Source organism: Calypte anna, chromosome 4B (assembly GCF_003957555.1).
Source record: "Calypte anna isolate BGI_N300 chromosome 4B, bCalAnn1_v1.p, whole genome shotgun sequence".
Taxonomy (NCBI): Eukaryota; Metazoa; Chordata; class Aves; order Apodiformes; family Trochilidae; genus Calypte; species Calypte anna.
The window spans coordinates 14,514,534-14,758,326 of record NC_044249.1 but is presented as its reverse complement, the minus strand read 5'-3'; the positions used below and the strand labels follow the sequence as shown (position 1 = coordinate 14,758,326).

The 243,793-nt window shown below is 39.4% G+C and overlaps 4 protein-coding genes across 9 annotated transcripts; 2 read left to right on the top strand and 2 right to left on the bottom strand.

Moving 5' to 3' along the window:
* The first annotated feature begins 253 nt into the window (after positions 1-253).
* Positions 254-45,080, top strand: HGFAC (HGF activator). Of its 3 annotated transcripts, XM_008501822.2 has the most exons (14): positions 254-419; positions 1,905-1,959; positions 3,738-3,834; positions 8,388-8,461; positions 13,131-13,244; positions 14,284-14,415; positions 15,707-15,814; positions 31,932-32,106; positions 34,374-34,459; positions 35,368-35,608; positions 38,020-38,159; positions 40,444-40,584; positions 41,614-41,762; positions 43,746-45,080. In XM_008501822.2, exons 1-14 carry the CDS (start codon positions 354-356, stop codon positions 43,914-43,916), a joined length of 1,749 nt encoding a protein of 582 aa, XP_008500044.1. In that variant the 5' UTR covers positions 254-353; the 3' UTR covers positions 43,917-45,080. The 3 variants fall into 3 exon arrangements, 2 of the variants coding, with proteins under 2 accessions (XP_008500044.1, XP_030306237.1); XR_003987556.1 differs by lacking the exons at positions 41,614-41,762; positions 43,746-45,080 and adding an exon at positions 39,689-39,913 and having other exon boundaries at positions 274-419; positions 40,444-40,530; XM_030450377.1 differs by lacking the exon at positions 254-419 and having other exon boundaries at positions 1,930-1,991.
* Positions 45,081-45,960: 880 nt separating this feature from the next.
* LOC115598304 (basic proline-rich protein-like) lies at positions 45,961-47,609 on the bottom strand. The gene is made up of 2 exons (XM_030450378.1): positions 47,416-47,609; positions 45,961-46,798 (listed from the first exon to the last, which is right to left on the bottom strand). Exons 1-2 carry the CDS (start codon positions 47,599-47,601, stop codon positions 46,547-46,549), a joined length of 438 nt encoding a protein of 145 aa, XP_030306238.1. The 5' UTR covers positions 47,602-47,609; the 3' UTR covers positions 45,961-46,546.
* DOK7 (docking protein 7) lies at positions 47,190-103,139 on the top strand. Of its 4 annotated transcripts, none has more exons than XM_030450374.1 (12): positions 47,190-47,294; positions 47,441-47,486; positions 50,147-50,377; positions 53,835-54,035; positions 62,115-62,234; positions 69,541-69,648; positions 70,260-71,134; positions 90,392-90,434; positions 97,061-97,126; positions 98,157-98,222; positions 101,293-101,445; positions 102,979-103,139. In XM_030450374.1, the coding sequence occupies exons 1-12, from the start codon at positions 47,241-47,243 to the stop codon at positions 103,137-103,139; spliced, it is 2,124 nt and encodes a 707-aa protein (XP_030306234.1). In that variant the 5' UTR covers positions 47,190-47,240. The 4 variants fall into 4 exon arrangements, with proteins under 4 accessions (XP_030306234.1, XP_030306232.1, XP_030306236.1 ...); XM_030450372.1 differs by having other exon boundaries at positions 50,132-50,377; XM_030450376.1 differs by lacking the exons at positions 97,061-97,126; positions 98,157-98,222; positions 101,293-101,445; positions 102,979-103,139 and adding an exon at positions 92,852-92,921 and having other exon boundaries at positions 50,132-50,377.
* A 9,023-nt stretch (positions 103,140-112,162) lies between these two features.
* LRPAP1 (LDL receptor related protein associated protein 1) lies at positions 112,163-120,906 on the bottom strand. Its single transcript, XM_030450766.1, has 8 exons — positions 120,686-120,906; positions 118,409-118,553; positions 117,495-117,619; positions 116,092-116,212; positions 115,001-115,159; positions 114,375-114,457; positions 113,191-113,367; positions 112,163-112,890 (listed from the first exon to the last, which is right to left on the bottom strand). The coding sequence occupies exons 1-8, from the start codon at positions 120,863-120,865 to the stop codon at positions 112,825-112,827; spliced, it is 1,056 nt and encodes a 351-aa protein (XP_030306626.1). The 5' UTR covers positions 120,866-120,906; the 3' UTR covers positions 112,163-112,824.
* Between the last annotated feature and the right edge of the window lie 122,887 nt (positions 120,907-243,793).

Below are 243,793 nucleotides of genomic sequence, written 5' to 3'. Positions count from 1 at the left end.
CTCCTGAAGGGAAAGAGACAGGAAATGTCTGGATGGTAAATTGTGATTGCAAGCAACATTGGATCAGCTGCTCTGGAGGTGCTCTGCTGAGTGATCATCTCCAAGGCACTTTGTAAACTCTTCACTCTGTGGTTTAGGGAGAATATCTCACTACATGGCATTCCCATCTGCCCACAAAAACATTAATGATTAACAATGATAACAGTTCTGCTTACTTAGAAAACTAAAATACCCTAAAGTCAGGTATATCCCAGTTCTTTGCAAAAGGTTTGTTGCTGGTTCACCCTCCTGCCTCAGCCCAGCCCTGGAAGTTTCCCTCTGCCAGGCAAAACCTTTGTGAGAAGAGAGCAAAGATGAAAGTATGTGCTCCTTTCACTCTTGTCTTGGCTCTGACTCTGAGCAGTGACTGTGCAAGGATGGTAAGTCTGCTTCTTCTGTTTTGGAGTCGTGGATCACTAAGGTACTGCTTGGCAGGACAGTATTGCCATGGGGCTGGATGAGTGGAGCTGCTGACCAGACTCAAGGCAGAAACCTTCAAGTGAAAAACCAAAGGGTTTTGGCTAGATGGAGGCTCACAGCACTGCTGATTAAACAGGGGGCCTATGGGATAGCTGTGCCCATACATATCTGCATTTAAAGATCTTTCTTATGTCCCTGCTCTGCTAGGGAGAAAAAATGGGAGGGGGACAAAGGACCACAAAAACTGAGTAACTGAAAATGTATTTCAGGAATGTGGTGATGTAAGGAAGCATGAAAGGAGATCATACCTCACTAGACTTTACTTCTACCTGGTAACTGAACATGTCAGCTGAGGTTGCCATCTCCCTCTATTACTATTTCCATGCCATGTCCTTCAGCCTTCTCAGTATCTGCTTTGCATCCTTTTTTTTAATATCTCTGCAAGGCAGCTGCAGCACTGCTGAGCATGGCCATGCCAGCCTGACTTTGCCAGTGTGCTTAAACCCCACCACAGCCTGGCATCCACCATGGACTAACTAATAGCCTGGCTCCCAAGTTGTGTGGCTTTATGATTAGCCTTACTTCACTAGGTAGATTAAAGCTAGTTCAGATATACTTAGATGATGTTATAATCCTAACTATCCCAATGCAGTACAGAAGTAACTCCTTAGATATGCAGATGGGAGCAGAGAGGAATACTCATGGTGCCTACAGAAATATCAGCCCTGGCTGAAGCTGCTGGACCCAGCTCAGTGCTGGCAGAGTCAGTGAACAGTGCAAAAACTGTTTCATCCTCAGGCCTGTTCAAATCCCCCCTGTATATCTCAGCAACAGCTTTGTCATGTTACCCACTTGTTATGTCCCCTCTCCAGTTTAGCATGCGTTATTTTCTGCTTCCTTCACTGTTTTGGTGATAATTTTATTTTGCTATAGTTCAGCTGTCAGCACCTTTGGTAGCAGAGGCACCTCATGTAAATTACCATTTTTTGTTATTTTCTATGTGTTAAAAAGCAGCTCAGCCTGGTGCTCTTTGCTTGCTGATCAGCAAACTCAAATGAAGGTGAGTTGCATTTTTAACTAATGCACTGAGGGATACAGCTAAATAGTAGGAAAATTCAAATGCTGGGATATTACTTATAACTATGAACTAGCCTGAGAATATGTATGGGTTTCATGCTGAGAAAAAACAGAAATAGAAAGATACGATGGAGCAATTTCTCCTTTTAAATGCTGTACTGGGTTTTCACCTTTCAAGAGCCAGTGTTAATTTACCCTCTTTCATCAGAGTGTGCCACAGCAAAAATCACACACAACTGACGAGATCTTTGCAGAAACACTTGAAGAAACACAATTTCAGGGCACCCTGGACTACACATTTGTCTCTATAGAATGATTCCCAGAGTGAATTTGTGTCTCCAATCCACATTCTTTTTTTCTCTTTGTAGCACTACAAATCTGGGGCAGGAAGAGGCTCAAAACATGAGTTCACTCACCCGCAAGGTACAAAGTCAAATCCAAGAGGTTTCATGACAGTAAGAACAATTTGCCTGTCTGTATCCACACTGTGCAAGTCAGTACAAAGAATGTCTTTGTTTCAGCATGAATAAGGATTATGGAATGCTTATGCCAATATTAATTTCTGTGTTAGGAGGAACTGGGCATTAGCTCAGGAATCTCAGGTGATTTTCCTTGAGGTGCAGATTAATGGGGAGGTGTTGATGGGATTTTACTTTCTCTGAGCTGACATGGCTTATTCACTCATAAGATGCTGTGGCTGTAGATATGCTACTCCCTTTATTTCAATCAAATCTGCTTCTGCCCTGTAACTTGAAAATGCATAAGCTCTTTGTATGTATAGGTTCAATTTCTGCCACAGCCCAACTCTCTGTGGGAGAAGGGTTTGAGCCCCATGCAGCTTGCTGGGTTACCTTTGTTTTGATGGCATTTAAACAATCAGACATCCTGACTGTGTGTGGGCATTGCAGACTTCCATTTTTAAAGCTTATGTCATTATGGGCTTTTGCTATTAACCTGAACTGGACTCTTAGTTGTGTCTTTATAGCTTAGGAAAGTCTTTTATACCCTTTGTGGTGCAATATGTCTTCAGAATGGGGATGGATTTTCTCAACTTTCCTACCTGCTCATAATGCAAGATCTCAGAAAGATAAAGGAAATATCTGAGCATTTGTTTAATTCAGACAATTAAATTGAGGCTTGAAAAAGGGATAGCAGAGGGGCTGGCAGTAGCATTGACAGGTAAGGGGATTGTTAGGGAAGATAGTGACCACAATTCTAACCACTTAGGAAGGGTTTGTGCCAGGGATTATTTTTCCATAACGCTAGTAACTGGCTTCAGGAGCTCTTTGAGATGATGAGTCTGGGGTTGTGAGGGTTAAGAGACACCACAAGGATGTGCAGAAGGCCCAGCCATGACTGAAAGGGAAAGCTTAGGATAAGGAGCAGCTGTACATCAGCTGGAGCAATGGTGCTGTGCTGCCAGCCCCATTGTGTGCCCCATTTCTCTCCTGCGGCACTGGTTGGCTTCATGCTCAAACCAGATTGCTTTTTGCTTAATGGTTAAATAAGCTTTGACAGTTTATCACTGTCTTTTTTTATCTTCTGCCTTGCTCATTGAAGGATTTTTCTGCTAGCCTCCTACTAGCCTTCCTTAGACTCCCACCTCCCTTCTTTGCACTCCCACCACTGACACAGGGAACGTAAAACTTGCTCTTTTTAGACACTGGTCCCATCAATTTCTCCCCTCTTACTTGCCAGGAATCTGCTTATCCCAAAGGGACGGTGCTATGATCAAAATTATCTGTCTTCCCCCAACCTTTAAAACCTCCTTTCTCCTAACTGTTCCTATTTCATTATGTACTGTCTGATATCTTAATTGTTTTAAACAGATTTTACAATGTGATATGGAGCCTAGAAGGATACTACTTCAGAAATAAATTGAATATGCTGTTACAATACTGCATAATTGAAATTATGATTGCAATTAATGAATATAATTAGCATGTGCTGTACCAGAAACTGCAATATATTTTGAGCTGAAATAATCTGAGATCTTTGTTCTACTGCTCATTAATCTTTGTTGATTTGGTCATTATGTAGGATTTTAAGCCTCTTCTTACAAACTATAAGATGCAGAGACAGAGTCCAATGTACAGCTAAAAAAATTGAAGATATCTATCTTCATAATTTCATATGACATACGCATATACATGTGGGTTGGATTTCAGCTGCATGATGAGGTTTTTATTCTTGTATTTTAGTGTTTACAGAGGATGGAAATTTATGCAGATTTCCTTTCCGGTATGGTGGAAGATTTTATCATTCATGTTTATCAAATCTATTTTCAAAAAAAAAATGGTAAGTTAATATTGCTTATAATTTAAGACCACATTCAAATGAAAATGTCATCCTTTTAGTGCTTTAATCTTGTTTTTAGAATAAATGAACTTGTGCAGTACTAAGAGGTGAAGTATTACTCCTGCTTGTAGGGTAATGATTTATTCTACTTGTGTGTTTAAGGCCAGGTCTCTTTATTTTGGGCAAAGATTATACTTTTACGTATGCAGAAGTTATTAAAAGTATTTGTTATTCATTTTGGGGTAGGAGCAGTCAGGTGGGAACTTTACTGCAGCAAGCACTGAATAGACAAGGCTTTGCAGATGAACCTACCCATGGGATTATATTCACAGAAACCAGAGGCAAAAATCAGGGAATGTGTGGCTAACAGTAATGTGAAAATATGCGCACAGGTGAGCCATGGGAAAGTCACATACTTGCCTGTTTTCAGAGTAGGCATAGTATTTTGTAGAGTTTATTTTACTCATCCATGCAGGGCAGAACTGACATTTTAAAATACTGAACTGTCTACTTTTTCCATAGTCTGTGTCATCTTTCTCAAGGCAGGACTGATTTATGTGTAAGTGCTGGTGTGATATAAACACATCACCTACCTTCTTGCACACATAGATATAGAGCTTCAGGCTAGGAAACCACTTCTGAATTTCCTCAGCATCCATAGAAACAATAAGAAAAGGCTCAAGGAAACAAGGATTTGAGTATACTTTAACTGAAGGAAGGGACCTGGAATAATTTTCTGGTTTGAACCCTGTCCTTGATGAGCTGTAGTCACAAAGAGCTTTTCGACCCTCTTAATTTCATGCAGTGCTAAAAATGGATCTTGTTGATACATGACACTGTGCGTATTTGTTTTTAGCCAGTTAGGTCACAGAAACGGAAAAAAAATGAAAAACCTGTGAATGGATGGGATCCAAAGTTAGAGCACGCTTTAGAGCTGACCTTGGTCAACTTGCTCTTGTGCTTCTGATTTTTAAAAAGCCATTTACAAGCAGGGAAATGAGGAGGAGGACAGCTGGAGCTGTTTGGTTTTGACAGGACATTTCACCCCATGGCTGGCATTGTGGTCAGTGTTTACTCTTCTTCAGTAAGCTAAAAGCAACCTAATTGTGTGACTTGAGACATGGAAATGCCAGGAAAAGAGCCTTGAATAGCAGTTAGGAGGCCTGCCCTGTGCATTTTTGTGTGATTTGGCACTAACTACATATGACACAGATATTGTGTGCTAGCCTGTCATGGTAAGTTCAATAAAAGAGAGAGTCCTCCTCCAGAAAGCATGTAAGAGCAGTGTCTGTCTTAATACAAACCTGGATACCCCATTTGTGGAGGATGCTGAGCTGATTGAAAGGGTTACCTGTGGAGGACAATCAGACATGACGTTTCCATTTATAACTAAATACTTCAACATAAATCCCAGTCCTGACCAGAGAAACCTCTCCCTATTCACTTGGAGCAACAAACAAGTTGTATATTAATAAATATTTATCAAAAACACAGGAAAGAAGACAAAAGAATTGCGGTATTCAAATAACAAACTTTCTTTAACAGAATCCTGTATTGCATTTCCCTTTTATTAGAATCTGTTTTCGCAGATAAATTCCTGTTCAGAGGCCTCTTACCAGGTACTAAAGATGTCAGAAATTTCCCTTTTATGCTGAAGAGAAAAAATTAGCTTGACCTGTTGTTCATTGATACCTCCAGAAAGACAAAACAGTGTAGGGAGAGAGAGACAAAGTGGGGGTGCAGTGGACACACTTGAGAACAAATGGGAGGGGTGGTCTGGATTGCAGCCCAGCTGTGGCTGAAGGTTTTCTGCCAGCATCCTGTGCCTGTGGTCCCATGGTGGGATGGGTTACACCGAGATCCTGCTCAAGGGGAATGGGGTGAGAAGATTTTGGCTCAGACTTTGGCTGTGATGTGGAGGTGTGGGTCCCCTTTGTGCCATGTTGCAAGGGGAGGCTTAGGGATGTCTAGGGAGGGCATGACCTTACCATCTTCCCTGGAAATGGGAAGTTTTGCCACAGACTGAAAACAGGGAAAAGGAAGGATTTTAGGCCAGCTGGACTACCAACTGCAAAGTTTGTGACAGTTCTAGAAAGGAGAGGGATGTGGAGTGAACCAGGAGATGCCAAACATCAGGCTCTGGATTTTGCTGGGGCTTATGGTGGTCTCTGTGGTGTTGTCTGGTGAAGTCTGACCATCTCTCATGGTCAGGACAATACATAAAAAGGGCTGAAGAAACTTCCAGGACTCAAATATGGTGACAGCACCAAGCATGATAGTAAAGTCTTTCCACCAGTGTGGCTCTGGCCCAAGGCTATGCTCCAGAACATCCTGTTGTTAAGGCTCCCATTCCTTGTGGTGGGTACAATGTCCTGCTTTCCATTTATCCTTGCCTGCCAGCCTGGCCTCACATGTGTTACAACATTTTGGCTGTCTGTCCTCATGTTGTTTGTCATGCATAGACTTAAACTTCTTTTTAAATCACTCCCTAGTAGTGGACTTTTCTGGGGTAATTAATGCAGTATCCATGCCTCTACATTTTTTCTATTTTATTAACAGTTTTTTGTGAGTGGCTGATTCAAAGAGATTAGTGCTCACCTGTTTGATTGGTGTGGCTGCTGGAGGTAACACCCCATGAGACAAAAATGTTGTCACATTTTTGGTAAGCCTCCTAGCAAAGAAGATTTAAAAATAAAAGGGAGAGACTAGTGAAGTAGCTTTGAGGATCTGGATGCTCTGAGCTTCTTCCATTGAGAGATACAGGGCAGAAAATATAAAAGGACAAGATGGATGTGCAAAAAGCCTGGCACTGAGGAGCCAGCCCAGTGTCCCAGGGGAGGACCAAGCTGTCTGTAGTCATTGTGAGGAAAGAGGGAAGGAGGGACTGGCTGTGAAGAGCACTGAGTGGGAGAACCAAGGGGATGTGGAAAGCTGGTGGAAGAAGCCTCCTGTCAGAGTCTTTGCCAAAAACATTTAAGAGGGGAAAAACTGAATTCTCCATTTACTTAGAATTTGTCTGCTACTGGACAGGCTCCAAGGAGTATTAATTTGCACATAAATTGTTTTTACCTTGTAATGATGAGTTTGCTTGAATTCCTTCAGATGTATACTGAGCATTTTCCATTTGCCCCTCCCATGCTGCTCCATATAATGTTGCTCTGCTAAACCAATAATTAGGTTGGAAAAGTCTGGATTCTCCTTCCCTGTCATGGCTGGCACAGATGAAGTGTTCAGTCAGGGATGGTTTTGCCAATGACAGTGCACTGCCAAGAACCACTTGTAACTTAATCCTCACCTACTATCCTTTAAAAAAGCACAAACCACTTCCCAGTGAGGGAGCACAGAGAAATTTCCATGACCTCCCAGCAGAGTCACAGGAGCCTTAACACCTGTGTGAAAGCAGCTTCTTTTGGAAGATGTAAGCTTAGTCTGCACTAAATTGCTAAGCACCTCTCTTTGTGCACCTCATGTAACTGAGGTCACTAAACTTAATATGTGCCACCAGTTCAGGTGCTCCATGGGAGTTAAAGCCTTTTAAATACCACATAGCATCTCATTAAGGAACAAAGCAGGGCAGTGAAAATGGTAGACACTCTCTACCATCAAATTTCTATCTAGCTACTTTGTGGCATCCTAGAGTGAAAAAATATTTGGTAACACAATTGGTCAAGGTATGATAAAACCACACACAATAAAAATAGAATATCAGGTATGTTAAATAAAATTTTCTTTCTTCCAATGCTGTGTAGCTACTTGTTTTCCTGTGTAGTGGCAGCTGATTATTATGCTGCATGAGAATAGGGAGGATGTTTTGGTGGACAGAGCACTGGGACATGATGTGGACCTCCAAAATTCAGCCTTTGTTCAGTAGTACCTGCCCTGATGGAAGCCTGTGAGTCTGTCTCTGCAGCTGGAGAATAGCACCTAATGCTCTCCGGAGTGCTGGGAGCTTTGAAGATAACAGACTGATAAGGGTAAGGAACGTGTGTGGATCAGAGAGTTGTCAAAGTTTGTCTTGGTAAGACTCCCATGGGTAGTGTAGTGTGCAGAACCCAGCCCACAGCTCTAAAAAAAGGAGAGGTTTTATCTGTGCATTTGGAAATCACCCCCCTTGTCAGTTATTTCCTCATTTCATCTGGCAAGTGCAAAAATAGAAATACCTTAAAGGAACTGAGTGCAAAATACTTTTGCTATTGGAAGCCAGGGAAAAGTCCCTCTGTGGACAGTCCTACCTCCATAAAAGCCACTGACAGACAAAAAAAAAAAGAGTTGGGTCCTGTACTGCTTGTTTGGTAAAGAATAATGACATAGTTTATTTGCTTTGGTTTTGGTTTTTATTTCTGTCTTTTGTTTTCTAATATTATAGAAAAGAAAGAAGGTTTGGTTTTTCTGGAGTATTGATTGGAGATATCAGGTTCTGCTTCAACATCCATTTTTCTATATTTTATTTGAGAAAAATGGGGCAGACCATTTTAATAACCAGAAAAACTTCCTGAGATTTTGTTTGATTTTTGTTTATAAATGCACTAAACTGCACCTTTAATTATTTCCAGGTGTTCAACAACACATAACTATGACCGGGACAGGAGGTGGGGACACTGTGTTTTGCTGCCCAAAGACCACTCAGGTGAGGTGAGAGCCATTCCTGACTTGTTCCAAATACGTGGCTCCTGCTTTCCCCACCTGCAGTAAGCATGAATGGTGCCTTCAGTGATGCTTTTGTTTGGTGTGTGCAGAGCAAGCCTTCACATTAGCTGTTCCCAGGATTTCTCTTTATTCTGCATAACCATAGCACTGGCTTTCAGTATCACAGTCTTTAATTCACTCTCTGTTGACTAACCTGGAAATATGGAAAGAAATTATGGGAACACCAGCACAGCAATCTGAACTGCTAGAGCTGAGCACAAAGATGACTGTCTCGCCTCATGGCTTGGATGTGCCTTTTATTTTTTTGCTTCATCTTAAATCAGCTAAATTTTCTGCCTGTTGACGAGTTAATTTTTTAGAAGTTACAGAAACCTTTCACACCCTGTAGAACACATGGTTGTCACTTTCAGTTGTCCTTCCTTGATGTCTCAGGGTAAAGAGCAGGCCTTCAAAACTTTACCTCTCTGGGCTTTGGGATGCATCAGACAAGATGAGGACAGAGACATTCATTGCAGAAGTACTAAGGGACAACAAAACTCAGGTTTACTTTCCTGAGCAGTGCTACAGCTTCCTGTGGTCCTCACACTCCAGTGGTTCAATGACCACATTGCAGAAGTCTGTCTAAAACTGGAAGCTAAAGTCTGCAGCAAACTCCTTTTTATATACGTCAGTTCAACTGATAGATTGTGTGGGAGCATCGCATCCCAAGCAGTTTGGTGGGAACACTGATCCATGTCCTAAGCCATGTCCTTGCCCTTGCCCTCCATGTCCCCTTCTTCCTGTTTCATGAGTTGGATGCTGGGGAATATAATTTTATAAGAGATCTAAATATCTAATTCTCTGTTTATACAGTGACAGACCAGCACTGAAAAATCAGGTTTTCTACTGATCAGACTGGATGCCCCTGAGGATTTTTAGGATCTGTGTCTGATCATGTTCCTTGGTTCTCTTTTGCACTACTTTCAAATGTGAGCTGTCTTGTTTAGTCTGCAGGATATGACCAGATGCCCTTAGATGTTGGCTTCCCACTTTCCAATGAAGGGCATTTTCCACCAATCCCTTGCAAGGAGTTTTCTGTCATGTCAGGAGACTCATTGCCAAGCTGATTACAATCTACCAGAGAGCTTGAAAGGCCAAGGTTAGCTGAATCATGCTGAGAGTCTAAAATTAAGCAGTGTACAGCAACATCACTTTAAACTTCAGAACTTTATTTTCCACCTTGGCTTTAAAGCAGATTAACAGTAGATCAGAGGGAAATGGCCTAACCCCAAAACAAGTAGCAATGCATCTGCCTTTGTAATGCCAGTATGTCAGACATAAATGCAGAATTACAGACTGATCATGCTTAAAAGAGTCAGGTTATGAGGTGTGCACTTATACATGAGTGCCCTCCCAGTGTTTAAAATCTTGGAAGCAGTAACTCAGGACTGCTTTAATCCACCCATGGAACACTGACTGTCCCAGTGGTGGCTGGATGACTCAAGGAGGCTTTTCCAATAACTAAAGAATGAGATCTCCAAACACAGCACTGTATTTCTGGGGGTGCCTTGGATCACCTCTGTCCTTCCCTGAGCCCATTGATGTGGCCCGGTCACTGTCACTGTCACATGTAGCCATCTCTGCAGTAAGTGAGCTGCCCACAAGACTTTTTTGGCTTTTTGGCTCATTTTTGCCACTGCAGCATTGGATGGGGTGGTTTGCAACAAGAAAGCCACCCTGCCTGCCTGACCCTTGCTCAATACACTCCAGTGCCAGTGAGGGATTGCTGGTTTTGCTCCATAAAACCAAAATTATATATGTGAGAGAGGAAAGGAAACAGAAAAAAAGAGGTGGTAGCTGGAGGAGATCACTCCTGTCTGTTACAAAGAACAGCATTAATTTCTGAACACATTAAGAATTTTGTAAAATTGAAAAAAACTATTTTAGCTTCTCATTTATTTATAAATATAAATCTACTTATTTTTTTAAGTGGCAGAAACTTTGAACTTGGAAAAGATTTAACAGATTTACCAGCCATATCTTTAAGAGGAAAGGTTTATGGTGAGATTGAAAGAAACGAGCAGCATAATGGCTGAAGGGAATTTCAAGCAAATGGGAGCAAGGTTTGCCTAATGGGGAGGATAGCTGAGAAGAGACAAGCAGTCAAACTGAATCGTGATTATTAAAATGTGGAAAATATGATTTTCTTGTGTAAAAAAATCACTAAGATATTAAACCTTTGGGAGAATCTCAACCACTTTAAAGACACTTGAAAAAGGAGAAAAACAGAAATTTTATGGTAAGAGAGTATTCTTTGGCTATAGGAGACTGTTAAGGAATCTGTGAACTGGGATGAGGAAGGAGATGCTCGAAAGTAAAAGCTGAAGCATAAACTCTCTCCAGGCCAAGAATCCCATGTGTACTTGTGACTTGAAATACCAGGTGATTTGAAACCATTGGAGCTGCTTACAAGTCAGTGTTAAGCAAGTGCTGGAGGCATTGATCCAGAAATATACATCTGACAACTTCAAGAGAAGCTTAACCAAAGAGTGTTTAGCTTCAGGATGATGTGAAGCTCAGGTATGAAGCCTCTGTTTGAAGATATTTTAGGACTGCATAGTACAGAGCCAGAGCCCACCATAACAACACTCCCTCATCCCCCCCAAATCAGGGGGGCTTTATCACTGCTTTAAAGTTCCCAGAGGATCCTCTCTGTGGATACCATGTGTAGTATCTGCCTCAGGTGACCCCTTCACCCCCAGGGGCCAGCTGGGCTGTGATAGTGTAATTAACAGATATATGAATAAAAGTGCAATGCCTATAGGTGTGGGTCTTTCAGATCTTGGGCTGTTAGGAATACTGCTCTGAATCTCTGGGAGTCTTGAGCAAATTGCCAAAACCCTGGGGAGGTCTGGACTTGGGAGAAAAGTGCCAGACAGTGAGGTTTTTTAAGAGATGTCTGGACTGATATGGAAAGAAGTAGAATGGTCTGGCCTACACCAGCAGCAGGAAGAGGTGTATCCCAGGAGGGGCAGCCACAGATCTGGGAAAGGTGGCAGAAACAAAGTTTTTGCAGGCAGATATGTTTAGGAAGGCAAGACAAGGCTACTGCTCATTCATCAGAGCCTCAGAGAGGTGAGACTGATGTCAAGGTGATTGCAAATAAGCACAGTGTTTTACCAGTGAGAGTGGGGAGATGCTGCTGGGAGGCTGCAGATGTTGGCTGAGCTTGCAGGGCCTTGGAACTCCCCAGTCAAAGGCTAATGAATAGTGGGAAGGATTCCCTGCAAGGAGTTGTGATGTATGCCTGTGCTTATGAGTAGAAGCTGCTTCTGAACATCATGGAGGGTAGAGAGGGATGCAAATACTCTGAGGAAGTCAGGCTGGAGTGGTGGGTGGGATGGAGTCTGGGACTCTGACTGGGGAAGAAATGGAAGACTGGTAGTGCTCTTTGCAGATTTAACAAGGGTACAAAAAATTCTGATACCACTGTATCAGAAGATGGCCTGGAGATCAACTCATCATTTGGATTGTATGGGCATAGGAAATACAAAATTTTCCTTTGAGGAAACATTACATCACTACAAGTTTCATAAGTATCAAACAGCAGGAAAACAGCAGGCAGGAACATCACTGCCTTTACTTGCTTTCCCTTGATGTTATCCTGGAGTGAAACTACCAGTGAATACACCCAGGCCTGCTATCTGGTATCAATTGCACCACTCTATTCTGAAGTAAATATTTTGATCTGTGCAGGGAAACTGTGGCATTTACACCACTGCAGCAAAGGTCCAGATGTACTTTTCGTGTTTTGCTCCAGCCTCCAATGTGTGTGTCTGTCTTTCCTCCATATGTGGCACCTCATGTTTAGGACCATGCACTCTATGAACAAGGACTGACCAGCAAGATTTCTGCACCTTTTGCATTGTCCTCTGCCAAGTAAAGCTTCCATCTGTGGGATGAAAATGTCATCCTGGCACACTCCCTCCTCTTCCACCCTCTTTTACCATGATTTAGAAAATTCCTTAAAAGCAGAGATTAACCTGGTCCAGTTTGATCTTGCTTGGCCTGATTTACTTGGATGTGCCCTTGTTTTGCCCTTCTGTTCCATGCTTCATTTCCCCCACCCCCACCCCTTTATTCCATCTGCTCATTCGTTTTAGACAAAAGTTTCAAAATTACATAAATCCTTCTGTCGAGGATTTTTTGTCTAATTTGAAAGCGAGATGGACAATTCCTGATGTGGAAAGGAGAAGTGTGCGGGTGATACCTGAGGGCTCTGGCAGGGCTGCATCTTCCCTACCCTCCCCTCAGCTCTGTAAATGCACAGCTCCATCTCGTGGGCATTTTTCCCATCTTTACCCCAGCACACCGGCAGCTCTGGAGACTTCAAGGATGCCTGGACCTTTGGACAAACTGCTCTGGGGAAGAATGTTCAGCTCCGTGGTTTACTAGGTGGTTTTTATAAGCTGGGTAAATACTGGTGCTATACAGATGGAAACAAAGCCAACATGAAATGGTTGGATAAGTGTTGTTTTAGATTAAGAGGTGTGATGGAAACCATTGTGCATTGGACCAAAATGGTTTGTGTAACCAGGCTAAGGTGGAACAAAACAAAACACAGATTACCTGGCACCTCTTAACAACAATTTCTGATGTGGCCTCTCCAGATCACTGTGCAAACAGCCCTTGCCAAAATGGAGGGACCTGTTCTCCTTCTCATGGCCACAGGATGTATCACTGTACCTGTCCCCAAGGATTCACAGGCAAGGACTGTCAGATAGGTAAGTATCTTTTTCCATGAGTGTTACAACATGAAATATGAGCACTCAGTAATGCTCATTACTGTTTGCTTAATGAAAAGGTAGTGCTGTTTTGATGGGAGAGCCTACTGCAGCATGAATGTTTGTGTAGGTGGATTTCCAAATAGTCAAGACAGACAACCCATTACTGACAGGACAGATGAAAATAGCTTGATTATACAGTTATAAATCCAAGCATGCTCTGAGCCAGTGAGGTATTAACATATGGTAAACACAACCTCTTCACTTCCTTTTGCTGTTTTTAAGATTGAAATGTAGCTTATACAGTTAAAAAATATAAATAATATCCATTATGTGGGGCAGGAAGACATGAAAAATCAACTTTCAGGTTATGCCTTCTCCCTTATATAAAAACACACATGGGTCCATCACAGCTTTTCCTGTGCTGTCAGCTCTGCACCAGGGCAGTTACTCCACCTTCAGGGGAGTTATTTCCAAAGGAAAAGTCAGGCCAGAAGACTTTGCTTGGGTTATTTTTCTAGTTTGGGGTGGTCTCACTTCCAATTTGCTATATGCCAAGTAAGGAGTTTGGCTTTTACACCAAGGGTTTTCAGTCATGCTTGCTTTTCCCTGCACATCCAGACTTCTCTCCCAACATAAGCAAGGAAACCTTTTCCAGTCCTGGGGTTCCACTCTCTCTAGCACAGCCCATCATCTGTCTGTGATGCAATGAAGTGGGACAGACACAAGGATATACTGCTGATTTTATCTTTTCTTTGCTGAACGAACTTTTGGAAGGACTTAAGTAATGATGATGCTATGTGCTCATAGGTCTTTAGGAGAAAGCCCCCTCTGCCTCAAGGTCCTCAGTATGGACCTCAGAGCTATAGTGGCTCAGTGCTTCCACAGTCTGGAGGCTGCCTTGCTTGAGAAGAACCAATTCCCACAACCATGTATTATCTACTCAACAGGAAAAAAGAGATGAGCAGGCAGTGATGGTCCCATTCCTCACAAGAACTAACTTCAGAAAGCTTCTGTTGTTTCTTAAACTGTCTTTTAGAGAAATGTTTTGACAACTCTCTCTACCAGTTCTTTGATGTGGATGTCAGCTGGTCAAGAGTCCAACAAGGAGCTGTGGAGCAGTGCAGGTGTCTGAACGGACAGATCGAGTGCAGACGTGTTGAGCACAGAAGTAAGATGCTGTTTTGTATTGCAGCTATGGGTGTGCATGGAGTGGGGCTGAAGGGCAGCCAGGGCAGCCAGGGCTGAGAGCTGTTACCCACAGTAATGCTGCTCTCACAGCTCATGGACCCAACGCTGACCCAGGAAGTCACTTCCATGTGTCCACACTTGAGGAAGAAATTCTATGCATTAAGCTGAATTTTAGGGACACATCAGTGATTTCTTCACCAGGGACACAATCCTGAACTGCAGCATGTAAGGATATGCAACAAATTATATAATAGAAGTGGTAAAAATTCTGATCTTATGAGAGGTTGTCCCTCCTCTATGCTTCTCCTGCCCACCTCCAATCACCTTGTGTTGCTCTTCTACATCTGAGATTTCTTCCCAAGCCTGTCCCATTCTTGAGTTGGCAGCAGGTAAACTGCTTCCAGGTAGATCCCATTTACCCTGCATCAGCCCCAGAGTCCCCAGGATTTTTGGCATGATTCACTCAATTGTGGCCAGGGTCATCCTTATGCTTTCCAAGCCTCCTCCTTGTTTTGAGGTTACCAGGTGTCTGACACAGCTCCCCAGCTGCCTTATCTCATGAGGCAAGCACAGCATCTCCCTTTGGGAAGGAGAGATGGTGAGGAGCAGTCCACAAGCCTCACCTCTATGTGCACTCCTGTATGGCCATTCTGTTCTTCACTCTGGGTGACTTTTGCCCTGCCCAGACTCCTAAATAACTTACAGTACTGAGTGCAAGAGCACTTTGAAATAGGTAGGTGCTTTTATTCCCACAGTGCAGAACTGGGAACTGAAGCATGGAGAGACACTAAAGTCAGTGGCTTTCTAGGACATTGTGAATCCAAGGGAGAAATGGAAAATGCAATAGGAATTACTACTTCCCAGTCACAGATACTAAATATTTAATTGAGCTCTGCTAAATATGCTATTATAAATTTTAATGCAGCTCAGTGGCAAACTTGGAATTGGCAGAACCCTCTGTGCAGAAGGAAATGCTAATGCCACCACCATCACTAAGCAATAATAATCACCACCCTCATTTTACCTATTGTTCATCAGTAATATTTTTGAATAGCTAGGCTGTAAAAACAATGAGAGAGACCTCAGTAGGAAGAAAACCACACAATTTCCTTTTCTTCAGTTTATATCAAGCACAGGTCTGAGATAAGTAAAAAAGAAAAAACTTGCTTATAAAGTATACACACAGAAATAGTGCACTCAAGTAAGCTACAGTGGGCTGATAATCCTGAGTAGTTTTTACCTTTGGTTTGATCTTTGATTTCTTCTTGTAGGTTGTGTTCATAATCCATGCATGAATGGTGGAGAATGTAAAATTACCCTCAGTGGGGAAATGGTATGTGATTGCAAAGAAAATTTTGCAGGAAAGTACTGCAATATTGGTAAGTATCACCACCAACTGATGGACAGAGAATTTGGAGTTTTTATCTGGGTCTGAAGCTGGTGGGTTTTGCCTCTATATTGTATATTGCCTTCACAGACATTTCTGGTAATAACTGAAGAGTAACATAGAACAAGTGTTTAATGTATTCCTTCAGTGTAAAGCATGAGACACTCTTCACCACCAAGACCCTGATTCTAAAAATATTTGTTCATGTCCTTAATGAAAATTAAGTACAGAACGTTTAATCCAATTACTCATACCTATAAAAACAGTTCATGCTTCTGTTTTGCAGGATCTGTTGCACTTCTACTCCCATGTAAATGCTTCCTGATTACAGGAAAAGATCCATGCATCTTAGGCTGTCCCCTCATGAAGCAGGGATTTATACTCTGACAAAATCTAACAAGTCTTTGGCAGCACTGGAGTATTGTGGGAAGTAGTGAAAGATAAACCATGCACCTATGGGTTACCTTGTACTTTAAATTAATGGCACATTTAGCCCAGTATAAAAGGTCTTTGCTTCCATTGGTGGGTCAGGGCAGAGAAATATGCTTTTTGGTGTCTTCATGTTAGTTCCATGTTGCTTCTTATGAGATGCTACATAGTTTTTGATATAGTTTTCCTCCAGAAGATGTAACATTTCTCACTGCAGGTGTTAAATCTGCTTGTAAGGCTTACCTGCATGCTAAACCCTCAAGTTATCTTAGTGGCTTCTTTTTAGATAATTTCAGGTTTTAGACATAATTTCTAATAGACCTTCAGGCATACCAGGCTGTAGTCCCAGCAACTCACTGGTTACATCTTTCCAAGTGCATAAATCCCATGGCTCATAAAAATTAAAGGCAAGATTCCTGATAGTTATGGTGAGCACCTGGTTGGTCTGAAAGGGTGGAGGGGTAAAAATACACATGGTAATGAAGACTGACATTGGTATCGTGTAATCTGTTTTGTTATTCTGATGGGTAACAAATGGTGTGGCCCTCTGTTCAAACTGGGGAAAAAAAAATCCATTTCAGAGACCAACAGTACAGCTAGAATAACAAATAGGAGAGCTGACCTGGCAAATTGAATGGCATATGAGGTAGTCCTGAACCTTCACTCACCAGTTACCAAATGATACCTGGGCAAGATGGGCTTGTGACTCTTTTAAGCCCCTACCAGATGCTGTAGCTCTGTTTTATTGTCCTTTAGCTGCCCCAGTGAGATTTGCCTCAGGCTCTGCTGATGCTGCTGTGATGATTTGAGTGAGGGGCTGAGTGTGCAGGATCCATGTGCACCCTGGCATGCCAGGGAGGCCTGTGTGCCTCTCATCCTTGAATAAAAGTGCTTTTCAGGTTCCCCATTTTGGTATCAGCTTCCCCTGCCCAAAGCCCTTGCACTGTGCATAAACACCCAGCCAGCTTGGACTGGTTTAGGAATATCAGGATGATGGTGTTATAGCTGCAGTACTGTTTCCTGTCTGGCTAGGTTAGAACAAGAAGTTATCAGGTGCTCTTTGATTACTTGAAAATAATAAAGCAAACATTTGGTTTGCTAAACAAATGGTTTGAGATGCTTGCAATCCATCTGTGTTTGGCTGCCTAACACCCCCACACAAAACAGGAACTGAGGGAATGTGTTTTAGTGTCAGGGCCTTGCAAACAAGTTTAAAAATAAGAAAAAAAAATCTTTGCCAAGATTTAGTAGTTCTAAATTAATGCAAATAAATCAGTGCTGGGGTCTATAGAGCTGGTAGTATCATCACACAAGGGCAGTGGCATTCTGGTGAAATTATGGAAACTTGTGTTCTCAGAGCACATAGATTTGATTTTAAATATATCTTGGATGGATTTGTTTTACAACCCTTCAGTCTGATGTTGTGAGCACACATTTCTTTGTTTCCCTTTTTACTGTGGTTGTATGGTTTCCCTTGTCTAACAGGGCTGAATTGTGAGGTTACCTGTTAGTCTCAACAGCTTATGGTTATGATGCTTGATTCAGAGAAACTCATAGTGTCTCCAAAATGCACTATATTTCAAATTATTCATTATTCATTTATAGAGACAAACTTAAAACCCAACTTATGATGCAAAAATATTTGAAAAAAAAAAATCAAACCCATCAATCAGTTTAATACACAGCAAGTACCCCAAAAAATGTTATATGTTTCTAATGGGAAAACAGCTAATTTATCTTGGAGTCACACTTGGAAATAAACCAAGTGCCATCCCAGGTCACATTGCAAGTCTAAGTACTGGGAAGCTGAGCAGTGGCAAAAAGGAGGGTGACTGGGGACTAATTTAAGTTGCAGAATGTTACTGAGAAATATTGTTAGTTGAGGATTTTCTCAGCAGGTAGCTGCACCATCACGTTTAATAGATCTTTATCTGTTTTTTGAGAATTTGTCTAAACACTTCAGAACTTCTTTTTGCTTTTTTCTTTGGCAGCAAGCTGTGTCAAGAATAGAGGTGACAGAGAAACAGCATTTTCTATTTTTGGCTTAAAACCTACTGCCTGATAATTTAATCCCCTCCCCCCTCTCCTCCCTTGAACAGTGAGTAACAGAGAATAATCATAACTTTTGTGATTTTACAGGTACCTATTTATCTGTCCATCAGTTTTTTCTCTTTTTGAACTAAGGGGTCCCTGTCAGTACTCAAATATCTTTTCACTGTTCTTAAAATTATCTTCCAAAAAATCATTATATATATGTGTGTATATGTTGCCAACTGTTACTATAATGGATGTGCAGTTACTGGCAAATTATGAACTGATTAAAACTATATGGGAGGTGATGAATATAACATAAGAGATATTTATATAACGAAGGAAATCAATATAAAAAGGACAGTTTCTAATAAAGATTTCTATTCTTTGTGTAATTAATTAATTTCTAGCCCTTAAAGAAGTTGTGTAGTTCCAGTGAATGTAGTATGCACCTTTATGTTAGCATGCAACTTAAAGAATTATTTTGTGCTATATAAAGCACTTTGTTTCCCCAGTCCTAAATCCATCCTCATTTATAAAGGAAAGTTTCAGTTAGAGATAATGAATAACAAAAGGATGCAAATTCTTTCATATTTCTGCCTAGATTTTGGTCAGACAAATTATTGTGTATTTAATAATCAAGTTGTAGTTTCAGAGGGGTTTATTTCAGTGTTAGAGGCTTTCAGTCCAGGGGTTTTATTGATATTCAACAAACCAGTACGTCCTAGGACTACTTGAATCAATTCTTTGTTATTAAAACAGACATGGATTGACTGCTGTTGTATTAAATCGTAAGCCCAAACAGAAATATTGAAATCTAGATAAATGCTATAAATACATTATTGGATTATACAGAAACATAGCTTCCCTTATACTTCAATTGTGGTTTATGGTCATTAATTTCCAAACTCTGAAAGCTCCCTTAGGTGCTGTTGTTCTCACTTTCACAGGCAGCTATTAGTGGATGAAATGATGAAGCAATTTGCTTCAAGCCAGGTTCAGTTCAGTCCTGGGGCTGCTGCCCAGCATTATTCTGCTCCCATGCATTCACCTCCACATTCTCATCCTTAAAGAGTAAAAAAGATATCACCTCTTTTCTTCTGTGCAGCCTGTGCTCACCTGGCCACCTTCCTAAATGTGTACAGATTTCCAGAGGCACACAGAACAGCCAAAAGGCAAACCAGAGCTTCCCTTGGGAGCAGTGCCTTCAAAGTTCTCTGCACGGGTGTACCTTTCATTTTGCACAGGATTATTTGCCTTATTGCTGTCAGCATCCCTGGGGGATTTTCAGTGCTTTATTTGATGAAGCAGAGGTGCCTGAAAGGGCAATCTCTGAATCCTGGAGACTCCTTTCTGTCATGATTGTTGCCAGCTCAGAGTAGTGTTAGCAACCCTGGCAGCAGGGGGAAGCACATCTCTCTGAAATTAAAGACTTTCATACCTTTCATCTCTGAGGGGATTTCACAGCTACCCAGGAGAGGACACCAAGCAACTTCTGGGTGAGTCAAGAAAAGATGAAACCTGCTGCAGGCATCCCGCAAGTCTGAGCTCATATAGGAAGGAAACTTGACTTGCACCCTTGTAAAGAATGCCTTGGAGAATATATAAATTGATATATTAATATATATTAATTTATATTAATATAATTAATTATACATTACATATTATATATAACTAATATAATATAATATAATATATATATTTATATTAATATATAAAATGCAAATTGATAGAGATATTAGAAAGGTTTTGAAGAGGTATGAACCTCTTGTCTTGCAAACCAGCTGCTGTTTAGGAAGTGCTGAAGTGCTCTCTGAACAGCTCAGGGGACACAGGTCAGGTACAACAGGAGTGGACATGTGCTCCAGGGAAGTTCTGGACAGAGGATGTTTTCCTAATTCCACCACGGTGGTGTTGTAGTTTGTGATTTTCTTAAGAACTCCTCCAGCTGGGTAACTCAGTGAAATCACTGGACATGTCTTGTAAAAGCAGTTGTAAGCAGAGAGGGGACTTTTGTCCTTCTCCTCTTCCCTCCTCTCACCTCCTGGCATCAGCTGATACAAAAATTTGCCTAATACTGTATTTCATAAAAGCATTACAGGCTGGTCTGGGATAAAACAAAACATTATTGAATGAAAGGGTTACTTAAAACTATTCTGATCCAGGATTAGGACCATAGGGGGAAAATGTATTTGAAACAGCTTATGCATATCTGAAAGGAAAATAAAGTCAAAGCTTAAAAACATTAGGAAAGTTGCTGGTTAGATCTATGGAGGAAAAGAAAATCTAAATGATACAACAAAAGTTTTCTACATTTTCAGAGAAACTCATAAAACCAGGTATGTAGCTACAGAGCTCTCAACAAGAAGTAGTGACAAAATGTTTTGTGAAATGTTTTCAAAAAGTTAGCGGTTATCCAACCAGTTTTAATTGCTATTTCAGGTTGCTTTTAATCTTAAGACCTGAAACAGCTTTTTACTGAAAAATTACAAGGCAAATAATTGGGGTGAAATGCTGATAAATGCGCCATCCTAATGCAACTAGAAAGTTTTGTATGAGTTATTCAAACTTATTGGGTTTTAAAAAATCAAACATAACAGGAAATTATTTCTAGTTTTAGATTTTAATGATTTTAATTTTTGAACAGAGATGAACAGTCGTAATAGTGGCATAGGTCTGCTGAATAACTTTGTCACGGTTTAACACTGGCCCGGCAATTAAACTGAATAACAGACGCTCTCTGTTAATCTCTCTCTCCTCCTTGATAAAGAAAGGAGAGAGAATAAGGGAGAGAGACTTATGGGTTGGAAACTAAACTACACAACTTTAATGAAACAGTAATGATAAATAGGAAAAAATTACTAAATATATACAAATATACAGGAAAATGGAAACCACATTCCTCCCCCTTTCCCCCAATAACTCTCACGTCACCACCGAGGCTGCAGGGCAGCCCTGGGAAAGTCCAGGCTGGACTCCTGGAGTCGGCAGCAGTCGGGAACTGGAGGCAGGAACACACAGATATGGGCTGGCACGGATCAGGACCACAGGCAGACAAATGGATGGAAGCCTTCCAGGATGCTGGGTGAAGGAAGGGAAGCAGGAAATCAGGAAATCTGTCTCGGCCCTCCTGATGCCTCAAATTTATACTGAGTATGACATGTATGGGATGGAATACTCTGTTTGGTCAATTCTGGCATCTATCTTGTCTGTTCCTCCCCAAAGCAGGGCTGCAGGTGGGACCTCTTTACTCCTTCTGGAGGGTAAAAGTTTTCCTCAGAGCTGAGCAGTGTCCTTGGCTCTGCATACCAGTCTTTAGCAGTAACTATAAACATCAAGTGTTATCAGTTCTAGAAGCACACACTGTCTGAGAAACTTGCTGTTAATTTCAGCAAGTGCAACTACTTACACGAGACTTAGCTAAAAGTAAAAGTACAAAGCAGAAAATCACCTTTATCCTGGCCCAAACCAGGACAAACTTGAATCTGCATTTGCATCAAAACTTTTGTCATCTGGAAGTTTAGGCCATTTCTACTCTTACCGTAGTGATTTGCAGTACTGCAGAGAAGTGAATGAACATGGAAAAGTAAATATCATAAACTCTCCTTTAGTTTCTTCGACGTAAGAAAATAAATATATTTATATATATTTATAGGAGTTATGAGAAGCTGCAGAAATGATAAAGAATTGAGAACAATGAAGCCGAAAAAGGCCAAACAAAACTGTTTAGAGACAGAGTTTGAGTCTTTAAACAGCAAAGGTATTTATTTTCGGATCCGGGGAACCCCCCAGCTTGCGCCGGACAAAGAGTTCCGAAGAGTTAAGGGAAAAGGGGTTGGGGTATTTATACAGTAAAAGGGGGAGGGTATAACAATACTACATTCTTAGTTCTTGCTGACTTCATTAGGTTGTTACAAAGCAATACTGTTACAAGACCCCAGCCATAATTTCTTCTTATCCGTTGGTGATGATATCTTTATAGTCTTCTTGTGCGGATGTTCACATCCTTTAGTGTCCAGCTGGCCTTGGCAGTACCTTGCTTTTAGAACAAGACTTGTTTTAAGAAAAGAGTTACAGAAGAAAAGACTCACACTTTAATTATTTGCTAGCTAGAAATTAATCCCGCTAGGACCTTGTATTGGTTACATTGTTCTAGTAGAAAAATGACATGTCTCAGCTGCTGTGTATGGGAAAGTGAAATGTCTCAGCTGCTTTGTATGGGAAAGTGAAATGTCTTGGCTGCTTTGTTAGCTTCTTTCCCTGAATTATTAGTAGTTATGAACACAAATTCATTAGCATATATTACAAGTCTTAATTTTCATTAAGTAATTCACATAAACAGTTTGGCCTGATCCACTCTCTTCTTCATTCCCCCCTTTCCTTAGAACTTACGAAATCATTCGTCAAGTTCCAAGGGAAGGTTCTCACGCCTTTGAATCATTGTCCACAGTACTCGGATCTTTTTGACTATATCATTCAATTTGTAGTATAGCCACACATTGAAGAATGATGGTGAGCACGTAGGCCTCGATCTGCTCACCTTGTGAGTAAGTAAAATTTACAAGTTGCCACCAAGCCTGATGATTGTTCTCGAATGGGGTCGTAGAGCTATCTCTCGCTATCATTTCTTTTATCTCTTGGGGTAGTATTCCGGATGTTCCTTCCCTCAGAATTCCTGCAGCTACTGTTTGTACCCACTGCTGTGTTTGAGTGCACTGAATAGCGAGTGCAGTCTCTCTGTTTGCATCACCAGTGTACTCTGCAAGCTTAAAGAGGTCTTCAGTGGTGTGATTAGCCACTAGGGTTAGTAATTTAGTTGCTAGTGACTGGGTTTCTGCTAGATTAAGTATGGATGAGCTTAAAGGCACCTTGAGTTCTCCAAGATGGGAAGTGATGGCACTTAACCCCTAGTCCAGTGCCAAACCATCCGGTAACATCTCGTTGCACACGCCTAGGATGTGATCTGGTAGCCAACCACGCCTTCCAGCCTTTAAGGCTCTGCTGGATATAGGGCTGGCATTCCTGTCGGAGCTGAGTAATGTTTGTTTGGATATTTACTTGAATCTTCTTCAAGGAATATGTAGGATCTAACAACAACTTTAACTCATTGGATTGCCTAACCACTTGGGGCCCCACCTGGGTCAAATTATATGTTCTGTTGCAGCTTGGAAGAGGAGTCCTTGCATTCTTTTTACTAGGTACCTTAGCAGTAGGACGCTCAGTGAGTTTTATAAGAAACTGATCGGAGGCAGCCCCGTACTTGCTGGACCATAAACACGTGGCTGTGATTGGATGTTCAGTATTACCTTTACTTCACACTGAGCTTCGTATCTTTCCTTTTCTTTGTCCCCTTCCCAGGTGCAAGAGGCTGGTGCCTTCCTTCTGACCCATATCCCGGGTCCCAGGTTATGTGTTAGTGACACAGGTCTCAAAGGTTTCACGGTTAGTTTGATTAGTTCACCTTCCTGTCTTTTCACGTTATTACTCTTGCACCCTATCTGGATTTCATCCCCTTCTTCCCCTGTTAAGGAATCTAATTGGCCTTTGCTTTGACTCCAGTCTTTTTGCTCATACAGCTGGTTGTTACGTAGCACATGAATGTTCAGGCCAGACTCGGGGTGTAATGCCACGCGTGGTGTACCAACCCATGGTATTGCCTTAACTATTCGTGCCCGAGCAATGTTTTGTGATAAGGTCATACTTATCCAGAGTCCAAGCATCAACACTAAAGGTTGCCAGTCCATAGTGTTGAGCTTCTTCAGGAATCTTCAGGAGTCTTCTTGGCAATGTTCAGGGGCCCTCTTGACCCGGGAGTAGTGGATCCAGGTGGGTCGCTCCTTAATTCGGACTGCAGTGAAGGTGGTGAGCAACACTTGAAAGGGTCCTTCCCATTTCTCTTGCAGAGGTTTCCCTAAAAGATTCTGAACATATACCCAATCACCAGGATTAAAAGGATGCAGTTTACAATCTGGCTGCTTAGGTTGGTGATCCATCACCACTGTGGCATTTTTATCAAAGTGTTTCCCCACAGCTATAACATAATCATACACATATTGATTACCTATTTGATCTACAGCCTCACTATTTACAGTCTGCATAGCACAAGGTCTCCCATATAAAATTTCATATGGACTCAGTTTTTCTTTTGACCGGGGCTTCACCCTTAGTCTGATTAGAGCAATAGGTAAGGCTTGGTACCAGTGCAAGTTAGTTTCCTGGCATATTTTTGCAATTTGTTGTTTAATAAGATGATTCATCTTTTCTACTTGCCCACTAGCTTGCGGTCTATAGGGCGTGTGCAATTGCCATTTGATTTGCAGTGCCTTACTTATTGCTCGTACAATTTTAGCACAAAAGTGCGAGCCTCTGTCCGAGGAGATGCTCCTGGGCACCCCAAACCTCGGAATGATTTCATTAAACAAGACTTTTGTCACTTCCCTTTCTTTGTTTGTTCTGCATGGGAACGCTTCAGGCCACCCAGAAAATGTATCAGTCAAAACCAAGAGGTACTTATACCCCCCTTTCCTTGGGAGTTCAGAGAAATCAATCTGCCACACTTCCCCTGGGAATTTTCCTCTAGCAATTACTCCCTGGTGAACCTTTGTTCCCGTGTTTGGATTATTTTTCAAACAGCGCTCACATTGGGATGTGACCTGTTTTACTGCTGTGAATAGCTTTGGCCCTGCTATTCTTACTTTTAAATACTGATAAAGAGGATCTAATCCCCAGTGGGCCTTGTCATGTTCTGTTTTTACAAATTGCCATACTGATTTCTCTGGCAGTACCAGTTGTCCTGTTTCTAGCTGACCCCATCCATTATCTAACAGTTTACCTTTGTTCCTTTGCATCCACTTATGGTCTGATTCCTGGTACTCTGGTTGGAAATTAGTGTCTAATTCTTCTGGTACCAGGGCCAATACTAAATCATTGGATCTTGTAGCAGCGAGTTTAGCTTCTGCATCTGCTGCTCTATTACCTATTTCTGGAACGGTGTTACCTTTCAGGTGCCCCTTGCAATGCATTATGGCCACTTGGGTTGGGAGCTGAACAGCCTCCAGCAACTGTAGGATTTCTGCTGCATATTTTATGGGTCTTCCCTGGGCAGTCAGCAGTCCTCTCTCCTTCCAGATCGCTCCATGGGCATGCATGACAGAGAAAGCATACTTAGAGTCCGTCCATATATTAATCCTTTTCCCTTTTGCCAGCTCGAGGGCTCGGGTAAGAGCTATGAGTTCGGCCTTCTGTGCTGAAGTTCCCACAGGCAAGGGATTTGATTCGATTACCTGCTCTGTTGTAGTTACTGCGTAGCCAGCCATCCTTACTCCCTGTTTTACGAAGCTGCTGCCATCCGAGAACCAGTCGTCTGCCCCTTCGAGTGGCTCCTCTTTGAGATCCGGACGGCTGGAATACACAGCCTCGATGGTTTCCAGACAGTCATGCTCAATTGGCTCTGCTGACACTCTTCCTTCTAGGAACGATGCTGGGTTGACAACATTAGTCACTTGAATATTTATGTCATCTGATTCTACTAAAATTGCCTGGTACTTCAGGAACCGAGAAGGTGACAGCCAATGGCCACCTTTCTGTTCCAGTACTGCTGATACAGTGTGGGACACCAATACAGTCATTCTCTGGCCCATAGTAAATTTTCTGGCCTCTTCTATGTTTATGATTACTGCTGCCACTGCCTTCAGGCATGTGGGCCATCCTTTACTTACTTCATCTAGTTGCTTAGAGAAGTAAGCCACAGCCCTTTTGTATGGTCCCAGTTGTTGAGCTAGGACTCCCAGGGCCATTCCCTGGCGTTCATGTGAGAACAGCCAAAATGGTTTTGTTACATCGGGTAGGCCTAATGCTGGGGCTTTCATTAATTCCTGTTTCAGTCTTTTAAAGGCTGTTTCTGCCGCAGGAGTCCAGAGCAAAATATATTTAGACTCCTTCAGCAAATCATAGAGGGGTTTAGCAAGTATGCCGTACTGGTATATCCACAGACGACACCAACCTGTCACTCCCAGGAAGGCTCGCAGGTCTCTCACCGTTTCAGGCCTGGGCATCTGGCAGATGGCTTCTTTCCTCGCTGTTCCCAGAGATCGCTGTCCTCCAGAGATCTCGTATCCAAGGTAGACCACCTTTTCTTGCACCAGCTGTGCTTTCTGTTGGGAGACTCGATAACCATTTAAACCCAAGAAATTTAACAACGAGATTGTCCACTCCACACATTGTTCTTCTGTTTCAGTTGCTATCAGTAAGTCATCCACATATTGCAGGAGGGTGCCCTCTCCCTGTGGCCGTTCCCACTGTTCCAATTCTTTGGCCAATTGATTTCCAAATATTGTAGGACTATTTTTATAACCTTGAGGTAACACCGTCCAGGTTAATTGTGTTTTTCTCTGCTTCTAGTTTTGCCCTGTCTGTCTCAGCTTTAGCCTCTATCCTAGCTTTCTCTGCTTCTAGTTTTGCTGCTTCTAGTCTTGCTTTTTCTATTTCCGATTTTACTCTTTCCCCTATCTTTGCCATTTCTGCCTCCCTTTCCTTTTCCTTTCGCTCGGTCGCCCTTGTGTAATATGAATGGCTGGTTCCTTCTCCGGGATCATCTCTCAGGTTTTCGGTGTCTGCTCTATTCTCTTTCTTCTTCACCTTTTTCCTTGTCTCCTTTGGGGCTTTCTCTTCGTCTTTGTCTCCCCCCCTCAACTTTTGCAAAACACATTCCAATTTCTTTTTCTCCTCACTCTCCAACTCCTTTCTTTTCTCACTCTCCAACTCCTTTCTTTTATCACTTTCCAGCTCCTTTCTTGTCTCACTTTCCAGCTCCTTTCTTGTCTCACTTTCCAGCTCTGTGGAGCTACTGCTGCTTTCACATCCTAGCACAAGAGGCTGATATTCTTGGAGGCTAATGGTACTTTCCGCATCACTGCTTTTTCCTTCAACTTAAGGCACCGTTTCCCTGCACTACAAGCATCACAACAGCGTTCCTTAACTTTGCTGTTCCTTTGATCCTGTTCTAGGGCTAAAACCAAGAGGTCTTGTGATACATTTACTCCACAATCCTTTTGCCATTCCAGCTTATCCCTTAAAGTGAGAAACATGTCTGCATATATCACTTCATCCCACCTTCCTCTTTTATTGGGAAACAACATAAGTTGTTGGATGGTATTATAATTTAAACTTCCCTCCGGTGGCCACTTTACCCCATCATTTAGTTTATACAGCGGCCACCAATCTCGACAGTATTTCACAAGTGTCTCTTTCCTTATATTTCCCCCCGGGATTTCACCAAATTCTTTCCAATGTTTTAAAATGCATCCCAAGGGGGTTTTAGCATCAATTTCCTTACTCTGTTCAGTCCCCATTATGCCTACTGGAGAGGTTACAACTGTGGGACCCTTTCTGGATTACCAAATTCTATTCAGATTTCAGCAACTTACAATGTCAACACCTTATTCAACTTATTCTAGTAGTCATGCACATCCAAATTCACACCAGTCGCTTCGTCCGTCTCTGGCCGGCCCCCTCGCGGGTGACACGGAACCGCAAATCGGGACTCCGCACTCGCTTCGCAATTAAATTGCGTCTCAGTCACTCACTTTCACACATCGCGATTCACACCAGTCGCTTCGTCCGTCTCTGGCCGGTCCCCTCGCGGGTGACACGGAAACGCAAATCGGGACTCCGCACTCGCTTCGCAATTAAATTGCGTCTCAGTCACTCACTTTCACACATCCAGATTCACACCAATCACTTTCAGTCGGAACTCTGCACGGGTAAACTTTTACACCAAAACCTTACACGTTGCTTTACCACCTACGGTCACAAAATGCCGCTATAAACCTCGAATACCTGCTGGTGTTGCGGATGCCCCCGCGACCCCCCCCCCAAAGATAAAGCTATAAAACTTCTCTTTGATGGGGACGCGTAATTACCCAACACACTTAATTCTCTTAAAGAGAGAATTAACACCAAACACTCAAAACACCTATATTACTCGCAAGTAATACAACATGATCATCAATCACCATATAATCATATGACTGGCAGCATTACCAAAACCCCTTTACCAACGCAATACAACACCGAGTGCATTTTCCCACTGCTGTGATCTTCAGTTCTCCTGGGGAATTGCACCCCGGAGAGGGACGAACTCAGCGCTAGACAGGACTCCAATCCGTCAGCCTGGGGGCGTCCCCCGCGTCCCTGTGAATCCTAAGAGCTCAAACCTCCTGGGGGACTCTAACCCCCTGGGGGACTCTAACCCCCTCTTTCCTAGAGGCCTCGAAACCCAAACAAATATATATAAATACCTTTTCAGTATGAGGAAGGTCTGGTGTCCATCGGCGCGTAGGAGCCAAGGGAGTAGGGGAGGCTTATCCGACAGAATTCGTCGGGGGGCCCCAAAAGCGTCCCCGGGCCCCCCTGGATCACGGCACGACGGAGTCCAGTCCTGCCGCGGTCGCCAAAAATGAAGCCGAAAAAGGCCAAACAAAACTGTTTAGAGACAGAGTTTGAGTCTTTAAACAGCAAAGGTATTTATTTTCGGATCCGGGGAACCCCCCAGCTTGCGCCGGACAAAGAGTTCCGAAGAGTTAAGGGAAAAGGGGTTGGGGTATTTATACAGTAAAAGGGGAGGGTATAACAATACTACATTCTTAGTTCTTGCTGACTTCATTAGGTTGTTACAAAGCAATACTGTTACAAGACCCCAGCCATAATTTCTTCTTATCCGTTGGTGATGATATCTTTATAGTCTTCTTGTGCGGATGTTCACATCCTTTAGTGTCCAGCTGGCCTTGGCAGTACCTTGCTTTTAGAACAAGACTTGTTTTAAGAAAAGAGTTACAGAAGAAAAGACTCACACTTTAATTATTTGCTAGCTAGAAATTAATCCCGCTAGGACCTTGTATTGGTTACATTGTTCTAGTAGAAAAATGACATGTCTCAGCTGCTGTGTATGGGAAAGTGAAATGTCTCAGCTGCTTTGTATGGGAAAGTGAAATGTCTTGGCTGCTTTGTTAGCTTCTTTCCCTGAATTATTAGTAGTTATGAACACAAATTCATTAGCATATATTACAAGTCTTAATTTTCATTAAGTAATTCACATAAACAGTTTGGCCTGATCCACTCTCTTCTTCAACAAACAATTCCCAGTCAGAGCAATCCATTAAGAACTGCAGAAAGCAGAACACCTACACACTGTTTCTGACAGAGGGAAAGAGAGATTTTTGTTCAGTGCTGTAGCAGTTCAAGAAAGAGTATTAGAAGCAAAAGACTTGCTCATATCCAATAGTTGCAGAGTTGTTTTTTTTTAAAAACTGCTCGCCCTGAATTATAAGTGGTGTTTCAGGCTTTTCATATAGTTCTTAATAGCCTTACATACATAATGAAGACTGTTTTAATGAGTGGTGATGTGGCTACTGTGGTGCTGCTACAAGCCAGTCTAATAAAGCTTGCTGAAGTGAAGAATAATGTTGGAAAGATACTAGTGAAACAACTGTGTTAAAATAGATACTTCTCCACAAAATATGATATTAAATCACTTTACTTCTGTGAACAAAATACTCCTTATAAAACAAAAAAGAAACAAAAATCTGTCTGAGGGTTATCACTGTTCCTCTCAACAAGTATGTAATCCCAAAGTCTTAGTTACAGGAGAAGAATATGAGGGGTGATTTAGATATTCTTCTAGTTACAATCTTCTGGCAACTTTAGGAATGACTGGAAGGACTGGCCAAACAGACATGCATTGAATTTTAAGGGAGGCAAGGTTATGAACAACTTGTAAACACCATCTGCAGCTGGTCCAAATCATTGGTGTTGCAGAGTATGTCCCTGGTTCTGCACTGAAACAGATCCTCTTGTTCCATCCTCCTAAAAGTATTTTGAGTAATTTCTGAATGTTACAAATAAAAACAGCACCTGGCACTTGCCTGGATAAACAAAAGAATTCAGCATGGTGGTGGTGGTGTTTTCTTGACACTGTTTCAGACAAGCAAAGCAACAGAACTTGCAACTTGCCCAGAAAGTAAATGGCAGGGCTGCCAAGAAATATTTACTATTGCTAGCAGTACAAATGACAAATAATTTTCTGTAAGATCCTAGATTATGGCTGTTATGATATGAGTTTGATTTAGTGTTATATTCATAGTTATTGAAGGAAAGGGAATTTGGTTTAGTGTGATGGTGGCTCAGGAGAGTCTGCCAGGCTAAGCTAGAAAGCCGGTTTTGTTAAGTATTTGTGTGCTAAATCAAACAGATTCTTGCACTTGAGTTCAACTTCTTGACCTCCAGCTCTGAAATTTTGCTGTGTGCTTGCTTGTGGTTTTGAGGTCTGTTGCTACCCTGATGACTTGGAAGGATAACTGACACGAGCAGCTCATTGCTGCTGTTCAGAGTTTCAGGGCTGGTTATATTCCCAGGTTCATGTGTCAGCTTATTCTGTCAAAAGAGACAGGTCTTTGGCAATAGCTGTATACACTGTGTGGTGTGATAGATCATCCTCACAGTGTGTTTTTCAGCAGCAAAGGAATATCATGGTGTTATACATTTAAGCATGTTTATAAGTTTAGAAGAAGATTCCACTAGTCTTGCAGATGTCAAAGAGAAGTCACACTGACATGGCTGGGATAAGAAACCCTCTGAAGCTTGCTCACAATTAATCCTTTTTGTGCATTAAGTGGTTTTGTGTTTCCTTTAGGATACTCTGATCTGTGTTTTGAAGTGTAGACTTTCTGCTCAGGGCAGCTATTTGTATACAAATACATCCCCATATGCTTTTCAGACATAATGCTGGTATGTGCTGTTGATAGATCTTGGCAGCTGAGCATACAGGACATAGAATGTGTATGTGTCAGACAAATCTGAAAAAATAACCCATGTGTAGGTGAAAAAGAAATAGGTTTTGAATAAGAAAATTCAACCCACTACTTTCATTTTTGTAAAATTGATACATGTTCAGTATGTAGCTAGATATATGCAATGTACATGGGTGTAGTGTGTGTGTATATATGTATATCTATAGGTATGTATGAGGCCCATAAAAGGAACTATTTTCTAAATCAGGCCTTTTAAGCACTTACTGGCAGGGCAGGAGTGTTTTCATTACTGTAAAACACAGAAATCTCACTCTGTGCTGACTTAAGCTCCCTTTATTGTCAATGGAGATCCAGTCAAGAGTGCCTGACAAATTCCATCTGAACTTAAAAATGTCCCCTCAAATGGGCTGGATCAGTTTGGCGCTAGGAATGCTTTTTGATCTTAAATAACTGGAGTCTCCATTGATGAGGTAAGTTTTATCTGAAATTAGACAGGAGGAATCCCAGTTATATTGCTGACTTCTGCAGATTGCTGACTAAAACCTTTCATATACTGTAGCAAAATTAAGTCTAATTTTCTGCCATACTGTCTGTTGAAGTTATTTGTGTGTGTGTAAAAGGAGGATAACTCACAACTGACTTTAAACTGGAGTTTTAACTGCTTAAGAATTTTTTATTAAAAAACCCCCCAAAATCCTCATTTGACACAACAAATTTCTGTGAAAAGGAAAATACACTCTACAGAACTGAGCCTGCTGGCTCTCATCTGGGACCTCAGCTGGGAAGTAAGTATTGAACATGTAATTAGCATTGATCCCTGACCAGTTTCTTATCCTTGGTCAGTTCCTTCTCAGAGGTGCTATCTTGGCAATGGCTCAGAGTACAGAGGTACAGCAAAAATGACCATTTCTGGACACAGCTGCTTGCCTTGGGATTCAGATTTGCTTTACCAAGAGCTTCATGTTGACAGTGTGGAAAAAGCAGTGCAGCTTGGCTTGGGGCACTTCCCCTACTGCAGGTGAGAAAATTTCCTCTTTACCCCATATTTGTAAACTGAGAGATGTTCTGTGGAAGGGAGAAGGGGCAGGAATTTCAAAGCAGATGTTATCCTTGCCTTGGAAAAGTTAGACTGACTTTAACAGCCTGACACAAGGGTTGTAAGTGTGCAGAAGAAATCTGGCAGACAGTCCAGAGCAATAGCTGGATCTGTCAAGAGAAGCTCGAGAATAAAATAATATTGGAAATTCCAGGCCTTTTTTTCCCCCTGGGATTATTTTTTTTTTAAAATGAGACCACAGTGCAAAACTTTTGGAATTGTTCATAAATGACTACCCAAAAGGAGAAAGAAATGTAGTAGCCAAATTGAAATGGCCTTTTCTTTGTGATTCTTAAAGAAACCAAGACAAAATATTTTAAGAAGTGAAAAGTTATTTTTAAATGAAAAATCAAAGCAATATCCTTCAATACAATATTGAAATAGGGTATTGAATTAATTTCCTTGATTTCTGCCAAAGCAAAATTGTAGCAAAATAAGATTTCACAGTATTTCAGTTTTGACTGAACCACACATGTGATAAACCACATTTCTGCTGAAGTTTTCTTTTTGGATATAATTGGGTATATAGGTTTGTGCTGTCTCCTCAGTCACTTCATGTTCTTCCTGCCTGTGAGCTGAATGGGATATTCACAAATGAGATATTCACAAATGAAAGAAATGAGATGAAAAAGAGATGAGAAAATACTAAACCCAACAAACTTTACTAGTCTTGTGTTTATTGTTTTGTGTGGTTGTTTTTTATTTTATTTTATTTTATTTTTTTTTTTTTCTGGCAGGGGGCGAGATGAGGAAAGTTTTATATTGGAAGTTAGACCTGTATTTCAGGAAGATCAGAATGTACCACACTTCCTAATTTGTTTGGTGATAAAATGCACACATACATTTTGAAAGCAGCTCTTCCCTATCTAACACAAACTAACGACAGTTCCTACACCCACCTATAACCCAAAGCCGTGCTTTCCAAGGCTTGGTCCTCATCCAAGCACTTAAATATGAGATTTATGATGTCCCAGCACAACATGGCAATTTATTGGACACATATTTTTACTTGGATAAATCTCAGTCCCTTTGATTTGCATCATTTAAGCCCAATATTCACTTGCAGATTTGAAATGCAAAGAACAAAATGTAGGAGCTGATGTGTTCATGTTCTGCAGAGCTGAGAAAAAAGCTTTTCACATTTTTTGTCAGCTTGTTACGATTTCTGGGTATATCTCTGCTACACTATATAATCCTGCAGATAGCTTCTTCTAATAGTCTAATTTAGAAACATTGTTGGTGGAAGATGACTCAACCTGTGTTGCTTCTTCAATTCTGAGAATTTGAAAGTGCTTCAATCTTTTTTTCTGACGTGCAATCAGATTAAAAAGAAAAAAAAATATATTGAAGGACCTTAAAATAGTAGGTAACACTTCTGATAAATCCAACTGAAATTTAAAATGCTGTTTATCTGGAACCATGTATTACCATGTCTATATTTCTTGGTCTCCTGGGTCATCAGAGTTTCCTTGTATTCTTGGAGGAGTAAAGTGGGAAAATTTCTAATTTTTTACAAGGCATTGGTAAAGAAAATTATCTGTGCTGTGGAGAAACCCTAATGGAGTCAGCCCAGAACCTTTTTAACACCAAAGTAACAAGAGGCTAACCTGACTCAGATATTCTCCACCCCTCTTTTAAGGAATCCACTATTTTCTTGAGGTAATCTTCCATTTCCTCAGACTTCCCAGGGAATATGAACCTGAGCTTCTCAAATTCCTTTTTTTGAGCTATTCTTGTTTTGGATTTTTAAGAATCTACCTGTATTGGCATTTCCTTGCTTAAAAAAAGAACCCCAAACCATCTAAAAAGGGAATGTCTCCCATGGGATTTAGCCCTGCAAATAGCTGATCTCATACCTGTTAAAGCACTTCAGTGTGGGCTGTATTTAAACCATGTGAATTTGCTCATGCATCCAAATACTTGTAGGCAAATTTCACAGGTGTTTAGTCATGGGTCTGTATTTCAGGCCCTAGAGAACCTTAGACTCACTTATCTTGACATGTCAAGAATGCTCCTGGAAGGCTGTTCAGAGGCTTAGCCAGAGCTTCAGTGTTTCGTTGGATGCCTCAAGACCTGAGAGACCTGTCAGATCTCTTCATGGTGCAGAGGAAAAGGCAGGAAACATCTAGGAAGCTTGGAACAACACTGTGGTTAATGTTTGTAATTCACTCTCCCCCTGAATTAATTAGAAATCCAGATGATGATGAGAAGCCATGGTGTTACATCATGAAGGACAACAGTTTGTCTTGGGAGTATTGTGATGTTGCATCATGTGGTATGTAAAGGCTTTCTTAAAATCTGTATCACAAATGAATGAATGAAGATTTAGTGATACTAGAAAAAGATTTCACTGAATAATTTTGAGTGTTCTACTGTTCCCAGCAGTACTGAATATTTTACTGTTTGCACAAATGGCATCAACAAGCTTCTTTTCCATTTTGTGGAGCTGTGATACTATCTGTGATTTTTGTCCTGAAATACTGTATAACAGCAGTGCCACACTGCTACTTCCAGTCAAAATCATCCCAATATCATCAAATTTTCTGCTAGAACATGCAAGATGTCATAAATGATTGACAGTGTGGTACACATTTTCATCTCTCAGGGAATTACAAACCCAGACAAGTGAATGGGCCTCTGTGAGCAAACAGAGGATGGGATCCTGAAGATCTATGAGACAACCTAAAGATGCTGCTTTTCCCCTAGATTAATATTTAACTTCTGTTAATGTTGAAGCTGACCTTTAGAATGGAATTCTAGTCTGAAAAGTCAGTTTTTACAGTGGCCCTTTTATTTCCCTTTTATGGTTTTGATGTATTTAATAGGAGATATTAACAAAAGCATCCGTGTTCTTGCTATGGGAATGGAAAAGGAAGGTGTGATGTATTGTGCATTCTGTTGTGCCTCCTCTGCTAGTGAAGGTTACATTTGTACTGGTAAATGAAACAGAAATGAACTGGGAATGTTCACAGATGCATTTAATCTACACTAGTTCCTGTGTAGCCAGTGTTGGGAACAGGTGTAGTTTTCAGCTTTGTAAGCCTCCCAGGGAACTGAATGAGAATCTGTTGTATATGAATGTTTAGTGGTAATTTACTGAATCTTTCTTATAAAGGCTGCTATAAAACTTGCAGTCCTTAGAAACTACAAGGATTCATATTCTGATACCCCTTTTTACCTCAGCAAGCAGGGAAAGGAGGCCACCAGTTCCAGACAACACTGACACTTCTGCAGTTACCAGGAGACCATGTGGCAGAAGACACAAAAAAAGAAGTTTTGTGAGGCCTAGGATTGTTGGGGGATCTTCATCACTGCCTGGATCTCATCCCTGGACAGCAGCTATATATATTGGAGAAAGCTTCTGTGGGGGAAGCCTTATTCAGACCTGCTGGGTTGTGTCAGCTGCACATTGCTTTGCTAACAGGTAAATTCACCCAGCAGTACAACAGGAGGTCCTCTCCTCCTCAGAGGCACTGCCTGTCTGTGACTCCCAACAAACCTGAACTGAGGAAAGTAAGAAAGATGAGATTACAAAAGATCAGTGTTACAAAAGGAATTTCCAGTCATTTGCATGCAGTTCATGAGCTAACAAATAGCTCAGAGTCCTATTATCTGGCAAGCCCTTGTCTTGTTTCTTGAGGGTTCTCAAAAGAGGTAAATGACCCAACAGAAGGAATAAGGTAGTGCTGAACAGGATAAAGAATGGGAGCTTGCATGTGCAGGGATATGCAGGGGATGTAAGTATTTATCTTATTCTCAGTTACCTTTTTGTACATTCGTGCCTGCTTTCAGGTTTAACACATATGACTGTGTTCATTGCTGTGTTTCATTCAAAATGGCTGAGACAACCAACTAAGGATTTATTAGAGACAATAAATTACTGTTGGCTGACACACACAGAATAGGTTGAGCTTTACAAAAACTCAAAGGGAACAACTGAACTGAACAGTTACATTTTTGTGGCTAATTCACTTGAAAGGCATTTGGGGTTTTTTTATTTTTTTTTTCATCCTCCATCTGTGTGACATTGTAGAGAATATTGACTATAGGAAGCTTTTACTTCATTCTAAATATTTCATTTCCACAAATGCTGGACACTCCCTGGTTTCAGTTTGGTCACATTGATGGGAGAAATACTACATCATTTCATACCCGTTGTTCCTTTGCACGGTAAAGAAGCCAAGAGAATCAGAAAACCTGTGCCAGAATACATACTCTGATAGCTTGTAGAGCTAATAATACCATTGTGAATGCTGTACTGAGGCATTTGGAGCTTGAGCCACAATGCATTTGTTTTTCAAATGTTGTGAAATAGCTACTAACTTTGGCAGCTGTTCAGGACATTCCCACCCACTTCCAGTTAGTGGTTTGGTACATAGAGATTTTCCAGAATTGCTGCATTATAATTTGCACTCTTCCATATGTTTAGTACCTCTGAGTTAGCCACAATTTCAACTGTTTTCCACTAGGAGACAATAGATACCTGTGCGGCTAATTTTTTTTTTCCTTTTCTGTAACACCTCCTGGTTTATTTTTTTTTCTGAATGAACCACCTGTAAGTCATATTGGAACCACTGATTACCTTTAACATCTATTCTGAATACTATCCTGGGAATCAGACTTCTATTTTAACAGGCCAAGAGGCTGATTTTTTAGGGGCTGGTTTACCACTACAAGAACACTGAGAAAATGTTGGCCTTACATACAGATTGAAGAACATTTTATTGTCTTCTTGGTTTCCAGTCATGGAAGGATAAACTTTGCCCTTTCCTTTGTTAATTATTAGCCTAAGTATTGTTGCAGGGTAGCTGTCAGCTCACTGTGCTGCAGTTAGGCAGATTCTCTTTCCTCTGAGGACGTTTCTGTTGCTTCATATTCAGTACTGGAGGAGACTCCACCACATCTTTTCCATCTGAGTGCTACTGATGCACAGAAACACACTTTGCAATGATGTTGGCCATTCTGCATCTGTGTCAGAAAATTTACTGTCTTTCCAAGCAGTTCCTGATTCATCCTAGATGTCCCATTCTTCCCTATCTGTTGTACTGGTTCTTATCAGTTTTCTGTCTGAGGACACTGGATATGAGAGGGCTGTGGTCTTTGTAAAGTAAGCACCAGAAAACTGTGGCTTTTTTAAAAGTAAACAATCAGTGGCTGTAAAAGATGGAGTGAATTACAAAACCTGTGTTCTCCTCTCAGTGTGGTTTTCCCCATTACATCAGTGTGCTGTTGTTACCTTCCTCCACCAAAGTGCTTTTGATTCTGGACAACAGATTTAAGACAGACCAATCTAATTTCAGAGCAAAAATGGAAGCTGCCCAGATAGATGTTCCTGAATTGTCAGTTTGCCAGCACACTTGAAATCCTGACTGATTCCTGGAGTATTTTTTAGAGCCTTTTTTCCCAGAGAAATGAGATATCCACCACCAACTCATCTTTTGGTTCCCCATTTCTTCTTCCTCTGTAGTTTTTGTACTCATTGGCAAAGTTTGGTTGAAGCAGTTGATAGAACAAGAAGTGCTTGCAGCCCCTGGAGATGCTTGTCAGGCAGACAGCAGCTGGGCATCAGTGCATGTGTTTACCTTTTACTTCTGTCAAGGAGCAGCAGCTTTTAATTAAGCTATTTGGGACCCAGAGACCTTGCAACTCCCTGTAACATTAGTTATCTTTTTGCTGGCCAACAGCAGGTAGGAAGCCTGAGAAACAGGTCAAGGCATTATGAGAGGTTATTATAGGGGCTGAGGTTATTCTAGTTCATGGGGCAAACACCCATTGGAAATTAGGTTTCATTTGGCCTGTTAATCATCATATTGCTTGTTCTCTCTTGTATTGCAGTCCACTAAAATCAACTATTACAGTAGTGCTGGGTCAGCATCTATTTAATAGAACAACTGACGTAACACAGACATTTGAAATAGAGAAATACATCTTGCATCCTCAGTATTCTGTGTTCAACCCTACTGAGCATGATATTGGTGAGTATTTGTATTCTTACAGTTTTATTTTTTGTTTACTTGAGTTAGTTTCATATTGCCCAAAACTGCCTTCACAGTGGAAAAATCGCAGGCATTAGGAGAAGCTTTTGAGTGTAGAGGATTCTTAGTTCTGCCAGAGTTATAATAGCATCTGGAAGCTAGACAAATTCAGATGAGAAATAAATTGCGAATTTTAAATAATTATGATAATTAGGCTTTGGAGCAATTTACCTAAATGTATGGCAGATTCATTATCACTTCAGGTCTTTGTGGGATTAGGCATTTTTTTCAACTGAACCAGAAACTGTGGGCTTGATGCAGGAATTACTTGGTGAAATTCTATTGTCTGCATTGTATAGAGGATCTGACTAGATGAATATAATAGCCACATCTGCTCTGAAAATCTGTTTTACTAAGAGCCATTTCTTACACTCAGGTAGGTTTAAAAATCAGCCGTCTTATCAGTCAAAAGTTAAATGCCCTTCTGATTAACCCTATATTATAAGTCAGAATGACAATGGAACAGCAATTCCTTATTTTCTGATCAGCTGTAATGGAAAGTGTCACATCACCCTGGGGTATCAGGCTGTGTGAGCATTTTTTCTATGAGACTATTTCATCATCTCACGCTGACATCAACCATGTCTTAGGTGAGGCATCTGCTAGCTTTTTTTCTTCTGGATGGGGAATACTTTCTAACCTGTAGCAAAAAGCATTCAGATTCTGTGTTGGCAGGAGCTCTGTCACAGAATATGTGGAAATGGTTTAAAACTTGAAGAGTGGAGATTTAGGTTAGACATTAGGAAGAAATTCTTTAATTTGAGAGTGGTGAGATACTGGAACAGGTTGTGGCCGCCTCCTCCCTGGCCTTGAGTAACCCAGTTTAGTGGAAGGTGTCCCTGCCTGTGCAGGGGGGCTGGAACCAGATGATCTCTAAGGTCCCTTCTGTATCAGGAGATGATCTGGATTTGGGCTATAACTGCTCTGAAGCAGCCAGGTGTAAACCACCACTGTCACTTTGAGGTCTCCTAATTTTCTGAGTTCCTCTGAAATCTGGCATGCCCCATCAGCGCCCAGGGTTAAGATCTAGGGGCAGTTGTTTTCCTAAGATGTGCCTCACTGTAAACAAACAGGCAGAAACTGTGGGGTGGGAGTATATTCTGTCCTGTCAGTAATTCCTACTGATGCAGAGGAAGAGTTATTTCCTCCTGGAATAACTTTTCAAGAGGAAACAAGCTATCACATGAATGTTTGCTGGGAAGTTCAAAGGATTCAGGAACAGGCAGAGTTGGTGAGGAAGAGAAGGAAGGGAAGACCAAGATACTGAGTGCTGGAGTGCAGTTTGTGTGGGCTTATCAACCTCTGAGGTATTCTTCACATGTTCCATGAAGACCAAAAAATGCAGTCAGTAGGGAAGTGAGACTATGCAGTGGGATCTCTTGCTTAAGACACAGCTGGGCTCAAAAAACCTGGAGCTTCCAAAAGACATGAGGTAAAGCTTTAATAACTGTTTTTCCACATTATTTCAGCTATGTCCTCTTTGAGCAGTGTGCCCAAACCAAGCCTCCTGCCTTTGTTGCCTCATGCTGTTGCTCTACAGCCAAACACAAAGACTTTGCTACAGAACAACCAATGTTGCTGCTGGTTTTGACATCATCTTTCAGTATCAAGCTCATGATGATGTTCTACAGCCCTGTATTTACACTGTTTTCAGCCCCATGAGGGGCTAATAAAGGTTGTGTAGGTTTCAGAAGGTTGGTTTTGAAATATGTGTATTTTTATTCCTTTATTCTAAGGATCTTGAAGTTTGCTGAACTCAGTAACAACACAGAACATGAAAATACAACAGCTCCTGCAGTAATTAATTTTTTGAATCAAATTGGAATCAGGCAGGTGGCCAGACTTTCAGAAACAGGGAGCACTTGCACATCCCACTTATTTCATCTGAAAGCCGTGGATATGTCACTGTTATTTAACATTAGGGTGGGAGGAGAAATATGTATATTTTATCTTCCCTTTTCTCTGCAAAGGCAGTGAAGAAAAATCTGCTCAGCAAGTGCAGCATAAAATAAATATTCCCACAAGGGTTGTAGCTGAATGTTTCAGTCTTCAATTTTCTGTGAAATCAGGTGCTGTTGAGATGAGTCTGTCTGTCTGTGATTGAAATATCTTAATTAAGAGAGGCTTAGGGGATAATTAAAGTCATATCTGAGACCCATTGCTGCCAATCCCATTAAATAAAGGGAACAATCTTTTTTTTCCTCCTATATTTTTTCTTCTGCAGCTTTGATTAAGCTGAAGAAGAATGGCCAGCGTTGTGCTGTCAAGTCCCAGTTTGTCCAACCCATCTGCTTGCCAGAAAGTGACACTGTTTTCCCTGATCAGTTCAAATGTCAGATTTCTGGATGGGGACACAGGCATGAGAGTGAGTAAAATGAGAGCTAATAGCTCTAAAATAAAATTCTGGTAATTAAAATGTAATGCTCAAGTATGTGTTATGCAACTGGTAATTTGGTAAAACATTTTCTGAGGGACTTCTGTTGGGGATTTACTTTTTACCTTATGATGTTTACAACATTGACACCTGAAATGGTCATCCTGAACTTCCTTTATAGTACTTGGAATTTGGAGTGTAGTTCCCTTGACTAAATGTTTGTGTCTATTTTAGGATAAGCTGAGCTGTGAGCCAACTAGAGCTTCATGGACTGGGAGGGAGCTTAGGTGTAGGTGCCAACAACTTGACACTTTAGTTGAGTGAATTCTACTCCTGGTTTCCCAAGGTAGAGATCAAAGACTACAAACCAAACACAACCAACTTACTAGTCAGTGATGGAGATCTTAGCCTTCACCATCAAGAAACTTTGGAAATATCAACAGGAAAGGGCCAGAAAGACTTTGGGCTAAGAAGTGCCAGACATCCAGCATGAGAAAAGTGGAAAATCCATCCCATTCTTTCAGATGAGAAATTTCAGGCTTATGAGGCTTGGCCATGCTGCCTTGATGTGTAGATAGCAGAGACCTATGTGGATAGATGAAAAAGAAGGGGTAGCTGGATTTATCAGACTTAACATGAGCAGATGTCCAGATCTAGATATGTAGTTTAGAGGCAAACAGATGATGGAGCCTTTGATAAACTTACAGACTTAATATAACATCTGTAAAGAGGAGAGAATGGGAGAGCTAAGGCACTGCTTCTAAGTCTTTAGGAAATGAAAGAACCCGAAGTGGATTAATGTCTGGACATGGCATATTGTTATTTTGAAGAGCATAGGGTCTGACTGGAGGAATATAAAGTGATATGACCAGAAATTATTATCTTTTAGAGAGATCTACAACACAAATATGATAAAAATGTGCTAAGTATGTTTATATACGTGTATGGTGCATTGTGTTTTCCTTGTTGCACTCTTCACATTCTATAACTTTCTTTTTTTTCTCTGGGAATTTTTTAAAGATATTACTGGTTATTCAGATATCCTTCAAGAAACACTGATTCCAATTATTTCTGAGGAGAAGTGCAGAAGTCCTGAAGTTTATGGCGCAGAAATCACTGAAAATATGTTCTGCGCTGGCTACCTTGATAGCAAATCTGATGCTTGTCAGGTAATATCATCTCTAGGCAAGGAATATAAATGTATACTATTGCCAGAAATGTTGCAGTCTGAGAGTGCTTAGTTTTGACATTACACTGTTGCTAAAGAAATGTTCCTAAAGAAACTTAGGAGATTGCATTTTTTGCTTCCACCTTCATTTTTTATCCTGTTCAAAGGCAATTAAGCTCCACAGAGGAACAAAAAACCCTCTGAGGTGGTATATTCCTTTTACCTTCACAAAAGGCAGTGGCTCTGCACTGGCAGGTGAGTTGCTTTAGCTCTTGGCAGAGCATGCAGTGGGATGGCAATGGTTTGCTGGCCAACTGGCAGAGATGTGCTGGCAAGAGAAGCAGCATGTACCTGGGGAGCCAAGTCCCCAAACTGCTGCCTCTTGCCTGAATGGAAATAAGGATACTTAGGTAGGAGGTTAGGAGCAGTGGTGAGGTCTGGAGGAGGAAGGAGCTGAGTTTACTATAGTGGAGGGGATTATAGGTGCAGGATATCCCTCTATTGGAAAAAATGTTTCATGACTTCATTCCTTCATGGAATGATCTCATGCTCCATACTGCTTTGAATCACTTTTTAAATTATGTCACACCTTAGCTCTGAATAAGGATTGTGGTAACAAATAAGAGTATTTTAAAAAAAGGACGATTAGGCTATTCCTTACATAAACTTTCAGATTATATCTTCAGTTAGTTTTGAAGGAGGAAGGCTGTGTTCCCTTGGCAAAAATTTTGGAACAGGCAGCACATAACCATTAGATACCAGTGGGATAAAATAAAGCAAAGAATATCATGTATGCTTTATGCTGCAACCTCTTTAGAGATCACAAAAATGTCTAAAGAAAGGCATCAAGACTGAAATGGCAACAGCCAGCAGTGGCACCAGATTTCCAGGCCAGGACTGAGAAGTGGTTGTAGTTATGTCTGCAAGTGTTCATACTAGCCAGAGAACTAGAAATTACCTTGCTTGCTCAGTTTTCTTTGCCTCACCCAGCAAGAGCATTATAGCTGTTTCTTGTGCCTTGTCCTGAAAAAATAAAGTTGATGAGGAATGAGAAGGAGAAAGAAGAAAGAGGGAGGAGAGAGGAGCTGTGCATAGACAAGTGGTCTGGAGAGAGTTGCAAAGTCTGAGATAGACTGATTTAGGGTCACATGTGTCACTCATGACATGAAATCATTACTAGTGAATCAATAATTAACTTTTTTTCCTGCTGGCAGACTTGTTGTGTGGTCTAAGGAGAAATAGTGTACACCTAAATGTCACAACAAATGAAACTGACCTCTGAGTTTTCTTTATGCCTAGGAAATTAAACTATAAGCCATCTGTTATTTCTAAAAATATTTCAACACCAATAAATGCCAAGCAGAAAATGTAGTTTGCTGTATTCTTTTTAAAGAGTTTCTCAGAATTTTTTTTTTGATCAGTGCACAAAAAATTGCAATCAATGAGACAAGTTGTGGAGCAGCATCGCATTCAAAAGCTGAAAAAACCCCAGTATGCCACATAAAATTAGCATCCCATAGTCACATGAAAAAGTGTGTGTGTATTCACATCTTTCTTTGAAGACTCACATGATCTCTGACAGTTGCAATAAACTTCATGGAGAAACTCTCCAAATATTCTCTGCCTTATGTAATACATCCATGCAGTGCCATACTACAACATACCTTATGCCTCAAAATTTGCTTACTCCCTTCAAAAGGGACCCTAACCAACCCAGTAGGTATCTGAATCTAAAATTATTTTAGATTTTTAAACAGAATCTGATATTTTACACTTCTGTTCAATGTGAAATTAACAACCCCTCTATTATATTAGAGGTCTGTATGACTTAAAAAAGCTTTCATTAGTGCTACCTCAGTAGACCACGTTATTGTTTTAGTTTAAAACTCACAAGTGAGCATTCTTGATTTAGGATTTACCCAGATGGATCTTTTTCTGACTGCTTTCTATCAAATTAGGTAATCTTTGCTTATTTTTAACACAGGGAGATTCTGGTGGACCTCTGGCCTGTGAGAAAAATGAAATCTCCTACCTCTATGGAGTTATCAGCTGGGGAGATGGCTGTGGCAGAGTCAACAAACCTGGAGTATACACACGAGTGACAAACTATTTGAACTGGATTAATGAGAAAATACCCCCCCGAAGAACTAGCTGAACAGTTAAACATGCAAACATTTGAAACAGTTCAGGAGTCTTAGGGTTTCATTGAAGTCGCACAAATATTTTATTATAAACTACTATGAAAACTGTCACAGTAATTAGCAATTCCAAACCACACCACCAAACATAGGCCTCCACCCTTGGTCTAGATTGTTAGGATTGTAGGGGAATGCAGGTGAGGCTATTCCTCAGCTAACTGCAACAAAATAGTTCTGGGGAAAAACTAGAACGTTTAGGTTTTGATTCAGCCAAACGTGTTAGGATATTTTTATGTTCCGTGGACATAAAATCAGGAACCATGCTTCAGAGTTCTGCTCTGCAATTTTGCATAAAAGTTAATGCAACACCTCCTGAGAGCACTGTCTGGTGAAAAAATGCTGGAATTCAGAGCACCTCATTTCAGGCTGATGCACTCAGGACCTTTTGCAGACTGTGAGATGCTCCTCACACTGAGGATAGCAGTGGAAATACTTCATCTTGGTGATAAATGCCTGAATGTTTCCTAAAATTGGCAGTGTTTTGAAAGGGCCTTAGATTTTGTAGTAACACTTTGTTCAGCTGTTTAGATAATTCAGAAAGAATGTTTCTGTTAATAGATTTGTAAACTGGATGGCTAGGGGAACAGCTTGACATTTTCCTTGGAAGTTTGGTGATATAAACTACAGGCTTTGCTGACATGGTCTATGGAATTGTTATGGGAATAATCAAAGAAATCATTACAATATAAAGCTGTTTAGAAGCTGTGTAAGCAAAAAAGGCAAAAATTATTCAATAAACAAAACTTAGTCTGAAAAAGAAGAATGGAAAATGACACATTTCTTTTTTAAATACAGGGAACCTTTAGCCATGTCAGATGTGTATGTTTGGAAGTGTTGATGTGAAATGTGATAGTGAATGTTTTTTATTATTATCTGAAGTGTTTCAAGTAAAGTCATTCTTTAATATGGAGAATTTTAATGTGGTGCTTGGATACACAGATGGGTGTTTTGTTTTACAGTACTGGCAGTGTCTGCATGGGTTTCTAAGTTGTGGTAAGGGATTTTCACAGTTAAAAGAAACTTTGTAATAACCAAAACCTAAATTTGTGTAAGTACAAACATTTAACAATGATAATCTAGATAAATGATGTAAACTGTTTAATAAAAATATTTACCCTTGGCCAGTCAGTTATGTTACAGCTAGTTTAGTTACAATTAAACCTTTGAATGCCTCTCTAGGTTGTTCCACAGGTTGAGAGCTGGTAGAAAAATTAAATAACAGTTCTCTGTGCTGGTAGGCACCTGAAAACTGTATAAAGGTCAATTCCAGCTTGCTGTGCTCCCAGTTTTATCCAAGTGGTGAAAGACAAGTACTAAATCATCATAAGGGAACTATTTACTCTTCTTTGGAAAGCATCCTTTGTAATAGGTTGCCACACAAAGCTTATGATACTCTGAACATCCATATCTGTTCTGTGACTTCAGTTTCACTTTTAAATCCATCTACTTGGTGCATGCTTCTCACCCAGTCCTTTTGTGTTATATTCTTTTGGTCTGGATGTCAAGAAGGTGGCTGTTTGATAGGAAAGGTGTTAGGCTTATTTCTGGCAATTTGTGTAGAGCTTTTGTGTTCTGTTATCAAAATCTATGCTGCTAATATCAGTACATACCAATGCAATAAATATTTATTTAAATATAATGAATGTTGAAACAGTCTATTTTCTGCCCTCAGAGGTCTAAATGACAAATCTTCAGCTGCTACTGTCATACTTTGAATGCATTAAAATTAGTTTTGTGGCTTTCAAAGCAGCCTATTTATCTATGAATACTGCATTGATTTGATAAAACTAAATGTTATAATTTGAACACCAGATGTATTGTGACTAGCCCTATATTAAATCCACAAACCTTGACCAGGTGTGGCAAGTAAACGTCTAAAATAAGTGAGAGTTCCTTGTCTGACCTCTCACACCCCTGACATTGGTCATACTCCTATGGGATGCTTCAGCACCTTCTGCTTCCTTTCTGCTGAGCATTACCCCATGTAAACCATTTCTCTTTATTTTTCTCCTGTCTTTCAGAGCTTATCTCTGATTAAAATGAAAAGCCAACTTAAATTTACTAGGGAAATTTTACCTGATATTTTTCCTAACATTTGTCTTGAAATTGAATTAGAATGCAAGGCCAGTTGAACAAACAGATCCCTAATTCATTATGAAACCCATTTAAAGATGGTTTTATAAAAATTGTATGTTATTCCATGCAAACTGATTTATTCAAAGGAAGAAACAAAATGCAAATATCTAAAATGTTCTATTATGCTGTTGAAGGAAAAAAAGTGCTGTGGTGATTAAAAAAAAAAATCTGAAGAAATAATTACCATCAGATAAAATGCAGTGGGAATATTTTTAGAATAATGGACTCTAGTTATTCCATTCCACGTTGAAATAAATCTGAGGACATCATTAGCACATCTTATTCTCTTAATTGTAGCTGCTCTGGGTTTGGTGTAAGTGGGCAGTTATCTCGTGACAGATGCAGTGCAAAAGGAAAAAACAGAAGTATTTTTATCTGGGGTATTTAGCTGCTCTTCTTCCGGGAGCCAAGGGAAGCGCTAATTACAGCGTTTGAAAGAGAGATTTGGGCGTTATAGGGAAACCTCTGGTTCGGGGGTGGGGGTGTCTCGGCGCGCCAGGCCCCGCTCTCCGGAGGCTGAAGGGGTTCGGCCCGGACTTTTCCTCCCCCCCCGGGCCGTGGGGCTGCCCCGGCGGTCACCGGCAACGCCCGGAGCAGGAGCGGGACGGGGAGCGGGGCTGAAGGTTGTGCCTGGGTGGGGATGCGCTGAGACGGCCCGGAGGGGCTGCGGGCGCTCCCGGTCTCTCCTCCCGCTACCGAAACCCTGGAGAGAGAGTAATAATAATAATAATAATAATAATAATAATAAACACAACAAAAAAAACCCCAAGCCCCAAAAAACCCAACACCAAACAAAACAGTCCTCCCCCACCACCACCCCCCTAAAAAAAAAATAAAATAGCAAACAAAAAACCCCACACTACCAAAAAACCGCAACCATTAATAAAGAACCGATGGGAAGTTTCCCGGGACCCCCTTTCCCCTCAGCCGGAGCCCTCTCGGCTCCTGTCCGTCCCGTCCCTATGCCCGGTGGGGCGGGGGGCGCCGAGGAGGGCCGGGCCGGGCTGGGCTGTGTCGCGCTGGCCGCTCGCCCGCGTCGCTGCCTGTGGCTGTGCGGGGACCTAATAAAGCTATTTTGAAAGTGACCCCTCGGCCAGAGCACGGGGCAGCGAGCCGGGCGCAGCTGTCCGGAATCATGACTGAAGATGACGGATTCCGTGGTGGTGGAGGGTCACGTCAAGTTGAGAGATGGAAAAAAGGTCCCTGTTCCCAGAACGCTTTCGGCCCGGCCCCGCGGCGGGCCGGGGGTCCCCGACCGACGCCCCCCTCTCCTTTAGGAGGGGAGAGAGCCCTCTCTTCCCTCCTCAGTCCCCGGCTAACCCTCTCCTTTTGCCTCTCGTTGCAGTGGAAGAGTAGGTGGCTGGTGCTGCGCAAACCCTCCCCGGTGGCAGGTAAGAGCGGAGCGGGGCGGAGGGGGCCCTGTCCTGCGGGGGGAGGCAGGCGCCGGGGCGTCCCTTGCTCCTCCGCCCGGCGGTGCTGGGGACAGAGTTTGGGGACGCAGGGCATGGAGTTTACAGGGCTCCCTTCGAGGTTAGCTGCCCCCTCAGCGGGGCTCTCCTGACGCCGTCGCTGCACTTTTTCTCTTTTGCTTGGTTTTTGTTTGTTTTTGGTTTTTTCTTTTTTTTCTTTCTTTCTTTTTCCTTTCTTTCCTTTTTTTCTTTTTTCTTTTTTTTTTTTTTTCCTTTTTTTCTCTTTTTCTTTTTCTTTTCTTTTTTTTTTTTCCTTTTTTTTCTTTTTACATTTTTGCACTTTTAAGCGGGGGAGGGAGAAATAAACTATATGGCAGCGGACCAGACGGCCAAAAATAGGAGGTGGCTGCAGTCGCAGCCCTGCGGAGGAGAATGAAACGTGGAGGTGTGGGGGCAGGACCTGCAGGGCTGCTCGTTCTGCAAGGCCTCGGCCTGGCGGCTCTGCGGGTTCGGGGCCCCCGTTCCTTCAGCCGAGGCCGCGGGGGCAGCCCCAAGCTCGCCCAGACCCTCCTGAGAGCGCCCCGACCCTCCGGCCGGTGCCTGCCTGGGTGCAAGTTTGTCGCCAGCCGTGCCCGGACGTTGGGTCAGAGCGAAGAGTTTAAGTAGTATTAGGCACAGACTAAAGTCTTTGGGAAAGGTGACTTTTCAAGGCACAGCTATTTGGTTTGTGGTTCCCTTTTAAAATGTATTTTTTTTTTTTTTTTCCTTTTCTGGAAATCATTATTATTTCTTCAGAGTGATTGGTGGCTGGAAAAAAAAAAAAAAGAAGCTGGCATTGTAAGCCTGGTAGCTATTTTTGATCGCTGTTTTGACATAAAATAACATGTCAATTTAAAAATAAAATGACATTTTGAATTAAAAAAATATTTCTATCCTTCTGAAGGGGAAATTGAAAAGGTTATTTGGAGCTGGTGTTTTACTGCCGAAGAGGCAAAAGGAGGTTTCAGGTTTCGCCATCATTTCCTAACAGGGAAAACATTTGGCCACAAAAGTCTCTTTCCAGGACTAAATGGTGCCTACGTTCAGAAAAGGTGAATCTGCTTTGCTGCAGAATGGCTCATGCCATCTTTTCTAGGTTGTTGCCGCTTGACTGAAAGTTTTTTGGTAACTGAAGCTCTTCAATAGACCTAACTTTTTGTGAACTGATTTGTTAGTTATGTGCTATTGTCTCAAATGCTTGTTCCTCTGCTGAATTTATTAAATTTTTATGTTTGAATTGGCTGTTGTTGATCCCAGATCTAGTAGACATGAGAATATGAGCCTGGATTTCTAACATGAGTAAGCAAAGTTGGAAGGGGGCAGATAAGGGAGCTTGCTTTGAAATGTTACTGACTGATAATACAGCAGTTCCACAGAAATAAGATTTTCATTCTACCCAAATTAGCCAGCTTTACCAGAAAAAGCCCCCAGTAATTTACTTGTCTTGCTCTGTGAAACTTAGTTCTTCTTTCTTCAGACATACAACTGTGTTGCAGAATGCTTAAATACCATAACTGCAGCTGTTTTTTGCTAACAGGTGCATGAAAGCAATTGTGAGACCATTCAAAACTCCGCTTTAGTTAGGAGACAGTTCAGCCTTTCAGTCGTTTTTCACCTTTTTGGATATTTGCCAGTCCTTTGCCCAGCTGAGAGCCACATGGCACCTTGCCAGGGCTCAGGGCACCACACCTCAACATTCATAAAATGGCACAGAGGGGGCTTTCTTCTTTGTGCTGTGTGATCTGCTTGAGCTGTGGATGCTGAAGCTTTGATATTTACCACTAATTTAATTTACAACCGAGAGCTACCTGATAGGAAAGGAACCTGGGGGAAGAGGGGAGCTCTTGTTAGAAATGCAGAAAGTGGGAGAGATATCTCTCCCCTTTATCTTGTCCTTTCAGTTTGCTTGTGCAATGTACTTTTCCCATGGGACTGGCACTGAGGTCACTTTCTTCCACTGCATAGTTACTGTGCAATAAACACCTCTTGGAAGGGGTTAAAAACAAATGGTGACACCAGCAAATATTTTAAGCAAAATAATGGTGTGGCATATAATGATTATTTAGCAGTAGCTACAGTGTAACATTTAACTAGGAAACCCAAGCTGACACTAACAATCTGGCAGTGAGTCTGCTCACCATTTAGTAGTTGAGTAATCTGTGAACTACTGTAAGAATTTAATTTGTGGTTCAGTATGTTCTGATGGAAATATAGATGACAATGGCCTCTTGGTCTTTAGTGTCTGTAATGCCAACATTGTAGCTTCTAATGCTCAGAATTAAGGAGTCAGAACCTTTCAGATGTGGAAGAGTATTTGAGAAAACACTGGCTTTTTGAAAAGTAAAATAAGACTTCTAACTTGCCTCTGTATTTCTGAGCCTGCAGGTTTAACCTTGAAAAATGCCTTCAGTGTTTGCTTCCTGAAAACAAGGACTGCAAACTACCTCGGGGTAGGAAAAGGAAGCTTCTTATGCTGTTGTTATATTGATTTGATCACAGTGACCCTTCAGTTTTCTAAAGCACATTTGAATTGAAGCAGAGTACTGAGAAATATGTTTTGTTCTGTTCTGCCTCATCATCTCTGACAGTTTTGCTTCTTTTAGACTGTTTGCTCATGCTGGTGTACAAGGATAAATCTGAACGAGCAAAAGGGCATAAGGAGAGGAGCAGCGTGACCTTAGAAGACATCTGTGGCTTGGATCCTGGGCTGTCCTATGAGGGCTTGAATCACACGCTTGCAATCATCTGTCTCTCTCAAGTTGTGATGCTGGGGTTTGATAACAAGGAAATGATGTATGCATGGGATGTACGAATCCGCTACAGTCTGGGGGAAGGTAACCTTTGCCTTCTCACTCTCTCTCTGTGTTTTGTTTTTGTTTTTTGTTTTTTTTTTTTTTTCCTTCCCTGTGCTAAAAAGCAAAGATAAAGCATAGCTAAAGTGCAAATAACAAAGTGACAAAGTATTGTTGAGGAAAAGACTTACTTGAGAGTGAGGAGACTGGTCATCTACTTGCATCTCAAAGCAGGTGTCCCTGTAATAGATTTTGGTTACAGGATTGCCCAGTGCTGGTGGCTGACTATAACACCTCTTAGATTTTCATTTTGGCATTGAAAGTGTGTAGATTTGAAGAAAAATAATCAGACTTCTGCATCTGGTCCCCCAACTTACTTGGGGATTTTGACAACAGGATTCAGAGGGAGCTTGAGTTAAGAGAGGCAGAATTCTGAGTAGAACTTGGCCAGTTCAGACCCCATTTTCTAAGCTGCGTTCTAGGTGTTCATTTAAAATGCTTCTTGCTGCCAGTGTCCCCTTTCAGGAAGAGACATCTTGCAAAAAGGAGTGTGGTCAAACAGTTTTTCCAGCTAACTTCACTTTTATAAATCCTTTTGTTTTCTTGATTAGCAGCTCTAAAACGTACATTTGTGAACAAGGAGAGATGATAATGGCTATCCATAGTATCAGTCTTCTGTTTGGTAATCATAAGTAGGGTAGGTGTGGGGGAGGCACACATTAGCCATGGTAATAATTTGTTACATATGCTTTGCCATCTGTTGCATTTGTCAACCTGTTTGTTTGCAGTGCATATATAGAATGATGGCCTGGGAATTTTACAATAATGTAGAAGTATCTGAAGAGAGATGTATGCATGTACCACTTGGACCTTTTAAGTATGAAGTCTTGCATAAGAGGAATAGTTACAGGAGGTTTCTGAACTGTATATATAGCTGGAGTGTTTGGTATACATTGATGTAGCTATATTATGCTCTGGTTCAATTTCTTTATTAGATTTGGGATCTATGTACAGCATGGACTTGTCCTAAAACCTGAAAAAGAATTTAAATTTTACAGGGTAGGTCTGGTTTTCATTATCTTGCACTGATCCAGTGCTGGGATGGAGAGAGTACTTAATATCAAGCTGTGTGTGAGGTTTGTGGTTGTTGATAGAAGAACATGCAGAAGCAGCAAAGTTTTTTTTTTTTTTTTTTAAAGAAAGCTGTGAGAGAGGTAAGAATAGGGCCAATTGGATGAAGGTATCTGCAGCCATAGAGTAAAGCTGGAGCAAAGTGAAGATGCTTGTGGATTTGAAGAAATGAAGAAGAGAACAAGTGTAATTGACTGACCTAGCAATAATTTCTAGAATGTTAATTGCAAAAAAGGTTGGGAAGGAGAATATTTCTTTAGCATTTTATCTTTCTCTGCAGGTTCAGTTCAGAGAAAGAATCCAAATTAAAATCTAGTTTGATTAGACAGAAATAGAAACGAGTGGTGACTTACATGGAGGAAACGGATGGAGACTCCTGTTTTTTCTTAAAGAGCAGTAAGGATGTGGGCCTTGGAAGTAAGGTGGCTGGATGATAAAAATAGAGTAAGGACAGATGACCTCAGAGTCTGGGAAGCAAAAAAAAAAAAAACAAACAAAACAAAATGAAAGCAGTTGATGCAGTTCTTGAATGAGGAGTACAGAATAGAGGCATTTGCAGTGAAGTTCCCAGTGTTTCTCTCGTTTTTTAGCAGATACAGTGGACATGATTCCTGGTATAAAAGAACCAGGATTACAGAAAACAGCAGGATTAAGTGACTTGAGGTGTAAGTCTGGTGTGAGAAGAATGCTTAAATACACAGCTTGTTCTGAGGAAATGAGCTTGCTGCAGGTCAGTGTGTAGCTTTGAAGAGGAAAAGTTTAGCTAAAGTACTGAAATAGTACCTTTTGTTCATGGGTGTGTACAGTTTATTATGTTTTGGTTTTGTTTGTTTTTTTTGTTTTTTTTTTTTTGTTTTTTTTTTTTTTTTTTTTTTTTTTGTTTTGTTTTGTTTTTTTCAGAGTGAGGGAAGTAAAAGGCTTGGGAGACACTTGGAAAAAATAAATAAATTCAAGTTTATCAGGAGAAAAAAGCATATAGCAAAGACTTCATGTCCAGATCTGTTTTTCCTTTATCTTTGGCTATGTTCAGATTTGGCTATGCTAGTTCCTGTGGCTTTTTTTTGAGGTTTTGCTTGTTTTGGTTTTTTTTTTTTTTTTTACAGTGGCCTAGAATCTGAGCTACAGTTCTGAGCTTGTTTTCAGCAGCTGTTGTAACTTGCAGCTGATTGTGTGAAGAGTGTGCTCCCTGTCTCATTTATGAGGCAGAAAGAACCCTGATGCTCCCATGATTTAATTGACAGCAGAGTAAACTGGGCAGAGGGATCTCAATAATATTAAAGATTCCATACTGAACACTATTCATCAAGATGACTTTGGTCTTCTTCATAGTTTATGTCTAAGCAGGTTGTGTAACAACTGTGTGCCCAAAAGGAGATAGACATTGTGTGACTATTGATTTGCTCCCTAGCAGCACTACTGGTAAAGCTGTAAGTAGATCTATGGTTAGTTAGGTCTATCTCTGTCTCCTTGCACATTTCACTGGGATGACTTTGTGGCTAATTTTGCTGGAGCCTTAGAGAACTGGGTTTGCACGTCACAGGTGGGGAGTTGGCTTACAGCTAAGATGGTGACTAAGAATATAACAAGTATTTAGATGAGAAGCAAGGCTCAGACCTAGCTGAAATTCATGATGCTTGGAGAAGCACAGGCTGGAGACAGGGAAGGGTGGTTGTAAGAAGTGAGAGTGGCTGGAAGTTACACTGTAGATTTCATAGTCAGGTAGGTGTAGGATCTTCGGAGAGCCAAAAGCTAAAGCTATCTGCTTCTTGATAAGGGCTCCACCAAAAAAACTCCAGCTGGAAATGTAACAATCCTGATGCTTCACTATGCCAAGAGAGGAGATTTTGGAAAAAAGGAGGGAGTAGGGAAAATCAGAACAGTTGTTTGAGAATTAGGAGCTTGCTCACTTAAATTGTTTGCTTTGAAACACTGTGAGACTTGAGCTCCTGAAGTGTTCCAAGCAGCTTATTCAGGATGCAATAGCTCTGGAGGAGAAGATGGGAGACTAGCCCAGAACAGCTGCTTCTTTAGGTAGGGACCTGTCAATATAGGGGGTCCTGGAATTGGGATTTGAACCTGAATTTTGTAAACTGAAGGAGATGGGTGTTTAATTTCCCCCCCACTTATTTGAAGTTTAGGCTGCAAAATATGAAGAATTAACTGACATCTAAGAGCTTCTTACCTATGAATTACTTAACTTCCTAGATCTTTTAAATGTCTGGGCACCTAAGACCTCCAACTCCTCAAAGATTCACAAAAGCAGGAAAACAGGGTTGGTCCAGCTAACCAGAATGACACATTTAGTGTAGGCCATGGTACCTTACTTCTGTTTTCCATAGTAATTCTCTTTTTCTTCCTTATCTTGCAGTTCATAGATTTCAAGTGTTTGTAGCACCTGGCACCAAACTAGAGAGTGGACCTGCTACCCTGCACTTCTGCAATGACATTCTTGTCCTTGCCAAAGATGTTCCTCCCAGCGTCATGGGGCAGTGGAAGCTCTCGGATCTGCGTCGGTACGGAGCTGTCCCAAACGGATTCATCTTCGAAGGTGGCACCAGGTGTGGCTTCTGTAAGTACAGATGTTACCTGTCTTCTACAAGCTGTTTGATACCTTTCATAGAAATGTAAATGCTGGTATCAGTCCAAGTGGAGTCTGCAGAACCAGCTGTGCTGCTCTGCTTTGTCACATAGGCAGCCTGGTAAAAGAGGCTTTGTTCTGCTGAGTAGATTTCTGCAAGCTTCAACCCTGATGTTCAGTAAAAATGTGGAGTCCTGACTGAACATTGTCCTGTGAATCTCCAGAAGATGTTCAGTAAACTGTTGTTATTGGACACAGGGCAAAAATAAGGTAATGGAATTTTATAGCTTGTGTCCTGTAAGGGACATAAGGCAAGATGGCTCAATGTTCAGATTAGATTATGAATTATTTTGTTGTTTGCAGAGGGAAAATGATGCAGAGCTTTGAGATTACAGGCAGCATCAAGGCTCTTATTTTGTAAATGCTAATGTCCACATCACATAGATGACTTCTACTAAAAGTTAAGAACTTTTGTCAGTTCCCATCCCTGTTAGTAGCTTTGTAATTTTACGGGACCATGAGATTTGTGGGGTCAAAATAAAGACAAGCAAATGTAAATAATAAAATTGACCCTGGCTAAACTTGAATCTACAGCTTAATGTAGGTCTGCCAACACCTACAGTTTTGGTTTGAACAGGTTTTCTTCCACGCAGAATAAACTCTTCAGTGCTGTCTCTATATGCAAGCACCACTTTAAGTGCAAGCTAGACTTTTAATAAATGTATGCACTGCTATACTGACATAATTTGGGACTTCTTTTTGAATTATTTACTGAAAATAGAAAATTTAATTTTGAATGAAATGCTTCAGAGTGCTTACTGAGAGATAATTTCCCAAAGGTTAACCACAGTGTGTTTTTTCTCCTTTAAAAGGTTTCTGCTCTTTCTGAAAAGCTTGTATAGAGTCTGAGTTTTTGAACTAATGAAGTTAATGAAGTTCTGAAATAGTTTAATGATGGAAAAGTTCTATTAAAAAAAAAAGGAACTGAGGTAGAAATACTGGACCATATAAATACCCCTTTCTTTACCTTCTTTAGTTCTTGTTTTATTCTATATAGTTCAGATTTATTCTATAACTTCTTTTTCTAGATTAGATACAATTCCTGTGTTCCAAGATTTTAAACCAGTTTGGTTGTATAGAGTTTTGCTGTATCTTATCTCCACATTGCAGAAAACCTGAATGATTCAAACCATAAGCCAAGGTGTCACATGCGTACAGAATATGTAACATGAAATGTGGATGGATGATACAAATGTGGAACTAGAGGTGATGAAGCTTGAGGCACCTGAATTACCTATATATTCCTCCCCCTCTCCACCCTATTAAGATTACAGTAATTTCTGATGTAAAAGCATAACAACATAAAAAGAAACAAATATGATCCTTTCTCTTTCAAGAGGAATGTTTTTGGTTCCAGAAGATATTTTGGGTTTCTTGATATAATATTAATTAAAATGGTCTGTGAAGCTGTGGTGAAGCTTACACAAATAGACTCTGACTTCTGAAGGTCCTGGAGGTTTTAGGAGGTCAAACATTATTTTGAACACTGGTGTTATCATGACTGTAATCATCCTTTCAAAAGAATCAAAGAGTGAGTTAAGCTGAAAATTCGGTCTTGCATTTAGTAGATCCTTCAATATTTATGATCTTTTAAATATTTTAAAAAAATTCTAACCTCAATTTATGTTTTCATTTATCCTAGATTGCTGTTGTACCAACATTGTCCCCTATGTAATGTTCTTCCTTTCTGCATAGTGTTTACCTCCCTAAATATTTATAGAGCATTTATTTATTCTCTCTGTAACATTTGCTGTGTTAAATTCAGCTGTGTCTTCCCTATAAGATACAGGAGCTCATCAGGAGCTTTCCTGTGTGTCTGTTTTTAAAGTATGAATTAATGTTTTTTGATTACAGGAGACCAGAATTACAGGCAAGTACTTTGGAAAGAGTCCCATTGCATATTTGAGTATTATATATTGATGTTTCTTTTTTCTTACATGTCTGTCTTGATAGCTGAGACCCTTCCTTTGCTAGGGAAGGCTAATTTGCCTCTTTGCCTGCCCATGTGCATTCAATGGGTAGAACAGCAAATTCATTTTGGCACAAAATAGCCTGTCAGGACTGGAAACTCTGCATATTGACTCCAAACCAATCTTGTTAAAGGAGCTGATGCTTGTAACTGAACATTTAGACACATATGCAAGCATAAAAACATTTAAATATGTATTTAGTCTAAAATACTGCCACTAGAAGAAAGTGATTTTTGTAGGTAGGACCTGCAAAATTAAAATAAATATATAAAAATAAATGTATAACTAGTTATTCTTAAAAGAAAAGTGTTTGAAAGGGCAAAGACCATCTTTCTTCAGGTGCCTGACTCTCTTACCTTATTCCTCTGAATTTCTTGAAGGACAAGACAAATAAGTAGTGTTCAGGAAAAAAAAAACCTGATGTGTTTTGTTTTAATTCCTAAACAAAAGCACACTCCATTACCCTATCATAAAAACATCACACAATGTTATGCAGACTTTATTATTCTTCTTGTTTTCCTATAGGTTAAACCATAGCTTTGGTCCCATTCTTCCTGTGAATCTCTGAATGCAGAAGTTTAGTGAATTGTGTTTTGAATAGCATTGTAATAAATAACTTGCTAAAAGAAACAGATGATCTTGTGCTTAGATTGCCTTTCTTCTCCAGAAAAAAACCCCAATATCAAGTTCCAAACAAAAGCAGAGCTTACTTTTGGATACATCTGTGGTAGAACTGAGGTCTGAAAGGACCTGAAATCTGTTTTAGCTTTCTGTTCCTTCTTCCTGAAAAAAATTTTTGTAAATATAAAATAATTATGTTTTTGAATTAGTTGCTCAGTACAGGTTTTGCTCAACTTGGAACACTTTAGTGCTCAGTTCAGATACAGGGAAACTCTCTGAGCTAATGCTGAGATCTCAAATGTTAAATCTGGGTGCATTTCCAAGATAGATAACAGCAGTTGATTCTTAAATAGGAAAAAACTATTTACATTTGGAACTTTTCTTGCTTTTAACATAATTGTTGTACTGTTGAAGACTGGAAAATCCTCCTGCTTCTAACAGCTGCAAACACGTTCATCTCTGGGACAAAATTTGGCTCCTCCTGCCCCCAGCCTCTCTGTGGCTGGAGCTCAGGAACTGCACCATTTGTGGAAAAAAGGAATCTGGGCCTAGGGTTCAATTGAGAGGTTTCCTTGGAGGAATAGGCTGGGAAAAAATGAGCCTATCATTTTCCTAATTGCTAGGATTGCACTGATTAAAATGACTACTTGCCAGAAGAACCCTGACTTGGAGGTAAGTGTGAAAAAATTCAAATAGAGTAATAAAAGGGCATGGTAACAGTGTGAGAGTTCAGACTCTCCACTACTTCAGAATTAGCTTCCAGAGTCTAGTTTGTGTTTTCTAAGAGCATAGAGATGGGCTTGTAGGACCCTTGGTTCCCTTTAAGAGGATAAATGATGCTGCTGCTAGTTTCTGGATAAGCAGAAGTATTTCTGTGATCTTTTTGATGTTTTGATGAAACTGGGGATGTCTTTCCTTCCCCCTTTTTTTGTCCTCCCCCTTTCTCTTCCCTTCCCACTTTCCTTCCTCTCTTCTTCAGACTTCTGCATGTGGCTCTTAAAATCATTCTAAAATAGTGGAAGTGGCTACCAGTGTGTCTGGAGGGGCCAAAGGAGAAGAGGAAGAGCCCTGTTACAAATGGGAACTTATTTGAAAATTAGATGCCATAAAAGTGGTTCAACTGAGGCAACATTTGGAATTTCTTGAAAGATTCTGGGCTGTGTAGATTAAAACTTCTCTTTATGTGCATTTATCTTTCTGTTGTTGTCTCCTTCTTCAGCCTATTGCAGACAACAAACATTCTTATCTTGCTTTTAGTAGTCATGGCCATGTCTTAGTTGGCAATAATGGGAGCATCTATTGTCATTTTTGCACCAAGGAGAGGATCAGCCTGAGATACCCTCAAAGGGGGTGGCTCAAGGCCAGGACTGAGCCATAACTGGTTGGACAGCCCAGTGATTGCCATTGACTGAACTGTCAGGGTTTGTGTCTGTCCTGCAGCTGAAGGACTTCAGGATAGCACTGCCTGGCACCTGCTAGGAGGAATAATTCCTGGAAAGGGCTTTCACACATAGTACAGAGATTTAAGTGGTTTTGGTAATGGTGCACTTTCAGGATGTGTTGCCCATGAGTTTGCTTTCTTAATGTAATGAATTAAGATCAAACATTAGCAGTATTTATTAATAGTTGGAAGTTTTATGAAAGTGGTGACTTGTCTTGAATGTTTGGGAGACTATACAATGCTTTTCTGCTTATTGCCACAGAAGAGTGGGTTAATATTTCAGCCTCGTGCAAGTGGTTGCTGGTTGCTTTTCACCAAGTCTCTTACTCCATAGAGAGAGTGAGTGAAGTGAACAAGCTCTTCAGTCTAGTAAACAGCTGCATGGTATTACAGTGATGCATACCGCATATTCCTGGGCTTCCAAATAGCTTGTGCACCAAAGCTGTTCCAACACATGACTGAGATGTGTAATTCCTAGTAGTGAATGTATCAACTTTTTCAAGAAAGCAGGAAAGAAATGTAATTCTTGCTTTTATGTATTCTTTTAAAACATAACTTAATTAAGTCTTACCTATTTATTTCTCTCACTTGATGCCTTTGCAAGGGGTCCCAGAGTTCTTCCTTCCTTTGCAGTCTAGTTCTACTTAGTAAAAAAAGAAATAAAATATTTCCTATGAAAGTCAATCAGTAATTAACAGAATCTACAAATAAATATTTTATGCATATGTGTATACTGGATTTGTCTCCAGGTGCACATGTGCATACACAGATTGCACAAGCTGTCACAGTTGTTTTGGGGATTTCCAAAAGTGTGGTAGTAGTTCTTTGCAGAAATTGTTCTTTGAATTAGGCAGCTGGCTCACATGCATACATTTCCTTTTTTATTTCCATAAAGTGAGAGGCTTTCTGAGCCTTCTTAGGAGTTTAAGTAAAATTCTTGATAGTAGTGATAAAAGAACAAAGTGGTCCAGATGTACATTTTATGTACAGAAATGTTTGAATTATCTTTTTTTCCTGAATGGATGTATAGGAGTGTCCTGAATTACCAAGCCACATAGTGTATCACTCTGCTTGAGATATGAATGTCCCCTCTCTGTGTTCTCTGTGTCCTTCTCACTTTCTGTGATGGGAAAATCACATGTTCTGAGTCCAGCAAAGCCTTGTGTGGCCCTGCTCCCTCAAGACAGGCATCATCTGGCATCAGGGTGATTCATGGGTGAAGAGTCACAAAATCTAAGGTTAGGCAACCTGATTTCCCTTGGCTCTCTTTATTCTGTGGGCTGAGGAGAAGGAAAATCAAAGGAAGAGCTGAATTTCTGTTCATTCCTGAATACCTGATTTGCTCCCAGCTCTAAAACAGATTTCTCTGACTCTTTGGCATCTCTTGGGGAAGGGACATGGCACGAGACTGAGTGAGGTACCACCAGAAACTTGCATACCTGTCAAGACCACATGATTAGTGTTGTAATCACCTGGTGGGCTTTGATACTGAAGCCAGGATGTGTATATATGTGCCATGGGGAACATGGACAAACTTGTTTCTAAAAGCAATAAGAAACAACAATACCCCAGAAGTGCAGAGTTAAGGAGTGGCTTATATATCATGAGCTGTTGTCTGCCTGTTTTCAGCTGCTTTAACATACCTGAGCATTTTAATATTTGTCTGAGTTTCTGTATGTTTGAAACCTTGTCTCTAGTTGGCAAACCAGCCCCTAAGTATAACTTCTACCACCAGCAAGTGACTTCTTATTCCAGTTGAATTTGTAGCAATCCACCAAATAAACTCTACCAGGAACAGGATTTCTGTTTCTTTGGCTGGAGAAGTGTTGATCAGTCAGATCTGATGAGGAGCAAAGGCTGTGGAGTGACAAACAAAGTTACAAAGGTGCTGCTAACTGTGTTGTCCTGAATAGTTTTAAGCAAAGTAGTCAGAGATTTAGATGTGACATAAATTGAGAATGACAAAAGAGTGAGTACCAGAATATGCTTTTCCTAGTGGTCAACTTACTGCTTGCTGGTTATATATGATTTACTAAAATAGTTAATTTGTTTTGTGGTCCAATCTTTGTTATTCCATTTGTTTGAATCCTGTAGCTCTTTGTCAAGCAATCAGAAGTGTAAATACTGCTTAAGTGAAATGTGAATGTTCTGCTGGCTGTGACAGGGCATATGTGTGTAAAGTGCTGGGAATGCAGGCATCCAGTACTGCTGCCTTTAGTCAAAGTGGCAGAAATACCCATGCAACACAGAATTGGGTGGATATGCTGAAGTCAAACCTATGCCCAGATAAGGGACCTCAAGTCCCTAGGAAAGTAATAGACAAAACCCTACTCCAGGTCTAATGTTTGGTTTTGTGATTTTCTGCTGGACCTTGGAGTTTGGATTGACAGGAAGCTGAACATGATCCAGCAGTGTGCCCAGGTGGCCAAGAAGGCCAATGGCATCCTGGCCTGTATCAGGAACAGTGTGGCCAGCAGGTCCAAGGAAGTGATTCTGCCCCTGTACTCAGCCCTGGTGAGGCCACAGCTTGAGTCCTGTGTCCAGTTCTGGGTCCCTCAGTTTAGGAAGGAGATTGAGGTCCTGGAGCAGGACCAAAGGAGGCAACTGGGCTGGTGAAAGGACCCCAGCATAGATCCTATGAGGAGAGGCTGAGGGAGCTGAGGCTGTTCAGCCTGGAGAAGAGGAGGCTCAGAGGAGACCTCATCACTCTACAACTCCCTGAAAGGAGGTTGGAGCCAGGGGGGGGGTTGGTCTCTTTTCCCAGGCAACTCTCAGCAAGACAAGAGTACATGGTCTTAAGTTGTGCCAGGGGAGGTTTAGGTTGGATATTAGAAAGAATTTCATTACGGAGAGGGTGATCAAACATTGGAATGGGCTGCCCCGGGAAGTAGTGGATTCTCCATCCCTGGAGATATTTAAAAAGAGACTGGATGTGGCACTCAGTGCCATGGTCTGGTAACTGCAGTGGTAGTGGATCCAGGGTTGGACTTGATGATCTCTGAGTTCCCTTCCAACCCAGGCAATTCTATGATTCTATGGCTTTGGTGAATTGGTGAACTGACACCTCTTCTTCAGGGCCTATATATTGATTCAATTTCCTTTTGTATCTGGTTATTGTTATTATTTTTTTCCCTGAAGTCACTGGTTACTGGGTGATCTTCCATCAAACAAGTCAAATACCCCCCTTTTTATTTTTAGTTTTATTTTTTTCTCCCTTATGTAAGTAACATTTGGACTGACACTTCTCAAATAAAATGTTTTGTGTAGCACTTCTAGTCTTGTGCACTGTTCCTGTAGCCATATATCATGCAGCTTAGAACTTGTTTGTTTATTTAGTGATTCTCATTCTAATTTTGCTTGGGGCTATTCTTAATGAATGGAAAGCAAAATATCAGAATAGAGCAAAGGGTAAAGATCTGATGACAACCTGTGGAGTTGTGTTACAATCCGTTAATAATAGACACACAGGACTTAGTTTAGGAAAGTGTATGATGCAATCCAGCAATATAACTAAATTCTAATTAGTTATAAAGCATATAAAAAGTTGTTATTGGTTAAAACTGGATAAATTGGAATTAACTTAGTTCATTTTGATGAAGATACTTTTAAGTATTCCTCACACTCGCAAAGCTATGGTTGGATCTACCCAATTTTAGGGATAAATAAGAATGAAAGACCCAAACAGCTATTGAGCATATGACTTGTATTTTTCCATCGCTCTAATTGCCTGAATCCCAGAAAATTAGCATGAATTATTTGGTAGCTCTCGAATTCATGTGTATGTTTGTGATGCAGCATATGTGCTGACCTGAATTTTCTCTTTTTATTTCTTTCCTCTAGAGACCACATCTTGTTGATTTCTTTTTTCTTTTTCATGCTTAATTCTCTTTTGATTGCTAAATTATAAATAGCTTTAGCTAAATATATTTCTTATGTTTCCAGGTGAAAAACGCATCCTTCTCTTGTGCTTTCTTGCAGGGGCTGGTGTTTTTTTCCTGTCTTGTGCTGAAGGAGAGCAGATCAGCTTTCTCTTCGACTGCATCGTCCGTGGCATCTCCCCAACGAAGGGCCCTTTTGGTTTGCGTCCAGCCCTACCAGGTTAATATAAGAAGTATGGAGTAACTGAGCAAAGTAGGAACTTGCTATGTCTAGCACTTATTGCTGTGAATTTAAGAACAGCTTGCACACATGAAGGGTGCAGAAAAAGTGGTTTTCATTCTGAAGTGTCACAGTACAGATTTATTGGTTGAATGTACTTTGTTTCTCCCCTGCTGCTCTGGCTCATTCTTGTTTCTGGGGATACCCTAACCTTGGCCTTCTCTGATTTAACAATACTAAAATATGGCAATTGGGATTGAAAGGAGCCCTTACCTTTACACTGTTCAACCTTAACAGAAAACTAACTTCTAGGGCAGTTTGAAGTAATACAAAACATTTAGTTCTGAGTCTTACCAAGCTTAGAAAACTTCATCAGACCTCTGCATCACATTCCAGCTTTTCAGGGTGAGTTTCTTTTCTGACATCCAGGGATTGAATTCCTATTTCATGGTAAATGCTGCATACAGTGTAATGTTCCTAGAGGAAATCAGATGGCATCGTAGTAAGCCCTGTTGCCTTTTGACTTTAGCAGATGAAGAAATATAAGGTTGAGTTGAAATGACTGTGTCAAACAGGGCAAGAGTGTGGAAATGAGATTTTCAGAAAAAAATCAATGGTCTAGCAGTGGCATATGGTAGGGATATGCTGCAGGAATGGGGAAGGATAAGGTGGGATTTGTGGGATATACTTATTTTCTGCTTAAGAGTTTGGCAGTTCGTAGTGTTTGGCAAAGTTTTATTACTGTTACACAGTTAAGATAATTGCAGGAAGGAAAAGTGATGGGAAAGATTAGAAGTGGATGTGATACTTGTGAAGATAAATTACGGAAGGTTAATTAAGGTAAATGCAGTAGCCACAAGGCTCAGTTCACATTGTCTTTCCCAAAGTTGTAACAGTGAAATAAATAAAAAATCAAGCAGAATACTGAGCAGTAAAACCTCATTCTTATAGGATGATCTGTATTTTAACTCGGCTTAAGTGGAGTGTTAAAAAAAAAAAACAAGCAAACAAAACACCATCCACAGAAGCCCAATAACCGATGCCAGTACTTAAAGCTTTGCTATTTAATGTATATTTATATGCATGTCTAGAACTGTTTTACACATATACAGCTCCTAAATCTTTCATTTAACAAAAAATTACCAGGAAAATGAAGCCTACAAGTAGCTAATCTGTTGTCTTTGTTATTTTTTAATTATTATTTTTCTAATTTTAATTTGGATGACACATTATTTGAAAAATATGATTTTCTAGAGGCATATAGAAATAAATCCATTTTCCCATCTTAGTCTGCCATTTCTGGGTTGTTAGACATAGCCATATAACACATTTTCTTTTCTCCTTCAAAAGTTCTGACCTCACTGAAGTGCATAAAGTGGGTGTGGAACATTTTGGGTATGATTTGGTGATTTCTGTAAGGGAAGCCCTCTTTTCTGAGGTCTTTTTTATTTTACTTCTGTGCTTGATGGACTTGCTGCTAAAATGAGGAGAAGATGCAGTGAGCCACTTGATTTCTCTTTGTTTCCCTGGACAGGAGCAGAGTTCTCTAGGGAGCTGAGCTCATGTTATTGTCAAACTCCTCTGTAGCCCTTCTCCAGGCTACTTTGATCCCTCTAACTTCCATTTCTCTAGTTCTTTATTCTTGTCTCTTCTGGTTCGTTGACATTCCCTATGTACACGTCCCTTCAGAGAAAATAATTGTCTTTATGTTCTCCTTCATTTATTATCCCATGCAGAAACTTGCACAGACCTGTTTAAGGCACATGTACAACACCAGTGATTCATCCATAAACTAATTTTCTTTATCAAGTGCTGTAACACAGAATGCATTGGATTGCTTGAATAGTCTCTACCAGTTACATAATGTATCTGACAAGAGTACTGAAATTCATCCAATCTTTTGAAAGGTTTAGTTATAAAATCATCACCTCAGGTAACTAGATCAAAACTTCCAGACTGGGGATTCTACCAAAAATCATGTAGTCAACTTTGCTGCCGTTTACTGCAGTGCAGGATGCCGTGCAGACTCAATTATGCTTTGTATGTGCAATGTTCTTCTTTTCTGTAATTTAGCCATTTTTATGGGAAGCACCCCTCTCTCCACAGTTCACTATTTAAATTTGCTGTTGCCTGTACCTTTCCAGTTGAAACATGAAATATGGTTGAGTAACTTTTAGATATTGTCAAGAAAGGAAAATACAAAAGGGGGATGTACATAGAGAAGAGTGTAATGTGGTGACAAAAATGTCACATTGAGAGTGTTTTGGGTTACCAATGCCTATGGAACAAATGCAATGTAGAGAGATTGTGCATCCAACATCTGCTTAGTCTGCCTTTGGAAAAAGGGTAAGGATGAAGCCCATGGTTTCCTGTACAAACAGCTTGACCATATGGTTAAGTGGAGTGATGAAATGTTTAAGTATTAGTGTGATGCTAATAGGAAATGATAAACTGGTTTAAAGAGGGCTGGAAAATTACCAGTTTTCTCGCTTTTACTCCCTATTTTACATTAACCAAATGTAAACTGCCCAGTGTCCAAAAGGAGTTAGTAAGCTGCATGTATTAGGGATATTTGCTCAAGTACAATATTAACATCTTTTCAGGATTGTGGTTTTTTTTTTTTTAAAAAGTCTCACTTCCTTAAAAGTTGGGTGTTTTTATAACAGACATGATTTCTGCAATAAAAAGCTGTGCAGTGGAACTCAAACTTGACTGAACTTTGAAAAGCATCAACATCCAGTCCAATCTCTCATAGCTTTCCTTTTGGAAGTAGTAGATTAGACTAGAGGACTCCTGAGATCCTTTCCAACCTGAATTATTCTGTGGCTTTTGGAAATGGGTATCAAATGAATGTGAATGTTCTCACGACAAAATTAATTCTTTTATGTGTACACCCAAAATAAAAAAGAAAAGAACATTTGATGTTTTAGAATTTAATACTGTCTGGTACTTAATTTAGGTGTTCTGTAAAATTGCACCAAAATATTCAACCCCATTAGCTGAGTGCAGGTTTTGATTTGTTGGAGTCTGCATGATCAGGTCTCAAATTTAACACATATGACAATGAGTGGGAATGCAAAGGTAGTGTAGGTATCTGTAAATGTTTGTAGGCAGTGTAGTGTTTTAAATAAAGGACTAAAAAGAGTGTACAAGATGTTGTTATTGTCTTGGGTTGGTGTGTTTTCCCCAGCTAATAGCTGGAAAATTTTTGCTGTTATTGGCTACTTGCAACTTGCAACTTTTTCTTGAGAAGAGAGACCAGAGAATTTTTATTATCTTGACAGAAGCCTAGGTATTGACAGAGTAACGAATTGCTGGTTGCATAGTTTGTAATCTAATCATGTGTATTATTTGAGAAACATTTATCAGGTGTGCATCGAATTCCTTCTTTTCAGTAGCAAAATGCATCTTGAATGCCAAACACAAACACAGCAAAGTCCCAGCAGCTGATCAGTGATACCTCTGGTCAGTGAGCAGATCAGTACTCTCTAAATTTGGCAAAGGCTATGAGACAGTCTAGTCCTGCAGGCTGGAAAGACCCCAAGTGTAATGTTGATAGTCTTGATGCCCTCAATTTTGGAAGCTTTTTCAGGCTGCTTTGTGACTGACTGGAGAGTGTGCAGTGTTGCTTGCTGAGGATCTCTCTGATCTCTTTCTTTTTTGTTGAAGCTTGATACACCTTTGGCCATTGCAAGACAGCTCTGTGGCTGCCTTCTGCAGTATCTCTGCCAAGTGGATCTTCCTCAAACTTTTAGGACATCTTTTCATTCCTCCAGGTATCTTACAAGGTGTGGAGTTGTTAGCATGAAGGTGAGGGTCCAGGCCTGGTCTGCAGATGTTCCTACAGTTACAAAGGAAGAAGGAAAGGAGAGATGTTCAGCCTAACTTGGTTTAGAGATGTAATTAACCACTGCTGCATTTTTAAAGATGCATATGATCCAGCATAGCTTAGATAGCTGCTGAATTCACTTAATAGAATATATTTTTCCCTGACAGGTGCTTACTGAACAACCCTGGAGGTTTGAATTGTTGTGACACATTGTTCGTATGTTAGCAAAGTATTCAAAATCTCCCACAACGAACAGCTGATGTGGCTCTAATGAATACCCACCAACGTAATATAAAAATAAAGTCTCCATCAGAGGCATTTTTAGTCCAGCAGAATTTGATGTAATTCCTCCCTTTGTCCCAAACCAGTGTTAAGATTTCAGTGATTGCCTCACACAAAAGATTTTTCTTCCTAGTAGGAGGTCCATTTTTGTTTGGAAAGTGATAAAATTGAATGATAAATGCTAAAATTTCTTAGCTCAGTCGATCTATCTGCCTAGATTACATGGGAGTAAATCATATTATAAGATACATTTGTTTAGAGTTTGGGAAATGAGCTACTAATTGCTCTGTGAGTTGTTTGAGATACTGTAGAACACTGTGTGGGCAGAAGCTGCCTGAACTTCCTTGGACAGTTGTCTCAGTACTGGTCATGTTGCTTCTGTTCTCCTGAGTTTATAATACAGCAAATTACTACAATTATTTAGAGGCTTATAAGTAGTCTTATAAGCAGAGAAGATGAAAGGTAAAAAAACCACTTCAGTCAGACTGATGGAAAACTATTTTTAATATTTTCCTAAGGCTTAAAGTCTCTATATATTTGGATGGTTTTGAACTTGTCTCTCTAGATATTTCCTAGTATTTGATGAGGAGGGATTTTTCTAATTAATCTTCCAGAAAACTGGGTAATGAGAGGTCACAGGACCTATTAACCCAATTTTATGTGCACATTTTATTACATAGGCACTCCTTAAGGGGAAGTTGAACCAAAAAAGTTATCAGTGCTGTCAGACAGAGTATGCCTAGAGGTTTCATGTAGGTGGGATGATACCTGTTGTGGTCTGTAGCTGTGTAGCTTATGGGAAATTAGTCTTCTAGAAGCAAATGAACATGCAAAATACAACACCCCTGATTTGCTTCAGCATCCCTCCTACCTCCTCATCTCGTATTTTATTAAAAGCCATTTTTGTAAGATCAGCTGACTGACCAGGTAGTTTTTTTTTTAAATTTTATCTTTTGCTGTTTGTAAAAGAGAGATCAGTAACTAAGAAAATAGTAGTGTGTATGCCCTAGTAACATTCAAAAATTCTGTATTTATCAAGTAATCCTATTCTGAGGAAAGTGTAAAGATCTTTCCTATTGATAGTTCTTTTCTGTGGGAAGGGTTAATGTCTGTTGGATTTTGCTTTCACTAATTTGCTGATTTGTTATGCCAGCTTTATACTAAAGGTGCTCATAGAACATCTTTGTTAAACCTTTTTGGACATAAGGATATTTAGTTATATACAGCAGAGTAACTGGAGCAGAGGACATTCAAAAATAGATTCAAGCAGCAGCCTGAACACTCTGTCACTGAGAAGATCTTTGCACAGACCCGTCTGGGTTGCACCATAGGTGCTGGTGGCTAAATCTTGAATTCCTTCTGGCAGGGATCCATATGGAAGCAGTGGGGGTTTCATTTGAGTAAGCAGTTGCACAGGTTTGAACCAGTCAAAGCTTAATACGGATTATATTGCAGGGGAAATAGGAATGGAAACCTAACAAAATAATACATATCAAACAGTCCTCTTTTTATTCTTAAAGTCAAGTTTGGAAGACAGCAGACACTGACATTGAGCACTGTTTCAGCTGGGGGACACAGGTCACAGAACCTGTTTGTCACAGCCATTGCTGCCTTATTCCTGTTAGAAGATCTTTAATTTCCAACACATGCTCTTATAGAAGGACTCTGTGTGTCTGCCCTGTTCTGCTGATCTTATCCAGGGTGCTGACTGCCAAAGATGGAAAACCCTTGGACCTGGGAAAGGAAGTTCAGCAGTGTCACTTTTTCTCCTGTAACACGCTCTCCAGCACAGGTCAAAAAGTGAATGAAGTTAGGGTGGAGGGATGTGGCAGCTTGTTTCTCAGGTAGTTGATGTAGGGACTCCCATGGAGCTTCAGCTCACCTGGAAATAATCTTTAGCTGATTGTGAGTTTGCTTTGAGGGCTATGTTGACACCATCAGCCCAAGTCTTTTAAATTGAAAGACCTGGAATGAAAATGAAGCTTTTATTTCATAATTCAAGTTTGTTTTTATCTTACTAACACAACCACATCAACATATATCCCTTTTCATCCTTTCCCCCCCTCTTGTTCAGTGATTCAGTGACTAAATGTTTTTGTGGTGTGCTACTACTACCCAGGTGATCTGACATCCAAGAGCAGCAGTTATGAAGAAGCTAATTTGTTTTGTCTCTCATTAATTGACTATAGAGTTAGTAAGAGCTACTGAACCTTTTGATGTTGACAGACAGTATCAGCAGATAGTATCTTTTGAAACTACTGAACATGACACACTTGTCAGTGCTGTATGAAGAAATCTAAGTTTTTTCTTGGAATAATGGTTATGTTTACTTCCAACATCTGGATTCATTGTTGTGCCTGGCTGGAGACAAGATATTTTAGAGGAAACTGGCCTATTTTTCTCATGAAATTTCTTCTACCTTCTGTGTAACTTTTGGTCTTTCTCTTTCTACTGGAATGGGTGGAGCCTTCTTCAGTGAACTAATTTCAGCCAAAATGGCAAACTCATTAAAATGTACGGGAAAAATCCTCATAGAGTAAAATATAGTAAATTTTAGTAGTGTTTTTTGCCATTCTAATTTGTCTTGTAAATATGGAGAGCTACCAGGTTGCTTATTTAATATTTGATTTCTGTACTTAATGACATTTTGGACATCAAACTTGAAAGTAATGACTTTGTACACGGATGACTGGCATTGGAAGGTATCCGACAGTTTAACTGCTGTGACCTCATGATGTAGATTTGTAAATTTGGAGGATGAAAAATTTGGTCTTTTTAGACAGTAAAATTCCCAACGAATTCCATGATATCAGGACATATTTTATGGGTCCCATTTGTTTTCAGCTCCTAAGGCTTGCTGGATGTTACTTGTCTCTGTAGTTGTTTTGGTGATGTGCTCTTTAGGGTTCTTCCCCTGCTGGTAACTCTTACAGATATTTGGCATAATCTCTGAATGGTTTTGATGCTCAATTATAACTTACTATGTAGCATTTCTGCAGGATTACTTGATGGTAGATTGTCCCATATCTTTCCTGTTCATTTTTTTTCCTCCCTTGTAGTAGAAGAACAAACATAAGAACAGAGTATTTAATTTGAGCCTATGTCTTTTTATTCCTCTCTTTTTCTATATATTTTTGCTTATTTCTTCATATGTATTTATTTATTTTCTCTTACTTTTTTTTTTTTTCTTTTAAGATCCAAGTACAAATCCAGCCTATTCAGAAGAAAGATTGACTCATGAAGCTTTGCAACTTGAAAAGCGCTTGAGTTTGCTGTCCCATACAAGTCGTCAGGGCAGTGGAGGTAAGAAATACCTTTAATTAAATAAGAATAAGTGGTATTCCTTCCTTCCAAGGCTTTAGAAATATGCATATGTGTGTAAATATAAAATGCTTCTCATTTTTGACTGTTGCAGTGATACATGGTTGCATTTGGCATGGATATTAGGAAGAAGCACAGGATAGGATAGCTCAGAGAGGAGAAGAGGACAGTTTTAAGCTGATTTTTGTGGTCTCTAGCATTCACTTTGCTGTCATTTTGATGAGATTTAAATAGAGGAAAAAGATACAGATAACATAATCATTTGATTCAGACCAAACAGAAATGTGGGAGTGTCTTATATGGCTTTGGGTTACAATAGCAAGGTTTTCTTTAGAGGATCCTCAGCTTTTCTGAGCATGGGAATTTGTGACTGTTCCTTGTGATAGATGTATCTAAATAAAACCAATTAACTGTATAGGAGTAAAATATGGTTGAAAAGGGGAAAATTTGGTGCATTAATTCTAAAAATAAAGCCTTGAATGTCTTATGTTCCATCAGGTGGTAGGGTTATAGTAGAATTTGTACACACTTGTCATGCTTCAGTCTGTTGATTGTGTTTTACACATAGGCTGATGTGTTTCCCTCTTTTCTAGGAGATGACAGGAGTCTTTCAAGCTCATCTTCAGATACCAGCCACTCAGATGTTAGTGTTGGGAGCAGGCTGACAATTTGGCCTGAGCAGTCTTCAGCCAGCACTTCTCAAGAGAGCCATGGAATGGCAGCTGCAAAGGGAATTCATCTTGGGGAAGAAAAGACTCTCCCAGAAGGGGCACGGGGCACCACAAAACCTCTTCCAAAGCCTCTCCGATCCAGACAGCTACAGGAAATAGGTCGTCAGAGTTCTTCTGACAGTGGAATAGCTACTGGTAGTCACTCCTCTTACTCTGGAAGCTTCTCTTCCTATGCTGGGAGCTTGGACATTTGCCATGGTGATGACTTTGGATCATTGCTAAGCTTGCCATTGAACTTTCCTTCAGATCAGAATTTATGTACTTGTCCTCACAGTGAGCCCCAGAGGGGTGTGGGATCAGAGTATCAAGTTCCCAGCTCTCTCAGACATATTTATGATACACCCAGGAGTTTGTTACAGGCAGCTTCTAAAGATGTGCAGCCGAAGAGCACAGATTCCACACTACCCAAGGACCAGCCCCTGTCACCTCAAGGTGTTAATGACCCAAAACTGCTACTACCACCCTTGGAAGCACGAAGAGTACCCGAACACAGCCAGAACAGAGGAAGGCCTTCATCCTTACTCTCCGAAAGCAGCAAGGACTCAAGTGATGAGACATATGTGGATTTTGTTTCGAGGTGGTCAGACAGAAAACCACAAGGACAGGTGTCAGAATCCAAAAGTAGTGAGTTGTCACCATCTGGTGGGGCCTCAGCTGACCCCTATGACACATGTAGCCCCCACCTTGGGATGAAAAGAGCTCTTTTTTCAGCTTGTCCAATCTGTGGTGGACTAAAGGTAAATACCTAAAATTAAGCAGATGCTAAGAAGCCTTATTTAATTAGCATGATTAATTTAAAATGACTTAAGGTGCAAGTCATAAATACTGTTATTTTCTTTATAGTATGTATTGGTAATAACTTCAGTGTTGTTTATGCTCAAGTTGAGAGGCTTCACATACAATAGTCTCAAAATCTGCCTGATCAAGAAAACACTGAACAACATAAGGCCCCAATCTCTAGTTTTAAATTGCTCAGTTTTGGTTCTGGGTATAGGTGAGTGGCTTACAGAGACAGAAGCTTTACCTGTACATGAGAGGACAGAGGGACTGAATTTGTTATATAATAGTAATTTAGCACAGAGGACACTGATCTGTCTTACTGCTGGTATTTCAAAGAGTAAAGACAGGAGGCCAAGTTGTCTGTACTGCTCTTAATGTGACCGCAGTACGCATTTTCTATTTTACTGATTTTCTTTTTTTTTTTTTTTAATTTATGATTGTAGTTTGAGCATGTCTTGCACAGGAAGCCAGACAGCAACTCATTGGGAAAAGAGAAGATAGTCGAGTCAGCATGGGAATCCAAAGCAGATCAACTAATCCAGTATTATATTTATAACTGGCTAGGAACAGATACTTTAGAGGGAGGAATACAAAAATTCATGAGTGGTGTACTACCAGGACAGTCAGTTCACAAGAAAAATATGCTTGATCACCAGTCTTAAAACCAGAATCATGGAAATTCATATGCCTTTTAACCAGCTTTGCCAGTATCTGTTATTATGACTGATATTCCCACAAGTTGGGTTGGGTTTTTTTTGACACTGCTAACTTCTTGGATTTTATGGCAATAAGCTTTGTGCATTGGTTGCAAATTGCACAGGGGAAGCATTTCTTTTTTTACTTATCTGGAGAAGACCTTCTTGGTGAATGAATTCACTAAACTCAAAGAAGGGAATGCTGTTTGTACTGGTGAGCTGTCAAAAGGCTGGGAAGGTTACAGGGAGCACTCAAATTAAGGAATGTATGAAGCAGGTATTCAGCAAGAGAGACTTTTGTTTGAGGAATGAAGTATTGACATTGAAGTGTGGAGATTTTAATTGAGCATGTGGGTTATAGAAATCATTGCTACATAAAGGGCTTATGGTATAGTAAATTCTGAAAGAAAAAATATAGGTTTGAGGGGTTATATTCTTCTGATGAGGTATTTCATGCATTTGCATCACTAAATACCTTTACATGTCTGAAAACTAGAAAATGCTGTTTGCTTGAGGTGCTTGCCCAGCCTCTGGAACAGCAGCTTGGATGTTGCAGCACGTGGAGGGTAGGGAGGTGATGGTGTGACAGGTATGGTTGTGCCTCTGCTAATCATTGGGATCACTGTTTTTCCAAGGCCATGGTTTCCAGCCATCAGTACCAAAGGCACTCACCAGCCCTCTGGCCTAATTCTGAAAGCTGGGTCCAAGGGCCTGAGATTCAGCCTCTTATTTATTTCTGAAGTGCAGGCAGCAGGGTGCACAGCAATGTATCTGCTGCTGGCTTCCTGTGTTTGCTGGCCTCGAGTTATAAATTGGGAAAAAAGCACAAGACTGAGTCCTAGAAGAGCTCTGCTCTGGGATCAGAAATCTCCAAGATGGTCATGTTAGAGGCAGTGAGAAAATAATCATTTATGGTACAGTTAGCTCACGTGGTCTAAATGTTTCTGGGTAATTTGAATGGTTGGTTTAGACATGAATTTATCAAAGTTTACCATGGATATCTGTAGCAGACAGGAAGATGAAAAGGACAATTCCATTGTGTATCTTCAAAGCCAAAGCATATAATCCTTCCTTCTCCAATCCTTCCTCCAATCTCCCTGTCGACCCCAAGAACATACACACACCCACATCTTTTATTGGTAAGAGCTATCAGGTTTCATGGTGTTTCCAGCTGTGTTAAGTTGGAAGAAATTTAAGGAATATTTAGACAAATTTAGTGAGGGAAACACTGGTGTGACTCCTCCTATCTCCTGTTTTAATAAGATATGCATATCTTCTTTTTTTCCCTTTTTTTCTTTTTTCTTTATTTTTTTTTTTTTTTTTTTTACACACTTGTAAACTTTCATAGAAGAAGTCTCATTGAATGGAATGATTAATGGGTTTGTTTGTTTCTACTTTTGAAAGAAAAACCCAACCTTTTGTTACATTGTCTTGAAGCACCAAGGTAAGCTATTTCAGCAGCATTTAATAGACATGTTCTTGGCCTTTTCTTATAATGAATTCAGTAAAAGCATAAATCCATATGCTGTGACTAAAAAGTATTCTTTATTCTTTGTGCTCTGAACAGAATATGTTCAAGATGTAGTTAAGGCCAGGAGCCTAGTTCCAGGATTTGTGGATTAATGAAGACAGCAGATTTTCACTTTTATTCAAATTCATGTTCAAAAGTCTTTAGAATAACAGTGTTTGGAGCTCCTCTGTAAATTCAAGTTAAGTTGTTAATGAAATTAATTATATTTTTTAAATGCCAACTTTTTCAAGTGAGTGAGTGACCAGAATAGAGGAAAGTCTACAGCAGCAACAAGGGATGTAAGGATTTGTTTCTTTTCTGCCTTGTATGTAAACTTTGGCAAATTGAGGTTAGATTTGGGCATGTTGTCTGTGTGTGTTGTAGTTCAGCATGTGAAGAGTTGGAGACAGGTTGCAGGATGAAGATGTGCAAGTGTGGAAGGTGTGGTGGAGTTAATGACTGGGACTGACTGGGTTGTGAACCACCTGCTCCACTCGTGACAAGGATGATAAACCTAGGGAGAACATCCCTGGGGTAGTGCCAAGGTCCACACAGAAAGTAGGGCAAGGAAGCCTTTGTTTTGCTGTGAATGAAGAATAGAACCAGCATGAAGAAAGCACTAAACATTATTTCTATATTGTATTTCATATTAGACATTGGGGATTAATAAGCAAGCATGCAGGGTGTTTTTCTTTGTTGTATGTTATTGTAGTGTGTTCAAGATGTCTTTTACTAACATCACAAGGTGTGCCTTTGCTATATAATTTTTGCCTTGGTGGTTTCAGTGCTATTGATGATTGCAGAGATGAATTCTTTGTGTATTGTAAGTACATTTTAAGCTCAGAATGTTGGATTGTTATGGGATTTCTCAGTAAGATGTAGAGATTTATTATTAGACATTACATTTTCAACTACTTGCTTTCAAATACTAATTTGACAAATAGAATTTCACTGTTTGCTTGTCTCTCTGTAACTTCATTTGATGCTATAGTTTGAAAAATTATGTCAACCTTTTTTATAGGGTGTGTTTTTTTTAATTTTCTTTTTTTTTTACGCCACTGTTGACTGTAATTTTTCTTAGAAGTTTGAAAAATAAAATTATTTTCCAACTGGTTTTGTCCTTTTCCATCTGACAGGTACTGGTTTTAATTTTCCATTGCTTTTTGTCTCCTGACCTTCATCTTGTGAGCTGAATTAATGTGGAATGATTATGGCTGTGTCTTCACACTCCTTAATGTTAGACTCAAAGCACTGTTGACTGCTTGAAGTGTGCCTATTAGTAGGAATGACTTTCATGTATGTCTAGCTCACACTAAACTCATATTTCTGCCAGTGTGGATCTTATGTATGTAGATTTACTTACTGCTTTGTTAGTTAACTTGCCATGATAGAGGAGAAAAGAAAGTGTCAATCTGTGTGTGGCCAGTCAGAAATATTGTATTGTTATTCAGCCACCTCCTTCAGCTGATGATAGAAAAACCTCCTGGGAGACGATGGTCCCAAATTAGGATTCAGTCTGAGGTATTTATATAGTTCTTGCTTCAGACCTGGAATATCCCAGCATATGTATAATAATTGGAAATATGGGAATGCCATGGTCATGGTGCATGAAAGAGTTTAGGGATTTTGTCAGGTAGCAGGATCCACAATGTTGAATGGCTTAAGAACCCTCCTGAAACAACATAGGGAGATTTGTTATCTAAGAGGATGTTGGTCCTGGAGTGGGATCCATATTGAGGGGAGCTGCTTTGATTAGCTGATAGGAAATTTACCTCCGTTAGTCTGTTTTGTAGAAATGGCTTTATTTTGTACAGCTGGAAGGGAAGGCATGGGCATGTCTGTGCTGTGATCCTCAGGGTATTGAAGCAGGCAGCACTGTGTCCCTGGAGGGGTTGTTAATCCCACACAGCCTTACGGGAGCGCAGAGTCTCTGGGTAGCTCTGAAGCTGCTGTGAATACCTGTGAGTCCCTTGTGCATTGTAGACCAGCGAGAAAGAAGTCTGGATAAAAGCAAGGCTGGTGTGTCCTCAGGCAGAGAAGGGGCTTGAATGTTAGAGAACAATTTGCACTGCACTCTGCTCTGGGGTCTTGCCTGGACAGATTTAACCAAGGTCATCAGCAGCCTGTTAACAGGGTTGGGAATACAGCCTTGGTCTCTCAAATCCTGTACAAAGCCCTTAGCCCTAGTTAGCTGGTGTGTCCCCTTTCATTGTAGTTACTGCTTTTGAAGAGGTAAAAGAGAAGGCCTGTAGGGTGTAGACTACAGTGCCACATCCATAGAATTGAGACAGTTTTCTAGTTTTCTTTTTTTTTTCTTTTTTTAAAATCTTAATCCGGTAATTTTCTAATTTAATAAAATAGATGTTAAAGAAATCACAGTATATTGTTGTACACAACTTTAATGCAGCTTTTTTTTTGCTTTGGAGCCATTGCCTGTTTCCCTCTGAGGCTGAACACCTTAGTTCTTTATTGGCTAAATACTGTATGTATTTATCTTTCAGTGAGTTTATTTCCCTGTTTTCTCTGAAAGTATAGGAACATGATTATTATTAATTATATATTTTTACATAATTTTTACATCTCTTAGAGGCTTCTTTTTATTTAGTTTTTCAATTATTGTTGTGTGATGCTGTAAGATTTTATGTTTTTTCTCACCTTCAAAAACGCTACAGTCTGTCTAAATTTAGAGAGTGTGCATTTGAGAAGGATGCATTTGTCATCTGCAGTGTTCTTTCTACTTGTATTTCTTAATCTCATAACTTTGGACAGGCAGGCAACACATACACTGTCAAGACTACAAGAGAGACAGGTTACACCTAAGAGGAATCTCGAAGTCAGTCAGTAGTAGTGACCTGAGTGACAGTGTGTTTGTGAGAGAGAGCTCATTTGCTTTGATGACTCTGGATTGTAGCTACTATTGGCTTTTGGCATGAGTTATAAAACTTGCATTTTTGCTCTCTTCTTTTAAGATTCAGTTCCAGTTGCTTTTCTTGAAGTTCTGACTGTGTTATAGTAACCTGCAGTGAGGTGCATCTTCCATAACGTGCAGCACCACTGAATGAGGTGACTGCACTGGACAATGATTTGGCATTCTGGCATTTTACTTACATTACAGTTATTGGAAAAGGCTCTAAATTTTCTACATTAAAGTAGCTGGGCTTTTTTGGCTTCTCACAGATTCAGAGGCATCTTTAAAAACATAAATTTCCCCATGATATCTTTTGAAATAAAATCCATTATCATTGCTGTCCTTGACGATGAAAAGAGGTAATTTCTGGAGCTGGTTGTGCTAAAAAAAGCTGACAGCACTGTGCAAACCAAAGGCTGGAGCAAAAGTACCTTCTTCAGTTGAAACTGGCAGAGGAAAGGGGCATCAAAGGGATGGAGGAAGTGTCAGGCTTAGAGCTTGATTTGTTTTGTTTTGTTTTCCTTTTTGTAGTTTTGGCTAGGACACCAAGCCTATCAAAGAATTGACTCCCATCATCTTACTAAGGTGCTGTTTTGTTTTGTTTTTTTTTTTTCTTCTCAGTTTACCACTCTTATTTTGTCTTTGCAATAGGCTTAATCCCAAATAATCATGAAAGACCCAGCTTCCTTTTACTTTTCTGTTACTGGTAAGGGCCTGGCTCCTACAAAACTTTGCTTAGAGGAGGTCATTTAATGGGTATGACTTTGGGTAGGAGACATCCCAGTAAAATACAAGACATGCCAACCCTACCAGAACTGGGCAGATCTGACTTCCTGTGGGTGCTATGGGAGACTTTTACGTCTTGTCTAAAAAATAATATTGAAGACATTCTCCATCTATTGTAGCAAAATCTTCACAGTGTTTGTTTTAGGATTAAAGTTTCTAATCTGAATTCAGAATAATAAGACTTAAGTTACTTCTTAGTAATAAGCAGTAGGTTGAAAGCACTGGTTAAGTGAAATGAAAATGATGTCACAAGAAGAGGGCATCTGTCTTACTTACATGAGGGAATGTAGACAGTGTATCTCAGCAGAATTAATTCTTCTGTACTAAACAGAAATATTGCTGGATTGCTTTCCTGTCAGAAAGCCAGTGGAGATACTGACAAACTATGGTATTGACCTTTTATATTCATTGGAGAGAACAAATGGGAAAATCTACTTCCTCCCCTAAAAACAATCAAGCTGGATAATAGCTGTTATGGTTATTACAACTGATGGCTACTTCTTCCTCAGTTGGGAGCAGTAGCTTTTCTGAAGAGAGAAATAAATGGTTTGAAGGAGGAGGAGACTGACAATAAAAGCTGGAAAGAATTATTCCCTTTGGAATGTAGTGTTTGTGGGTATTTTGGTTTTGATCCAGTTGTAAAGAAGCTCATCAGGTTGCTTGGAATGTGGTCAAAATTGGAAAGTGAAAGGCTTTCCTTCTTTCTTCATTTTTCTAAATAGAAATCCAGTTCTTTCTTTAAAAAAATCATCAGATTCCTATAAAGTGTTAGAAGTCAATTTGTATCTTCCTTTTTGAAAAGGGAGAAAGTAGAACTCACCTGCAGAGACAGAAACCAGAAAAAGAGATTAGGAAAGTATGAATTACACTGAGCTGACCTCAAAGGGAAGCAAATAGCTCCCCTGGCAGTCCTGGATTAAGATTCTTAGGTTTGGTTTCCACATGGTTCATCTCCTGCAGTATCACAAACAAAGTTACTGTAAAAAGACATCGATTCCTTGATTTAAATTTTCTGCAAAATGTTTGTAATGTCTATGGCTATGCAGAAAATACTATGTTTTGATTAGCAGTCACTGGTATCAAAGTAATCGTGTGGCTCAGAAGGAACTGGGGAGTGTCAGTAGGATAGCAATCAGTTGGATGAGATGTCTGGAGGGCTGACAGGAGTTCACTGTGAGTGAGTGAAAGGATTGAAAATAGATGCTCAGTAGGGGTGCAACCTTTCTTAGCAAAGCTTTTTTACAGAGCCACTTAAAGCTGAAAATATGCAAATTAGAAGGCTGAAATGCGTTCCAACTAAATCACACAAACTGTGCTTAAATTTGTCCACAACCCATGACTAGGATTAGTTTTGGTAATTCAAGATGCTCAGTGTCCTTTTTATTTCAAGACATCTGTGGAAATATTTTCAGTGTGGCTGATAATATGCCATAGCAATTTATAATCCTTAAGGTGTCTTTCATGGAGAGGTTGTGAGGTAGGCAAGCTCTTACTGTTTCAAATACATCCATGCAAACATATACCAAATTGTATGACTTAGTTCATAAAGAGCAAATGTTTTTTCCTAATGCTGGCTTGGTATATTTTAGTAATAAAGCAACAACGTCCTCGTATAAGCAATGCAATGCTGGGGTTTGCCAGCAAGAAAATGGCAAATATGGCAGCAAATCCACAGAACAAAAAAATATTTGTTACCTGCTTCAAAAAAAAACCCCCAAACACACTGAAAACATTTTGAGGAACGAATCACTGAAGAATAGTTTTATGTTCAGAGCTGAATGAACACTTGCTGTAGGCAGGAGGGTTAGAAAATGTGGGGAAGCCATTCTGGGATAGAAATGCCTGCCAAACAGTTTTCAGGATGGGCTGCTCAAAAGATGCCTTGTGATTTTATGTATTTCTTTATTATGCATAGTTCTGAATGCTTCTGCTGAAATGCTAGGGAATGTGTCTGGAGAAGAAGAAAAAGGCAGTTCTGCAGAAGTCCCACAGCAGAAACCAGAGGAGTGGGGTTGATTCATGACTCTGCCCTCAGGAAATACAGAAATCCATACAAAACTTTGGTGTTCTTTCCCTGTCTGCCTTGGTCTCGGATGCATTTTAGAAACCCACCAGCTGTGTTTTGTAGACTCCTGGCAGCAATTTGTGATGGTAAAGTGAGGATGACAGTGGTTTGGACATTGTCTCACTTTAAATGGGAGATGAACCCCAGAGTGTGCAAGAGAAGTAAGAAGGTTGACATTTGGACTGATCTTGGAATTTTGTGCCATGGTTTTACCAGTGGGTCTCTGACCACCTTGCTTCAGTCCACTCAGTTGTACAGTATCTGGATCTGGATAATGTTTACATCCTGAGGCTGTTGTCAGGGTTGGTGAGATGGTGTTCCTACAGCACTTTGGGTGTGGATCATTCTATACAAGTGCTAAAGATGATATGAAATGTGATCTTTTTCCAGGCTGCAGTTACTCAAAAAGTTATTTGCCTTTCAGAGGAATCGAGGACAGAAAAGGTCCTCATTAATAAGAGTTACGAAAGAATAAAGTCAAACTGCCAGGGTAGAGCAGCTGCTCTATGATTATTTTTAAAAAAATGCTAGGAAGTCTATCACTAAATTTTATCACTATTTTAACAAATAGTTCAAAGCCATTTTCAATTTGATGAAAGATTATAGAACAGTGGCACTGAATACATCATTTCAGCTGTATTTTGTTGGTGTGAAATTGACCTTGAAAAAAATGGTGTCTTTCAAGACCCACAGAGTTACTGGAAAGAAGTTATTAATGCAGGAACTTTACAGTCAGTGGATTCAGAAAGGTTACAACTGGGGACATGGCAATTGCAAATCAATTCTTTCTATACATGATATTAGCTGGAGGGTTGAGCAAATTTTTAGCATTTAGAAAGGATCAAGATATCAAGAACATGCTTGAGGGTATAAGTGAAATTCAAGCCTAGTTGTAACTATGGAGGAAGAAAAGAAAATACATTCTTTTCTCAAATTCTTATGGAGAGGCATGTTGCATCAAATCTACTTTTGAAATTTTTTAAAATGCAATGATTAAATTTAGATTTTTTTTTTATTTTAAGTCAAAAACCATTTTGCCTGAATAGGGATTAATTAAAACTCTGAGCTGTTCCCCAGTATGAGTGCAGATGACCATGGGAAACATCTGGAGGAGTTCAAGCCCTTAGAGGATCTGCAGTTAAGTATTTCAGCTAGTCAATTGTCCCATTTAAAGTAAGATTCTTAAATAAGTAGGTACTTAACTGTTGAATTTTGTCAGTGCTGGCTAAACTCAGCTCAAACTGTAGGAGATCTGAGTCAGAACTACAGTACCACAATGAAACATTTAAATTACTGTGCCTAAACAACTGAGAAAAATCTTTTTAAGGTTGTAAAATTGCTCTTTATCCCTCTTTTTACTGGTTCCATTTTCTGCATTTTCTGGCATTTACTGCTCCATTCCTAACTGCCAGTGTAGAGGGGAAGGCCTTGCTGATAGTCTAGTAACATACTGACTATTGAAGGTTCCCTTGAAAAACTCCAATTTGCTTCAGGAATAATTCAGCTCAAGGGTGTGGGACAGATGTGTAGGGAAAAATGTTATGTGTTGCTTTTCTATCCCATCTGCTTCAGCTCCATTATAATCTGATGATTTGATATATCTGTATCAACATGTAATTTTTGTGTGTCTGTAGAAGTTAGACTGAGCTTCCTCCATGGGATGGGGATATTAAGATCAAAACAAGTGACTGTTAATGTGATCCACGTGATAAATGACAGCCAGGGTGGGGGGAGTGAATACAAGAGCCTTACAAACAGATTCTGTGCTGCAGGAAAGTGACTTCACCGCATACAAGCTCCATTTGTATCTCTTCCGTGGCATAATGTTTCATATATTTCCCTATTTTCTTCCTAAAGCAGAGTGCTTGAGACTTTCTCTGGAGCAGTTCAATCCCACACAAGCCCAAAGGATAGATGGAAAAGGGACTTCAAGTTGACTTTGTGCTCCAAAGTCTTGTCACATGAGGATATTGGGCTGTTCACAGTAGGAACTGCAGCAGCCAGCTGTCACTCAACTGGAATGACTGGTCCAACAGCTGGGAATCAGTGGGACATGAATTCTGGCTGTGTTCCCTCTCCCCTGGCCACATCCTCTGCAGAAGTCTGGGTTCTGAGGAATCCTCTGCTAATTCAATGCTGATTGGAAGCAATTTTGAATGTACAAGAAATTTGAGCCTGGAAAATATTAAGGAAATATAAACCTTTTCCAGATCTAGTTTATTACAAGGACAGAGAAGTGCTAAGTGAGCTATATCAGGGATAGTAACTGGATACTTGAACCTTCAGTAGCACTAGGAAAACATTTCCAGATGAAGTTGGCCAATTAATCTCATTCCTCGAGACACAGAGTCAAGGAGAACACACGTGCTATGGAGATAAGTGCTATAGAAAGCTTTGGAAAACTACAGAAGTAATTATACCTAATAATTTATAGCAGCACTCTCCAATATAGGAGAAGCCTCTGAGCAGCCCCCATGCATAGTTAAGTATCTGTATCCTTTGAAGCTGTGCAGCTTAATTATCGTTTCATTACCTCTGACAAACCATAATTTCTGTGATGGGCTGGGGTTAAAGGGAAAGTCTTGTCTTAGTTTTACTATTTTGAGCTCTCTCTCCCTCATTTGTCCTTCTGCTTCCATGAATGTCTTTCTAATGGTGATAATGGATTACTTTTTTGATAACTTTTTTTTCTTGGAGAAAATTACTAACCTTAGCTGTAAATGTGAGGTTAAAAAAAAGAAAACTGATGTGATGATGATACTGCAAGGCTCTCATTTTTATTCATCACAGGGTCATAATTAAGCCCACTCTAGTTCTTTCTGCGTGGAGCAGGATGCACAGGTTATAAAAGGGATTCTTTTCTTCATGTCTCTGTGTGGAAGGGGCTGGAAGGAAGGAATCAAATAACAGGTCTAATGTAAACTGGCACAGCTCCATCAGCTACAAAACAGGCCCAAGTGTTTTTTTAGTGCAAGCACAAGCTAAGCTCTGACTATGGAACAAAGCTCTTTGGGGAAGTACAAGAAGGAACAAACTTTTCACAGAGCAGTCCCTAGATGAGCATTTCAAAGTGGTACTTACAGATTAGCATCAACTTTCTCGATCTCTAAGAATCTGTAGAGGTAGATTTAAATTCTCTCTGATATCTGAGATTTCACTTTGCCAGCTTTTGAAATATTGACCACATTTGTCACTGTGCTGTTCTTTAGTCATGGAAGTTCTCATTTTTCTTCATGAAAAGGTGATTTGGATTTGAAGTCGTTGCAAGCAGAAAACTTGAGTGTAAAGGGATACTTTATGTATTTTTGCATTATTGGTGGAATTTATTTTCTGTTAATCAGAACCTTTTCAACAAGGGGAGTTGTAAGTTAGGATACCTCTTAGAGTACTGTGGCATAAGAGCTCTTTTTCATACATTTTCAGTGTATGAGGTCCTTTACATATGTTGATTGAAACTCATCACCTTTCTTCACTGGAGAACAAATGTCTGTGTCAAAAAACGGATCAGTTATTGGATTTTTTGTCTTACATGTCTCTTCTGGTGTAATCTTCTGCCACAAATCACTCCTTGGTTAATCAAGAGAGCAAGTCTATCTGAGTTTCTTTGTGAATACATGTGTGCAGATGTGTATATTAATTCCCATTTTCCTTTATTTTCAGTCTCTACAAGTTTCCTGCTAAACTGTACCTTTGTATTGAATTTTAAAATCTTGAAATGGGCCAAGGCTCCAGTTGCAGCACAACGTTGTCATTTCTCCTGGGATGCACTAATCTAAAAACATGTAGAACACCACTTCCCATTTGTCCAGACCTCCTAATTTCTGCAGTACTCATTGGTCAGTGGTGGCACATTTAGCTTTATGAACTTAAAAATATAAAAGAAATTGATATCTGAAATGTTGCAACCCATCCATGTGAGCCTTTCCTCTTCTTTTCTGTGCCACACAAGAGGAATGAGATGAGAACACTCAGCTTACTGCATGCACAGTAGAGTCAAGTCCACTGTTATTTTTGTGCCCCATCTAAGCCTTATTTTTCTGTGGTAAAGGAGTTTTTTTTTGAGTCTTTGCCCCAAGTTATTTTTATTTGGTGCAGAATGAGTAGAAATTAACAAATGTACTACACAAATAAGCTCAGACTAGCAAATGTGTGGAAACTGAGTGTTCTTGCAGCAGTGTGGTGCTACCCCCTGTTGGAAATTGGAATATATGGAATACAAACTGGAATATATGGAATTGAAGCCTTTTTGATTTTTGTATTTTCTTTGTTTCCATTGCACTTGATAGGACATCAGAAGTGCCAGTTTCTATTAAAAGAAAATAATCTTTTTTGCATACGTAGAAAAGATGTTTTCTCTCCAGTTATCAAAAGTGAATTCTGTTTTAAATAGCTTTTTTTTTTTTGATGTTAGAATATAGCTGTAGGCAGAGATGTTTCATCAGGGATATAAATATATACAACTTACTATAGTTAACATAGATTTTTATTGTTCAGCTACTTCTATCTATCCATGAAGGCTTTACCACTTGGAAAAGAAATCTTGTCTTTTTGCATGGCTAGATCTACGGTATGCACTCCTGTGGGTCAGTGTGAATATCAACACTTGTGTTCACCTGTGAAAATGTGAATTGTGAAAGCAATGCTGTGGGTGCACTGCTGAACCTTCAACAGTCAGCACAAAGGTGTAGCTGAACTCTTGCTTGACCATTGCTGTTTCTGTGGGCATCTTTGAAAATGAGGTTTAATTACCAAGAGTCTAGCTGAGCAAGGCTTTGGAAAAGGTAAAAGGGAATGTAATGTTGCTATAAAAACATCTCTAAAAAGTTGACAACACTACCTTGAATTAGAAAATCTGCTGCTTGTCTTGTACTTAAATTAAAAAAATTTCATTTTCATAAAACTCCAGAACAGAACTTTGGCTACTGTAAATCATAACATGGCAGCTGAGGAGCAAGGAGAAGGCAATGTGTCCGATTTTTATCACCTGGAAGAAATGTCTGTCTTTATTTTGGCCCTAGAAATATATGATCCAACTTAGTTTTTTTCCAGGGCTATCTGTCCTGAATCTTAGACCTGTATATTTCTGAAGAGTAATCTCATAGCTATAATTTCTGAGTTCAGTGTATTTAATACTATATTTTAATGGCAATTGTGTAAGGAGTTTTTCATATCCTGAATGGCAGAATAATTGTTATGAGATACATCTGGTAAAAAATGAGGCAGTGAAAGCTGATGTTAATATGTCTTAATATATATCTAGCATAAATTCACAGGTGTATTTGTTCAGGTTTCTGTGCTCTGAAATCAGGAGATTCTATGCCCCAGTTGTCACATTTGATGAATATACCCTCTGACATTTGCATATGGAGTTTGTATTTTTTGTAAGGAATTGTTCCTGCCTTTTAACTCCTGCACCAAATCTGGCCATGTTTATCAAATACATTGATTTAAAAGTTTTCTCAGGGGCAATTTGCTAGGTGTGGCTTAATCATTTCTTTTGCCTGGTTGAATTCCTCAGCCTAGTCCTGGCTCCTGCTATGAAACTTCTTCTGTACCATCAGCTGGGAGCGAAATGTGTTCTGATCATGGTCCAGTGTGTGTGCTGTGGGGCCTGTCAGGAAGCTCAGATGAGATAAATGTGTTCAGCAATATTCATAATCATTCCACATTTTCATTTTAGTTTACACAGGTCTACCTAAAGGGTTTGCTACTGGCATGTCTCTGCACTTTGTCATTCTGTATTTCCTCACAAAACATCCATGAAAGAAGGAGGTGCTTCTACCTCTACAGAAGCACTGTGCTTCTGATATTTACCTGTAGCTAACTAGGACTTTCAAATTCTCAGAAGTATTTAGTAATCTTTCTTGGTCTGGAATCATCATACCCATTTTTTGAAGACCTATGAGAAACTCAAACTTATGAAATTAGTTTAAATATTGTAAGACAAAACAAAAATCTATGTATATGAGGTGGCAGAATGTCTTTATTTTATTTCTGTGTCTTGAGTTGTGGTTTTGGGCATTTCTCTGTTACCGGAAGCTGTCAGCTTATACTGATGTTAGGACAGTTTGTGAAGGTGAGGTGGTGCCTTCAGACTTTGTTGTCTACTTGGGATGAGTGTTCCTGCTTTGGGCCAGGTGTATGTGCTCTTGATTTTGTTTTTTGTCTAGTGAGTATGTAACCTTGATTTGTGGTAGTGCCTGGAAACAGACACAGACTTCTCTGATGTGTTTGCACTGGAGAGTTTGTATGAATGGGTTGGTATTGCATAGGTTTTTCCTTTAGAATTCTGTCTGAATATGTTTATACGTGATGACATATGTATTTGATGTTAAAAAATTGTTATTTGGGTTGAAAAGTTAAGCCCCTCATTGTTAAGGAATTGACAGCTTTCCTGTTGCTCGTGCCACCTTGATTGTACCCACACGTGTCACACTCTGGTGCAGTGAGCCAGGCAGATGTCCCATGTAAGAAGTGACATGTGAGCATGCAACTGCAGTACAGTCAAGTTGTTCAGTACACATCTGCTGTGACTCTCCAGTAGGATGGAATTCTAAGTTCTTCTTTGAAAAGCAAAAGACAGGAGCAAATCCTATTCCTTGTTACTGTGCCACCTTCCCCATCCCCATATGTTATCTGTAGCAGAGCTTGGAATTTCATCCCTCAGCATCACAACTGAGACTTTTACCATCTGAATTTCAGGGCTGTTGCTGCCAGCTGGGGATGACTTTTATCTCAGTGGGGAGGCTGAGCAGCTGGATCCAGGGGTTGGCTTTTGTGGCAGCATCTCTTGTTGTTTCTCATGTTGTTTAAGCACCTGTAACTCGCAGATGAGTTGAGCTGTGATTATCTCCCAGGTTATAGGAGGTGTATTTTCATGTATTTTAATGTGACACACAGCATGGCTTGCCAGTGCCCCTGAAATTGCCAGCTTTATGCTTTAGGAAATAGCTGATGTTTGGGCTTGGCTGAGCAAACTGAGATGTTTCTGAACTGACTGCAGCTTTCTGTAAACCAAGAGTTGCCTTTTGCCAGATGAAGCTGAGTCACCAGGAGCTTGTGGCTGGTATTGGAGCCCTGCACCTGAAGCTTTCCATGGGCAGGAGTTTGTTTCATTTGGAGTTGTGGTGAAGGATTTTAGAGTTTAATAATTTTGAACGTTTTGTTCAGACCATGGTCAAATGCTGGGTGTTGTTAAACAGCCCATTAAAGCAGATGACCTTTGAAGGTTGCTCCATGTTTCAGTATTTATTAACCTTTCCTGGGATTTTTTTTTTTTTTTTCCCCTGTGGCGACCTAGGCATTCCAGTTTTAAAGTGGTTTGGTGATTTGCTCCAAGAATCAGTCATTGTCTTTTAATCCTTATGAGGAAAGTACCTTAAGTGTCAGGTTCATTAGGGACTGGTTCCTTTGTAGAATTTATGATACGATCAACACTTTTTCCTTTTCCATTTTCTAAAAGCAATCGAGGTTTATCTAGTTTGTATGCTAATTTCAAAATTTTCATTCTGAATTTCTGACTGTGTCCTTTGTGAAGTTGCTGACAGCTCAAGATACTATTGTCATAAACTCCTATGTGAAGCAACCAGAGGGATTGTGATGAACCAGATATGCACAGCAGGCACAAGAGTGTTCTTTATGTTAGAGAAGTTTGCTTCTCAGTTTCTGCTTTTCAGGGAGCATTCTCTGGGGGTCCTCATCCTCAGGAAGGCTTCTTGGAATGCTTTTGGCCCTCCTCTGGACCATCTCCAGCAGGTCCATGTCTTTCCTGCGCTGAGAACTCGAAGCGTTACAAGGTTCAGAATAATGGAGCTAAAAGAAATTGCCAAACTCAGACAGATGAAAGAAAAGCTTTGTTTCAGAAGATACACAAAGGGAATAACAGAAGCTGTGACTGATGAGGTGTGTCTGAAATGTTGACAGTTATCAGGCAAATGGCATTTCATTACTCTTGCCAGTGATGATGGAACTCAGCTCAGTGTTACAATCCACAGCAGCTGATCTCCTTTTTCTTGGAGGTGTGGTTTCCTTCTTTTTAGGGGAAAAACATATGAGAAAATTAGGAGAAAATATGAAACAAAACTATTCTTCTTCTTTGAAACTATATGTTTTATATGCAATAGCTGTCTCTGAGTTCCTACCCTTAGGGCCAGTATTTGGGTATGTAGTCAGTGGGAAGTGATTTGAGTATATATAGGGAAAGGTGGGCACACTGCTCATTATAGGGGACATCACTTGTGTCTGGTAAATATTTAAATGGGAACTGATCTGTTAAATTATATATTTAAGGTACTGTAAAGAGAATGATACTGAATGAAATAAAATGAATAAAGAAAAGGAAAAAAAGGAGAGAAAGACAAAGATATACAAGGGGGAAAAATTAATCAAATTTGGCTGTAAAAAGGATTATGCACTGTGGTGGTTATTTGCATGCACAGAAATTAATGGTGAGGCTTAGGTTCTGTGTAGCTGTTGAGGGCACCAGAGCTAATCCATGACTGATGATCCAGCATATCAAACCAGTGGGTTCGCCTAACATCTATCATTGAACCCTACCCAAGATATTTGGAAGGTAGACCATAAAAAATGAATGGCACCTGGCAGCAGCCAGATCACTACCAGAGATAAAATAGCCTTGGACATGAAGTTCATGCTGGGTGCTACACAAGTGGTACATAGCTGCTTTTTTTTGAACTAACAACCAAGCATCACATACTTCAGCACTCAGGTCTTGGGTCATAGATAAAAGAATCTTCATTCGAAAGATATTTCACTTATATTTATGAATAATATTATAGGGTAGGCAGGATTTAGATCCTTTGTTAGCTATTGTCTGGATACCATGGCAGGCATAACAAAAGCAGATTATTTGAGTGGGGTTACTTACCCCTTTTCTTCTTTGGTGTAGTTGTATGATAATTTGAGATATGTGTTTTATTTTGCATTTGAAACCCATGTATTTCCCTTTCTACTTTATACCATAATAATTTTAAAAGCTTCTCCCACAGACAAAAACATCTTTTGTCTGAGTTTTATAGAAGTGAAAAGATAGCTTTTGAGTCTCTATGACTCTTCTTTCTACTGAGCTGCCTTAGTGGTAGCCACTCTAAGCTAATGAAGTCTCTCTCCCAACAAACTGCAACAGGAGGCCTCAGAGTTGCAGAAATCATAGAATTGGATACACTGAAATAGAAATTAAAACAGCAATCATATAGTCTGGAAAATTCACTTGATAACAAAAAAACTGGTTTTATTTTTGTTGTTATCACAGACTCATTTTTTCAAAATCTAATCACATCTGATACTTTTAGTTATTTGTTGTCTTTCATCTATTCACTATAATATCAATGATGTTTTATCAGTGTCCCACATCTGATGTGCTTTTACACATCTAACTTCTGTTTGCCTTTTTTCATCAAATATAATCTAATTTTCTAATAATGACTTTGAAATACAGTTTATTTGATATAATTTTCTATCCTTTATCCATTTTTCAATGGTACCTAATCTGTTCATTTTTATGAATAAATTTTTGGAGTTTATTTTATAAGAGTGACTAAGAGTTCCGGGCATAAAATAAAGCTCCATTGTTGAACAAGTTGTACCTATATTAACAAAATTATCTCTTTCAATTTTTTAAATTATTTGTATGTCATATATGATGTACAGAATAAAAGATAAATGATAATTTGAGTTCTCTTCAGAGGTCAGAAAGCCCTGCTGATTGATTTTTACTTGCATTATGCAGCATGTCAATAAAAACATCTCTGCAACTGAAATGTTTTTAACAGTTTGGCACTGATGATTTTTAATCCTCATTCTTAGAGAGGTGCTATACTTGTGCAACACTGGGAGGAGGGAGAACCAGCAAAACTTCATTTGCAAGTAAATCAAGTAGATACAACTTTAATTTACAGGGAAAGCAGAGCTGTTTAGCAAGTAAGAGTGTGTGCTATTTTGCAAATATCAACTTTGCAATAGGGTGAGAATCATTACAAAAATATTCAGGCTTGTTACATCAGTACAGACATAAGAACACTCCTCTCTGGGAGATTATGTATAAGCAAAGAACCAAAACACCATTCTTTCTTCAATGAACTTTCAAACTCTCTTCAGGTTTTCTGCTTTCTATGCTTTATTTCTATCTGTATTTCTGCCATAATTTAAGATATTCTGATGTGTAATGTATTTATGGAAAAAGGGTTTAAAATATTTTTTCTAACTTGCTCTCTAGTTTCATGCATCAAGCCCTTGCTCTGATTGACAGTCATCCTCCCCATATCCCACAAGTTACCAAAATAACCCACAGAAAAACCCCACCTTGTTTTTAAAAGCAAAGAAGGTGCCACAGAGTTGTGAGATCCTTTCTCATTAGCAAGATTTCCCTTCTTTGCATTTCAGCTCTGCAGGCTGCCACTTTCTTTTCCATTAAGTAAGCTGGTATGTGCTACCTGCAGGGGCAGCCTTATCTGCTCTACATCCAAAGACATAATCAAAGTCAGGGAAATTATTGTTTTTATATTCCATGTTAATAAAACTCTAATAGATTAATGGCAGGAGAAAAGTATTTTTAAATGTTCTATAAATAATAGCAAGAAAAAATTAATAGAAATTCTACTGTAATTGAAAAATATTGTTACCTAAATATACAGATTATTGCTCATCATGGACTCTAAAGGCCTCAGTCCTTTTTCTGTGGGGATACCTCTGCATATTCCCCAAAAGAAAGCAGCAGCTTCTGTGGTGGCACAGAGTAAATATAGAAACAAGAAATTAAATTAATGAAATGCTCCCTTTCTGAAAGGCAGTGGGATGTTATTCCTGTTTTAGAAATAAAACTTGGCCATGTTTCTGATCCCCCCCCCCCTTTCCTTCTACTCTAAAAAGCTGCCCAAATAAAATGTCTCATATTTTAAATATAAGCATAAAAGCTCAAGTAAATACTGAAGCAATAGTTTCCATGTTTGCATTAGGGAATCACACCAAAACATCTTGTATGCCATGTGCTATTCCACTGTTCAGAGCTGGTCCATGTTGCAGGTATTAAAAACACAAAGGTTTATAAAGTACACAAAGGTTTTGCAATTTATACATGTTTTGAACACCTTCAGGTCTGCATTTTTGTAACTGTTCTGGATTTTAAAACTATGTGTTAAGCATTTCTGATTAATGATGTCATTCTCCCTGTATTTTTAAAATTTTCTATTTCTTGTAAAGATTTTTCATTCTAAAATTTTCTGTTTTCTTTAGGGAACAGCAATATCACAGTCTGGAGTCTCACTAGCTATACCAGGTAGGAGTCTTTTAGTCATTTGCTTTGTTAAAGAATAACTCCAAAATTACGAGGAGACAAACAGGAGATTTATGGAAGCAAAACTAAAGACTGCATTGAGCTTTATCCTGTTAGTGGTTGGTTTTGCTGCTGCAGTTCATGACTGATAATTATTTACGAATACATTAAATTTCTTAGGTCATCTACTTCCAATAGGCAGAACAGCTCTTTATGGCTGGGTTTCTTTATTACTTTTAAAAACCTTTGCAGAGATGTAAAGAAGCATAGAAGACATATTATGTGAACAAATCCATTAAGATACCTAGGATAAGGAGGTGTGGCTGGAGAAGGTCAGAAGTAACTCTATTCCTTTGTCTGTAGCAGAAAATCCAGAAGCATTTAGCAGATCTTGTTCCTAGTTATTCCACTCGAGTCAGTGGAACTACTTTTGATTTCTAGAGGTGTAAGCAGAAGCACAAATTGGATCATTAACTCTAATTTTATCCTCCTGTCTGGTACTCAGGTTTCTAGTTCTCTGATCAGTCCAAGGAAACCAGCACTTATGATTAAATTGTGTGTAAATACAGGAGAATTTGGGTCTACAGCTGTATGTGGTGGGCACATACTAATTCTCTATGATGTTCTGTGGCAAATTAATTGTGGATGCAAACAGTATATGACAAAAAATTAATCTCAGACTATTCATGATGTGGAAATGCCTGCTCTTAAGTATAATAGGCAGCATTTGTAGTTATTATGGACTCTAAACTACCATGACCTGATGATAGAGGTTAAAAATATGATTCAGATTTCCTGATTTCTGAGACAGCTGGATTCTGGAGGCACCCAAGTTTAGCACAGATGGTCTAAGAAGTTCTCATGACTCCTACACAGTTTCTCATGAAAGTTTAAGGAATTCTGTAGCATGATCTAGTGGATGCAATATCAAAGACTGTAGGTCCTTTCCTCAGGAGCTGTTTATGTGTTTAGACTTAAGGGCCCATGAATGAGATGAATATTCAGTGTTGATAGGTGGAGCCAAGAGACAGCACATTCCTTCTCAGAATGGTGAGCTGAAGGGCTTGTCATTTTCTTGATTCTGCTACTATAAATCAAAGTACTGTAGGAAAAACAGAGCTGAAGGAGTTGTTTGTTTTTTTTAGCTCAAGCCTCTGTCCTGATGTTAGGATGTATTGTGTGTGTGTGTCTGGAAGGTGTGCATTTAGGGTTCTCTGCATAAAGAATCCTTAATCCACCTTAAATCATTCTTTGCTATTCTTACATTTCCAAACAGCTGTTTCTCACTCTGATTTAGGCCTGTTATTTAAATCTCACTTCTCCTTTCTAGTTTGTTGCAACAGCTTAGATAGCAACCTCCAGCTTTTACTTGTAATGTTTTCCTTTGTGCTTTCCTTAGAAATAATTGAATTTTCTTGGTTGAGTGGAACTCAATCACAGTTCTCCTGTTTTGTGAATGATGTTTAAACCATGAGGTTGTTTTGTGAAGGGGAAAAATGTCACTGATTCTGTCTTTGGTTGCCAACCCTTCCATGAGAATACAACAGTCTGAATCCCAAGGCTCCTATTAAGAGAAGCTAAACTGGGAATGGGAATGGGTTTTGCAGGATGTATAGGGACCCTTTTTCAATCCCTGGAGAAGGCATCTCATGCAGACTTTATGCACCATATTTCAGATGCTTTTGTCCTTTACCATTAACTGCGGGGAAGCTCATTGCCTTCTTATTCCCAGGAGCCAGACCCCACTATGGGAATTTCAGTACTCAAACTTCTATAGTGAGAGGTTGGATCTCTCTGTACCCCTGTGACACAAGCTCTGGCATCACATCAACCAACAGCTGAAAGGGTACACAAGTTAGAAAATGTCCTCCTACTTCAAAATTTTTCTGTTTTGTGACTCTTAAATTATGTGTTTTGTTTTTTGTTTTTTGTTTTTGAGGGGGGTGGTGGTCTGTGCAGTTACATTTTTTTCATTGGAAGAAGATTTAGTGCAATAGAGATGCTTGCTGTTTATTCTGGGAAGTTGAATTAAGGAATAAACATAGAACAATGCTGTGGATTGGAATTCAGCTGAAATGTCAGCTGAATGTTGATTATGAACATTGAATCTCTATTGAATTTTTCTTAGAGAGGTAGAGTCAGGAAGATAAAAAAGAATAAAAGTAAGTATGTAACTGGAGACAGGTGCTGCAAATGAACTCAGATGGCTGACAGCTTAGCTTTTATTATGGGAAAATGGTCTTTCTTTCATACCTTTTTAAATTTTTTATTTCAAACTTATGCAGCCTGTTACTTCTTTTCCAAATTTAGGCTTTAAAGGCATTAATTGAGAGCACTGAGAAAAAAGAACCTGGGCCATACTGTGTTGTTCGTCGTTGCTTGGGTTGAAAATAATTTATGATTCACAATTTCTTTTTCAGGAAATATGTTGCCAGGTCCTCAGGTGTAGGAAGACAAAGTACTCAATTGTACTTTTATTGAGCCAATAAAAAACTGTGCTGAACAGTGTCCACCACAGATGTCTCATACTTCATAGGGTTAAACACTGGAATAGATAATATTAGTATAATGAGAAACTGATTAATAAAACCCTGCCTGCCATAATACTCCATGTTCTTTCTTGATTGTGCTTTATTTTCTAAGTGCACTCAAAGTAATTCTGTAGGGGAATAAAAATAAGAGCTCAGAAAAAGTGGTTTAAGTAAGCTGATGAAAATACAGATTGCAGGTACAAGCTAAACCTTAGCCTTAGTGACTCTCTGATTACTGGGGCCTAACAGGAGGGAAAAAATATGTCAGAGTAGTGAAATCCTGTGCTGGTGAATGATCCAAATGCTGCTGCTGCATCCTCAGGGCTGGGTAGGTCCAGGAGGTTCCCATTTCCTGTTTTGGGGGTGACAAAAGGTTGTAGATCCATGCCACAGTGACCCTCTAGTCCTGCCTTTTCTGTATTCCTGGTTGGCTTCCCCATTTCTTCTCTGTCAATGAAATCTGGTTAAATTGCATATACCAGCCTTCCAAAACACAAAAGTGAGGAACCTTATTTGCAAACATAGTGATTATTCCAGTGTTTTTTTGTTTGATTTGATTTTGGTTTTTTTTTTTTGGGTTGTTTGTTTGGTTTGTTTTTTTTTATTTTTTTTTTTTTTTTTTTTTTTTTTATGTTTTGGTTTTTGTTTTGAGTTTGTTTGTTTTCTACTAAGGAAATATATTTTGTGACCCTCATTCTTGGCCAGTGTAGATCCCAAGCTTCAGTTGCATCAAGATATTTGGAGAGAATATATGTAAAGTGTATCTTAAGCTGTATTTTAAAGTAAACCAAACCATTGAGTTTCCTGGTATAGGCAAATGGTAATTATTTTAGCTCAGTGCTTTTGCTGGGCTGGAGTGGCCCTTAAGAATGGGAAGAGAAATAATAGTTAGAGGCAGTCAGAGACTCTCTGATTCTTCTGGACACATCAGTCACTTTGAAAACTAAAGACTAACAAAGTTAGAGAAGTTTTATAGGGCGCCTATACTTCACCAAAAAGTCTTTTACTACATTTATATGAAAAAATCTTCTGGTGTACTTGCAATATTTCTCCTCTCAATCAGTAACTCCAGGCTTTGGATGCTCCTTTAAGGCAGGTATCTGTTTTTGAAGGAGTAGATGGAAATGTTGCTTGACTGAATGAATCAACTATTTGAAAATAAATGTTTTATTCAATAAGAAGCAAGAATTTATTGCAAAGCATAGTATTTTCCTCTGTCCTGATTCCTCATCAGCAAATCTAATAGCCCAGAACTGCAGAGCTGGTGGCCTACTGTTACGGTCTGGAGTAATATTTTTTTTTTTTTCATCCATATGAACAAAGTCCAATCATCAAAGGTTGGGTGCAAGCACAAACTTTTATTTGACAATTGGCACAGGCAAAATGATAGAACCCTGTGAAAGTGATGGGGACACCACCAGGTGTCCAGCTGTTCTGATGCTGGACGGGGCTGATGAAGCTGATGGTGGCTCAGGAGGAGAGCACAGCCACAGAATGGACCATTTATATATCCCTAAGTTCCCTTGTCCCAAAGGGGAGCTCTCAGTCAGCTCTCAGTCAGCTGCAGCAGAAGCCAGGTGCATCAGCATAAGTACAATCAAAGTGTCTTCTTCCACCCCAGCCAGGGGTTTTCACTTTAAAATTGTCTTTTGAGGCAAAGAAAGATTCCAGTGAGATCATCCGTGGAATCTCACACATACTTCATGAAGGCAAAGGAGAAGCTGGGCAGTAAGAAGGGAAGTTTCCTGGGAAATCCAGTGTAGTGTTTCCTGTGTCTGCTCACTGGCCATGTGATGATGGGTGACAGGATTTGAGGATGTAACCTGTCTGGGCTCAGTTTATAGCACATATTCCATCTTCCCTCTTATTTGTTAATTCTTTTCATGGCTCTTGTAGCACATGTGCTGTAAACTGTGCTTATTTTTGAAGAGTGAGCTTAAAGAAATGTGTATGAATGTAGAAAAAGGTTTCAAGTTATGGTTGTCATCATTGAGCTACATCAGTATCTTGGGTCTTATCACATGTAGGAATGCAAAATATTTTGCATTGTGTTTTAATTTTGCGCATTTTGAAGATCATCTTCCTCTAACACGTGGAGGAAATCAGAACAGAAAATATTCTCTTAATCAGTTACTCATTTTAACAATTACTTGAGTGAGTCAGCATTACAGAACTGGATAGCAAGGGAAATGGAAAAAATTATTCTTAATAAAAACTTGTTAGGCAAATAGAATGATGGAGGGGATTTTCTGTCTCCTTCTGGATGCTTTATATATTCAGAAATTTATTTTGCTAACTCGCTTTTTCCATTCCTGCAAGTGTTACACTAGGATTCATAAATGAGAAACAACCCAGTTTAGAAGTAGCTGTAAAGAAGAAGAAATATCTAGGTTGAACTCTGTTGATGCATGTTTATATGAAGCAGTTCAAAGCTCCAGAAAAATTCCATGAAAGATTTGCCTGTGTAAATATTTGTTAGTTGCCAGATTTAAAAAAATGAGGAAAATGCTACAGGTCAAATCCTGAAGCATTAAAATAGGTCTTTGAAACAAGCTCCAAATGAGAAAACTTCCAGTTGACTATAAATGGACTGGAATATCTCATTGTTTTAAATATCCTTCCCTCTGTGGTGTGCTTTTCACAAATCATACAAATGCTCCTTAAAAATCTATGTTTCTTCTGTACTGGTTTCTCCTGAATTACATTAAGTTTTTAAGGGGAAAAAAAAGTCTTGTGGAGAAGCTGCAATTAGCATAAAGCTGTAGTCTTTCTTTATAGCAAGCTAAGGCTTTCAGGTGTTTAAAAGCACATTCTGATAATAATGCAGAGATGGGATGCTCTGAGGTCAGAAAAAAAAAAATCAGTTACAGTGAAAATATAAGTAAATCAGCTAGTCTAGGGCTAGCTTTGGGGGTTGTTTTTTTTTTTGGTTTTTTTTTTTTTGCATTTACTTTTATTAGCAGTCTTATTAAAACAAAATTTCAGATAACGTTTTTAGTGATTCTTTAACATGATCTTATTTGTTAAAATACAAAGCTAGTTTCTCAATATGATATGCTTAAAAATTGTCCAAGCCTTGGATTACCTTATCTATGCTTTTGTGTACACAATGAGTGCGAAACTAAAGGTTTTATGTATGCTTCTGAAGTATTGTTTTCCTCCATTGTTCTCATTAATTGAAATAATATGGTTTTTTTATTTACTGTTACTTTGGAAAAGTATGGGAATAACTATAAACCTGGAAATGATTAGATTTAGAAAAATATTGGATGAATGTATATTTTATACAGGGAAAAAATAAAACTACCGTTTTCTTTAGGTTATGAAGTCATGAAGACTTCTTAGGTATTGTGAATTTGACTCCTATTTTTCTTAGGGATTTTCTTCATGTTGTGTAAGAATTATGGTCATTTTTGGATTCTATTTTAACAACAATATGCAAAAAAGTGTTTCACCTGCTCAGTGAAGAGAGTGTTCATTTTATGAAGAGTGGCTGTGCCACCTGTGGGAAAGCTTTCTTGGCTGTACCACTTGGAATGGTGCTTCACAAGAACCAGCTATTACCTGGATTCAAATCCCATGGAAGAGAGATGCTTCCCCCTGCCCCAGCTTATGGACAGTGGGCTCCTGAAGTGGGACAGTTATTCCCAATAACTTTAATAGGTTTGGATCCAGTCTGATAAGATTTTACTGGACTTTACATGCTGTGGTTGCCAAAGCAATATTATGGATTACAAAAGCAATTCCCTACTCATCTTTCATTTGCACTTCTCAGTTCAAGATGACTGTCTCTGGAGTAAGGTAGTACCCAGCTCAAATAGAGAGGTCAGTATTCTGAACTTTCATACAGAGCATCCTTTCTTTCTAATGGGAAGAAACCAACAAAATTAGATTATAATGCCACAATTGCAGAATAAAAAATTCAGCAAGAAAGGAAAAAATCCACCGTTGCTTAAATGAAGAATAATAACTTCAAATTCTTATTGAAATTTTTCTTGATATTTCAGGAACTTCTACTAAAAGTGCTGATGCACAGCAGATATCTAATAATAGCAACAGATATTTAGATTTATTGTGAATATCTGTCTTTGGAAACAGGTGGTTCTTCTGTCGTGTCAGCTTCTGTGTCTTTGAAATTACATAGAGGGCACAGCCTCCAAGCTGGTAAGTGTGAGTGGTTATGAGGAATGTGTATGCATGTAAATTTAAATTAAATTACCTTAATTTAAAAAAAAAATCATAAAATGTTAAAGATAGTGTATGACTAGATTGTCTATTGTAAGACTTATGTATTTCTTTGGGGTTTTTGCTTTGCAGCATTTTTGTTAGAAAGGCATTGACAGATGAGATAAGTTTAGAAGAGGCAGTGTCAGATGAGATAAGTGTCAGAGTAGAGGCAGTAATCTTACTCAGAGCAGTAGAATTCTGCCATCACTTTAACAAAGAGCACCCACAAAAAAACCCACCTCAGGCCGTGAGAAATCCCGCAGCCCTAGGAATGAAGTGGTGGGGAAACAAAACACAATAAAAAACCCACCTCATTCTTCATGATAATGGAGGAAAAAAATTCAACAAGATATAAAATTGAGTGTTTGTTATCAAAAGTAAGCCAAGTATGTTTGTTGTATCAGCATATATACATTTAGCATGAACATACATACATACATACATTTAGGTTGCCTTGTTTGAACTGGGGTGGAAATCCAGGCATCTTTTTCCAGCTTAATGCTCTGGAAGCTCTGGTGATGTGCAACAAAGATGAGGATTTGCACTTGGAAAGCAAAGTTGTCTTTGGAAGGGCTAGTTTAAACATTTTCTACAGTGCTTTGTCAGAAATCAAGAAGTTATCTGTCATGCTGGGGGTGGAACAGGCTTCCAGATGCTCCCAAGGTCACCCACACACTTCTCCCTGATTCATGCATTTGGGAAAGCTTTGCTCCCCATCAATGCACAGCAAAACACACTGGTGCATCAGTGGCCTTTAATGTCCTAACATTTACTTCCTCACTGATGCACTCACTAGAAATTGCTGGCACCACCACTACAGAAAAGTAACTCAGACCAGTGTTTGAGATTTTTTTCAGTAGGATTATTTAGATTAGAAGTTTACAAGTCAAACCCAGAAAACCATTTCTTAATTTTCATCATACATTTTTTTAAATCCAAAGTTGTTGATGATGTTCCTGTATTCTAGGTCCTAAAGGGGAGATGCTGACACTTCCTCCAGAACCAGGAACTCCTGCTGGTCCTGAAGAACCTGGTCAGTAAAGATCTTTGTAGCCACCTGCATTAGAGGACACTAGCATCTCCTGTTTCTTTGTCTATTTCCTGTTTTTTTGTGGGGCTTTTTTGTTTGGTTGATTTTTGTTTTGTTTTGTTGCTTTTTGATCTCTTCTAAATGTTTATTTTGGTGGTGGTGCCCACTGAACATGTCAGCTTTTTACACGGGTGCTCACAGACACAAACATTTATCTCAGGGCTGTGGTTACAGAGGTGGTTATCTTCCTGTCTTGTTTATTGCACATTTCTGAGAGTGGTGCCTACATAGGGTAGAAACTATGAATAACTAACCCATGCTGAAGGAAAGTCTACAATACCTGTTTCAAATATAATTTTCTTCTTCCCTTTCCAATTATACCACCTTTTCCTTTCTTTCCCCCCTCATTCCAGTGCCATTGCATTTTCGTTTTTATTCTTTTCCTGTTCATTGCTCAACTATCTTATTTTCTTCCTGCTCTTTCCCCTTTTCTCATCTACCAATTATTAAAGAATGCTGTAGCCATGCATTTTGTTCTGGTTTTCTCTCAATTTTTCCTTCCAAATTCTGGTCCTCTGGTCTCTTTTTTAAGCATCTTGTACCACTGGCCACTCAGAATGGGCAATACTGAAAGCATTGGTTTTGTTCATGTCTCTCTCTGTGTGCTTTGTTTTTTAAGTAGGAGCTTTTGACTGTCTTGTGCTTTTCAAATAAACCTTCCTCTTCAAATATGAGCCAGTTTTGTTCAGGCCGAGATGTTTGGGGTTTTTATTATTATTATTTGAAGGAAAAATTAAAAGCCAAGTATTTCTATGTTTACAAAGACAGCACAGATTCTATTACCACAGCACAGACCAAACTACAGAACTTTTTTCTTCTCCTTCAGTTCCAATTTGCCCAAGTTTGTTCTTGTTGCTCCTTTCCTTTGAGCAGAATATTCGATTGTTGACAGGGGGTTCTTTGTTCTGTGTTTCTGCTTGCTTTTCTTGCACAACCCCCCAAGAAATGAATATATTTTTCATGTATTTTTGATGTGTTGTTTTAGTTCTCAGGAAAATCACTTGGCTTCTTTGCATCAGGTGCAACATTCAGCTTCCAGAAGCCTTTCAAATACTTTGCTCTATAGACAAGTTTGCTAGTTTTCATGCTAGCTAGGTTTCAGGCTTCACTTGAACTCCTGCTTACATCACTTTAACAGCATACAAAGAGTTCAAAATTTATCTTTTTCTTCATGATTGTTCATTAAATTGTTAGTCTTTAAGTTCATTGTTTTTTTTTAAACTTCAGCTATTTGGGACACAGTTTTTCAATGCTATGGTTCTGCTGAATCCCTTTTGACCCAGTCAGGCCAAACTCCTTTGAATAACTTTATACATAGCAAATGAGAATAATTTCTGAGAATTATGGTTGATGAAGATGCAGAAATTTATTCTGTTTGATTTTCATTTTTTCATTTTGTTCCTGCCACTTGATTTTGGAACAATAACTTGACATCTTACCATCAGAAAAATGGTCTGTTACTTTGTGAATGTTCCCATGTTTTCTTTATGGAAATATGTCAGAAAAGTGGACAACTTCCCAGTCTTGTTTTTGAGTGCACAGTCGACTCCTTTGATTTAGATAGCTTAATCTTGGAGACATTCCATTCTCCTGAAAGCTGCTTTAGCCTCTGACAACTCTTACTGTTGCCTGACTTTGGATGAGCTCTCTCTGCTATTCATAACACAACCCAAGAAGTTCCCCTGAGTGGCTGGATATAAGAATTCATTCTCTCCTGTGCTCTAAAAGCCTCCATCACCTACTGCCTCTCCCTTCTCATCTTCTCAGTCTGAATGGGCAGAGAAGAAAAGCAGTTATTTGGACAAATAAAGTTTGGATAAGAGTTTTATGTGGGCACAAGGAAGGGCTTAATGGGAGACCTTCAGGAAAAGGGAGAACCTGAAAGTGATCCCATTTTTCCTCTGCAGTCTTTTGTCTGAAATGGACTTAACAGCAGGGGAGTGTCTGAGCCCAAGAACCTCAACTGGCCTGGAGAGTCAGGAGGTTACAGCCTGCTGAGCAGAACAAGGAGAACATCACTCAAATCCTTGCCCAAGAACAGAGAGAATACAGATTTGTATTTGGGTGTAGCCCAGGGGATTCTGGAGAGTCTCTTGGTATTTGTGGATTGAGCAACTAGGTGTAGGTTTAGGGTTTGAAGGATGAAATTCCTGGTTGGACAGCGAATAAAGCCTTTACTTTCTCCCTTAGTTTCATTTCTGATATGAATAATTGAAAGTAGGACTAGATGGTGTCTTGAGAATTCATCCAGTAAATTTGTCTTTAAGTCAGAATCACTTTATAGAAAATTGTTTCCCAGCAGGTGTTAGTCTATCTCTTTTTTTAGGAATTTCTAGTTGGGGAAATTCTTCAGCCTCTGGGGGATTTCCTCTAGTGTTCTTGTCATTTTTAATATTTGAAAAGTTTTCCCACTGTCTAATCTCCCTTCTTTTCTGCACCTGAAGTCTTTTTTTCACTTCACCTGTCCCCACTTGGCATCGTTCCTGTCCTTTTCAGCTCTGTGTGGGGAAGCTCTTGACGTTGTGCCCTCAAATCTTGCCCTATCCTTGAAGTAAATAGTTCTTCAATCCCTGTTTCTGGGATGTGTTTTCTGAAATTCTAGTGATTTGTGTTGCTGGCTTGAGGATGATATAGTAGTCTGCATCTTCCTAGATCAGATTGTTTCACATTTGGTGTTACTAACCTGGGTTAGAGTTGAAAGCCTTGAGAGGTAGAGGTGCACACTTTGCTTCCCTTTGAATATTTCTGCATGTTTGCTTTCTGCCACAACCTAGTGGGATCACTGTCTGGAGTCTGTGGTCTTCTGCCCAGATCCTGATTTTATCAGTCTCTAAGGATCCTTTCTATAGGAACATGAGTGTTCTCATGTCTCATCTATGACTGAGGAATGTACTGTATAACAAGCTAAGTTGTGACTGCTGGTTACTTTCAGAACATTTAATGGAACATTGCATTTTTATGAAATGCTTCATTGGTCATTGCAGTGTCTACACTAACATGTTCTTTATGTTAGAAGGGGCAGTAGGTTATTCAGCTGATGTCCCAGCAGCAGATCGACCCCTCAGTGAGACTGCCACCTATGTTAATATTCCTGTCAGCCCTACTTCCAAAAAACAACTTCATTACATGGAACTGGAACTTCAAGAACCTAGCACAAGCATAAGAGGTAAGGAAGTCTGCAAGACTACTTGAGCAGCAAAGGAAGCAGTAATGCAGAGTGTATTGGGAATCTTAATTTCTTATCTACCCATAGGGTCTCACTAAGCCAGGAGTTGAACCCTGGTACATTTGTGAGGCCATTCTTGTAACTGCCAACTCTTTTGGAAGAAAATTTTAAGTAATGAGGTTCTATAAGATGTTGTATCCCTCTGACAGGTTCATTGTATGCATACTCCTAAAATGAACATTTCTCTGTGGAGTTTGACAGATAGTAATTTCCTTCTTGTTCTCAACATTTTCATTGCACTTATTAGGAGAACACTTTCTTATTTTTAAGAAAAATTGGCTTCAGAAGCAGGGCTGTGGGTGTAGGTGTACAGGGCTTGCTCCTGGATACTGACTCTGCAGCCACGCAGCAAGTTCTTAAGAACAGAACACAGTGTTCTTCTACCTGCTCTCTATTAGGATCTGAGAAAGTGCTACAGAGAGGAAGGCAGTCCAAGTATTTGAATTTATCAACTTTTGTCTGGATCTGCTTATTTTACTTTTAATGCTTAACTTGGACAATTAGCACAAAAGCATGCAATATAGCTACCATGTATTGCCATTTTTCCTCCTTGCAGAAAGCCTCTAGTAAGGATCTGGCATTTATATGGTATTGATGAGTTTTCTATGTATAGTGTTTGGCTATTGAGATTTTAATTTTTATACTTTTAATTTCATCAAATTTATTAACTTCTAAATGTTTTTGTGGCTTTTTTTTTTTAATGTTTACATGCTTTTGGTTAAATAATTCTAAGCTTATCCTAGACTTAAATGTATTTCTCGTACAACATCCTTCTGAGATGTAGATGCAATGTTTTATTGCAAATTTTCCTAGATGTCAACCATAAATCCATACTCTACTTGTATAATTTTGAATGGCTTCTAACATCCATAAATATTTTGATATTCAAGTTTCCTCAGCCTATGGACTTGTAGGTCTACACCCATGCAGAACTGTTCTGCTCCTACACAGATCAAGTAGCTTTTATCTCCCTTATTGCCAATTATTGGACTAAATTGTCATTCTGTTGTAAGCTGAAGGTAGTTGACCTGGTAAACTTTACAGAGTGCCTTATCTCCATATAGAAGAATCCCTGCCAACTGCCTTACCAATGGTGTTTTCATTTCAAATACCAAATAATGTTCATTTACTGACTAGTAGCTTGCTGATGAAGCCTCCCAGAAGTGTGAGATCTGAGTTCAGTTTTGTCTTCTGGGAGTGGAGACTAAAACCTGCAACAAAAATACAAGGTCTAATTTCCTTATTTGAAGAAAACTAAACAGCTGAAATATGTAGATAATAAAGCTTTTGAGTTTTGTGGTGGTTTTTCCCACCCCTTGACTCTCAGCTTACTCCCTTGCTTTAAGACCAAACCAAGACCATCTAGGTAAGCTCTGGAGGAAGTGTTTCTATAGCTTGACCCTGCAACACTTTTCCCCAGATATATATATATGAGGGTGACAGTCTTTTCTATGACCTTGTTTGGTCTTTCAGGGAGTGGATCATCTCGATATGCACAGATTGACATTACAGCCACTGAGACAGCCCACAAAGTGGGGACGCAGCACGCGCAGTGCCGGGAGGAGCGACTGCAGGAGCTGGAGCAGAAGAAATTGCAGGAGCTGGAGCAGAAGAAGAAAGGGTCTCAGCAGTGACCTTTCTAGGAAAAACCTTTCTTGGAAAGAACTTTTTGCTCCCCTTTTTTTTTTTTTTTTTTTTTCATACAAAAGCTGCCATTACTTACTGTGTTTATACCAGATTCATTCCAAGATCTTGATTGCTAATTGGAAAGCTGGTGGCATGAGGGGGGGTGTGGTCTTTATTTTAATTTGGTTGTGAAGTCCAGATTATTTTTTTTTTCTAACGCAATGACATATAAATTACCTTTTTCTATAATTCTGAAGTCCTGGAAAACAACCTGGAACTAATTTCAGTGTTTATTAAATGGTAGTATTTTCTTTAAAGAACTTGAATGTGTGTAGATAAGAGAATGTGAGATTGTGTGTGTAGTATGTGTACACATATGTTTGTATGTGTATATATATGTGTTTGTATGTAAACACACATTTACTGATAAGATATATGTATATATCTGAGTATAAAATATGAGAAACCTCTGTTAATATATTAATGACTCTTACAAAAGCAAGAAAATTCAGTGCCTGACTTTTTACAGGCACAGTTTTGTGCAATTTATATGCTTATATATGGACATGCCTAACTTTAGCTATGAGTAATTAATATTTATACCTCACCAAGTGTTCTGTAGCTTTGGCTATAGCTGCTCAGACTTAAAAGCTTGTTTGTATATTATTTTGTCTTTTTGCATCCCTGACAAAATCATATACAAACAATACTATAAAAACAAATAGAATAGTTATTTAATTTAAGTATGCCTATACACTAATGTAATTTGAAGTGACATTTTAGATACTTCTTTTATTAAAACCCCTGTTTTATACACCGTAAGCTTTGATTTCATAGCTGCTGAGTACCTGTAATTCTTAGCAATTTTTCTGCAGTTGAACATAGGTATCACTTTGAAAATCAGGTCTCAGGTTTCTCATACAGAACATCTTAACATCAGGGCACTCATAGAAACATTAACTTTTATAAATGGAGTCATTTGCTTATAACTCCAAAATTATGCCTAATGTAAAGCAGCATCAACACTGGAATATCCCATTTGAGGCTACTTCTCTCCCTAAATATCATCAACCTAGATCTGTGTAGGAGCATGATGTCTCTGGAGATGTTATAGAATTGAGGCACAACAGAGTGTTCTGTTGCAATAAAGTTTTATCCACAAGTCTTTGACATCTTGCTTTTTGTACAGTGAGATTGTAGGACTCAAAGCTTGACTTAGTTTCTTGTGTTGCATTGTCTATGTAACTCTTGGGTTCTATGCATTTGTCCTTATACAAAATGTTAATTAAATAAAATGTTATGGCAGTGACACTACACTAACAAAGCAGAGTGCTTATGAAAAAAACCCAAACCAGACCAAAATTTTGGTATACAGTAACATAAAAGCTTTGGCTTCCAGGAGTTATTGGGAGGGATATTTTGTGTATTATGTTTTTTCTAACTGTGTCCTCTTAAGATAAAATATCACAGCCAGTTCTGTTTTTCAGACATGTGTTATAATTCATATTCCTGAGTGAAGGTTTTCTGCCAGTGAGGGTTTCACTAAGTGATTGGAAGGAGAGGTGGGTGTTTTTGAGGAAGAATTTAGTCTCTAAACTTATTTGAATGTAACCTCACTAGTAATGTAACTCTCTCAAATAAAAAAAAGATATTAGAGAGTTGACAATTGACATCGTCATCTGTCCTATGCTAAGATGTACTTTTCTGTTTATTAGCCTAGTGTATTTCTGAAGGGAAAAGAAATACTTCTCATGAGTTTCCCAGTTTAAAAGATGTTTCTTATTTTGCAAATGGACAGCGGTGAACTGACTGTAAATACATATTCAGTACAAAAGGAATGGCCTGAGCTTATAGCTCCTGGGACCAGGTTTGTATAACTGAACTGCTATTCAGTTAAGAATCCTCCACTGGAGGACTTTTAGGGTTAAATCTCTTGCTATGTGCATATTTATGTTTAATATTTTAAATGAGCACTGCCTGCCTGATGCTCTGAAATGCAGTGCTTTCCATCCTGATATAGAATGAAACTGCAATATTTCTATTGTAAAACTCTGGTTTACCAGGAAAATCGATTACCCAGGTTCTCTACAAAGACTGTTTCTCTGTGTGTTGCTCAAAATTGGTTGCATTGAGTATCCAGACTTGCAGCATGGCCAAAGATTTGACACAATAGCAGAAGTCACCATATTGCTGTTGGCTTTACAGAGAAGTCACAGGTTTTAAACTAGGTTTTTCAGATTGAATAGGGCTGTGAATCTCTACCTGCCCATAGTTCTCTGTGTACATGGATGTGTGTATGGAGTAGTAACCAGCTAGATAATTGGGTAAAAATTCATACTTACAGACTTTGTTAATATTAACAGAATTACAAGGCTTTCTACAAATGAAATAATTAACTTTTGAGACTTTTGTTTCTATTTTTGTAGCACGAATAAGGCAAACAGAACAGATGGCTCACTTATTTTTTAAATGCATTTCAAGTTCTCACGTACTCAGCTATGTTCAGGCTGAAGCAGGAGGCCAAACTGAAATGTTGCCTCCATTAAAAGCTGATGGGTTGTTGTTTTCATAGTACCATGGAGGCCTTCTTGTTAAAATATAGGCTTGTTCTTTCTGTTGAAGAAACTACAATTTTCTCATTTGAAAAATAGGAACCTGCAGAGGAGGGAAATTTTCTTTTTAAATAAATAAAATAATGTGCCTTCAGTTTCCAGTGGTGACCCTGGAAAAATGAAAATGAAACCACAATCCCATGAGAAGCCCTGTGCTCACTGTGTACCTTCCATGGGTTCTCTTTTGTACTGCTGTTAATGTAGGAGGACTTAGGGATTTATTCACATGCTGTGCATAAAACTCCTGCAAGTAAAATACAGCTTATTATGAGTCCAGATTCAGAGTTCTGTGCGAAAAAACAACCAGAAGATCTCTCACACTTTCAGAGATAAATGTTGTTTTTAACTTCTGCTGGCACAAATGAAGGCTTGGATCATTTTTAATTTAGCATTCTACCAGTCAGATCTCCTTCTGCCCTGACCAGGAGTGTGAGGAATTAATTCTCAAACAAAATAATGTGAAATGGCTGATACTCCTGTAAGATGCTCTCAAAGTGCTTTAAAATGGCAGAAGTGCTCTCAGTAATGAGAAAGCACTGGCAGGGAGTGCAGGGTTTGGACACAACCATTGATGTGTTGTGTACATCTTTATTTCTGAATCCTACACAGTAGGTTACTGCCAAATGTTACTACTGCTCCAGTGAGTTTTGTGGGATTGTTCAGAAGCTGTTAAGGAATATATTTATGTGCAAGCATTTGGGTGATGGGATTTCTCCAAGTTAACATGCTTCAGGATGGAGGGATGGAGTTTGGAGGCATTTATCAAAAAAAGCAAATAGTTGTCTGTGTTTTACTAGTGTGCAAAATGCCACTAAGTGTCTTTAGGCATCTAAATGTGGGTGAAAATCTGCCCCAAGAGCTGCTTTTAGGAAACAGCTTGGAAAAATTGTTCATTTTCCTCATTGCTATAAACAAAACCATTTTGATTATTGCAGCTTGGAAAAGTATATTCAAATTTGAGTTATGAGTGATTACATTTTTTCATGAGGGGATGAAACATGTACCCTGCAGTAAGTACCTTATTTATTTTATCTGGGACATTTCACATATTTTGTGCTAAAGTTACCACAGGAACAAGACAGAATTCCACAGGTTAGTAGGCACTCTTTTCTGTTAATGTTTGTCATCTGAAAATATGCCTAATTTTATTTTGCAATCTCGGTTGAAAGGAAATGTTAATTTAACATCATATAGCAATAAGAACAAAGAAAGCAGTGTAGAAATGAAAAAAATAGAAATTGTTAAATGGAAATTTGTAAGGAATAGCTATGGAAACATGTATTTTCAGTGCAGATGAGTAGAATTACAGAAAAGTGTAATTTGGAAAAAAAAATGGACAGGTTCTAATGAGTTTGGTTTTAACCCTGAAAGATGAGAGGCTTCAGGATAGCCTCACTCTGAGACTTAGGACAGTGATCATCAGGTGGTTACTGATAAAAACCAGCTCTCCTATGGACTTTCTTTGAAAGGCTGGAAGGTAAATGACAGCAAAATACTTGTAGTTCACATTCTGGTTTCTAATACAATTAATAGCTTTATAAGGCAGTGGGCAGATTTGGTAATTGCCAAGTGCAATTGCCAAGTAACCTTTGAGTTTAGTAAAAACTTTAGGGTGAGTGAAATTTAACTTCCAAACATATCAGAGGATCTAGAAATAATTCAAATATTCTCCCACTGTGTACACTGCATATGTAACATCACCATTTTACTGAAATAGGCAATGGGGGGATGGGATCAGAAAGCAGATGTAGTATGACAGTAACTTGTCTCTACATTACATTCTTCTGATGTGAAATACCTAAAAAAAAAAAAAAAAGTAAAAAGGGCCCTAGTATCTGCTATTGTATAAGCTAAATTTTACTCATCTGTGGGCTGAGCTGGCAATTTATGGATAGTTCATATACATAAAATAGAGCAGATTGCATGCTTGGAAGGGAATCTTGCCTTTGGATACCAAAGTTTTATTATGTAATGAATTGCTCAGATTCATCACACATCAGCATCTTTGCTACAGTTGGTGAATGCACCCTGTGAGCTGCCTTTGGCTGGGGTCGTGCTCTTTGTCTATCAGCAGCACTGGACACAGATCGGGAAGCACAGGAAAAACCGTACTGAGAGTTTGATGGACACAAATAAAACTCCAGCAGCGGGCTGGAAAGCAGCAGCTCTCCTTTGCCAGCTATTGTGCTGACAGGAGAAGGGCAGGGACAGGGTCACAGATCTCTCAGTCTGTGAAATGCAGGTTGGTTGACTGCTGGAGGCTGCTGGCTGGATTGTTGCTGCTTGTATGGAGTGTGCTTGTAGCAAGGAAGTGCCTGTTCCTGGAAGAGGCTGACATTGCAGTTGTGTCCTCAGTCAAACAGAGGATGTGCTGGCACCACCTCTGCCAGGAATGGAGTGGGAACTGTGGGATGGTTAATGCTGATGCCCAGAATGTTGTGCTGTATGTGCAACCAAGTGTGTGTCTCAGTGTCCTTGCATCAAGACACACAAATGGCTCACATTCATAGTACACATACAGTCTAGACCTTAGAGGCAATTATTCTGTCTGGCTTTTCTCCTCTCTGTAAACTGTATGAAAGCTTAATGGAAACACTGGGTGAGGGATGGTAGGATCTGGGCCCTGCTATGACACCAAGAACACCCTTACTTTTCACCAAGATGCACCTAAATCTGCACTCAGCTAAACCTGTCTCATGTACAACAGCTGGGTGACTTGCCAGAGGCGCATCAGGTCTATGGAAAGCTCAGGAACTGGTCTCAGATTAATTTTTGCCATCTCTGTGCTTTTTTATGATGAATGCATGACACTAATGACCATAAGCAATAGCTGTGAGCAAGCATTTCCTGTGGTGACTGGACCTGAAGTTTCCCAGGGAGCTGTTGAGATCTGCTGACACCAGATACTCCTTCCAGCATGTGTGTCTCTGGCCAAGCCCTTTAAACTGACAAAATTTAACATGTTCAGACCCTCTCCTTGCTCTCCATCTGGCTGGGGAGTTGTCAAGATGCACATTACGGCCTGCAGCTGGCTGTATCTTCACTGTGGACTGTTACAGGAACCCTGTCTGTGCATCAGCAGTGCTTGCCCTGAGCAGTGCAGGAGAGCCAGAAGAGACTGGATCAACTAAAACCTGGTGGCCAAACAGCAAGGTTCTCAACATGGAGAATCTGAACCTGCTCTGTCTCCACTGTGTCACTGGAAAGCTGTAAGTGGTCAAAGCTGAACAGGATGTTTTTTTTCCTTGGTGTGAAGGAGATGAAGAGAGTTCAGGATTAGACTCACTACATCTTACAGCTGCTTACAGCTTACAGCTGTGTATGCTCACCCTTTTCTTACAGGTGTAGGTTTGTACTGCAGCTGTACTTGGATTTGGACTGCTGGCTCCCCTGTTTGTAAGTACTTTGGCTGTTGTTTTTTTTTTTCTTCCAAAAATTCTCACACAGCTGTTCATACAGATGGCAATAAAACAAGAAGGAAAACAATGTATGTTAAGCATTAATATCTGTACTATTCCCTTTCTCATTTGGGAGAGTGATCTCTTGAGTGGTGGGATACTAAGCATAAAAATTTGGAAATGTAAGTGCATTAAGGGCTCCTGATAACAGCATTTGGGTTCTAATTATTTCCCAACCCAATATGGATCAACTTGAAATATTTACTGTGGGTGAGATTGTGAATTTCCGTTGGCTCAAGTGCACAGATTTTATGAATGCTTTCACTTTATGACTGTGGATACCAGTAAAAGAAATCCATATGGGGCTTTTTGTTAGTAAGTTAGCCTGCTTCCCAACAGGTGCTAGGGGAATGGCCTGAAATACATGTTAACCATGTGTTGTATTTGGAAATGTTGACTCTGGTATTTAGAAGCTGTTTATTGGGTGACAGCATGCATGGAAAAATGCAGTCTTTGGTTTTCATAGCTCCCTGTTCTCCATTACAATAGTAGGTCTGTTTGTACTGAAAGCAAATCTATTCTATTTCAAGATTTTTTAATGTATTTTTTCTAATGAAATTATGTGGAAAGAAAGATTATATTTAGAAATTATTTTAGAACTACCTGTGTAGCATTACTGGTAGGTTTTCTTATGTGAAATGGCACCTTTTTTAACAAATAAAACAAACTTGAAACCCAAGTACATCTCTGAAGAAATGCCAAATGGCAGGGAAGGTCTGTGGCTGATGAACATGTTGTGACCCAATATGTGAAATCTTCTGTCACCTCTGCCTGGGTTAGTCCTGAGCTGAACACTGTACCTGGGCTTTTGTCAGGTGAACCTGGGTTAGGGGCTGTGGAGGGGCTGTTACCAGCCTGGCTCCCAGAGCCCTGCTGGTTCCTGGCGGGGGATTCCTTCATGGAGTGTAACTCCAGCAGCTTCCCTGAACTCATCAGCTGAATAGATGGCAGAACTGAAAATATGATGAGCTGGGGCTGCTGGCAGCTGCCTTCAGGGCTGGCAGGGTGGGATGTCTGCTTCAACAGAGCTGCAGAGCCACACACAGCACTGCTCTGTGTGCACGAGCCCATCCTGGGCATGGAGACCCTTCCAAACCCTCAGCTGAGGTCAGATGTTGAAGCAGCCACATCCTGAAAGCTGAGATGGTGTCACTGTCTCTTGCTCTGTTACCCTCTATGCAAATGCCACATTACCTGGGCTAGAGGGAGCCCCACACACAGCAAGAGAGAGAGCCCAGCCAAGGCCAGGTGATGGCACCTCAGCTTATGAAACTTAATGATCTCTATTTGAAAATTATTTTAATTTAAATACTCTGGCTACTGCCTGATTTATCAGGCATCAGAATTCCTTTGGGCTTCTTTTACATCAGAATTATATTGTTACAGGAATACATCTGCCACAGTGGCTGTTCCTTATTTGTCTTGGCAGAATAATGCAGTCTGAGTTACTCCACCAGCATGGAGGACATTGTATTTATTTTAAGAAAGACTAGCTTATTTTTTATGTATTTAATGCCTTGTGTATTTATCTGCCTATCATTTCCACACCCAACCTGTTAAATAAACCAAACGTGTCCAATGTGTAATCACTGACACAATTATTAAAATTTAGGTTTTTTTCAGGGCAGAATTTGGCAAATTGTGTAAAACATGAGAAGTTCTTCTCTTTTTTTTTTTTTCCTATGAAATGCAGTTCTTCTTTCTTCTGCTCTCACTTTTGTATTCAGAATTATTTCTCAGGGTGGTCTGAAAAAACTGGATAATTTGAATAATTACAAAAGGATCAGCTAAAATAGCTGCTAAGGAAGAGAAGGCTCAGCCACTGTGCTGTTGGTTCTTTCTATTCAGGTGCTTCTTCCACACAGCCTCACCTATGAACTCCATTATTCACCTGTCACTGGTTACCAAATTGCAGGCATATTTCATTTACACCTTTTTTTCTTGGTTTTGAATTTTTGTTGCTGTTAACAGAACCAAGAGTAGTGACTCAAGTTATTTCTTAATCTTTAATGTCTCATACCTGCTGTTATTTTGGCTGTATGGACTGGTTTTGGATGCTTAAAAATGGCAGCAATTAACTGACTTATGTTTTTTGAGTGTGTGTTGCCGTTCACAATAGGTTTCCTTGCACCCTGATGGCGTAGCAGTACTAAACAACAGCCAGACAGCCAGGCAGGCTGGCAGCAAAGTCTTGTGGCTTTTTTTTTTTTTTTAAATTGGTTGGAAACAGAAGTGCTGAGGTACTAAAAAGCTGACTCCTGCTGTTAAGAGTGGTTCCAAAGAGTGTTTATTAATATGGTGATAGGTGCTTTATATATATAAATATATATATATGTACATATATATATAAAGATACTAATGTGTGTGATGTGCAGGCTATAAAGAAAATGAGTAAAATCATCTTTCAAAGGTCACTGGCTTGTGCAGTGTCCCAGGTCTCTGGAAGTCTCTTAACAGGGATGGAGACTTTCTAATGTTTTCCATGTGCTGTTGCAGATCCTAACTCAGCTACAGATTATTTTTAGGGGGAAGCTGGATTCAGGGGCAGCAATCACTGCTGTTTAATGTTTTAAGGACCTTTGTCTCAACCTTGTTCCTGGAACGCTGTCACGTGAAACACTCCTTAGAAACAAGAGTCAGCATTATTATTGTGACAGAAAATTTCAACCCAGATAGCTAATGTTTATCCAAGTTCTGACATACAACTGAAACATTTGATCTCGAAAGGGAAAATAGTAAGACTCTTTACTGGGAATTGTAGCTGAATATGTACTCAGTGAGAAACTGCCTTCTGCCTATTTGGCACATAGAAACACATTCTTGTGGTGCTAAACTACCCTTCCTGTCTTAAAAACTAATGTGTGAGTTTAAATGAATAAGCAACACACTCAAAACCCAGCTCTGGTTACTTCTCACTACAAATGAGTGACAAAAAAAAAAATCAAAAGCCTCACCAGGATCTTGTTTCGATTTTTTTTTAATGACTAAATGTAACAAAACCAATCAACCATGAACAAGATAATTGTAAATGTACATTCAGTAACTTCAGATGTGTTAGTCTGTAACTAAATTGTGCCAACTGACCTCAATACTTGTTCCCTCCTTACTCTTCCTCCCCCTCTCACATGAAAGATTCATACACAGTGCAGCTCAGAGCAGTAGAAATATGCTCAGTCAGTAGAAATATTTTCACTACCTTCAGGAGGAAATGGATTAGGCTAGACACTGAAATAAAAGACTTTTCTGGCCTGTTTTAACTTCCTCTACTTCCTCTATTTGCTTTTATTGAGCAGAATACCTTTGCTGACTATCAGACTGGTATGGTTTTTTCTACCAGGAAACCTCTGACAGGTTTCTCCTTTTGAGATGACTGCTTATTTCAAAGGCTGCTACTTGATTCAGATGTAAGATTTATATGATCCAAGATGTGCAACACTTTTCTAATCTAATAATTTAATTTGAGAGTGCAAATACAAAACTGGCAATTAAGTGGACCAAAAAAAATTTTTATTAAGGACAACCCTGTTCAATCCTTTCTATTTCAGAAGGAGTCCTTGGTAAATCCTGTTCAAAAACAGATTACCTCTTTTGTGTTTTTGTGTCTCATGAAGGAGAACAAATTTTTATAATTCATTGTGTTGAAGACCTTGAGAGATTCTGCTGGATAAGTCTTGCAAATGCTTCTTTACCTAACAGAAGCAAAACACATCAAAGAAATGTTAGTAAGGCAATGAACTGTCAATGTCATTTATTCTGATTTTGCTCTCAGTGTATGTGACAACAGGAAAAGCAGACACCAGGGGGATTTCAGGCATTTTAAAATTAGGTCTATAAAACCCAGTTATGCATACCCTGTACTAACCATAGAGCACAGGTGTGCCTTAAATTGCCCCCTGGAAGTCATTCAACTTGCATAAAAAAATCAGCACTGGTTAATCTACATACCCTCTTACACTTTCAATACATATGTAAAATGGATTTATACAGACCTTATATCCTAGTTCTTTTGTCTTTTCTTCCAGCATGGCATATTTCTCTTTGTTTCTGTTCAGATGATCCTTATCTCCAGTTCCCTCTATATGCTTTAGTTTCTGGTGTGAGATCTCTAACTGTTTCTGATAATGATGATGTTTTTCAATTTTTGCTTCAAAATGTTTCAGCTCCTCCTAAGACAACAAATACACACAGGATTTTCTCTGCAGGGCTTTATCTCTCTTTTCTTGCCAAGATATCCCTAAAGCTATTTTACAAAGTCAAGAAGAGAAAGCCTTTTCACTTCTGTTTCTTAAGAATGTCTGGACAATGCATTATTATCACCACCCTGATACTCAGTTCTGAAGACAGGTGCTGAAAATGCCCAACTGCAGAGTCCTCAAAAGGAGACTGCTGATGGCTGTGAGGCTGCAGGAGATGACAGCAGTGATTCCCAAATAAAAGTTCACAGGTAAGAATAGTGGTGTAGACTGGTGGAAGTGAGGTGGACATTTTTTAAGAGAAGCCTCTTTTCCATATTAGGTCCTGGCTTTGCTACTTTGTGCTCAGACTTAAATTTTTTCTGAGTTTGCAGTCTGCTGAGATGAATCTCAAACAGGACAAGCTGCCAAATAAAAAGTCATGGCAGGAAAGTCTTCAAAAAGATGACGTTGCTCAAAGTTCCATCTGACCTGGCCTTGAACACTTCTAGGGATGGGGTATCCTCTGGGCAACCCGTTCAGTGTCTCAGACTAGAGAATTTCTCCCTAATATCTAATCTAAATTCACCCTCTTTATAATGGCACTTTTGGGTCAGTTCAACATGCCAAGTTAGCAGTGCAAGAGGTGGGCTTGAGGGGGAAATTGTTGGGTACAAAGTACACCACTTCCCAAAGTAGTAATTACATTAGGACACTGGGTAAGAGATGGAAATCTGGGGCATTGGAAACAAACATGCAGGGTATGATCTTGCAAAGATTTAAAATATGCAACATTTGTGTTGAATTTTTATTTTGCCAGTCATAACAGAACCATACATATGGTCAGTTATATACCTGTTTATATATCTGAAATACTAGAAAGAAGCATGACATTTTTTTATGGTGTCAGAGGCTACAGAAGAGGCTGCACTCAGAGTAACCCTGAGTATTTATGTAGGAAAATAGCTTTCCATAAGAGACCTAACTGGAATTCTCCTTACCCGAAAAGATTCAAGTTCTTTCTCAGTGAAATTGGCTGATTTGGCCATGTCCCATAAATCAATCACTCTTGGTTCTTCAAATTCTAAGGAAACACATACCAGTAAATGAAAATCTGGACACTATGCATCTATGCTCAGCTTCTATGAAAGATGAGCATGCTTTCTCACATACATACACACAGATACACAAAGCACTGCATTACTCACAGGTCTATTTAGATCAAAAGGGAGAAAAATCCAAGTACTTAAAGTACTAAAACTTACAGTATTGCTGCAACAAGCATTCTCTTAAAAAAAAAAAAAAAAGAGAACAAACACCTTAGGAGCTGAATAATGGCATTGCTTGCCCTGTGTGCTGTCCCACTTACCTGCCCTCCTGGGGCTGAACATGTAATATCCCATCTCAGGTGGACATGGGAGGCAGCACTACCCCTTTTACAAGGGTACTACCCCTTTTCCCTATCCTTTCATCAGGGTTATAGTGTTGGCTTCTGAATAGAACATGCTGGCTGTGTCTCAGCCTGTTTTTGTCACACCATGTACTTCAATGCTACATCTTAATACTTGCCAAGTGATTTTTTTTTCCAAAAAAGAGGAAAATAAGCATAAAACCCACTGTATCTTACCACTGGTTGTATCATATCCCTGGTGACTGACTTTCCGCAAACGCTCAAACCCCTGATTGATGCTTCTCAGCTTCTCCTTGAGCTCTCTGTGTTTGTTGTGCAAGATTTCCTCTTTCACCAAGTTCTCTTCAGATGGGCTGATAACATTTTTGTGGATATCTGGTGAAGAAGAAAAGTGATATTGATTGTGGGCCAAATCCTGACAGGTCAAAAGCTCCAGAAATTCCACAAATCTGAGATGAAAAAAAGGTAAATTTATAGTGTTATAAAGTTGTTAAGTTATAGTGTAATAAATTATAAGCTGAGTGTAAGCAAAGCATCAGCACCAGACTTTAAGAAGCAGTAATTCCTCCTGCAGGTCAATATTAAGATCAATGATGTCCCTCAGTGGTGTGGAGGGTGATGTTATAGAAATGCCATTAGCTCCTGATGGTCAAGGTTTTAATACAGAAATATTCTTATTTTCCTCGGTTAGCAATAACCCAAGGAAATGTGAGAGGGATGGTTGATGAGCCCTGAGCTCTCTTTCAGGACACCTGACATACAGCAGCTTCTAGTTTGGACTCTACAATGCAAACATAACTGCCTACAAGCTTTAGAATAGTTTGGCTTTAACAATTTTAGTTAGGATTAGCACAGGAATCTGTATGCTCATGTACTGAGTGATTTAATAGACCTCAGGCTCAGTACCAAAGATATTAAAATATATCCTCTTGGAATCCAAGCTGGTAAAATAAAACATGGAGGTTCTGCAGAATGTAGGACCACATTTTGCAGCTGTGGGCCTATGCTTGCTGTATGATTTCCAGGAAACTACTGTGGCCGTAATTTCTAATCTGATGGCATCTTCTCCACTTGAAATGGAGGCAGAATCAAAAAACAGAAATGGCAGCTCTTCATTAGCTGGCAAGATTTTTGGCAGCTAATGCAGAACTAGACCCAGCAAGTCTCTGGAACTACCAGCATCTGCAAGCAGTTGTCACAGAACTGTCAAGACTTCAAGAATTTCAAAGAAACTTGGAAACAATGGAGACAGTGGGCAGAGAAAAGTGTTGTACAGATCTCAAAACATCAGAGGAATGTTCAGGCACCTTCTGTTCTGCTCACAGTCTCGAGTAGAATATTGTATTCATGAATCTTTTCTTTGTGATGCTTAAACTCTCGCCAAAGCTTATCCAGCTCCTCATCAGAGAACTTCCCAGAGGTCTTGGCCTGAAAGAAACACAGCTTAATATGCTTTCCAGGCAAAGTGTTTTAAGTGCACTCAACTGCCAAAACTTCCTCCTACTTCCCACCACATTTAAGTCCAGCTTTTCTTTAAGATCTTTTGTTTTAAATCCCTTTAAATTAGTGTGAGGTCAGGATTTAGACATCAACGGATCTGGTGGCTTTAATCATGTGTGAAAAGGAAATTTACTTCAGACCACTTCTGCCAGACTTGCTACAGACTAGCCAGTGAAATGTGTCATTTCTAGTCCATGGGAAACAATTTAATACAGAAATTAGGGCCATGGAGCTCCATGTACAACTGTAAGGGGACTGTTTGCATGGGGGATGCAGACTGACACTGAGCACTGTCTTTACTTACTCTTACTCTACTGGCAAGTGAAGATTTTATCACTGCTGTGCTTTTGCTCCGTGGAGATTTTCTCCTCACTGAACTACCTTTTAGCAATTAGGGAAGCACTCATGAGGCAGCTGGAGCACTATTCACAAATCCAGTGACTTACTTGCTGCAATGCATGATCAAAAGTGAATGTTTTTGATTCTTTTCAGCCCCAGCCCTTCTTTTGCTTAGGAAATATTTCTAACTAATGCACTTTACCCAAAGCACAAGGCATCACATCCCTTGCCAGAGCTGTACTTACTTACAGTAATATTTTAAACCCCAGCACATATTTTTTCTGTTTTACTACCACTTGCACCAGACTATAGTAGGAATTATTTTCTTTATCTGACTGCTTGTTTCCTAAAACTGTAATTATTTCATTTTTGAAGATTATAACTTCACCTGTTTTAAGTGCCCAGTGACAGTGCAGTTTCTATTGCTTATCCATAAATGCAAATCCTGGAAATTTTCACTTTAATACCAAGTTGGGAAAGTCCTTATATAAAATCCTCTGCTATACATTTCACTTTTGAACAGTCTATGAAATGGTTGTATTTTAAATGCACCTTTTTTAAAAAGCCCAGAAACAACAAGAAAAAGAGGAACACCAACATAGGTATACTACCACACAGTGTAATAATCACATAAAGAAAAATCCCGAGTTCATTTGGGTGTTTTCTTTGGCAAAAAGAACCTGCCACACCTGGTAACATGGATGTAGGTGAGATGCCCTCAGGACACAAAGGTGACAGCTACAGAGCAAAGCAGCTTGGCTTAAATAGTAAAGCTATTCAGTTCCAAGTAGGGGATCTCAGAAGATGCAGACAATAGTTCAGTAAAGAAACACAGTTTTCCTACACTCAAGTTCCTGGAAACCTTACTCACCTTGCTCCACAATTTTTCCAGTCTTGGATCATCTAATGTATCACTTTCTGCCCCATCTTTAATGTAGTTGGTATCAGCTAGCTGAGAGTCCTTCTTTCCATTCATTCCATACTTAGTCATAATGACTGCAAAGGAATAGAAGATAAAGAAACATTAGAATTAACTAATGAACCAACTAATTAGTGCCACAAAAATGATCAGTGAGATGGAAAACTTCCCCCATGATGACAGGCTGAGGAATTTGGGGTTGTTCAGCGTGAAGAAGAGACAGCTCCAAGGTGACATTATAGCAACTTTCCAACATCTGAAGGGGGCCTACAAGAAAGCTGGGGCAGGACTTTGCATGGGTGTGCAGCGAGAGGACAAGAGGCAATGGTTTAAAACTTGAAGAGGGGAGATTAGACATTAGGAAAAAATTATTTCCTGTGAGGGTGTTGAGATGCTGGAACCAGTTGCTGAGGGAAGTTGTGGCTGCCCCCTCCCTGGGAGTCTTCAAGGCCAGGCTGGATGGGGCCTTAAGCAACCTATCTAGTGGTAGGTGTCCTTGTTCATGGCAGGGGAGTTAGAAGTAGATGATCTTGAAGGTCTCTTCCAACCCTAGCCAGTCAAGAAAACCTGTGGATATATGGAAAATGAGAGACTGGCTACACCCTTGACTTGTAGAGCTGGCTTTTACAGCTCAAAGTGGAAAAGTCAAAAGTTTAAGACAAAGATGTTTAATGACCTCTTCTGAAAACAACAGGAGAAAAGAATCTGTTAACCTCCTGCAGCTCTTTACTGACCTCCAAAGAACTCATGTGCTCCGTGCTTGGAAAGACAACCTGTTATTTAATGGTTCAAACACAAACACAGATCTCTAACCATGCATGTGTCTGACACCAAGTTTAAACTCCTTCTGCAAAGATACACCTTACCATCTAAGTTACGTCTGAGTTTGGCTTCCTTCTCTCCATCTTCATCCAGCCCTTCAGCCTTCAGTTTTTTCCAGCTTAGCTCATCCTTTTCTTGTATTTTTAGATCACTGTGCAATTCTGCCAGTTTCACAGCAGAAAGATGAAGCTAGGAAGAACAGAGAAAGGTTTGTATTCAGTTATGTGGAGTCACCTCTTGCTCCAACGTTACCTCAGGAGCCAGAACAGCACTCACAGCTAAGACAGCACAGCATTTTTTTCTTGTACTTTCATGCTATACATCCATCTGAATTTGAGGGCCTTAAGGTATGAGCCACTTTATATGTAACATCTGTTGCCTATGGACATGGCTGTGCTCCCAGTGTACTGGTGTTAACAGAAAGTGACCAGGTAGCCATCCCTCTCAGCTCTTCAGCTACTTGGACAAAACAAAATTACACAAGAGTTAAAAATCTTTCTTTGGTGTTCCTTCAAGTAGTATTTAAGTGGGGTTTTCCCTCCACTTTTAATGGGACTGCTTTCTAAAAATGTCCCATACCAATAACAAAGAATGCTAAAAAATCAATCCTTTCACTAATTCATAGAAGGCAGTAATCACCAAACTTCTCAAACAATGGACCATTGCCCCCACATGCTTTCTTGAGAACCACCTTCCATTTGTAGCCATGTAGTTACAGTGAACTGGTAATTTTATTCATCAGTTTTACAGACTACCAGGACACTGACTATGGCCTTGCAGGCCAAAGAACTGTTTCATCAGCAATTTTTACTATGATAAAAGTGCAAAATTTTCTAAGATCACTTCTTAACATGCTTTATGTGCATCAAATATATACAGAAGGTAGAGGCATTTCTGTCCCACTCAACATAACAAAAAGCTATTGAGGCTGAAGCTATGTAAAAAAAAACCTACACAAAGATTTAAATGAGTGATGGGTCAGCTTGAAATTTTGTGAAATCTAGTGAAAACAGGAACAGAGACAATGACTAACATGCAGTTGGGTAAGCAGTACTGCTGTAAGTTGAACCTGAACTTCTTAACTTCCAGATTTACACAGTTTAAATCAAAGAAATATAACAAATAATATTAAAACTTAATAACTTCTTTTGTGAGTGGTAAGAAAAAGTCCAGAGAAGAAAGGAGATTCAAGAACATAAGCAGTGTGATTTCCACACAGTTCTGCCTGAGCTGCCTAAGTCCTACTACCTCTAACCATGACCTGACAGCTCCAGTTTCATTAACACTGTCCTAACCCCCATCCCACCCTTCTCCCAATAAGAGAATGAGTGGTTTTTGATAACTTCTTTTGGCATGCTGGTTGGCAGTATTATGGCAGGGGTTCTATTTTTTTACTATAGCCAGGGATGTCCTGCTTCTACGGAAAGTCTCTCCATGATCCAGGTATCCAGAATTAACATTTACTACATTGCTTTGCTGAAAGAACTGGACCTTTACCAGGCATGACCCTAAGTTCCATGCTCCTCAATAATCTGGGGATGAATACGAGTGCACTCCCCTCCTCCTGCCAGAACTGTTTTGCTTAGCTGTAATTAAATGTTCACACTAGAATTAAAAACTTTTTACTCTATTTTCATTTCATTTATTTATTTTTTTTTTAGTTCTGAGTGGGGAAAGCTCACGTACCACTGTCAAAATCAATTCTCTCTCTAGGAGTGGTGATAATCATCTGCTGGTCCTCCTGCACATGACTGCATCACTTGGAATAAACGAAGGTGTTTGATAAACGTCAAAGCGGAGGGTTCCTAATGCTCCTGTGCAGTGAGCTCCTGTCCTTTCCTATGGAAACAAGGCCACCACTTTCACCCAGATGAGAGCATCACTCCTTTAACAAAAGCGCCAGAGCATTCCACCCGCGAGCGAAGAGCCCATCTCAGCCCCGCCATGGGACCGGAGGGACTTCACTCTTCCACTTCCCGGATTTCAACACGGGAAGACCAACGCTTCCCGTGACACACACAGGAGAGAGGAAGGAGCTCTCTCCTCCTCTCACAGCCTGGCTGTTCCCGGGGACCGGGGCTCTCGGAGCTGCCGCCAGCGGGAGTCAGGCCTGAAAACCCAACAAAAGGCACCGCAGCCCTGCGGCCCAACACCGAGCCGGGGCCGGACGGCCTCGCTGTCTCCTCACACACAAATTCCCCGCTTTCCCCATCTCCTGAGGCGGCTGACAGGGAATGAATGCTCAGAGCGGTCAATTCTGACCCTTGGTCCCCCTCAGAGCTCCGACCGCGTCCCTGCTCCTCCCGCGCCGCCTCACTCACCCGCTGCGCCTTCTCCCAGACCTGGTTCAGCCTCACAACCCGGAACTCCCCGGTTTCCCGCCGCTTGGCACCGGCAGCCGCCAACCCCTCGTTGGCCTCTCGGGAGTATTTGCTGGCCTGAGAGGCAGCGGCAAAGAGAAGCGCTGCACCGAGAGCCGCCAGAGCCCGCACCGCCGCCATGTCGCTCTAGCCCGGGAACTACAAATCCCGAGATGCCGCGCGGCTCCCGCCCCCTGAGGCCCGGGCGGGAAAGGCGCCTTTGGGAATGGAAAAGGATGGGAATAGGAATGTGCAGGTGGGGAATCTAGTGTTTAGTTTGAGGTCCAGCCTTGGGCTGTTTCCCTCCAAGCGGCTGCCTGTCGTTCTCCTGAGCGTCTGCTTCATAAATGTGGAAATATGCTGAACGTGGCAGTTTTTGTGGGTGGTTTTTGCGGATTTTTTTTTTTCATTCTTCGTCTGCAGCGAACACCCGTGTACCCCGTGTGTCCCTCAGCGGCGTGTTGCTATCAGCTGTGGGACAAAAAGCGTAGAAAGGGTTTAAACATCTCTTCTTTGGTTGAAAGAAGTCTGCAGGTATTAGCACAGTGCTCAAAGAGTATACAGACTCGTAAATTACCAGATTAGGTCCCAAAGAAGTGTAAGAAATATGATGGGAAGGGGAAGCTGGCTTGAAAGCATCCCTTCCATTTCCATGGCAGCAAACGAGTGCTCCCTGTGGTACCTCTCACTCCGCTGGCTGCTGCTGAGCTGTGGGTCCAGTTCCTGTGGCTCAGTCTGGGTTTGTGAACACGGAGGGATCCTGTTTCTCTTAGTAACAGAAGAGCAAACATAGTTCTGAACTTTATTCATTCATTTTTACAGATATATTTCCTTATACTCTACTTCTCTTTAAATTAAAGAACATTAATTGAGCTTTGTTTTCAGTTTTCCAGGACAAACCAGTCGTAGATATGTGGCTGGACTAACTGCACTGAAATCTGTCATCAAAGACACGATCCTGTTTGTTAAGAGATTAAGCCTGTTCCTCAGTGTCTGCCGTTCTGTCAATCTCAGACCAAGGTCAGAGTCAGCTTTTAGACACCAATTTTGACTACTTCAGCAGGGCTAACAGAAGCTGCATTCCTCTGGTACTCCCTTAAGGAGTTGTCTTAAAAGCACTTACTGTGCTAATTCCACAGGCTGCCCCCCGGAGGCCTCCATCTGTGCCCGAGACATCCTTGGAAACCTTCATTCTCTGTCAAGCTCTGTTCTCAGCTTGGAGAAGCAGTCTCCAAATTTGCTTTCAGACTGGAGGAGCAGTCTTCAGCACAGCATCAGTCCCTGTGATTCTCTGCATGGTGACATTCAGTTCCCTGGCCAAGCAAACCCAGATAATGTGTCCTTTTCTAATACTGGAAGTTTTAGATCTCCTTTGTTTAAAGTCTGAATCATAGAAAAAATATTCCATTGTCATGCAGATCAAACTTTAAAAAAAAAAAAATTATTTTGATTTTGTCCATTTTAATTAATTTAAGCTATATGACTAAGATGAACTTCAGAAATGTTTATTACATTAACTTCTTGACTGTGTTTTTAAATACATATTTCAAAGATGTATTCTTATAAAGCGTGTCCTTTCTTCTCTATACCTAATTCTAGTGAAAAAACAAAGTAAATGTTGGTATACTATTATTGCAAAGCATCTCTATAGAGTCATTAATTCTCATAAGTGGTTACAGCTTTCTATTGCCATTATCTTAAAGAAATTACTTCCTTAGCTAAACTAAACTGTTCAGGGCTGATTGTAAAGATAAGTGTATGGAAACCAGCCCGTGAATTCTGCCCTTCTAGAAATGATCTTTGTGGCTGATTAAATTGAACCTTTACTTGTTTTGGGAAGAAACAAAATACTCACTGACATTCTTGGTTGGTCGTCTTAGTGCTGCTGACTACAGATCTAGATGACTTTTGGCTGCTGTGGTGAATCCAGATTTCCTTTCTATCCAATTCCCAACACATGTTTTTATAGGCTATTTCTCTCATTGTAGGTGTGGAGGGGATTATGAGGGTTTTGTAGTTGGAATATTAATTTGTTTCAATGAGACAGAGTTTAGTCTGAGTAAGATCAAGATTTGAAATGAAATGTGGTCTCTCAGGCACTCAGAATACAAAAGAAAAACCTTTGTTTTATAATTCTGGTACCAGCATAGACTTTACTGTTGTGAAACTCCTTGCATATTTAATATTGAGTTTGTAGGCAACTTAAAAAGAGAATTTGGGTTGTACATTATTAGTATTAGTATAAAATAAACAATTAATATAAAACAAACAAATGATTGCTAACAGGTATCCCACCTGCCAGTGAAATGCAGCTCCTCTCTGGGATGAAGCCCATCAGTGCATGGTTAAGTCTAGTTCAATTTAACATGGAAGAGCAGTTTAATAAAACAGCATGAAATAACAAAAAGGGTTATGAAAAATGCCAAGATCCTTCTCCTGGAATACTATATATTTAAGTGCTTTATCTGTCTCTCATAAAACTATTACAAATAATTAATTGTAACTCTGTTCCTCTTGAATGATCCTTTCTGGAACTCAGCAGTGCAGTGTAGAAACGAACCTGTCAGATATATTCCTTTACATCAGTTTTTTTGACAGTGCAACTATTTTTGGCCAACAATTTAGTTAAGGACACTCTACAAGTGTTGCAGTTTAACTTGATCCCTGTTTCTCCCACAGGAATGTAGGGCAGCAATCCTGGTTTCTAGACTGCTGATTGTCACTGTGAGCTGTGGCATTAGGAGGTCTTCAGTACTGAGCAAATGTTTGTGTGTGTTCATCTTTGGCTCTGCTGCCCCCATGAATCATTTCTGCCTCTTGTTTCTCTGCCTTTCTTGCTTCTTCTCCCTCTTCCCATCTAATTTAGGCTATGTCATTCTTTGTTTATACACCTTCATGAACTTCATTTTCTCCTTTAGTGTATGCATTACAACTTTATATGTATATAAGCTTGCATCCCTTTATTTTCCTCCCATTCCTCCTTGGTTTACATATAGCTTTCAGACTTTATTAAACAATGCCTGTAACTTTCAAATCTTATTTGAACTAGCCCTCCTCTTTTCCTAGATGTGCAAGGAAGAGTTGGGTGTCACAGTTGGCATTAGTCAGATGTGGCATGGTATGGTTTTTATATGTGTATTTTCTGGTGTATTGGTTAGCAGCCCTCCTGAAGAGAAGCAGCAATGTTTTGCAAGTTACTGTTGAAGTTTTGGTGAGCACCTTTCAAAGGTGGCTTAGTGTTTTAGAGTATTAGAATCTCTGGCATGGTCACTGAACTGTATAAAAGGAGAGATTTTTATTCTGATTACTGTTCCTGAAGTTTCCACTGTTTAGGCAGAAGAGGTTTCATGGGAGCTGTAGAAATCTGAGCCAAATAAACAGGATCTTCTAGTCCAGCTGAAAGAAATTCTTCTGTGGAAGGTTCAAAGAGATGATTTCAGAGCTAGAAAAAATCTGAATCACCTTCTATGTCTGAGTTCTTAGTGCTTCCTGGTGGGCATCACAGAGAAATTCCTCCAGAAGGGAGTTAGAAGGACTTCAGGAGACAAATACTGATTTCAGGTTATTTTTTTTATCCTTATTGGCTATGAGGCATTCAGGTGTAAAATTCAAAGTAGCAGTGGCTGAACAGCTGCTTAGGAGGAATGAATCCAAAAAGACAGTAATTGTAGAGATGAGGTCACACCAGCCTCATGAATGAGAGCAATTATCATAATTTTGTTAGCTTGCAGTGTTACAACAGCCTAAAAAATAACTTATGAGCCAGAAGAAAAGACTTGTTCCTTGTCTGAAATACACACTATCCAAGTAGAGATGTGCTGTGAAGGAGGAGTGAGGGTACAACAGAGCGAGTAGTGGTGAGCTGACAAATAAATATAAGATTAATGGTAAGAATGAGCTGTGGGATGGATGATGAAGTGACTTTCTGTGCTATACTCTTGGTCAATAGCAAAAAGAGTGGCAGACAAACCTGAACTAGTTACTGGCATTTTGCTGTTGAATTCAGTTGTTTCAGTTGGATTCTGTTGCTTCTGCAAGATAGACTACCAACAAAAAAGAAATCTGTAGTTGTCAAAAAAGTTATTTTCTGGGAAAAAGTGGTAAAATGAAAGGAATAGTTCTGAATAATAGTGCTAAGTGTAGCACAACTGATGTAGAGCACTGCGGGTGACAAATCTACCAGCCAAAATTATAAATATATGGAAATCTAAATGCAAGCCACTTAATAATTTCTGTTTGCTTTTCCTGTATAGCATCCAAAATAAAAACTAATCAGGAAAGATGGGAAACTAAAGTGAGCAATCAAAAATCTGCTGCACTTGGGATCAAGTAGCAGATCCAAGCATGGCTCTTCCCTGGCACGGGGTTAGGAAGAAGGTAAACAAAAGGAAATGGAAGGTGTCTGAATGTCTGCCTGTCTTTACCTATCCTAATGGACATGTTGCTGACAGATGGGTCTGTTGTTTTTATACCTCCATTCAAATGATAATGGTGATCTGCCCAATTAAACCAAGCCTGATTAATTTCTCTAGGTCATCATAAGTGGCATGTATCTATAAACATTTATTACACAGAATTAATGAAAAAGTGAACAGTGCTCACTGTGACCTTGTTGATAAAACCTTTTCAAACGTTCTTCTTCCAGCTTGTAGTTCTCTATGCTTGGTCTGCACAAAATATCTGAGAAGGGAAGCATAGGTAAAAGTACTTTTCATGTATCTGCAAGATGGTAAGAGTTATTCCTCATCCCTCTACATGTATCCACCTGGGTCCTCATTTTTTATCCCATTCTATGGATGCATCTGGTCTAGACCCTAAGCAGTTACCGTTTCTATTGGGGCAATAACTTAAAATTCATGGATTAGAAATATATCTTGAGCAGAGAGAATTTTTTTCAATAAATACCTGAAAGAATATCTGATTTTATTTTAATAAGAACATCATGTCATGGAATGTGCCTTGGTAAGTGCCTTTCAATGCATTGAAAAACTGTGGCTGTGGCTGAGTAAGTTAGTGTCTCCCAGGATTTCTATTATTTCCCTCTTCTGGGTTATGTATTGTCCAGAAACAACTTAAAATACTTTGCATAATTTGACCATGGATGTATTGCTTAACTTTGGCCATATGGAATATTTGTGAGTGGGTTCTCCAACTAGAATGGAGTACACAAAAATCCTGGTGTACAAAATACCAAAACATACATATAGACTGAAGGCAGTCTTGATTTAAACCACAGGTTGTCTTTTGTCAATCTAACTTCTTTCTGACCAATTAAAGTTCATAGGGGACTTCCTCCCTATCCCTACACCCTAAAAACATCACAAATCAGTTCTAGAAAATGGGATGTTACCACATTTAAAAAAAATAAAGTCAGTGATAAGATTAGTCTCTTCTTTTGCTGTATCAGGGATATTGATCACCTGGAATTATTTCTGTTCTCTGCTTCAGAAATGCCATGAGGGTCAGACATGCATAGTCAGGGTTAAATTTAAAAATTCCACTAGCATTTTAATACAACTTTTAATAGTCTGTTTCAATTTATTGCAGCACTGAGAATGTCTGTCAGGAAAAAACATCTGTGAGACAGAAAAGGTAAGTCATTCTTGCACTGCAAAACTGGCAATCATAACAGAAAGATAAGAGATGCTTATCCTTGTATCTCCAGTCTTGACAGCTGGACAGAAAAGCTGAGTCATATTAAGTGGCTATTGGCAGGTAAAATAGATCAGGTTAAGCATATTCCACTGAAAATGTCAAGTGCAATTAATCTTCACAGAAACTGTACCTTGGTTTTCAACAGCACTTTGAAATAATGGTGAAGAATTTAGACTGCTGTAAGCCATACTTATTCTGTTATTTATATTGAAAAATCCTTTATTGCAACAGTTTTCTCTCAGGTGCATGGCTGATCCAAAATTTAGGAAGTTTTCATTGTACCCAAGTTTTTTACTGATGAAAAAGTTGTAATTGTGTTGGTTGAGCTATATTATTTGGCAAAGATTTGAGGGTTTCAGAGAGTACTTTATATTTTCAAGGGTGGGATGATCTCTTCTGCCTTGCATATCAATTCTGGAGCCTGAGAGACCTTGGTTTTGCAATGGTGAGCTTCGTGTCAGTCCCTGACCTGTGTTGCAGCCTCTGTTATTGCTACCTGTGTCTGCAAGCTCTTACATTATGTCTGACTAAGTCTCTAAGGACCTGATCCTAAAGGCAATTGAGCCAGAATCTGTTTTGAGTAAGGTTTTGAAGGTCTGTGCATGTTTCCAGTGAAAGAATAGAGGATTGTTTCTTATTCTTATAGTGTGCAAGATATGGTTCTACTATTGGATTAATTAAAAAAGCAGTAAATCTAAGGTAGAAGAGGTCTGATTATTGATGGTGCACAGAAAGAAATTCTGTCACTACTCAACATATCCACTGAAGATGAATGCAGGTAATCATAATTTCTGCTGTGAATAACATCATCAAGAGAAACCTAAGGATCCAGAGGGACTGGCATCATGTTTACTGCTTAGCCCTTCTATTCAGATAGTTTGCCATAACATGCCAAACAAAGCTTTGGATCTTGGTTTGGAGGGGTTTGAAGCTGAGTCTCCCAGTTCTGATTTTCTTTCAAAAAGATTTCCCAATGTATCTGAAGTTGTGCACAAGATGAAATCAGATAAATAAAGAACCCTGAGAATATTTTTCCCTTCAGAATAGTCTTTGGCCACAGGAGGGCAATACTGATCTATAATACATTTGACATGCTTTATTCACTGAAAATCTGGTTTGGAAACAGGTACCTGAGGGGAGAGTGGGATTGATCATGCTTAACAGTCATCAAAGTCATATGGATCAGAAAGTGGATTTACACATTTAGCTTTGTTTGCAGGTGTTGACCATCCAGTTCTCCTAACACTGCTGTAAATATCATCCTCCTTTTCAGAAGAGCAAATTGCAGCAGAGAAATACCTGTGAGGAGATCTAAGGAAAAAGTGCTTTTCCATCCTTGTTCCATGCTTACATTGGTGGTTTCTGTCCTTTATGCCCTGCTTCCTTCTGTGTCACTGAAAATAGTGAGTGTCTGAGAATTTGTGACTGTCACTCATACTGCTAGGAGTATTTAGCTGGGAAATGTGGATTTTATTTTTCTTCCTTAAGAAAATGGCTGAGTTACTTTTTAAGTAATTCACAATGATTATAGCTTCAAATGTTTCTTTCTTTCCCACTTCTGAGTATTAGTAAGCAAACCCAACATTTTTCATTATTTTTATTCTTTCAAAATAACAAGCATATTTTACTGGCTAATCATGGAAATATTTGCCTTTTTTTAATTCATTGATTTAGAGGCTATAAAAGACCACTGGGGGTGGATCATCTGACCTCTTGTAGAAGCCTTTTAATAGAAAGTTCTTGGAGAACTGACCTCAATGATCTGAGCAAAAATTATTCCAGAGATCCAAAGCATTGCTTTTATACAGTCACTACATTTTGTTTCAAGACTTTCAGTGACAATAAATTCACTATATTATCTGCTAAGTCTCTGAAATATCTCATTACCTTCACTTAAAAATTGCATCTTCTGTCTAGCCTAGATGTAATTACCATCAGCTGGCTACTATGGGATATGATTTGTTGCTCAGGAGGGAGTAGCTGAGAAGAATAAAAAGAATAACTTGTCATGTCACTCCTGGACCCCGATGCCTTTAGCAGTCTAGCTGAACTATCCACAGATATTATTGGTCTAAGCTTGGCAAAAACACACCTAGCTAGCTACAGGAGGGTTTTGAAGGGACAGAAGAATCAGCATTCACAAAGACTTAAGCCAAAAGATTGCTATTGCCATCCCTCTGGCAGCAATGAAAATAAAGGTACTTCCAAGCACTCAAGTTAAAATATTTGAAGTTAGTCTTCTGATTACCCAGGACCCCGGAGAACCCTCTGTAATTGTCCTGTAGGGTCCACATTGTACAATTCTTTTCTGAGAGGTTTTATTTTATTCCCTCTTTCTTTAGTAGTCATTTGGCTACATATGGAGCACTGTCTGAAGGACATGTCCTTCCAACAGGAATGGATTGACTTTCACAAAAGAAAAATAAAAACAAAGTCAGTAAAAGAAAGAAACCTAAATTAAGGGTAGTTTTGTTGCCTTTGCCAGATGAATTCCTAGCTGGAAAGTGGTAGGTGTTTGTGTACTCTTGTTGGTGAGAGAATCATTGTACTGATATATGCCAAGAACATATAAAGTCTCCAATATTCAATTACATAAACTAAAATCACCCCTGACCTCAATCTGGAGAGATACTGTTTTCAGCAGGTGTTTTTTTTTTTTTTTTTTTTTTGGTTGGTTGGTTTTTTTCTTTTTTCTTTAGAGTTTTGTTTTCATGTTTGTTTTTGTTTTATTCTTTCATCTCATTTGGTGATGAAAAAGCACACGGTGTGTGGGACTATTACTGAGCTCCAGCTCCCCCAAACTGCTTATATTTAACAGTGAAAACCTCTCATGTCTTCTATTTGGTCTTTAACAGGATACTTATTAAATCTCATGTAATAGCTAAAAATTCCTGAGCTCTGGACTCTTTTTTGGCTCCTGCACAGAACTGGTTGACAACTGCTGTCACTGTGGGTAGACAAAAAGAAGCCCTGTAACATGAAGTGGAGAAAAATTTTGCTGATTGTAAAATCTTCTTGCCTGTTTTCATGGCCTTTCAGTGATGTCATAAAAGTCTTAGATTCAGGAGAAAAAAAAAGAGTCTCAGTTGGAGTCAGAATTCAGGACAAATAAATAGATATTCACCATGTGAACTGGCATCATAGAAACTACAAAGCATGTTTGGTTGACAGCTCTGCCCCTGACCACCTCTGTACCTTTAACGAGACCTTTCATATTTTTTTTCTCTTGCCTACAGTTGTCAGTTTAAAGGGTGAACCTTCTTAGGATTAGAGCCCTGTCAATTTATGCTGTTTGGTTGGCCCACTCTTTTCTGGTGCCTTCTATGTCCTTCAATAAAATAAACGCTAACAGGAAGCTCCAAGGCTGTAGAGGCACACAACTCTGTACTCTTTTTTTAATTGATTTTTTTCAGGTGTTATCATCATCACAGGATAAAGCTTACAGATTCAGTGCTGTATCAAAGGCTTCTCTTTGATAATCTACTGCAATAAGGGGTGCTTATTTCAATTTATTTGTTAGTTACTCCAGGAAGGAAAAAAAAAAGCTGCTTAACTTCTAAAACCTATTATGCAGTATTCCAAAAGGTCAAGTAGCTGTTCTTTTTAAATACAATTTATTTGAAAATGGGCAGTAGCCTGAATCTTCTTCAGGGGTAATGAAGCAGGCTGTTGATAAGCACAATGTGTCACTGATTAAATCAGAAAGCTAGGAATGTCCAATCCATTAGGCAATTTGTAAGACATTGGCCAATTAGTTTGGGACCAGGGAGAAGCAGGGACACAAAAAGATACTTAGTGTATTCCCTGGAAGCAAAAAAAGATACTACAAGGTGCCAAATTATATTCAGGCTAAAAAAGCAAAATTAATTGGCTGAACTCTCTTATTGCACTTTATTTGTGCTCCAGAAATATTTGTCTGTAGGCAGAACTTTAAATATGTAGTTAAATATAACAGTAGGGAAACATTAATTTTTACATGAAGCAAAATAATTATTCAGTTGACATGGGGATTTTGCAAAGAACATTTTCAGAACACACACTAAAAAGAAGAGCCAAAGGCATTAGTGAAGTTTCGCTGTATGAGATTATCACTAAAATTCACTTATACCTGTGCTATAACATAGACAATAAATTGTTCTTGCTCTCTATTTCTTTCATGGTTGTGTTGGGGATGGTGTGTCTGCAGAGAAAGAGTAGAAGTTACACATTTTAGAAAGAAAAACAGAAAAAAGAAACAGAAAGGGACCAGGTTTAGGTCTCAGCACAATAACATAATGTATAATTCCCTAATTAAAAATGCTGGCAGGATCACTGAGAACATGGAGACAAGCAGAAGCATTAGAAGTGTGAGAGCTGTGTATGTGTGGAAAACACAAAGGCCTTGAAGCACAGTATAGAAAGGGTTCTGCAGCATCTCCAATGATCTTATTTTGCTTTATTGACACCTGAATTATGGCTTTGAGATATTCATGCAAAGACCAGAAAACAGAGCATATTTTAACATCTGGAGAAATCCTCTAATTTTGTATTGCTAGTGTATCAGTTTCTGAACACATTTTACAAATCCCATCTAGGAGCAGGTGTCATTGCCTAATTGTCTAGATAAAGAATTACTTATTAAACAGATGTGGTTTTCATTATAAATGGACCTGACTTGTTGAATCATATTAAGCAGGAAAAATTCACTGTGGAAGATATTTACAGCCACAGCCAGGTAACTCCATATATTTGAAGTTCCAGTTTGTCTTGATCAGAAATTACAGTTTGTAGAGACCCTCTATGAAGTACAGAAACATCCAGTGAAGTAGTGTTATTTTGCAAGAATATGCCCTATCATAATCTAGCCAAAGTACAGAAAATCTCTCTTTGAAGCATCAGATCTATCTTTCTTCATAGACGTATTTATTAGAGAAAAAGGAAATGTTTAATTTGCTCTAGTCTAGGGGACACCCATGAGATGTTAATCAGATTTGCCAAATTTTTTAGAGCTGCAGTTGCTTCTAAGCAGAAGAAAATACATTTGACACTGGCAAATGTCAAAGATGTGATTCAGCCTCCCCCATGGAAAAGAAACACCACATTGCAGAGGCCTTAGCTGAAATTTAAACCTTCAGATAGTTGCTTAGCTGGTGTTACAAAACATGTGTCTCACAGCCTCCTGAGTGTCGAAAAACAGATTGATTTCATCATGAACTCAGGGGCTCTGTTCACATAAACAAGGGAAATTAAAGCTCAGCTACTTTGTTGTGGGCTAAATGTTAATCCCAAAGAGACTGGTACTGAGGTGCCTAAGAGATAGTACTCAATTACTGAAGGTGATGAAGGTTTTTGGCAGCCTGGTGTCTATTCATTGCAATTGTGCTGAACAAGGAAGGAACTGGAAATAGAAAAGTAACAGCCGTGAGTCCTTCTGGGAATGCATCCAGTCAGAATTATGGAATTTACCTCTTTTGCCAAGCCAAAGCTTTGGGTGGAAAGGGTTGTTCTTACAACAGATGCATCTGCACAGTGGAATCGGACAGCACCTATCAGGTATTTGTTCAGCAAAATATAGGAATGTTCAGCTGTGTCCTCAGTCTGGCCCAGCAAATGTCACCTGGAGCCACTGGCCATGGTGTGGAGTTCCTGCAGGTAGCTGCTCCATGCTGGAAAGTTGACTTTCATCTCTACTGCATGAGGAAAGGCAGCTGATGAGGAGAGCTGAAGCCCTCATCTTGCAGAGCTCTCCTGACCTGAGTAGGGGGCATAAGTCCTCAATTCCCGCTGTGGTATTTCCACAGCATTCCACATCCTGGACCATGGCAAATCAGTGTGAGAATGGTTTATAGCCCAGTACTGAGTCCCTGAGAGAGGTCAGTGCTAGACTGATTTGTTGGTGGCAAATTCTCATGACTGACACACTGAATCAGGAGATTCTTGTGTTCTAACATATCTACTGTACCTTTTGCAACATGAATGATGTTTCTTTAAAAACTCCAAAAAGTGGAGTCCTGCCATCTCTGTCAATACTTAGGTTTTCTGCAATGCCTTACTTATTTTAGAATTTTTCCTTAATATCTAAGTCTCAATTTAAGACATTGTTCCGGGCTTAGCATCATGTTCAGTGCTTTACTGAAAGATTAGATCCCTTTTATATCTTATTGTGAAATTCCTGGGTCTTAACTTTCCACCCCAAATAATCTTTATTCTTTAAATACACGTGCCCATTTACCAAGTGCTTTTATGCTTTACCCAGATGGTTGTTATAAGCTGAAAAAAATGTGCCTGTGATTGTTTTATTGAAGCTAAAATGTTTTTTCAAGGGGAGAAAAAGCAGATTTCTCTTCCAGAACTCTAAGTTCAATCTACCAGGTAATTGGTGTGTTTTAGGGTTATGATAACGATGCCTAGTGTCTATGAGTCACCCATATTTTTTTATGTCAAATCCAAAATTACAAGCTCTCTTTTGATAGTTTGTACTCCACAGTCTTGCTTGCAGAGGAAAAGGGTGAAGGAAGAGCATCCAAAAATTAAATGCCATGTGGAGAACATGACAACTTGCCTTCCTGTCTGAAATTAGAGTTTATATTACAATCATGAGCCCTTCAACTTAAATTGCAATTGCAGATTTTACAGCCACATCTGATGGCTTATGTCCTGCAAGTTGTTTCATAGAAGATCTCACATGAGTTTGCACTCAATTTGGTAATAATGCTCCTCTAAGAAAGGCTCTGGCTGAGCAATGTTTTTGGGCGATGTTTTTGAAATCCCCAGGGCTTCACTAGTTCTGGATTTACTTCTCCAGTTTTAAGATACTTTATTGTCCCACAGTTTTCCAATCCTGATAGTAAAAGTCTGCTTCTTACTTTTCTCTATCAACTCTGGCTGGGAAATCTGAATTTGTAGCTCTACTGAGTTGTTGTAGCAAATGGTGCAAGCAGGTCAGTAAATAACCATATTCTGTCCATAAGAACCTGTGTGATTTTTCGATAAAACTATAGTGGCTTGTACCAATAATTATATTACACTGACAGCAGTTTTTCTTGTGTTGGTCTCATAGTTTTAGCTGTTTGGGATGAGAGTTGGTTAGGAAGCATTCAGTTTTAAGTGCTTGGCCACCTGGAACTGCTCCAGCTATGGATCCGGGATATTTACTCTGTCAGATGATGCTTACAGCTAGAAATGTCTCCTCATTAGTAAAAACCAAGCTCCTTTCTGTCTAATAAAGAAAGGAATCTTAGCCAGAGAAGGCAAAAAAAAAAAAGGTAGAAAGCCTAAGTATGTTTGAGTAGAATTAAAAGTAAAAGCAGAAGAGTGACTCTAGGTCCATGTTCCAATTAAAATATAACTGAATCCAGATTTTTCAGCCTGGGATACAAAGGAAAAGCAAATTTTGCTTGCATGCATTTCAAAATTTTAACTGATTTCATCCAGCTAATTTGAGGGTCCTTCTCCCTGAAATTTGAGGAGAGAAATCTAAGCCAAAATATTTTGTTATTTCCACTGTGCTCTTGATTTTATCTGCATGTGTACTTGCATAGCAACATCAATAGAGAGGTATCCTGGTTATTGTATTCCTGATAAAGACATTATGCAGTGGTATTAGTGAAATACAAATCAAGCCCAACCTTTGCCATTTCCTTATCTTCAAAACTGGCCTAAAACTTATTTCTTTTTTAAAGGGTCAATGAGTAATAACTCAAGGGTATGTAAGTAACATTTTCAGGTCCTCACAAAACAAGTAGAAAGAAAGTTGAGCTGCACTTAAATTTCCCTGCTGTTGATCAGTCTCAAAGCTTTTCACAAATACCATCAGTTGAATGCTCAGAACATGGAGGATTACAACTTGTTTGAAGACTGTTCCAAGTGACAGCTCATGTCCCCAGTATCTTGTCTTGTTCTCCCTAAGCTGAGAGGACACTGAGATCCCAAATTCTAATTCTGTGCTGCCCATCACATAGTGCTTGCTTCCTTTGTAGCAGGTGTGCTTTGTTGTCCTGCTGGTCAATTCTGAAGTTGAAATACATCCTTACTTGGTCTCTTCTTCCAGTAAACATTTCCAAGAGGATTACTATCATCAAGATCACCTGAAAGGACTCCAACCTGATGAGCACACTGATAAGATTTGGAGGCTCCAATTTTGAGATTGCTTTAACAGCTTCAAGCTGATCACAACCTTACACAATTACTTGCTGCATACACAACGAATAAAATGCTGTCCCATTTCTTCTCCACCTGTTTATGTGAGTGCCTTTTTACACCAATCATCTTTTATTAAAAAGCAACATATTTCAATTCCCTTCAAAGTGAATGCTGCCAGACCAGTATGAAGACTTATGATGCTACTGGAAATGCTGGAATGAAGAGTTTGACTTAAACCCATCAAACAATTTTGATTTTTGAGATTATTTTTTTATTATTTCCTTGCAGCTCCTGTGTTAACATCCATTCACATCAGAACAGACTGCTCATTGGTAAGTGGTATTATGTCAGAATGGGCAGCACAAAAGTGATGTTCTCTGTGTACCACAGATTTTGACATTTAACACCTGAGGGAGATTTGAAGGCCTGCAGTAGTAATAGTTTTGAGAGAAGAATGGTTTCTTAAACACAGCAAATCCAACCAAAAGCTTTGTTCTGTGTAGGTAAGTGACCTGCCTGAATTTGTGGGGAGGACCAGAAGACATGCTGGTATCATCAAACTGTACGGGGAGGCTTTCTTCCAGAAAGAAGAAATACAGTGAAGACAGCTTTTAGAACACTATATTGACTTTTTAAAGAGGATTCAAACTGTGCTGAAAATGAGTTATGTGACTGTATTGCTTTTCCTATCATGCTTCAAAAACACAGTTTTCATCTTCTTGACTAGAACAAACCTGCAGTCATTTTGCTTCTTGTCAGGTCTGTGTCTCTGTCAGATACTTCAAAAAGATAACTTTAAAGAGGCTATTTGGCAGATGTATGAAACAATACATATACAAAATCTTGAATGTTTCAGGATAGTGTCAGATAGCTCTGTAAGCTGATGATAGCTGATGATACAGATAGCTCTGTAAGCCATCTGGCTAGTGCATTTCATGGAATGTTGTCCTGTCTTCTGTTGCATCAATTCTACCTTTTTGTGTCTAACACTATGTCCCTGAGGGAAGATTCAGGTGTAAATGATAATATCCTCGGCTCTTGTAGGAGAAATTTCAGCAGCAGGGTTGAACCCACTTTAAAGAAGTGCGTGGCAAAAATAGGTTACTGAGACTTTCTGCATTAAGACCTATTAACTTTACAGAAATATTAAGCTTGTCCATTAATCTGTTTTGAGCAATTACCTGCCTGGTAAGTCATCCATTGGGCCATTTATTGTCTTCTCTCCCAGCCAAATGACTACAGTTTCAGCACAACATGCCAGATATTGTATCAGGCAGAAATTTATAACTCAGAGAAATGGGGACTTTTGCATTGATAAGAGCTTTGGAAACCAGCGTGTACAAGTCTAAGTACATCACAATTTCAGAAAGGCAGCAGTCATTAAAATTTATTTTATTACTATTTCACCAGCTAATAAAGGAGGACTCTGGTATATCTGAAGTCTTCATGAGACTTTAGAAAGTACTCTTATGTAGATAACAGGCTATACTGAAGATCAACATAAAACAAATAAACTTATGATTTAAGCCAAAGAATTTGAGCTCTGGGAATGTTTAGAGATAAATCTCTCACAATGATAGCACATGGGATCACAATAGTTATTCTGCATCAAGTGAAAGGTCTCTTTATGGTTGAAGTCTTAAGTGCAATTTGCAGGTATATGCTTGAGTGCTTTAAATGTATGCACTGTTTTATAGTTGCTTTTAATAAAAAAAAGACAGAGTACTTATTTAATAGCTATTAATAACTATGCAAATATGGTAGCTTATAAAAATGTAAATTATTTCTTTAAATTATTTCTTCTAACTTGGTATCACAGAGATCTAAATTGTGTTTGGAGCTGTAAAGAAATAATCTCTGTCATTAAATAGAATAGAAAAATCAAATGTGTAAGGTTCAAAGCAACACAGACAGACATTTCAAGAGAATGTTGTCTAGTAATGTCACTTTTCCCAGTTCTGCCAGGCTGAATTAGCAAATTAGAAAATCTCTGCGCAGTATAAAATTCTTCATCCCTGTCAATAGTTATTTATGTAATTCTGCTTACTCTTTCTCCTAGACTTTTGAACCTCTCTCTTTGGTATGCTGTTGTTGCCATCTTGAGTCAGTCAATAAATACCCAGTGAGCATTGATATACTGCTAATGTATTTAATAATTAGATATTTGTTATTTCCTTATCTAAAAAGGTTGTTTTACAGCATCACATTTCTTCTCTGTGATGAGTGTATAGATTTTAGATTTTAGTGTACTACACAATGCTTTCAGAGGGAGTATTAATATAATATAGTGAATGTAAAAAGTTTATACTCATTTGGCACATGTTCCTGTATTAAGACCCAGTGCATAGCTTTACTGCTATATACACAGCCCTTTAGTTCTTCTGCCTATATAGCAAGCAAAGAAAAGAGCAAGTCTATGTAAGTGTCAAAACAAATTTTACCATGAGACCTGGGCATTTCTGCAGCGTATGGTGGGTTCTGGCACTAAGGGAAAGCAAAGTGAAGGATTTTTTCTATAATGTATCTCTGGCCTCTCAAGAAGCCATGTGCTATATTTCCACAGCATAGAATTCATCCTTTCCAGTTTTTTTTGTCTTGCTGAAGCCAGCAAGTGTGTACTAGATCTGAGGACCATTGCTGTATTTTGAGTGAGTATCTGTTTTCACTAAAACAAATGAGGACAGCTGGTCAATAGAGCAATTTATGAAGTGTTTGATGGAGGCTACATCACTGGCAAATTTGAGAGTGCTGATTTTCCAAAGGGTGTGCTCTGCTTCAGGTATGAGTTAAGTCAGGGAAGTTTGTTAGACTCCTTATGCAGAAAGTTAGAAGTTGGTTTCACAAAGGTCCTGTCTCATCATTCAGAATAGGAGCCACTTTCTGATATTATTAAAAGCAAAACTATTTCTGCATCAGTAATGAAGTGATTGTTTATAGTGCTATTTGCTGTGGCTTAATGTCTAATAAAGTCAACCCCTTTCAGATTTATAACTAATTTTCCATTTGTAACAATTTGTAACAATGAGTAATAGCACCATCCAGGGTTCTTTTTTTTATTTTTTTTTCATTCTCTCTCCAGCAAACATCCTTATGTGCTGGTGACTCCATTAACTGTAATTGGAATGTTTTCAATCAATTCAATAAAGACAACATTATTTTTTAAGTAGTGCCAAATTTTTAAAATCAGACTGTGGTATGGAATTAAGTGAAATGCTTTGCAGAGATCTGAAAATTTTATGTTGACATAATTGCTTTTATCAAAGATATTGAAATCTGGGCAGGGACCCTGCCTTCTATCAGTTTCAAAGCTTCCAGCATTAGTGAAGAGACAAAAAAGTTCAAGATAGCATTTACGTCTAGTGCCTGAAGCCAACTGAAGGATTAACCTGTCCTTACATAAAAATAGACTTTCATTTACATATCTATATCTATGGCATGTTGATTTTCAGGAGCCTAGGCCTTTTTATGCAGCTTCAGTAATTGACAGATTATCTGGAAGTTAATTTTCATTTCACGTACTTCAGTTGTATCACAGCTACAGGGCCATCCAGGTTTTCAGCTGAGGCAGAGGAATGTTGCAGATGCTCATTAATACTGGTCAGAAATTTTAATTTACAAAAAAAAAAGCCCTGATTCAGAAACAGTCTGGTGGATTCCCAGAGTGGTGCAGCATGCACTTGTCCAAAATATGTGTCTGTTTCAGACCTAATAATTTTCTGACTCTGCGAGCAACTTTTGCTTTGATAAAAGGAGTCTGCACGATACAGAAGATCTGTATTCAGAGAATATTCTAGAGCAGCACTTTGGCTTTTGCAAGCTGTCAGAGCTTGATTGACTTGAGCAGCATCGTACCAGTTTGCACTGTCTGGATATTTGGTTTTGCTTCTGATTGCACTTTTTTTTTTTCCCCTCCTCATCTAAACATCTGATCTAAGAGATTTCTCCCCACCCCTGGAACTGCAGGTGTTCAAATGTAGCTGTTACAAATATTCAGCTATTTGCATCCTTGCTCTGAATCCTAATCTGTGAGAGGAACTCATTGTGTCTTCTAGTATTCTATGTGTAGTTCATTTTGGTTTTGGTAATGTCTTAAGTATACAAGAATTTTCATAGTCTTTTTTATCATATAAACATACAAATATCCAGGCTAAGTGTCTGCATTTATCTGGGCTATTCAGAAGAGCAGTAATTGTATTTTCCTGCCTTTGTACTAAGAAGTGCATGGGAGATGCAGAGATGTTCAGCCTGTGTTTAGTTAACATTCAGCACATCAATATGGCTTTTGTTTAATGTTATTTTTGTAATAGACCCACAAAAGCAGAAATATTCTTGCTGTTTGCTTCCCCACACCACATAAACTACTGAAACAAGAGACAACTTTCTATTCTTAAAGGAAGATGATGAGTTCAGATGAGCCCATGGCCCCAGGTTCAGCTAAAAACTACAGCTCCACCACTTCCTAGCAGATGCTTGTTTTTTTTTTTGGTTTGCTGCTTTTTCTTTAAGAACCTGCATTGATGTCGAGTCCAATTTTCTAAGCAGTCTTTCCCAGTTTTTAACTATCCTGAATAAGAAAGGATTTTCTTGTTTGCAGCCATTTAAGTGCATTGCCCCCTGTCCTATCCTCAATGGATATCAATGATTTGCTGTCTTAATTTTTGTTGTAATCTTTAACAAGCTAGAAGACCATGACATTTTCTCGCTCTTTTCTTCTCTATGCACAACCAGCCCAGTTCATTCAGGTTTTCTTTCTTACACCTCATATATAGCACTCCTCTTTATATGATATGATGTTTTCCCAATGGTATGTTTGCCTGTATGGTTGCAGTAGGCAAATAAAGTCAAGTGTGTGGAATTACTTGGAGAAATCTTGTCAATTGCCTTTTGATATTCACAGTATATGAAAAGCCATAGCCAAACCAAACTTTCTTATTTCTGCATTCCCAGCAGATTGCTGCAGGGGCTCTTATCACTTGGAAAAGGACCTGAAGAATACAGACACAATGTTTGCTGAGTTTTTAAGTTATTAATGGTGAAAATCCTAGTTAACTGTGAGGAGCTGTGGAAACAGATGAGCCAACAGAATGTTAGATAGGATTTAATGTAGATTGATGAATGTAGGAAAAAGTGAACTTCACTTAGTAATGCTAGTTTGGAGCCCATTACCTGGTGGGAAGGTCTGGGTTTGGCATGATCAGCTTCAGGGAAAGCAAACAAGGATTGAGGGCATTGAAATAGCTTCTGGACAAGAATAGGTGTGTAAGCTGGGACTCTCCTGACTGGAAAAGAGACATTTGTGGTGTGAGCAACAAAATGGAGAAATTTATGGGGATGGTTCTCTGTCCTTTTATATAAAAGGAGTATTTAACAAAAATAATGGGAACCACGCTCTAACCAGATGGGACCAGACAGTTCATCACATGGTTGGTTGTAGACTTGAGAACATCCTTGTTCAGGATGTTGTGGCTGATGGATTCAAAGGAGTTTACCATGGGCTCAGAGGAAGACTGAACAATTTCATGGAGGAGAGCTTTATTGAAGGCAAGTAAATACACAGAAAAACATACATAGCCCAGGAATCCCCAGAAAAGAAGATAGTTAAAAGGTGGGGAGTCAGAGTAAAGCATCTTGTACTGAATTTTGGTGCTAGTGGTTTGTGGAGACAAAGTATTAGGCCACATGGACTTTTGATGTCATCCAATATTACTTTTCTTTCTAAAGTCAGATCAGAGAACTGCATATATACCGGGTTCAGCCAATATTTCTTCCTCAGAGGAGATCAATATGAAATTCTGGGCTTGTTGAAGACAGTGGCAACTTTCTCATTGACATCAATAGAAGGGCACATCATTTCAGAAGCCTCAGCCATAACAATTTGTGCTGGAAGCAAACACTGGAACAGAAAAGCAACAGGATATTGAAATTTCTGGGAAGATCTTGCAAACTTCTAACAGCACAGTGTTAGTCAGATTATCCCTAATTCACAGAAGTAACAAAGAATAAATACTGTCACAGAGAAAGACTTAACTAGAGAAATATATTAGATTGTTATATTTGAAGTTTGAGGTTTTATGCTCTCTCCCAAGATCCCAGAAATATTATTCTAGAAATAGCAGTTTTCAGAAAATAAAACTGGTCTGACCTTACCATGCTGATACTGCCTCATTCTTGCTTGGATTTAGACCAATGAAAAGAGACTAACAAGGCACTAGTCAAAAGTGAGTGGTTTAGGGCAGATTCTGGAAAAGCTTTCCAGAGATGGCATTGCTGCCCTGGTAATGGTTCCTCTCATGGGAGACAGATATGATGTTACATATGGGAAACTTAATTAGGGGTTTGACTTTATTTTGCTCTAAAAGATCTTTCTTTGTTCTTGAGGTGTGACAGCCTCATATGTTCTGATTCTGGCAATGATCACTGCAATTCCAGCTTCAATCCCCTGCAGAGCTGACACCGAGTTTCCCTCTAAGGAAGATTCAGAAGTTGTGTAGAACCATATGGCATAAACATTGCCCTTCCCTTCTTGTGGGGGCACCAAATACCATATGAAGTGTCATAAATGGTGCTAAATACAAGAAAGTGTACAACAACAATTTATGTGCTTTGTAAAAGTCTAGAGCTTCAGTTCCCAGACAGGGCTTGGACACAAAAAGAAAATATATGAGTATTTGAGAGCCCAGAGTGGTACTTTAATTTTATCATGATTTATATAGTTAAGCATGGGAAGTGAGGTATGGGAACATGTGCAGAGGTATGGGAACTGAGCTGCTTCTGTTGCTTATTGTTTGTTCTATAGTAGGGCTTAGTAATTCAGTCAAGAAAGAGAGCCCAGTGTGTACAATGCTCTGTGTACACAAGTGTCAGGAAACTTGAATATTTGGAAAATATCCCAGTAAATATTTCAAATCAATTATTCTCTATTTGTGTCTGGAAATGAAGTTGTCCTTTTAAAATAAGATGGAAGCCTCATTTTAAAAAAATTGTTCATTTATTTCTAGCTGGACAGTTTTGAGGGGAATGGAAATACTGCTAAAAAGAAAAGCCATCTTTAAATGGTTTAGCAATTTTTTGTTCTGCAAATTGTACTTCCTCAAATAGATATCCATCTGCTTTCCTTTACATTTAGTATAGCTTTCAGTTCCTAGCAGATATTCTTTCGAGATTTTAGTTTTTAGCTAAGTGATGGAATGGAATATTGACCTGTGTGAATATGCATCCACATGAATGTGACTGTGGGGCGAAGTGTACCAGATCAAATATTTTTATGAGTTCTGACAAATCTAAAACGACTGTTTCTCTTGACTTCAGTGGGAGATGAATGTGACACACAGATACAGGTGTGCTTTGTGTCTAAGGAGTGGTGTCATGCATTGTTCTGTGTCTGCTAAGCAACTAAGGTGATGCTCCCCCCGCCGTGATGTGTTTTATGTGCACGGCTGACACAGACTGACATTCCTTGGGCATTTCTTCCAAGACTCCACATTCTTCTGTACCGTGGAATAATGTGTTTGACATCTCCAATAGGATTTTATGACACATTTGTCACACGCAGGGGTTTAGCTACAGTGATGTGTTAGCAGTATTCTGGGGAGAGCAAGGGCCCGTCAGCCTTGGCTGGGAAGTAGTTAGAGCCAGCTGGAATGGGAATGGGACAAAAAAGAGCTGTGAAGCTATGGCCCCACTAGTGAAGCAGGACAGGAATAATGACAAAAGGAGTAGCCTCTGTTTCCTTAGTGAACCTCTGGTTAATGATCTCCAGAAATCGCCTTTCATTCAGCTTATTTTACAGATTCACCTTTACCATTCAAAATACATTGGTTCTCAAGAGCTGACTGTGTAAGGAGCCTGAAGTCTATTCAGTTCATCTAGAAGAAGGCCTCATTAGCATAAGAAGAATTCTGATAGTAGGTAGTGCTTCAGTCTAGCAGAGTAAGATACAAGATCCAAGATTTGCAGGCTGAAACTAGATGATTTCAGGCAAAATAAGTATGGGTTTATTTGTTTATTTGTTTATTTGTTTTAACCCAGAACGTTATGTACGTGTAATTGTATCTTTAATACTGTGTACTTAGTTATTGAATAAGTCACTTTGACTAACTGTAGATTGTTTTGTACTATTTAAAGTATCATTAAAAGTCTGGCAATGTCTCATTGTCTTTTAAATAGTCTTGTAGATTTGCACTCAGTCTTGGGTTTGTTATTAATTAAAAAATGTACAGTTGCAAGTAGCAGTATGGTAAGCTGCTCTGGGGTATGGATAAAGCAGAGGCAAAGAAATTTATTGAGTAAAGATGTACTTCGAGATGAATGTTTATTAGATATGTATGAGGACAATTGCAGGGGATGGAGTTTCCATAGGCAAAGAAGAAGAGGCAATGAGGACTAATCCCTGAGAACTGGTGTTTATTCTCTAGATTATAAAGTGTATTGAGATTCTGTAGTTAATGTGTAGTGTATTGTAATTGTAGTGTAATGTGTAGTGTAGTGTGGAAGAGCTAGAACAGAGGCTTGTCCTACAGCCATGACTACCAAACTAACAAAAGTGGCTTGGGTAGTTTGGATAATGCTTTCATTCACCTTTTCCACCAGCAGAGCAAATCACTGCCCCTCCATCAGCCACAGGACTATTCTATTTTCTGCCCCTGGCTTCTGCTACCCTGATAGAAATCTTGAGCCTTGGCCTTGTGCTGTCTGGCTAATAATTAGAATGATCCATCTTCCTTCTGTCTTTTTTTTTTTTTTTCCTTATGCAAAATTTAACTCATGTTGGAGTCTGTAACAGAATATCCCACGGTAGGAGGTTATATATATGTTGAGGAGGAGATAATCCAGTGGGGCTGATTGTCTGCTTGTTGTGCACAGATATCTCCCTGCTGGCCATTCTGCAGTATATCATGTTATATCTAGATATCTAAGTATATAATGGTATAACTATATCAGTTATGTGCATCATCTAGGTATAGCATTGAGGTATATCATACTGCAAAAATATTATAGTCTTTAATCTGAAGGCTAGACACAAAGAAAGACCCATAATAGAACTGAATTACTTCACTTAACACCTACCTTGCTCTGACAGTGCTACTGACAGAAGCAGGGCTGGGAAGTTGAATTTTGTTTCAGCAAAGCAGGATCAGTGGGATCCCTTGGCTATTCCTGCTGGCATTCATGTTCTCAGCAGTCACAGGCATTGGTCCAGAAAATGCCAAGTTTTCACTTGCCAGGGCCACAATCCTCCTCAAACTGCTTTTTGTTTTTAGGGGGCTTCCATTTTCTGCCCTACCTCTCTTCTATCTTCAAGACAATCTGAAGAAACACAGCTTTGCATTGGATGAGGGGCAGCTGTATAGCATCTTTGTAGCTCTGGGACTTTAATTTATTGCTCCATCTAATGCCCCATACTGTCAATATGTGATTTGTAAGAGGATTCCTGACAGATCAGAGGGATGTCAGGTTTTCAAGAAGACAATCCTAATTTCTTGCAAGGCTTCCTTCTGGTCTATCCAAACAAGTGTTTGGCTAGCAAGCTGCAAAGCTCTGGTAGCTGTGTGGCCAGGTACCAGCTCATGACATTTGCAGTCAAGGTTTCAGAGCAACTCCGTACGTGTGCAGCATAAAGTACAAGGACACCAGGATCCTGGCTGACATCACAATGTAAAAAACAACCTAATAATTTACCTATCAAGCCTTAATTTCTGATATATTTATATGCCCTCATAGTACACAATTTAATTTTATTTGATTGCATAATTTGGTTGTAAATACCTCAATATTAGAGAGGCGTATGTGCTAGATAGACTTGTTTTGGGGTTTTTTTGCCTGTGTGGTATTTCACTCAGAATTTAAAGCTCTTGGCATGAAACCAAAAACCAACACAAAACTCATTGGCTGTATAATCCCAGTGAGAAAGACAAAGCTCTCTTAGGAAATCTCTATGAAGGAGCTACTTCGGCCATATGGAAAGATTGTTGTTACTCCCTCAGCACAGAGATAACAAGGCATGATAGCTAACTTCTGAAATGACATATTCTTTCCATTTAGTATTGCAGAGATATTTTGAATTGACAGTATCTCCCTGACTCTGCCATTAAAATGGATCGGGGAATAAGAAAATCACAGTGATAAAGAACAGTAGTGCTCAGAATGGAGAGCACTGAATGTTTTGTAGAAAAAGGCATTGCTTCAGCCAGTAAGCTGCATTTAAAAGTTTAGAAAGAAAACGGTGACCTTTTTTAGGTCACTGGAAACTGCAGCAGATTAAGAAAATGCCATAGCAATTAGAGTGTAATTTTATTTTTTTTTTTAAATATTTTATGTGCCATGACTTACAGCAGAAAAGAAATCATTATTTCATGCTGGAATATTTTTAAACTTTGTTGTCTAGGAGTAACCTGAATCCAAGAAACTATATTTTAATGGGAACATTGAGCAAAAACTAGAAAAAGTTATTAAAACTTCATGTCAATAGCCAAACAGGACAATTCTGACTTCCTTCCTATTTGCCTTCTTGCAAAAATGATATTATAGTAGTAATACATACAAGGCAGTAATGAATATAAACCATGTAGAAATATGCAGACAACCAAAGAGATGATAAAGTTAGTAATATGGAGGAAATTATGATTCTGACTTTTTCCTATATAGGTGGACAAAAATCAGGAGTGTCTCACTACCTACCAGTGGAGTCACCTGAGAGTAAATGATAGAAAAAGCAACTTCTTCTTGTCTGGTAAGAAAAATAACAGACTGTAAAATATTGTAGTTCAAATGTGAATGGAATAATGAATTTTAATGCAAAATAAAGAAGGGTGTTACACAAAATAGGCACATTTTATTAGAGAGGGCTAATATGTATTTGAAGCATTTTGGGGGGCTGAACAAGGCGGGGAGAGTTTTAACAAGGTAATTTATTTATTGCTTGTTTTTCATTTCTCTAGTTGTCACTGAGATGGGTAAAGGGCTATTGTTCTTAGAAATGTACATTTCACAAGTGTTCTTCATTTGACTGAACTGGAAAACTCATTTGTGCATCAGAAGATAGGATCTTCAGGGCTGATGCAAACAGATCAGATATTTCAGAATAGGTGTTCTAGAGCATTAACACTGCATCCTCCTGACAGCTTAGGAGAGGGAAAATATACACAGGGTTCTGGCATCCAGGCATGGCTGAACCTTTTAAAATATGATGGTCTGTCATCAACCAAAGATTATCTTTTTTGCATTGTAATTTTAATTAATATCTTTAGTGACTAGTTAAATTAATTGGGCCATTTCAATCAAATCACAGCTGCTGTTTAATTTACAAAACAGTTAGGATCATCCTCTCCATCCTAAAGCAAAACAAACACTTTGCATTTTTCAGGTATCATTCAGAAAATTGTGCTCTATTATAGCTTTCAGATTTTAGATCGGTAACATGTATTTAAGTAAATCAGTTGATAGGCTTAGATATGCAAAAATATCTTTCTGACTTTCACAGGGCACAAACCTTTTCCTCTCAAGATGTTAAAACTGAGTGGAATGAACCTTTGCAGGTGCACAGTGTTCTGACAAGGCAATGACATTTGTGATAATTAGTTTGTGTCATTACTTTGTGTCATTCCTTTGATGTGTCCACAGACAATGCAGTAAGATGGAAGGGGGGGCAACTGAGACTCCTTCTAGACTGGAGTCTTCAAATGATGGATCAGGAGATAAAGACCCTATTTATGGCTTTCAAATAGAGTTTATTCTAGGATTCTACTGTCCACAGCTGTAGCCCCTGTTGGCATACAGGGGAACTGAGCAAGTACAGCTCTGGCAGTCTTTCAGCCAAATAAATAACCTGTTTGACCTGGGGAAGTGCTAGAAATGTATGGGCTGAGCCTGCAGTTATCAGCTCTTGAGATCTGATCTCATGTCTGAAACCCACTGGGCATTAGGCTGTTGCTAGTGATTCCTCTCCGTTTGGCTGCTTATTTGAGATGAATGCATCAGGGCTGTGTTTCCAAACTGTCTGGGTACCCACAGCTTCAGGAGAACTGAGAGGGTAATATGGGATCTGAGCATTGCCTGAAACTGGGACTTGGTGTCCCTTGCAGTGAGTTTCAAAATGGTATCTTTCATTTTGTATCTATTTGTATAGTTGATTGTACACTATTTTTATGATTGATTTGACAGAACAATTGGTATGTTGGGGTATTGCTTCATGTGAAGATATTGGTGTTTAATATGCTAACATTGACAGTTTTTGTGAAGTCAAGACTGAATTTGAATTTTCAAATGAATGTTGCAGAAGATTATACAATTCCAGTCTTCTCTGAGGCAAGAAGACCTTTCTTCTGATGTGGAACAGAATATTATTTCCATAACACTGGTGTTCACCTTACATGTGTTGTAGATAGTGAACCATGAGTAAGTGACAGAATAATCTATTTGGCATTGACTTTCAGGAATAAAACCCTTTGGTAATTCTGACATGCAAGTATTACATAACCCACCATGCACAGCCAGGATAAATCAATTCAATACCTATTCTGGTAGCTTATTTTGAAGTTACTTTTCAGAAATATTAAGTTCCTACAGAATAGCAATAGCATTCTTTCACTGGAGGATCATCTGATGGTCAAGTGTCACATGCAGAAAAATATGGTTGGCAGCAGTGATGTTGCTAATTATCTGATGTGCCATCAGGCAAAATTGCCATTTACAAGGCATTCACATCTAAAACTTTCTTTTTAGGAGTCTCAGATATACTTGTTTAAAGACACATTAATTTCAGTTCTTCATTTAAAATTGATGTTACTGGTTTCACAACTGACCAACAACTTAGAAAGGTAAAAGACAACTTAATAATGTGCTATCCTTCCATTCTTGTATCCATGAAGATGTAACATTTTTATTAATTTCTCTTCTGGAACCATAGGCCAAATATAGTCTGACAACAGCTGCATTTCCTCCTTCAGAAAGACTTTCACTACTCTATAACACGAGATACATCCTGGCAAGCTTCATAAACCACTGTGAAGATAGAGATGTTGCTGTAAGTTGGTACCTTCTGTACGCGGGTGTCCCCTCAGCAGGGGACATAATCCTATGTCCATAATCCATATAATAAAATCCATAATTAAAAAAATGTAATTATAACCCCACAAGACATGCAGTCTTCTCTAATCACATTGCATTCAATTTAGAAAGCGGGTTAAAGATACCTCAGAGTTCTATGAACTGGGACTTCACAGTGCTTTCAGTGGCAGTTCTTTGAAGATGTTTGTAATCAAGTTATTTTTTTCATAAGTACATGATACTGAAATATGTTTATGGTTCTGTTCGTTTTTTATATATGCAGACCATTAAGAAAAGAGCCTGATTCTAGGTAGTTCTAGAAAGGAAAGTATTGATTCACTTTAAATAAAGATATTAAAAAATTCAAAATGACAAATAAAAGCATAGAAATGTGGGGCATTCCAGAATTAAAACCACTCATGAAAACTTAATTTGGCTAATGTGTCTGTATCTATTGAGATTCTGTTTTACTTACCGTAATAATTATGTTTTTTCCCCCTTCAAGATATCTGGAACTTTCAACATCTATTTGGCAAGTTCTCTCATCTTCAGCTCACTTTGAGAAGATTCCAAATTCTGTGCTGGACGTATTGGTCAAGAGATTTTTGTTGACATTTTAGGTGGCTGTGGCCAGTGGTTTGGAAGACTTGGAACAAGGGTGTTGCATACAGAAATGAGGCTGTTAAATACAAATCCCATATATACACTTATCTGGGTCATTTGACCCGTTTTCTCTAAGCTGAGACCAGAACTCTGACTCCTGGTGCTAAGAGATGTCTTTCCCTTTACAGGGACTCAGTTTGGACTGGGATATGCAGTTCTGGAAGTGTCAGATTTTGCATCTTTTGGGGTTTTTTCAGCTATCCTTTCACTTCTGTCTCCTGGACCATGCTTTATGCTGCATTGGGTTCTGTAGTGCAAGATCAAAGATCTACTGTCTAAAATGAGTTAGATGGCATTACCATCTCCCAGTGGGGAGGACAGAATGGCAGCTTGCCTCAGTGGTATTTGCTTCCCTTCAGTAACCTGATTTTAGCATATTTCCTTTGTTTACATCCCTGCTAACGGGGCTCTGGAGGACAGCACAGTGCCACAGCTGTATACCTCTGGTGACGTCTCAGTGCTCATTTTCTCCTGATATTAAACCGAGACATTTCAGATCCTCTGTGGCGTTTTAAGTGGGTCTTGGTTTGGAAAGTGAGAGCAGAAATGCAAGAGAACCGTCACAATCAGTATGCACACAACCACACAAAGTTCACAGGCTGCTTGGAGCAATTTAAAATCTTTACCAGTGTTTGCAGGTATGTTTGCCTTAAAGGATCTTTTGAACTAATTTCTAATTCATCTGTATTTAAGCTAATGAATTCAGCTTTAGCTCCATTCAAAATGAGGAATTTCTAAGGCAGCTGTGAGAGCTGTTGCATGGAATTGTCACTGATGTGGTGCTGGGACAGCAGAGTAGCAATGTCTGCATTGCCCTGCAGTCATTTTACTTGTGTTGCTTCCTGGCTAATGTCCCTTTCTTTATAGCTCCAACAGAGCCAAGCTACCTTGAGTTCAACCTGAAATCCTCTTGTCTCAGTGTTGACAAGAAGGAAAGGAGATACCCTGCAGTAAGACACCGTAGTGTGGGGTACCAGGCTTAAAAGTCAGGAGACACAAAGACTCATTTCTCAGCCACTGACCTGCCATGTCTCTTAGTCTGTTAGTGCAATCTCTCCTGCCACTGTGTCTCATCTGTTTTGTAAGCTCTTGAAGCAGGACATAATCTTGTTTAACATTTGCTCAGGGTACAGAAAAAGAGAAGCTGCAAGACAGAAAATTCCCTTTCTAAGCTGCATGGAATGGAAAGAAGTATGATAGAAAAATGATGGGAACAGAAGGGCAAATAGACAATAACTTTACTCCTGACCACCTGAGAATGGGTCATTACTGCTTTTTTGATTTCTCAAGACAGCCTGGTTATTTGCTGCTATATCCTTGGAGATTACAGCTGACACCTCTCAAAGCAAAATACAGTAGGGTTGTATAACTTATGAAAATGATTGGTAGTGAACACAACAAATTATAATTATTTATTTATATTCCCCTGTCAAGGTTTAACACTGGGCTGTCAATTAAATGAGTGACAGATGGTCTGTGTTATCCCTTCCTGCTTCCCAGAAAGGGAAAAGGAAAGGGAAGAGAATAAGAGAGAGAGAGGCTTACGAGTTGGAAACTAAACCACACTCTTCTAATGAAAACAATAATGATTAAAAAGAAAATAATGAAACATATGCAAACATATACATATACACAAATAACAAAACCAGTATCATGCTAACTCCTGATAATGTTCATGTCACCATTAAGGCTTCAGGGCAGGCCCTGCACTGGACTACCAGAGTCAGCAGCAGACAGGAGCTGGATGCAGGAGCACAGGGGTTCAGGAAAGCCCATCTTGGGATCAGAGGCAGAAGAATGGATGGGGTCTTCCCAGAATGCTGTTCATGAACAAACAGCCTCTCCCTTATGATCCCTGAGCTTTTTACCATGTATGATGTGTATGGAGTGGAAGACTTTATTTGGTCAATTTTGGTCACCTCTCTGGTCCACTCCTTCTCACAGCAGGGTGGCAGGTGTGGCCCCTTTCCTCCCTTTTGTTTCCAGCACACCAGAAGTTTAGCATAACTGATCACTGACCTTGGTTTCTGTAGGACTAAGTGTAAGCAGGAGTCTTTCTGCATACAGGTCTGCAGCAGTAACTACAAACACTGAGTATTAGCAGTCCTAGAAGCAGACACTGACTAAACTGTGCTGTTAATTTCAGCACATGGAGTTACTTAGAAGATAATTAGCTGAAAATCAAAATTACTAAAAGAAAATTGGTTCTGTCTTGGATCAAACCAGGACATCCCAGAAGAGGCAAAATGATAAGAAATAAGATTTTTTTTCCAGTTAATCCATTTGGTAAATATGTCACAAAAAGCAAAGAAAAATATCCAGTATCCAAATATGGCACCTCAGTAAAGTTGAAATTAGCTTTGGCTTTGTTTCAAAATTTTCTTTTTAAAATAGAAAAATTAACCTAAATTGAACGACCAGATTTACCTCCATATTCTTGTCATCTTTTGACCAAACAAAACAAAGCTCCCCACCTACTTTGCAGCAGCTGGACAGAAAAACATAATTATTTTTCAAGAGGGAAGCCACTTTTGCCCACATTAATGTGACTAATATTCACTCATTTTTCAATCAGCCTAAGTGGTCATACTCGTTATATCTCCATAGTTTGTTTACTTCTCAAACATGTCCATATCTCTTTTCATTAAAGTGAAATATGACACATGCAGTAGTCCCGTGTATTCCCATTTCTGATCTACTTTTAAGAAAATCAAGCAATTATGTTCAAGGCATAAATTAGAGAATGCATGTCAAGAACTACACTACAATGGCTTCATAATTGGAGCTAAGCAGAGTTATTTGACACAGAATCTCCTGCTGACAAAACCCAGAGTCCCTGTAGAGTTTACTACCGAGGTCAAAGAAACCTGACACAGAGGTGCTAAAGCACGGCACGAATTTTTAAAGCTACTCTCAGTATGTGAACTGATGACCTTTTCTGAGACTGGAAGGTAAATATGGAATGGATTCGTGCCACTATGATCTTGGGCTGAATAGAATTATGTTCAAGATTCAAATGAACCAAATGTGAATGACAGTGGGGGGAGTGTGAGATTGGGAAGTGCCTGGGGAACCAAGCTTCCGGAGATCTTCTGAGTGTTTTTTCATGTTGGCAGGAGCATGTGATTATAATTGATGTTGAGCTCCTTTTTAACTGCATTGTTAAATGGAACTGGGTGTACACTTGTGTGGAGGGTAGCCTTCTGGGACTGATGGCAGAGCTGAGGTACAAACACCTGGAACAGGAGCTGGTTACCACTTGCTCAGCAGAACACAGCAATGGGTGGGCAGTGCACAGAACTTCTCCTTTCCCTACTCTGGACACCCCTCTGCAGTCACGGTGAGCCAGGGTTAGCCTTGAGGTGAAAGCCAAACCCCTTAATCTGCTCTTCCCCGAGGAGTGCGGTAATGGACCGTTTACATGTTCCAGGGAGGAATTTCTGGCTTATATAATTATGAGAAGACTATAAAAAACCACAATCCAGAGAGCTGTCCAGGGAATTTCTCATCTTTGCAAGTCTCTTGGTTATTAAGGGAGTGAGAGCTCTGGGTTGTTGCACTCACCAGAGACTTGGAGGGTGTCACTCTGAAAGAGGAAACAATGGAATAAATAACATAGACCACCCATTCTGCAGTAGTTTTGAAACAAGGAATGTGAGATAATTCTGTTTATTTTGATGGATCAGGGCTACAACTCTTTCTTATCTCTGAGTATACCATTTTTGCTTCAATTCATAAGATGGAAATGGACTGATGTGATTTGGTCATTCTGCTCTGAGAAGGAGCTTCCTAATAGGCCTTATTTTAAAGTTTCATATGGGACTGTAATCCATTTCAGCTATTAGGGGCATTTCCAGCCTATTAGGATGAACAAGTAATCAGTAACCATTTTGCTCTTTGCTTCTAGGAATTGAACTTTGTGCAATGGAGCTAATAATATATTTTTAGTGCAGCAAGTAAATTACCCATCTGGTAGCTGTGTGGTGTTTATATCTTCATTTACTGGCCTCCAGAAGCAGGATGTACAGTGGATATCAAATTATGGATAGCTATCTCTAGGGTTTCTTTTTCATGGTTGTTCTTTGGATTAAATAATTGTTTTAGGTCCCTTCCAACTGAGATAGACCATTCTATTCTATTCTGTTCTTATCTATTCATCTTTCTCTCTGTGGCTGTTCATTTGTCTCCACCTCTATTTCAGGATCTTGCCTTCTGACCAGCTGGGAATGCCTCTGGTGTCATATGCCAATATGATTCATTGCTTAAAAAAAAAAAAAAAAAAAAAAAAAAAAAAATTAAAAAAACCTGCTTCCTTTTAGCAAGGAACTTCCCTAAGAAGAAATACTTCATTTAATTCTGAGCACTTCAGTCTTTATGAATTACAAGGCCTGATAATGACCATTTTTTAAGGAATGCCACTCATCACATTCACAAAATAAGATGTCTTTATTAATTCAATAAGCACCCTGCTAGCTTGTATTCCATACATGCTTTGGCTACAGACTCACATAGTTGTTCAGTCAGCAGACTTTTCCTCTCTGCATTTCTCCTGCATTCCTGACAGGATATTTCCCAGCATCTTGTGCTCTGGTTTGCATCTGGGTGGCCATTTGGCCAACACCAATAGTTTGGTATTTGGCTTTTAAGTGCTCAGCATAATGAGGAGTAGAGGCAAGACATCCAAAGTAGCAAAACTGTAAGATAGAGTTAAAAGAAGCTGAAAAAAAAAAAAAAAGGGGGGGTGGGGGGGTGGAAGGAGAATATAATGGAATAACAAAAGAATCAATATTCACTCTAGTGATTTTCATTTCCCAGGATTCCTGAGGTTAACAAAAGCAAACAGGTAATTACATTCAGCTGGTGCTTCTCTGCATCTGGAGACTGATCCACAGTCACATCTATCCAGCAAAACCCTCCATATCCCTTTTGCACCAAATATGACAGTCCTAGTCCTCTCCTCCAGTTTTGAGGTGGTTTTAAGCCTTGGGCAACACTTTAGTCTTATTTAAAAGCTGCTCCCCCTAAACTCCCCCTGTCCCTCCTCCACTGGGTAGCCTTTTATATCCCACCCTTTGCAATAGCTGATTCTTATTCCCTGCACCTGTTTGTCTTGTCCATCAGGACCAGTTGCATTTGGGAGTCTTTAATTTGAGTTTGATGAGCTGAGAAAGGGATGCTACAAAAGGAAAGGAATTGTGCAGCTCCCCTAACCCTGTGAAGTCAGGGCTCTGGGGAGAATGAGGCAAAGCTGCAGTCTCACTGTTTCAGATGAAGATATGCAGACCTGGTAAAAATGTTGCAATTTCTGGAAAGTACATTTGTCTTCCACATCCCTTGACAAAAAGGGTAGATGACAAGCTGTTGTGATGCTTTGTGGTTTGAGTCTCCTAGCAACAGTGCTTCCTCCAAAGATGACCCTTGTCATTTCAGAGTGCCTGAACCTGGAAATTTTAAATAGTTTTCTATGGTTATAATGAACTTTAAATAAGCCTTTTTTTTCATGAAAGCCTCATTTCCCATTAAGCAGATTTTATTTCTAAATCTCATGATAGCTTAATGATAAAATATGGTAATAGCTGTGCTTATTGTGAATAGAATCATAAGGGAGGTAAGTGGTTTAGTTTTCACAAATTCATCTGAGTTAATGTTTAATAAGCCAGCTGTTTTAAAAATCTTGTCTTCTCAGAAACTGAAAAAACAGCCTTTATTCATTGAATGAGGGGTTCAGGGCTTTGCAATTTATATCTATAATTAGTAGTATATCTGAGATCCTATGGTGTAAGTGCCAGGCATTTACTCATCTTTCATTTTTCCACATTTCAGAATTTATTCAAAACCCTTCCTCTGCCCCAGTTTTGCAAAACTCAGGATTTTAATTTTCTTTGTGAAATAGACAACTGTAATGGAAACACATTTCAGTGTTGCAAAAATGGATGAGGACTTCAAAGAATAGATACAAGTTGTGCTCTGACCAGTGCCCAGCTCTCAGGAGGAATCTTCAGAGATCTGTCGTGACTCCAAAGCTCTTTAGTACTTTTATTAAGGAGTGAATGATGGCTTGGAAGTGATGCTTACACACCTGGCAGGTTATCTGGATGGCTGGATAAGTATTTAAGCTGATCTTGACACAGTAAGGAATAGGGTGCAATCTGATGCAGGTGAAGCTTTGTGCTTACTCAGGAATAGTCCCTTATGGTTACAGAGGTAGGAAAAATGTTCTCAGGAAAAGGATCTGTTAAATAGAATGGCCAACACATCGGGCATGAATCAATAATGCCAATGTTTAGGGAAAAAAACCCAAACATTTTTCCTGATAAATTGCAGTACAAGTAAGTTCTGCTTTTTGGGGCTCCAGTGGGAGTGCTGGATGCAGTTTAGGGCAGTGTAACTCAGGATATCAACAAAAGCAGTGACAAAGATTATGAAGCTAGAAAACATGGTCTCTGAAGAAAAAATAAATAGGATTAGTTTACCTTCAGGAAAACTGTGAAGCAGCAGTAAAAATCTTTTAATATATAACTGAATTTCTATTGAAAGAGGCAGTTATAAGTTGCTTTCCCTCTCCAGAGAGCCTCTCTGCCTTATGTGTGAAACTAAGAACAAAGGAAATCACTGGAGGAGGAGAATCTAAGGCTCTGCTGAAACTTACATGTGAGGTACAAATTTAGATTCTCTGTTCTTAATGCACTGAGAAATAAGATGTTGTACTAGAGAATAATATTAAGCAGAAGAACACATGTAGAGCAACTGGTCACAGTTCTGTTGTGCAGCTTTCAGATACTCAGATTATCAGAGGTACAAGCATGTATTTAGTATTTAACAATACATAGCTTTATTTCCCCATACCTAGAATTAGAGTTGCAGCTGAGTCCACTGTTTGATCACCTGGCTAATGATGGCACTGTGCTACTTTATTATCTATGCAGTCTGGAGTTATTGGTTCTACTGGATGTATTGGCTGGATACACTGCTAGAAAATACATAGAAGGATCCTCTTCCACCTGCCATGTTAATAAATTCACATTATTTCTCTTAAGATTCAGCAGTGCTGGACAAGTCTTACAGAAACCTATAAATTGGTATCAGGTCTGATGTTGAGGGATGAGAAAGAGGAAGAAAAGTAATAGAGGGAAGCTGTATTCATGTAATACACTTTCATGGTTACAAGTAAACGAGCACAAGTAATTACCTAGAAAAGGAAAGTGATTGACTAGAAAAAGGCTTAAATTACATCCATTTTCTCACCAGCTCTTGTTAAAGTACTTAAAGCCATTGAATTTGGTCTGTCAGGATATCATAAGAATCCTTTCGAATAAATGCTCTAGACAGGGTAAATGTGCATAGAAAAGGCTTCCTCTGCATCTCATATGTATAAATGCAAGAAAAAAATGAATCCTTTGTGAATCTTTTGAACAGCTATTTGCTTGTATTTGGGATTCCTTTGCCTGAGATACAGTGAAAGTGACCTCTTGCTTTACCTGTAGCAGTGAATGTGTTTGCCAGCAGTGTAGTCAAAGTTTCCTGAACTGCCATTAAAATCAGCAGTGATCTGGAAGCCCTTCAGAGTCTGTGTGAAGCCCTTACATTCTGCTGTGGTGTTCCTTATGTGATCGTTTGCAGTTCCACAGCATGGGTGGAAAAAGCTGCTATTCTGTACTGTAGGCAGCTGTCAGTGGCCACAAGAGGAACCAAGGCCTGGAAAACCAAGCAGGCATCAGTGGACTGGCTATCCAGAAAAGTTTTTCTTTGGAGTGATCCAGGTCACCAGCAAGGAATAGATGAATCAATGTCTGTTCATAGGAGGAGACCTCCCCAGTGTTCTGATCAATGTGAACATTTGTGAGACTAAACAGTGACATTAACAATAAAATATTGCTAGGAGAGAACCACAACTACTCTGCAGTCTGTTAAAACAAAAGTACTGGGGATGCATCACGTTTCTCTTCCCCTGATAACATTCTCCCTGTTCACTGAAGTAGCTGATTCCTCTGTATTCATCTCAGAGCTCCTTGCATGCATCAATGGTAATGCACACAGCAGCAAATTAATAGAAATGTTTTCATTCACTGTTGGTAAATGCAAAGAAGTCGATCAGTTATCTGCCATTATAATTAAATAGCACTTGTCTCACCACATGAAAAATCACAGGCTTTTAAGTGAAATACACGTTATTTTTAAGCATCTCAGCATGTACAAAATCATTAAAGAAACAGCAATATTCTACATAGGGTACAAGAGGCATTCAGAAGATGTTTAGGTGCAACAGGATAAATTCATTCAAAACATGAATACAGGCAGATAAAAACACTTGGTGTCATGTTCAGGTTAAACAGGGTAAGACAATATTAAGATGCAAGTGTGGTCTCTACTCCTTTCTGTTATCAAAGTATCACTCATCTGATGAAAGATGGCATCACATTGCCAGCCTGATTGTTGTATAACTTCTAATATCCTATGACCTTTGGGAGAATCTGATCTCAATGCACAGGTGGGTGGCTGTGATCTGGCTACTTTTGCTTCTTATCCTTTGCTGCCATTTTTCCTTGGACTATGTGGCTGATGACAGTGATTATCCTCAGATATTCTCTCTCTTGCTTGGAAATGTTCACCTTAAAGCATTTCAGGAAGTCTCAGGAGCCTGTGGATCTGCAAAATCCACTCACTCCCTTGAATTCCTGTTTGGGAGCTGAATAAACAACAGGCAGTTTCCCTTCAGCTTCAGATTGCTTTTACTTCCAGTCCCTCTGGAAGAAAGCTCTGTTTGAAATTCCTCATGAACACCACTTCTGTTTTCATGAGAGATTTTTCACAGCGGTTTCTACAGCCTCTTTATTTCTAGGCAGTGTAAAACCATTGTGTAATCCCAGGTGTGTTTGTGGTTAATCTCCAAATTAAACTGTGAGCAGCTCAGGACATTATGCATCTCATAATAGATGAATTTGTGGCTTTCCTGCCAAAAGGCTGTAGCTCAGATGATGCAGCCCCAATACAAAAAGTAAATAAGTTAGGAACTTAATTACTGCCTCACACAATATGTATTCAGAAGTTTCTGTGCACAGTAAAATAAACCCAGGGAATTGCAGTAATTTCCTTTGCCACTTTATTTGATTGTGCAGCAATGGAGAGGGAATGAGGTAACTTCATTTACATGAAAATTATTGTGATTTCTGTTTTTCAAATCACAATTCACTGGTATCAGAAATAAGAATAAAACATTCCATTTAGGTGTTTTATTTGCAGTGTTATTTTGCATAAGTAATAACTGCCAGCTAGGTCGTATTTCATCAGCGGAATATTGAGATACCTTCTACTAATCAGATGTTTAAAAATACTGTACAGACCAGCTTTACAATGGATTATTCAACAGTTGTATGACCAGAAAAACCTTACGCTGAGACCCCTGCTAAAAGTCTGTATGGGAAGAGAAATATTTACAGCCCCATGCTCACAAAAGTAATTAAGTTGGAGGCCAAATACTGTACCAGAAGTGATTATAAATAATGCAATTTTAAAAGAGATCACATCTCAGATTTTTTCTATTAGTTTTTCTGTTGTGGAAACCTTTAGGCTGTATATTTTCTGCTTATCTTCCTAAGCTCCAGGAGCTTGGAAACGTATGGTTTATTCCCCAGACAAAAGCTGAAAATACTATTTATTTACTTGAGCTTGGACTCCAGCAAGAACACCAAAGGCATTGCAAAGCAAATACTGAGCACTGAAAAGCCAGCTTGCTTTCTCATACTGTTTTTTTCTCAAACTTTTGCATAATTAAAGTACAGGCTAGTGTGACATGGAATGGTTAAATCTAAATATGTGAGTGTTTGGCTGAGCATGGATTGGTGATCAAATGAAGCCAGCACCAAGAACTGCTGCTAAGGTCTTCATGGTCTCTCAGACAGGTAAAATCCTGTATACTCCTGTACAATTTTGTTTCAAGTTTGAAAGCAGCTGTCCTGGTTCTAAGATGAAGTATACATTTTTTCCCCTTTGTGTTGAAGAGGGTTTAAGCAAGGTTTTTGTGTTTTTTTTTTTATTTGAGAGGCTGTTGGGCTGATTTCTTCTGTGAATATCCACATATGTGGATTTACATATAGCAATGCTGTAGGAAACCCAGAGAGACATTGCCTTGGACAAGCAGCTGCAGGAAGACTCACTCTGGTCCAAATGAGTATGATTCACATGGGCTGAGAATAAAATTCTATCTTCTCTGTGCACACACTGAGTCTGTGCACACTGATTGAGCTGGAGTTGGGAAAACAGGGACTGTCCCATTAGAGCAGGGACACTGTCCTCCTGCTTCGGGTTGTCCAGGACCCTTCTCTACAAATGTATCTACTCCTGTCTTCCTTCAATTGAAGAGACTGATTTAGAGCACTCCTTCAGAGCATTCCTACTGTGGATACTATGGGACAGGTGGATTTGGAGTCTTTCCCCACACCCCATCCATATTTTATTTTTTCCTCTAATTATCAGTCTAAAACACAGTCCATTTTTTAAAAGACTGTTTTGAAATTTTTCTCCCTAACTTACACCCCTGGATACTAAAATGTTGCAGCACAGCCTTATGGCTGTCACAGTATCTCAGTGAGAGTTTCAGCTTCGAAGAAAACTGGAGAATCAAGGCAGAATGAAGAGCTGAAAAAGAATAAGAATTTACTCTGGTATATGTGGACTGGAGCTTCAATCAGGCTCTATGTAAATGAGAGCTGTGCTGGAAAACAGAGCGAATGTGCTTTTGGGATACTGTGTTCCCACAAGCACTATTCCCAGGGGCAGCTTTTTTTTTTTTTTTTTGTAACTTTCCATGTGTTTCTTATGCTGTTCTCATTAGAAACTAATTTTTTTTCTGTTTGTGTAGCTGTTAATGTTCATAGCAAGAGAAATGTCCATGATCTTTACCAGCTTCTTTGTCATAAATACATATATACATAAATTGCAGCCTTATCTCTCAGAGCTACAGCTTTTTTTTTTCCATATCACTACCTAAATAGGTAAGGGGAAACCTTAATCTAAATTTTGCTTTGTTTTGTTTTCCTGGAATTACTGCTGTGAGGAACATGAGACATATGTTAGCAGACTGAGCAGGATATGGCCCTACAAATTTTAGAATTCATAAAATACTTGAAAAAAAGCCAAGATTATAGGTGACACTTCAAACCAGACTGCCTTTACTGTGCCTGCATGCATGAAAAAAAGAAACCTCCCTGAGAAGCAGAGTGCTGAGCTGAAACAAAGGAAGATTAAAATGGGGAAGAGAATGATGCAAAACAGGAAGGAGAAAAGTACCTGGTTCATTATGTGTATGAAATGAAAAAAGGAGGGCTAAGCACAGCCTACTGAAGAAAACAGAAGACAAAATGCCAAGTACACCTCAATAAAAGGCTTAAGAGATGGAAAATGATAATTGAGATAATGAAAAACTTTCAAAGGGCTTTTTGCAGGTAGCATGGCAGCTTCAGATATTAGGGAAATGTTTGAGAAGGGAAGGAGGGGAGGTAGAGACAATATCCCAGGTGTAAATAAAGCCATGAATTTCTTGAAGTACATCAACCCTGAAGGGAAGCCAGAGTGGAAGTGTAAAACAGGACTGATACTGTTCCTTTTTAGTCCTGGGCTGCGGGTGAGTTTAATTACATTGCAATATCACCCCAGACACCTGGTACATTGCTTCTACATTTAGAATAATCTTTTAAGGCACCTAAATCTCTATTTAGGGATCTGAATAAGTAGGGTATTTCAAGAGTTTAGCCTCACCATTCTCCTTTCTGAGACTACTAGCAGGTGTATATATTTACTAGTGGACAGAGAAAACATAGCTGACCAATATTTTTCATGATAAAATGACTTTTTTCTATGTACAAATAAAACATCATGATTCTCATGGGACTAAATGTGATCTGTTTAGCTACTGTTGATAAGACCTGTACCACTCAGCATTTTTATAATGCAGAAAGAAACATTTTGGTGATTATTTCTCACAGTTACTTTGGAGAACACAAACATTTGTGTATAATTCCTTCTTTTCCAGTAGTATGGCTTCACAGTATCTAAACAAATTTGCAAGAAAAAATAATATTCCCTGCATTTATCCATGCATCTATGTCTTTCCTTTGACAATAAAAATGAAATTTAGGAAAAAAACCAGAAATGTAATTTGGTTCACTAATTTTGGGGGAAATTCTTAAGATTCTTGAAGAGGAAAGTAACACAGGAGACCTTTAATAGTTGGAGAGTTGGAGCTGGTAAATGGCTTCTGCAAAACTCCAGTCCTTTATCCAGCTGCTCACCTGGGAGCCTGGAATGACTCTGCCCCTGGTTCCACAAACCCACCCCAACCCCACAAATAACTGAAGTCAAATACATCAGGAAGGTTTTTGAAGGGCTGGGGCTGCAGACACAAATTCTGCAAGATCTGAAGCAATGAATTGCAATACAATGCTGGAGCTGCACTTTTTAAGCAGCAGCTGTTTGCTTTAGAAATAATCTATAAAATAAAGCTTGAGTTCTAGCAGGTTATTTCTGTATGTCACTGTAGTTGCAGCTGATATCCTAGAAAACAAAATACAAGTGAGAAGTGGATAAACTGATTGCTTTATGATGGTTGGTTGGTTGGTTTAGTTACCATAATTTTTTTCATCCTTTGAAATTTTCTGTTAATGAAACATGGTAGCCTCTTAATACAGGACAACCTTTGAAAGGTGCATAGCCCTATATATTGGTTTTAAACAATATATTTTTTCATTGTGAATTTCAAGGGAGCTGCTAATATATCTAATATAAACGCATATAAAACTACTAAACATGCCCAGGGTTTCTGAAAAATATTTCTCATTGCAAATACTACATGAGGATAATAGACTGCAGTAGCTATTTCTCTCTCTCTCTCTTTTTTTTTTCTTTTTTTTAAAAGAGGGGAAATGTTTTTCCAAGCACTTTGCAAGTCCAGTGTTCAGCACTTCAGCTGTCAATCCATCAGAGATGGAATAATATCAGAATATAAAGGATGGTACCATAACCTAAACCATGGGAATTTATTTTGAAAAAACAAAGCCCACTCCCCATGACATATAAGGTTCTCCTCCCCTAGGGTGAAATTAAAAAATGAAATTCAGCTGTCCTTTTATGAAGCACCCCATGGTGAAGATGAGGGTGAGACAGGATGTTCCCCTGCAGCCCAGGGAGGTTAGTGATGGAGCAGATACCAATCTGCAGCCCAGAGAGGACCCCACACTGGAGCATCTGAATCCTGCCAGGTGCTGGGACCCCAGGGAGGGTCCATGATGGAGCAGGGTCCTGGAAATACCTGTGGACTCATGAAAACAGGAGCCCACACTGGAGCAGGTTTCCTGGCAGGATTTGTGACCTCCTTAGGGACGTGCACTGGATTTGACTGTTCCTGAAGGGCTGCACTACATGGAAGGGACCCAGGCTGGAGCAGTTCATGAGGAGCTGTTGCCCATGGGAAGGAACAACAAACACTGGAGAAGTTTGTGGAGCACTCTCCTGGGGGAAGAACCCCATTCTGGAGCAGGGGAAGAATGTGAGGAGTCCTCCCATGAAGGAGAAAGGAGCCACAGGGAAATCATGGAATGACCTGACTGCAACCCCCATTCCCTGTTCCCTGTGGAGCTGAGTGAAGTTGAGGCCAGGAAGAAGAGAGGGGTGAGGGTGAAGATGTTTTAAGTTTTGGTTTCATTTCACATTATTCTACTCTGGCCTGATTGATAATAAATTGTTAGGAACCAAACTCTTGAAAGAGCATCTGCAGTCCATGTATGAGTAGCTGCTTTTAAAGACACAGCTGTGGACAGGCCTTAGAGCTCCTGGGCAACCTGTGGCCCTGAGGGGATGGATATATTTGGTGGGGCAAAGGAATAGATGAGAATGTGCACGATACCAAAAGAAAATGGTGCTCTTTATGACTTTCTGATTATTAACACTCTTCAATAAGAGTAATAGGCAGTTGTTGAGAATATAGGTGATTTTTCACTGAATCTTGAAGAAAGAGATGGGGCAGATGGTCCTGGCTGTGCTATTTGGCACTGCCAAAGAGCATTAAAGATTATTTTAGAGAGCATACAGTTTTGCTGCAAGATGTTACATTCATTTCATCTTTTCTTTGTACAAAATTATCCTTGTCTTCATATTTGCATGGTATTGAGTACAATTAGGAAAGGTATTTTTAAAGAGGGCTTCTAGCATCAAGAAACATTTTTCTGTATTTTTGTTTAGCATATTAAAATGCCATGTTGATCTGCCCTCAAACAGAGGACTTAGCACCTACTGTGCATTTCAGCTTGCTGTGAGATCGGCATGAATAGCAATGCCTTGAAAAGACCATGCAGATCAATATGACCATTGGTTGTTGACTTATGATCGATGCAGAAAATGAAGTGGAAATTTACTGCCCCCCTTGTAAGTAAAATCTTGACTATGATTGTAGAAATTTGCAACTCACTTGTGTCTACCTGTAAAATAAACAGCAACTTAAAAGGAAGCCTGCGCAAATAATAGGACTAAGAGCACAGAGCACAGATTCATCCAAAGGATTAAAAAGGCCTCTACTGTCAGAGTGTCTTTAGTTCAAGAGAACCCTGTTTTCTGTTTTGCTTCAGGTATTTTTGGTATCAGCATACAAAGCATTTCATAAAATTAAAAAAAAAAAAAAAAAGATTAAAAAACCCCTCTATTGCCCTTTCTTGACAGCAGTAGACCTTGACAAGCTGCACTGGCTTATGATAAATCAAAAATTATTTGTGCCAAGTTAAGCATGATCTTCTGGGCAGTGTTGTAGAAAGTACCTGCCTAGGCTTTTCATGTTGTGTAAAGAGTAATAAAGAACCTTAAATCACAGAGAGGATATATTAATTATTCTGCAGACACTGCTTCAGGTGTCTTTAGGATCCTTGTATCAAAAGAATGTAATTCTGCTCTGAAAAATTACTGTTAAGAAAAGGCTGAGGCTCATAGAGTATTTTCCACATTTTGCTGATCATGCCCCTCTTGCCAGGAAATGTTACCCCAAACCAGGAAGCTCTTGGTGTCAGAGTAACTGCTGAATGTGGGGAAAAAAAACCTTTTTGCTTACAGTGATCAACACTGAGGCCATAAACAGGGGCTGCTTCCCAGGGAGGAACATTCCTTTCTGCTTCTGTCTGCACATGGGATCTCTGATATCTGCTGTCCAGGGCAGGCTACAGGGCCCATTCCCCTCTCCCATCACAGGAAGAACATCAGAGTTGTGTAGGATGTGGGTTCAGTGCTCTGGCAGCACTGGGCAGTGCTGGTTCAGCAGAACCTTAGGGAGGCTGAGTGTCAGGGCTGGTACTCACTTGCCAGGGACCTTGACTCCCACATGCACAAAAGGATGAGGCAGATGAGCCATGTTGCTTTCCTTGTTATCCTGCTCATTCTCCTTCTGTGCTGGAAAACACCCTCCCTGCTCACAAGAGGAACCAGGCAACTTGCAGCAAAGCAGCTGAGGAGGAAGCTTAATGAGGTTCTTGGTGCTAATATCACTCCTCACCTCAGGTCATCTCCCACATTCACATCCTCCTGTTTCGTGGCCTCAGCCCAGGGCAGGCAGCATGATTTTTTGTAAAATACTCATTAAGGAAGAACATTTCCAAAAAGAATTTATTCTCCTGCCCCACTTACAGATTAAAGGCAGTTGCTTTGGTAAAAGGTACACTGGTGTAAATCACACAGCTATTGTTACTAAGGAAGACTTAATACTGAAATTCCTTCTATATATCCAGCCTGACAAACTGGAGGGAATGGATGAGGCATGCATGTCCTATTAACTGCTGCAGATCTCCAAAGTTTTTAAACTGATGTCAGCATTAAGGAAATGAAATTTGATGTTGCTATGGGAGAAGATAGATATAACGGAAGTATTTGAATGTAAAGTGAGCACAGAGCTGAAAACGATTGACGTAAAGTGATCAAAGGGAATCCTTCATCCTTATCAGAGAATAGAAGGAGGAAAGGCAGCTGAGAAGCCTCCTTCTGTTAAATGAAAAAGAGTGGAAGAGACATCCCTATACATAATTTTCCTTATGCAACTCACGTAACTGCTTATACATATACAAAAGTGTTTGTAAGAATTTAGTATATTTTAAAACAAGAACCAGTGATATGTGAGCAAACGTCATACGAAATGAAAAAACGAAGAATCTTCGTCGCAGCAATTCCAGGCTTATCAATATTTGAAGATCTTATTCTAATTTCTTGCTTCTCTCACCTGCCTGATATCTTATGGAAAAACATTTAGCAGACTGGATTTGATCCAGCTCATCTTGGAAGTGTGCAGTTTATCTAGATATTCAGCTTTCTTTTCCTGAAGAGTAAAATGTTGCCTGAATGTGAATGATTGGTATCCCCTACTGCATTAGATGAATATGCCTGCTTTAAAATCCTTGCATTTTGTTTTCTATTGCCTGTGAAGAGGTAGCTATTGCTGTAGCTACTGCTATAACCTTCCACAGAGATCTGAATGGAAATGAACCTCTGAGTTCACAAAGGAATCCCATCCATTTGAATTTATTAACACATGAATTTTCTTCTTCTTCCAGTATGCACTAAAAATTGTGAAATACCTTTAGCGGCCCAAATACATGAAATTATTCATTTGCTAAAAATATCAGCATTTGGCAACTTTATGACAGCAACCCTAAAACTGTTGTGGAGAAATTTGGACTGCAGCAGTCTCCTATCTTCAAGCTAGTAATAGCAGTGAACTGTGTCATTCCTACAGAGAAAAAAGACCAAGACACCTTACTCTGATAATTTGAATTTTTCTTTCCAGGCTCTAAATCTCCTTTCCATGTCATCAGCTTCCCATCTCTCATACCCTCATTCTAGCAATTTCACTTATATTCTATTTTCTCCTCCATTTACTCTTTTTACAGAGGAAACTAATCAGTTCTTCACACTGATGAGTGCCCAAAAGTCTCAATTTTTTGCTAACTTCTACTCATCTCTGTTCTCTTCCAAATTCTCTCTGCTGGCTCTCTGACTTTTGACTTTCAGAGCAGAGTTTCTCCATTTGATTGTTTCACCTGAACATTTAATTGCTTCTCATCCCTGCAGACACTGCTTCCCTGACATTTTATGAAAAGACTTAGTCAGGGCATTTCAGCTCATTTTTTCTGGCAATAATCAGCTGAAACCAAAAGTCGCTGTAGGAAGATACCTATTTTATGAATTTTCATAGACGAATTTCTAAAAACTTTTGAAGGTATTGGAAGCATCTTTAATTAGGATCAGTCTGCTTTCATATAGTTGGGGAGAGGAGCAGGGAAAGGAGCAGAACATCCTGCCCTCTTCTCAGTATCTGTTCTCAAAATCTTTCCTAATCTTTTGTCTAACATAAATTTAAATGCAGACTGTAACTCTGGTGATACTTTTTCCTTTATCCTGCCTTGGCCAAGCAGTTTGCATGATTACATGAAGATGGCATATGCAGTCATGAATTTAACAACATGTACTCCAACATCTTAGAGGTCCCTGAAATTCATTATGGCAAATGTAGAACATAGTAGGAACTATTTCCTAGTGTGAAAATAGCTTGTTAATAAAATTTTGATAATTTTCTGTCTATCATGTTCCATTTTGGCCCCAAAGATTCTTCTTAGTTTAAAGACAAAAAAGAAAATTTGAAGAAAAATGCTTACCATACTTGTAGGGACAAAAAATACTACTGCTAGGAGTAGCATAGATTGATGGATAGCTCTTGTCTCTAAACAAGAAGGATGGTTCTATACCAGATTTAGGAGCAATGCCATTTTGATTACAGTCCTTCTCTACTTGAATTATAATTTTAGTGGATACTATTTCAAAGTCTGCTGCAGCTAGGAGCATCACATGTCCCAAGAACATATAAGGGTAACATAAAACAGGGCCAATCCGAAACAAGGAGCACCTTTTTGCTTCATCCCTGTTAGGTTGTTCTTATACAGCCTGACTAGATTTCCACTCTGATGCTCTCCTTGTCTCATACACCCCTGGGGTACAGAGGAGTCCTAAATAAGAATTGTTGCTTTGAGAGCTATTGAAATATTAACCTGTTGTGGAAGACTGTTGAGAAAGTGAAGTGCAGAAAGGAAGTAATAGCTCAGGTACATTTATGTCTCATGAGGCTGTAAGAAAAATTTTCCATCAAAAACTTCTGGAAAACATCTGTTTTTCTTCATTTTTTTTTCTTACATGCCCCCTTTGGTACAGACTTCATTTTGTTGGGTGATGTTGGAGAAGGGAACACATTTGCTGATAAAGATGCTTGTAATGCTTTTCCTTGCTCATTGGAAGGATGGCTCCATCCTTCTCTGCAGTTAGAAAGGAATTTTCCTGTGTGTGAGAGGAGATCTCAGTAAAGAATGATTCTGATAAGTTAGAAATTTGGTTTAGGTGGCATCACACCAAGAAGTTACATAGGAAGGATATGCAGTCTTGGGGATAAAGGGGTTAGGAACAGTCCTGTGGAGAAGGACTTGGGGTACTGGTGAAACACTGGCACAGGTTGCCCAGAGAAGTGGAAGATTTCCCATCCCTGGAAACATTCAAGGTAAAGTTTGGATGGGAGTCATTGCAGAGAGGGGTTGGTGCAAAGGTCCCTTCCAACCTAAATTATTCTATGATTCCAAGAGTCTAAACAAATGCTGGTGAAAAGAAAAAATAATCTGGGGTCTTGAGATTGGGCTAATACCCAGCAACACCTCTAGTGCCAGAAACTCAGGACAGCAACACAAGTCACACCTGCCTGCCTCAGACCTGCAAGAAATGCTTGTGCAGGTGCAGTTCAGCTCAATTTGCTGATAATAACAAGAGGCAGGCTATGTAGCCACATATCTGCATTTATCTGTGAATCTGCAGCTTGTTAAAAAATTCCAAATCAGAGTGATTGTATTTTTATATTCCAGGACAAATCTTTCCAAGGAATATGACCAGAGAGTGTGAAACTACCAACAGGGTAGTAGGGCTTTTCTTAATGAGGGAGGTTTGAAGCTACAGAATAGCTGGGAGCTCTGTTTTAAAAACTATTGAGTATATGTAAAATGGACAGGATGAATTTAGTTGATTTAATCCAAATATTTTTATTTTAAGTAATGAAGAAGATATTTCAATGAAAATTTATAAGACAGTGTCCTGGTTTGGGCCAGGATAAAGGTGATTTTCTGACTTGTACTTTTGCTTTTAGCTAAGTTTCTTTAAGTAGTTGCACTTGCTGAAATTAACAGCAAGTTTCTCAGACAGTGTGTGCTTCTAGGATTGATAACACTTGATGTTTATAGTTACTGCTAGAGACTGGTATGCAGAGCCAAGGACACTGCTCAGGTCTGAGGAAAACATTTTACCGTCCAGGAGGATAAAGAGGTCCCACCTGAGCCCTCCTTTGGGGAGGAACAGACAAGATAGATGCCAGAACTCACCAAACAGAGTATTCCATCCCATATACGTCACACTCAGTATAAATTTGAGAGATCATGAGAGCCAAGCCAGACTTCTGGATTTCTGGATTTCCTGCCTTTCCTGTTTCCCTTCCTTCACCTGGCATCCTTGGAAGGATCCTGTCTGTTCGTCTGCCTGTGGTCCTGATCCATGCCAGCCCATATCTGTGTGTTCCTGCCTCCAGTTCCCGACTGCTGCCGACTCCAGGAGTCCAGCCTGGACTTTCCCAGGGCTGCCCTGCAGCCTCGGTGGTGACGTGAGAGTTACTGGGGTAGAGGGGGGAGGAATGTGGTATCCATTTTCCTGTATATTTGTATATATTTAGTAATTTTTTCCTATTTATCATTACTGTTTCATTAAAGTTGTGTAGTTTAGTTTCCAACCCATAAGTCTCTCTCCCTTATTCTCTCTCCTTTCTTTATCAAGGAGGAGAGAGTAATTAATAGAGAGCGTCTGTTATTCGGTTTAATTGCCGGGCCAGTGTTAAACCGTGACAGACAGTGACAAGACACATAATGAGGCACCAGAGACAAGAATGTAAACCAGAAGCGTTAGGGAGGATTAGGGGTTTGAGTGTCTTGCTTTATTAGTATGTATTGGTGCAGCCATGTATGTATGAATTTCAATTTGATGTAATTTGCAAATGCAGTGCATTGTAACACTTTGTTAGGCTGAGTACTGGGGATTTCAAGAGAATTCAAAAGAATCAGACACTCTGGTGCTATTCATAGAATCATAGAATAGAATTGGCTGGGTTGGAAGGGACCTCAGAGATCATCGAGTCCAACCCTTGAACCACCGTTACGGTTGTTAGACCATGGCACTGAGTGCCACATCCAGTCTTTTTTTAAATATCTCCAGGGACGGAGAATCCACCACTTCAGTGGGCAGCCCATTCCAATGATGGATCACTCTTTCCGTAAAGAAATTCTTTCTAATATCTAACCTAAACTTCCCCTGGCACAACTTAAGTCCATGCCCTCTTGTCTTGTTGAAAGTTGTTTGGTAAAAGAGCCCAACCCCCACCTGGCTACACCCTCCTTTCAGGTAGTTGTAGAGAGCGATGAGGTCTCCCCTGAGCCGCCTCTTCTTTAGGCTGAACAACCCCAGTTCTCTCAGCCTCTCCTCGTAGGGTCTATGCTCGAGTCCCTTCACCAGCCTGGTTGCCCTCCTTTGGACCTGCTCCAGAACCTCGATATCCTTCCTGAACTGGGGGGCCCAGAACTGGACACAGTACTCAAGGTGTGGCCTCACGAGGGCTGAGTACAGGGGCAGAATCACTTCCTTGGACCTGCTGGCAATGCTGTTCCGGATACAGGCCAGGATGCCATTGGCTTTCTTGGCCACCTGGGCACACTGCTGGCTCATGTTCAGCTTCTTGTCGATCCAGACTCCCAGGTCCTTTTCTGCCTGGCTGCTCTCCAGCCACTCTGTCCCCAGCCTGTAGCGCTGCATGGGGTTGTTGTGGCCAAAGTGCAGGACCCGGCACTTGGCCGTGTTAAACCTCATCCCGTTGGAATCAGCCCAACTCTCCAGTCTGTCCAGGTCCCTCTGCAGAGCCCTCCTGCCTTCTAGTTGATCAACACTCCCCCCCAGCTTAGTGTCATCTGCGAATTTGCTGATGATGGACTCAATCCCCTCATCTAAATCATCAATTAAGATGTTGAACAGAACTGGGCCCAACACTGATCCCTGGGGGACACCACTAGTGACCGGCCGCCAACTGGATGCAGCCCCGTTCAGCACCACTCTCTGGGCCCGGCCCTCCAGCCAGTTCCTAACCCAGCACAGGGTGAAGTGCAGTGAGCCAGCTGTGGTGCTTCATGAACTGTGAGAGTTGAGCAACTTTTCCATACATCTCTATCAAGGATTATCCCACTGATTCAGCATGGCTCATACCCACTCCAGCAAGGCTTGTGCTTGATTTTTGTCCAACATCTCAGCAGTTAAAAACATGACTTTTGTCAATTGTCTTTAGTTTTCCCTGCTATGAAACCAGTCATTAAATGGCAATGATACCAGCAATCCAGCTCTGCCTATGTTCCCACAAACACTCACTGGATTGCCAGCTCTCCCAGCAGCACAGACTGTGTCACCATTTCATCAACATCAAATTCAGACTCAGACCTGGAATTCAGAGCTTGCCATTGACAGTCACCACTTGAGATACTTCTCCTTGCTGGGTCAATGGCCAAAGGCAATTCAGAGGCTTTCAAGTCCTCCACAACCTCTCCCTGTCCTATTCAGGCTTTTAACATGAAAATACCATCACTTACCAAATTACATTCTTTATTATGTTTTCAAGTATTTTTCAGCTTCCCCACCCGACACATTCAGGCTTGGGTTGACTTTAATGCATATACAAAAGCATCTAAATATGATCTCTTTGAGAAGCTTTCTTTTGCTCTGTGTCCATGTAAACAAATAAATATAAATGGCCAGTGCCAGGGCAGGGAATAGATTAGGTCCTCTGTTGTAAAGTCACTCACACAAACTGGTCCTACCTTCTGGCTTGCAGATTTCTTTAGGGGCCTGTTCCAATGGATATGATTGGAATTATTTATCTTTTCTAGCTACTGGATAAATAGCATAAAATGCAGATTAGATAAAGGCACCAGAATCAGTGCACCCACTCCCAACGGCAGTCTAGCTAATTCTGTGCCTTGGTTGGGTCTCCCTTTCACTTTTAATTTTCTTCAGTCTTCACACCTTTTGTATTCTTCATTCTTATATTCAATAAGTAGGGAAGAGGAGTTTTTTCCCACCTCAAATGTGTTACAGCCTGTCTGGTGGCTGAAAACTACAGCATTGCCATAGGCAATGGGAGATGTGGATTTGGGGCAGGGTGTGGGGAACTAAGATAATTTAAGAATATCAAAAGTTTTAAGGTATTAAGGTATAAAATAGAGAAATTAAAAAACCAGAAGGAAAATAAGGGTAAACTTATGAGGCTGAAATGTTTCTGGTATTTTTAAGATACCTTTAAGAGCTTGTATTTTTAAGAAAAACATGCTTTTAACAACCAAACCACATTTTGAAATAAGTATTTTCTAGGGAGGAAAAATGAAAACGAGCAAAGTTCCCATGTTGTGGGCACCCTGAGACTGTAAGGAGTTCTTCATGCTCCTGGATACTGGGCTCTTCTGGAGGTTTACCCAGGGCTTGAACTAGATTCCAGTTCAGACTGAAGTCATCCTCCAGGATTTTTGCTTCTACCTTCTCCCTCAGCTGTTCATAAAAGCTCTGGAAGAGAGAAAGATACCTTCAGCTCAGTGCTTCCTTTAAAAGGCTTTGAGGAGAATTGTTGGGGGCATGAGGGAATCACGGTCTGGATACCACCTGAGGACTTTGCCTATGCCATTCTACTTCAGGAGCATCAATTGATCTTGTGCCAAAGAAATACATAGTTTTCTTCTGATAATTATGAAAAAATAGTCTTCTCTCTTCATGAAAAGTGCAACATAGCAGAAATTATTGATATATGCTTGATAGGCAAACCTTTCAGATTATATTAAAGTATTTTGTAGTTTGAATCAATTTTTTACATATTTCTGATTTTCCTATTTGACATCCCATCATTTGATTTCACTCTGAAAGAAAATCTGATAAAGTAAATAAAGAACTGCCACTGCTGAACTTATTCTGAGTAGATTCCCACAATTTAAATGGAATGGTAGGATCTGACTCTTAAGGACATGAGTTTGTGTATGCATTTGTTTTAGGCAATGAAAATATGGTTTGAGAGCACCAACAGCAACTTCCTTAGAGAAAAGCAAATGAGCAATAGCTTGAGTAGCATTGAGCTGCTCACCTGGAAAACACAGTGTTTACAGCATTATTTTCCCACCCACACTTGTCCATTTAGCTCAAAGCATTAGGGACACCCAGTCTTCAAGATCTAGAGCAGTGATTTCAGGTTTTAATTTTTCTGAGCCAGTCTGTGTAGGGAATTGAGCTAGAGCAATTTTATTACCTCTCTTGCCACAGTTTTCATGACACAAGACACCTTCTAGACCTACTTTAGTCCTATGCCACAATTACAGTGTTCTTTATTCTCTTAACACCTGACACTTCTGTGTACATCAAAGAGCAGTGCAACTATACTACTGTACAGTCACATCTTTTCATCATTCTTCAAGAAGTCAACATATTCTGGAGAAGAATGATTTCCTAGGAAGTTTTGTGAACCCCTCAGTGTTGCAATGAGATGCTACTAATTTTGTAGCAGTGCAGCAGAGCCTGGCCATGGCTAGCAAGCAGTTTAAAAAAAAAAAAAAAAGATGGTAATTATAGACTGAGAATGACACAGCGCAAAAGATATTTCAAGAAAATATTTGACTTTCTGTTTTGCCTGTTCAATTTGCCTGTTTTAAAATGAAATCCTTCTGTATTTATACTGTATTTAACACCATTTGCATCTCCAGTAGGAAAGCACAGGGGATCCAGAAGCCCCATTACACATGACATCCAGCATTGCATCCAGAAATGGTCTCTGTTCAGGTGCAGACTTTTTTCCCATTTGAGACCACAAAGGTTTATTTAGTTGAGCAATTGGATGCAAAAGGTTTCACAGCCCAACTAGAAATAAGTGAGATTTGCTGTTCTGGCTCTGAAGCTTTTCTGTGGTTAAAATTGCACAGGAGGACAGTTTTAGAAAAATTTTATAATCTTGTGTCCACATGTAAGGAGAAGTGCAACTGTCCAAACCTCTGTTTAAACAAAGTGGAAATTACAAGAATTTATTTTAAGGTTTATTGTGTGATCAATATTTTAACTGGAGAGCAATTAAATACTCTGTCCCCTTTCTTAAAAATCTTTTCAATGCTATCAAAAAAGCTCCATTATAGTTGTCAGCAGTTTGCTTACACATTATGGGAACTACATCAAGGAAATTCAATTTCAGAGGTCATAAATCTGTAAATACTTCCCAAATTGCACACGATGCTGTATTTTGTCTGGTGTCATTGGTACTTATAAGGTGGATGCTTCTGATCATGATTTTTACCATCTGATGAGAAAGTGAAAGGCCTGATTTATTGCACTTCATATAGCCTCACTGTGAACCATAAATTAGAATTATAGTGGTTTTTTGTTACAATTACAAATATTTTGCAACTTTGGATACACAATGAAATTTTATACTACTTGTGGAACTTTTTTGTAAGTATACAGATGATCATGGTGAATTAGACCTGCAATGATGTCTGGTTCTCTTATTGACAGGAGGCAGCAGTAGGTAGATAGGAATCAGCATGGAAGAAGATAAATTACAAAAGCTACCAAAGGCTGTTTTCTTTGGCCACTATGTTTGGAGTACACTCAGTATTTTTTTAAAGTATAAGAAAAACATATGCAACATGTTTTTCAATGTTTCCAGTACCTGTTTTGATGGTTAGTTCTTGCTGTTAATTCAACTGTTGAGCATTAAGGGGATGCCTAAGAAAGCAAAAAATAGCAATTTAAAAAATAACTTTATGCTCAAAAATTTTCTCAGCATATTGTGAAAACTTCCCCCTACTTTGAAACCAGAGTATGCACTTGAATGCAAAGGTGTTGCTTGAATCCTTTCTCCTTCTGAAAGGAGATTGGTTACTGCCTGAACAACTGCACAAATTCAGGGTACAAATGGCTCTCATTCAATGTCTTACCAGGTTTCAATGTCTCTGCATACAAAAGTATTTTTTCCTTCTTCCTGATGTCGACCTTATCTCATTAGTTACTCCTACTTTCTCAGCCTTTATTCCTCCCATTCCCTATGGCTGAAGTGCTCTACCTGCTGTGGACCTACATTTTCTAGATCAGCCCCTAGCTTGCATATATAAATATATATATATATATATATATGTATATTTATATTTATATATATATATATATATACACACAAGATGTTCCAAGAAAATCAATGACCTGAACTCCCTAATGTAATGCAGACTGTTACAGCTCCATTGCTGGCAAAAGAGCTGTGACACTGAACGCCCTTAGGGTTTTAACCCTGGAAGTCATGGGCTTCAGTTTTTCTGAATCAGGAGCCCTGTCATTAGAATTTAGCACCCTTTGAGCTATCCCTGTACATATAATTCACTAACTCATAATTACTCATTGAATGCTGTTTGTAGAGTGGGCCTTAAAGACAGTATTTCTGCTTTATAGTGTGTTCCAGTTACACTCATTAGAGAGAGCTCTGCCTTGCTGGGTACACAGTGCAGTTTTTCCATCCCCTGTCGTTTTAGGTTTGTCACTTCAAAGATCTCTTTGAACCTGGATTTGTGTTATCTAATGACACAGAACTTCTTTGCATACAATTTGGCACGAGTAAAGTGTATCAGGAAGAAGACAGGTTTGTTCCCAGCAGGAACTTTGTTTTCTGATTCTGCTTACAGTGGTGGAAGGGTTCCCTCTTTTCTCAGGGACCATGCTGCTCTTTCATTCTCCAATTTGTACTTCTGTCAAGTAGAGTCCTTACAGATGGCATCCAGTCAGATACAACCATGTTAAAACTAGTGAATAATCTGGAATAACAAACCTTTCTCTTGTCTACATTGTGTGCAGTCAGGGAGGTATTATTTTGGTGAAAAAAAATTGAAATACTTCAGTTTTATTTTTTCTTTTTAAATATTTATGGATAGTTGTTCCCATGATAAGCTTAATATATTGGTGACTGAAAAAATAGAAAGAAGAAGAAAATGAATACTTCCATGCAGAGAAAGTTTCAGTAATAAACAATAGAGCTGAAACTGTGCTACACACACTTCCTATCAGTTACCCCCTTCCCTGTACAATGTCTTCTATATGAAAGACAAGGAGATGCTGCTGTGGTTTTTTTCCACTCTTCCAGTGAGTGAAGAAGTTTTGCCATTTGTATTCAGCAGGGGCAGAAAGAGACAGAAGAAACAACTTAAGTGAAGAAATAATCATTATGGCTCAGTGCATACACAAGAGTAAGAAATTTCAGCCAGCCCAAAGGCACAGACACCTGAAGGAGCAGAAGCAGACAGGGCAATGGTTCATGCACAAATTGATGACTTGTGGGTACCTTGGGAACCAGGAGTGTTGTTCCAGTGATGATGGCAAAATTGTGTGCTGTAATTAAGAAAACCCTTTCCACTGGAGAACTGGATTTAAGAGCTTTAGCAGAGGTTTAATTAGAGTGCAGAAGAACTCCTAGTGATGCTGGAACAAATAGCCCTGATTTGGTGATAAATGGAAAAGGTATATTGGATTTTAGGCTTGCTTCCTGTCATTTAAACCTCGAGGTTGTGGTTGAGCAGTAGATTTAAGAAAGTGAAATAAAAAACAAAACTACAAACATCCACTACAGAAATAGGCTGAAATAATTTTAGAATTTTCAACAAAACAATCTTCCTTTTAACAAAGAAGATATCTTAACAATAAAATCTACAAATAGTCAAGCATCTGGATAACTTTAACAAGGCTAATTGTCTGAATACTAGCAAATTACTTATCAGTGGGTCTTGTACTAGTCCTAGAACAATGTTTCAAGTAATACCAATAGGCAATATGATAATAAAATGACTGCAGTTTTGTAAAGATATTGAAGACACAAAGCTTTCATATAGACACAAAGAATTCATATATAGGTATTTAATACTTCTTACCCTTTAATGGCTACAGTTGGGTATCCCTTTTTCTCTTCATCAGGAGCAATCACTCAAGCAGGGGTCCCCTGCGCTTCTAGAGAAAGAATACAGGATTCCCACTGATCAAAATATGGGACTAGACATTTATAAAACAATTTGATTGGTTGCTGTAATTTAACTACTTAGCCATACCTGCAACATCTTCTATTGGAGAACAAAAGGGAAACAAAAGCAAAAGCTAAGGAAGCCTTTTACCTCATTATACATATTCTTATGTTTATCTGCCCATTCTTGTTTGGTCTTTATACAGCCCACCTGGAGCCAAACTCTGCTTCACATTTCCCAACTCAGGAGAGCAGCTGGCAGCACAGATACCAATTTGTCCTTCTGGTGGTACCAGTTCAGAGTCTGCTTTCCATTTGCTTTCCATGGAAACTCTCCAGCTCCAGGCTGAGGTCACTGAAGCTGAGACAAAGAGCAATTGAATCAGACAGGGAAGATGAGGGAGGCTCACTGAGGTGGAGCATCCTGCTACAACACAGCATCTCAGTTACCTCCATCATGCAATTCATCCAGACAAAACAGGAGCTTATTCTATGTGCCAGTTCTGTTTCTAGTTTGCCATGCTCCTTACATAAACACATAAAATCACACAGAAATGGCAGGGTACCCACACGCAGCCCCTGAAAGGATCATGACAGTTTCACAGCTCAGGTCTGCACCCACAGCTGGATACACATCGGGATAGGAGCAAATGCCTGGTACCACACTCCCAGTTAAGGCCTCAGCCAAAATCTGTTGTAGCCAAGACTCATGTTTACACTGACTTCAAATGGGACTGATTAATCAGGCACTTAAATTTTTTCCATCAGTCACTGCCATTTTTAATCTCCTACCTTTGTGTAAAATGCACGTTTGCTACCTTGGTATTATTCCTGATGCACTCAGAATATTTTTGGGAAATGGTAATAATAGAAATGCAGCAATTAAAATATTTTTTCTGGGTAGGTGAATGGATTTGTCTTCATTAAATGTTCATTTCGAAGTGTTACCCAGCGGGAGTTTGTAAATTAACTTAGATATGAGCTCTTATAAAGCAAACACAAGACCATCCTTTGAATAAAAACTACATTTCACTGAATTTATTTTCACTCTCAGGGAGAGAAAACATATTATTGAAAGGCCAAATGAAGTGGTAGTCACACCTGGGTAATTCGCCTTGGTAGTATCAAGTGACTGTGTAACTCCAGTGACATCCTACTTGATTTTTAGTTTAACAAATTTGGGTAAATTTCTTTCCATAAGAAATATGCACAGTGTGATGCTTTGGCTGTGGAAAATTTACTTTTAAGGAGTTTTTCAATGTTCTACTCACTGTAAACGATCTGTTTCTATGTTGTATCAAAATGCCCAAGAGTAGGGATTTTTTTTTCTGTGTTGTTGAAATATATTTTCTGAAGAGCTGTGTTCAAGGAACTTCAATACTGTATCTCATGTTTTCACATCTAACCATGTTTTCTTCTTGAAGACTGCTGGGCTATTACACCCTTTGAAGCAAAATTCACTTCACAGCATTTAAGCTCAGTGCCTTGCCCAAGACTACATTTGTTGCACAGGTAACTCAAACAAATTAGGTATTTTTTAGACTCTGCTGTGTGTGGAAAAAAAAAAAAAGCAACCCCAAACAAGTTGATAGGTTTCAGTGTTTTGTGCTCGGAATTCTCTAATAACAACAGCTTGCAAACCTCTTCACTGTGAAAAGACAGACTCTCCAGATATATATGTTGAAGGCTGAAGACCAATAAATAAAGAAAATCTGGATTCCCAAGTGCTCCTTGTCACCTTTGCTATTCCTAGGGGTGCCCCCATGTCTGTAGCTTGCTATTCCTTTGGGCTTTTAACATCAATTTACTGAGTGCTTTTACGTTGCCTTCAGTGCAAATACTGAATATGCTGATTTTTGGCTGCAGAAGAGCTTTGTGTCTCATGTGCCCAGGACACAAAGGAGCTGGGTATCTCCTGGGCACTCAGCAATATCACACGACATCCCCTGAAACTGGCTCTTCCCTGTGTGTTATAAAATGGAGAATGATTGTCACTCGTGTTCTATTCAGTCAGACATCTCTAGTCCTGTCATACTCTAGAAAGCTGAAAAGAGGGCAGCACTGTTATTATGTTTAGGTTTTAACTTAGCGTATGAAATACAATGTATTGTTGTATGGGTTTGGTTAAAAAACCCTGTCCAATAACCTTATTTCATCAAGCAGTTTGTCTTTTCCTAGTGGTTGCATCAACAGCCCAGAGGCTGGGGTTAACTTTGAACAGAGCTGTTCAGCTCCTGCACATCAGAAGTCTTTCTTACCTTAGAGGAAGCAATTAAAGTAAATGTTTCCAGGCTCCTTTTTGCCATAAATTATAAACATCTGTAACCCACTGATGGCTGTGGTTATACCTGTCAGCACATGGGAGAGGCAGCCTGTGACCCAAAGCTGTGTAGGGGTCATCTCCAGCTGTAGGGCTGATAAGGGCTTCAAGAAGGCTTGTCACTGCTTACAAAGGAGCAGGAGGACATACTCATATTCTGCTCAAAATAAGCTGTTGGAAATTCTTTGAGACTCAAAATCATCTAAAGAGCAGAGGAGCTCTATTTCTGCAGCAGTTGGTCTGTGGGGATCTGCAATGGGGAGGAGCAGAGCTACCAGGATGATCTCCATGCAGGTCCAGGAGAGGCTTAGCATATGTGCTGGCTTCTATTGCACTCCCTGCTCCAGCCCTGGGAGTTATTTTCCCCCAGTGGCACAACATGGCCATTAAAATATTGAATGCTTATCACTGAGCTCAACTTGGAGCCTTTTGGCAAGAGAAACCTTTCTCTTTGTTAAATCAAATTAATCTGATTGCTAAATCAAAGAGATTTCCTTTCCTTTCCTTTCCTTTCCTTTCCTTTCCTTTCCTTTCCTTTCCTTTCCTTTCCTTTCCTTTCCTTTCCTTTCCTTTCCTTTCCTTTCCTTTCCTTTCCTTTCCTTTCCTTTCCTTTCCTTTCCTTTCCTTTCCTTTCCTTTCCTTTCCTTTCCTTTCCTTTCCTTTCCTTTCCTTTCCTTTCCCTTCCCTTCCCTTCCCTTCCCTTCCCTTCCCTTCCCTTCCCTTCCCTTCCCTTCCCTTCCCTTCCCTTCCCTTCCCTTCCCTTCCCTTCCCTTCCCTTCCCTTCCCTTCCCTTCCCTTCCCTTCCCTTCCCTTCCCTTCCGCTTCCCTTCCCCTTCCCTTCCCCTTCCCCTTCCCCTTCCCCTTCCCCTTCCCCTTCCCCTTCCCCTTCCCCTTCCCCTTCCCCTTCCCCTTCCCCTTCCCCTTCCCCTTCCCCTTCCCCTTCCCCTTCCCCTTCCCCTTCCCCTTCCCCTTCCCCTTCCCCTTCCCTTCCCCTCCCCCTCCCCCTTCCCCTTCCCCTTTTCTTCCTTTTCCTCAGGCAATTAAAAGAAAAGAAGAGCACCGATAACTACAGAGGTCCTGCAGGGCTGAGGCCCCTGGTGGGTTTGTCGCCACATCTTGAAGCCATGATTAAGAACTGGCTCCAGGGAAAACAACCAGTCTGACCCGGGCAGGACATGCAGCTGTAATATAAATCCCCAAAGTTTCACCATGTGAATCAGGAGAGAAATACTCATGTTGAGCAAATGAAGTAACCATTTACAGTGTGTCCTTGGGTCTGAAGTCATCTCCAGTGTCTTCTCCAACAGGTTCTTGCAGCCCAAGCTATTCAAGCAGAGCGGTGGCTTCCCCCCTGCAGCCAGCAATGAACCTCATTAACACCTTCAGCTTTAGGTAATGAAAACTGTAAATCTGCAGTACGGCCCTGCCCAGAAAGGAGCTTGCACTGCCTGAACAAACAAACTGAATCAGCTCACTGCACTGAGAAATAGTTTAATCCTCCTGCAGTGGGGAAGGAGGAGGGGAAGGAGCAGGTATCTTCAGGAGGCAGGGCTAGTTTGCAGCTAAGCAGTGAACAAAAATGGCCTTTAAAGGAATTTAATTTTCTAGCTGTTGTAAGGAAAAAATCACAACCCACCTATTTTACACTCTTAATTCGATTTTGTGTATCAGTGAGAAAGCCAAACTGCAGCCTGCACAGAGAGTTTCTCTGCAGCTCCTTGTTTTTGCAGACCTCTGTACCTTCTGACAGGCAAAAGCAGATTTCTAAGCTATGCCATGGACCCTGGCAGAGCAGGAGCTGAAACCAGGACATCTTAGCAATGTGAATTATCAGTAGTAATGACATTGTGTCGGACTACCCAGTCCTCAGTATGAAAAATATTTATTTAGCTTCCCACACGCTGGAGGGTAGAGGTAATGACAGAAAATACTTTGTGGGAAGTTTTCTCCCTATCTCAAAGCTGGGGCAGGTGGAGTACTTGTAGATTTACATAATAAATCATTATGCAGATGATCCATTTTTGATCTATCTAAATGAGCATTATTTATTGTGATCTGTCATAACTGCTCTGGCCTGCACAGGTGGCAGAAAAAAACAAAATTCACTAAATGTCACAAGTGATCTATGTTCACTTGCCTGTTAAATGCACATTTCTTTATAAGTGCGCACATCAACTGCTTGAACATTCCAAAAAAACCCTGCATGGATCTCATTTTAAGAAAACCTTAGTGTCTAAGCAGACAATTGTTCCAAACTCAAAGATGTTTCCATATTTGACTCTCTTCACCAATGATGTTTGGGGTGATGAGGTTGAAGGAACCTTAGTGACTTCCAAACCTTTTGAATAAATTTAACAGTAAGCATATTTAGGACACTGTGTAGCTCACTTTCAAAGGCACATGAAACCCTTCAGTAACACACAGGAGATTTACAGGCTTCTCAGATTTTTTTCTGACAAGCACAATGTAAGACTGAGAAAGGAGATTTGTTTTTTAAAGATTATTTTTAAATTGAGTCATTGAATTATATAAGTTGTATAAAAGCCATCTGCATTAGAGACAAGAAACAGAAATTTGCAAGGTGAACAACCACTTCATTTGACAGAGACAACTGTGCACGGTGAGAACAAAAAATTTCCACTAAAATCTCTGAAGCAAAGTGTATTTAAGCTGTGCTTAGGATGTGTTATTTCTGGTGATTTTAATGTTAGATTATTTGTCAAACTAGCAACTCAAGTGCTTATAAGTCATTCAAATATAAGTAATAATAATACTGAATATTTAGTCTATTTCACTTTACGTACTCTCTCCTCTTAATACTTAGTACATAATACCAAGTAATAATATATTTAAAGAGCTTATTTAAGAAAAATGTCTTTTGAATTGGGTTATTTAAGAGTTACAATACCAACTGAGAAGTTATTCCAGAGAAATAATATGAAATCATATAACTGAAAATGACTTGTAATAAAATATTGAGGAAGTCTTTGTCACAGATACCTCATCAGTGCAAGGTAGTGCAAGATCAATGATAAGAAATTTGAAAACGTACAGAATGGGGGAGTTAGTAAAAAAGGAGAACTGTTGCTGCCATCTTTCTTTTCCCATTGAAATAGATTTTAATATTTTTTAAAAAATATATATTTATATCTATATCTATATCTATTACTTGATTATTTATTTGTGTTTTTTTCTACGTGGCTTGAACTTGATTAGTATATTCTGCTTTTGAAGTGGCAGTGGGACAATTTTTAGTGCCGTGCTCAGTTGGCAACCTCAGGCTGGGGACTTCCAGCAAAGTTGTCATTTGCCAGAAGTCCAAAGACATTTGCTCAAAAGAAGATTGAGGATTATAAGGTAAGAAATATAAGGAATAGCAATCACCACAGGTCTCTGGAAAACAGGACTGATAACTGCAATGACACATAACAGATTCTTTATGATATGCGACTTTGCAGTTTGGCCTGGAAACTCAAATATGGAGCCTACAATTATGAGTAATGTTGAGATTTAAAACAAAGTAACTCACAAGTTTTCCTGTGCACAAAGGACTGCTGCATCTTGAGTGTTCAAGTGATTTCCAGAAGTGGCTGCAGGGCACTCACCTCAAGCAAAAACCAAAAAGTGCTGCTGTGGTTCTGCTTCTGAAACTCTTGAGGAGCAAAGGGAATTCATAGTCATCTCCATCACCCTTTAGAACATGCATTTATGTCAAAAGTATTTTAGTGTGAAGATTATGGACTGCATTTTGGTCTTCAGAGAAGGAAGATAATGAAAACTACTCAGAACAAAGCCATTGGGAAAAAAAATCCCACCAAAGTAAATAAAATAATACATTTGCCAGTGATATGATTGAAACTTTCAGTGATAATAATAATAATATCATATAATCAATTATACCATCTAAACAACTTGAAAAAAATAAATCAAATGCATATCCAATGTGCACTGGAGAAAGAGCAAGCCCTATCCTAAGTGTAACCTACAGGTGATCTAAGTCCTGTTAGTATCAGAAAATGTTACTGTGTGAGCAAAAATTGATTAGTGGAGACTTCCTCAATGAAGATGGATTTTGTCTGATAGATTCACCAGAATAATGCTGTATTTTTTGTCTTTATGTGTGTACCCATCAGTTTGCGTATTTGAACAAGTCAATTGTTTCACTGTTTGCAAACATTCTCTTAGAAAATTCTTTCTATATATAGGTATTTTTCTGCATTCTTAGACTTGCTGTGTTTGGTTGTAACATTTTTAATAGTTTAAAAAGTTTAAGGTAATTTAATTTATGTAATGAAATAATATAATATACAAATAGGAAAAATTAGCTGCCTGTGCCTTTTGCCAGCTTGCCAGATGATGCTGCCTGATCAGTATTAGAGTAGGTAGAAATAGCAAAAATTAATGGCTTCTGAAGTAAGTCATAAAGAAAATAGGAAATAAAATATTTCCTGAAATGCATGCTTGTGCAGAAAGAAATTTCTCCCAAATTGCAACAGTTAAATCTTGATATATTTTTTAGTATTTTATTCACAGTGAGGAAATAATAGAGAATGCTGAGGTAGACAAAAGAGATTATGAGAGCTGTGAAAAGAAAATAGGACATCCAAGATGAGCTGGTTTGATAGGAGACTAGAGAGATCATGCAATACAAAGACACATTTTGGGCTTTCCTCAACTTGACAAATGTTTGGCCAACAAAATCAACTTGGAGAAGAGTATCATTAATGTGAAAGTAAATGTACATCTGCTATGTGTCCTCTTCAAGTCCTTGAAGAAGCAAAGATAGTTGTTGTTTTTTGAGGGGTTTTTTGGGGTTTTGGTTTGGTTTGGTTTAGATCCATTAAATTTGACTTGAAAGCTATCTTCCCCTTGCAGATTATGGGGCAGTAACATCATTAGGTATCCCTTCTGCACACTTTTCAAGCTGTAGGCAAGGTTTCTGCAACTAGGTCACTTATACACCTGAATTTCAGCCAGCCTGCAGAAAGCTGCTGACTTGCTTCAGAGACCTTTAGCAGGCTGTCTGGCTAAGGGAACATACAATTAAAATACTGTATAGCAAACACTGCAACTAGACCAAAAATTAATTTGTAAAACCACCAGAGCATTCAATGGGTTGTTTTCTTCTATCAAAATCAAAGTTATAGTGATATTGATCACAATGTTCCATAAACCTAGTTTTTACATCATCAGATGGGCATTTTTATTTCCTAGGTACCCGTGGTTTGGTTGCTTGGCTGCCTTGCCTCATGTCCATCTGTTTGGACAGCAGGACTGGAGCAGCAGCCTCTCATTCCTGTTCATATGCCACAACATCTGCTGACACCAATAAGCTAAGGCAGCACAGCTCAGGAGTAAGAAAAATAAAGCATTTGTTAATTCTGGTGTAAGGTTTTCTGATAAGTGGAATTTAAATAGGATAAATATGGGAAAAATGCTGTTATTAAGTAATTCTGCTTACTTGCTGTGGAACAATCAAATGTCTGTAGTGATGAGCTTTAGAGACTGCATAGCTAAAGTAGACAGGATTTTCCCCATCCAGTGCTAGGTTTCTTCTGATCCTGGTGTGAACTGTACTAGGGAGATGTAGGAGCTGAAAAATTCACCCAGAAAAAACCCCAAACAATTAAAAAACCAAACCCAAAAGAATAGCTTTCTGCCAGTCATGCTGATCAACACAAGAAGCAGGTACCTGGCAGTGCGAGCACAGGGGAGAGGATGGACTCAAAGGGAAAAGCATCCCTGCCTCAGGCTGGCTCAGGCTGGGCTGCTGCTGCTGTCCTAAGGCTGGAAACTAGACCAGGAATTCATGGAGGACTTTTAGCAAGAGAGAGAGGTTGAGCTGAATCTCTTGGACACAACTGCCTGGAGGGAAACAGAGAGTGGCTGGTAGAGAAAACCAAAGATTTACACATGTAGGGGTGAGTACCAGAATTTCCTTTGCTGTTATAGAGCTCCTGGTAAGGTTATGGCATCATCTTAATAGAGATTTTCAAAGAATTAAATTAGCAACAGAATTACAACCAACATTTCCACTCTGAGATGTCACGAGCTCTTAGTCTCCCATTAGTGAAATTTAACCTCTTCCAATTTTTATGTATTAAAATAGTTTAAAAAACTTCTTTTCATTGCCATTTTACACTTATTCATGCTCATATTTTTCCTCCATCATTATCCTTAAGCTTAAATAACTTATTTTCTTTCCTGGTCTTTGCTTCATTGATATATTTATATAGAAATGACATTTTAACCCTCATTGCTATAGTTTTACAAGGCCAAACAAACTGCTGATTTCTCTCAGGAATTAGCTGCTGGTTGCTCTGATCATGTTAATATCTTTTTTCTGCCTTACACTTATTTCAGTTCATCTTTCTTCAGTGACAGTGGTCAGGATTACATATAGGCAACAAATGAAGTTTTACCAGTGCCTCGTAAAATGGCACTAAGAACTCCCTGTCTCTATGGAAAATACTTTGCCTGATCTATTTTAGAATTACAATTGTTTTTTTCATGTCTGCATCACATTGATAGCTCAGAGCCATCTCATGATTGACTGATACACCTACCTCTTTCTCATTCATTGTCACTTACAGACAGGAAGCCCATAGTCTGTGGCAAAAAATTCTTGTTTCTCTTCCCCATGGACATGATCATGATTTTTTTAACATTATACCTATTTTCAAGGAACGAGTTCTTCTATACATTACTTCTTCTATTACATTACACTCCTTCACCATGTTGGCTATGCTTCCCATATTCTGTCCCTTGCAAATTACACTTGCATATTTTGTTTTTTTTTTTTCCCAGGCTAAGAAAATCCTACTTAAAAAAACAAAATCAGTATAAAGCAATCAAGTTCAATGCTTCTGACTGAGGAAATACATTAAAACCTAAACTAACCTGAAGTAAAAAGTTTGGCATGTGCTAGACTTTATTTTACAATTGTGCTGCCTAAATCTGTTTATAATTCATCAAAAAGAGTGACATGAAAAGCTATGGGAAAGATGACTTCAACAGAAACTGTAAATTACAGATTCACACCTATAATAAAAAACCTTATCTCTTTAAAGACTATTTAAATTTCTGTGGTGAATGACAACATCAGATTCTCAAAGACATCAGCCTGAACTATTTCTGTTCTCTCTGATGACAAAAAAAAAAAAAAGAAGTCTTCAAATCAAGTTAGCATACCTTATTATTTCTAATGAGAATTAGGGGCTAGGTAATTCCATGCTAGATAATTGAATGTTTCAGTTGTTTGAATAGATTGAGATTGTAGGGGGCTAACCCTGTAATGCTAATATTTGTACTTCATGTAGCTCAGTACTGTATTTTATTTCTTCAGTACTTCTTAGTAATAACATACCATTTTTAGTTCTGTGATAAAACATTTCCTACTATTTTCACTGGAATACGTAGTGAATAAAAAAGACTTTTTGTGATGCATCCATACTGACAGTTTCTAAGAAATTGAAGTGAATTTAGTCCACTTTTATGTTGAGGACAAAGTCTTCAGTGGCATTTCTTGACTTAAGTCAGAAAGCACTCTGCCTCTTTGAGAGATCAGGTTTTATTTTCTTTGTTTCTCTTTCCTACAGTTACTTACCTCACAGTCATCTCCTCTGAGTGGGAAAAGTGCTTTTACCAAATGCCCTGTTGCACCCCTGACCTGAGCAGATACTACATGCTGGGCAGATGTTTCAGCTGGGGCAAGAGAATTGCAAGAGGCAATGAACCTGCCCCAGCTTCTGCATCCAGGGCTTGCCCAGCACCACTATCAGACTGCGGGGCCCAGGCAGACTCTTCATGAAACTGGATTGGAGTAAACTGTGCCAAATCCTTGATCTTCTGTCACCTAGTCCTCACCTCAATTACCAGCTGCTGGGCCTGGGCTCACTTGTTTGTCCCCATTAGGTTTATACAGTGATGAGTTTGCTCCTTTCTGCAGAAGATGATGTTTTGCAGGTCATTGGTTGCAGGTTTCTTTCTTGGGATGAGGGGCTTGTTAATGATGCATGAGCTTGTGAGGAGATGTTTGATGGTGAGGGGATGAGGCTCAGTTTATCTGAGGAAGGAAAGAAATTTTCCTCTGTGTTAGTGAGAGGGGAAAAGCCATTGGGGTTAAAAATGAACCTGTCATTGCTCTGAGAGGAAGAGGCAATGGGCTCTTCAAGCTGACAGCACTCTGCTGGGAAGAGTTACACACACAATTTTGTCTTCCTTCTCTTGTCTCTTACATAGTAAAAATGTATGGGGCCAACTCAACTATGAATTCTTTTGCTTTGCATTCTGTAACTGTTACTGAACTCTTCAAAGCAAAACCATGACTCCATTTATATAGGCAGTTCTGTATTGTCAACAAGTGTCTTTGTAAGAAGGAGATAATGGACTCAATCTTTAAGATTACACTGTTCCTGGAAGCAAAGTTTGTTTAACTGCTGAAAAAAAACACCTTTTTTTTTCTTTTTTTCTTTTTTTTTTTTTTTTTAAATCTAAGTGAGAAAGTAAGATAATGACAAAATACAATAATAAATATAACATTTAGGAAGAAGATTCCACAATATTTACTATGCAAGTAGATACCAAGACAACCTCCCAAACAATGAAGGTGGCAAATATGTCAAAAAAGTTTCTTAATCCAAATACAACTCTTCTCCAGGGCATCTTCAATAGTTTCAGTGATTCTGTTTGACTTGTTGCTGTTGTATTCTTAGCAGTAACCTCTGCTTTCATGGATATAATCATACACATTAAAGGAAGTGAACACAATAACACACTTGTTCTCTGCTTTGTGAGCCAAGACAGTGCTTCTAAACCAAGATCATGTGCAAAAGTGGCAGATTTCTGGGGTAGCAATTTCAGGGGCCGTGAAGCATGGGAATAACAAAACTGGCAGCTTATGGCAGCTTCCTTGTCAAAGACTGCAGTACAAGGCTACACACTTTGTCAGGGGCTACAGAGGTGTTTTACCAGTAGGAGAAAAATACAGCAGGTCCAGCATCATAGGATGTGTTCTCTGATCATTGCAGCCTCTTCCATCTGTTCCAATCTTTTCCTAGACTTTGCTAAGGCTAGGTCCTGTTGTCCTTACATATTCAGCCATAGTCTTTTCTCCTAGATTTTTTTTTTGTCTCAGTCTTTTTCTCCCAGTCACTCCTAGTTCCCTAACATGGGAAAGCCATCTAAACATTGTACTTTCCTTCTCTTCATATCCACAGTGGTAGTCACTATTGCAGCTATCCGAATTTCTTGTGCAAGTAATCTTTCCCCTTTCTAGACTCACAGTTGATCTTGTTCCATATTCATTAGATACATAAGTCCATAGGTACATAAGTCCAAACTAGACAACTGAATTGTCTCTCATGGCTTGAACGCTGTGCATATATCTCATTCTCATCACTGATTTGTCAGTAGAATTTCACACTTGATTAATAATAGCTGGTTGTCCAAAGTGTAAAGACAGATCTCTTCCTTTACTCTCATGAGAAAGAAGGCACTGGCTATGCAGTCAAGTTAGCTTGTGAAGAAGAACAAAATATTTTTGGCATGCCCCCATTGGTGAGATTTAGATGACATTTAAAAGTCTGCTGCTGAGATTAATTGGCTGATGTTCCTGGAAGGTCATTGTTGGCACCTTCATTTTCACTCCAGCATTCTCAGGCAAGAGAAGGTTGAGTAACCCACCCTGCAGCAAGCAAACACTCCTTTCAATTCCTCCTTGAATTTGCTGATTTTGTGTACAGCAGTGAATTCTGCAAGAAGAGCCTGAGCTCTTGTATATGTTTAATAATGTTCTAACATCTATCAGTGGCTGAATTTCCAAATGGGGGGACCCCTTCACTTCAGCTCTCAGACCCATGGTCATCCTTCTGCACACTCAGCTCCAAACAAAAGCACATGGCTGTCTTACTCTGATATCTCTTGACAATGATTGCTCTCCTACCAAAGTGGAAGCATTGCTAAGCAGTACCAAGGCAGCAATTCCAGAAATAAAGGCAGAGATTTCCCTGCTCATGCTGTGGAGGCAGTGATGGGTCCTTAAGGAATGGGCTCTGTGCAGGTGAGGCACAGATTAGTCATTCTGTTTGTGGAAAACTTCCTGAAGGATTTACATTTTATATAGTCATGAATTCAATTGCTTTTCTGACTGAATTTCCCTGATTTCTTTTTTTTGTTTGTTTCTTTAATTTCTGGCATCTGCAGGTGAGACAGTGGTAGCTTTGCTGTGCTTGCATCAGAGATGAGACAGACTTGACCCGAGGAAGTGCCTGGAAGGCACTTTCAAAATAATTGGTACTGAAAAAATGTATTGTGAAGTAAAGGATATAATTTTGGAAAATGGATTAATAAATATCAGAACTGCTTTAAGGTCATACAGATTTTCAACTGAAATGGCCAGAGTGTTACCTGGCCCCAGGTTTGGCCATTTCAGCTGCCCAAGGTCTAAGGCCTGATGTGGTGCAGCTGAGCTATATGATTTTTGGCTCACTTTTACTGTAAAAGTTGTCAAGATATGATGCAGTTTGGAAGCTGCGGATGCACATGTTAGTAAATGTGAAAAACAGACCTGTGAAAGTGCTGAGACAGTAAAACTTAGCAGCTTGAGGATCCAAAAGGAAAAATACCATATGAGAGCATACAGAACCCTAAGGGAGATGCAGAAAATGCAAATTCAGCAGATCGCATACGCATGGTACAAGGTGAAACTGAGGGTGACCCTGTTCCCTGCCCAGCTCTCTGGTCAGCACTGATTCACTGGGAGCTTTTTTCGGGTGGGAAGTCTAGTAATGTTTAGCCTTATAAAACCTCACTCTTAGAAATTTGTTCTCTATTAGGTATAAAATAACTGATTTTTACTCTGAAGTTGTATTAATTTTTTTCCTGTACCGTCTCTTTGTAGAGTGAAAAAAATTGGCCCTCATACCCAAAATGTGACCAAGTGATGACTGCCTATGACAGGGTTTTAGCAGAAGGTGAAATGGAAATGTAAATAATTTTCATAGATTGCCAGTTTATGAATGCTATATTTTTTTATTTTATTTTTATATTTATATTTTGTTAGGAGTTTGGGGGCAAAGGGATATAAATCTGATTCAGCTTGAAGTCAGGACAGTGTCCAAACTCTGGTGCAGCTCAGACTTCAGGTGATACTTTGCTGCTCACAGGACATGGCTGAACCTGACATCCTCAGAGTTGCTTGATCCACGCAGCAGAGGGGATTTAGCCTTGTCTCCTGGTCCAGCTGGAGCAGGGTTGGATAGGATTGATAATCAAGGCCTGTTGTGTTCTGACACTGATAACAGCCAAATCCCTGCCTAATGCTTAGAAACATACTCTAATGCCTGTATTTCCCTCTTCCCCTTCTGAAATCTCTTTTCTAACTCAATTTTTTTGAGGGGCGCAGTTTGGGGAGGGAGTAAAGGAGGAAAGGCAAACTAAGTAGTTTTTTAAACAAACAGAAACTCTGATATCAAAGTTATGCTCTGCTATTTTTTAAAAAAAGAATGTACAACAGAGAGAGTAGATTTGAAATTTGCAATCTTCCTGGCTGTGGAAACAAATAACTGTATCCATGGGGCATAGATTCTGTTAAGAAGCTGGTGTTTCAAGCATAAAAAAGCAATAAAGTGTTGTGGTAGCAAGTAGATATGCTATGCCATATCTAACAAATTCACACACTGTAGCAGTTATTCTAATAGCATACCAATTCTATATTTCTATTCATGTTAGCACACTTACGAGTGTTTAGGCCTATGGGCTTCAATAAGCCAGCAATTTTCTTCTCTCAAGTTTTGTTTACTTCCAAGTGTGTTATAAACAGCAGGAAATGTAAGTTTGCTTTTCCTTGTCTGCAAGAAAGGCTGAAACAGAGGGGCAGAATTGTAGGCAAGAATACAGCATTGGTGGGAAAGTTATCTTCACAGAGGTTCTGTCACTGGGATGGTCAGAAGAAGATGGCTGCATGTTCAAGCTATTTAAGAAACATTCTGATTTTGTAGTGCACAGAACACAGCATATTTCATGTGACAGACAGCAAACAGCTGCACACAGATTGCATTTAATTCAAAGTAGTACTCAGCTGCTAGACTCAATATTTGAAGGCCATAATAGGTCTGTTTTAATTTATGTAGAGAAAGGGAAAATGAGAGTTGAATTTTTTCTCTAAAAAAGAAAACTGTGCTGCATCAGATTGTGTTGAAATTTCCTGCGATGATTCTTCTCAACAAAATGATCCTGAACCTAAGTAGCTTACTGAGGGAAATATTTCTCTACAACATCTAACATCAGAAGAGATGTTAGTGTACTGAACAATTGCAGCTTGGATGTCAGGGGCAGGTGAAAAGGGGAGGAGGAAGGATTTCTGGCAGGAGATTAGCACAGGCCAGAATTTGGAGCACAATGATGTGTGGGCAAGTTTCTCACTTTAGCCAAGGTCTGACTGTATGCTACCAGGCAAGGCCCTTACTTCCTCTGAGATGGATTGATGCCACCTAATTTGGAATTGCTTAGGAATCTGACCATTTCCTAATATTCTGTATTGCAGAATACAGGCTGCCTGTGTTGCATTGTCAATGAAGAGAGTATGGGACCCCCAAAGGCTTGCTGACCACAGCTGTGGCTGTTGGGTTTGTAACACTGCAGATCTCAACAAGCAACTGGCTTGACTGAATCTCTTTGCCATTTTCCTGTCTATCAGTATGGATATTTTAATTCTGGATTTCATTCCTTCTCACATTTCTTTTGCTCACCACCAATCTGATTTTAGGACTGTTACCTGGTGCTTCTTCCACTCTTGAAGAAATAGGATGCTGAAACGTGCTGAAGCTGCAGGCACAATGCAAATACCTGTACACTACAGATAAACTCCTCAATGCTAGCTAAAAGACAAAGAAAACCCCATCTTTTTGCTAGCTAGTCACATTTTAGCACCATCTGTTGAGTATTCTATTAGTTGGAAAGGTAATGATCTTGTTCAGTGCAACCTTGTCATTTAAGCTGAAATAAAGAAATGAAAACTCTTGCAACTCCAAGCAGTTTTTTTCTAAAAATTAGTTAACTCTCAGCAAGTCCTATCTGCTCAGGGGATATTAATAGTAACGATCAAAGAGAAAGATCACAAATGTCAAAATTTCCAGCTGAAGACATAATTACCCTAAAAAGCTTTTTATGTAACTTTTTGCTGCATCTGCTGGAATTTATGAATCACAAGAGAAACTAATCATCCCAAGAAAGAAATGAAAATGCAGATTGTCTTATATATTATGCAAACAGAAGTTTTGTTATGTTTGGCTTAAATAGGAGTTATTATTTTCTTAATTAATTAGGTTGTAAAATTGGTGGAACTAAAGTAGGGCCACATTGACAGGATTCTGGGGACAAATACACATCATACCAAAGAGAAATTATGACCAACTGTTGGCTCACCTGCAAGTTCCTATGGAAACCAGAGCACCCTTCCTTCAAAATGGGTGGTGTTGAATGTTTAACATTTATTTTGATATTAAAAGTAGCAGACTTAGAGTATCATAAAGGACCTTTAGTTCACCTTACTTAGGCAATGAATTTCTCCTAACGTGCCCTTTATTCAACCATTAACTTGTGTTTGGCTGAAGTATATCCTCCAGAAAGGCATCTTGTACTGATATGAAGGCAGAAAATAAATCTGGTGTTCAAAATGTGTGCCTAATATCATGTCTGAATCTGAGCCCAGCTTCAGTTCAGCCAGTCCTTCTTATTATGCACTTCTCCCCTGGATTAGATATCCCCATGTATTTCTGAACTTTTTCTGTCTATTGGGGTCAAGAAACCTTCCAAACCTCTTTTTTTAAACCTTATTGCCTGCAGAAGGATGTTTATTTAACCTTTAAATAATTTCTGTGGATTGCTTCCAATACTACACGTAGGTTATATGTGGGGAAACAGAAGTTAATCTTTTCCTTATCATGTGTGTAAACTGAGAAGGGAAAAAAACTCAACATCAAACCAGTCTTGTTTCGTGTTGTTGCCCTACAGAAGAGCAGTTCCTGATCCTATGAAAAATGCAGTAAGAAATATTGGTGTGGGACGTGGGGCCATTTCAGATATGTGTGCTTTGGGTGAGCTGTAATTCTGATTGTTCCTTTGAGGATGCTTGGTGAGGCCCCATCACTCCTGCTCCTGGCTCACCCCCCAACACACTGATCAGTCTCATCCCCCTCCTCTGCCTTCATCCAATCTGTGGCTCAGAAATGTGAGATCAGGAACTCTGACAGTCCCCTATAGAGATGAATTGTAAAGCAGTTCACTAACACTATATGAGTTTAAAATATCAGGGTTTATAGCTAAAGGTGAGGCTCTGCCAAGCAAGTAGATTTGTGTGGTGTGACTGGAGTCCCTCTTAAAGACTCTGTGACCTGGATTTTGACTCTGTATCTCCTCTTGCAGCTTTAGAAAATTAATATTACAGTCTGCATTATTATTATTAGACCCAAGTGTCTAATACATCTAAAGCTAATATAGGAAGAGTGTGCATTGCTGGAAAATTTAACCACATTAAAAAGTTTCACACATCCAAGGATTTCAGTATTTCAAGCAAAATGGCCTTAGGATTTTGGAGATTTCTTCATTTTTAGAAAACAAGAAGCATTATAAAATGTCTGAAGCTAGCAAATGTTTTTCAGCTTGACAACATGACAAAAATGTGAAGAGAAAATTACCTTGTGTTTGACTCCTATTTTTTTTTTTTTAATTTTCATACAAGTAAAAGTACATTGCTCACAGAACTGTTGCTATTGCTTTCAGTTCTTTTCAGGATTTAATACTGTACCTTCTGTTATCATCAGTTTGTAGAGACCAAACTGGACTGGATTGCAGCCAAAAATGTGTTGATTTTTTCCTGCGTTTTTTTCTGTTATTTTTTTCTGTGATTTTTATGCCTTGATACACAGCTGTATATTTTAACTGAACTGCAATTACCCAAATTAATCAGACAAAATAATATATAAAAGCAAACCCCCCACAATAAATAAGCAAATGATCATATCAACATAGAGAAACTGTTCTAAAAATTGTATTTACCAACTTCATTTCTTCTGTTTAATGGCAACTCAGATGGCATCTAGGCAAGCTGTAGATGATGTAGATTGTATTTAGGCTCTGTCCTCCACACTTTTTCTCTGTATAAGTGAAGCTGAAGCTTTTCCACAGGAGCACACAGTCATACACTTGGTCTGAAGAAATGAAACATTTTTGTTGTCTTGGGGAAAAAGACTAAACTAATATGAAACTATAACTGCTTCTGTCTTGAGAGCTCATATTTACTTTCAGACAGCTTTTCTTGCTGAAGTAGGGGAAAAAATATGCATGTTGCTCTCTTTTTCATATAGGAGAGTTTTCTGGTGATTAGAAAGGGCTGTGAGAAGATTAGCATGCTGGCTAATTAACAATATTTTGCATTCATAATATTTAGCTATGCATGAGGGAGCTATACAGGGAATTTGAAGAATCAGGTATTTTAAAGGAGATTAGACCTCACAAACATCAGAAATTAAAAGCTTTAAGTCTTTCTGCAAATATACATAATATTATATATAATAATATACAGGATATTATTGTATATAATATATATATATAATAATATATAGGAATACTGTAAGAAACTGTTGTCCTCAAGAGGTAATGACAACCATATATCCTCCTGAGGTTGTGCTGGCATTTGCTGCCTGACTGAAGAAGCTAAAAGCTGTAAGTCTCACCACTTAACAGCACTTATGGAGCTCAGAAGGGAATTTGAATTCCAGCTGGATGTAATTATCATTATTATTATTATTAGTTTATGTTCACATGCCTTCTCAGGCATGAATCTTGCTGCTTAGCTTGAAATTTTCTTTCAGTCCTGTTATAAAACAAATGCCAAAGCAATCCAGTCAAGCAGTAATCTGGGGAACTGCTTTCCCAGTATCTACAGTCACGGGGAAAAAAATTGCAAAAAACAAAAAAGGAAATAAAGATGTACACAATATAAGCTGGTGACTCAATCCCACCCCAGCAGCAAATCAAAGCATGTTATACCCTTAGGCTCAGGCAGTGTTTCTGGGAAGTTATCCTGTTTAAATGTGCCCTCAACTTAAAATTCAATGCTGTTCAAAGCTGTCCACGAGCCCCTAGAAACATGTTAGTGACTGCTGTATGTCTGCCAGTGTGAATAAATGCTATTCTTCCTTCAAGAATAACTTCAATTGCTTTCCTTGCTCTAGGCTCCCTGGTGCACTTTATGGACTCATTTTGTGCACTGCAAAGTGTAAAAATCTCTAAGTTGGCAGTAACTTCTCTGTTAATGAGGAACACGCAGTTGTATTGTCAATGCACCATAAAAAATGTAAACCTCTGCCTGCTCCAGAGTGCTGTAATTTAAAGAGCTGGGAAGTATTTGCTGTCTACATAGTGTAGATACATACATCACAGAAAGTAGCTAGATAAGCATGTATCTATAAGGGTATGTAAAAACATATATATATAAATAGCTTCTGTTTATTTGAAACTAATGTGACAAAAACTGCAGCAAACCAAACCCTGCAGATTTAAATTTTATTGTACTCCATGGTATCTCAAATAACTCTGGATCCAGAGGCAATTCATTCTTCCACTTGCAGTGTTAATGAGAGCAAGCCATCACTTCGAGCCAGCACTCTGCCTAATAAAGCTGACTGCTCTTAATTATGAGCACAAACTTGTCTGGACAATCTGTAAAATGAATATTTCCTTTGCAGTTGCCCTACAAGAAGTCCTGCAGGACTTCTTCAGGAAATCAGGGAAGGAAATAATTTTCCTAACATTTTCAAATGAAGAATAATTACAATGTTGGTGTTTGCTATGTATGAAATGGAACTGAAAAGCTGAACTCTCACAAATAGTTTTTAACCAGGAATCCAAGGGAAAAATATACTGATATCATGAAAACATAAGTTGGCAATATTTTAAAAATACTGCTTTTAGAAGGAATTCACTTATAAAACTTGAAATTGTGTTTCAAAAATGTGAAAATGTGTTGAATTTTATTGTAGTCTACAAGAAGTTCTAGCCTTAAAAGCTGATTAATTGGCAGACAAAAGAGACCTTTTTTTCCTGTAACCTTACTGTTTTGTAAAAAATACTTCCTGCAAAAAGAAGGTCCTAATTCAAAGTCTGGGTCTTTTTTTTTTTTTTTTTTTTTTTTTTTTTACATATGTAGAAGCACAAGAAGTCACGCTGGCAGCACCTGGAGGAGAAAAAGGAAATGACACAGAGCTAAGTTGAAAACATATCCAGGTTTTCCAGCTCTTCCATAAAAATCTTGACCCAAAAAGAGGGAGGTGGGTAGGGAGAGGAGCTCTGTGCCTGATGCTGTGCATAAAGTAGGAAGGGAGAGAAGGGCAGAGGGTGGTCACAGAAAGTGCCTGGCTGCGTGGCAGCTTTTCACCTCAGGGGGAATGAAAACCAATCTCTGTCTATGTCCCTGCAAAATCTGCTCATCCTCCCAGCCATGGAAGGTTCTGGGAGCAGTGCCTGCTCCAGCCCGGCTGCTTTCTCCCCAGCCCCATGGATACTTCCTGCATTTAAGCTTCTCTCTGCTGACTGTCAGAGCAAATAATTATAACAATTTACAACCTGTTTCTCTAGCTCCTGAGCTGTGACTTATTCCTCTTATGCATCTATGATATGTCAGTGGTTATCAAGAATGCCTTTGCCAGGCTGTGCAGCGTGGTCCTCCTGGGTAAAACTTGGTCATCACCATTTGATTGTTCACACCCCAAAGCTAAATGAAGAGGAATATTCTATTCTCCAGAGAGATGAATTTCCATCATAACCCCAGTACCTTAATGCTACACTTTTATCTAACAGCCAGCCCTTAGCAGAGCACTTTGAGGACTGGGAAGGGAGAGGTGGGGCAGGCAGACATCAAGTATTTCAGATTCTGGGGCTTCAATGTAAAGTTGTTTATAACAATTATTGCAATCAAAATCCTGCCCGACAGCAACCCTGCCCCTCCTCCAGACTGAGAATAATTGTATAGAGGCATGGGTGGGGGTAGGAGAAGGTAATTTAGAGTTTCACTCTTAATGTTGATTGTCTTTTACTAATATGTCAACAACAGGAAGAAGTTTATGAACATGGTGACTTCAGGTGTATGTGCTGTATTTTTCATGATGAAAGTGTTTTATGGTGACATTCTTAAAAGGACAGTGACCTGTGGGAAAACACCTCATGCTGGATGAACATTGTTAAGGAGTGGGAATGTGCCTGTGGAAAAGCTCCAGAGGAACCTGAAGGTACAAAGCTCTGAGTGGCAGAGAGGAGGAATCAGCCCGTTCTCAGACACATTTAAGTACAAGTGCTGTGTCAGCAAGCTGCCTGGCTGATGGCCAAAAATCTAGGAAAGGAGGATTGGGAAGGAAAATTTGGAAGCAGTAACAGGCTTCCAAATTGTGCAAGGGTAAGAGGAATTAAATCAACAGGACTTGTGGTTTCTTCCTTGGTCTTGTTTTCAGAGATTGTGAGCAAGAACTGAACACTGTGTGGAGCTTGATTGGATTTTAAGCTGGTCTGAAGTTTAAGTACTAACAAAAAAAGAAGGTCTGAGTGGTCTGACATACATTAGAGAACACACTTCTTATAATGATTCCAGAATTTTGTTAGGATTTGAAGAAATTAATGGAGTTGCTGTATATCCATTTGTTGTTTTATAAACCAGCTTATTGTTTATATTTTCATAAAAGTAGTTATGTCCTTTCTCTGTCCATATAGTTTAGAACACATTCAAATGTTTGAACACACCTCTAATAGTTTCTTAGTCATAGTTCAATTGCTCCCCATGCCCATGTCTTTCTCTGAATGCCTCCTTACTGAAGCTTTGGAGTGAGGTTCACATGTAGTTAAAAGCCTGATTTCTTCCTAATACCCACTCCTACGTCACCTAAGGAGGTGCTGAATTGTTGAGGTGACAGCTATAACTGACCACAGCCAAATGGTGTATCTGTGCAGTCAGAAAGGTAATGTACCATGCTCTGGGATGCAGTTACTGAGCTGAAAGGGCAAGAGCTGATGTCCTTCAAACTTAGTTTAAAAGAAGAAAAGAACAACAAACAGTAGAAAAGAACAAAACCAACAAAAAACGCCCCCTCCCTGACCTCCCCTTCCTGACTGACTTACCAGAAGGAGAACTGAGCAAGGAAATATAAACCTGCCCCTGCAAAAAGAAGCATTTAAACTCAGGCTATCTTGATTTGGAGACTGCAGTGCTGGCTGCCAGCTGTGCTTAACCAGGATGGTTTCACAGCTGGGCTCAATACACCAAGAGGAGGACTGGTATTTCCTCCTACTTTTCACCAGCCTCAGGTTTTCCCACTGCTACCCCAGCTGCTGCTGTGCACTTTCAGATCAGCACATTTATTTAGCACAGACTTGGATTCCATCCCCAACCAGTGAGACTGATCCCTCTCATTGCTCCCACTTCCAATTGCCCAGTTTATATTTCAGATCTGATTTATGATCCTTGCCTGCCTCCCTGCCTGAGTGCCCCAAGCAATTTACTCCATAATGCCCTCCTTGTAAAGAAATTATGCCTGGATGGCCCACAGGTTAGTTCTGTGGTGGCACTCCCTGGCCTGGGACTTTTCAGTCATTCACTATTTCAAATAGCTGCAACGCAAAGCATGCCCGAGGATTTTAATTATATGTCTGGCCTTAATCATGGCACTTCACCTGGTAAGGGAACAAAAGAAGAGTGGAGGTCTCTTGGGCTATTAAATGAATTTCTGCTGTGCAATGGCAGTGTGAAACCCATGTAAGTCCAAAAAAATTGCTTGGGATTTCAGCAGTGTAGAGTTGAATTTGATGACCTCTCACAAGCAAGGAGGAAATGTAGTTGAAGTGCTGCTGACCTTAAAGCACCTTATAAATGTATGGGGGAAGCCAAATCAGTAATAATTTTGTACTGGCTTGTTTATTTTTTTTTTCTAAAAATAAAACTAGTATCCCAGGCTAGATCTCATTTTTTCCCCTTTACTATTATTTAATCCTGTGTTAACTCCTGCATTAGGATCTTGAAGAGTCTCAGATCTTGAAGGGTCTGACCTCAGTGCAATTCCATGAGGCCAACATGAGTTTTACACCCCAGTGCCATGCATTGCAGACCCACCAAGCTGCAGTAACTGGGAAGCTGTCTCTGTTGTGGAAATTTATTATGACTCCAGAGAAAACACCAGGAAGCCCAAATTCTTTTCCTGTAGCTGAATATGTGCAATATGATACAGGCTGCCATTTTCAGTTTTACCTACATGTCTTAGCCTTTATGGCCCATAAAGAAATTAAAAGAAAGAACAACCATGGCCTGATTGAAAAGGGAATATATAAAGGAAAAGACCTTGATAATATTGGTCTTAATTTTATCTTATTCCACGAGTCGCCCAAATGCATGTAATCATATTGTTAATGGCATTAAAAATATATATAAATAGGATTAGGGTGTTACCACTTTGAGAATTCAGAATTAAAAGAGTTACGGCTCAAACAGAATGAAAACAAAATCTAACACTACAGAAATAAATAGATAAATTAAAAATCCTGCATAATTAATATTGGAAGTTAGACCATTACCTTATTCTTGTACATGTGCTGCTTTTTAGCTGTGTGATCATTTTCCTCCTAGTAACGTTACTGTAAGAATATTTTTGCAGTATTAAAAGGCATGTTGTAAAATTATCACTAAAGAAAAATGTAGAATGTGGAGAGGTCTCACAAATAAGACACAGAATGGGAACGGGGAGGAAACAGAGCACAAAGTTCAACTTTTCAAGCTCTGGGTTTCTTTTTTTCTGACCTGGGAATTTGTGCACAGTAAAACTGATATCCTGAGAAGCAAGAAATCCAGGGTAGGACTTGACATCTGCTCTTCACCATGGCAAACCAGGCAGGAAATGCAGTGTAGCTCATTTCTGGTGCCCATCTCCATCCAAGCCTGACTCCAGCAAAACTCTAAACAGAATGGTGAAATCCCTGTGTTGCAATCTGGAAGCTTTGCTGATGTCAGGGGTGTCAAAACGTCCAGCTACTCCACCTGCTTCCAACCTTTACAACCACGTGAACCAAAGCATGGGAAATGGGGACAGCTGGGAGATTTACTTCATCCTCCTAATCTGAACCAAAACCCTGTTGCTAGGTCAAGCTGGGCACAAACTCATGTATGGAGGACTCAGACATGAGTTTCTGCCCTGCAAGTTCAGGCTGCTGTGTTTAGAATAATTTTTTTTACTACACGTAAGTATGGATATAGTATTACGTAGTTCTGGCTGCATCAGAAGTTGTCAAAATACATTAAAAATATATTTCTAAAAAGTATAACTCCTGGAAACATATTAACTTGATAACACATGTCCCTGGTGCCTCACTAAGAGGAAGATAGCAGAAGGCAGGTTATCTCTTTATACTGGAAAGTCTGAAGCAAGAAGAGGTCTCCAAGGACAGCAGGAAGATCTTCTCTAAAGACAAAAAATAAAAAAGAATAATAAAAAAAATATTTTCCAGGAGAGTCTTTAAGTCTCAGGTGGCTCTTTGAATTTCCAAGAAAGTATCATATGCAGGCTCCTATGTGGTCTTCTCTGTTTTTACTGGAGTCTTTCTGTGCTTTGCTGAAATATAGCTGAAAGCACTAAATTAGCACTAAGCATGTGCACATCAGGCTATTGCACACAGAAAAAAATTATAGAGAAAATAAGGGTGAGGAGGCAGCAGGAGGCTGGGAGTGTGGTGATACCATCTCCTGGTAGTGGAGACCCCAGGGCAACTTCCTTGCCACTCTATTCACAAGATGCACAGATTAAAATCTGAGCTTCCTTCTGCCAGAAGTCCAGACAGGTTAGGAAGCCAGCATAACACATATAGGGTTTCCAATAGATGTAGGCAAACAAAAGAACAGATGCATTTACATGGGAGTTTGAAAAAATCCCTGCCCCTTGCTTGGTCTGAGAAAGAGGTCTATGCACAGAAAAGGCTGCGCACATTTATTTTCCCTTCACTGCTGCCATACTGCCCAGGAAACACTACCCTTTGGGCAGTGTTTATGAGCCTTTTGGAGGCAGCTCCTGGAACATGTGTAAAATCATTTTTCCTGACCTTTGCTTGTCATGTTAGTGTTTTTTTCCTTTTAGAAAACCCCATCTGAAGTTCCTTGTCTCTTCTTGTTCTGTCCTTTCTGTCTTTCAGAGTTTCACATCTATGGTGCTTTTTAGAATTCCCTGGTGACTTTTAAAATTCCCACTCCATCACCTTTGCCTTTCCATCGTGTCTGGGAGATTTCAACTCACTCATCACCCCATCCTTTCCTTCAGACAAATGAGAAAAATAGTTCTCTAGGTGTGTGTCAAGTTCTCTAGCTGTGTGTCTTCAGCATACTAATTGCTGTTTGTCAAAGAACAGTTATTAAAATGCACAGTCACTGCAGAGAAAGAGGTGTAATGACCCGACACAGAAGTGTTTCCTTTTTCCTGCTGCTCCTGAGGGGGTGGATTCAGCCCTGGGGTTCAGCTGTAGATAGCAGTGGGTTGCTCACAACCAGATTTGGTACAAAGCTGCTGCATGAGCTTCTTCACTATTGCTTACTTCAGCCCAACATGAGTGATAGTCAAAGTGATGTAAGTTTACACACTGGCAACTCTCCTATTCCCTCTTCTTGGGTATATCTAATTTGCTAGCCTAAATCTTCCTAATAGATTTATCTCAATCAATCTTGGCTTCTTCTGTAACTTCTAAAATTTTCCCTGGAGAGGGTGAAGCCAATACCTGCTGTGGGGAATTTTTATATTACCTCTTGAGAGAAATTAACCATACATTTGTGCTTAATTATAAAGCAAACAAAATTAATGAACTAATTAATGACCAATACACTGGGCAGAGCCCTAAGGAAGTATGCAGTTTTACAGAGTCTGCCAAGATGTGTCACAGCAGGTTCCTTGTGTACACTTGGACCAGCACTGATCCCTGAGTGGTTGTGGGGGAACCTGGACCTGGGTTGAACCCCCAGCCCAGCTCTGAGCTTGTGCCCCTGAGCACTCCCATTGCAGGATGCTCTGCAAGACAGTGCTGAGGCTGCTTCTTGTCTCATCACCAAGGGAAATTTTGCTTCCTTCCAAAGAGTAATTTTGTCTCTGGCATTTCTACTTCCAGCCAGTTTAACCCTTCCTTGGAGTTAAGCCTTCTTGCCATATCATTCCCTGGTCAAAAACTACCACTGCTGAGAAGTTACAATTTGAAAATTTTCCTTGTACTACTTGTCTGGTAAAGTTGCCTCTTCTGGTGGTAACCTCCAGATTAAAATGAGCACAACAGGAGAATTCAGCAGAGGGATGGGAGTGTGTTGTGCAGTATTTCTAGTTTGGAGGTTATATACACTCAGGCTATTCAAAGATAAGTAGTGCTCCTAAAAAGTTTCCACACAAACACAAATGTTTGAATTGTAGACAGAAAGTCAATAACTAGCATGTACCCCCCAGCACTGTCAGTATACAGACCTATTATACATTAAGCCTGTTTTTTTGAAAGTAAAAAAATCCCTCCAGCAAAAAAAGCTCAGGTCTGAGAGATTTTAGTTGGAACAACTATATTGTACAGAAATGTATTGCAGTCCTAAATCTTTGTGGTTCCCTTTGTGGTTCCAAAGTGCTTGGCTTTCACAGAGATACTAAGTTTAAGTGTGTTTTCTCTTGAAATTCCCCTTCTCTCCATCATGCTGCCTTCCACAAGGTCAATTATTTGCAGCTTAGGCATCAGTGACATAACACAGGTTTCACATGCCAGTTTTCACCAACAGCATAATCTCAGTTATTTTAGTGATTTTAGCAAGGTTTAATTGACCTGAATTTAAAAGGCAATAATCTGTATTTTCTCTCTGATTCCTCCCAAAATAAAAAGAAGTAGGAAGATTTCTCTCATTCTTACTCTATAGTCTGGGTCTAAGCAAGCTCAGTGTCATGGGGTGCCTGTGCCCAGGTGTGGGAGGGCTTTGAGAGATCTCTAAAGATCACCATAAATCTGGCAAATATAGAGTTGACCCTTATGTTTTTATGCAGATGATGGAAAAACAGACACTTTTGTTGTACATTAATCAATGGTTATGAGGTTGTGAGGGCAAGGACTGTGCTGAAGGGAGGCTCTCACAAAGCAAAATCTGAGAAGTCAGTTTTGATCCCTTTTGTCTCCTGTAATGCTGACATGATGTAGTGCTGGGAGTGCTGGCCTTGCTCTCACAGCACTGCCTGATTGTCCTTCCTGCTGCAAATAACTCCTTTCCTTACCTCTTCCTCTCCCTGAAACACCTCAAACTGCAGGCAGTGTTTATTAGGGTTGTTAGTTTGCTTGACTTGATAGTCCTGAGCTCAACCCACAGGAGGGAATTGGTGTGTTCATTAGTGCCCCCAAATGTCCCAGCAGGAATCAGCTTCATTTCTGTACTGCAGAATGCTGACGATCCGGTGGTAGCAATTGTTCTCTAAGGAAGGAAGAAGGGGAAAAGCAGATGGTACAAGGAGGGAAAAAGAAAATAGGTTTTGCAGTTACAGTGTAAACTTTCAAATTCTGTAGTGTTATGGAGCCTGCAACAATTCCAAGCAGCTTTGACTGGACTGCTCCAACAGTGGATAATAAAAGGATCAGAAAAAACCAGGGAATCAATAAGGCTGTCAGAGCTCTTTCCTGCTACTGCAGTGTTTCACATTTATTCTGAGTATTATTCTACTTCACAGTATTTCAATAAGGCAGGGAAATGGCCAGTCTCAGAGCTGAGCTATACAATTTACTCTTCACACACTACTAACTACTGCTCCAGAGATTCAGTACATGTCTAGACATGGTTCAATTTTTAAAAATAAAAATTATAATGGGTTATTAAAGACTTATTGTGCATGCTAATGTTCATAAGGATCAGTATCCCTCTGTTCTCTGAATTTATCTTTAGTGTAGTTTCAGGGGTTTTAAATGACTGGCTTTTCAGAGAGAGGAAAAATGCATTTCATTAGTTTGTATGGATAGTACCCTTTAGGCAATTAAGAAAAAACTGAGCCAAAGAAAAAAGACTAAACCTAGAAATATCCTTTTTCAGATGCTTAAATGATTAATTGGGATCTGTGAGTTCCCTGTTTTTGAAAATGTTGGTTAGGACAATTTTTATAACACGGTAAATATTTAGATAAAAAGTGCTTCATACCTTTAAGTGTGGATAGAGGTGGGAATGAGGAGGAAAAGTGAGATAAGAGTCCTGATTGCAGGATGCTCCCCCCAGACGTATCAGATGTGGGTATTTTTGACTTGATGATAGCAGATGCTGAGCAGATAAAAAGCCATCAGCTGTTTCCCTTCTGAATTCATCTTTATCTCTTCAGCTTCTTCTGACTATTCAAGAAAAGCAATATCATACCTCTAAAACTGTACCAGAAATCCTGGAGCATACTCACTGAGCTTGTCTCAGTGTTGTCAATAACAAAGAGGCAGATGTCACAAGATGAGAAGAAAGGAACTGGAAAAAAGGAATCAACCCTTCTACAGGTGTTGCCAAAACACACCCTTTTGTGTTTGCTGGGAACCTGTACTGAACTGCAAATGTGCCCTGGGCTCTCTTGCTTATATGAAATGCTGCCCACCTTTACTGCTGTTCATTCAGCAGGGAAACAGGATGCTCTGCTTTGCCAGGAGGAGTCTTGGGGTGACACCTACAAGGAGGCAACTTTCTAGCCTACCTTCCATGGGCTGATAGTTTGGATAGACTGTCCAAACTCTATATGGACTCCTCTGCTGCTAGACAAGGCAGAAAACACATATGGGAAAAAAGTTGCCATTTGCCTTCAACTGATACACTTCACAAGATCTCAGTCATATTTGTAGAAAGACTACACAGATTATTTTGGGTTTCTCTCCTATAACTTGTGGTTGCTAAGGCAATCTCTAGTTAAGGGTTCATGGGACTCTCAGAACCACTGCAGAGGAAGGGCAGATAGAGATTGTGCATCTTTTCTCTCCTGCCCTCTGTGTAAGCAGCAGGACTTGTTACTGCCCAGACTCAACCAGAAGGTTCCTAAGGGCCTGAAGCAGGGTACATCTCTTACTTAACACACACTTTCAGAAGAAAGTCCTCAGAGAAGCAGCAAACACTCCTGTAAGCAGTGATAAGTGGGAGATTTAAGTGACTTTAAAATGATTAGGAAGAAGCTAACAAAGAGACAAGCAGGAGAGGCAATCAAGAGAAAGCATCTCAGATCTGATTATAACACTGCTGACCCAGAAGACTGCCCTGGTGGATTCAGGGTTTGAGAAGAACTTTCCTACAGCTTTTATGGACTTACTACTGTTATTTGTACTGTACTACTTGCCCAGACACTGCACTGTTTTTACATGAATAAAACTGATGGCCAGTGTAGTGCTTTCACAGGTAACACAAACAGATGCTTTGTGGAGCTTCTGTGTGTGCCATAGATATGTAAATATTTGTTTGAGTCTTGAAGGAGACCTACAGGCTAAAACTGTATCATGGAGGCCCCCTTCTTTTTTTAGCAGATGAGGGCATGAGAGGGTAGCAACAGAAGTAAGTAGACAATATGATTTAGCAGATGTAGAATGATAAGAAATAAGATGTTTTATTTGCTTGGCCATTTAAAAGCAGGAATTAGGCACTGGAACCCTGGAAAACCTGCATAATCTGTACTGTCAGACTTGCATTCAGAAATGGAGACAGTAACAATGGATATCTTTCGTTAATGGATACACCAAAATATGTCAGAGAGCTACTCAGAAATGAGCCAAATAAAATGTTATTTGTAGTGCCTTGAGGTTTATATACTTCTACCTATAAACTCACACTAGAGCCAAGCACTTCTGCTCTATGTTCAACTCATTTTTAAAAGCATAAAAATGAACTTTAAAATGAATATTCCAAATAACTCTAGTGTGTCAGCAGCTGAAAGCTTCTGTGGTACAACTGGGCTTTTGAGTGAAATGGGAAGATTTCTCCATTACAAGATTTCTATAAGTGCTTATATTATGAATGGTCCAGCATCCTCTGCATTTTTAATGGCCTTTAATCGATTAGATTAATGGATTTTGGTATGAATAGCTGCTCTGACTAGTAAAGACAGAAGTATTTCCAGAGGTGTATATTGAGAACATGACAGCACCTATCTCAGTGCATTGCAAATATTATGCGCTTCACTTCACTGCAGAACATCAAAGAGCTGAATGTTATAGATTTTCTTTCTTTTACAACATACCACACAATACTGAGCTGCTGTTATCTAATGACCTTGTTTTTCAAAGCCTTCTTCACTTTGTTAAGAGCCTGAACAGGACTGGTTGGTGAGGGAGTCGAAGTCTACAGCATCTCCCAGGATGATTCTGGGAGAGCTCATTATGGATTGTGAAACGGGCTCAGATTATGGTATTCAGTGCTACAGAAATACTTTGTACTGGGTTTGCATGTAGGGTTTTGGTAGCTGGGTGGCTCTAGGGATTGCTTCTGTGCTCCAAGATTCCCCTGTGTCTGACAGAGCCAATGCCAGCCAGCTCCAGGATGGACCTACTGCTGGCCCAGACTGAGCCCTTCAGGGATGCTGGAAGCACCTCTGGGGTAACATTGCTTAGAAGGGGTGTGGGAAATGCACTAGAAATGCTCCTTTAATTTCACAGGAATGTTGCCACACGCTGAGAAACATATCTGGAGCTATAAATAAAAGTGGTAGACAGTTTTCTAACCTTAATTAAAAACTTAGGCAGCAACATTTTTACCAGGTAACAAATAGTCTCTGGGCTCCTGACAAGCAATGACTCCAGTTACTAAACTTATTGCTGTCACCAACAATTTCCATTGATTTTCTGCCCATCTTTTTAATCTCAGATTTTGGTTGGGATGGAGCTGGCAGTGAATCTGCTATAACTAGATATAGTTTTACATTCTGTTCCCATGTTTATCAACAGTTATGACTTCGGTAGATATACCTGGGATTACCAACTGCAAAAAAGGATGAAAAATCAGATACATTTGACTTGAAAATAGTCTCAGGCATAAGCTCAGATAGCAGCAGTCTCACACACAACAGTTCTGTTCACTTCCGTTCTTTTCAAATCTTCCTTTATTTAATATTTTTCTGACATCCTTCATGATGCTACTTATAGATCTTGAAAAAGGTGGAGGAAAGCTCAGAATTACAGGGTTATAATTCTAAAGCACTTAGGCTCGGATAAAAAAAATCACAAAGAATCTGGAAAATCAATGATGAGAGAAAAGAAAGCATCTTCAGGCCATATCAAATTATTTTGGTTTATAATCACAGAAGTTGTCCACAAAGAGTAGGAAGAAGATGTTGCAGGTGAAATTCAGTGTTAATTTGTGCCAAGTAATGGGAGGAAGGGGGAGAAGGATGGAAATCAGACCTAACTAAACTACAGAAAAAATGGCTGTAAATTAGCTATTACCATTTGAGAGACAGATCTTGGCATTTTTGTGGATAGTTCAAACAAATGTCAACTCAATGTTCAAAAGAGGTCAAAAAGGTGGACAGGGTATTAAACAACTAGTAGGAACTCCCCAGTGAACAAATCAGAAAATACCACTATGTCTCTCTAAAACCCACCATGTATTCATGTTCTGAATAATGTGTAACTTTGGCCTTACACAGGTGTAAAGGTTGCTGAAGACTATGAAGCACATAATAATTGATAGATAAAGGGAGGATGAAGAGATAGGAATATATAAATCCATAGATATCAAACTGAAAGCCAGTAAGGAACAACTGTTTGTTATTTTTCATAGGATGGGACCTGTAGGGCAGCAACTGAAATGATCACATATTGGTTCATATACCATACAAGAAAGAAAACTGTTGCCAAGCAGTATCATTGCCATTCTTGCATTGCTATTGTACCAATGGACCTTGAAAGCTTAAAAAGGCTCAAAGATGTATTTATTAAAAAAATAAATAAAAATCATTAGGATAGGGATACAGATACAAACCTTGGTTTAGGCAGTCTCTGAATTGCATTCTGCTGGAATGCTGGAGTATACAGTGGGGAAAACTCCACAGTGACATTCAGACATTCTCTGTTAATTTCTTGGTTTGCTCATCCTGGGATTTTGAAAGAGTTGAAAGAAATCTATGAGCAAATTTTGATGAACACTTTTGAGTGATATGGCTTCCTACTCACCTAGGACCCTAGAAGAGGTCCTTGCCTATGGTTCTTGCTTGCTCATGGACATGCAGGACTCTGACCCCAGTTTCCTGGGGAAGGGGACTCAGATTATCAGTGATGGGGGCAGCTGCCCTGTAATTTCTGCTCAGTGGACTCTTTGCTGAATGAAGGCTGAACAGCTTAGTACTCCGACAAAACAGAAATGAGCTGTGTGTTGCTGGAGCCCAGGTGCCTCCCTTCTTCATATTAAAGTTTTTGCATGCTGAGCTGCTCCAGACCTGACAATGGTTTAGAAAGTGTCTAACCAGAGGCAATATCACTGAAACCTGAAAACTGCAGCAGGGTTGGGCGAAGTGGCAGAGTGGGAGCTGTTTGGCTCAGAGGAAAGAAATCAGCTTCAGGAGAGGAATGAATTCCTCTGGGATTGTTGTAGTTGCTTTTCATATTTTGCTATATAGTTTCCAGACATAGGGAAGGAATTTTATGTCTCAGAGTAAAAAAGAGAAGCTAACAAAGTGAGAGGGGACATCTGGATGGATTGTATGCAATGCCACTCTGCCCAGGCGATGTCAGAATTGCTGTCCTCATGCCCAATAGGTAAAAACAACTGTAAGGCCTGAAAAAGATGAGAGAAGTGTAAGGATTCCCTGAGAGATAAAGTAGAATACCACAGATGTTCCAAATTGTTGAATAATAAACCTGAAACTCCTGTTCATGTTAATTAAAAAAAAGAGATTGTATATTTGGTATTATAATTTATAAGGAAGTGTTTAAAGATAAATTTAAAGATAAGTAGCACCTAAGCATGGTAAAATTCACTCATTTTATTTCTTTAAGAGCTTAAAACCAAAGGCACTCCTGTCACAATCAGCTTTGCTGACATTCAATACATTCATTTGGCAATTAATGAAAATATTTTGTTTCATTCATGCATTCTTATAATTGAAGATTAGTTTGGCAGACCCAGCCAGACACACTTAATGCTCATTTCATTAAAAAGCTGAAATAATTACTTACACAAGAAGAGCTTTTACTGTGCATATTTGTTTATTATTAAGTCTTGGAACAGCAACACAGATGTTGGAACAAACAGTACTTATTGCAACTCAATCTTCTCAATCTCTCCTCATATTGAGCTTGAACTAATCCTCGAATAGATTAGCTCAGCAGTTAAAGTTTGTTGAAATAACACCTCAGTTCTTTGAACATTAAGATTTCATAATCTGCAGAAATCAGCATGAAATGCTCCATTGCTGTTAATATTCCTCATCAAAGAAGAAATACTTCTCTCTAGAGGAACCACACAGCAAGACTTGCAGGTTTCTTCCCATGAAAAAGTAGCACATGCTGCTTGTTTTCATCTGGACCAACACTATTCACTCATGAATTGTCACTGGTTTTAAATCCCTGGGAGTCACAGCTTGAAGACAACTTGAAGACAACTTGAAAGTATCATATACTTATTCAAAGATACTTAAATGAAAGAATGAAGACATCTGCTTCTCAATGAAACACATGATGGCAGTATGTTTTATATTTTCTAAAGATCAGTCTTTCTCACTCCACGGGAAAAATAGCCTCGTGGTTTATCATTCTGTCCTTCTTGCAATTTAGGTAATTTCTGTTGTAAGTGGTAAATGAATTCTTTTTTATTTTGTTGCAAGTATGTTTCCATCTTTTTTTTTTTTTTTCTATAAAACCACTTTGGAGAGGGCAGGATCTTCACCAGCAAACCAAGGACTGCAGTCAGCATTGCAGCCTCTATTGTTTTTCCTGTTCTGCACACTGACTGACCTATCCCTGATTTTTCAACATGGGAAACCTCCAAAGGCAGGGGAAGCTTAGGCCTCACCTATTTATTCATTCATTTTCTAGCTGTTGCTGCCATAGGAATTTCTTATTCCTGTGGCTATGCTTATCATGTCCAGAGTGCCTGTGTGTCCCATTGCAGCCATGGTAAGACCACCAGACCTATGTAGCCACAGACAAATAAAGATTTGTAAGCATCAAGAGAGGAAACAAGTTACAATCAAGCATAGAGAAAGAAAAGAATGAACATTTCGGTGGGAGCTATTTTCATAGATGGCAAGTGCCAGTGAAGATAAACAGATCTGAGCTTTGTGTCAGACAAAGAAACTTAGTGTAGTTTCTATTATTTGACCAAGATTTAGGCTGGAAGCCTAGTGAGGAATTCTCCAACACCATATGTGGAGACAAATTAATTAAAAACATGGTATCAAAAAGGGCAGATACCCATCACATAGTGATTTCAGGAAATGATCACCATTTACCTAATGAGGCAACATTTTTAATATCACAATGGATGTCAGCTCTGTTGTTGGGAAAAAAGAAACCAATTTCTTGTACAGAGCAGAACAATTGTAAAAGAGCAGAGGAGGAGCATCCTTAATCCAAAATAGTATAATGTAAAAGCAACTTAATTATATGGGGATTCTTATGTACGCTGGAAGAGAGTGACTAAGAAAAATGCTCTGTACAGAACAAAAGTGACTAAGAAAACAATCAGGCATTAATGTACTGTACTATTTTAAGTTAGACTTAATATCTGGCTTATGATTTGTCTGATTTGTGCTCACTTTGGAGAGCAGAGAGAATCCAGCATTTTCCCGTAGCTGCCAAGTATACAGCTCATAGTGACAGATGAAATACATAACCATAACTGTCCTAAATTATTTGAAAGGGGTTAATTATACAATAAATGCCTCGTAGTATGTCTACTTATAAAGCTACAGAGAGGTGCTGTCCCCCAAATGTCTCCTCTGCAGACAGGTAGAGCAGCCAGGGGAGTTGCTGGCACTCTGGAGGCTCTGGCTGGCACTCAGCCTCCTGGCAGGGCAGGGCAGTGCCATTTGGTCCCTACCATGGCACAGGATTACACTGGCTTTTGTTTCCATCCTCTTAGTTTTTCGGGACGTGGTTGTGGTGTCACAAAGCAAGGTCAGTGTCTGGAGGGCAATTCTTAACACGTGCTTCAGGTTTCATAAGAAAATTACTGTCATTTTGGGGTCTGTGTGACTAGACCGACTATGAGTTGGAGGTGATTGGCTTTGTACATATTTCATCAAAGCTAAAGTTGTTTTAATATTAATTTCATGTTCAGTGTTGATGTACATTAATTAAAAAAGTCAGGATTTTAGTTGATTTTACCTGTCAAAACAACTTGGTTTTGCTCTCAGATTATGGGAATCCACTGGAAGAATAAAATTTCACAAAATTTTGATTTCTTTCATCTTTAATATGTTGACATTTCCCTGTGTTTCACTTCAGTAATCCCTTAATCAAGGTATATATAATGATTTTAATAGCTTGCATAAATCCATCTTGGTATCCATGGTACTCTTACTCTTTTTTACATAAATTTTTGTTTCAGGAGATGTAGTTTCTACAAGTCTGCCCTCCTGCACTGGAAAATTGCTAGCATGTTGTTTATCTTATGTGTGAAACCTAAAATTGTATTCTTCTGCTCTCATCTCCCATTGCAAATTCAATCAGAGCACTTTATCTGTGAGCATGATGGCTATCTAGCAGTTATATCTTTCCTTTTGTTTATTCTTCCACAATATGCATGCCATGATAATTAATTTAATATAATTTCATAATCTTTCATCTGCACTTCTAGCTTTGTTTGCATTTCTGCATTATTTAGATTTTTCTTGCTGGGTTTTTTTCAGCATTGGTTTGCTTTGAAGGCTTGATTTTCTTTCTTTTCACATAAATTCACCTGATATAGAATTTATGAGATCCTGAAACAGTCATGTTCTTGGCTGGAAGTATTTTGCAAATACGCCAACAGAACAGGTGAAAATGTTGTCACCTAGCAACTAATAGCATTATATACATATATATATCCAATATGTGATTTTTTAAAAGATTTCCCCTTAATATTCACTTGCATTTTTTTTGAGCAAATATGAATGTGTTCTTAAACAGGTTTTAAAAATGGAAAAGTTGGGTTGCTGTTAAAGCAGAAGGCTGAGAAATATCATGCAAGTTATTACAGTCTATAAATTAGCACTATTTTCTCCTAGTATCTTTGAAACTGTAAAAAGTTCCTTATTGAACAGACATTTTTTCCTATGCAGTATATGGGCTAATTAGGAGCTGAGTTCTTCTTGTCTACTGTGCTGCAGGGGAAAACATTTTTAAGGGGCAGGGTATTGGCCATTGCAGGACAAATATGTTTATAGTTCTGAGAACAGCACAGAATAAAAAGTATGTTTTAAAAAGTTTCTGTGTTATCTTAGCAATTTATATTAATCTCTAAGAAAATCAGGTATAATATACACTATCTTTCTTTGTCATTAATGTCAGAGAATTTTACATCAATTCCCAATTATCCAGTTTAGAAGCACAGACAAAAAGAGCAGACATCACTCCAGGCGAAACCTGTCACTCTGCTCTTGTACTCTGTATGCAGCCAGACTCTTTAGAGAAAAGCCTAAGAAATCCTGTCTGGATAAATTGTAATTAAAACATATTTTATATTCTAAAGGGTTTTTTCCAGTTCTAGATTATACCAGTGGTTGAAGCTCTGTTTGCTTGCTGGTTTTAATCTTGAGTAGACCAAGGCTGATGATCACTTTTTTAACTACCACTGTCACCTGAGATGTGCTTCACTGGCTCTTCACAAGGAGATGCCATTTTAGTTCTTGATATCATTTTAGCTTGTTTGACTTAACATCACTTATCTCCATACAGATTGCTGTGCATTTTCTATCAATTCCATTTCATTGTTCTGGGCTGAAGGAGGAGCCCTTCAGCTCCTTTGGCCCCTGCTGTGCTAAATGATTTTCAGCTGAATACAAATTTCACATTTCAATATTGTTCCCCTTCTCTTTATCACTAATAAATACATTAAATGACATTAATTTACTATTGATTTAACACCTTTACACTACCATTGCCATTACTATTAGTGTAATACTAATGCACACCACTAAAACCTTTCTCCTGTAACTGGAATCAATACCTTGTTATGACTGTTTTTCAGAGCTTCTGACTGAATTTTAATCTCTGGTAGGAGATGAGAGATTTCTCTTTTTGGAATGCCCTTTAGGATTTTTTTGTGTGTAGATTATTATCTCTCTAGCCTTTCTTTGCTCCAAAAAGAAAAAATTAAAGACAAAACCAAACAAAGCAAAGGGACCCCCCCAGCAAAAGAGTTGGAGCTCTCTCTTGACTTTGGTGTAGACAAGTCTTTTACAGCATTTGAAGCTTGAGCTGCATTACCTGGATCTTCCTGTGAATTACCCATCCACCCACCCAGCTCTGCAGGCAGCACAGGAGTTACAGAGCTGCACCTCTGGGTGCCCTGCTGAACTGAGGTGCAGTTACACTGTTCCCCAGGTACAGAAGGCAGAGAACTGCAAGGGTCTTTTGCAGTCACCAGTAGCACCAGTATGTAGGTGCTGCCATTTTGCTAGATCCATGTGTGGTCTGTTACATCTTCTTTCACAGATGGGTCTAGGAAAAATGAATACAGAATACAAACAGGTATGGTATCAGCATGGTAGAACTGCACATAGTCTTTGACTAGACTGATGTTTTATGGCTGAACTTGTTATCAGATGCATTCCATGAGGTAGCTTGGGCTTCTTGTTCTGCTTTGCTCTTTCTAGTGCAAATAAAAGTCAGTCCAAAGCCAAAAACTTCTTTCTAGTTTATTCTGGTTTTTTTACCCCCCAACCTGTGCTGGTGCAGACTGTAATGTACCTTTGTAAGATTATTTTAGACTGATCTGCAACTAGCACAGCTCGTCTCTGAAGCTGAACAGATGTGTTTCAACAAGATGGCACTCTGCAGAATTGTCCTGAAATTCTGCAGTTTATGTAGCTCTTCTCACTGCTAGTTTTTCAGTGTACCATCTGTATTGCTATCATGCAGAAGCAAGTCTGAACAGCAAGTCTGAAGCAAGTTTGCTTCTGAACTGGGCATTCAGAACTTGCTGATGCTGTTTCTTTTTAGAGATGAAAAAGAGCTGTCACTTTTCTCTGTGTTTTGCTGGCTTTGTCACCCTTAATCAAAATGACAGTATGGATTTCTGGGACAGTGTGTGAGGCCAGCAGATGCACAGGAGGAAACTGTGATTGGCCTGTGCACCCATGGAAAGGAGGCAGCCTGTGCTCAAGGTCTTAGAACTGAGCAAGAGCATTGAGTCTCCTCTGCTCCTTCTGATTCCAGTGTGATTCCTCCTGCACAGTGCCACAGGACACTCTAGTTACACACATCCATGCTATGCATCCCATTGGTCTACAGAGCAGAATTTTGGTTATTTTTTTTCTTCACATCTCCTAATCTTTAATAACACAGACTCCTCTCTGTAGAGAAATAAGGCAACCAGGTGCCACTAATTGCCAGGGAGTGGTCATGAGCTTGTGTTAAGCCCACCTGTGCCTGATTAAGGCAGGCCCTAACTGCGCATGAGCAGGATTAGGGGGCCAATAAAAGGTAAGGCCTGAATACACAAGCTCAGCTCACGCTGGAACTCACAACCTCAGTATGCTTGGCTTTAACTGCTTCTTTCAGCACTGCACTGCCTTCATTGCTCCATTAGAGCTCATCGCTGTCAGGGTGAGACTGCTGAGTCTCGAACCTGTGGCCTCGACATTGCTCGGGTTTGTCTGTTACTGCATGCTAGCCGGCTGCGCCACGCAAGTGAGATAGGAAGCATGACATAGCCTTGCTATTTTCAGCTGATTATTTACAGACTGACAAAGTCTCCCACCTGAGCTCCAGTTTTTCCTCTGCCAGTTATCTCAAGCCAGAAGCATACATCCCTCTTGTTTGCCCATGCTCAGATCATTTTGTTCCTCTATTTGAAGTGAAAAAAAAAAATTAACAGAGCACCAAATTCTGTTCCATTGTTTCAGATGCTTCAAGCTATCACCAGGATTATGTGATTGAAACCAATGTAAAATTTAATTAAATGGTTTGGAGAAACTCACTTGAGCATTGCTGACTTTTGCCCTTGTTCTGGTTTCATTGTCCTTTGTTCCTGTGAACACATCAGAGTACTGCATTTCTTTCCCTCCATTGCTTCCTAAAACCAATACAATTATAACCTTTCCCCGAAGATAATAAAGGACCACTTGGGAGAAAAAAAATGAGTATCAGTTTTGTGTGATGGTAATTTTTAGCAGAGTTGCTGATATGTAACATAGTAAAGTGTGCTAGGTGGAAGCACAGTCTGGTAACTCAGGGACAATAGCATCCTGGGCTCAGATGAGGCCAAGACTTTATTTAAATGCCAGTTACAACAGGACCATCATGGTCCTCGTTGTCCCACTGCTAGAATTTGTGGAGTGGTGTCTGGTCTGATAATACTTTTTCCTTTGGAAGTTCACTGGACAGTTCATAATACTACTATATACTTGCATAAAAAACTCTTGGACCAAGGTATGAAAGGTGTAATAAGCAGAAGAGGAAGAGAGTTCAGCAATGCTGGGGACTTCAACCCTCTACACAGTTGACATGCAATGTTTACCACAGGATCCTGCAGCCTGACCTTCTCACTGCTGGATCATTTTTTGTTTGGGCATCTTCACCACGTGCAGAGATCTGCAAGTAGAGATCTCAAGCATGTAACAGCTACGTATTGGGTGACATGCACAGCAGGAGCTGGGACTAGAACATTCCTAAACTGAGCATTAAAATGCTCATTCCTGGATGGACACTCAAGGAGTCTCTGTTGGCTGAGCAGTGGCCAGTGAGCTCAGGGGTCTGGATTTCCATTGTCTGTTCAACATTTTGTCTGGTCAATACATTTCTTCTGACATGTCAATGTTTTCTCAGGGCTGTATGCCATTTCACATCACTATTTCTAACTGGAGTTACTATCTTGTAAGTTTCTCATTTTTGTGTTCTTTTTTGTTTTGTTTTGTTTGTTTTTTTTTTTTTTTTGAGGCTTAGTTTGTGTAGTCTTTTGCAGCCCAGTGACATTTTTCCAGCAGAGCTGAGCAAAGGCCACACAGTTCTGCTTTGCAGGAATGGGCCTTGGGGCTCAGCTGTATTTAACTTTATCTGGGCTGTGGTTGACAAAATGCTTCTGCTTCTCTTGGAGTTGCATCTTTCTCAGTGACAAGAGATGCTTATTGAGGTATCTGTAGCAGCCTGATTGTACTGGTACATTTTTACATTAAAAAAGTAATGTACCAAATTCTTTATGAGAAACAGAGTACAGAAGAAATAGTTTGTTTTGATCAGGGCTGAAAACAAGAAATCAACATTCTTTGAGAATGAGAAGCCTCTTTGAGAGGGTTCTGCTTAGTTGAATTGGAGGTGAATAGCAACATGACCTACTCGTGATTTTACAAAGTACCCTGACTCTCACTCATGTAATCTAAAATCCCACATTTAGAAACAGAGAATATCTCTCAGTATATTATCATTCCTGTAAAACATCTGAAGAAATAAGTGAATGTAAACACACATGCATATTAAATTAGCAGACTTTTGTTGCTAGGGTAACAAATTTCAGATCTTCTCTGTGGGAACACTGCTCCACATCTAGCACTTGATTCACAAGTATTAAAGAAGCTGTTTTATGGAGCCATTTAGTGACACGAACAGACCATGGAGTTAAGATAAGCGAGTGGTTTAGCAGGAAATTCATATTCCACATAAAGACACTGATAGCTCTGTGACAGCTGGAATTTAAAGGGAATCATATTCATACATAGTGCTCAGTACTAGGGAGGAAACACAATAGCAAAGAAACCCTCCCTCTATTTGCTCCTCTCTTCTTCCCAGGTTCTCTCACCTCTGACTTTATCAAGCATTTACTTTTCAAGGCTTTACTAGAAGAATAGGAAAGTGTTTAACAGTGCTGGGTTTAACAAACAAGGAAATCATGCACTTCAATAAACGTGATGTTTTGGCCAAAAGAATGGACTTGGGTAAGATGTTCTGATATTCTCATAGCAACTGTGCAGAAAAAACTGGCTGACATTTCAAGGTGTTGCTTTCTTTAAAAGCAGAATTCATATGTCAGTCTTCATATTTTTATACTCTAATTGGATGTAAGCTTGCAAAGACTAAATTTCATAACACTGGGGGAAAAGGAGAAAGAGAATAGAGAGATAACCTTAATGAGCCAGGCTGAAGCAGAAAGTGCACATGTGCCTCCAATCAGAGGATGAAGAATTGGCTGGGGACATCTAATGTGTTTTCTGGAAGGTCTAATGTACCTTTGTCAGGCATATTTTATCTTTTTTCTTTTATAGCTTGGGCACAGAGATTTTGTGCTTTGCCTTCAGATTCAGGAAGAAACCATTTGTCAGAGAGGTGAGTAAGGGGATGAAGTTAAGAGGATCTCTGTGATATCAGATTGTTGATGCCTTGTCAAAACATCAGCTGCTACTTGGTCTGATGTGTGTGCTGGTTTAAAGTCACCCTTAGTTTGCACATGCTTTTTAGTTCCTGTGGTGATGAGAATTTCAAAAGAGGATTACAGTAGCACAATCAAATGTTTCTTTTGATTCATAGATGAAGGGCAAATGAAAAGTAGATGGCAATATCTGGGCAAGGCAAGCTTCTTGAACAGTGCTCATGTCGCTACAGCCCAGGTGATGACTGTGGTGGAAATACCATCTATTTATTAATTGAACACTGAATGTGAATATCTGGCTCCAGATCAAACTGTTTCCTCTATCATTGCATTTTACCTGAGCCTTTCTTCCAGAAAAAAGACGTTGTCAAGTAAAATAATTATTTTTATTACTGCTTTCAAAACTGAAACTTATATGATTTCTATACATTTTTAAGTTAAAAAGGGTGACAATTACAAAACCTGACAGGCAGAAAGAGAGCACTTGAGGAGGAACCCATTTTAATCGTCTCCTTTTTGGCAGACTTGCACTATTGGCTGCTACAACTCAGCAGACATCACTGTTAAGTAAATGCTATAATTCAGCCTGACATGATTCTGAAGCTCATATTCCATCTACACCCATGATTCTTTCTTCTTTGCTGTTCTCCTAACATGGTAGGTTTTGCTTTTTAAGTTGCAATAAAACTCTGGAACTAACATTGCTCAGAAACTTAGCTTTAGGATATGGAAAAAGCATAGCAACACAAACTGACTGCTGCTTGTTAATTTACAGTCTTGAAAATATGGTAGGTAGAGCTTGGCTCAGATGGGATGCACCTGTGGAGAACAGATGAAGTATGAATTGAAGGTAGGGCCTGGTTTTGATCCAATTTGTACTTCTATAAATCCAGAAAATTCTCTTCTCCTTTGGCTGGCAGAAGAACTAAAATCTGCCTAGCATGGTCTTATTTAATCTGGTAGAGCAACCAGGTTAGTTCAAGGCTTTATTGACAGAAGCAGTGGTCAGACTTTTTACTTGCATGCTGAGATGTAATTGGAAACACTTTACCTCATCTATAAAACGAAAACAAAATTGTAAACAGGCACTAGGCATCTTTAAAAAGAGAACCTCCACCACCTTGTCTTGGTGACCTGACATAGCCATCCATGACCACATTCCAGTCATTTCAGATTTCACACCATGAGAAGTGTGAAAAATACGGGTTTAAAATTGTAGTTTATTGTTTTGTTGAGTATCTTTCAGTTTAATAACGTTTGTTTGGTCAGTTTGTTGAGGCAGTTTGTTGTATCCTGCTGGTTTGGGGTGTATTTGTAAGTGTATGTTTAAGGAACAAAAGCCAGAAAAACAGGAGGAGTGGCCGACTGCAGGGGCCCGCGAAACGGACGTAACATGAAACCATTCCCCTCAGCAGCAGAGCGAAGCCCGCGAAACGTGAAACCGTTCCCCTCGGCAACAGAGAGAAGCCCGCGAAGCACGAACCAGTGCTGGGAGAGCCCGCGGTTTGGGAACCAATGATGAACTGATGGGAGACTGAGGGGAAGAGCTTTGTGAAAAGTATAAAGGGCCGGCTTCACCTTATTGAAGGTGCGAGCCGGTGGTGGGGCTGCGGCCCCCCGGCCGCCCAGCGTGCTGCAGCACGCTGCTTTACTTACATCTCTCTCAATAAAAAGTTTTTTAATCATGTCAGCGTTTTTGACAAGAAGGGAGGTTGTGAGGTGATTCTTCTGCCTCTCTGAGGAGGGACCCGTTTCAATCCCTCCCCTCCCATCTCTTAGGTCCCCTTCTTTTTGTTTGGGGACACTCTCCATCTCAAGTGCCATGCTCAGACACTCTCTGCAGATGGGGTCTGGACACCTAAATCTTTGCGTGGCACCTGTGTCCCCACATGTCTTTTGACAAAAGCCTTTGGCCACGTTGCGACCACGGCGGGACCTGCGAGTGCCTCCCCGCACCGACTGCGGGACACGCAGCGCCTCATCACAGCCCCTCTGCTCCACCTCCATCGGTAGAAACCCTGAACGCCGAGTTCCACCGCTCCGCGGGCCCGCTCCGGTACCGACACCCGCTCGCAGTCCGACATCGGCGCTCCCCGGCAGGGCAGGCGGAGCTGTGGCTCCTCCCCTGCGCTCCCCTCAGCGCAGCCTCTGGGTAGCCCCGCAGCTTCCCGCGCTTCCCTGCCCACCCCATCACCTCAGTCTCTCAGCACTGTTGCGATAGCGGCTGATTCCCGCCTCTTTTCGGGTCTCCTCCCTATCCCGCCAGCTTTCATGGCTACGGGAGCCTCTGGGCGCCTCAGTCCAGCTCCATTTTAAAGCAGCAGTTGGTTACTGGTGCCGCTGCCTGTCTCCTCGTGGTCTGAGTCCCTAAACCCGTCCTAACCTCACCTCTTCCATTTTAAAGCCATATAGGCCCTGGTAGGAAGTCCCTCCCCAGCTTTTCTCTATCCCCTTCAGGTACTGGAAGGCTCCTCAGCTCCAGGCTGAACTCCAAGTCTCTCTGCCTGTTGTTACAGCAGGGGTTCCCAGCCCCATGATGACTGTCTGTGGCCCTGCTGCCTCAACAGCTCCATGTCCTGCTTGTGATGGGGGCTCCAGAACTAGACCCAGTACCCCAGCTGGGGTCTGACCAGAGCAGAGGGGGAGAATCACATCCCTACGCTTTCAGTGCAGATGTTTTCAGGAGTTTAAAGAGTTCACTTCTGTAAATAAAACTAAAGTTGTGTGAGAAATCCTCAGCTGGGATGATGATCAGCCTGTCAGCTGAACCACTGTCAAAAACGCTGACATGTTTAAAAACTTTTTATTGAGAGAGATGTAAGTAAAGCAGCGTGCTGCAGCACGCTGGGCGGCCGGGGGGCCGCAGCCCCACCACCGGCTCGCACCTTCAATAAGGTGAAGCCGGCCCTTTATACTTTTCATCAAGCCCTTCCCCGTCAGTCTCCCATCAGTTTATCATTGGTTCCCATCCCGCGGGCTCTCCCAGCACTGGTTCTTGCTTCGCGGGCTTCTCTCTGTTGCCAAGGGGAACGGTTTCACGTTTCGCGGGCTTCGCTCTGCTGCTGAGGAGAATGGTCACGTTACGTCCCTGTTTCGCGGGCCACTGCGGTCGGCCCCTCCTCCTGTTTTTCTGGCTTTTCTTCCTTAAAGTACACTTACAAATACACCCCAAACCAGCAGGATACAACAAACTGCCTCAACAAACTGACCAAACAAGCATTATTAAACTGAAAGATACACTCAACAAAACAATAAACTGCAATTTTAAACCCTTATTTTTCACAACCACCCAAGGCACCCAATCGACCCAAGGATTCCCTCAAACCTGACTTAAGCCTGTGTCTTAATAATCCTTAGTGCCTTACATTTCAAATTTGGGAAGTTGTTTTTTTCACAAGCTTACTTGGGTGAAAAGTAATTTAAGCTAACTCACCTACAACAGGTTTTACACTCCCTGAAACCCCAGGGCTGGTTAATCCTAGCCAGGGTTCAGATCCCCAGGTCACTACAAAGGTGTGATTCTGTGTGGGAGTCCTCCAGTGGTCACTGTTACAGAGCTCTGTGATGGACAATAAAGCAGTAGGGCTGGGTCTTGTGTTGCCTTCCAGCAACAGTATATTCACTGCAGTGTTGAGCTGCTACTCTTGGGAACCCCGTGATGCAATGGGACTTTGCAAGGATGATCACGTCCTTTGCAGGGGGCCTGCAGGTCCTTCCTGCTAATCATGGGTGAATTCTCTCTGCTGGCTATTGGAAATCCTTGTAGTCAGGACAGCCATCACCATCACAGAGAGACTACATGCATATAAGTTTCAAAAATTAAGCTCTTATGTACTTCTGCCTTTGAGGAGAGGGTGGGATGACCCAGACAGGAGAGAAATTGAGAAACTACCTCTATCGATTTTATGTCAGTGGTATTATCATACAAATTGCTGCCATTATTTACAAATGAAAAGCAAACTAAGCCATGAGAAACGAGGGAGGGGGGATTAAAAAGCAGCACAAGGAAGGAAAATGGTTCCTTTTCTGTTTGTAGCCTCTAACAAATCTTCCTAAAGAACTCTCCATAAAGCAAGTGGCACATGCTACCAATGGCTTGGCAAGGGGTTTCTGCAGCTGTTGGTATTTAGTATGCAGCTGCTTCATTTTGTTTTCCAGCAGCTTGCTTATTCAGAGGGAGTGTCTTGCTGTAGAAAGAGATACGGGAAGCCATTAGCTGGCTTTCATTCTTCGGAGCGCAAAACAGAGGACAATGAGTTGGCTGGGAGTGTCATATTAGTGTTTATATATGTTACAGCCCCAGTGTAAAATCAGTTCTAATGTTTAGATATTACATAGTTATTCTGGTTTTAAAAAGATAAAGCAGTTTTTCATTTTGGTTTGTACTCTGAAGCTGCAATCATACCCATGACTCCCCAGAAGAGACGGTCACTTATTAGCAACAGAAGTTCTTTGATGATTTGCTGTTCACTTGCATTTTCACGTCCTATGGGTATATATATATATACACATATACACTGCAGACTTCCAAGTGTGGGGGAATGCCTTACTGTTGTAGTATCTTTGTGGGGGACCTGCCTGCCTGTAGCAATCAAAATACATTGAAATACAATGGTACTGAGGGGTAAGGATGGTGAAGAGCATGCCATTCTGCGAAGTCCTCTTTTTTAGTGGGAGGGGTTGCCTGTGACTAACCCTGGGCAACCCTTTTATTCAGTCCCAAAGCTATGCAATGAATGGGAAACTCAGGGCTGTTTTAGTAGAAGCATCATAATGCCAGCCTTCTTGTATGGTATTCATGTGACTAAACATGAAGCTGGCAGGTACCATAAACCTGGGCCACCCACCCTAAAGCAGAGGGAACATAAAATTTGGCTAAGGATTTGTTGTCATTACAGGTTACTTAAGCATCTTCTGGTCATATGAAATCTGTTCCTTAAAGAGTAACCTATCAGGAGAGATGAAATGAGCAGAAACTGTGGTGTTTGACTCATAATAGAGTGTCAGTAATGTTAAATGTAGAAATACTTTAAAAAAGAAAAAAAGAAAAATTCAAAATCAAAGTACAATGCATTAATCCCATCTCAACAAGACAGTTACTCACGAAGTAGAGAAGCCAGAACTATTTGAGGTGGAAGAAAGCAGTTAGTGAGGAAAATGGGATCCAAGTAAATCAGAGCTTTGGGAAGAAGATGTGTAACTTCATGCATTCAGCTGTCCACAGTTGCTCAGAAAGGAAATGCATATGAGCCAATGAGTCTTGTATCATGCCCATCCTCATTCTATTCAGGATGGTAAGGATCAAATCAACCTGAAATTTAGATGCTTTTTGCCTCTTATTTTAAACAGCTCAGTGAGCCCCTGAAACTCATCTGACTGTGCTCAGAAAGGAAAAAAAATTATATCATGATAATTTCTGTGGTACAAATAAACAGTCTTCTTATGGATGGAGGAAACCATCCTTTAATACTGAATTCTTTCTCTTAAAAACCTGAATTCTTGAACCCTGGATCCTGAGCAAATTTGTCCACTTTCTAAAAGCTTAGATTAGAATGTAGAGGAACTCTTTTGATTTTTCAGTTCACCAGTTGTTTACCTCAACTGAAACTGAGAATAGCTGTGGGGATAATTTTACATGTCTGAAGTTTCATATCTACAGTTTATGTAAATGAGGAATTTTTAATTTCTGCTTTGTAGCTAATGAAAGTAAAGCACATAAATTCTGCATTGTGCTTGGATGATCACATGCTTTGCTGAAAAAAACCATCTTGTCCAATGGCAAAAGAAAATGGTGATGACCTTTCTTCAGTTTGCTATCTATGCTTTACAGCATGATGCAGTGGTGTAGAGTAATGCTTTATGCACTGCAGTGTTGTAATTTTACTTTGTCAACACAGAGAAAACCTTAGGCAAATACCACGTACAATATCTGATAGACTCTTCATAGTTCAAAGACCACAGTTAGACCAACACTTTGTGGAGATAACTGATACCCAGTGTAATTATATATGTTCTCTTGAACCATCATAATTAAGGTGCAACAGATAACTGGAAAAAGAAGACTAGAGATTATGTGCAGTGGGCAATTTGGCTGTATGAAAGGCTGCTCCACTGTTAAAAATAGCAAGTTAGAAGCTGATAGAAGACAGCTAGGCGAGATGAATCCAATTAGATGAACAAGCAACACAATATAATATTGAAATTACAAATTAATAATAGCCTGATGGGCTAAAGAATACCTGTTCAATGCAACCTGTTAGCACTGAAGAAAAGAGCTAAAACATCATGTTTGGGAAAAAAAAGGAAAAGCCATTATGCAGTCTTACTTTCACAGCCATCTACAGCTCTACTGCTGTGTAACAGGGCAGGAGGCTCCATCTCCATCGGTGTGTGGGACCCCGAAGAGCCATAAACTCCATAATCACAGGGACAGTTGAATGGTTTCAGCAGTGCTTAAACATGCAGCCAGCAAGCTCTGCCTTGATGAAGAACATGGCTGACTACAATTTTCAGCCTAATAGGTTGTGGCAGATTATGGGGCAGCAAGAGAAAGAGAAAAGCAAGGATGTGTAATGCAGCTGCTGGAAGTACAGAAAGCTGACATCACTGGCAGCTGCTTAATTGCATTTTGCCTCTTTTCAGTACAAACATGTAACTTCTCCCTTTTTAAGATGATTGTTAAGGGACTGAGGGACCTGAAGGTATTTATATGAAGAATTAGAAGAAGAGAGGAGAGGATTAATATATTTTATTTATCTTATTGGGTGGTAGGATATCAACAGTTGGACATGTCAAGCTGAGAAGTCTTTTCCAACCTTGACAGTTCTGTGAGCGGGGGGAAGCAAAGGCAGTTAGTGCTGTGATTGCTGTGGCACGGGTTGATGCTGTGCCAGAGAGGTTGTGCTGCAGGGATGTGACAGTTCTTGCCAAGCAGTGAGGCTCAGACAGGCTCTGTAGATGCCTTTGGGGAGGAAGGAGCAGAGATGAGGCATATGGGAAATGTTAGAGCAGATATGGTTTCCTAAGTATTTGGTAATGAAAGAAAGACAAGGTTTATGTGGGATGCTTGGTCTTTCCAAAGTGGGAAGTAGTTCCTGTTCTCCTGAAGGATGTTGTAGCTTGTTTAGTCTCCCTGGTAAGAACGTGGGTCACTGAAGGTCAAAAGTGCCAAGGTCTTTCTTTTAAGGCTCTGATTTGGGGGAAGAAAATAGTTATCAAAGTGTCTGCATTTTCTGTGGCACTCTGTCTCCTCTTAAGTTCTACCATACGCTGGGTTTGTATGCTGGGATTACCTCTCATAACATGGAATAGGTGGCACCACATCTCACTTATAACATGTCTGTCATAAGGAGAAAAAAAGCTCAAGTGATACAGGAAATGAAGAAAAAACTGTCACCCTTACACATTTTTGTATTCTGGCTGTGTTCTTCTTCCATCACTTAGTTTCCTACTCCTCTTTCATCAGCTCTTCTCATGGGGCAGGAACTGTGTACTTAGCCTGGTTTCCTAAGGAAATGAGATCTCTATGCATTGATATAATAATCTCCCTACTAATTTTTAGAACTGATGGTGAATATTAGCTGAATGTAATAAAAGGGTAAAATCTAAATTGCTACAATTTTAATGAAATTTAATGTCTGGAGAGAGACCTTCCTATTCTAGCTGAAGAGAATAAACTCATTCTCTATTTAGATAATTTGTATTTGCGTGTTTGCATTTCTTCTCAGAAAGGGGGAAGAACAAATAGCCAAATACTTTTTCTTGGACAGAAGAAGAGTGCAAAGCATTATAAAGGAAAATTTGGGAGACTGCTATGTTTTTTGAAGGAACTGGCTGTAATTCACCAGGACAACAGGTTTTCCCTTGAAAGTGTAGAAAAACAACAGCATCATGTAGAAAGCAGTTGTATCATGAGTTGAAAGAACTTACTAGGTCTGGATTTTTCAGACTCTCAGAACATGTACCTAGCCTGAACTGGATCACACTGTGCAGGCTGCACTGAACAATAAATAAAAGCAAAGGAAGGGATTGAGGTACTGTGAGAGAGAATTAGAGCAGCAGAACAGGAACCTCTAAGGACAAGAAGAGCTGAGCAGAACACAAGTAATCCTCAGAATTTGTTCAGGGTAGTCAGATGTATGTGGATGATATGGAGAATTAAACCGGAATAACTGCATTCTGTAAAAGGAAAGCAGAAGGAGTTTGAACTCCCAAGACTCAGGAAAAAAGAAACCTGCTTAGACCTAACACACTGGCAACATATCACCATCACCAAAGAGTTGTGTGCTTGCCTAGAGGAGAGAGGGATTGCACTGTGTGGAGCATTCACCTGGGCAGCACCATACCCTGGTATGTGTCAGCAAAGACAGTAGTGAATTACTGGATCTTGACTCTGTGAAGGGTTTTTAGAAGCTGTCACAAATGAGCACTGCTAACAAGGCAGCAGTGAATGGCAGCACTGCTTGGGGGTGTCATCACAAGGTGATGATGTGCAGTGCTTCAGGGTGCGGAGTGAGGCTTTGTTGTGCTGCATTCAGAATGAAGTGTTGAAGGAATAAAAAGTAATGGGACAAATTCTCTCTTTTTTATGCATTTATTTAAATTTTGACTTGCTTAACATCTCGGGCTTCTGATATAAGTGAGAAACTGTGCCCAACTATGAAGATCTCCATTTATTGTATGAGCATCCAGGCAAATGAGCCTTACCCTTGGTAAGGCAATAGGGGGACTGCAGCTCATCATGGCAACAACATGAGACATCCCACCTCAGGGGTAAAGGCAACTGGACTATGTCTCCTGCCTTCTCACTATCTCTGTTACAACCGTGGTGGTGACAGTGGTGATAATGAGATAAAAAAAGAGCTAGACTTGGTAACAGCAATCCTCCTGTATGCAAAAAGCAGCAACTGGTGCTTTGCCTTCGGAGCACTGACTCCAACCCAGCTGACATGGTTGAGTTTTCAGGCACTTGGCTCACTGCTGCTCTATCACAACACTCCCACTACATTTTGTTGTCATTCTCGGTTAAAAGCCAACAATGCATACCTCATACATGATTAGTTGTCACATCAGAAGAATTTACTTCTCCAAATTTAGCTCCATCATCATTTATAACCTCTCTAAGGACAGCCAGCCTCCCACCCAGACTGCCTCAAGCTGACAGGTGTCTCCTCAGTTGCTCATCTTTAGGATAAATTTGGTAAATTTGACAGCAGGGTTTTGGGTGGCAGGTTTCTGAGATCTGGCAGGCAGAATTGGCCGGATGGGAAGGAAACGTGTTAATGGTTGCATAGCATATGCTGCAGCTTCAGGGCTTGACTTATTGGTATCAGCTCAGAACCACTTATTAATCACACCTTGTGGTATGGGGAAGAAATCCTTTCTCCTTTGTTACTTCAGAACTGCTGCCTGTACTCCCCATCTTGCAATAAATGCCTCCATAAATACCTCTGAGGGGAGAAGTGGCCTCTGGTCTTTGCTGCTGCAGCTCTGCTCTTTGCTGTACCCTGGGCTGAGCTGGTTGCACCAAAGGTAATCTGGGATATATTCATCCAGATGGCATTCCATTTTTTAAAATGTGGGTTTTGTAGATGAGTGTGTGAAAGCTGGTATATTTAAATTGCAAGAGAAAATATTAATTCAGTTGGAGAAAACAATATGTCAAGAATATAAATGGCAAAGAACTAGCCAAGGGAGGTACTGATTTTGAATATTGTTTTATAATGCCATTATGCCCTGTTGAAAGGTGGGATTAATGATGGCTTTTTCACAGTCTTTCAAGCCAATGAATTCAGACATTATTTTTTCTAAAAGGAAGCTATTTAACTACATAATTTTCTTCACAACTTGTCCATAAGGGACTTAGACAATATTTTTGCTAGAGAACTACTGGAGTTCCCTCTTCCCAGTGTTCTTATATCTGAGAATCATATATATAGATTTCTTCAAGGGAATTTTTTTCCCCATTTTTTTTTCCCCATTACTGTCCTCTGGTCTCTCTCCAGTGGGTTCTGCCCCAGCACTTTTTTCAGGCTGAGCAGTGCAGAGCAATTACTGCCTCTTCCATGAAAACTGCAGTCTTGTTTATGTATTTCATTACCATGTCTGATGCTTCTGATTCATATTGATCATGAGCCTATAAACATCCCATGCACTAAATATGGTGTGGCTTGGCATGACTACAGTAAACTGGAGATCTAGCAGAAGCCACAAGGTTACCAAAACACTGACTTCATTAAATATATGCAAACTCGAAATACAGGAAAGTTTTCAAAATGTCTGCTAGATCATGTAAGGAAAAGTCAAATTAGCAATCAGTCCTTGACATAGGGAGGCACAGCAGAACCGAGAAGAAAATGCCTTACCTCATTTACATTGCAGAATAAAGGTAATGACAATGTTTTCTTTCACTTGATAGTGCAGAGGTGGAGAAAAAAGTAGAGTGAAAAATCTCTGAAGAATCTTGAGAGTATTTGCCACACCTTCCCTTTTTATATCAATTATCTCTAACATTAATATACTGTATTTCTTTGTATTAAACAGAGAGGTAAAGGAGATTTGCAAAGATGGGTCCTTTGAGACCCCTTGTGAAGCAAAAGGAAAAGGAGATAACTTCCATGCATATATTGCCTTCCTACATCAAGATCCTGGTTGTGTAAAAGGATGCCTACACCTTGTTGAATAAATCCCAGAGGCTGGTTTAGGTTGTTCTCCAAAATATGGTTCTGGCCCAGGGCTCTTCAGTTTTTGGACTGGATATCAAGAAATATCCAGCAGATGGACAGTTGAAAATTGGTTTAAATACTGGTCAATCTGTTTTGTTTGAATCTCACCTATGTAAAGTGCAATAATAACCCATGGACAAGAAACATGGGGAACAGTTCCCCAGGTTACAGTAAAGTCCTGTGTAGCACATAGGTGAAGAGGGCAGCCTGGGAAAGGTTTATTTTGGTAGTAAAATGGCCTCATCCACTGTGTCTTCCCAGAACACAACTATGGGTCAGTGTGAGCTGATGTAAAGAAGAGCAGAGTAGCACATGAAGGTTCACAGTGCCTGTTCTTGCCATAGTCCTCTTTCAAACAGCAAAGACCTGGAATAGGTATCTACAGGCAGGCAGGAAGGGGAAGAGGCTGGTGAATGTCTTCTTTGCCAGCCCTCCCTCACCATCAGGCCAAGGGAGAGCTTTTCTAGATGTGCTCCACATGATTGGTGAGATGATGTTTTCACACCTATAATTCAGTACCACTGAACAATACTATTTAGTACCATTTAGTTCCCATTGCACTTAGTACCTCTCTATATGCTTCTCTGTTCCTTGATGGTATTTATAAGGAATCCTTTTAAGTATGAAGTGATGTTGCAATAGTAGGGTAAGAACATGGGTAGCACAGGACACCTCATTTGGCAAGGCAAAAGCTGCAGAAATGATGACAGAAAACAGAGCAGCATAGCTTCCTCAGGAATTGAGTCCTTTGGTATCATCCCTTCTTTTAGCGTCAGAATTTCAGAAAAGGAGTGTCTGTGCAGTGAAACAGAAACACTAGAGGAAGAAATTGCTATGTGGAGGAGCTGAGTTCAAGTTAACTCCAGATGGTGATATTTTGCTAAGTGCCTGTAAACACCTCTAGCTTTTAAGATCCTTGGATGAAAGAATACCTTTTTTAAAGAGATTATCCTTATCTTTAGTGTATCCACATCATGACATCAGTAACTAGTAAGAAGCAATAACTGAATTCAGTTTTGCCAGTGATTTCCAAAAATAATATGGCAAGGTTATTACAGCAACTGTAATGGCCAATTTAAGAGTGATACAGAATAGACTATTTTCTACCCTGACACCATGGTTGTATTGTCAGAAAGTTTCTAATGTACATCAATTGTCACAACAGTGAGGTCTTTTTCACTGTGGAGATTATTTCCTACTCTGCTACTTTTATACATCTCTCTATTGCAATAAACATGAAGTTCCTATTAAAAGAAAAGTATGGAGAGTAGCTAAATGATGTTTTACATTGGTTTCTAGAGTCCAACTAACATTTTAAAATGTATGCATTTCTTCTACCTTCCACTGAACCAGGTTGCTGTCTATTTTCTGCCAACATCTCTCTTCTAGTTCTACATCACCAGATTACATAATGTGCAAAATGAAAATGCTTGAGAAAGTAAAGTTTTTGAATATTCATATATATATTGCCAATATAAATTGTCAAACAGGTGTACTTCTGAAATAGTATTGGTAAACATTGCATTTTCTTGAGAGGAAATAGGTTTATTTTATAAGGAAATTTAGGTTTTCCTTGAAAAAGAATAATACTGAAGAAAAGATTGATAGTTTCTCTATTTAGCCAAATGACTGTATATATATATGTCCAAATTGTAGAAGTAATAATTTGATTAAGTCAACAAAAAAAGTATGTAAAATCCTTGACCGCATGCTGACTTCTATTTATGAGATTGATAGATTGCTTGTATGACAGGTTGCCATTCACTCAAGAAATTGGAATTATGCTCATATGATATTATGACTTAATATTAAGGGAAATATTACTGTAAGCTTCCTTTTTTTTTCCTTTTTTCTTCTGTATGCTGGGATGTGGTAATTCATGTCTTACTTTCACCAGATCTGTGACTGCATAGCTGACTCAATAGTTTGGTCCCAGATTTGCACAGATACAAGTCAGAAGAAATTGAGATGTTTCAGATATAAAACTCAATCTGAATGAAGTGAAAGAGAATCCACACTATTGTAACACACTGTCACTGATACTGCCAGTGTTGATCATGCTTTCCCCTTCAGACTTCTGTAAAAATGCATCTGGAAAGACAAAAATGGATATATAAAATATAATATAATATATAAAAATATATGTATGTGTTTATATCTAATTATACAAATATAAAAATATTCATTTTAGTTCAGTGGGGTGCTTATATTTTCTCTGTAGCAGAAACGGAGCCTACTTTACAAAAGTGTTTTTCACAACCACACCAAGGTTTTTTTTTCCATTTTGCCTGTGGTTTAGTAAGACTTCTTGACTTTGATTGAGAAGTCACTCAATAAATAATTATCTTGCCCACCTCTGTATGTCCCATTTACAACACAGAAGATAATTTGGCGGCACTTTATTAGCCAGAGAGCCATGTGTCTTAAGTGAGTAAAATAATGTATTGTAGAATGTAACTATTAAAAGGAGAGAGTTTGCTTTATGTGTTCAAATGACGTATTAGGCACAAGGTACAAATATGATTTAAAATCTGCCAGAGAAATTGTCTTTGAAATGTCCACTGCTAAAGGGGTCAGGTCTGACTCAGGGTTAGCAGGTGGTGAGTCACATTATCTTCTGTGAATTACACACATTGCAACTATTGTCGGGCTGTGTGTCTGCAAAGTCATTTTATGAATTGACCTTGAACAGTGGGATGACTGAAAAGTATTTACTGTGAACACTGGAGGAAAAATTATCAGTTTTTGTAGTTTCTTGAAGCTGCTTGCTTTCAGTGCAAATGATTTCTGCTGTATATAAAGTCATTTGAGTCCCATCCTGTATTTCTACTATACATCCTGTATTGCCTATGTGGATAAAATTATTTCCAATGGGGAATATGAAGAAAAAAAAAAAAAAAAAGAATGTGAGTAATAAATAAAAAGGGATTACAACAAAATTACATTGTGACAACGTGTAATAAACCAATTGTTGCTTGAATCAGTCTCCTTTTATTTTTAGATCCTGTCTCTCTACAAGTTTGTATAAAGAAGCAGGAAGACTTCAAGAAGTTCAAAAGGAAGATATTGCTCTCACAATGGAGTTACTGCATGAAACTTTGTAAAGGTTTTCTTGGCCTTTTATAATCTATGCAGGTGTCCAGGCTTCCCCATGCAAAACTTTGACTTTCCTCTGTGACTTATTTTTTCAGAGGTGAGCATCATCAGAAGGAAATGCAAAAAAAAAATGGAAATGCTAAAGTCTCGTTGGGATTGCTTTCTGTAGCTAAAAACAGGTTTTAGAATTTCCTCAACATAAGATGCAAGGAAATGCAGTAATACCGCCTCAAAGCACCTCTGCAATGTTACATGGATTTGTGTTCAAGGCTATTTTTCTGGATTCAAGGGAGTCTTTTGGTTTGATCTGAATATGTTTTGTATTTCATGAGATAACTGCTGAAAATTGTTTGAACTTCTCACCTACATGCCTCTTCTACAACATCTTAGAATCATACAGTTGCTGGCTGGATGATCTCTCTGGCATTCTCTAGTCCGACCACCCACTCCAAGTGAGATTGTTGCTATCATTAGATCATGGCTTTGTCCAGCTGAGTCTTGAAAATTTCCATGGCTGGAGGCTCCACTGCTTCTTGGAGTAACCTCTCTTGATACTGCATCAGTCTCCTGGTTCCTTGTCTGCTTCAGTTCTTCTACTTGTTGGAATTAGCATTAATTGATTAAATGTTGTATCTTTCTCCCAGCCTTTTGTAGTAATGTGACTTTTCAATGTACCCTTTAGCAATGATGCCATTTTGGCATGAGTAGAACATCTTGATTATTTCCTTTACAAGCAGAAATAGATCCTTGGTACCTAGGTTTAATTTTTCTGATTTTGGAAAGACTGAGAAAATTGTAAGAAAATGTGTGATATCTCATCTATGCCTGGATGAGAGTGTAGTTTATCATTGTAGCAGACAGGCTGCACGGTACCGAGAGCTGATGAACTCCTTATAGTAGTGAATAAAGATTATGTATTTGTAATGATAATTCTACCTTTGGTACCTTTGATTGTCTTATCAAGTTAAAACCGAGTTGGTCTTATTCACTCTTGCATGTTTCTTTCCAGAAAATCACAATAAGTTGTTATAGGCAATTGCTGTAGTTGTTCAGGAGCTGTGACACGCTATTTCTGTGTGTCTTTTATTTTTTTAATCTGCAAGGCTGAGGGATAATAGTGAAGGTGGGGATTTGCACCAATGCTGTTTTCTTATATCTGAATCTGAACATTAGCCACTGCTTGGGCTTGTTACAGTTGAATTTGAAGGTGTTCTGAATAGAGGGGTGAAAAAGCAATCAGTTTGGTTTCATCTGAGCATGGAGCAGGGGCACAGCTCTTTAAAGCTGTAACACCATGGGAGTATTTGCCATCTCAAAATCTCACCATTTCTATAACATCTTAATTTGGAAAATACTTAATTGAATGTTTAAAGAGTTAAATAAATATTTGGGTAATAAAGTTCTGGACAGGCATTTAGGCCATTGTTTATTCTTTCATCTCTTAGATATTAGTGGGTGGCAGTTAACAAAGAAATAGTGAGATTAGTCACCAGTTTTTTTTCCTGCCATCTCTGAGTTTTATATTTAGTGATCTCCTTTATACCACATGCCATTTCATATAGTATCCAGATGAATAAAACACCTTTTCCTAAATTTACTGAGAATAATCTAAGCATTTTCTGTTCTTGTCGTTAACACTGAAGAATAAATTAACGTCATAAATTTAATTATTTTACATAAATTATTGAAGACAGGTTGAACTCCAGGTTAATGTGCCTATGTTTAGTATTCTACACGTAAATTTACCTACATCAGCTACCTGTGGGAACCTATGTCATGGTTGCTAGAGAGCTACTCAGTGCTGTCAGTGGAGTCTGCAGAGCTACTCATCCCATCCCAAAGCAGACACCTGGACTGTAGATGCCAAATACTTGGGCAGCCTAATGGCTCTCTAGACTCTAACTACATCCCCACTGAAAATAACCAGAGACAACTGTAGCAGGATTCAGCTGTTCATACATAGATGTATATATTCTAGATGTTCTAGGAAATCCTGTCTAACTTAATTCCAAGCATCAATCAAGCTCATCTCCTTTTATATGACTGCCTAGGTCTGTACACAGCTTGTGAATGTCAACAGCTTGCTTGGAGGTTCCTTAACTGAACCAGGGTCTTAATCCATCTGTGCAAGGGATCTGAGTATCTAAAGCTCATAATCATCCATATCACATTTACATTTGCTGCTCATAGATTTCACATCACTCTCAATCACAATAATACAATGAAATTATCCATTCACATTTATGTCAGTGAAGATGGATATACTCCACAAAAGGTGCAAAAGCATCTGCCTGCCTTTGAAATGCAAAGAATTGATGGGCACCTGACATGAAGTGGTTTTGTTGGGCGTTTTGTCATGTCAGTGCAAAAAACCTGCATTGCTGCCTCTTGAACTTAAGCAGTACTTACACCTTTCAGTCAGCTTATTTTTGGTGACATTGAAAGAAACAAGTAACTATTGATGAAAAAAACCTTTTACTGAGCTTCATTAAAAAATATCAAGATTTCTCTACTGCACATTATAGTAAGAGAAAGTTCCCAAGCCACAGAATATGTTCTGAATTCCATACATTTCATCTTGAAATATCTGCTGGTACATGCCTAAATCTTAACACCTGAATATATGAACAGATCTCACCCTCAAGGCACGTATGTCTACTAGTGCCAGCCCCAGAGATGTATCTCATCTCTTCTTGGCATTTCAAGCAACAGTGGACAGGTAATTCTTTGGATGAATGTAGGACAACTTAACAAGCCCCTCAGTAGCCCATGGAAAGGTGTCATCTAATCCTTTCAGTGCCCTCTATTAGTGCAACCCATATGTGAATTCAGTAAGATTTGGAATGCAAATAACAAACAGGTACCATTTTAAGTCATCTTTCTGGTTGTCTTAAGTCTGCAGACATCTCATGATTTGGCCTAGAAGTTCCTTTCATTTCCTCTCAATCAATTGGTAGTGGCAGAAGTTTGTTCAGCTGAGACAGCAATGACTGCCCAATCCACACAGATTTATACTATAGGGCATTTAAGTCATAAGTACAGCTCCTCTTTAATCAGTTGGGGTACTCGTACAAAAGATTTCTTGTTTCAAGTACATGAAACACACAGTATAAAATCAGCCCCAGATGACTGGATCAGAGCTGTCTAAAAGGGATTCTGTGTTTCAGAGGCAGCTGATAGAAGACAACTTATTGTGAGTAAGCAAGGGCGACCTGGCACCTATAATTGATTGAGCTGAGTTAATTGCACGGTCTCAAAGAGCTGTGTCCCTCTTTGGCTGATCCATGGGGATGAGACTTCCTAGGCAGTCCTAATGAATTGAGCTAAACTGAAAACCCTAAATCAGTTCTTGACTTAAATTGCCAATGACAAGAACCATTTTTTTTTTAAACTTAATAAACCTCTGTATTACACATTTAATTGTCTCAGTTCTTCTTATGTCTTCTAAGATTTATTTGTACACAACCCTTATGACATCTTCAAGATGACTTAAGAAATAAATCAGTAAATAATCTTTCAAGTGTGTGGATTACTTTATGGGTATCAGAAAATGAATAGTTATTCAGTCCTTCATTTTAGTAGAAAATGTGTCTTTGTCTTTCTGGTTTTCCTCATTATCAAAGTGTAACTTTACCTTGCCAGCCACACTTTAGCAGAGCCTTCAGATCTTTTGTTTATTGGGAACTATAATTTGAACAGTGCTGTACCCACAAGAGCAAATAACTCCTCTGTACAAGATCTTATTCGTAATTAAAAGTCTAATCTGATAGAGTGATATTTTTGATCATACTTGTGAGTACAATATAAGCCTGACTTTAAGCCACACTTCCCACATAACATAAATTACACACTACATTTAGAATTCAGTAGAGCCATCAGCTATACACTAAATATATATACACCAAGAAAGGGAATTAAGAGCTGAAGGTCTAAAGGAAAGAAGACTCATCTAACCTACGCACTTTGGACAGTTTTACCTCCTCTGACCCCGTGTTTCATTATCCACTTAGACACTATTGACTGCCTGACTCTTTACACTGTTCCTTGACACTGCTTACAACCCCTGGATGAAAGTTGCTCTCTGAGTTACAGGTTAGCATTTGGGTTTATGAGCAAAAAAGGTACATAGTTGCTCTATGCCTTCACGTAAGTGCCTTCTTTCCTAAAATTTCACTCCAGGAGCTTGTTTTTTACCCTTGTAATTTGTTTGCTAAGAAACCTATTCTCCTTCCAAGGCAGGTTGGAGATCAACAGCACCAATAAATTGGCAGAATTTCAAGTGTCTAGGTGGTATTCCAACCTGCTCAAAAAGGCGCCATAAGTCAACATGACAGTGGATTCCTGTAGTCCAGGAATGGCAGTGAGGCAATCAGAAAGTGAACCATCATTACTGTCATTTAAAGATGATAGTGCATTCAATCTGTATAACACTTAATAAGAACGTGACAAACTATAAGTAGCCATCTGCAATTTTCTTGAAAAATCTTCTTAAACCACGGATCAGTAATTAGCATCATCTGGTTAAAGTTATGCTGTTAACATGTCCATGTATAAATACCTTAATTTCCCTAGCGAGTTAGTTTTCCTACTGCAGAAATCTGGTATAAATAACAGCTACTGTAAGAACATTAAAATTAACAAAATAGAGATTCTGGAACTGTACAGAACCATTTAACACTGTTACTGGTTAGAAAACTTGTGTTCCAACTTTCTTATGCTGAAAATGTCAAAACAAGGTATTTAAACACTGTCAAAGAGCTTTCTCCGCTGTTTTCAAAACACATTTTTGTCTAAATTGATATCCTGCTCTTAAAAAATTTGATACAATAGTACTCTTATGGTAAATTGCTTTGAGAAAATTTGATCAGCATACTATGGAGGTTTTGAGATGTTAAAACTAAATATTAACAATTATGCTGCACATAGTGATTCAGATTGACATTGCAGTCTTGGATACTTGTAATGGGGGCCAAGTGGCACTGTAAATTGCACTTCTTAATCACAAATACAACAATATTTCAGAGGTGAAACAAACTTTGGCATAATGGCCTTCATTAATAGGCATTCTGGTGTAAATGTGTGTTCTGACTTCAGATGGAGCAATGATATCAAATCTTGCTCAAACCTCTCTTTCGATGCTTGTTACCAGCTCAGAATGTACTGGCAATTTTTATATTGTAGATGTTTCTGTTATTTTGTAACATGTTAGGGTTTTTTGGCAGCTCTCTTTTTTTCTAGCATAATGAATAACTTAATGGTACTTTTACTGGGCTATTGAACAGAAGCTTTAAAGTTTTCACTTGGTTACTCTAGAGTAAACTGTGTTGTGCAGTCATAGGAATATACCTCTGAGATACCAGATATGTTTCCTGGTAATAGATAAAAACTATACATGAGAGAAAGGGTACAAAATCATGTTTTACAATAAGCATTCTTTGTTGATTGCAGACTACATACAAACATCTTGTTTTTCAAGCTTATTCAGTGTTTTGATATTACAATTTCGTACCAGCACAGTAAGGAAATATCAGATTTCAGATACTTGGAAGTATCCAGTATTCAGAGTACAAAATTCTGGTTATTCATTGGTGCTAGAGGTACCAGTTCTGGTTCCCTTCCTTGTAGAGTGATTTTCACATTTACAGCAGGGCCTTCTATTTCAGGTCAGTTTTCTGTGTAAACCTCTGTAAGAAATGGTACAAATTCAGTAAATCATCTAGGTGCTAGGGTATCAAGAACAGCCCCTGTTCTACCTGATTTGCAAATAAATTTAATTGCGAATAATACCTTGCTGATAAAAACTGGGGGAAAAGGAAGCTACTTGTCCTTCAGATTTCCTGGATATGTTGAGATGCTTGGATTTTTCCATCTTATGGTTTTGGGTATTCCTCTTTCTGTTTCTAAAAATGAATAGGGAAATCCTGACAGTGGGAATGAGAGCCTTTCATCCTATGTCAGAGGCTGGGTGATGCTGCTGGCCCTCTGAGGGTAGGAAAAAATTCTCTCATTTCTTTTCCTCCTTCACATCTTCATCTGCTCCTTTTCTCTGTATTCATGGAGCTCTTGTTTTCTTCAAGAATTCCCTGCATGTTTTCACTGTTCCTTATAGATCCAGAATTGTTCAGGCACTGACCAGTGATTGATCCTTTATTCTTATTCAAGCCGAATAATCTTTATACTGCCCTGGAGTTGCATAGTGCAACTTAGACCCATGGGAAATAAGGGAGGAATCCTTCAGTCTTATAACTCATATTTTTGTAAGATGGTTACCTCCTTGGTTTACATAATATCTACTGAGGGAATTGTTTTAAAATCCAAGAATTCATAGAGCCTATGTTCTTTGTCTCTTATTAAGTGAATTGTCAAAACAAAGCAAGGGAGGGCAAAGAAAATGCCATGTTTTTTAAACTATCCATGGGGTGTAGGCATTGTTTCTGTTCTGTACATGTAGAATATGTAAATTTGCATCACACATTAAGCAGACAGAAATAGATTGCAAAATGAACATAGGTAGCAAAGAAATAACTATAAACATTGATTCCTCTTTACTGCAGAATGTGCCATAAGCTGATTTTTGAGTAAAAAATATTAGTGAGTAACAAAGGAATATGTCAAATATTTGGTAGCTGAACAGTTTGAAGGGAAGAGTAGCAGAAATCTGTGTTTCCTGATGAGGACACAGGTAATGCTAAATAAACATAGATGAGAAATCCATTATTTTAGTCTTTCCTGCAAGCATAGAGTACATTTACTGAGTCTTCCTACAGCAGCTGGGATTAATCTTAAGGAACCCTTAAGGATCTTTGCTATATTGAAGCCATTGCAACTGAAACACACAAAACATACAAAAAATGTAGAACCTTTTGTGATACTTAACATGATCTCCAATGAGAAAGAAAAGAATTCCTTTGTTGAATGAGCTTACATTAATTAGGCTTGATGATCTTAAAGGTCTTTTCCAACCAGAACTATTCTGTGAAGTCTGCAGCCTTAATGGAGAAGATGATAGCTGTCTACGGCACGAACAGGTAACTCTGAGATACCTGAAATGAGCTACATATATAAAACAAGAGAGATGTTTGCAAGGACCTGTGCTGATATCCTTATTTCATCCCCAAGATGTTGGTGGCATTTTCATTGCTTTTAGTCTGGTTCAGGAATGACCTGCTGAATGACATTTTGCTTGCACTTTCCTTTTTGGTTCTAATGTGCTATGTATGCTTACAAAAACTGGCAAACTGTGAATACAAGATTTTACTCCACATGTTGCCTTTAGTGACTTAGACTTAAAGGCTACAAATATATTTCCTTTAAACAATGGAAGTTTCTTACTGCAACCACTTGAATGGCAGAGTGGACAATACTCCAGGGAACAAGACCTTTGGTACAAGAGCTGTATCAAAGCTTTTATGTTCAAATTGTGAATTACTTTCCTTCTCACAGAATAGCTCAGTTTTAAAACTCAGTGAGTTTTGGAAACTATGTATTTTTCATGAAATTGCATGAATTCCAGAACAGCAGGATCTGCTCCACCATCATTGCTTGTACTGGGAGTTATGGTGCCTCCCTCTGACTCAGATTATTAGAATCTAAATATTGTGATTTTTTTGCTGGTAAATTTAATCATATTTCTAACTGTGGTTATCTCATCATGCAAAATGTTAGCTGTCCCACTGAATGCAAATACCACGTCTACAGCCCCTGTTCTCTGCTACCTCTTGCACTGTCGCTCATCAGCTGGTTTTGCCCACAAGCTTAGACAAAATCAATACTGCCATAGCAGAGAGCCTCTACCTATAGTTTTTCATGCTGTAGGAGCAGTTACATATAACTGATAAGCATGTGCCTTAGAAAATCTTTTGGTCAACAAACGTACTATATGTCCAGATGAAAACATTCAACTCTTTCATTGAGTTCTTAATACTCGAAGAACTCAGCATTCAGAAATGCTAACAGTAAGGCCACAACAAGAGGGCATGGTGATGGATGCAGATTCAACTTTTCACAGAGAATTCTGACACCTGTGTGCTATGCATTCACATTATTTGAAGATGTAGGATTTTATCTTTACACTGCTTCAATCTCCCCCAGATCTGTCCTCTGCAGTCTGTTATGTGACTCCACCATCAGTGCTGTGGGGCAGTGTCTGCTGAGCATGATCTGGCTGCTGTGTTGTCACCACTTTCACCTGGCTCAACATGCTTTCCAGTAAGAGAATCACTGAATTTATTTTCTTGAGGCTCACTTTGAGCTGACTAGCAATTGGATTTTATAATAAGTGTCATGCAGTCCAGCATGTGTGGGTGAACAGTGCCCTGCCATGAGTAAAGATGGCTGATCTAGAGCTTTTGGTTTTGCACGGTGAAAACACCATCTGGTAATGGTGTGTAGAATCTTCCGTAGTAGCTGCCTAAAAACATTGCCATATGAAACTGAACTCAGCCCTGATGGCTGCTGGAAAGGATGCTGGCACAAGAGACACTGGCAAAATGTTCTCTGATGTTTCATCACCAAACACACTCTTCCCTGTGAAGCATTTTGTATGGCAGACACAGAAGAGACAAAAGATTTCATTTTATTGTGAACACCACTGTGGGATCCCTGGTCTCACAGCACTGTAACTGGTAACATTAAAATGACACCTGCAAGGGCAGAGTCAGAAAGCTGTGATAAACCCACAAAGTCAAGAAGGGGCAGGACTTGGTTCCCCTTTCCTTGGGGAACAAAGTTGGTGAGGGAGTGCTGATGCCCCCAGAAAGAGAGCTGTCTGGCTTTGGCTGTGTGCAGTCTCTGGTGCCTTACACCCACAGGGATGCCATCAGAGAGTTGTGCATGGGCAGAGATGCTCAGTGGCCCTGTGGAAGGCAACAGGGCTCAATGGGGCTGCAATGGAGTTCTTTAGAGCCCTGACCATCAGCACCATTCCTCTCTGTCCCTAGGCTGCCACTTGGACTGACCTAGGGCATATTTAAAAGCTGGGGAAGATGGGCAGCAGAGACTGGTACCCACCTTGGCCTCTTTGTCTGTTGGACCTTCCTGCTTCTTCTGAATTATGACTTTTCTCTGTCTTCCTTCTCTTCTCTTGCTGGCATCCTCTTTCCTCTGCCCCAGTTCCTTGTCTCTTTCTCTTTTTCTTGTTTTCACTTTCCCAGAGGGAGCCTGCAAAACTTTCCATCCCATGGTGTGATTAGATAGAGAAAGCCAGGATCAACTGGAATCAGCTCTTGATGTATCCATAGCTGCCTCTTTTTACCTTCTTTCCTCTGAAGGGCTCTCCATTTCTTCTCTGCATCTCAGGAAGTCTGCCATGGTCTCTGAGGTAGCTGGAAAGAGAAATGCCAGCATGAGCAGGTGGCAAGGGATGTCTTGTAGCAGCAAATGACTGCAGAGACACAGGCTACCTTAGGCTGGTTGGCATAAACCCTTTCTTCCAACAGCCAGGAGCTGAAATGGTAACTAATCATCAGGTCCTGAAATCTTTTGGATCTGGAAATTATGTTGTACGTACTTAAGAAACAGCTTCTTAACAGTAACAATAGCAAAAATGAAAACAAAGCACCAAACCTTTCTGTAGTGATGTGTTCTGTGTGAGACAGTTGTTCAGGAAGAGCTATGATATACAATACTTTGATTACTTTAATATTTTAATATTTACAGTCCCAGGACGGAGAAGAAAAAAAAAAACCAAACAGAAAACACAACAACCATTCTGTTGATTAAAACCCCTCAAACTAGTAGAAACCTTCCTAGGTTTAAATTCAGTAACAGATTTATGTGGCCTCAAGTTTACAAGTAGTTGATTGAATAAATGGTGCCTATTGGGATCTGTAAGATTAAAATGGAAAAGTTTGATGACCTTGCACAGACCATGAAAGACTTCTGATGAAATTTGACTAAAAATTTTTATTGATTTTTAAATATTGTTTTGTCAGATTTATCCTACTGAGAAAATGTTGAGCTATTTACAGATCCTGTTTTTCCATCTTTCATAATTCAAGAATTTAAAATATGAGGATTACTAACATGATGCCCAAATTATATTTTATTTTCTAAGTAGATAAGGTACAGAGAATTTTTCCTCTTAATTTTCCTGTATGTCATGCAATAAAATAAAAATAAAAATGTGGACTTGAATACAGAGCAGCAATATTAGCATGAAAATTAGCATGAAAAAAAGTGACAATTAATTACCTGCTTTGTTTCCAAAAGCTTATAAGAAACAGAAGGTTTTCTTTTTAGTATAACATATTTTAGAAGACAGGAAAAAGTGGAAAAGAGTTAGAGACATGACATAATTCCCTCAAAGACTGGAGAGTGTCCAGAGAGGAACATCAAGAATCTTTTAGTGATGCTACATTTGAATCAATTTCCCTTGTGGAAGGCAGATAATTTGCAAACAGAAAAGAAAAGCAAACTGCAGTAGAGATTATACCTACTAGGGATGGCAGAGTTGATAACTGAATTTCTCCATTTCTAACCCTTCTCAAGATACCACTGCTATGAAATAAAACCCAACAAATCTTCAATTAAAATATCCATTCTAATGCTTTTTTGTTTGTTTGTTTGATTATTTTATTCCAATAGTAAACTTAGGCAGTGTATTTAAATTGAAATAATGATGTTTCTTTTATATGCAGTCATTTAATTATTTCATATAGATTCTTCTCAGGAATGAGGAGAAGGATCTTTCAAGAAAGGGTTCAAGTGGAATGAGAAGAAAGGATGTCTTTTCATTGTAGGATATGAAGGATTAAAGGTTTCCAGGGTGCTGGCAAATGAGTTATGAGAATTTCAGCTATTGTATCTGCTAGGTAAAACCTGAACAGAGCATCAAAGTTAACATCCTGCTGTGAACTCTGAGATCTAGAGGTCTTCTGTGCCTGAGGCTTAGTAAACAGGTACTCATATAGTGACTTGCTAATGGTGCATTTAAACCATACAATGACTATAATGGAACAGACCAGGTAATTTCAGTGTGCATCAAAAGGTTTCCAGGTCTTTGTGTTCTGTATTAAATTCTCCCTTCTTCTCTTCCCAAACCTCTAACATCTTTCAAAAGTCTAAGAATGAAACATAAAAATGTGTCTCTAATTACACTTTCTCCTGGTTTTATTCCAGTAAATTATTGAATTGAGAGCAAAGGCTTCTCTGTTGATGATGATAAAGTTTTATACAGATTAGTAGAGTTTCATTTAACATTCTCTCACCTTCTAATTCATTTAAGGTGCAAAACGTAAAAGTAAGTAAACTGAGACCTATTGGTTTCACAAGCATTTTTACAGGGGTTGAGCATAGTGAAATATGATGGCTTATCAAGGCATGGGGAGTCACTTCTCTGCTTTGTGAAGGTGAGATATTGTTTGCAGAACTTCCTGAAGACATATTCTTACCCACATCAATGACCATCATCCGAGTATCACTTCACAGGAGTGTCTCACATAGTGCCATCCATTTGGTAGATGTGAGAGTGCAGATTTGCTGGGGTTGCTGCTTTGAGGTTTCTTACAGCACTTCATCAGAGGTGACAATTTAATAAACTGCTGCAATGTTCACATCAAAGTTTTCTTTTCACCAGTAAAATGTATTTGACTCTCACCATTGAGAAGTGGCTTGAAATCCCTATCTTTAGAACTACAAACATTTTTCTTAACCTTAATAAAAGAACTGGATTTTTTTCTGATCCACAGTTTGATGCTGCTCTTCTGTTTTGTTTTTTTTTTTGTTGTTGTTTGGGTTGGGTTGGGTTTTTTTCCTACTCCCTCTGAAGAGACGAGTCCTTGCTTCTGCTTATCTTTGGCAGTTTGGCAAGAAACTTGCTTTACTGCTAATGTCAATACACCAATAGAGGTTTGTAAACTTAAGAGACTATCCATTTTCATCAAAAAAAGTCTAGATATTTCCACTTAACAAAGCCATCCACCTTTGCTATGACATAGAACACTGTGTTCTGTATCCCTGAACCTTTTCTGTTAGATTTCCCTTTCTTTTTTTTTCTCAGAACAGCAAAAATCTGGAATTGGGTTGCCTTCTGGCACATACAATATTGAATCAATCAATATTTAATTTCTGAGTGGCTTTGACTTGCTTGCCAACTGAATCCTCACCATCAATGCCTAGACCAACCATCTCTACCTTGCATGGCTGGTGTAATTCTGACATCATGAACTAACATTGTGGTGTAAAGATGCACTTAACAATACCCTGGTTCTTGGGCTGTGCCTGTACCTGCACTTCATTCAGGTGAGATTTTCCTTGAAGTTGCTATATAGCACGAGGATGGTGCCTTATATACCAGAAGTCAGTTTGAGTACACATGGGCCAGCAGCTACAGAACCATTCTGGTACTAACAACACACAGAGAAAGTGTTGCAGAGCAAGCAGGTAGAAGGTGTCCTCAGGCTCTGTGCCCAGCAGAGCTCTCTGCATGACTTGGGCCACTGAAGTGTCTTGTGGAACAACAGGGATACAAAAGTACCTGGATTCAGTGAAATCCATCTGCTGAAATGGCACAGGCAGCCAGCTTTGAATAACTCTGGCAGGCCAGGTCAATGCTGAAGGTGGTTGCTTATATTCTGTGTATGTGACTAGGATGGATACTGTTTACCCCACATGGCTTGGTGCTTTTCCTGCAACACCCAATTTATGAATTTTTTTTCAAATCATTAGCTGTGCTCTTAGTATTGAGCACACCAAAGATAGATAGAACTTCTCTTTCAAATAACTTATGGGTTCAGAAAGGTCAAGATAAAACTGGAAAGATGTAAGAGAAGAATGAATAAGGTTTATTTGCAATTTCTTAAGGATTTATTCTTATCAGACTCATTCTGCTTTGTAGTGTTTGTATGGAGAGTTTACTGAATATGTGTTAGGTGATGAATGTTACCACAGAGTCTCTGAAAGGTTACTGATCATAAAGGCAAGGCAATATTTTGCAGCATAATGCTACTGTATAAAAACAAAGATATTATTTACTGGGGAAAGAGATACCTCAGTTATATTGTTTGTTTGTGGGTTTTCTTTAACATGGAATTATGTATTGTATTCAAATGGAGCTCTGGGAAATAAAGCAAAAAATATATTTTTGCTTTCAATTTGGCACCAGGTATTACTAAGACCATGAAATAGAAGTGATAGGAAACCTTGCTGATGCTTCTTGTCCAAGTCTGAAAGCACATTAGTATTGTTTGCATTTATTCACAGAAGTACACCTATGATTTATTCTGCTTGGAAACCACTGCTTAAATTAGTCAGTGCCTTCAAACCAAATTATGTCCATTTAGTGTAAGATCACTAATGTGTTAGCACTATAGTTTCTGTGCCTTCCTGCAGCAGTGACAATTAATAAATCAACTTCTATCTCAGCTGGGTTTTCAGGAAGTACAACACAGAAGACATAAATGTCTCATTTGTAAAAGTTTGCATCAACTGGGGAAAAGATCAAGTCTTTATTGTAGTTATGAATTATATAGAGAAGATGAAAATTAAGGTCTTGGTTTGGAAGATACTGAAAATGAAGTCACTTTTTAGCTGCAAATCATTTATGTGTTGCCAAATTTCCCAGTACAATCTGAAAGCAATACAATCCATCCAAGAAGAGATGAGATTATCTTCTTTTAGAAAGACAAACAGTCCAAACTACAGAAATATGGTGAACATTCTCTTTATGTACAGTGTTCTCTTAAAGAAGATGGAAACTCATGCCTCAGACTCTTTGTTGGGTTAAAAACTGGCTGGGTGGCTGGAGCCAGAGAGCTGAAGTGAATGGAGT

Excerpts from the sequence above, each read along its gene's own strand:
- HGFAC (XM_008501822.2), top strand. The coding sequence starts at position 354 with ATGAAAGTATGTGCTCCTTTCACTCTTGTCTTGGCTCTGACTCTGAGC. Across the intron at positions 14,416-15,706 it reads CAGACGTGTTGAGCACAGAA|GTTGTGTTCATAATCCATGC; the intron begins GTAAGATGCTGT and ends TTCTTCTTGTAG. Across the intron at positions 35,609-38,019 it reads GCACATTGCTTTGCTAACAG|TCCACTAAAATCAACTATTA; the intron begins GTAAATTCACCC and ends CTTGTATTGCAG.
- DOK7 (XM_030450372.1), top strand. The coding sequence starts at position 47,241 with ATGACGGATTCCGTGGTGGTGGAGGGTCACGTCAAGTTGAGAGATGGA. Across the intron at positions 50,378-53,834 it reads CCGCTACAGTCTGGGGGAAG|TTCATAGATTTCAAGTGTTT; the intron begins GTAACCTTTGCC and ends CTTATCTTGCAG. Across the intron at positions 97,127-98,156 it reads AGGGCACAGCCTCCAAGCTG|GTCCTAAAGGGGAGATGCTG; the intron begins GTAAGTGTGAGT and ends CCTGTATTCTAG.
- LOC115598304 (XM_030450378.1), bottom strand. The coding sequence starts at position 47,601 with ATGCCCTGCGTCCCCAAACTCTGTCCCCAGCACCGCCGGGCGGAGGAG. Across the intron at positions 46,799-47,415 it reads ACGAGAGGCAAAAGGAGAGG|GGTTTCGGTAGCGGGAGGAG; the intron begins GTTAGCCGGGGA and ends CTCTCTCTCCAG.
- LRPAP1 (XM_030450766.1), bottom strand. The coding sequence starts at position 120,865 with ATGGCGGCGGTGCGGGCTCTGGCGGCTCTCGGTGCAGCGCTTCTCTTT. Across the intron at positions 118,554-120,685 it reads TCTGGGAGAAGGCGCAGCGG|CTTCATCTTTCTGCTGTGAA; the intron begins GTGAGTGAGGCG and ends TGTTCTTCCTAG. Across the intron at positions 115,160-116,091 it reads GACTGTGAGCAGAACAGAAG|ATATCCACAAAAATGTTATC; the intron begins GTGCCTGAACAT and ends CTTCTTCACCAG.